The 284,120-nt window shown below is 46.6% G+C and overlaps 5 protein-coding genes and 2 long non-coding RNA genes across 12 annotated transcripts in view; 4 read left to right on the plus strand and 3 right to left on the minus strand.

Annotated features, from left to right (window-relative positions):
* Positions 1-3,252, minus strand: part of MCEE (methylmalonyl-CoA epimerase) — a 7,642-nt gene extending 4,390 nt beyond the window's left edge. The window contains exon 1 of one of the 2 annotated variants that reach the window (XM_055556206.1): positions 3,112-3,252. In XM_055556206.1, the coding sequence (XP_055412181.1) occupies positions 3,112-3,163 (52 nt within the window). In that variant the 5' untranslated portion in view covers positions 3,164-3,252. Of the gene's footprint in view, positions 1-495; positions 726-3,111 lie in introns of those variants that run through there. The other variant, XM_055556205.1, reaches the window with a different exon arrangement.
* A 208-nt stretch (positions 3,253-3,460) lies between these two features.
* MPHOSPH10 (M-phase phosphoprotein 10) lies at positions 3,461-16,062 on the plus strand. The gene is made up of 11 exons (XM_055556148.1): positions 3,461-3,888; positions 6,184-6,901; positions 7,726-7,877; positions 8,342-8,513; positions 10,775-10,916; positions 11,704-11,771; positions 12,601-12,738; positions 13,461-13,571; positions 14,067-14,174; positions 15,200-15,430; positions 15,810-16,062. The coding sequence occupies exons 1-11, from the start codon at positions 3,800-3,802 to the stop codon at positions 15,957-15,959; spliced, it is 2,079 nt and encodes a 692-aa protein (XP_055412123.1). The 5' UTR covers positions 3,461-3,799; the 3' UTR covers positions 15,960-16,062.
* A 3,144-nt stretch (positions 16,063-19,206) lies between these two features.
* FAN1 (FANCD2 and FANCI associated nuclease 1) lies at positions 19,207-41,952 on the plus strand. Of its 3 annotated transcripts, none has more exons than XM_055556640.1 (14): positions 19,207-19,389; positions 19,860-21,405; positions 23,629-23,769; positions 24,167-24,368; positions 28,069-28,302; positions 29,830-29,961; positions 32,534-32,642; positions 33,598-33,717; positions 35,512-35,676; positions 36,118-36,265; positions 37,177-37,280; positions 38,034-38,228; positions 38,865-38,993; positions 41,598-41,735. In XM_055556640.1, exons 2-14 carry the CDS (start codon positions 20,151-20,153, stop codon positions 41,643-41,645), a joined length of 2,982 nt encoding a protein of 993 aa, XP_055412615.1. In that variant the 5' UTR covers positions 19,207-19,389; positions 19,860-20,150; the 3' UTR covers positions 41,646-41,735. The 3 variants fall into 3 exon arrangements, with proteins under 3 accessions (XP_055412615.1, XP_055412616.1, XP_055412614.1); XM_055556639.1 differs by having other exon boundaries at positions 19,209-19,389; positions 41,705-41,952; XM_055556641.1 differs by lacking the exon at positions 29,830-29,961 and having other exon boundaries at positions 19,208-19,389; positions 41,705-41,952.
* A 1,151-nt stretch (positions 41,953-43,103) lies between these two features.
* On the minus strand, positions 43,104-81,857 carry MTMR10 (myotubularin related protein 10). Of its 3 annotated transcripts, XM_055556644.1 has the most exons (17): positions 81,401-81,434; positions 80,799-80,859; positions 73,613-73,760; positions 68,884-69,020; positions 66,364-66,436; positions 65,776-65,918; positions 59,891-59,981; positions 54,065-54,224; positions 53,504-53,591; positions 53,335-53,423; positions 52,802-52,932; positions 51,704-51,773; positions 51,026-51,096; positions 49,368-49,537; positions 48,126-48,296; positions 46,842-47,024; positions 43,104-46,083 (listed from the first exon to the last, which is right to left on the minus strand). In XM_055556644.1, the coding sequence occupies exons 4-17, from the start codon at positions 68,893-68,895 to the stop codon at positions 45,487-45,489; spliced, it is 2,049 nt and encodes a 682-aa protein (XP_055412619.1). In that variant the 5' UTR covers positions 68,896-69,020; positions 73,613-73,760; positions 80,799-80,859; positions 81,401-81,434; the 3' UTR covers positions 43,104-45,486. The 3 variants fall into 3 exon arrangements, with proteins under 3 accessions (XP_055412619.1, XP_055412617.1, XP_055412618.1); XM_055556642.1 differs by lacking the exon at positions 73,613-73,760 and having other exon boundaries at positions 81,401-81,857; XM_055556643.1 differs by lacking the exons at positions 73,613-73,760; positions 80,799-80,859; positions 81,401-81,434 and adding an exon at positions 71,760-71,909.
* Positions 81,237-88,356, plus strand: LOC129634427 (uncharacterized). The gene is made up of 3 exons (XR_008705631.1): positions 81,237-81,418; positions 87,693-87,801; positions 88,193-88,356. It is a non-coding gene; the product is annotated as an uncharacterized LOC129634427 (long non-coding RNA).
* A 2,171-nt stretch (positions 88,357-90,527) lies between these two features.
* On the minus strand, positions 90,528-165,842 carry TRPM1 (transient receptor potential cation channel subfamily M member 1). The gene is made up of 27 exons (XM_055555879.1): positions 165,711-165,842; positions 153,396-153,475; positions 151,506-151,701; positions 148,217-148,430; positions 146,396-146,520; positions 145,567-145,738; positions 142,154-142,328; positions 141,165-141,288; positions 139,938-140,010; positions 138,981-139,081; positions 134,223-134,396; positions 133,923-134,057; positions 133,021-133,071; positions 129,047-129,187; positions 127,948-127,977; positions 122,981-123,273; positions 121,206-121,434; positions 115,617-115,739; positions 115,066-115,197; positions 112,102-112,230; positions 108,918-109,169; positions 107,263-107,437; positions 105,669-105,689; positions 104,456-104,600; positions 102,547-102,749; positions 101,454-101,586; positions 90,528-91,785 (listed from the first exon to the last, which is right to left on the minus strand). The coding sequence occupies exons 1-27, from the start codon at positions 165,840-165,842 to the stop codon at positions 90,528-90,530; spliced, it is 5,016 nt and encodes a 1,671-aa protein (XP_055411854.1).
* Positions 165,843-167,741: 1,899 nt separating this feature from the next.
* LOC129633749 (uncharacterized) lies at positions 167,742-181,409 on the plus strand. Its single transcript, XR_008705258.1, has 3 exons — positions 167,742-167,942; positions 173,695-173,755; positions 180,967-181,409. It is a non-coding gene; the product is annotated as an uncharacterized LOC129633749 (long non-coding RNA).
* The last annotated feature ends 102,711 nt before the right edge of the window (positions 181,410-284,120 follow it).

Below are 284,120 nucleotides of genomic sequence, written 5' to 3' on the forward strand. Positions count from 1 at the left end.
GCTTGGAGTCTTAGCCACTGGACCACCAGGGAAATCCCAAGAACACATAACTTAAACAAAGCGTTGTTAGTTTTTAATGAAAAACACTTTAAATAGTACCTAGTATCACAGAGCTTCGGCTAACCTAAAATTATTAATAATTTCCCTTTACTAAAATTTTTGATTAACAGGGAAATTAAAGTGGCACCATTTGATTTGATTGAGGACTGTATGGTCTTCCTTGTAGGGAAGGCAGTTTCCTCAGCCACAGGGGGAGGGGCCTGGGCCTGGAATGCTTCACCAAGTGACACAGAGCCCACAGCCTGAGTCACTCTTATCACCTTGTGGGGCCTCTCCCTCACTCAGGATCAATGACTACTCCTTTGTTTCTGCTTAAAGTGTGACTGCCACACCTGTCCTCCACAGGGAGGGGACAAGGTTCCTTGTACTGTGGCACTGTGGCAAAGGGGAGCGTGTACAGGCAAAGCGTTCTGCCCTAGCCACAGGGAGACAGACCTGCTGGCCGTGGGGGACAGACATCCACTACTGACGTCATCTTGCTCTGTGTCTTCTCCACACACTGTCCCAACTGGTGCTCGTGTTCTCTTTGGAGACTCCAGTTCTTTGGACTCAGTGTATCACCATGAAATTCAATTGTGCTCCAAGCCAGTACAAACATAAATATACCATTTAAAGCAAATTTCATAAAAAGAATACCTAATCCTTACTAGATGGGATGTGTTCTAATCTTTTCTCTCTTTTTTATTTTAGTTAAAAAAAAAAATACTGGTCCCACCCGCTAAATATCTGCCTTGCTAGTGTCTTGTAAAAATTAGGTATTTGATGTAAAAAATATACTACTACAGTGCAAGACATATATAACTGGCAAACAATAAATTTGGCCATTCTTATTGTTAATGACACACAGTGACTGCTGGTTTAGTGGCAAGCAGGGTTCTGTGGAGACCAAGAAGCCATATGAAGGGCATAGTGAATTTTAAAAATGCTAACAACCAAGAAAATCATCAGTCAGACTGTAGAAACGGCCCAGTCTCTACGCCTTTTCCACACCGCTGGGATCTTTCACCCGTGGAGGACAGATGCTATGGTGTAACACCTCGCTGATTTGACCTTTCTCCCAATAAAGACCTACAGGTTATCTTAACATTAGAGTTATGCAACAATAGTACCACACGATCTTGCCTAAGCAAACGGTGATCACAAATTCTGAAACAGGAGTGCACCATGAGGTGGTCCAGTTCTGCCTATTAGTTTTAATGGCCATAAATTAGAGAGAATAGTCATAGTTCAAGGGAGTACTTTAATAATCTTCCCACTTAGAGGGGGGAAAAGAAAAAACTGGTTTGATTTTCTTCCAGGTCACAATGAGTGGCAAAGCTGGGTCGCAAGTCCAGGTCTGTCTGACAACAAAGTTCATGTTGTTCAACCATGATGTTTAATTTTCCCACTCTATTAACATTATGTACCATTTTTTTAAGCTGAGCTGTGTGGCATGTGGGATTCCAACTAGGAATCAAACTCATGACCCCTGCATTGGGAGCATGAAGACTTAACCACTGGACTACCAGGGAAGTCCTTCTTTACCATTCTTTGATTCTCAGTTTCTAATATTGTTAGGGTAAATCCTATGAATAATATCTATTTTCTAAGAAATAGCTTTCTAAGAGATGAGATGACTGTTTTGTGAGTATTTTTTCATGTATATATCACCTCTTTTAACTGATCCAGGGCTGAGACAGTTGCAGCTATTACGGTGCACTTTGTATAGGGCTCATCACTTAGATTTGGTGACTTGCAATGATAGATGTATAAGACATTTTCTGACTGTAAGAAAGACTATGTTGTTGTTGTTTAGATGCTAAGTAAGTCATGTCCGACTCTTTGCAACCCCATGGACTGTAGCCCGCCAGGCTCCTCTGTCCACGGAATTCTCCAGGCAATTCTCTGGAGCTGGTTGCCCTTTCCTTCTCCAGGGGATCTTCCGAACCCAGGGATGGAATCTGTGTCTCCTGCTTGGCAGGCAGATTCTTCACCACTGAGCCACCTGGGAGCCAAAAACAGTGATCAATAAAGTACTTGTTCAGTTAGAGACGGGGCTTTAAAGGACTTCAACTGTAAGTTTCAAGACGGCATTTTCTACGAGAGAAACCTAACATTATTTAGGGTTCATGCCCTTCAACACTTTTTGAAGGTGCTCAGCTTAAGTATTTGTCACGAATGTTCAGGAGTAACTCTGAGATATCACCACTTGGTAACTCGTTCCTATCAGGGAATTTCAGATTAAGAGAAATAGTTACCCCTGATGAAGGATGAAGAAAAAAAAAAAGAGGAGAAAGTAGATGAACTGGGATGTCAGAGAACTTGAGAGGTTTTGTTTCTTTTTTAATGGTGGTATAGAGAACTCAAGAAACCTTCCACATCTGTCTGCTGCTTTCTTCCCTGGCTTTAAACAAGATCGTGAATATCTTAGGGTATGTGGGAAGAAGACACACACCTTCCATATTCTTTACACAACTGACCCTCCAGAGTGGGCCGGGAGTTCAGCTTGTGTTTTCAGTGCTTCTTCTGGTTCCCCCTCGTCTCTCACTGTCCCTCTGCCATTTACCACATTTTCGTCTGGCTCGGCCTGGCTGCCCCTTAGCCGGACGACCCCGCTTCCAGGGCCACACAGAGAATTGCTGACCGTCAAACGCAAAGTGAAAGAAAGTCAAAGTGAAGTCGCTCAGTCATGTCCGACTCTTTGCGACCCCGTGGACTGTAGCCCACCAGGCTCCTCTGTCCATGGGATTCTCCAGGCAAGAATACTGGAGTGGGTTGCCATTTCCTTCTCCAGGGAATCTTCCGGACCCAGGGATTGAACCCAGGTCTCCCGCATTGCAGGCGGACACTTTAACCTCTGAGCCACCAGGGAAACAAACACAGAAGGAAATCCCCAGGGTAACCCGACGCGTCCCTGGGAAGCTCTAAAGGCGCTGACAGCAGCCAAGGAACGTGCCTCGGGGGCAGACCGCAGCAGACCTAGGTGTGCCGACCACACGCGGCCTCTTCACGCCCCGGCCTCCCTTCCCGCGAGCCCCACACCTCGGACAGCCCCGATCCCGGAGTATTCACCTGCGGCGCTCGCGGCCGCCACCTTCAGCATTCGTGCCATCTTGGGAAGCATCTGCTAATTCCAGACTTGCAGTTCCGTGGGTGGGGCGACTGTGCGGCAGGGGGCTGGACACTCGTATTAGGGGCGGTGCGAGAGGCCTAAAGGGCGGAGCAAACGAGGCTAGGGGCGGAGTGAGAGCCCGGAAGGGCGGGGCAACCTGGCTAGGGGCGGGGCGGGAGACTGAAAGGGCGGAGCAGACGAGACTAAGAGCCGATCAAAAGCTCCGAGGGGCGGGGCAGAAGAGGCTCGGGTCTGGCGAGTGTGCGACGTTTGTGTGTGTGCGGGGGAGCAGGCCCTCTGTTTTACAGCACGACGTACAGTAGTCACCGAGTGCTTCTAAAGCAGAAACTTAGAAGGAGGACGCGACACCTCCTGTGGGCCCCTCAGGAACACAAAACAAAAAGTTTGGAGAAATTTCATCGAGCTGACCAAAGGCGACTTTCGGTTTCCAGCCCCGCCCCCCTACGCAATCCGGTTAAAGTTCTCGGGCAGTCATTGGCTGAGGCTGGAGGTGGGTCCGGAACCTGTGCGCCGCGGAACCTTCGTTTCCTGGCTTCAGCCGCGCGGAGGCGAATCTTTGCGGCTTGGTTTCCGGGCGGTGGCTCACTTCCTTTGCATGCGGCGCTGTGTCCCGAGCGGCAGTTAGCCATGGCCCGGCCAGCCTGGCGTCGGCGGACCCTGGAGCGGTGCCTGAGGGAGGTCGGTAAAGCCACCGACAGCCCAGAGTGCTTCCTCACGTAAGTGCCCAGATTCCGGGCTCTGGTGCGGCGCAGGACTCGTGTGGGCGCGGGCTGCGGGCTCCCGGCAAGTTACAGATTAGGAGAAGGGGAGAGCTCTTTTCCTTACGATTCAGGTAGTTTGCGCTCCCCTGGCCTGTCACACTTCTTTAGATAGTTAAGAGCTATGTTCTGTGGGTCTCCCACAGAACCACAGTTCTGGGCTGCTGAACTCAAACTAACCTGGGTTATTACAGTCTCGAGGTCTTCATGCTCTCACCCTTCACACAGACACACCGGGTGGCGTGCTCTTTCTCGCATCTGTTCCCAAAGCACCCAGTGCTTACTTACTCAACATCAGACTTTATTGAAAGTACTAACTTGCTTATCTATCCACCCCCCGACTGAGCCTGTTGAAAATTAGAATTGCCTTTAATCTCCCTTCCCAGCACGAGCTCTTCGTGTTTTTGTTCGAAGACTATATAGAGATCTTGTATTTCAAGCCCGACCTTTCCCTTGAACTCCAGGCTCACAGCCAAAACTAAAGCCGTACATTGAGCATCTTAGATTCAGTCTGTCCAAAATGAACTGTTGCTCTGTTTGCTTCCTATCCTTTGCCCTCCCTGAGATCCTTTCCCCATCCTCTCCACCTGCCTTCCCTATCACATTGTATCTTTACAGTTTTTCAGATGCAAACCAAGCCACTTCCTCAGTGTCTTCCTTTTTTCTCGATTCTACATCCAGCTCATTAGCAAATCCTGTCAGTTACATCTCCAAACCGTATTCCGAATTTGACTATTTCTCACCGTTTCTGCAGCTCTGATCCCAGCACAGTTGTGCATCCTTTGTCTGCATCAGCCTCCTGATCACCTTCATTTCATTCCTTCTTCTTGGCAGGCCATCTCTCCAAGCATAAGTCAGGTCATTTTGCTTCTCTGCTTTAAAATCTTTACTTTTTTAGGATTTTAAAATATTTGTACTGTTTCATTTACTTACTTTTAATATTTACTTGTTTATTTGGCTGCGCCAGGTCTTAGTTGCAGCACTCGGGATCTTTAGTTGCTACGTGTGATTCTTAGTTGCGGCATGTGGGATCAGTTCCCTGACCAGGGATCAAACCCAGGCCCAGTACATTGGAAGTGTGGAGTCTTAGCAAGTGGACCACCAGGGAAGTACCCAAAACCTTCACTTATGAAAATGACAGCCTCTTATCTCTGAGGCCTGCATGATCTGGCTCCCCCCAGCTCTCTAACTTTCCCTTCTGCCTCCTTCACCACACTCAAGCCAAGCTGGCCTTTCTGCTCCTCAGATTCACCAGCCTCATTTCTGTCTTAGGAAATTTGTTCTTGCTGTTTCTTCTGCCTGAAATATGTGTCTCCAGATTTTTTGTCAGACTGTCATCTTACAGATCAGCTCAGATGTCACAGCTATTCTGTGACCACTCTTGCCACAGCAGGTGGACTGACTGAATGGAGTGGCCTGTGATATAGCAGAGTTGAGAATTTAAGGCTAAGATACACTCCACGCATGCTCAGTCGTATCTGACTCTTTTGTGACTCTATGGACTGTAACCCGCCAGGCTTCTCTGTCCATGGGACTCCAGGCAAGAGTACTGGAGTGGGTTGCCATTTCCTCATCCAGAAGATTCACTCTTTATCTCTAGGCAAAGAGGTCTGTAATGGGTTCCCTGCCTGAAATCTAACAGATTCAGAGATACTGGGTTGTCACCTTTTATATACTAATGCAATTCTTGGGCAAGACAGTACACTCTTGGGGGCCAGAATCTATACTTAAAATGAAGATTTCATCCTGCCATGTGCTGCAGCCTGGAAGGACCTAGAGAATATTATGCATGTTGCAGTCAGTCATAGAGAGACAAATGCTGTATGTTATCATTTACATGTGGAATTTTAAAAGAAATATAGATGAATGTATATAGCAGAACAGAAACAGACTCACAAATATACAGAACCAAAAAGTGATTGCTGGGGGCGGGGGGGCGGGGCGGAAGATGAAATAGGAGTGTGGGATTAAGAGATACCAACTACCATGTGTAAACTAGATGAGCAACAAGGATATATTGTATGGCAATGGAACGATCTTGGCCATTAGCTTCTAATAACTTAATGGAGTATAATTAATAAAAATACTGAATCACTGAAACTAATATAATATTGTAAAGCAGTACTTCAACTTTTTAAAAATTGGATTTTGCACAAGAGTTGGCCTTTTTTTTTCCTTTCATTTCTGAGTGCTGTGAACTTGTTAACTATAATTATAAATCTCATTTAACTCCTTCTCCCTGCCTCTTAACAGCATTCAAGATGAATTGGCATCAAAGTTTACTTCTTTAACAAAAGTACTTTATGACTTTAGTAAAGTACTAGAGAATGACAGGAAACATGGGAGTCCTTTAGAAAAATTGATGATAAATAATTTCGATGATGAGCAGATTTGGCAACAGTTGGAACTGCAAAATGAACCAATTTTACAGCACTTCCAGAGTGCAATTAGTGAAACCATTGAAGATGAAGACATCAGTCTTCTCCCAGAGAGTGAAGAGCAGGAGCGTGAAGAGGATGTGATGGAGCTGGAGGATATGATGGAGCTGGAGGCTGCTGGCCAGGAGGACCTGGAACAAGATTTAGAGGAGGAGGAAGTGGAGGAAGCAGAGGAGGTGGAAGTGTCAGACCTGAGTGCTGATGATCCTGAAGTAGATGAGAGAGCCAAAAACTCAAGCAAAATGGATCTGAGGAAAAGCCCAGATTTCAGCGATGAGGACTCTGATCTTGATTTTGATATCAGCAAACTGGAACGTCAGAGCAAGGTACAAAGCAGAGTGCCTAGGAAACGAACAGAGAAGTCCATAGTAGATGATAAATTCTTCAAGCTCTCTGAGATGGAGACCTTTTTAGAAAACATGGAAAAAGAAGAGGAACAAAGAGATGACCAAGAGGAAGATGATATTGATTTTTTTGAAGATGTGGATTCCGATGAAGATGAAGGAGGACTGTTTGGAGGCCAGGATCTTAAGGTAAAGTTTGGGGAGAGGACAGAGTGTTCTTTCTGCCTCATCACATGAGATGGGGTTCTGTTTCTCCAGAAGAGGGTTGCTGCTAAGTCACTTCAGTCGTGTCCGACTCTGTGTGACCCCATAGACAGCAGGCCACCAGGCTCCCCTGTCCCTGGGATTCTCCAGGCAAGAACACTGGAGTGGGTTGCCATTTCCTTCTCCAATGCATGAAAGTGAAAAGTGAAAGTGAAGTCACTCAGTTGTGTCCGACCCCATGGACTGCAGCCCACCAGGCTCCTCTGTCCATGGGATTTTCCAGGCAAGAGTACTGGAGTGGGGTGCCATTGCCTTCTCCAGAAGAGGGTTAAATACTTCAAAATTCACCGGGGGATCAGTGAAATATTTAGATCAGTTTAAAAAAAAAAAAGAAAGGGACTGGAGAAATTAAACCAAAGCCATCATTTCCTTATCATGAAACACTCCTTTGTGGCTTCAGAACCACAGTCACACATGTTACGAAGATTCAGAATTTTCCCTCAAACATGAATGTTCACCAAGCACTAAGAATAAGAATGAAAGAAGATATTTGTATACTTTATATAGTCAGGGATGTTTTGGAAATACTTGTAGTTAGAAGATTTGGAGAGAAGAATGTGGTGCTCTGTCTTACCAGTTATAAATGAATCTGTGCTTCTGTTCAGTTTGCTGTGGTCTAATAGTTTTAGGGTTTTGTAGTAGTGTTATTAGTTGCCGACTTCCCCTACACAGTATGCATACACATTTATGTGTGATTTAATGTATTTTTCTATCCTTGATTAAAGGTTTTAAAAGTATTTTTGTTTTAGTCAGGTAAAAGTTCCAGAAACCTGAAATACAAAGATTTCTTTGATCCAGTTGAAAGTGATGAAGACGTAGCAAGTGTCCACGATGATGGGAATGAACTGGCTTCAAATGAAGAGGAAGAGATTGCTGAAGGAGAAGAAAGCATTTCTGAGACGTGAGTATTTTGAGTCCTTTACACTGTAAGCTGGAGCTGCCGATTCATCTATGTACTACCAGTCATCAGATGTGATTGTCCTAAGAAGTGGGATTCTCTAAAGTAAGACAGTCTCAGAATAGCCAGAGGAAGTCACCAAATTTGAAGGGACATCAGAGATGACCTAGTGTAAATCACTGTGACTGGCAGTAGCAGGCAGACCTTCCTTACCAGGAGCTCTGATATGTTTTCTGTGCCAATAAAAATACCCTGTTGTTACTTAGGTGAGATAAGTCTGTATCATAGATTGATGAATAATTTGTTTTCTATATATTGGACATTTTGTTCTATTTTACCTAAATACTGGAAGTTCTGAATATTTAATTGCATTGTCTACAAAAAAAGTTTAACTGCTAAGCTTGTTTCTTTTTGATTTTCTAATGAAAACTGGTATGTTTCCTTTCATAAGTGTTTTGGTCTCATAGGGATGAAGATGATGACCTTGAAGAAAGTGGAGACAGTAAACAACATAAAGAAACCTCGAAAAGAGTGACCTTTGCTCTGCCCAATGATGAGGACACTGAAGATACAAATGTCTTAAATGTACAGAAAGACTCTGATGAAGTCAAATCCTCTTTTGAAAAAAGACAAGAAAAGGTAATAATTAGGAAATTTAAGGGATTTTTAAATTATGTTTAACAGTGACTGTCGAACTCAGACTACTAACGCATCTGCCCTGGTTTTGTGTGTGTGTGTGTGTATGGCAGGGGGCTTTTTTTTTTTTTTTTGATGGTACACCTAATTATCCTTTAAAAAAAAATCTTGTTGCTCTCTGTGGCAGTGCATAGAGATAACCATGTGGGAAGCAGCCAATTTACAAAATTCAGTGCTGCATTTCCCAACCTGTGGCTTTCAGTATGGAGCCCATGTGTAAAACTTGTTTCTCTGTCCTTGCTGTCTTTATATCTGAGACAGGTTTTTTCCTAACTGGCTGTCCTATGAGCCTCTCCTGGTAACCGCTTCAATTGCTTGTATCTGTGAGGTGCCGTCGGAGAAGGCAATGGCAACCCACTCCAGTACTCTTCCCTGGAAAATCCCATGGATAGAGGAGCCTGGTAGGCTGCAGTCCATTAGGTCGCACAGAGTCGGACACGACTAACGTGACTTAGCAGCAGCAGCAGCAGTGAGGTGCCATGCAGCCAGAATTCTAATTAATACATTCAAACACATTTTCCAAAGTTGATAAAAATTATTTCTTTATGACATGCTGTCAGACAAACAAAATGTTGTTTGAAAATAATAGATATAGCCTGGCTCCAGACATTGGGCTTTATCTTAAAATGTCTTAAAATTATATCACACAACTTGAAATGAGAATAAGTAAATAACCAAAGATACCAAGGATATCAAGAGCATTATTTTAAAAAGAAAATCTGAGTTAAATCTATTATTATCACATTGTTCCCTGAAAAGAAAGTCTTTAAGGAAAAAAAAGTAAAAGAAAATGAGAAACTTGTCCTTGAGTTAGTGACCTTCCCTCCCTGTACTGCAAGTGGGTTTAGTTTACTGGGGAATTGTATCAGGCCTTCAGGAAGTGTATAATTTAGTACTGTTTGATCAGTTCCCACATATGAAGAGTAAAGCTTCCAAATTGTCTTCTTGTGAAGACATGAATGATTACACGAATACCCCAACCTGACAGGTAACATTGAAACATGCATAGTCTCACTTGTGAATAGTGATGTGGAAATGCAAAATAGTGCAATGAAAGAGTAACGCTACCACAGCTGTGTAGGCCTCATCCTCTTGATTCAGGATTAGGAAATCAAGTTAGGTTAAGGAGAAAAATCATATAGTCACCTCCATATGTGTCAAAAAAAGACATTTAGTAAAATTCAATATTCATTCCTAATTTTTGTTTCACTTCTAGCGAAATATAAGCATATCTAGCCAAAATCTGCCATCCTGCTTAATGGTAGAATTCTAGAAACATCCCTTTAAAATCAAGAATAAGACTTATTTCCATTACCACTATTACTATTTCCACTGTTACTTAAGATGCTTATAGAAGTGTTACTCAGCCAGGGCAACTATGAAAGAAAACACTAATAAGAGATGAGAAAACTGAAATCAAAGCTTTCATGTTTGGAGAGAAAACTAGAAAAACCAAACAGGTGAACTGGAAAGCTATTAGGAAAAATAATTTGGTAAGGTTGGTGAAAATGCTGTCATCTTATACACCATGAAGTCATTATAGATGCCACCTCTTTAGACATTAGAGATAATTTGGATTGTGGGTGTGGATCAAAGGGGTAGTATATATGTGCTCAGTCGTGTGTGACTCTTTTGCCGCCCCATGGACTGCAGCCCTCCAGGCTCCTCTGTTCATGGCATTTCCCAGGCAAGAATGGTGGAGTGGGTTACCATTTCCTCCTCCAGGGGATCTTCTCAACTCAGGGACTGACAGGTGGATTCTTTACCACTGAGCCACCTGGGAAGCCTGGAGTCAGAAGCGTCAGGCTCCATCAGATACTGATGCCCTAATAAAAAATTACTTAGTCTTGGAATGCTTAATAATTAAGTTGATAGTGGTTTGTGAATAAATAAAATAGGTCAGTTTCACTAGAACAGAGCCCAGAAATACACCCAAATGCTTCTGGGAGAAGTGAGTAAATAGTAAACATAACATTTCAAACGAGTGCAGGAAAGAGGTCATTTACAGCTCCTTATCCTACCTCCAGATAGGAGTAGAAGTCACTACCGCCATCCTTAAAAACATGCAAAGACAAAGCAGGATTTTATTCAGGAACAATGCATTTCTTGCTCTCCCCCTAGTAAAAATATTAGTTGCTTTTACTCACCTGTATGTCTTAATTCTGTTTCCAAATGTGTGGTAACTCTTTCTGTCTCTTTCTCAGATGAATGAAAAAATTGCATCTTTGGAAAAAGAGTTGTTGGAGAAGAAACCTTGGCAGCTTCAAGGAGAAGTGACAGCGCAGAAGCGGCCTGAGAACAGCCTCCTGGAAGAGACCCTGCACTTCGACCACGCCGTGCGCATGGGTGCGTGTGCCCACTGGGCTTCCATGGGTGTTCACGTACCCTTTTCGGTGGTTTTCATAGATTGGGAGTAATATTTCTTCCCCCCAAACTTTTTATTTTAAAAACTTGCAAACATACAGAAAAGTTGAAAACTAGTACAGTGGACAAATGTGTGCCATTCTCCTGGGTCTGCCGATTGTTAACCTTTGGCCGTGTTTGCTTTCTCCCCCTGTTCATGTGTGGCTGTGTGTGTGTGCTTTTTTTCCCCCTGAGTCATTTGAAAGTAAGTACCCAGGATCATGACACTTTGGTCCCGAGTACTTTTACTATTTTCTGAGAACTAGAACATTCTCCTGTACAGCCACAACGCCACTGATCCATCCAAGAATTACTACTGTACTGATAATGCCTAATGTGTCACCCATAATTAGAGTCCTGCTGCTCATCTGTTTACAGTGCCTGCTGTTACTGTCCAGTGATTAAATTGTGACTCCAGCCAAAATCTCTGACCATCTCATTGAATTCTTTCTTGTACCCATTATGTCAGAATGAATTTTCATTGTATTTAGTGCAAAAAGGAGTGCATCCCCAGGTGCACAGGTTAAAAGTGTTAGCACTTACCACTGTGTGTACTTTGTAGCTTTGTGGTTCTCAAATTGCAGGGAGCAATTGCAGAAAGGTTAGCTAACACACACATTAGTGTCCCTTTCCCCCATTTCTGATATGGGAGGTGTGGGGTAATCCAAGAATTCACAAAACCACAGGTTCATTTCTATCTACCTAACAATACACATTCTGTATCCTTTAGCACCTGTGATCACAGAGGAAACCACTCTCCAACTAGAGGATATCATTAAGCAGAGGATAAAAGATCAGGTCAGTAAGAATGAAATTTAACTTAATTCAAAGTTCACTGACATTTTTAGAAATAGAATATTTTGGGAGTAGGAATAGCACTCTCTTTTCCTAGAATATTTGTTCCTATCAAGTTTTTGTGTAAAAGCCTTAAGTCTACCTCAAAGGTATCCTTGACCTTTGTTGTATGAGGTACTGTCCTTGCTAGCACCCCAGAAAGAAGGGTGTCCTTCCTGAGGAGAACAAAGTAGCCAGAGCCCCTGCCATCCCCCGCAACCCCCCATCCTTGCTAACCTTTCGCGTGGTGTGGGATGAAGCTCTGGAGGGCGACTGGGGTCGGGCTTGACATGCTCACATCCAGGACCCTTGGTCCAGGCACCGTGTCTAGTGTGACATATGAAGGGTCTAGTTTTCAAGTGTGTAAAACCTACCAAAGAGTTTTTGTTTAAAAACTGATCTTATTTTGTAAACTTAGAGTAAAATTTGGGTATGAGGCATGTATAGCAAGAGATGACTTTGTAAGATGTGTATGCTTAAAATAGGAAGGGTTTGAGGGATGGGTATGATACACAGAGGATCTTTTCCTTTGAAATGAAGCAAACTCTTGTCTTGACTGTTGGACAAACCACCATGGGGAGCTGTGGAATTCAAATTGGTAACCAGCATTTAAAACAAAAAAGGACACTTGAGTGATGCACTCTCTGCTTTGAGAAAACGCCTTTCTTTTGGCTGCAATTTGCTTACTCTGTAATGACAATCAGTTTTCCAGAGGAAGAGGCCTAAGGGACCCTAGAAAGAAGTTACAGATTTTGTCAGTCAATTTATGTTCCATGTGCCTTTCCTGTTTCAGGCTTGGGATGATGTCGTACGCAAAGAAAAGCCTAAAGAGGATGCATTTGAGTATAAAAAGCGTTTAACACTGGACCACGAAAAGAGTAAATTGAGCCTTGCTGAAATTTACGAACAGGAGTACATCAAACTCAACCAGGTGAGGAGGCCACTATGGCAAAGCCATTGCCATTCAGGGAGGAGATGTAGAGAACGAGTTCTGTGGGTTCTACCTACTGCTCGAGAGGTGTGAGAGACAGAAGTCCTGAGCTGGGGTCACATTGTGTAGTGTGAGGCAGCGTGGCTATAAGAGCAGAAGGGCTGTAGCGCTCCCATGGAGTATCACTGGCTAGGGGTGGTTTGCAGTCACTCTTGGTCCCCTGGTACTCTCACAGCTAATTATTAACTTTCCAGCAATTATTACAGCTGAATAATACTCTGTTGTATGTGTGCCACAATTTATGGATCCAGTTTCAACAGTTGATGAGTATTTGGGCTGTTTCTGCCTTTCGTGAATAGTGTGTCCATGGACATACATGTATATGTACTTAAATAAGTGTATGAGTACCTCCTTTAATTCTCTTGGGCATATACGTAAAAGTGGAGCTGCCAGGTCCTATGGTGATGCTCTGTTTAACTTTTGGAGGCACAGCCAGACATGTTCCTACTGTGATTGCACCATTTTACATTCCCACCAACAATGCCTAACTATTAAGGGCACTAAATTGTAAGTTCTAAATGTTAGCAGTTCAATTGCAACAGTGACCTTACCTTGGGAAGTGTCTTTGGAGCTGAAGCCTGACGATGAGAAACTGGTGATGCCTTGAGTGTTCTGTCCTGTGTCGCCGCTTTAGTCTGATGATGTTGAACTGATTTCCTCAGCAAAAAACAGCAGAGGAAGAAAATCCAGAGCATGTAGAAATCCAGAAGATGATGGACTCCCTCTTCTTAAAGTTGGATGCGCTCTCAAACTTCCACTTCATCCCCAAGCCAGTAAGTGTGTGACATCTCAAGGAGTAGATGACAGATGAGAAACTCGCTGTTTGTTTGGGTTCAAATGCACACCTGCAGGGTTTCCCATGAACCACAGGTTGGGCCTTCCATGGGGAAGGCTCGTGTCTGGTCCCAGGACGGATCTGGACCCCCCAGCTGGTCCAGTCTGACTTCCGTCTCCTTGGCGGTCCCTACCAGACCCTCAGTCTTAGCCACAGGCTCTCCTCCTCTCCCACCCTTCTCCCTGTCTGGTCTCTGGTTGTGTTTTCACTGTGTGATGGACTTGGGGGTGTGGGTGGTGTCTGTACCTGGCATTTATCAGTGCCTGCTACCTGTCAGGTTAGATCCTTCATGTCCACTAGCTCAGCCAACAGACCTCACGTCTCACATTTTAAATAATCTCCGTGAAGTATGTTATACTTCTTTAGGTTCACGATTTAAGTGTTTTACATGAGGACCACTTCTGACTTCCTGTCAAACATGTCTCTTTTCTAGCCTGTTCCAGAAATTAAAGTGGTATCAAATCTGCCCGCTGTCACCATGGAGGAAGTTGCCCCCGTGAGTGTCAGTGACGCAGCCCTCCTGGCCCCAGAGGAGGTCAAGGTGAGAAGCCAGTGTCGAAGTGTCTGTTTATAAATTGGTCGTTTATAGTCAGATCCCCATTTAAATAGTTTTCTTTGAGCTTGTAGTGTTTATTCTGACATATCTCAGCAGTTCCCACCTATAATCAAATTAGTAATATTATAGAATATTCAAATATGAGTTTTCTATAATCATGTATTATTATGAGATGTAGGTTTGAGAAATATTGTAAATGCTGTTTACAAATATCTAGCATCAGTATCTTGTTATAATCCAGGTTGAATATTGGAAGTTTGAGGTTGTTAGATGTTAGCTAAGATGTTAGACTTGAAACAAACTGCATGTATTTAGCAGTGCTTTGATATTAGCATTTCCCCCTTTTGTTGTATCCATGTGAGGCTTATCAGTCCTGGAACCATGGTCTAGAACAGAGTGTGTGGGTCTAGGAAGAGCTGGACATACCCACCACACACAGGACACCCCTGCCTTGTGTACTTGGGAGCCCTCGCCTGGTGCAGGGGTGATGGTTTCTGCCAGGTGGACTGATTTCTGGCAGGGCCTCATCCCCCCGGCAGCCTGGCAGCAGAGCCCCCATTTTTGTGCTCACTTGCTTTGCTCCACCCACACTCACCCTTCAGAGCCTCTGCCTCCTACCCTAGGCTGGGCTGGAGTAGAGGAGAAAAGGGAGGAAGTGAACCTTCACCAGCTAGATTTCCTGCCCTCAACGGCTCAGAGCTGGGCAGCCGTAGGCAGGTCCCTGGAGCCCAGGATGGGGTCTGCCTGCTTCTCCAAGAGGGGAAGGCTGACACCCATGCTCTCCAGGCCACCTTTGTGAAGGAGTATGCAGACCAAACTGTCACCGTCAGAGCACACATCGCAGGTCTTACAGTGCGTCCCGGGTCTTGTAGCGCTTCCCAGGTCTTACATCGCTGAGTGGCCAGAGCCCCTCAGAGCCCGGGTCAGGTCGGAGTCCGTGCAGTTGCTTCTCTTACAGTTTCCGAAGTCATTAGGTTAGATTAATGAGTGTGTTGTTGGTTTTTCAATAGGAGAAAAATAAAGCTGGAGATATAAAAACAGCTGCTGAGAAAACGGCTACAGACAAAAAACGAGAAAGGAGGAAAAAGAAGTATCAAAAGCATTTGAAAATAAAGGAGAAAGAAAAGCGGAGAAGACTTCTTGAAAAGAATAACCCAGACCAGGCAGGGAGATACACCAAAGCAGTAGCCTCTGAGAAGCTGAAACAGCTGACCAAGACGGGAAAAGCCTCTCTGCTAAAGGTGAGGACGGGGAGGAGAGGTGTCAGGGGGCTTGAATACAGGGCCAGTGGCACACTTTAGGTGACCTGGGCATCTAGTGACCAAGCTCACCCACAGAGGGAAAGGGAAGGGAGGAGAGGGGAGAGGCCGTGGGCACTGGCTGTGTTACAGCCCAAACCTTGGGTTTCAAGTGCAGGGGCTCATGGTCACCTGACATTGTGAGACCACTGTAGTCGTATAAAATGTGTATAATACTTCTGCTCTAATTGGCGCAGGCTCTCATAATTCTGTCTAGTTCTTTTCCACATTTACACTGTGATGCCCTGTTGTAGTCATTTGGTTTTGTTCATCTTTAAGCATAATACCTTACAGCATGACCTTGTGTTATTTCTAATTGTAGGATGAAGGTAAAGACAAAGCCTTAAAATCATCTCAGGCATTCTTTTCTAAATTACAAGATCAAGTGAAAATGCAAATCAGCAATGCAAAGAAAACCGAGAAGAAAAAGAAGAAAAACCAGGATATATCGGTTCATAAATTAAAGCTGTAATATATTTTGCATATAATGTAAATACTTTTTACATGTGTAAGCTTATATTCTGTCATGGTTCAGTTTTGTAATAAAATTTTTGAGAACTTTTCTTCACACAGACTACAGATGTTGGAGAATAGCAAGCCTTCCTCTGGGTGTGTGGGGGGACCTCTCTTCTCAGCACCCTGTTACAGCCAGCTACCCACAGCACAGGTCCTCACGTGTCTTCAGGGGGCCTTGGTTTTCTCCCACTGCCCTGCCATCCTTCCACAGGACAGTGGGGTTTCCATGCGTGTATCTTACATCCTTCTCCTTGGGAAGTGATCTCATGTTGTGTGAGCAGAGGCTTGTGAAGGCTGGGGAGTCCCATCCCCATTCAGGTGGGAGGAGGCCGGTGATGTGGCTATGAGAGAAGTGAGTGTGTTGGGAGGGCAGACCGGTGGCCACTGGAGCCTTCCATGACCACCATGCTGCTCCCTGTCTTGACCTCCTATCCAAGGAAGACTGTCTTTCATCTGTTAGGGCCTCACATTACCCTTTTAGGAGTAGAGAATGAGAACAAAGCTGAGGCTGACGCAGCAATGAGCAGTGTAGGAGGGTTCCTTTTTCTCCATACCCTTTCCAGCATTTATTTAGTAACAACACTCTTAACCCCACTTACCCCCTCAGTTCTGCCTCACCTCTCTGCTCTTCACGACTAAACCTCTTGAAAGAGCCATCTAGAGTTTTTGCTGTAGAGGAAAAACTTTACCCTTGTAGGTTTAATCCCTGAGGGCTGTGAATTAAACTGTCAATAGAAGACAAATTAACAGGAGAAAGTATTCATGTATTGTAGTTCTACAAAAGAAGTAGCTGGGTAAATGGTTAGAGATTTATACACCTAACTTGTCAGGGAAAAGAAAAGCAGGTAGGTGTCTAGAAGAACAAATGGGAGATAAGTTTGTGATAATGTTTGCAAATTCAGCTGCCAGGGGTCTTTCCATCTTCATAGCCATAAAATGCCCCCAGAGAGGGAATTTATGGGAGGTTTACTCTTGGTCTCCTTCCTGGTAGGAAAAGCTGCACTAAAGAGGAAATTCCTGGCAGCCTCTTTGACAACTGTTGCCTGTTAGAGGTCAAGGCATAATTACCGTTTTGAGACACAGATCTGTACTTTAAATGCTGTAGTATTAACAGTTTACACATCTAGATTTATGCATGAGAGGGAAGTGGGTCATGGACCATCATGATTGAAAAGGAAGCTTATCACCTAAGGACTTGTGACCCTTGATAAGATTAAAAAGGAGGTCTGATTAATGCTGATACAGAACACACAACACTAATGCAGAAGCCCAAACTGGGAAAGACATGTTTAAATTTTTCTCATCTTGCCATAAAACAGGAATTTCATTTAATCTGTACTTGCCTTTTAAACTCTACGTATATTTTTGTTTTTTCCCTGTCTTCCTTCATCAGAATGTATTTGCCACAAAGGCAGGATTTTCCCCCCCTCATTTCTGCATTCTTTGTTCTGTTCACAGCACCAAGGACATTACCAGGCATGAGGTTGGCACTCAATGCCATTCAATTTGTCAGTGAATTCCCTGTTCACGTCCTTTTCTCTTTGTACATTTATTCATGCATTCATTCAGCACACATTTATGGAGTAATCACACAGTGCTGGCTGCTGCTGTAGGCAGTGGTAAAGGACCACAGACAGGCACCCCATCCTCAGAAAGTTTCCATTTGGGTCCCTTGGGGTATTGGAACCAGCTGATATCAGCACTCAGTTCAGTTCAGTTCAGTCGCTCATTTGTGTCCGACTCTTTGCAACCCCATGAATCGCAGCACGCCAGGCCTCCCTGTCTATTACCAACTGCCAGAGTCTACCCAAACCCATGTCCATTGAGTCAATGATGCCATCCAACCATCTCATCCTCTGTTGTCCCCTTCTCTTCCTGCCCTCAATCTTTCCCAGCATCAGGGTCTTTTCAAATGAGTCAGCTCTTCGCATCAGATGGCCAAAGTACTGGAGCTTTGGCTTCAACATCAGTCCTTCCAATGAACACCCAGGACTGATCTCCTTTAGGATGGACTGGTTGGATCTCCTTGCCGTCCAAGGGACTCTAAAGAGTCTTCTCCCACACCACAGTTCAAAAGCAGTTCAAGAACAGTTCAGCGCTCAGCTTTCTTCACAGTCCAACTCTCACATCCATACATGACTACTGGAAAAAGCATAGCCTTGACTAGACGGACCTTTGTTGGCAACGTCTCTGCTTTTTAATATGCTGTCTAGGTTGGTCATAACTTTCCTTCCAAGGAGTAAGCGTCTTTTAATTTCATGGCTGCAGTCACCATCTGCAGTGATTTTGGAGCCCCCCAAAATAAAGTCAGCCGCTGTTTCCCCATCTATTTGCCATGAATTGATGGGACCGGATGCCGTGATCTTAGTTTTCTGAATGTTGAGCTTTAAGCCAACTTTTTCACTCTCCTCTTGCACTTTCATCAAGAGGCTCTTTAGTTCTTCTTCACTTTCTGCCATAAGGATATCTGCACTCAAGGGCTGGCTGATAAACTTTCAGTAATTTTGTTGTTGTTACACATAGCCATTATGTTAAATTATGTAATTTCATTATATTAAACTATTAGCACAAAGAAAAACTACATTTACAAACTACATTTTAATGTAAAAAATATGCAAACTCACCATTCCCTATTACCTATCAATACATTTATTCCTTTACCTTTTTTAATTGAAGTATAGTTGATTTACAATATTTCAGGTGAACAGCAAATTGATTTATAGATACAGATATATGTGTGTTCGTGTACTGTAGGGTATCTCAAGATATTAAATATAGTTCCCCGTGCTACACAGTAGGTCCTTGTTGATCTACTATTCTCTTGATCTTGATGAGATGGGGTGCGTTCAGTTCAAGGTGGTATGGCCCTGGACTCCTGTGCTCCTGAGGTTTTGGCATCTCTTGCATCCGGCAGCAAACAGCATCTCTTCCAGGAACCTCAGCACACGCTTGGTGGCCAAGTGGACTCTTCTCCTGTGTCTCCTCCCAGGAGGCGGCTTCCTTGGTCACCGCATGCTCTGAGAACAGCAACTTACTCACCTTCCAGCCCGCCCGCCTCCGCCAGGTTGTGAAAGACAGGAGGGCGGACCTCCTCTGGCTCAGCCTCCCTGAACCGCTGGATGCCTTGAAGGTGAGAGGGAAGGCCGATTGATTGCTCGAACCTCCGCTGGCCTAGTCTGTGACGGCCGAGCCCTCGGGAATCGGCAGGGAATGCCTGGCGCGCGTAGCCCGTAGGAGGCGCGTGGCTGTCGGGCCCGGGTTGCGGGCTGTAAGAGGAGAGTTGGCTGCTGGCGCTTGCAGGGCCAGAAGAGCGAGTTACGGGGACAGAAGGGAGGGAGGGAGGAGGGCGGCCGGGCTGGCGGCGGAGCCCCAGGTGCACTTCCCAGGTGTGTATCCCAGTGCGCACACGATCCCAGGGGAGGGCTGGCCTGGCAGAGCTTTAGCCTCAGGAGGTTCGGCGGCCGGAGCTGCGGGATCGCAGGGAGGAGGGGCGGGGGGTGGACGGATGCCCGCGACTCCCGGCGGCGCTTCTCATTACAGGCCTGTGCGGTAGGGATAGGCGTGCTCTGCCCCGGAGAAATTACTCGTGCGGCGGTTTTAAACGAAGACCTCGCGTAGTCAGATGCCCCTTTTTAGGGTGCCTGATGTAGATCTTACAGAGGAGTCTTAGAACTTATCCCTGCGGCTGAGGGACACCTTGGGGTCGCGTGGACAGCCAGAGGATGGCCTTGGGCTTTTCTTTCCAAGGCCAGAATCTATTCAAGGCCCCATCCCGTGAGATACTATCGTTGATCGTTTCTCGCCTCTGTTGTTGAATTCATATATATGTTCTTAATCCACATGTTTTGTTTCATAGGAAGAAGAAACTAAATGAATAACATGAAGTCCAATAGGATCCCATTTTTTATGATTTCGAATCAGGGAAGTAAAAGTAAACCACTGGTATCTTTCCCAGGTCTTACCTTGTGTTTTAGTACTTGAAACAAACACCCAACTTTGCTTTTTTTTTTCTTGGCTGCCCATTGGGGCATGCAGGGGCTCCCAGTTCCCAGACCAGGGATCGAACCTGGGCCCTTTGCAGTGCAAGTACAAAATCCCAACCACTGGACACCAGGGAAGTCCCCACCCCGCTTTCCTAATAATACTCATGATGTCTGTAGGCAAATCCTCAAAAAAAAGGCCTCGTACAAGTTTATCAAGCAGCAAAACTAAAAAAAATGAATCTAACTCTATTATTTCGTTTTTTAACAATGCACCCCCTGCTAAACTTGCCTGCCCTGTTTGTAGTAAGATGGTGCCAAGATATGACCTGAACCGGCACCTTGATGAAATGTGTGCTGACCACGATGACGTGACTCCAGGTGGCCCCGGGCACATTGGCTTAAGTTCAAACGTGCCCACCATAGATTTGACCAATATTGCCTTAGAAGATATAACGCCAGAGAGGTCGTCATCATCAATGATAAATTTAACCCCTGGCCAAAGTGATTCAGAAAAAATGGGCAAAAAACAGCAGACCAGCCCCTACTTTAAAAGTAAAGGTGACTCGGTGTGCAGAAATCAAGACGAGCTGAGACATCATAATGTAAAAGTCATTTCTCTGGGAAGCCTGTCCTCTAAATTGTCCAGAAGATACATAAAGGCTAAAAGATCTCTGAATCAGAATGAGGGGTTCACTAATCAGAGTCTACAGAGGTCCTCATGCACAAGGGTTAAGAGCCTGGTTGATCAGCATTTGGAGGTTGAGGGCCAGGATCCACTTTTGGAGAACAGCTCTCAAAAGGAAAACGTGTTTACTGGTGATTCTCAGGAGGAGCTGAGCACTCCAGCACATACAGTGGAAGGCACTAAGGTGGAGGAAGCTGAAGGCCAGACAGCTGCCCAGGAATGTGAGCAATCAACCCTAACCCCCGCCTGCACGGGTGATGCGCCTGTGTTGTTTTCATCAGATTTAATTCTCGGGCATAGAAAGCCTGCTTCTGAGGACCATCTTGCAAAGCAGGAGAGTATCAAAGGAGTAGATGGTGAAGTTACTGAAAAATGTGAGACCGGTCATTCTGAAGAGGTGAAAATGACTATTGTTTCAGAAGTGACAAATCAGGGCTCACATCGGGAGGCAAAACCTCTGAGTTCCACACTTGGTGCTTCTATACAGACCAACAGCCAAACTCTTCCTTCAGAACCTGACAGTGGCTTAGAGGATGAAATCACTCATCAGACGCCTTTGGAGAAGAGGTCAAGCTGTGATGTGTCCTGGGTCACAAGTCCAGAACTGCCAGACCATCCTTATTACCTTCGGAGTTTCCTGATGGTACTGAAAGCCGTGTTCGAGAATGAAGAAGACAGGATGCTCTTTGATGAACACGAGAAGGGCATTGTAACTAAATTTCATCAGTTATCAGGTATCTTGAGCCTGTTTGCTTTCGAGGCTTTGTTTGCCATTTGCTGCCCTGAGTTGGTCTGGGATGTGATGGGCAGAAACTTGATGACACTGAGGAATCAGTGGTTTGGGGAGCCCCCTGTGAGTACTCAGGGGAATCAGAGCCAGTGATGGTGTTCAGCTCAACAACGATGTGCCTTTAAAAAGAGATAAGATTTGGGGCCAGGTGATGCCTGCTTCTGCACTGTCATTCTTATAAACTGTACTTTGCTTGTAATGGAAGCGGTTGTTTGTCCTTTTTATGTATATTTGATGGTTGTAAAACAGCCTTTCCCAAATTAGGGGGAAAAGAATAGTGTGACTTAGAAAAGCATACCTTGCATTTCGGGCATGTAATCAAGCTTGCTGCTGTATTTGGTGGATTTGTTGTTTTTGCGGGCCATTTCCTCAAAAATGAAAATAAAATACAGGCAAATAAACAAACCAGGGGGTACTGAGGCATTTTTTTTTTCTCCAATAACATTTTAGTTGCCTGTTCTCTGCCTTTTAAAGTAAAGGTGTGCAGGAAATGGAAGCTTTCAAGCTAAATTGGTACGTTAATTTTTTTTCTTTTTTAATTTTGTAAATTGGTACATTTAAAAACATACCTAAATTCCTTTGCAGCCAGCTATGTGGCTCAAAGCAAATAGCACAGGTTTAGAGCAAGAGCTCCGCACTTCCCCCTGCCCCATCTCCACCCGCCATCAGCTGCTCATCCAAAGGACCTTGATGGCTATGTGCACATGAGTCCCTCTCAAGCAGGAAAAGCTTCCTTGGGGGCCATGCTGACCACTAGTAATAGTAGTAGGTCTGACTCCCTGTCCAGTTACAAAAAAGAAATCCTGAACATTACCAATAACGGGTAAGAGAAGAAATTCAGTTTTACGTTCACAGTGTAACTGTGGCCCTGCTTGTGTGAGTGACACCCCATCGACTCTTGTGTCCAGGGTGGTCACAGATCTTTGGTTGGTGTACGAGCATTTATTGAAGTAGTTAGTAACCCTGGGCTGTGGTGTGATTGAGAAGTAGGAACAGTCTCCTAGTGTAAGCTCTGCAGATTCTTGTGGGCTGCCCTCCACAGAGAATAATCTTTAGTGTCTCTGTTGTGAAAATAGCTACTGTGAATCGATTTTGCCTCTTTCAAGAGAAAAGGGAAATAACTGTAGAAAATTTAATAAATAAGGTCGTATCATTTTATTTTCTAAATTTTTGGCCATACCATGCAGCATACAGGATCCTAGTTCCCTGACTAAAGATGGAATCAGTGCCTCCTGCATTGGGAGAGCAGATTCCTAACAACTGGATGGCCAGGGACGTCCCGAGACCACTCTAGAGTGGGAAATTGAAAGCTAATTAGGGTAATAGGAAAACTTGAGACCAGGTTAATTAAATAGCTTGGTGGAGATCACCGAGTTAGAGATGGCCATTCTATCAAAGCCAGACTTTTTTTGAAAAATCCTTTTCAGATGATTTTCAGCCTAAAATAGAATATTGCATATGAAACCAAAAGCACAGAACAGAATAACTGGAACTCTCAGTGAGGGGGCGGGGTGTGTTTCTCTTGAGGGACTAGAAATGTTGGTTAGAAAGTGGGGAACCTGGATCTTACACTTTTATTTTTCATTATTTTTTAAGATATATATATATTTAAATGGATGGTATTATTTCTCTGTTTAATTTTATGTATTTAATTTTGGCCGTACCACATAAGCATGTGGGATCTTAGTTCCCTGACTAGGGACCCTGCAGTGGATAGGCAGATTCTTAACCACTGGACCACCAAGGAAGTCCTTTAGGTTTTTAAATGGCTAGTTATCATTACCAACTTGGAATGGTTTATACACTCATCTCTTTAATCTTTTCACTGGCTTTGGGAGGATGGTGTTACTGGCTCTCACTCCCACTTTTCATAACAGAAGAGAAGAGGGAGCCTTAGTTCCAAAGACTGTCACAAAGGCTTTGTGTCCTCTTGTTCCTCCTGTCCTGCATGCAGACCAAGGAGACATTCCTACGGGACTTTGTATTAGAAATAAGTTCTGTCTTCCAAAGGAAGAAAATGATATTCTTGGAAGATCAGTTGAGTCAACCTATGTGTATTTGTAACAGCATGTTTTACTCACTTTGGTTTACAAAAGGAAGTAATAGCGTATGTGGTTTTCGAGAAGAAATAGAATGTTTTTCACTGATTATCTTAACTTTGTCACAGCCAATGGTCAGAAGTTATACGTAAGACTTTTTCAACGTAAATTCAGCTGGATTAAGGTGAACAAACTGGACTATGAAGAGATCTCTGCTGACTTAACCCCTGTGGTTGGAGAGCTGACACATGCAGGCTTCCTGCAGACAGGTATGGTTTGTCCAGGGGAACCAAAGTGGAAACACGGTGAAGGGAGTTTCTGGAAAATGAGGGTGGTGCTAGTTTCGTGTCATCTCCTGATTGGTGCCTGAGAAATAGTGACTGTGTGTGCATCTTTTAAATTGGTTTTTTTGGTTGTTTTTTAAAAAATGTATTTGGCTGTGTTGGGTCTTTGTTGCGGCATGTAAGATCTTTGTTCCCTGACGAGGGATCAAACCCAGGCCACCTGCACCGAGAGCTCAGAGTTAACCACTGAACCACCAGGGAACTCCCTAATTGAGTTGTTAATCTTAGGACAACAAATAAGCTTTCTTCTTAAAGTATCAATAAAAACTGGAAAATAATAAACTTATTTAAAGTACTTTTTTTTTTTTTTTCAATATTTCAGAATCTGAGTTGCAGGAGCTCCCTGAGGTGCTGGAGCTCCTTTCTGCTCCAGAACTGAAAGCCCTGGCAAAGACCTTCCACCTGGCGAGTGCCCATGGGCAGAAGCAGCAGCTGGTGGACGCGTTCCTCAGATTAGCCAAGCAGCCTTCAGTCTGTACTTGGGGCCGGAACCAGCCTGGCATTGGCGCAGTGATCCTGAAAAGGTTTTGTGGCTTTTTTTTTAAAATCATTTTATTTATTTATTTATTAACACCAAAAACATTTTGCACTGGGGTGTGGTCAGTTAACAATGTTGTGGTAGTTTCAGGTGAACAGTGAAGGAACTTGTTACAGTAAGAACATTTGAGTTGTTGGTTGGGCTTCTGTAGTGGCTCAGTGGTAGAGAATCTGCCTGCAATGCAAGAGGCCTGGGTTCCATCCCTGGGTCAGGAAGATCCTCTGGAAAAAGAAATGGCAAATCACTCCAGTATTCATGCCTGGAGAATTCCATGGTAGAGGAGCCTGCAGGCTACAGTCCATGGGGGTCACAAAGAGCTGGACATGACTGAATGACTAACACATACACATACACACACACACACACACACACACACATACACATAGCACATATTAAGGTCTTAAAACGGATGGTACATGTTTCCAGATTGTGATTGTTTTTCACTTGCTGCCAGACTGAAAAGACAGAGAACCTTAATGATCAGGTCTGGATTCTTTCTTGGGTTAGCTTTTGTAATTCTTGTCATACCACACTGATTTCTAGGACAAGAAAAACCAAGAGGCAAGAGGTTAGAGGCACTGGGCCCTTGGCATATTCTAGTATTTTATTACTCAAGAAAAATTCAGTTTTAACTACTCTCCTTAACAAGAGTTAAACATGAACTGTCCAGCCAAATTTTTATTTCAGTAGACTTTTTATTGAAACATAATCTGTCAGCAATAATATGCAATTTCTCTTGAATTGAAACATAAAAATTTACCAAAAGCTGTGGATGGTTTCTTTTGTCCTTATAAAAGCTCCTGAACAGTTTCAGGTTGGGAAAGATCATAAAAATCTCAGAATTTATTTCTTCTGCCCATGTTATGTTTAAAGTATAACTATATCAACCTTAGTCTGGGAATCCATTTTTCAAAGTTGTTGAAAACGAGATGAGATAATGCTTTTGGCAAACAGTTTAAAGCAACATCATTGTTATTTTATATAATATGTGTGTGTGTGTGTGTAACTTTGAGCTGTTAACGTGCCAAGAGCCCATCCTTATTGGGAAGATGCTACAAATATTAATCTTAGTAAAACACAGGTATAAATAAGGCATACATTATTAAGAAAAATGTCACTGTCAATACTTCAAAAAGTTTATACTGTAGATTTTCCAAAAGTATTTAACTAGATTATGTATTTATAGTTAATTGATTTATGGGTATAAGATCCTCATCCCTGTGGTTAAATGTCTTCTAAGTCTTTTATTTTATTCCTTAAGTATTTCATGGTATTCATGTGTATAATATTTTAAAAAGTAAGTGAACACTAAATTAGCTGTTTCTTAGTGTAAGCACTGAGCATGTAGGAACAGAAATGGAAGAATTAAGATGAACATTTTTTATCACTGACATGAGAATTATAAAAAAATGAGAATCTTAGGACTATTTTTTAATATATATAATTTTATTTATTTATTTATTTTCGGCTGTGCTGGGTCTTTGCTGCCGTGCAGACTTCTCTCCAGCTGTGGTGAGCAGGGCTGCTCTAATTGTGGTGTGAGGGCTCCTCATTGCAGTGGCCTCTCTTGCTGTGGAGCACGGGCTTCAGTAGTTGCAGCTCCCTGGCTCTAGAGCACAGGCTCAGTTAATGGCGGATGGGCTTAGCTGCTCTGTGGCATGTAGGATCTTCCTGGAGCAGGGATCAAACCTGTGTCTCCTTCATTGGCAGGCGGATTCTTAACCACTGAGCCACCAGGGAAGCCCGTTAAGACTATTTTACTAAAATCACTATCCTTTAAAAATTTTTTTAATTGAAGTATAGTTGACATATTAGTTTCAGCTGTGCAGCATAGTGATTCAGTATTTGTACAGATTATACTCCCTTTAAGTTTATTACAAAATGATGACTGTATTTCCCTGTGCTGTGCAGTATGTCCTTGTTGCTTATCTATTTCATATAGGGTAGTTCATCTCTCTTACTCTTCTACCTGTGTCACCTCTCCCTGCTTCCTTCTCCTTGCTAATAACCACTAGTTTTTTTTTTTCTAGCTGTGAATTTATTTCTCTTTTGTTATATACATTCATTTGTTTTGTTTTTGAGAGTCCACAAAGAAGTGATAACATGTAATATTTGTCTTTGACTTGTTTTACTAAGGGTAATACTCTCTAGATCCCTCCACATTGTTAAAAATGGAAGAATTCCTTTTTTATGGCTAATACTCCATTACATAGCACACCTTTATCACTTTGTCTGTTGACGGACAGTGTCCTTTATTTCTTCATTAAGCTGTGGAGTGAGGGAGTGGAACCTGAGTCTCTGATGGCTCCACATGAAGGTAATACCTGGTTACCTTCCTCTGCAGAAAAAACCTCCTTATTTGCACTCTCTGAATCCTTCTGGATAGTGGCTATGTATTTAGTCACGCTGAATGTTTCCTTCTGCAACTTGGAGTCCCAGTCCACTGGACATGCTCGAGACTCTGTGTGGGGTGGAAGGCTGGGGGTGCTGTCAGGCTCTGTGGCTGTGTGGTTCTCATGTAGATGGTGGTGAGGTGGGAACCCTACCCCTGTGTCTTTGAAACTGTGCTGGGGGCATTGATCTCTGGACACCCCAGGGAGCCAGCTCAGTTTTTGGTTTCATAGCTTCTGGGCTGGTAGGAAGGGTGAGGTCCTCCACTAGACTGCAGCTCTCACTGGGGGACCTTGACCTCCAGGCATGCCTGGCATCATCTGGAGGCATTCTTGTTGTGACTGAGGTGGATAGTAGGTGCCACTGACATTTAGTGAGTGGAGGCTAGGAACACAGCTGAGCATCGTCTAATGCACAGAATGGGCACCTTGCCCCTACCTCAGCCCCCAGAAAAGAATTCACGGCCCAGATGTCAATAGAGAAACCCTGTCGTGCATGGTGTCCAGGTTGTTAGAACCAGAAAGCCTTGGTTGTGACCTGCTGCCTGACCAAGAGCCTTTGATAATGACATTCTAAATAAATACCTGTGGGGCTTCCCTGGTGGCTCAGTGGTAAAGAATCCATCTGCCAATGTAGGAGATGTGGTTTCAATCCCTGGTCTGGGAGGATCCCACGTGCTGCCGGCAACTAAGCCCATGTGCCACAACTATTGAGCCTGTGCTCTAGAGCCCAGGAGCTGCAACTACTGAGCCCACTCACCCTAGAGCCTGTGCCCCGCAACAAGAGAAACCACTGTAATGAGAAGCCTGTGCAGCACAACTAGAGAGTAGTACCCACTTGCTGCAACTAGAGAAAAGCCTGCACAGCAACAAAGACCCAGCACTGCCATAAATAAATAAATCAAGTTATTTTAAATACATAAATATCTGTTATTTAATCTAAATTGTCACTGGAGTCAAGAATTGAGAGTTGCTAATGTCAAACAGGTAACACTTTGTGTTTCTCTGGTATTTCACGTGTTTGGGACCAGCGTAAACCTTACCCTGCTCTTTTATTGAGGCAAACACTATGTGAAATCGTCTGCAGGTTTAATTTCATCGAATCTTCACTGTGTTCCAAGGTGGGGCTCTGAGCTCCAGAGATGTTAACTAATGCTTTACCATCACACAGCCGGAGGCCAGAGGTTTGCTTCAGGCTTGGAATAATGAATGCTGTTTAGCTTGAAATAATCTATGAAATCTGATGTCCAAATGCTTACAGACCAGCAAGTCTCTTCCATACTGTGTATTTTTCAGAGCTAAAGATGTGGCGGGACGTTCCCTGAGAGTCTCTCGAGGCCCTCGGGCGGTATTTTCCCGGGCCCTGCTGCTCTTCTCATTGAGCGACATGGTGGAAGATGAGGAGGCCGCCTGTGGGGGCCAGGGTCAGCTCTCCACTGTGCTGCTGGTCAACCTGGGCCGCTTGGAGTTCCCCAGGTACACCGTCAATCGAAGGACCCCGATCTTCCAGGACAGGGATGATCTCATTAGGTAAGAGAGTGGTTGTTCACTGTAACATCTGTGTATTTTTAAATTTATGCAGAAGGATCTATTATTTTTTTTTTTGCCATCCACAAGAGAAACATCTCAAAACCATTTTTTAAGTTTTTGCTTCCTATTTAGTTTTTTACTCACTTGTATACTTTTCCAGGACTGTGAGGAGAATGTAGAAATGCAGTTTGATTAAGGCTGCCAAAACCCATGAGTTTTGAGTTAGAGCTACACAGTTTTCTCCTGGTTTATATTCCCAAATAGCTTTGGCAGGGGGAGCATTTTTTAAATATAGACATTTGAACAAACCTGCCTTGTGAGTATGTTGTTGGCATGAACAAGGCTGAATATCTTCCTGGTAATGATGCTTAAAATAAAGCTAATAACTAACTTGTGGACCATATACCAGAATCATGCAGACAATAGAAGTTTTCATGAATCTGTCTTGATCCATGGATTTAGCCAGTGTTTAGCAAAAGTGGATTTTGATTAAAAAAAAAATTGTATAGATGTTGCAGGTTTATGATTCAAAGTTAGCTGAAATGGTTTCTGATATTTGATTTTAGGAAAGATGTTTAAGTGTTGTCTAGTATGTGCTTTAAAAAATAAGCTATTGAAATGATTGGATCAAAACAGAGTCAATATAAACTGATTTTAGCCCATTTTGCCTTAGTTATTAGGAAGGTCAATATCTTATTTGTATTCAGTAGGAATAACTTTTTCAGTCAGATCTTCTAATTAGAATGTTTTCTCCAATTCCACTTTTCATTGCCTTAGAGCTGTCCAGTTGAGTATTAAAAGAGAGCTAGATGGAAGCGTGTGTGAGCAAATCTTTACACTTAGAGGATTCTGTTTTTCGCTTATTTGACAGTTTCTGCACACAGTGCTAGAGTGTGCTTTTCTCTCAAGGGTAAGTCCAGAGCACAGTGACTGTGCACTCAGTGTTACAGAACCATGGGGCCCATGTCTTTGTTTTGGTATCAAAAGACACGCCGAGAAGCTGTCTGTCTTCAGTTACATAAGTTGAGAGCATTTCAGCATCGCCATCTCCCAGATACTGTCCCTGAAGTTGTTTTTGAAAATCCCAAATAATTCTCTTAGCTTGGGCAGTATCCCTCTGGCCATCTCTGACTTAGTGGTTAAATGACCAAACCTACACTTCCATATAATCCTGAGATTGGTTACATGTTGTCATAGTTGCTCCCAGATTGTTGAATGGATGACTGAGTGAGTGGACACCAGAGGTCAGGGAGGAAGAGCTGGTCAGTGTTGCATCATGTAATGGGACGTGTGATGTGATAGTAAGGTTGTGTGTCTTCATCTTTCTGGCCGGGAGGCCTGTATGAACACTTCTAGGCTATTCGTGGAGTAATAGTCAAATGAATCTGAGATAAAACGTAACCCTTGTGTTTTCAAAAGCAGATCTGAATGTGTTGGGTGGGATGTGGGGATGTGAGGTTCTGTACGTCAGTGCTCAACCCCCCCTGAAACCTGAATGTCGTGGTTTCCTGCCTTTCCCCCCCTCAGGTATGCGGTGGCCGCACACACGCTGAATGACATCTCCACGGTGATGGCCAGCGGGGCCTGGGAGGAGGCTAGGGAGCTCGCTCGGTGTGCAAAGCAGGACTGGGATGGACTGAAAGACCACCCGTCCCTGAGGTGAGGTGGTCTCTGGTGCCTGTGAGGGTTACTGACTGACCTAGTTGTTCTAACTGCGTAAGATCATCTTTTTCATGAGGAACATGCTCCTTTTGTTCTGTGGTGAGGCCAGCGTGTGTAGTTGAACTTCCTCCTCACTTTGCATGGAGTCTAAAGTATTGGGAGAGTAGCAGGGAGTGTCTGAAAGTTTGGAGTGATTTTTATACCCCCGGTCTGTCTGTGGCAGACAGTGGCTTGCTACCTGCAGGGGAACTGGCCCATCTGGGGTTTGGTCAGCTGAATTACAACCATGGGGGAAGCCTGGCCGCAGGACAGAAGCTGTCTTTTGGTGGAAATTCCAGGAGCTGTTGTTTTGAACAAGAAAATGAATCATACCTTAAAAAAAAAAAAAAAAAAATTAAATTGAACATTTACTTCAAGAGTTCAAGTACACAGCACATGATCCTTCATTCTTTTTGGTTTAATAAATGTTCAACGTGTTCATAGGGTTAAGAAACTTTTTCCTTCTTTAGTACAAAGTGATAAGAAAAATTAGTAGTATTGGATATCTCTTTCAGAAAAACATTTAGGACAAAAGTCTACACAGAAATAATACAAACTTAAAAACCATAGCCAAGAAAATAGCCTTTACTGTTAAGAAAAACAACTGAATATTTTCTCCGTGTTTTGTTTGGGAGTAATTTAGATAGAGTGAGGCATTTACGTACAGGCCTTTGTAGGAAGCAGACAACTAGTGTGTACAACGAGTGTTAGCCCATGATGTGCATGGACCCTGGGGGATTTTCTTAAGTAATTGGGCAAATGTGTAAACATTTCTCAGACTAAACAGGAAAACAAATGGTTAAAACAAGTTAATGGATGGTTTTCTTGGTTTGAAAAAAAAGATAAGACCTCATGGCCGGGAAGTTGGGTTCCTGTAAGACAGAGGTCAGTAGCCTCTTGCCTGGAGGCCCAGTGGGGCAGCGGTCAGACTCTGCCAGTGAATGGGCAGGACTGTCCCAGTGCAGGTGTGTTCTCCGACACCAAAATGTGTGTTTCTTGTAATTTTCACGTGCCACAGGGTTTTTCTCCTTTTGACTTCTTTTAGCTATTTATAAACATGGAAACCACATTGGACTTGTATTAAAATCAGGTGGAGGCCCTGAGTCTGGCCTGGGGGCTGGCGTCTGCTGACCTCTGGCTCTCATTTCACGTTGCCGTCTGTTGACTTCAAGCAGGTGGCCATGAGAACATAGATTTGTGGTGTAAAAAACTGCACACGACAGGCAGTGTTCAGAATGTATCTTCTTAGAAGAAAGAAATTCAGTCTTCTTTGTCACCTCTTCAGTTCAGTTCAGCCGCTCAACCGTGTCTGACTCTTTGCAACCCCATGGACTGCAGCACACCAGGCTTCCCTGTCCATCACCAACTCCAGGAGCTTGCTCAAACTCATGTCCATTGAGTCAGCGATGCCATCCAACCATCTCATTCTCTGTTGTCCCCTTCTCCTTCTGCTTTCAATCTTGCCCAGCATCAGGGTCTTTTCCACTGAGTCAGTTCTTCCTATCAGGTGGCCAAAGTATTGGAGCTTCAGCTTCAGCATCAGTCCTTCCAATGAATATTCAGGACTGATTTCCTTTAAGATTGACTGGTTGGATCTCCTTGCAGTCCAAGGGACTCTCAAGAGTCTTCTTCAACACCACAGTTCAAAAGCATTGAATCTTCAGCACTCAGCTTTCTTTACGATCCAACTCTCACACCCACACATGACCACTAGAAGAACCATAGCTTTGACTAGACATACCTTTGTTGGGAAAGTAATGTCTCCGCTTTTTAATATGCTGCCTAGGTTGGTCATAGCTTTTCTTCCAAAGAGCAAGCGTCCTTTAATTTCATGGCTGCAGTCACCATCTGCAGTGGTTTTGGAACCCAAGAAAATAAAGTCTCTCACTGTTTCCATTGTTTCCCCATCTATTTGCCATGAAGTGATGGAACCAGATGCCATGATCTTCGTTCTTTGAACGTTGAGCTTTAAGCCAACTTTTTCACTCTCCTCTTTCAGTTTCATCAAGAGGTTCTTTAGTTCTTCTTCACTTTCTGCCATAAGGGTGATGTCATCTGTGTATCTGAGGTTATTGATATTTCTCCTGGCAGTCTTGATTCCAACTTGTGCTTCATCCAGCCCGGCATTTCACATGATGTACTCTGCATATAAGTTAAATAAGCAGGGTGACAATGTACAGGCTTGACGTACTCCTTTCACAGTTTGGAACTAGTCTGTTGTTCCACATCTGGTTCTAACTGTTGCTTCTTGACCTGCATACAGATTTCTCAAGAGGCAGGTAAGGTGGTCTGGTATTCCCATCTCTTAAGAATTTTCCACAGTTTGTTGTGATCCACACAGTCAAAGGCTTTAGTGTAGTCAATGAAGCAAAAGTAGATGTTTTTCTGGAATTCCCTTGCATTTTCTATGGTCCAATGGATGTTGGCAATTTGATCTCTGGTTCCTCTGCCTTTTCTAAATCACCTCTTAGGATTGTCTTACAGTAAACACACCGAACCACTAAACTGCTGGTGGACTTCTTCGTTTTAGGTACCACGAAAATTTACCACTCTTCCTCCGGTGTTTTACTGTTGGATGGGTTTACACGAGGATTTTGTCCCGAAACGTTGAAATACTGCAGAGGCTTCACCTGTACGAGGTGAGTGCACAGCCCTCTGCCCCTGGCTCTTGACTTCTCCCACCAACGTGGTCTGCTGAGCTGAGCTGCTGTCAGAGCCCCTGTGTGATGGGGAGGGTCTCCCCACATCCCTGAGGTGAAAGCCTCACCTCTGCTCAAGTTCCCAGGACAGCAGTCACGGACAGTAACCTACAACCTAAGTCTGGAAGTAACCTACAATCAGGAGTGAGGGCTCTGGTCATGCCCCTGGTCATACTCAGAGCTGTGAGGTTGCTGGGCTCAGCTTCTGCTGTGCAGACACTTCTGTATTGAAACTCAGCGTCTTACAAAGAGGCTGTGCTAGAGCTGGGCTTCCTCACCTGGGTCCATGGACCCTGGGCAGCTCCGTGGACTGGCTTCAGCAGAGTCTGTGGACCTGCAGGTGCATCTCTGGGGGTTGTGCATTTTTCTCAGGAGAATCATTAGATTCTTCAAAGAGATTCAGGAACCACAAAAGATGAGCATGAGACGTGAGCTATGAACATGGACCACAAAGTCCGCCTGTTGAGGTGGGGCCTTTGGGTGGAGACCCTGCCTCATACCTGTCCAGCCCCCTCCCCGATTCCTCGCACCTTTGGCTGTGTGGCCAGCTGGGTTCCCAGGAGCATGTGGCCCTGCAGCCCAGCTGCTGCTCCTGCCTAGAGCCTGGCCCCGTGTGGCCTGTGCTGCTGACCTGGTGCACAGAGAGTGCCGTGCGGTGTCACAGCTGCGTCCACATGAGCTGGCAGGGGCCCCGCTGAGAAGTGGGAGTGCCTCTGGAGCTCAGGCCACTCTCGGGGGATGTCCCAGGGCCCCCTCCTGGCAGTCCCAGGTCCTGGGCCTTATTTTAGAGTGCCAAGGATGCTGATATCCTTTGCCAGTTTTCCTGGCAACTCAGTGTAACAGCGGCCTTAGCGTGCAGAAGTCTAATGCACGTCCCTTCTTGTTGCTGGTATAGGAAGCCGTGAAGGAGCTTGAAAATCTGTTGTCCCAGGATGTGTACTGTCCCGACAGCAGGGGCCGGTGGTGGGACCGGCTGGCCCTTAACTTACACCAGCACCTGAAGCGCCTGGAGCCGGTACGTAGCTGCTAGGGCCACCAACCTTTCTTCAGCTTCGCATACATTTAAACAGTAAAGCAAACTGTTAATACCTTAAGAGTCTAAATGTTGTTAGGGCGTTGATTTCTTTCTTTCTTTTTAAGTTTATATTTTATATTGGACTATAATTGATTTAAAGCATTGATTTCTTAAATATCCCTCTTTCTCTGTGTTCTGCCAACCCCACAAATAGGGGTGTGAGCACAGGGTGACCGTGGGTTCAGCAGGTGGATCATGTCAGGAGCTGGAGGGTTAGGTGTCCCTCACCTTCACACAGGTGCGCTCTCTGGTTTGGAAACGGTGATTTTATTCACTCACTGCCCAGGGCCTCCTGGTAGAAAGATGGGTGAAGACGTGGCGTCTGGCTCTACAGGGTGGCCACCATCCCATCTGGGCGCTGCCCTCTCTGGTAGGGACTTTGAGTCTGAGAACACTGTCGGCTGCCAGCCACTGTGGCCGGCAGGGCAGGGCCTCGCGAGGCAGCGACAGTGGCCCTTTGTGTGGCCGCCTGTGGTCCCCTGTCCCACTAACCCCGTGTCTGTGTCCAGCGGAGGGCGCTGCTGCCCTGGGAGCTTTTATTCTTCCAGTGGCAGGTCACATGAATCCAGTGATGGAGGGTTGGAAAAGTTGACTCTGGGCCTGGACAATGACACGCTCCATTTACTGCCTGAAACTAAAAGGCGCCTTGTCACCTCAAGTGTTTCGAGCCAGAGAAAACTGTTCTTCTCCTGGAGGTGGGCATGGTGCTCCCTGCCCAGCGTCAGGAGAGGCCCCCGCTGGCCCCCACCTAGTGTGGACAGAGGGCGTGTGCACACTGCCTCTCTCTCTCCCTGAAATAAAACTTCAGAGGAGTTTATAGACTTTCCCGTCATTCGGGTCTGCTGAGAGGAGTATTCATTAATGCTCAGAGGTTATTTTTGACGTTGATAGAGCGTTTTTTTTTTTTTAACCTTTTCCTAGAGGTCTTCCTGGCCACTCATAACCTGTGATTTCGTCACCATGCCTTCCCTCTGTATGTCAGTTTCCAGGGCAGGCAATAGCCAGCCTAGCAGAGGCTCATGTCCGCAGTTGCCCAGCAGCCAGTCTGGCCAGGCTGAGCCCAAGGCTACCCCTCCCTACAGCCAGCCCGGCTCCATTAGGGCTGCAGGGCAGCCAGCAGGGCCTCATTCTCTCTGCTGGATTCCTCTGGGCCGCTACACTCTGATGGTCTGATTTTCACTGACTTCTGGGCTTTTTTGTTCTTGTTACTTTTTATTTATTGTAGTAATTATATATAACAACAACAACAAAAAACCTTGCCATTTTAATCATCTCTAGGTATATAGTTCAGTGGCATTAATTATATAGCTGACCCTAGACTAACTCAGAGGTTAGGGGTTCTGACCACCCCCCCACCAACCACATGGTCAAAAATCCACATATAATTTTGCAGTTGGCCTGAGCACCCATTGGGGCCCCGAGCGCCCCTACCCCAGGTCTCTATCCCCAGTCTCCTCTGTCTCCCGAGGCAGTGTGTCCACACGTATGACCAGGACGTGGTGTTGGGAACATGACTGCTTCTGCCCCACACCTTTGCCTCAGGGTCTGTGCTCCATCTATGCGTTGAATGTGTCTGTGTGAGATGTACAGGAATAATGTCCTTGTCCCTGGAGGGTGGCTTTGTCTACTAATTAGCAAAAGGAATGATTAACTGATGGTGGGGTTTCCATCCCATGAAATGGGGGTGCCGCTGCCTGGGCCTTACTAACACTGACAGTGCCATGCTCTCCACAGGCTGTCCGGTGCATCGCTGCAGGCCTGGCGGATCCTCATGTCCGGACAGGCCACCGCCTGGCACTGTACCAAAGGGCCGCACGCCTGCGGGCCTCTCCCAGCGGCCAGAAGTACATGCATCTCCTCCGCCAGCTCCCAGAGGTCGCCGTGGAGGACGTCAGACATGTGCGTGAATATTCTGGGGGCACTGTGGGTGCATTTCAGGGGGTTTTCCTGAACGCAGCCTTAGAGCGGTTTCCAGCACACATTTCTCATAGACTCAGAAAGCCCTCTGGTTTGCTGTGGGCAGTGACCCAGCCTTGTTCCGACCTCAGCCTGGCATCGAGGTGTCAAAGAGGCCTGGTCCGCGGGGGCTGTGACTCTACCCCTGAGTTAGCAGCTCACAACCCGGCCAGGCCTCCTGCCCGCAGCCCAGTCAGGACCCTGCAGAGCAGCTCGGAGCAGCGCTCCTGGGCACCAGGCGATGACCTGCCCACATCCTCAAGACCAACCCGGCGCTGCACTAAGGACAGGTGGCCTTTCGAGGGCAGAGGAGAGTTTGTCTGGGGCTTCAGGGCTGGAGCAGGAGTAGGGCTAACAGCTGTTCCTCACCCCCCACCCACCCAGGTGACCGTCACAGGCCGGCTGTGCCCGCAGCGTGGATCAGGGAAGTCTGTCTTCGTGCTGGAGGCTGGGGGGGCCTCCCCTGCCACTGTCCTGTGCTCTGTGGAGGAGCTGGCACTGGCCCATTATAGACACTGCGGCTTTGACCAGGGTAACTGGGCCATGTGGCCACGCTGGGGGGTGTTGTCACTCTATCCTGTCCCTGTGGGAGGCCCTAGAGGGCACAGGAGAGAATTTTATCACCCCAGTTCATCAGGGCCGTGTACTTCCTCATGGCCAGTGTTCACACCTGCCACCATGAGGGTGGCATGTTCTGGTAGGGACATGAGGAGCAAGGGTGGCTGGATTGCTCTTAGAGATCTTGGGTCAGGCAGGTGGACAGGATTGGAGAGGACCACAAGATGCTGCCCATAGCCAGCCGCTCAGAGGTACTGCAGTGTGTGGAGAAGCGCCGGGGTCTCGGGTGGGGGCATCAGGTGTGCCAAAGGGCCATGAGGGGCCCACTGGGAGCGGCCCCAGCCCTGGCGACCCTGCTTCACTGTTCACACGGCCTGGAACTGGGCTGGGTCTCTCTGAGGTCACCACCCCATCTTATAGTCTGGATGTGGGGTGGGGATAGGGGGTCTGAACTGGGTGGTCTCTGATGTGGAAGTTTTCTGTAAAACCCCGAGTCTTAAAAACCCTGGCACTATGTGGTGTCCAGGTCGAGGCAGAGGAGTGCTGTGGAAGGAGGCAAATGGGGTCAGAAGGCAAAGGCTCCTGGGCGTTCACCCTCCCCCATCAGACCTCCTGTTTGTTTTTAAACATGTCCCTTAGGTTTTTCCACTCTGAAACATGCATTTGAATTTTGTCATAATTACTAAGACTTTCATCCTTAAGCAAGGCTTCTGTATATAAGCAATGTAATGTTAAGAAAATGAGCAGGGAATGGCATGAAAACAGCCTTTGCCTTTGAATCTAAAATATTTTTGCTAGTTTCTTCAACTTGAGCTGGCAGTAGGATATGGTGGTGTCTTTGGAGAGCAGAAGAGATGGATTTTTCTCGTGTGTTCCTTGTCTCAGGGATCCATGGGGAGGGGTCCACCTTCAGCACCCTGTTTGGCCTCCTGCTGTGGGACATCATCTTCATGGACGGGGTGCCAGACGCCTTCAGAAATGCCTATCAGGTAACCCTGGCCGCGTTCAGGCTGCAGAGCCTCTGCACACACACGTGAGTCACTCCCACCCTGGGACCCTGAGGTTGCTGCCCCGGAAACCTGCCCCCAGTTATACTCTTCTGGATCCTAGTGCTAATTTCACTGTAAGAATGGCTTTTAATTTTTAAATCTGATTCATAGAATTTAAAATGTAAGCTACTTTGCTGGAATCATTCCTCTTGAAACTTTTCGTGTCAGTGTCTTCGGCTTCACCCTGGTGGGGCCTATGTACACTCATGTGCTTTGTCATACATGTCTGCTAAGAGCTCCACTGTGTATGCATGTTCCGTCGCTTAGTCCTGTCCGACTTTCTGTGTCCCCATCGACTGTAGCCTGCCATGGAATTTTCCAGGCAAGAATACTGGCGTCTATTGCCATTCTTTCCTTCCAGGGATCTTCCTGACCCAGGGATTGAACCTGTGTTTCCTGCATTGGCAGGTGGATTCTTTACTATGGCACCACCTGGAAAGTCCAAGAGCTCCACCAGTTTAACCTAAGAACTCTTTTAGCAAATTGTGCTTGTCTTTGCAAATTAGTTCTCTAAAAAACCAGTGTCATAAATTGCTTTTGTATCAGATTAATTGGGTGATTTTTATATATCTTTTGAGAGAAAGCCTGAGTCCACTTCATGAGAGTGGCCAGTTTCCAGATTTGATGGGCATTGGCTCCTCTGATGACCCCAGCCTCCCAGGCTTAGTGTGAGCTGGTTCTCCCTGCACACAGGCGGCCCCGCTGGACCTCTGCACAGACAGTTTCTTCGAGAGCAGGGCATCAGCCATGGAAGCTCGGCTGCAGCAGATCCACAGCGCCCCCGAGGAGAGCCTGCGGGCCTGGGTGGCAGCTGCGTGGCAGGCCCAGGAAGGCAGGGTGTCCTCCCTGGTCAGCTGGGATCGCTTCTCTTCTCTGCAGCAAGCCCAGGTGAGAGTCTGCAGGTGGGGTTCGCTCAGGAAGTGCCTCCAATGTGGGTTTCCTTTTGGTAATTGTAACAAAAGACAAGTATGCACACATTCACATATATGTGTGCCTGTATGTATGCACACACCCATGAACCTGTGTGTATGGGTATACCTGTTCATGTATATGTGCAAGCACACGCATACACGTGTGTATATGCGTGTGCTTGTCGTACCCCTGCCCACAGGCCTCTGTTCCTGAAGGGACAGTCCCAAGTGTGAACAAGCCCCAGTTATGCCTTCAGCCTGTTTGGTTGGCAGCCTCCTTGGCCTGGCCTGTGGCCCCTGGAGGGAGGACACTCTCCCTGTCCTGTGACCAGTGGCCTCCATGGTCCACTGTTGCATCCTAAGTGCTCACCCCAAATCCTCTCTTCTTAGCTGCTCCTTGGATGTTCCCGACTGGGTGAAAGCTTGGTAACTGACCAAGGAGAACGCATCCCCAGAGGCTGGGGTGCCAGCACCAGGGGCAGAAGGGCGCTTGGTGTCTTAGGACCCCATCTCTGCTGAATGACACATGGGGTCTCCCCTGTCTCACCATCACTGGGGGCTCCAGGGTCTCCATCCCAGGGGAGGGCTGACCATCCCTGTATCTCCTGTCCAGGATCTTGTGTCCTGCCTGGGGGGCTCCATCCTCAGTGGCGTGTGCCGCCGCCTGGCCATGGACTTCCGGCACTGCCGAGGGGGCCTCCCTGACCTGGTTGTGTGGAGCTCCCAGAGTCATCACGTCAAGGTCAGTTGAGCTAGAGCAGAAAGTCATGTTTGTAATTTTATGATCAACTTAAAGGCCACAATCCAGGCATTTCTTGCTTGGTGATTGACAAGATTGAATCCCTCAAGAGCTGCTGGACTGAGGGCTAGGATTGTTCGGTGGCTGCTGGTAGAGGCGTCCACGGTGCTGACACCTGGGCCTCTCCCCATGCGGCAGCCTATTTCATCCGAGCAGGTGTGGGAGAAGGGCCAGGCTGTAAGCAGGACGGAAGTCAGTCTCTTTTTATCAGCTGAGCTGGCAGCGACAAACCATTGCTTGTGCTGTGTCCACTGTTGGAAGCAGGGCAAGGGCAGGGACTCCGCGGGTGTGAGCACCAAGAGGCCGGATGGCTGGGGGTGATTTTTCTTAGCTTCGAGAGTGAGTGCCTGCTCATGTGCTGTAGGCTGGCCGCCACCCTTTCCTCACCTGGTCTCATCCTGTCTGTCACAGGCTAGTGGTTTTCTTAAACTACTGAATTTTGAGATGAAAAGAAAAATTATGGTACAGGTTCTTTATCAGATACATTTCATTCAGTGTGTGACTTGACTTTTCATTGTCTAAATAGTGTATTGAACAGTTGAAGTATTAAGTTTTGATTAAGTCCAGCTCATCTGTTCTCGCTGGGTCATGTTTCTGGTGTCATGTGACACCTCTGACTACGGTTGTGGATTTGGGTATTTTTCCTCTCGGTTTTATCAATGTCTGCTTTATATATATTGTGAAGCTTTATTATTCAACATATAAACTTAGGATTTTCATGTCTCTAAACTTCTTTTTATATTTGAGTTTCTTATATTCTGTAGGCAGCATATATATGGGTCTTACTTTTAATCTAATCTGACAACCTGTGCTCTTAATTTGTTAGTATTTGGAATATTACATTTAATGTGATTATTCATATTTGGCTTTAAACCTTCCATTTGTTTTTTGTCTCGGTTCTTCATTTTGTCTGAGGTTGCATTTTATCCTCTGTTGGCTTGTTAGCTCTGACTCTTCATGTGTTTTAAGTGGTTGGAGTCGTGTTTACAGTGTGTACTTAAACTTATCTACTTTCAAGTGATGTTGTACCAATCCACATAGAATATAAAGAATCCTACAACAGTATATCTCCTCTCTCAGCCCTTGTGCTGTGTTCATACATTATGCCTCGACATGTTATAAACCCTAGAACACATTATTTTGCTTTCTACAGTGGACTAATGAGCCTTTATAGTTACTCATATAGATACAAATTCTAATGGTTACTCCTTTATATAGATTCAGATTTCCATGTACTATCATTCTCTTCCTGACAGAACTTCCTTTCACGTTTCTTGCAATGGAAGTGTGCTAATAATGAATTATTTAGGTTTTATATATTTTAAGACTTTAAGTCTTCATTTTTGAAAGATAGTTTTTCCTAGGCAAAAATTGGCACCCCACTCCAGTACTATTGCCTGGAAAATTCCATGGTCGGAGGAGCCTGGTAGGCTGCAGTCCTTGGGGTCGCAGAGTCGGACACGACGGAGCGACTTCACTTTCACTATTCACTTTCATGCACTGGAGAAGGAAATGGCAACCCACTCCAGTGTTCTTGCCTGGAGAATCCCAGGGACGGGGGAGCCCGGTGGGCTGCCGTCTGTGGGGTCACACAGAGTCGGACACGACTGAAGCGACTTAGCAGCAGCAGCAGCAGGCAAAGAATTTTTTTTTTTCCAATGCCTTAAAATATTTTTCCACTGTCATCTAGCTTGTATTGTTTCTAGTGAGATGTCTGTAGACTCTCCCCTCTGGCTTTTGACAATTCTGGCTGCTTTATTAGATCCCCCCGCCCTGCCTTTTTTTTCCCCAAACTTATATGCAATTTATGTTTCTCAGAGTCGTGTTCTTTAGGGGTCTGTACTTGGAGTTCACCGAGCTTCTTGGATCTTCGGGTTTATAATTTCCATCAACTCTGAAAAATTTTTTAGCCATTATCTCTTCAAATATTTTTTTCTCTCTGTTCTGCCCTTTGGGATCTCTGTTAAGATCTCTCGAACTCCTGTTAGGATGTGGAAATGCTTTATTAATTAAAAAAAAAAAAAAAAAACTTTTGTAGTTCATGTTGGTAGTCTCCATCGCTGTGTTTTGAATTTTGGTGCTCTATGGTAGACAACACTGACACAGTTCTGGTTCCATGGAGCTGATGTGTGATGAGCAGTTTTATCTTACGATACACATCGTAAACAAGTGCACAGGAAAGGGAAGGACCCTCCTAGAAATGAATCTGAGCTGAGCATTGAGGGGGAAGGTGTCAGACACGTGAAGAGCAGGGAGACATGTCCTAGGTGGTAGAACTGGCAAGCATGGGCAAGGGCCCTGCTTGCACGGGGAAGACACCAGGCCACACGGTTTTGTGGGTCCTGGCAAGGAGCTTGGGTCTAATTGCAGACACAACAAAAACGTGATTGAGGGGTGCTGAGCAGGAAAGTAACAGTGCTGTGTGTGCTGGAAAACTATTTCAGCTGCCATATTATGTATGAATCCATTTCCTAATTCTCTGAGGAGGACAGTCTGGTTTCTACAGAATAGCGGACTTTCTCACTGAATTCATATGTACATGTTTAGTTGTTACAGACATGTAAGTACAGCAGTGCAGCTGGACAAGCCTTCTAAATAAATGGTCGTTAGTGGGAACTGCCACAGCCCACCTGAATAGCCCTTCTGTCTCCCAGCTGGTGGAAGTGAAGGGACCCCACGACCGGCTGTCGCAGAAGCAGATGATCTGGCTGGATGAGCTGCGCCGGCTGGGGGCGGATGTGGAGGTTTGCCACGTGGCTGCAGTCGGGGCCAGGAGCAGGGGTCCCGACTGAGAGCCGAGGGCTCAGAAGCATCTAAGACCATTAGAGCGTAGAATGTCACTACATCCTATTTAATTTTGGTTTTGTTACTGTCATAATAAACCTGGCACCTTAAGGATTCATCATCGTACAGTGTCTGTATCACCAACCTCAGTGATTGGCTTCAGGACACTTACCAATCCCACACATTAGTAAAGAACTTCCAAAAAGGTCAGAACCTTCGTGGCTATTTCAGGAGCTGGATGCATTATGTTATTAAGTTATATTTACAGAAAACTGGAAAACTGCAAAACGAGATGATTCACAGCTTTCAGTCTTTTATGAAAGTAGCATACACATTGTTTCTTTCTAAAAAATATATTAGAAACAGATTCTTGAATTTATATATGTTTTCTGATTTAAGAATTAAGAAACACATTGTCATTAAGTGCCTTTTGGGCCTATCGCCATGGAGAGGGACACTTGCTACCAAAGGCATTTAGCTGTCCCTTTCTGTCTTGACCCTTGGGGATGTCCCCGGTGACTGAGGCAGTCTCCCACACTGGCAGAACTTGCTTTAATGCGAGAACACGCTGGCAGAACGCGCTTTAGCACTACTGTTTAGTGCAGATGCAAGGTCTGGAGCAGCCCTGGGTCGAGCAGGTCTGTCAGCACCATCCTTCCAGCAGTGCTCACTTCACATTCCAGTGATTCTCACAGATTTCAGACTTCTCTGTTATTATATTGGTTATGGTTTGACTTGCAGAAGGTTCAGATGATGGTTAGTATATTTCAGCAGGAAAGTATTTTAAAATATTTAAAGGTTTGTACACTTCTAGATATAATGCACGTTTAACAGACTATAGTGTACCGGAAGCATCACTTTTACATGTACTCAGAAACCAGAAAATTCACATGACTTGCAGACTGTGATGACACTCACTTCACTGTGGTTATGTGGAACCAACCTGCAGTGTCTCCAAGGTGTGCAGAGCCCTGGGCAGGGTGGGGAGGGGATGAACACAGGAAGGGACTGGTCAGGATGGGAGGCCTGGGCAGCTTGGCCAGGATCCTGCTCCCACAGACCTGCTCCCTGATCTTCTTAAGGAAATATCACTCCCCGGCTTTTTAATGTATACAGTGCAAGGCTGAGTTAGGGCCTGGTCCATGAACCCCCATGGCTGTGATAGCCAGTTGTGAACTGAGGTTTAGAGCAGGCAGAGCAGCAGGGATGAGACACAAGCACAGCTAGAAGAGAACATCCCACCTCTCACATCAATAACAAAGGCAACCATTTCTATGGACATTTTATTAGCACTCAGCACTTCCTTCACATTCATCACTGCTGGAAAACAGAATCTCTCACCTTCCTGCCCATCCTACTTTAATGCAAGTCACAATCTATTTTAGGCACAAAGGTTTTCATTTTCTTTCAAAATCAAGTTTCAGCTACTTGAGGTTACTGCTATAGCAAGAAGAGTTTGTTGAAGTACGTGTTGAACAGTTTTCACCCTCTGTTAGCACAAATTAGTATACTTTCTTAAATAAAGTTAGACACTTTTGGTTTTAAAGTTGGTTTCCATCACGAACAACAGTAAGACACTTTACACCTTGAAGTCCGATCCGAGAGTCTGCCCGCGTGGCCCTGTCAGCAGAAGCTGGGCATCCATATCCGGTGCTGCCCTCAGACCCTGTCCCCACATCCTCGGCCAGCAACGGGGCCGGTGGCTCTGCAGGGGCCAGGACTTAATGCTAGGACAGTTGTTGTTCATATTATGCACGATAAACTGTGGCACAATAATCATGATATAACAACTGTTCAGCAAAAATAAAACAAAATACTGTATTTTACATTTGATTATCATACAAAAATATGCATATTTTCTACTTTAAAACAGCATTAAGAGTACCTAATCATTTTAAAACTTGCAAGTTAAAAACATTTACTAAAACGGTTGAAATAAATGTGATAAGGAAGAAAGCTATAGAGAAATAAATGCTCAACCCGAAAAAACAGTAACAAATTAGGACAATTTGTAATAATTAAAAAGCAGCCTAATGAAAAATGGGGAAGAACTGTTACACTTTCAGTGGCAAGATGGGATTTGGGGTTTTCAGGGGGCTGGAGCTGGTTCCAGTCAAGGACTATAAAAGTCCTTGTGGCAACAGTGCTACTTATATAAACTTATATAACTAAAAAAGCCCTTATTTTCTAGGCTGGTTGGGAGAAACACTGGGTTTATCCACAAGATGGATTTCCTTAGACACTGCATAGGAACTTCCATCCTTTTAAATCCAGAGACATTATCCAACAATTTTTTAAAGGCAAGTAATTCAAACAGAAATACCTGTTTGTTACATATGAAAGTAAAGCACTGTTGTGAAAAAAACCTGTTTTAGAAAAGGACATAATCTAACTGCACACTTTAAAACATTTTTTGAAAAGCATAAGATGGCAGTTTAAGACAACGATATGACAGCCACATTTCAAACATCCGTCTTTTCCCAAAAGTGAAGGGTGTGGGGGCTCTAACCGGCATGGCACCTGCCATCAGGAGCTCAGACAAGAGCACACCTGCCTTCGTCCGGCTCCTCAGCGCTGCCGTCACAGGCAGGGCGGGGCAGGCGCTCTTGGTTACAATGGCAATACCCTGAGAGAAGTCCACCTCTACTCACCTGCCCTCCCTCCCCAAGTGCCAGGCACTCTGTCCTTCCCTGCAGGTGACCTGACCCGGGAGCTCACCACCCCTTTCCATGGGCAGGTGCCCAGAGTGGCTGGGTCTCAGTAATACTGCCAATGCTGGCTCCACTCCCCCCCGGCCCCCAGACCTGGGGTGTCCAGGTGACTCTCAGCTGGAGGCTTCATGTCTAGCCTCCTTCTGATGTGTGGTGGGACTCTGATATCCTAACTCAAATTGTTTTACTCTGTGCTATTCATATCTTAATAGTTAATAATCAAAGGCACTTCTAAGTTTAATTATATTATCTACAGCAAATGCTTTTGAAATCAACAGTGCACATCATTTTAAAGTTAGCCCTAAGCAAACTCATGATTTTAAAACACAGTGATCTACGGTCCCAGACAGCAATCTAAAATAAATTACAGTGTGGGAACACACAACTCTCAGGTGAGTTCAACTAGAGATAATGAAAGTGACCAGAAAAATGCACAAATACCCATGACTACCCACTGGGGTCTTCTGGATGCTTCTTGAAAATACACCAGACACTAGTTCTTGACTCCCCTGATAGTTGCTGCTTGGGCTGCTAATCCGACCAAGGATCAGGGAAGCTTTAGTAGGTGGTTAGAAAGACAGATGCCACACACAAAACCTGATTAGTCTGATCACAGTAATAAAATCATGGGAATGTCTGCCTGAAAATGACCTAAAAACGAGCCTGACCCAGCATGACAGAGAGAGAACATAAATAACAAAAGTTAGGCCTGTCTTTTAAAAAACTGTGAAGAAAACATAATTCAACATGTTTTTAAGAATTAGTGCAAATTTCAGTTGTTACAGATAAATGATGAGTGTGTCTGACGTCTAGGGCAACAGTTCTGCTCACCCCTCAGGACGTGCAGGAAGACCCCCTTGGTCTCCACGTTTGAGGGTCTCGGTAGACAGCCATATTTTGGCCCCACATGGGTCGGCAGTCCTGCTCGTCCCTCAGGATGGTCAGTCTTCATTGGCGAGGGTCTCAGTGGACAGCCATATCTTGGCCCCACTGAGAAACTTGCTCAGCGGTGTCCCTGAAATGCTCCGCCTGCACAGATTGCCCACCGGGGAGAAGGGGAAGGAGGACGAGAGGAAGTCCGGCGTGCCTGGGGCATCATGTGGGCCGCTGGCACAGAAGTACAGCCTGCTTGGGGCCAGCTCAGGGCCGGGGGCTGGTGTGGGGCCACCCCGGGGCTGTCGCAGCGCCCTGCTCAAGACGTCCACCTCATCGGCCAGCAGTGAGAGCTTGTGGAAGGCCGTAATGAAGCCCCCGTGCTGGATCTGGGCCTCGGGGACCCAGCGGAAGTAGCAGAGTTTCCACAGCTTGATGTGCGCCCCTGAGAGATGTGGCAGGATGGTCCCATGCAGGTCGGCCGGCCTGGAGGCCCGTTCTTGGAAGAACCGCTCCGCGCCCCAGTCCTGGCTGTCCCTCGTTTCCAGAGGCGCTGGCTTCACCTGCAGGATTAGTGAGTTTCTCCTTGGCCGTAACTCCTCCTCATTGATGATGCCGTTCTTTAAGGAGGCTGGCATTCCTCTCAGTGTGGAGCTGTAGCTTTTCTGTACAGAGAGATTCTAGCATTATTCTCCTGGAGCTTCCCCTTTCAGAGAGATGATAAAAGTGTGATGGTGAATATACACTCAGGTAGAATTTCAACCTTAAAGGACATTTTGTCCCTCCCTTGGTAATACTTGCTCCAGTCCTCCTCCACTGGAGTTGGACACTTGGGCCTTGACTTTGCCAGGCTGTGGCCTGTATGGGGGTTGATATAGTCTCTCCATCATAGGCAGACCTCTGGGAGACAGTAGATTCACGATAAAGCAAGTCACACCAGGTTTTTGGTTTCCTGGCACATATAAGTTATGTTTTCAGTATACGGTAATTTATTAAGTGTGCAACAGCATTATGTCTAAAAAGACAAAATGTGCACACCTTAAATACTTTACTGCTAAAAATGCTAACCCTCATCTGAGACCTAAGCGAGTTGTAATCTTTCTGCAATAGTGACATCAGAGATCACTGGTCACAGATCACCATCACAAATATAATGATAATGAAAAAAACTTTGTCTGGCTAAGACTCCTCCCACTCATTGCCAAGGGTACAGGTTCAATCCCTGGTTAGGGAACTAAGATCTCCTGAGCTGCATGGCACAGCCATAAAAGAAAGAAACAAAGCAAATGACCCCTCAAACCTGCACTAGCAATGCTGTCACGGGACATGCCTGGACTTTCAATACCCTGTTCTGAAAAAGATGTTTTTGGTTATGTGTGTGCAAACACCAGGTTTCCACCATTAGTGCGTTTTTGTAGTTTACCTTTGTCCTTTTAAAGGACTTCACAGAACCATTCTGCACACACGGCGTGCTCTTTCCAATGTAGAAGGGGTTGTGGAAAAGGGTACAATCCTTTGGTGTAAACTGGAGAGACCAGTCCCAAACGGAGGGGAATTTTAAACCCTTCTCATCACCCAGCTGGATATTTTTGCTTATAGCAAATTCCTGCAAAATAAAATATTTGAACATTTGTGAAAAATGCCAAACTCAAGATTTTCTCGTGATAACTTCCTTTTTGATGTGTTGTTCATCATTATACGAGTGAAATTTTCTGAATGAGGGTGATTCCCACCACTCTGGAGCAGCACACTCTGCTCCCCAGAACAGACGTTGCTGGCACCCGGCACGAGGAGGGCATGGCCCTTGCATGAGGAGGAGGGGGGGCCCTGGGCAGTGAGCATGTTCATGAGTGTGAACTCGTGGAGGGAGCTCACCCTGGAGCAGTGGCCTGAACAAACCCTCCCCTTACACGCTCACACCCACAGTCTTGAACAGCATGCGTCTTCAGGACGCTCAGCTGCTGGTTTGAGGCAGCAGCTTCACAGATGAGGAACTCAAGACTCAGCAGAGTCCCAGCCCTGGCTAGGACCACAGCTCACTGTGAAGGCAGCCCCTCTTGCAGTCTTCCTGAAGGCCCATGAGAGCGTCCTTCTGGGCACTGCAGCCTCTGTGGCTACACCCACTGCTCCAGACATGGATAAGACAGAACTCGTGGTTCCAGAAGGCTCCACCAGGGCAACCAGAGGCTGATTTCAAGTCCCTCCTTAGTCATGGTTCTTCCTCTGGGTTAAGAGCTGGGACTGGAAGCTGACAGGCCTACATAAAAGTGACTTGCCCCATGGCATCAGGGTCTGAGGACACTCAGGAAGCAGTGCCCAGTGAGAGTTCCAGTCTTGCATCATGTCTGTGTTTCCTCTCAAATTCCTTCCCCATAGAATTCTCAAAGAAAAGTCATTTGCTTTATACCCCTTTTATTCTATTGTCCTAGGAAATAAATGTTTTCAAACAGGATCTTACCAATTACCCATTCAGACAGCTCAAACGTGAACATATAAATACAAAAGTACAACATTTACGGTGGTTAAAATAAGCTGCATCTTTCAATAAATGTCAGAGAAAAAGACCTAGAATGCGCACTCATACAAATGCAACAGGTTCAAGTTCCTGGACTGTTATTCATCTGAAATTACAGCTTAAAATGGTGTTCATAACTGAGACGGTTTAATAGGAACACAGCTACTGCACGTTGCCATGGTGGGTGCTCACCGTGCTCTGTTGCACACGCTGGTGCGGAGAGTTGAACAGGAAGGTGCCGAACAGGGCCACACGGGTGCTGTCGTGCAGCACCGCCAGGTAAGTCTCAGAGAACTCAAAGGCCGCCGGGCACTGCTCCAGCAGCTGCCACGTGGTGTCCAGGAAGAGCAGGAACACAGGAGCCTGGCATACACACAAGGAAATGAGATTACCCGCAGGGCCCATGTCTACCCCCGAACTTCTCACTGACATGATGGAGAGATTAGTAGACAGTGAGGCCTGTGTGCGTGGCCCTGAAGCTGAGCTCAGCGTACATGAGTAGACTAGACGGCCATGGCACCCTAAAACCGAGGCTGGCCTGGGACATGTCTCAGCACCTCTCTGCCCAACAAGTCCACCACGCTGAAGTGGCGAACTAGAAAGACAGGCAGGGAATCGCCCTGTGACGGGGGAACAGGGAAATAAGTGTTTAAGCCAAACCTGGAAACAGTTCTTCAGAACATTTAAAACAAAAAACATCCAAACCAAAAAGCAGCTTCTGTAACAACTTTTGGCTGACCCTGCAGTCAGCACCCAGAGACATTCCTGGGTTTCAGAGACTGGCTCGTGTGGCCTCGGGGTCCTGGGGCACACCCTCAATGCAGCAGCTGGCAGCAGCCCCTGCACCCACCCAGTGTGTCTTGATGAGTCAGAGTCAACACGGGAAGCATTCACTGCCGGGGCTTCCTCAGATGGCAGGGACTGTTACACGGGACAGCGAGTCAGCAGTGCTCTGAGGAGCCTCCCTGACACGGGACACTGCAGGGCTCTCACAGTCCCACAAGGACTTGAGGCCGTGCCAGCCTCGCAGCTCTTATATGTGCCCCCCAGCCTCTCTCCCTTAACACATGTACCCCATTTTAAGAAACTATGATACTCCAAAGCTGGTTTTCCAAAATACCTAACGTGCCTATTGTCTGCTTACAGAAGACCTGCCATATTAATGGCATTTCTTCAAGCAGTTTTCAACTAACAGAAACTCAATAGATGACTTTTTAGAGTGTCACCTATCATACAGTTATGATAGTCTTCATAAACACCTCAACTTGAACTCTAATCCATGGGTCAGTCTTGGACTAAGAAGCTAGGATGTAGTGAAGGCAATGTTTTAAAAGCCTCCTTGTCCCCTTCTGCACAGAATATCTCTCCCCATGATGACGGGGTTTTACCCTGTGCATGCTGAAGGACTGATGATAAGCATGAAGGCTTTGTTACCTCCTTCTCCGATCTCTTCAGGTGGTTGCATCTGTCCAGGAATGGATATCCGGCCATGACCCACTCTTTCTGTATCAGACTCTGAAACCCAGTGATGGTCCTGAAATAGGGGTCCAACATCACTTGGACCAGAGAAGCTATGATGCAGCTCAGGTCTCTTCCCTCCTCCTCTGTCAGTGAAACGGAAAGACAACACTCAGTACACAGCAGAATGCTCAGAGAAGGACGGAATGGGAGGTAGAGCATACACTTAAGTGTTCTGTGTGTGGCGGCCTTCGAGATTATCCTTGTTAGGACATTTCATTCAGGCCAGCAACTCTAAATATTACCTACAGATCATTTACACTCACGTTTAATGGCGAGAGGGACTTTTACATATGAATGTTTTCTAGACATCAGAAGTGCAGCCCTCACTCTTTTTACATTTCAATGATCTGTGGTAAAAATCTCCCAAGAGTCCATTCTATTCCTGTTTTGGCAACAGTATTAAATATCCCACAATCTTTCCACTGATAGCTCGACAGGGTGACTCAGAGGTGAACGAGAGAAAGGGAACTATCCACCATCATCTGACAAGGTGGCAAATGCTTCCCTCCCATCTTTCATATCTGATGTCCTTTAATAAAAGACCAGGAATACTCTGATATCAAAGCCAGCCACAAAAATCAGAAGAAAACTATCATATAGTATCCATTATATGTAACGTCATCAACAAAGTATTAACAAACCAAATTATCTCAGGAATGCAAGAATTTATCCTAGAAATGCAAGGTTGGTTTAACACCCGACAAAGTAACACACCATAATAAAAAATTAAAGGACAAAAATTATGTGATCATCTCATTAGATATAAAAAAGCATCTGTCTGATTAAAATTCAGCATTTATTCTGGGTAAAAACTCACAGCAATCTAAGAAGAGATTCAACCTGACAAGTGGAATCCACAAAAACCTACAACTAACATCACTCTTGCCAGTGAAATCCTGGACACTTTCCTCCTAAGATGGGCAGCAGGACAAGGATGTCTGTCCTGTCACTTCTACTGTATAGTGTCTGGGAAGCTCTACACGGAGAAGTCAGACAAGAGAGAGAAATCCAAGGCATTTCAAACTAGAGAGGAACAAGCTATAACTGTATTTGCAGACAATGAGTGTCCATATGTAAAATAAAACCCCTGAAGAATCCATAAACCACTACTAAAACTAATGAATTAGTTTAGTAAGGTTGTAGGAATTTTATACACAATGAGTACACAATACATCTGAAAATGAAATTTAAAAAGCAACTATTCACAACAGCATCAAAAATAAAACACAGATTTAACTAAATAAGTTCAAGGGTTCTACACTAAAAACTATAAAGCTGACATAACATGAGAGAAAACCCACATAAATGGAGAGACATTCATTTCCTGGATCGGGAGATTCCATGTTAAGACAGTATTCTCCCAGTCTCTGGTTCAACATAGTCCTTTCCAAAACCCAGTAGGCTTTTTGCTGATCCTAAAAGTTACACAGAAATGCAAAGGACCTAGAATAACCAAGACAATTTTGGTAACAAGGTTGGAGGACTTACATGTCTTAATTTCAAAGTGTACCCTAACGCTACAGCACCCAAGATACTGTGGCCCAGGGACCACGGTGGCCAGAAGTGGTTACCTTGCAGCACTACAGACAGACGCTTGCTCTCTAGCACGTACACGAGTTCTGCTGCATGTTTAAGAAATGCCCTGGAAACAGAAAGGGAAACACAATGTTAAAAACTAAACTTCCATTACAAATATATTGTTTAAAGTACTTGAAGTCAAGCAAATCTAATCTCTCACCATACCCATTTGTAGTCTCTGTAACCTTTCTGAGTTTCTTCAGTATTTATATGAATACAGTTTGGTTTTTGAATCAGGGAATTCATTAACCTTTGCTGATTTACATGACCTTCTTGAAATCACCCAACTACAGAGACGAAGAAGAGATGAGTGGCTCCCAGGGGGCAGGGGTGGAACTGTAGGGGATGGGGCGCAGCCCTCCAGGGGTGGCAGGAGGGAGATGTAGTGATGGGGCGGTCTGCATCCTGACTCTGTTGGTGGTCACGTGGGTCTACAAATGTGATGAAACCACACATAAACACACGAGAACACCTGATTATAAATGCTGAACAGGGCCTAGCTTACACCACTGTCAGCTTCTCAGCTCCACAACCATCATCCAGTTGTGTAAGCTGTTACCACTGGGAAGCAGGTGTGGAGTGCATGACTCTGTAATATTTTTGCACCTCCTGCGGATATATAATTATTTCAAAATAAAGAGTTAAGAGAAAAAGAAAGCAGTTGTACAAACCTTACATATTCCAACCACCGTGTATTCTCCAGTGAAGATAGCCATTTTTCTTCAGTTTCTTCAAACGGTTCTGCAATTAATATAATTACATATGTAATTCTATACACTCATATATATATTCAATATAACACTTCCGGGCTTCTTAACATGATCAATTGAGAGTTAGATGATACATCACCATTTCTAATACTTAAAAGTTGGCTTCAAGAAGTGTAATACATTTGCATTTAATAATAAAAACATTTAAGAAGTCGCACTACAGTTCTATAAGGAATGGAACCAAGCACTCCCCAGGCCTCCGTCTCCTCTCTGACTCTTCCGGGGAAATCTGAGAGACTCCGACCACCTCTGCCTCCTAGAGCTGCTGACCTGGCCTTCCCTGACTCTGGCCTTCCCTCCCCAGCCTCCCCACCACCAGCCTGGCCCTCCCTGCCTTCCACCCCTCCCTGCTGCCAGTGCCTGGCTGACATGGCCTTGGTGGCAACCCCTGCAGGGAAGGGGGAAGCTTCCTGGCAGGGCCTGTCCTGGCTCGTCTCAAGCCCCTCGGCTCACAAACCCCATCCCTAGCCACCCCGAGTACTGGACGGCTGAAAGATACAGTTGCTGTGTTTCCAAACACACACCCCCGCCCCAGCTCGCATTCCAGTCCTGCTGCCTCTCCACACCCAGTGACGAGGGGCTCTCTGAACACCCTTCACACCAAGGGCCCTTTCCTGTGAGTCAGCCATCCAGGGGCACATCAAAGCACCCCGTGAGCATGTGCTCCAGCAAACATACATGAACTCTGAGGCTGCACACATTCTCATGTGGCTCAAAACATAACTCACCACATTAGGGTCTTTGTTTGTGAGGTTGCACACTGTTCTACTAGCAGACACTTTTCCTCCAAAACTAAACGCAGCTTAAACTTCATTTTCTAAGAGCTTCTGACATTCTCATATAATACTAATTTGTACAGGTATCTCAATGAGCCTCTACTTATTAACTATTTCTAAATTTTTAGGTAATGTCATTTTTCCTGACATGCTTCGTACAATGCCTCATAGAATCACCCAGTCATTGTTTACATATGCATATATATAATAAAAATAAAATTACCATTAACACACAGTTGTTTAAGTTTTACAAAAGCCACCTGAATATCTTGGATGTTGGGTAAGGTCTTGTCCAAATCTGACTTGTAGACATCACTTCTCTGTGGATGACTTTTAGTTATTGCATTACAAATCCTAATAAAGACAAAACCTTTGAGTCACTATTCATTCTTTTATTCAACATATATGTTTTGAGCACCTACTATGAGCTAACTATGCCACCGTCTTAGTTGGTGTGACTTGACAAACCTAGGCGCATTGAACTATAGGAAAAACTTGATTCATTCTGCAGTGTCTTGCCTGGGAATCACTGCACTCTGAAAGTTCTTTAGAGGCAACACTACAGCAAGATGTCAGCAACATAAGATCCTTGTATGCCAAAGAACTAAACTATGTTTAGTATAACCTGAGAGTTAATTTTAATACGTTCATATCCTCTCCACAGTGGTAATGCTTGTATGAAGTACATGGTGCTTTCTGACTCTCTAGCTAGAACGACAAAGATACCCCAAGCTCTGAGGGTGGGGGCCCACTCACCTCTGCTCGATCTTCCTCTGCTGCAGCACATCTCTTATGAGGGCTGTGCGCACGAGGGCACTGCCATTCGAGTGGCTCCAGCACCAAAACTAGGAGAGAAGCAGGGTCTTTACTTAACTGGCTGGAAAGTGGAACACAGTATTGGAGAGACCCAGCAGGCCTCACTTACTGGCATCCTTCTTCCAACAAAAGAATGGGAGAAGACCTTCAGGTCTTGATCTGCTAGCGAGCTCGGCACCACAAAGTACTCTGGAAGGCTGCAGATGAAAACACAAATCATGATGTGAGAGCTTGGCTTCCAGTGGACAAGCATGCTCTGCAGACCCCACTTTAACTAATGTGCACCCCACCTGGTGAGCACTGTGGGTACACTGAGGAGCCTAGACACAGTTGAAAACAGATGCGACGTGGTCAGTTATCCCAAAAGCTGTATTATAGCAGAGGAAGAATCCAAAGGAAGCATTTGAAATATTGTCTAGAATGACTATTAATCAAACATGTATGCAATTTCTTAAAAAAAAAAACAAAATCTACTCTGGTCCTCTCAACAGGCTATGGGATAGGAAACACCAGTCACACCAACCCAACCTGACCCTCAAGTCTACCGAGAAGCATCAACTCCTTCTCTCTCCCTCTTGTCTGTTTCCCATCCAGTTACCAATGACGTCAGAGTCTGACGACTACCCCTAAAAGCGCCCCGGCAGTGAGCACCCTGCCAGAGCGAACTCACCACGTGGAGATCATGTAGCCCTCATTGATGGAGCAGACCCTCCAGCCCGAGGCACCCGTCCTCTTCACCTCCCTGTCCCAGTCTGAGTACGTCTCGAACAGTGGCGTCTTCTGGCTGCTGCCGCCCCCAGCTCCCAAGGGTGCTCCATTAGCTTTGCCGGCTACAAGAAAAAGCAACAGTATTAAGCCAGCTCTGAATCCCCTCTCCTGCCTCCTGTCGCCTACACACTGTGATGTAGCATCCCTGTTTGTCTCCAGTCTCTCCAAGACCACCTCACCTGTCCTGGCCTGTCCTCACCTGTCCTGGCCAAGAGGCAGCCCCCTCCTCTCTCAGGACAGCCCCCACGTCCATTCCTGCAGCACTTCCATGCCCTGTCCACCCACTGGCTCTGCCTGCAGTGCCTTCCGGCACTAGAGAAAGCTCTCACATGGCCACCTGGACCACTCTCACTCTACATCACACACTGCCCGTTACATTCACTGACTACCTTCTCAGGGCATGAACAATGCTTCCACATTTCCTCTCCAGTCATCTCCTCCTCAACTTTCAACTGTTTGTGGTCACTCTTAACCCCTTGCCCCAATCTGAAGCATGAACCCAGGTCACTGCTGGTTTTGCCTCGAGAGAGAATACATCCACCAGCGCCTGCACTCTTGAGCCGTCCGGACCTTTCATCTCCCCGCTACTGACTTCTCAGCCCTTTCCTACTGTGACTCACTGTGACACCCTTGGTCTCCACTCAGCTTTCCTCTGATGATAAGCTCACGTGGACTCCTCACACTCTACCACAGGGCCAGTGCAATGGAGGGTTAGAGAGGCCAGGACCTGACCTTCCCAAGCAAGGAACCTTTCCACTTGAGAAGTGCTGCAACCTGCTAGGAGCATGTGCACAGCCTCAGGAGGGCCTCAGAGGGACCAGAGGGAAAGAACGGTCCACTCTGGGTGACAGAGGGCACCCCTCTCAGCCTGGGCTGCCCCTACTTGAGCTGGACTCAGCCCAGCCAATTGCTGCCACAAGACACGCTTCCTGAGAAACAGGCTTTCAGGATGCTGCCCTTGCCCCAACATCTCCAACTGCATTCTCTTGAAGTGCCCTCGCAGGCCTGCCCTGACCCTTGTTGCCCAGTGCTCTCCAACTCCCATCCCCCTGTAGTTGTGAAGACCCTTCTCCATCCGGTGAACATGACATGCCCGTTCCCATGGACTACTTACTAAACCTGCTGTAAAACAGGTATTTCCTGAGACGTGACCACAGGCTAAGGCCTGAAAATGGGAAAACGAGTAAGATTTCACCCCTACTTAAAGGTGCTTGTCAGTGCCCTGGGTGGACGTGAGTGATGAGGAACAGGAAGCCCTGCGCTGTTGCTGGGGCCACAGGCTGGGTGGGGCAGGAAGGCTTCTGACCCAAGATGCTCTGAGCAGAGTCCTAAGGAACCAGCCAAAGCAAGTGCTGCCCAGTGGCTGATGAAAAGGAGAGGGGCATGCTGAGCAGAGCTGGACTTAAGAAATGTGGCCAACTGGTACACCATTGAGGGGTGAACTACCTTAAGTGCAGTAAGGGTGCCAGAGGTGGCGGCAGGGAGGTTGGAGAATGCCCAGACGCACAGGTATGCTGTACCAAAGAGCAAGCACCAGCCACACATGCTCTTTACATTTCAACTGAAATTTAAGTTTAACCGAGATTTTAAATTCAGTTCCTCAGCTGCATCAGGCACATTCCAGTGCTCAACAGCCACATACTAGACAATGCAGGGCACAGGGCACGCCACCACTGGACAGCACTCATGACTGTAGATCAGGAAGGGTCTCAGGTGCCAGGCTAGGAATTTAGGATTTTATCCTTTAAGTGGCTTCAGAATTATGATGATCATGATTCTAACAGAGCTTGTTAAAAGTTAAAATGCTCCTTCTAAGCCCACATCCTGGCATGCTGCTCCGTCTCAGCACCTGCTCTTAAGAGTGACAGCCACAGGAACATGCTGGGACCCATGATTGCTCTAGAACTCGGAACCCACATGGAACTCCCAGGCAATTCCCGCTTTACCCAGTGTTCCAAAACCCACAACAAGCTAGCCAATGTTAGAAAACCTAAGAATTTCATCATATGACCAAATTAAAGGGGGAAAAACCCTTCCAAGAACAGAAAAACATTTGACAGAGTTCGACACGTGCTCGTGATTTAAAAAATAGCAAATTTTAGCAAATTAGGAATAAAGGGGGATTTCCTTAACTCGATAAAGGCTATTTATCAGAAACAAACACCAAACATCATCCACATTCAAACCAAGAAAAATGCTGCCTTTACCACCACTGCACAGAGGTCCCCGCCAAGCACTGAGACCACCACCACAGAGAAGCTAAAAGAATACCCTGGACTTTCGTCAGGAGCTTGTAAATACTCTGGCAGCTCTGCCCTAGGGGGGAGCCAGGACTGCATGCTTCTCAGTGTCCTGAGGTCGAAGACTAGGAAGCTGGACTGAGAACACACTCACTGTCCACGTCTCAGCCGCCAGGATCAGGGATCTTGGACACCCGACATCTTCTCCAGTGAGAGCTTATTATGGGATGTGCAGCAGGTACTCTGTCACTAGTGAGTCTGGCAATTTTTATGCTTTCCAGGAAGTCCCAAGGCCCGAAGCCCATGCCTGTGTACAGGTGCCCAGGGAAGGCTGGCTGGGCTGGTCCTCTAGAACAGCCAGCCACCCTGACGTTGCTGACTTAGGTCTTAGGATAGCCGTCCTCAGACAGCTGACAGGGACAGGACAGGGAGCAATCCTGACCTTCACTAGCTCCTGTGACACCGTTCACAGGTCTTATCCCAGACTCGAGTCCTACAGAGTTTCCATGTAACCAGCCCCTCCATAGTCAGAATGGCCTCAAGCAACAGTAAAGACCATAAAGCAGTCAACACAGGAAAACAAAGCCCATCACTTCAATGGCACTGCAGAAATCAGGGTCACACAGAGGGCGAGGAAGGGAAGAACAGAACCGTGATCATGAAGTTCCAGAGAGCTGAGTCAACAAAGTGGTTCAGATGCAACATTCAGACCTCATGGGCTGGGTGGCGCCAGTGTTACTGTCTTTTAAAAGCTCTCCCAACAGGGATTCTGGTGTATAGGCTGACGCATTCCTACTGCAGAGACAGAGCACCGGTCACAACCATTCACAGCTACATGAGAATGTTAGAAGAACTGACAAACAACAAACTAAAACTTTCTACAGTTTTGAATGGAGTTCGTTCTCTGCAAGTGGTTTTTCAATAAGCACCTAAAGGAACATCCAATGCTTATAAAAGGAGGATAAGATTGCAAAACAAAACGATGTCACAGACTTGACTTTCTTGCAGAGTTTACACTGCACCCCGAGATGTTCTTGTCCCATCTGTAAGCAGGGTTCTATCACAGGGTGGAGCTGCTGACCCTGGGCCTGTCAGGAACCCAGGGTTCTCACTCTTTAGTCCAGAAGCACAATCTGATCTCTTGTCAATTTCATAACAAAGATGGACCTGTATCTTTTGGACGTTATTTGTCCAATAATACACTGACTAGTGAAAACAGCATCCTTGTGGTTGCTTTCAGGTTAGAAGAGGAAAAACAGAACTATTGTTTCTGTTTGTGCCTATGCCTCCCACGGTGTCAGCGTGGGGGCTGTCCCAAGGGATGTCCCACCCGCAGGTGCCGGGCATCTTCCCAAATATCAGAATCCCCCCAGAAGTACTCAAGTGATGCTGAACACAAGAGAAAACCTCAGAACGACTAAGGCCAGCTAAAAGGCTCTTAGATAACTGCTGGGCACATCCTCCTGCTGCTCGTCCCGGCTGTGAGAACAGCTTTGTTGCCTGCCTGCCTGTAGTAACAGCTTCTTTAATCCAGCTGCTGAATCAAGGTGTCATCCTGAAGGTCAAGGGTGGGTTACTGGGTCTTCCACTCACAGTTTAATGGATTCTGACTGCAGTGTGTGGAAATTTCAGGCCTCCTTTGATCTTACAGATGCAGTGTACCTTCTGCAACAGCAGGGAGGGTATGAAAGGATGTTACCCTAAGAGGAACCTTCCTAGAACTCTGGCTGAGCACTACATGTATGAAGTGCCTGCCGAGGAGGAGGAGTCTGAAAGATGCAATATAAAGTGCTCCTAGATATTTTACAGGTTAATCGTCAATCATTACTTTCTCGACAAGCTACAAGTGAGAAGATACAGAAGTGATGGATGGGAATAAGGAAACCCAGTGGTAGAAGGGCTATGGACTGAATAAACTATTTAAAATATTAACATCCCAGAGATGCCCACAAGGAGTGGATGGAGACAACCGTGAGCAGTCAGGGAATCAGGCCTCAGGTCACCAAATGCATCAGACAGATCACTGTCCTGGCTGAGTTCCAGGCATCACACTGTGCAGAACTTGCAGGTTCCTACACTGGACTCGTTCCTACCAGAAAAAAGGCAGCTGGTCTGTATCATGAACCGTGGGAATCAAAGGCCCTCCTAGGAGAGGTGAGAGTGTGATTGGGGATAACCCTGAGGATCGCATCTGCAGCCTGATGATGGGCCAGAGGGCCATCTGTCCACCTCCTAGTGCAGACTTATAGCACCTCATCTTCAGACAATAAGTGGATTTTCTTTATGTTAAGAAATGAAAAAATTATTTGTATTGTTCAAGCCTAAGTTACAGTTATATTTTGATACAAAAAATTAAGTTACATTTTGTTATCCAATTTCTTCAAGTATAGTACCATAAGACAAAAACTATGACTTCCACCTGTCATCCCTGCAGTGTTTAAGAGCATCGTCTAAAGCACTGAAGTACACTGACACCTCATGCATCTGTGGGTGCTACGTGCTGCTCCTGCGTCTTAATGCAGTTACAACATAATGATACTGGAATACACTTTTATTACACACATTACTTAGATTACTATACATGTTCTAACAAAATGTAAAAGGCCAGTAAAATCAGTAACTTCCAAGCTCCTCATCAGGACATGCTGGCTAGGTGAAGGGACCTTTCACTACAAACATGCAGCTGAGTCATCCTGCTCCCTTGAAGACAGGGCAAGCATGAGACTCAGCAAGCAACAGACAGATGGTCACTAACCTACGAGGGGATGAAGTGACACATGACCTCATTGATTTTCCTCTAGCCTTTTATGAGGTTAAAAAAAAGGAAACCAGTTGATCAAAATTACATTTGTATATAAAAGAACTCAGAATTATATGATCACTTGCAATTTTCTCTGGTGGTATCATCACTGACATCTATGTGAACAGAACTATTCACTTTTGTAAAAATGGTTTAAAATACATTGTTTTTTGTCCTTTGGATGAATGCTCATCTTCCTTTCATGAATCTTATTCATAATTATAAAGTCAATATTATGACTTAATGAAGCCCATTAAAAGAGTTCAGCCACTTCAGCTTTTGCATGAAATCACACCTTTCCAAAAAAGATTATGAATTTCAGATGTCGTTTAATTTCCTCCAGTTTTCTTAAAAGGTAAGATTACTTTAACTCAAGCTACCAATTAATGGTGGAGAGGGAGAGTTATCTTCCTTCATCATAAAACACAAGCCACTGACTGCAGGTAAAACACTTGACACGCTTCCCATAAGCCTTCGTTACAGTTGCTTATAGGTTCTTCACTTTTAAAGGAAATAATCTGACAAATATTATCTCTTTTAGCACAGAGTGCTTAATTCTCTAATAGTTATGAAGGTAATAATTCAACAATCATTAAGGCTCAGGTACTTGGAGGCTTCTCATAAAACATAAGAATAAAATTTAAGACAATGTAAAGTTAGTCACAGTAGTTAATATTTTCATATTTACCTGAATTGTGGTATTTTTTCCCAACATATTCAAATGCAAAGAGTAGCTGGAGGTCTGTTGGCTGGGAATAATGAGCTATTGCAAGGCATACCTAGGAAAAATTCTACATTTAGAATTGATTTCAACACACGTGGTTAAATGAAACGTACAACGAGGCCTTGGGTGTGGGGAGCATCATCTGAGGCAAGGTCTATGGACACTTGTTTCCATGTTTTCCTGCTGACCCAGAGCTGGAATGGGCTCTCTCAGGCCAGGGACCTCATTCACTGCTGTGCCCCCAGACACTGTGCAATCTTCAGTGACTACACGCTAAGTGTTCAGTACGTGTTTGCTGAGCTGAATTTTAACAGGGAAATAATTTTACTCAGATAAACAAAACTTGGAAAGTAAATGAAGCATTCTCAAAAAAGGCAGTGATATATCCACTCCTAAAAAAAAAGAGAAATTTTCATTTTTTAAGGACAATAATTATTTAATACCAGCAATACGGAAGGCTCAGTATAAGGGATGCTCTTTTAATGTTCATACCTCATTTTAGATTTCAGAAAAATCTAAAAACAGAAAAGCTACAATTTTTTTTCTTACAAAAAATAAAAATTAGTAAGAAACCCAAAAGTTCATGGGTGGTTAAAAGAGATACATTAAAAAAAAAAAAAAAAAAAAAAAACTTTGTAAGTAAAATGGTTGAGACTCTGCCTGTGCTGGGAAAAGCATGGTCTTTATAACCCAATGCTCAGGGTTTGAACCCAGCCCCACCAAGCACCTGCCAGGAACCTGTGTGAAGTCAACTCATTGCCTAGAGCCTCAGTCTGGGCATGTGAACCATGAAGATGAAATCGAGGCTGCACTGAGGATGGGTAACTCGAGCACACGCCCAGCCTCGGGAGCAGCTGCACACAGGGGATACGGCTGTAATCAACCTCAACTGCTGCTGGACTGAAGGATGGTATTCCAGCTTACAGAGCCCCGGACTAGTGACGGGAGATGGGAGAAAACAATCTCACATGAGCAGACAGAGGAAAATGAAGACAGACGAAAGGAGAGAACAACAGACCATCTTACTTAAAAAGTTATCCTTTAGAAGAAAGAGCATTAAGCCAGAATGATATGCTTTTGACAGTGAGCAAGCAAGAAGTTTAGTTAATTGTTAGTCCTTGTCAAATTAGCCATGTCTGCGGTGGGCTAATGCGGATTCTATTCACTGGTAAGTATGTGTCAGTTGTTAGAAATATATTTTAGAAGACTTCTACAGAATAAATGCTTCCTGTCTTACTAAATTAAAACATAAAACTAGGAGAATGGTTATCATTAGTTTCAGTTTTGACAAAAAACGACAATAATAATGGCTCCTTCAAACTTACGAAATACCTTGCTATTCTTAACACCTGTGGGAGAGTCTTTTCTGAGAGTCCATCCCACTTGGGAAGTTTAGGAGACAGTGACCTGCATTTCCATCCCCTGCCTGCTCACCAGTCCTTAGAGCACTTCTTCTAGGAGCAAACTACAGAATCTACATGTTGAAAAAGTCCTTGTCACTTCCTACTCCTCTGGACACCATGTTTAGTTTATAAGCTTTGTTGCACTTTTCTCAAGATTCTTTTTGCATTTTTGTCCCATTTTTCAGCACTACCAGAGCTACAATCTTAAGCCATACCTGCCTTATGGCATCTCTGTGGGCTTCCCTATATTCTAAAAAAAATTAAATAACACTTAAGGATTCTCTTCTAAAGATGAACTTTTGAGCAACAACTCTGTTCTCTGGATTATCTGCTGCAGTTACCAGATACCTGCATGCTGAATTAAATCTCCCCCATCAGGCAGGCTCTACTAGCCCTCCTGTACCTACCCCCACCTCCCACCCCATCCCTCAGTAGTCTCTGGTCTGGAAGCACCTGTCTGAATATGGTCCGTCTGACTCAGTCCCAGACACCTCCTTCTCCACACTCTGTTCAAGAAGCCCTTCCCCACTGATCAACCAACCACTCTTTCTCTGAAGCTGTCATCTCTGGTCAGTGATCTGCAGTTAACTGAGCTTGCTCTGTAGTTAAAGAAGCGGTCCTTTCCAGGGCTTCACATACTAGTCATGAGCATGAATAAGGAGGAGGATACTGGGTTCTCTGTTTTACTTCTACTATGAAGTTCAGTTCCTCCAGGGCAAACACCATGTCTCCTTCCTTCAACAGGTACTGTCGGAGCAGCCACCTGTCCTAAGCCCTGGGGACTCAGAATGAACAAAACAAACACAAACCCTGTGCTCACCCTGAGCTTACATTCTAGTGGGGAAGACAGACACTGAACCAGATCAACAGGAAAGTCTATAGTAAAAGAGACAAGTGTGAGTGCTAAAGGGGAAAGTAAAATGAGCAGGGAAGAGGATGTGAGTGATAGAGTGAGGGAAGGAGAAAGCACGTTAGTTCTTTAGTAGAGAAGACCAGGCAAGGCCTCCACACACATCTGAGGAAGCTCAGGAGACTCTGCACTTCTGCCATCTCCTTAGTACTTTCTGGGGGCACTCTGCACTTCAGAACAGCTGCACTGAAAATACTAGTTTACAGAATGAGTTCCTAATGTAGTCAGAAGTACTCCAAGCCCATCATACTAGTTATCACTTTGTCTGAGACCTTTAGAAAGCAGTCAGGGGCCGTGTTTACACAAAAGAAATCCACAGATCACTGATGATGGAATATGTTTTTTATGGCCACCAAGCCTATCTGCTAGGCAAAACCCAGCACAGCCCATTTCTAAAAAGCCCTTAAAAATAGCACATCACATTTACAAAGGTTAGGAAACAAGCCTTTAAAAGCATTTGCATTTAAAGAAGACTACAAAAATAATACTGGGACACTGACTCAGTTTAATCTCCTGCTCTGCAGTTGAATCTGGGGGAAGGAGACACAGCCGGATCTAAGCTGTTGGTCAGCCGTGTAACCACAAGTGCACATGACTCCGCTCAGGTAACCTCAGTCCGGGCTACCTTTGGGAACCCAGACAAAGGCACACACAACTATGTCACACTCCCACTGTCACTGCAGGATGCTCTGAGAAGAGCAGGAAAGCCAGGAGTCCTCTTCCTTCAGCCTTTCCACACACACTACCTAAAAAGCCTACGTCCATGTTCCTAGGTTCTATCACTAAGAGTGTAATAAGAGACTTAAAAAAGTAGGTCTCATTTTCATGTACAATTATTCCAATCTTGTAATGTACTCCCTAAGCATTAAAAAATTTTCAGAAAAACTCTACACCTTTGAAAACTGCTTCTAAAATAGTTCATTTGCCCTGGCTATTGTAGGAAATTGTAATTTTTTGTAATACTATTGATTGATATTTAGGCAATAACAAATAGACTACCAGAAGGCTTTGGAGCAATATTTAACAATATGTGAACCAATTTAACATTTCAAGATTTTGTAATTCAAATAGGAATATAACTGCTGTTATTTCCAAAAATTATCAATGGTTCACACATCAGAGAACTGTGAACACGCATCTGGTCATTTTAAAACAATTTACAAAAATCAGAGTACTTCCAGAGAAAACAGTATTCAAAGTTTCCAGGAGGTAGACTCAAGCTGTAACTTCCCAACTGTGACCTAGTTTCAAATGAAAATTTTCACATGAAATAAAAGAGTATACTAGAATTTTTGTTTTAAATTCATGAAGACATTAAGCTTTGGCAGCCATACATGATTTAACCTCTGTGTCTGAAGATATGTAAATCAGGGAAAAAATTCTCTACTTGTATTCTTTTTTTCTGGCCGTACCACATAGCATGTGAGTCCCTGACCACGGATGAACCTGAGTCCCCTGCAGTGGAAGTGCAGAGTCTTAACCACTGGACTGCTAGAGAAGTCCCTCCATTTATATTCTTAATGCCTATGTTTCTTTCCTGTATTTCTTATGATTATACAAAGACAAAAACAGTATTTCTTTTGTGTGTGAGGTAACTGCTTTTTATATTTTAAGACAGTGGGGAAAGGATTTTTGCCAGCAATCTGGTCTGCAGAAAAGGCATAAAAAACTGGAGCCGCCTGGTCAGTTTTGTGTAGATGATTCAGTGAGGCCCCTGAAGCACTTGCAAGCAGCAACAACAGATAAGGGATATTCTGAATTTGTTTCATTCATTTGGAAACTAATCATTTATGTGGAAATGTTTCATGCTTCTACTTTGTACTGTTAAATTTAATTTTCATTTGTTCATGCTTTATTGCCTCAATTATACTTAGCAACAAGTATCCTAGATGGTGCAAGAAGTCAGATAATTATGATTTTCAATGACTGACACAGTGTCATCTGAAACACAGAATAGAGGATGGGAGAAACGTAAATTTCCTGGAAGACTATTGGGCCACTGTATCAATTTCTTACTTAAAAAAAAAAAAAAAATCCTGTTGTAACTCCATTCCCTCAGTTCCAATGGTGTCCCTACTCTTGACATGCTATACATCCTGAAGGTAATGTTTCCATAAGCAGATTCCTGGTGCTTTGATTAAACAACAACTATAGAGGAATTTTAAAAATTAACTTGGTTCAACTATTTTATATGCAATCTACCACCTAATTAATTCTGAAGTCTTGCTACATAAGAACAGGTACCTCAAACTAGTAAAATGCCAAAATCACAAACTGCAGAACTGAATGGCTAACAGCAGCCATAAAAGTTATCTGGCTGAATTTCCCATCCTGTAGCATGCAGAAAGATGGTCTTAACACACTCTCTGAAAACTGGTCAGCCACAGACCCACCACCACTTCTGCTACCTAATCGAGCTGCAATGGCCAGGCATCTTCAGATATTCATTTCATGTTTGCCCTCCTGTAAAGAAACTGTTGACTCTGGTTCTAAAAATAAACTTATCACCTCCCCACCAAAGTACATGAAGACAGCTGCCATAAGATTCTTCTGATAGCCTCACTGATATCAACAGAAAATTAACTGCATTAAGTTTACTGACCATGGAGAACAAATGCACCCATTTCTCGTGGCCCAAAACTCCCTCATCACTCCTCTATTCTCAATACACGAGAGCAAGGCTCCCCTGGAGATTCTGTTAGTAGACCCTGCACTTGCTGCACCACAGACTAGCTGGGGTGGGAGGTTGCTTAGGACCAGCTTCACTCCTCTACTAAAGCCAAAATATGGACTCAAAGAAGGAATTTCTGCCCTTGAATCTCACTCCATGAGTTTGCAGTAAACATTTCCTGGAAGGCAGGGGAAAAGCAAGGCAATTAAAAAGCCCTTAGCTTTTAGTTGCCCCTGTGGAATATCATTTAAATTCATTAAAATTTCTTTATTGTACTAATATTTATTAGACCCCTCTACAACTACATATTTACCTAACCTTATGTAACCTCAGTCAAGCTTTTAGTTTGATAATAAAGCTCTGAGCTTCTGAATTAAAAGTCTTACCAAACCTCAATTACAATACAGCATCATCTTTTCAATCTTTTTAACGAGAAAAAAACCAGCTGGCAATGATCTTAATGTAAACGGTACATGAAAGTTTTTTGTATTTTAGAAGTTGATTAAAAAAATTATGTAGAATAGCTTAGAAGTGAAGGGAAGTGAAGTCGCTCAGTCGTGTCCAATTCTTTGCGACCCCATGGACTGTAGCTTACAAGGCTCCTCTGTCCATGGAATTTTCCAGGCAAGAGTACAGGAATGGGTTGCCATTTCCTTCTCCAGAGAATAGCTTAAAGTAGCCATAAACTAGTCCAAGGAAACAGTTCTAGAAACATTCCTGACTTTCACTTTACATAAGGAGACATCTAATAACTTCCCCTAAAAAAAAAAAAAAAAAAATGAGCAGCTGAGAAATGAGAACTTCCATAAGGAACTGCAACTGGTGAACACAGTGCAAAAGTTGTGACAAAACTTAACAGGATTACCTTTTTGGCACTTTCAGGACCAGATTCATCAAAGCGAAATCTGACAATTCTGAAATCTTTACAGTAAATAATTAATTCTGTTGGATTAAATTTCAGCTTCTGGTTTGGACCCAGGACTTTCTGCTTCCTCTTGTGGTCATTTACTGAAAAGGAAAAAAATTTCTTTCTTGATTCTTACTCTTTAGTATACTTTAACTCTTGCTGAGAACAACTGAAAGATCACCCACTACTTGGGTACTGCTTCTCTGGAATCTTTTCTGTTCAAATATGATTCTGAGAACTTTGGGGGGTCAGTTTTAACCCTGCTTCTGATGATACCAAAGATATCTCTTTACACAAAATCACTACCATCTATACTTAATGATTAAGGTTTTAATTAAAAAGAGGACAAATACCATAAAATATAAAAAGCCATATATTTTATATCTCTATTTTAAAATAATTTAAGGATTACTTTTTATTTAATTTTCCTGGGACCCAAAAAATAAAAAAGGAAAAAACCTACAGAAATAAAATTCCAACCAAAGTACTTGAGGGATATAATTCTTCAAGTGAGAATTTAGCAACTGAGTGAAGAATAATACATACGTGTGACTATTTGCTCAATACACGTTAAAGGCACATCATGTTCGCCAAGTAGAAGGTTTCTGTAATGGAATTTCTGAAATAAAAAAGTACGTTCATGTTAATTCTGTTAGCAATCACTTCCCAATAGTAATAACAAGCCTTACTGTTAGGTGTGATAAGCTGCAAGGACGCTCTCTGAAAAGAACAGAAAGCTCTTGCCTGTGTGTAGCTATGACAGTTGGAGAAGGCAATGGCACCCCACTCCAGTACTCTTGCCTGGAAAATCCCATGGACGGAGAGGCCTGGTAGGCTGCAAGTCCATGGGGTCAGTAGGAGTCAGAACGACTGAGTGACTTCACTTTCACTTTTCACTTTCATGCACTGGAGAAGGAAAAGGCAACCCACTCCAGTATTCTTGCCTGGAGAATCCCAGGGACGGGGGAGCCTGGTGGGCTGCCATCTACGGGATCGCACAGATGCGGCTTAGCAGCAGCAGCTATGACAGTGCTGGCACTGTGGCAGCACAGAAAGTGCTCTAGTAGGAATCAGGGGAGGAGGACGGACAGGACATGCCTGCTTCAATCCCATCTCTCCACCTTTCTCCCACACTTTAAACAATAAAATTAGGGCAGATTATACACTACAGTGTCACTATAACTTACAGGATATGTCACAGTATCCTGTCAATCACTTCACAGCAAACACATGCATGTCTAGTTCAGGTAAAACTGTCACTAAAATAGTAAAGAAGTGGGCCTTCAAAGTCATCAGATTTTAATGGGTAAAGTCATGGCCTGATTTTCACAATGGAGATTTTAGAGCAGAAGGTCTACCAGAAATAAAAATCTTTAGTCAAAGTACTGCTTGTTTGTTAAACTCACTTTTTAAACACACTTTCAAACTAAGGACATAGCTGATGCGATTAACCTTCTGTTGGTGGGGCACTGGCTAATTTTTTTCTATGAGTGGTACTGGATTTAAGCTCTTCCAGGTATATTGGTCTCATTTACAGTGAAATCTGGGGCCAAAGATAGAAATAAAGCTAAAAACAAAAGGAAAAACCCAAGTTTACAGTCTAATAAGCTAGTGTCTCTACATACTAGGTATCTCTAAATGCCTTACATTTAAATATACCGACACACTGCAATAGATTGAAATATACTTATCCATAGTTACACACTTCAGTCAAAAGTTTAGAATTACATCCAAATACAACTATCACAAATAAAGGTCTAGGGGGTAAAGTATATAACACATAACACTTTACAAATCAAAATAGAAAATGAGAATTGAGGAAACGTCCAGAATTATTAAGTTAATTCAAATGACTGAACTTTTGAGAACTCAAATTATATGGAGCTACTCTTATCCAGTTAGAAAATAAAATAGCAAGAGGTTATTAAGGAAAAACTTTATCAATATTTTTCTTCATTCTTACTAGAAATTTGAAATAAGAATTTGACTTTTTTTGAAAAGTGCTAAAGATACTATGAAATACATAAAACATGCAGCACTTATGAGATTATTTGCTGTATACTTTTTTCTCTTTATGACCAGTCAAAAAGATCTCTTTGTTTTTATATGTAGGTTAAAAGATTTAGAAGGAAATAATAGCTCCCTTATTAAAAAGGTTACATAAGCAAAGATCACAGAGGATAAATATAGCAATGTGACTTAAAACCATTTCACTAACTGCACCCGTCTCAACATTCTCCTTAAACTTTACTTTGAATTTTAATGTAATACATTCCTAACCTTACATTCAGTTCAGTTCATCTCAGTTGTGTCTGACTCTTTGCAACTCCATGGACTGCAGCACACCAGGCTTCCCTGTCCATCACCAACCCCTGGAGCTTGCTCAAACTCATGTCCATTGAGTGAGTTGGTGACACCATCCAACCATCTCATCCTCTGTCATCCCCTTCTCCTCCTGCCTTCAATCTTTCCCAGAATCAGGGTCTTTTCCAGTGAGTTGGTTCTTCACATCAGTTGGCCAAAGTATTGGAGTTTCAGCTTCAGCATCAGTCCTTCCAATGAATATTCAAGACTGATTTTCTTTAGGATGGATTGGCTGGATCTCCTTGTAGCCCAAGAAACTCTCAAGAGTCGGAGTCTCCAACACCACAGTTCAAAAGCATCAATTCTTCGGTGCTCAGCTTTCCTTTATGGATGTAAGAGTTGGACTCGAAAGAAAGCTGAGCGGCGAACTGATCCTTTTGAACTGTGGTGTTGGAGAAGACTCTTGAAAGTCCCTTGGACTGCAAGGCGATCCAACCTTACATTACTCACTTAATAATTTTATTGTAGTTTTTCCATATCTGTGCTTTGTGTAAGAATATGTATTGCTTAAGAGTATAAAAGTGAAGTCACTCAGTCGTGCCTGACTCTTTGTGACTCCATGGACTGTAGCTTACCAGGTTCCTCCGTCCACAGGATTTTCCAGGCAAGAATATTGGAGTGGGTTGCCATTTCCTTCTCCAGGTATAAGGTATAAGAGTATAAAGCCTTGATACAATTAAACAGCATACAAATCAAACGCACCTGTAATGGCATTGGATCATCCGTAATGAAGGAAATTTTGAAGTTACTGCATATCAGTTTTCCCCACAAATCGTACTGGCTTGTGTCCGATGCGATGCATTTTCTCACAAAATTGACTTCATTTACAACAATTTCTCCTTTACAAAAAGAAACATATCATTGTGCAAACTACAAACACACCATAAAATGTCAACACTTGCTGTGTAGCCTAGAAGGAAAATTTGCTGATGACACTAAGAAACACTGAGCCAGAACTCCACAACAGTAACAGCCGCAGTGGGGCGCTGTGCTACATTTGTGAGATACAGAACCTGAGGCACAAAGACCTTGGGATCTGAGATGTTCCACCAGAAGGGCTGAGCTGGAGTCTGCACTGTCTACTGTACTACACTGCCTCTCATTATTTACTGAAAGGCGTCCCAGAGAAGAAATGACCTCCCCAGGCTCCTGCAGAGTATTACTTGATGGGACAGTTGTGTTCTATTAACATGTGACTTGATCTCCAAGGCCCATGTCTTCAATTCCTTTCATAAGGGATGAGAAACAGTTCAGTGTTAATCTCAAGATTAAGAATGCAATCTATTTATCCTAAAATGTTAGTTGCTCAGTCATGTCCAACTCTGCAACCTCATGGGCTGTAGCCTGCCAAGCTCCTCTGTCCATAGGTTTCTCCAGGCAAGAATACTGGAGTGGGTTGCCATTTCCTTCTCCAGGGGATCTTCTAGACCCAGGGATCAAACCTGGGTCTCCTGCATGGCAGGCAGATTCTATACTGCTTGAGCCAGCAGGGAAGCCCATTTAACCTAAAATAAACCTACAAAGCCAAATCGAGTTTCCCTCTGCACTCACATGATAACTTAGTTGGCAACAAAACTTTAAAATATACTTTTGAATTAAGAGTTAAAAGAAATTAAGAAACCAAAACAAAAGTTATAACATTCTTTGAAAAGAGTGATTTTCTGTAACTGATTTAAACCATGGTCATCATTATCAAGTTCTAAAATACAATCAGACCCAGGGATATGTTTAAGTAATCCATGTCTAGAGTCCTTGGTGAAAAGGTTAGGGTGCTGATCCACTTTGCCTGATAAACCCTCTAACAATGATGGACAGAACTGCTTGCTGACAAGACCCAAACACCCACCAATTCACAAAGCACAACTTGTCTCAAAACAATCTTCTCTCTTTAATAAATTTGAATTGCAAAGACAACTTTCAAAATTCTTAAAATGCACAAGACATGTTTTAAGAACAGAACCCTAACATTTACTTGAGGATTAAATTTAAATGTGCTCATGTCCAATTCTTGGCTTGGACCACTGGGGTAACTGTTCCTTCTAAGCAGATAAGCCTCTTCCATGTGGCCTGCCAGGCCCCTCGTGCCCCCGCGTTGTTCTCACACCCTCCCTCCTCTCCAGCCTCAGTGGGCTTCTAGTCACTCTTAGGGGCTGGACTACTTTCATCCATGGGGTCTTTGTACCCTGTGCCCATTCCCTGGAATACTCTTTCCTTCTCCATCAGTCCAATCGCTTTCTCAGGAATGCCTGAGAAAAACCTCCAGAGAGATTAACTCCCTCAATCACAGTATCATCTACTTGTAATTCTCAGCCCTGATCACAGCTACTGCACAATGATGTACGCTCTACATGAAGTCAGTCAGTGCCTGTCCCACCCTCAGGACCACATGCCCCTGGAGGCAGAGCACAGATTGATTTTTCTCCACTGCTGACAGTGTAGTTGTGAGCTGAAGACTGAGCACGGGGCTGGGGCCCAGTCAATAAGTGCTAACACAAGTGAATGAACCATTTCACTGCTCCGGGTTCACCAGACCAGCACCACCAATGGGGTAGGCATGGTTCCAGCCAGACAGAAACCAGTGATGTAATAGGGCCATGTGCCAAGAGGGTCAGGAGATAAGTGCTAGCAGTAACCACAAATTCGGAAAACCGCCCCAGGCCATCCTGCTCGCCTACCACACCACAGAGAGCTGCAAAATCCTCTGGTGGGAGATTCACAATGTTTTCCTATGTGGTTCTCTCAGCAACTCATGAGCTGAGAGAGTCAGATGAGTGACCTGGACCAAGAGAGAGATCAAGATCTTAAGTAAGCAGTATACTTGGAACTTACAAGCAAGTGTTCTGATTTCAACTTGTTTCTTTATGAAAAGTATTAGTTGCTCATTCATGTCTGACTCTTTGCAACCCCATGGACTACACACTGCCAGGCTCCTCTGTCCACAGAATTCTCCAGGCAAGAATATTGGAGTGGGTAGCTGCTCCCTTCTCTAAGATCTCCCCAACCCAGGGATCAAACCCAGGTGTCCTGCATTGCAGGCTGATTCTTTACTATCTGACACAGAATTACATGCTCTGTATCGAGACACAGCAGGAGGCACCAAACAGAACTACAGATTCAAAGTGCTGGCCGTCAATATACATTGATTCTCACCAAATAACTCAAATACATAAAATTTAAATCTTCCATAACCCCCTGGACACAATGTTTACCAAATGCCATATCAGAATCTAGCAACGGAACACTCAACCTTTTCTCTCCACTAGAAAATCACAGCTACCAATCATAAGAGGGCAGTTAACTTGGAGGGGAAAAAAACCCCCAAAACTACAAGAGTCATTTCCAGCTCAGACAGCTCGAGGTGGCACTCCTGTAACACTGAGCTCTTTACACAAGCTCCCGGCTCACTAAGCAGAGCCCACACCAGTTTATGCTCTACCACTTTCTTCAAGGAGCCAATTCACTCAGAGTCTCAAAACAATGCTACAAAAACACACCTGGTTAACACACATAATTCATACACATTTTGGGGGTATGTTATACTCAGATAAAAGTTTGCTTTAAAAAAAAAAAAGCCTCACCAGAGGATTTCAAGATCCTGGGAAGCAGAGCAGGGATGATCATGGAAAGGAAGAGATGGTGGGCCTGTGGGACAGGACACATGACCACAGTAGTGCTGCTAGCCAACCGTGCTGATGACATCTGTATTCTCCTACCATGGGCACAAATACAATAGACGCAGTTCACCAAGGCACCAAAAATGAGACAAACATGAAAGCAGCAGAGGGCCTTTAATGGGTTCAAGGTGGGCCAACCCAGAAGGCAGCCCCCGGTTTTTGTAAATAAAGTTTTATTGAAATGTAGCCATGTTCATTCATGTGTGTACTATCAGGACTGCTTCCACAGGACAAAGGCAGAGCTAAGTACTTGCAACCAAAGACCTCATGGCTTGCAAACTCTCAAACACTGACTGGGACTTCACAGAAGATGCCTGCCCAGCTCTGTGCTAGAGATAGTCACTTAAGTGACAACTCTTAACATTAGTGAAATGAGGCTTGGAAAAAGCACTTGGGCACGTCCCGTCAGAAGACAGGCACTTTGAACCTGCAATGGTGCAGTGACCTCAGGGGGCTCAGGAGGCCCACTAAGCAGTGCTGAAGATCCACAACTTCCCTTGGATGTGTCTGCCACAGCTGGGGGAGGGGGGGTGGGGTGGGGGTGGGGGATGGGCAGGGAACAGAGAGAGGGAGAGAAAGAGGGAGAGAGAGGGAGAAGAAGAAGGAGAGGATATTTCAAAAGGACATAGGAGCCAAGATGAAAGAATTCATGATCCATCGGTAAAGATGGAGAAATGGTCACAGACTGAAGCTAGGGAGCCAGGATAACTAAGTGCACTATGGTGTCCTGACTAGAACTCTAAAACAGATAATAGCCATTAGTGGGGGGGGGGGGGGGGGGACTAGGGAAATGTGAATAAAACTTGCAGCTTAGTTAATAGTGCTGTTAATTTCTTGTTGTTTAGTTGCTAAGTCATGTCCAACTCTTTGCAATCCCATGGACTATAGCCTGCAAGGCTCCTCTGTCCATGGGATTTCCCAGGGCAGAATAATGGAGTGGGTTGCCATTTCCTTCTCCAAGGGATCTTCCTGACCCAGGGATCAAACCTGTGTCTCTCTCATTGCAGGCAGATTCTTTACCACTGAGCCACCTGGCTGACTAATTAGCTTAATTTCTTAGTTCAGCTAAATTTATTGAAGTTATAAGATAGTAACACTAGGGGATGCTGGGTGAAGACTATGTGTTAACTATCTGTACACTTTTACAACAACATTTACTTTAAAATAAAACTATCAAAGAAAAGAAAATGGACAAGAAATATACAATACAAGCCAAAAATTAAAAAAGATAAATAAATAAACTAGGGATCTGCTGGGCTGTGGTCTTTCAAGGAAAACTGTTCCACAACTTTTCAAGCGTGGAGTGGAAACGAGCCCCTGGCAGAAAAGGCAGGAGGGCGGGAGGGAGGCAGAAGAACAGGAGGGCACTTTCACGGGGAGATGCAGAGTAGGAGCTTCTTCTTGTGAGCACGTCATTAAATAAGCGCCAAGTTAACCTGGCTGGAGGCTTAGCTGATAACACTAAGTTCTGTTCACATAGAACCAGGCTTTATAGTACAAGGATCACACAGCCAGCTCTCTGCTCGCAGAATAGTCTTCTGCTCACACTTTATAAACAAGAGGGGACCCTGGATAGGAGCTATCCTCAGTGGCTGCCAGCCATGTCCTGCAGCTGTAGGCCAGGAAACCAGCTCATAGACAGGAGAGAAATAGGGGACACAAAGCCCTCTTCCCAGAGGGGTCAGATACAGACACACAAGAGCCACCTGACTGTTCTCACTACATTTTAAATTAGTGACCTTGAAGAGGAAACTCACAACAAAAGCTTCAAAGCTCCTGAGAACCTCCATGGTTTCCCAGAGACTGTCCTCCTGGGCTTTCCCTGAGGAGGGAGGCAGGAGTGCTGCCAGCCATGTGGGAGGATCCTCGGCCTCAGGCACTTGCCAGCACACCATGGGCAGGAAGCTACAGGGGCCGCAGGAAAGAAAAAGTAGGAAATGAGCTTCGGTGCAGAGTATGTGAAAAGCACCAAAGAAAAATTCGAAGTAGAAGATGACAGGCCAAGACGTTCTACTGCAACCTGGTAAGGGATCAAGAAATCATCAAAGTTTGTTTTCTCAAGACCTTTTCATCTGTAAAGACAAATAAGGAAATATAATTAAAATTAGTAAGTCTCCAAATGGTGCAGCTAGGAAAGCTTTTAACTCCCTGAAAACCAAAAAATCGTGTCACATTATCTTTCATAATATCTTACAGGTTTAGAAAGTCAATACATATTTGATGAATTAAAATAATTTTCCCATAAATTTTAGTTTGAAAAGTAACTTAAGACAAAGCCTCACTATACACAGAAGCTAATTAACCTATGGAATGTGCAGAGGCCCAAGGCAAAACTCAGTCCATGGCCTTACATCTGGTGAGTGACAGTTCCAGATGGCCTGGGGCTGAGGATCCCCGGCTGTGGGACTTTCAACACTAAAGCCAGGACCTGAGGGTCCTGAGCTGCAGAGAAATTCAGGTCCTGGAATTAAAGTGGCCTACCAGTTACAAAGAAAAGCTGAAACTCTGCACCAGCCATCTGAGGCTGCCCCTGGTTCTCACAGGGTCACACACGACACAAACAAGCACAGAATCAAGCACCAAGCCCAGCAAGCGCTGCCCATGATGCGGGTTGGAGAAGGGTAGCAGGGCAGGCCTCAGGAAGAGGCAAATCTTGACGGCAGACGACAGTCAAGACAGAGAGAACACGTGATCACAGTAACCAAGGACTGGATAAGGAAAAAGTCATCTGGGTTGGACACAGACAGGTATCAACATTGGGAAGCAGAGCAGAGGTCAGCAAATTACAGAGATTAAAGACTTGGGATGGTCTCCTGCTTGAGCAGGACTTTTCTTGTGGAAGTTCATGAAGAGTTTCTGAGCAGGAGCCGCAGGGTCAGGAGTGCCAAGGTGGCCTGAGGTCCTGCAGCAGGAGCCCAGGAGTGGCCGGCTCCAAATCCTCAGGAGGCTGTCCCAGTGAGGAACAGACCCAACGGGAGACACCGCAGCTCATTACACTGCTCATGGTTCCGAGGAACAATTAAAGGCCTTTGTCTCTCAAGAGCAGGGTATCTAAAAATTAAAATACTATGAAATTCAGTCTACAGTGAACTCTAAATCCTAGCTACAACAAAACAAAACAAACGACACCTGAAACAGACAGTCTTTGCTTTAAGGGATTCACAATTCGATAGAGGAAATAATACCTATAGTGAGGCAAAGAACAGCAATACATGAACGGTCCAAGCAGTGAATATGTTTTAAAAAAAAAAGCAAGTAAACCAGACAGCTGTCCAACAATGGCTATTTTCATTTCCGGATGGCCCAAGGTTGTACTCTTTTCTGATCTGATTATAAAGGACTCTGACAATCCACGCATTCATTATCGATCTACTGGTTAATCTTCTAGTGGAAGTGCTGCTGGCACTGCAGAGAGAAGGGGTAGTGGAGCTGATCCCTGGCCTGTACACAGAGCACGTGCTCTCGAAAGCCCAGGCCTCCCCAGTCCAGCTCAGGTGTCCTTCCTCTGAGCCCCCACCACCTCCACTCCCTCCACTGAAGTCCCTCCTCAGTGGAATGAGGCTCAGGGCAGGACCCCCTCTCTGCTTGGTCCTCCTCTGTAGGGAGCACACATGCAGCACCGGCTCCACAGTTCACTCCCTGCTGAGGGCCACACACTTCAGGCTTTCCTTGTTCCCAGTCTGCAGATCCTTAGAAAGACCACGTCTCAGACACAGAGGAGAGAGAACTCACCAGGCCCCACTCCTTTCAATCACCCCCCAAGATGAAACCGATGGTGATTCACCAGCCTCAGCTCAGCTCGGCCAGCAGCAGGAAGCCCACTGACTCCCCAGGCATCCCCTTTATTGGCAGCTGAAACCATTTGAAAGCTGCTTGTCAAGGTGGCTCAAAATCAGTCATGCCAGCAAGGGCAGAGCTGAGGATAGAGCTCTTTATACCTCACCAGAGCACTCCTCCTAGGACAACATCCAAGCCTAGAGCATAAACCTGGAACTTGGTGTCAGCAGCTCAGTCGGACAGGTCCCGCTGCTTAGTGGTTATGGCACAGCCTGGAGTCCGGCTCATCACCCTGACCTTATTCTTGCTGGCATCACTGGGCAAATTACTTAACCTCCACAACTTGCGGAGTTTTCTCATCAGTCGAAGAAAGAGAAGTTGGTCCCTTTTTGACAGGGTGGCTCTGAGGAGCAACCTGCAGGCTACATCATGTATCAGTTAAGGATCTTAATCGAAACTGTCAGAAACATGCCTGGAACTGGCTTGGCAAGAAGAAGAATTCTGTCTCTGGTGTTGGCTGGACTTCAAGGAGAAGGGAACCACCAGACTGCCCCCCTCCCCCACCTTGGTGCTCTGCCTCTGGAGTTCTCGATGTGACATCACTCTTTTGCGCAGGTCCTCTGGAGCCTCGGCTACAGGCAGCACGACCAAAAGGGAGCTCTTCCCTAAGTGCCCATCTGAAGATACCCAGAGGCAAACCTGTGCTCCTGCCAGCCAGTCTGGTTGGGGTATCACCCTCACTGGCCACACAAGAACGCCAGGCTGGGTGGAGTTATGGAAGGAGAATTTGTCAAAAGAGAAGAGGTATGTTTTTCAGAAAATGGTGGAAAGACTCCAGGCAGACAAAGTAAGAGATGTTCTTTGGGTGAAAGGGAAGTCGCTCAGTCATGTCCAACTCTTCGCGACCCCATAGACTGCAGCCTATCAGGCTCCAGCATCCATGGGATTTTCCACGCACGAGTACTGGAGTGGGGTGCCATTGCCTTTGGGTGGGTGCTCATTAAACTGCACCTTTAACATAACAATAATTTTACAGAATGATCTCCAGCTCAAATTCCACAAAACAGGTACACTACAAAAATAATGTGGGGAAGTGACACAAGAGCTAACTTAAAAACTCAAAAAAATTAAAGTGACAGCTGCTAACAGAAGAACATATCTGCACCAAAGAAGCTGGAAAGACATAATCTCAGAATAAAGGACAATCCTTTTAATCACATCAATTTAGCTTTATGGAAAAAGCCCCATTTTCCCTCATTATCTCAATTTGACCAAGGGCGGATAAAAACTTCATCCAGATATGATGCCAGTCAGGCCCTGATGAGAATCTGGGAATCACTGGCCCAGGTCATCTTCGGCCTTGTCCACAGGCTGTGTGGAACTCACCCCAGCCCTGCTGCAATTCATGCCCACTCCTCCCCCATCATTGCAGCCTGGGTGCCTGGCTCCCAGGAGGAGCTTAGAGAGGGCATCCGCCAGCCCAACAGCTAACAGACAGACACAACTTATATACGCTGGAACACACACACACACACACACACACACACACACATACACAAGCACACATGCAGTTTAAAATTCATGCTCTCCCTGTTTTCAAAAGATTGGCGTGATTTTACACACACAATACAGTCATTAAGGATGCTGCTGCTGCTGCTGCTGCTAAGTCGCTTCAGTCGTGTCCGACTCTGTGCGACCCCATAGACGGCAGCCTACCAGGCTCCCCTGTCCCTGGGATTCTCCAGGCAAGAACACTAGAGTGGGTTGCCACTGCCTTCTCCACATTAAGGATGAGATTCAGGTAATGATGAATCTGGACATCGGGGCCACAAAGCTGAATTAGGTACAATCTTCACCTCAAGGAGTTTCATAAACTGGGCAAGCTGGGAATTATTGACATAAACCACCATCTAAAATTAAATTTCTAGTCAGTTTCTTCTGTTTCCTATGCTTAATAAAAGCTGAAGATCATTTTAGTATAGCCTCATTAAGTTCAAAAGAGCACTCGGTAACTAAACACAAATAAACAATTGATTGTGTGTTCCAATTTTCATCTGCTTATTGAATTAAAAGTTCAAACTTTGGGCAGCTGAAGTAGGATATCCTTGAACCCAAGGCACCACGCCAAAGCGTAATGTCCAATACTACATCTCTGAACAATTACTTCCTTGTTTCTTGTGCCTATGCAAAGCCACAGGTGATTTGGCCAAGTTTCCTCTTTTAAACTATAATGAAGGCTAGAACTGTATTATTAAGCTTTCTTAGTAAAAGCCCTAAGCTAGCCCAGGTCTTTAGATTACCAATGCTGCAGTTACTTTCCACGTGTCTCCCAGGATCCACAGGTGGAGGGCAGGGCGGCCAGAAACAGAGCCGCAGAGGTTCTAGCGGGAGTCAGAGATGCAACCTGAGAGGTGAAGCAGGGTGGGGTAGCTAGTGAGGTGTGGGAAGGCCAGGAGAAGGTATGAACAGGAAGGGGAAGGAGGGCGAAAGACATGCTAATTTAGGACTAAGTGTTCTGTGAAGACCAGGTTAGGTGCAGACAGAATGCTGGGTGTCAAGCCATCATGTGTGCACACACAGAGCCAAAGAAAAAAATGCTACCACGGCTAAGAGGATCCAGATTGAGCTGCGATCTCTAAGACAAGTAAACCACTGACAGTTAGGAAACAGGTTTCCATCTTCCACATAAAACTCTGACTTTTTAACAGGAAGGTAAGTCTCTTGGACTACAAGGAGATTAAATCACTCAATCCTAAAGGAAATCAACCCTGAATATTCACTGGATGGACTGATGCTGGCTGAAGCTCCAATACTATGGCCACCTGATGCGAAGAGCCAAATCATTGGAAAAGACCTTGATTCTGGGAAAGATTGAGGGCAGGAGGAGAAGGGGACAACAGAGGATGAGATGGTTGGATGGCATCACCAACTCAACGGACATGAGTTTGAGCAAGCTCCAGGAGTTGGTGATGGACAGGGAAGCCTGGTGTGCTGCAGTCCATAGGGTCGTAAAGAGTTGGACAAGACTTAGTGACTGAACCAGTTTTTAGTTGAACTCAGGTGGTAAAGAATCCTCCTGCAATGCAGGAGACCCCCGTTTGATTCCTGGGTTGGGAAGTTCCCCTGGAGAAGGGATAGGCTACCCACTCCAGTATTCTTGGGCTTCCCTGGTGGCTCAGACAGTAACGAATCTGCCTGAAATGCGGGAGACCCGGGTTCGATGCCTGGGTTGGGAAGATTTCCTGGAGGACGGCATGGCAACCCACTCCAATATTCTTGCCTGGAAAATGCCCATGGACAGAGGAGCCTGGCAGGCTACAGTCCATGGGGTCACAAAGAGTTGCTCACGACTGAGTGACTAAGCACACAAAGTTCTTAGAGCTTACTGATATGTATCAAAACACTTTCACAAGCTGTATCTTAAACACAGAAGTTAATTACTGAAAATCAAGCTCTAGCATTTGTAGCTAAGACCATGTGGTTTATTAGTGTCAAATCAAATCAAGTATTGGAAGCAGGGAATCAAAGAACAGGGCCTGCTCAGTCAGAGCAAAAGGAGCCAAAGTTCAGTAGCTCACAGGCTCTCATTCAGGATAAGCACTGCTTGCCGCAGGGACATTTAAAAGACCAGAGTGACTAAACCCAAAACAGATCACACACAAGGAGCAAAGGTTACTTATTAATGCTATTCTTCACTCTGGGGACAAGTGCAAAGGATTATTTAGTACATGCAGTTTGGCTAAAAAGCATTAACAAAATAAAGAGAAAATATTTATAACTAACTTCCATAATTAAGTTGAAACAATTTTAAAAGTTAACATCTGTAACATGGTACGAAAGGTTGATGTTTTAAATTTGTTTGTTCTACTTAACACTGTGGCTCAGCTGGTAAAGAATCCACCTGCAATGTGGGAGATCTGGGTTCGATCCCTGGGTTGGGAAGATCACCTGGAGAAGGGAAAGGCTACCCACTCCAGTATTCTGGCCTGGAGAATTCCATGGACTGTATAGTCCATGGGGTCGCAAAGAGTCGGACACGACTGAGCAACTTTCACTTTCACTTTTCATTTAACATTTAAAATTTTACAGCACAAAATTTAAAGTTTCCATATTTGTTCAGTTACTACTTATAGAGCTCTAGTCATTTTACCAGATTTAGCATTAAGTAATGACTGAGATTTTAAAATGTTGATAGTAGCCACACAGACTGGTATTTGATTGCATTTCAGGTTTAAAATGGGCTTTCCTGGTTACTTTCCCCAATAATCGAGTTAAACAACTGACTTTTCCTAACTATCATATAATGACTATACAATTCAAACTACCTGTCAAATAAATACCTTATATGTGTTAAAACTAAAGCGTATAACAATTTACCATCAATTCTTAGTGATACTTCTAAGGTCATTTAAGGTCAATTTTGCTCTACACCAGTGCTTCTCCACAGGGAGAAAGTTTTGCACTAAGAGCTCCCCTGACAAAACAGTTTGGCAAGACATTCTGGTTCTCACAAAAGGTAGAGGATGGGGTGCTCCTAGCATCTGGGGGTACAGGCCAGGAATATGCTGAATACACATCACGCAATGCACAAGACAACCCTAAAACAAAGAATGACCAGGCTCAAAATGTCTGGAGTGTCTCTGTTGGGAAACTCCATTCTAAATTGAAACAAGGAGATCTGCAAACACAGCCAGCTGACACCTTCAAAACAACAATTGCCAAGTAAGTGATTCAAAGTGCACTAAGCTTTGTTATTAGTACAGAGACTCAGACATAATAAAAGTTGCTTTTCATACTATTGAAATGACCTGACTATTAACGCATGAAGTTGCAGATGGGTATGAAGGGCAGTGTCCTCTCACTACCTAAGCAATTCATGAGTGTTTAAAAAAAGAACATTTCAGGAGACAAAAAGAAAATGAAGTAATGACATTCTTGACAGTTTTCTATAATGCTTCAATTTTCAAGGACAAACATCAATTAATCATTACTTTTTGTTGCTGTCCTTTAGTTCTAACCAACTTTCCCCCCCTCCACAGCTGTTAGATGTTTAACTCGCTAAAGTTTAAAGTAAATGAGTAAAGTTAACCACATGATACTAGTTGGTAAAATAATCTTAGGCCAGTATCTGTCAAATAAAGTATCTGCCAGAACTCTCACGCTTACCTGGCAAAAGAACGGGCTCCAGTTTTTTAATTTTCGGTTCCGAATTAATCTTATCGTCAGTCTGAAACACATTAGCAAAAACAAATCAAAATCAAAATTCCCCCCCCACTCCGTGAGAGAAGGCAAATTTTTTTCCTAAGTGATGACACACGCGACAGGCACGTATCCCCCCACTTAAATTCTTTCATATTTTTACTAAACTCCTGTTCGTGAAGGTATTGGGAGTCGGACCTAAAAAGCACTATTGTACAACCACCTGAGGCGCCTCCAGGTGTTCACATTTACAACAGGTAGGTGACCCCTCCCTCCAGAAGCCCGCAGGCGATGCAATCCCGCCGGCGGTCACAGCGTGGACAGCCGCTGGGCAAAGGGCTAAATAAATCCCGGTTCGATCGTTCCCTGGGGTTCCGTCTCCGAGCCGAAGACGGCTGCGGCGGAGTTTTGCAAGTTTCCACCGAGCCGGCGGGGCTCGCTGGAAGGTGGCTTCCCCGCAACGGAATCCGGGGCCGGGGTCCGGAGTCCGGGACAGCCTCCCGGGCCGGCCCGCGCGCGGCTCCCCGGAAGCGCGATGAGAGAGCGGCAGCGGGGAGACGGCTGTTTACCTGGGGCGGCGGCAGGAGGTAGGACCTGAAGGTGGGTCTGGGCGGCTTGAGCGAGAACATGATGCGGCCGCCTGCTCGGTCCGGCCCGGTCGCGGCCCGGGACCCGCCTCCCGACGCCCGCGGGCTGAGAGCTCCCGGTGCGACTGCCCGGGCTCGGTCTGCAGCCAGCCGGGCCGGGCGGGCTGACGGGCGGGGACACAGCGGAGCGCCCGCCCGAGCGGGGAGGAGCCCGGGCCCATCCCCGGAAGGGGCCCGGCGCCGCGCCGCGCCCCGCCCCGCGAGACGGCGCGCGCAGGGCCGGCGGCCGGCCGCTCCTGGTCTCTAGGCTGCGCGGGCGCCGGAACGCGAGGCTTGTGCCGAGCGCCGCTGCCCTGCCCTCAGCGAGTGCGCCGGGGGGGAGTGAGGCCCGGGAGCCATCTTGAGAGCGCGGCCCGGGCGGGGCTGGGGGCGCTCCTACGGCGGCCGGCAGGGTCCACGGAGGCCAGGGGGACGTACGGCGGCCGCCTGGGGTCACGGGGGCCACCCGCGGGGGTCACGGCGGCTCGCGGGGACGTACGGCGGCCGGCGTGTGTCACGGAGGCCATCCATGGGGGCCACGGGGACGTACGGAGGCCGGCGGGGGTCACGACAGGTCCCTGGACGCCGCTCGCTACTTCCCCAGCTCGCGCGATCGGTGTTTTCCGTAGTCAGGAGGATCCCAGAGCGGGGAAAGGGGACCCTGTAGCCCGAGATCGACCGGTCACGCCGTCTGCGGCCAGCCTGTGAGGATCGGGCACCGGGGAGGCGGCCCAGGGCAGCGGGCAGTGACCGGGATCAGACGGTCAGCGCGATGCCTTCAAGGTGCACAGTGGGGGAGATCATCTCCCATCACCCAGTGTGTCTGTCCGTGCAAGGAGCCATGAGCCTGAGGTGTCCTGCTGAATTGCGTGGGATGCTGAGGCTGTTGACAGAGGACGTTGCCAGGCAACCTGAACGCCTCCGTTTACTTTAACTTCTACCCTCTTTATCAAACTCCATATTAAGCAAGTTACCTTCCTTTCTTTTCTTGCCTATCCTCACGTGTAAAAATACCAGTGAGCAGATAAATGATCAAAAAGCCCAGCGAGAGGCAGACCTTAACTGTTTGGACCAAATAGGCTATGGACCCAATAACTGCAAAGAATCAGCTACCTTCAGCTTATGAAGCCCAGGGCATTTCTGAACTCCAGCATGTTTCCGAACTGGAGCCGCCTTGGGTGGAAGGTGACTGGTGATGTTACATTTTGGTAAAGTATTAATTGAAACTAGGTTTTTCTTATAAATCCCTAATCTAGCATTTTATAATTAATGCCATAGGGAAGCTCCAATGAGGCCACCTGAGTCACAATCATTCTGACAAGTGTCCCTAATGGAAACACTAAACAACTTAAGGGGCTTCCCTTGTGGCTCAAATGTCTGTATAGTAAAAGCTATGGTTTTTACAATAGTCATGTACTGGATGTGAGAGTTGGACCATAAAAAAGGCTGAGCGTGAAGAATTGATGCTTTCAAGTTTTGGTGCAGGAGAAGACTCTTGAGAGTCACTTGAACAGCAAATCAGTCAATCCTAAAGGAAATCAACCCAGAATATTCACTGGAGGGACTGATGCTGAAGCTGAAGTTCTAATACTTTGGCTCCCTCATGGGAAAGGACAACTTATTGGAAAAGACCCTGATGCTGGAAAAGATTGAGGGCAAGAGGAGAAGGTGGTGACAGGATGTGATGGTTGGATGGCATCACCAACTTCATGGACATTAGTTTGAGCAAACTCAGGGAGATAATGCAGAACAGGGAAGTCTGGTATGGCAAAGAGTTGGGCACGACTTAGCAACTGAACAACAACCTGGTGGGTCAGTAGTAAAGAATCCATCTGTGATGCAGGAAATGTGGGTTCAATCCCTGGATCGGGACGATCCCCTGGAGAAGAAAGTGCTACCTACTCTGATATTCTTACCTGGGAAATCCCATGGAGAGAGGAGCCTGATGGGGCACAGTCCATGGAGTCGAAAGGAACTGGACAGACTTATCAACTAAACAACAAAATTTAAATAAGACTTCAAAATTTACCTTTTAAAAAAAAAAATTTATCTTGGATCCAGAACCCCAGTGATCTTTCTGGTTAAGTTGTTTGAGTGACATACGATTCCATTTTGCTTGGGTACTACAACTGTACTTTAAAATATCAAGTCCATTGAATTATAGGTATTAAAGATACTGTTGTACACATATATTTAACACCTTTTTATGAATTATCTGTGATTCATCTGCATTAAATAGATTAAAAAAAAATAAGAAAAAAGAGATCATATTTGCGGTTCCCAGAGGCAGGAGGTGGGAGAGAGGAACTGGAGAGAGTTGGTTAAAAGCTGCAAACTTCCAGTTATAAGAAAAGTAAGTACTAGGGAAATAATATAATACTGCTGTATGTTATTGGAGAAGGCAATGGCACCCCACTCCAGTACTCTTGCCTGGAAAATCCCATGGACGGAGGAGCCTGGTAGGCTACAGTCCATGGGGTCGCTAAGAGTCGGACACCACCGAGCAACTTCACTTTCACTTTTCACTTTCATGCATTGGAGAAGGAAATGGCAACCCACTCCAGTGTTCTTGCCTGGAGAATCCCAGGGACGGGGGAGCCTGGTAGGCTACCGTCTATGGGGTCACACAGAGTCGGACACGACTGAAGTGACTTAGCATAGTGTAGCGTATGTTATATGGGAAAGTTAAGGGAGTAAATCCTAAGAGTTCTCATCACAAGGGGAAAAAATGTTTTTTTCTCTCTTTTTACTGTATTCATATAAGATGATGAATGCCAATTAAATTCACTGCAGTAATCATTCTACAATATATGCGAGTCAAATCATTAGACTGTACACCTTAAACTTGTGCAGTGATATATGTCAATTATACTTTAATAAAACTGGACAAAATGGATTGTTTTCCCATACATGCTCTGCAAGGAATGTATGGATCTTTCTTTATGCTGAAATGGCTTACTGTGACTTGGGCCTTGCCATACAAGTTTTAGGATCTACAACTCTATTAAGTGACCATACAATTAAAAAACTGAAAAACTGATTTCCAGATTTGTCTTGACCTACCCTAAATGTTAGGACCTTTTCAGATATCTAATTGTGTTAGTGTGTTTGGGTTGCCCTAAGAAAACATCACAGACTAGGCGGCTTAAACAGCAGTTTATTTCTCACAGTTCTGGAGGCTGGGAAGCCCAAGATCAAGTAGGAAAGATGGAATTCTGGTGAGAGCACTCTGGGCTTGCAGACAATGAAGAGAGCTGAGTGGTGGGAGGTGGGTGGTGGGTGGGTGCAGGGTGTCAGAACTCACTCTGGTGCCTCTTCTTTATTCAAGTTAATTTTTATTGGGGGGGTATAGTTGCTTTACAGTGTGTTAGTTTCTGCTGCACATGAATCAAATCAGCCATATGTTTACATATATCCCCTCCCTGTTGAGGTGGGCCTCCCTCCCACCTTCCCCCTCCTACCCCCTAAGTCATCACTGAGCACTGAGTTGAGCTCCCTGTGCTACACACCAGCTTCCCACTAGCTATCTGTTTTACACGTTGTAGTATATATGTGTCAGTGCTACCCTCCCAATGCAGCCCACCCCTCCATTGTGTTCACATGTCCATTTTCTATGTCTGCGTCTCTATTCCTGCCCTGCAATGGGTTCATCTGTACCTTCTTTCTAGATTCCACATATATGCATTAATATATAATGTTTGTTTTTCTGACTTACTTCACTCTATAACAGACCCTAAGTCCATCCACATCTGCAAATGACCTAATTTTGTTCCTGGTGCCTCATCTTATAGGGGCATTCATTAATCCTGTTGGATTAGGATCCCAGCCTTTATGAACTCATTTAACATTTATTACCTCACAAAGAGGTGTCTCCTACCTCCAAATACACTCATTGAATTTCAGCTTTAGTGTCTGAATTTTGGGAGAATCAGTGCAATTCCAAGCACTAGTCTTGGTCTCCTTGATAACTCTGTTCCTTGGAAATAGCTGCCTATCTCCTTCTTTGTCTCTAATGTCACTCTTTTGTCCTCCTGTTTTTCTGACTCTGTTTCTTGTATTGGTTCTTCTATTGTGCAGGATAGGAGGATAGAGGGCAGGAAAAGAGGGTGACAGTGGATGAGAAGGTTGGATGGCATCATTGACTCAATGGACTTGAATTTGAGCAAATTCCAGAAGATAGTGAAAGACAGAGAAGCCTGGCATGCTGCAGTCTATGGGGTCGCAAAGAGTTGAATATGACTGAGTGACTGAACAGAAATGGTGGGGGATAGTGGTATTCCCTACAGACCATTTCCTTTTCCCTGTGAAGAAGGGAAGAAAAAAGCACATAACACTTTTTGAATACCTATTATGTACTAGGTAATTTATATATTCATTCAATCAGTTACCAAATTTGTATTGATTGCTACATGTGTATGCGCTTTACTCACTCAGTCATGTCTGACTCTTTTTGACCCCATGGATTGTAGCCCGCCAGACTTCTCTGTCTGGGATTTCCCAGGCAAGTGGGGTGCCACTCCCTTCTCCAGGGGATCTTCCCAACCGAGGGATCAAACCTGGGTCTCCTGCATTGGCTGGCAGATTCTCTACCATCTGAGCTACCAAGGAAGCCCTATTGATTGCTAACTCTGTGTTAAAAACTACTTGGGTCACTAAGAAGACAGTTTCTACTTTCCTGGCACTTTCATTACAGGTGAAAAGATACACAAAATTAATGTATAACAAGTGCCATGAATTGAAAAATATGGGAAGAGGATGAGGGCTTTTTTTTCAATGGGAGATGGAGTGTGATCAGGGAAGGCCTTCTGATCAGGTGACATTTGAGCAGACAGAAACTGCAGGGAGTGAAGGAGCAAGCCAAGTGGAAATCAGGAGGAAGAGGAGAGAGTCATGCAAATGCCCAGGGTTGAGATCCTGCCCGGTGTGTTCAGAGCAGCCTAATCCAGTGGGAGAAGAGGTCAGAGAAAATCAACGAGCCAGATCACAAGGGTTCTGAAAGTTTAGGTGCTTTTGTGATGCTTTGAGTTGAGAATGACTTGATCTAACATTTTAAATTAATCATACACACACACACACACCCTACTGTAGAGGTACATAATGGTAGAAGCTGTGAGACTGAATATAACAGGACCCTACATTGCTTCTCCACCACCTCCCATGCCCTAAACCTGCCTCTTGCCTGTAGAAAAACTTGAGTCAAAGAATATATTTAATCAGAGAAGTGAGAAAATTCAGAAGCAAAGGAAAACAGTCAAACAGGACAAAATAATAACAGTTTAGTCATTAAGCTCAGTCAAAGACCTTTAGTTCCTCCTCAGGGGCTATAGGTAATACTCTGAGCCATATCCTGTGAACTGTCTTCAGTCAGTCAGTCATTTCAGTCACTTAGTTGTGTCCGACTCTTTGTGACCCCATGGACTGCAGCACGCCAGGCTTCCCTGTCCATCAGTAACTCCTGGAGCTTGCTCGAATGCATGAACTGTCTTATAGGTACTGAAACCCCCACCAGGCGGAAGAGGTTAACTATCAATACATGACAACCAGACTGTGTTCATGACCTAAGCTGCCACAATTCTGAGAACTGGGAACAAACCAACTCCAGGACTGAAGATTAATTGTACTCAAAATGATCAAGATGACACTGGTCAGACCACTGATGACCAATTTCAAGATGACTGTCAGAGCTGCCTGTGCTGTTTCTGCATGAAGCCCCCTCCTTCTGCCTAGAAAAGCCCTTGCCTACTGATTGTCAGTGGTGGGAGTCAGCCATTGAACAGGAGTCTCCTCTCCCCCTGACCCCCTGCAATGTTGCCAGCTTCTGAAGTAAAGCAAACTTCCCACCACCCTTGCCCCTTTACTGACTTTAGAGCAGCCAGCAGCCAGACCCCACTTTTCAGTAACAATGCTAGTTGGGGACTGTTAGAAGAGTCCAGATAACAGAAAGTGATAGTGGAAGCAGTCGGGGAGAGGTAGTGTATAGTGGTTATGTACAAGGAAATGGCAACACACCCTAGTATTCTTGCCTGGGAAATCCCATGGGCAGAGGAGCCTGGTGGGCTATAGTCCATGGGGTCGCAAAGAGTCGGAACACGACTGAGCAACTAAACAACAACGTCTACAAAACTATGCCATTACCTGAGTATATGGCCCTTGAAGATAACTATTAAGTCATTTAAAACATCTTTTTCCTGAGGGGGAATTCTGGGAAGATGACAACAGCAGCATAATTTTTCAGTTTCCCCAGGAAAACAGACAAAGGAACTATAAAGCAAAACCGAAGCCCCATGGACAACATTCACCACAAATCTAAGTGAACTGGTTTCCCCAAGATTTCCAAAATATAGGTAAGTAGGATTAAACCACAGCACTTAGAAGATTTTTGTAATATCAGCAAAGGGAATCAATGAGGCATCTGGAGAATTCCCAAATAGCCAGAAGGTATTTACTGGCCTGGCCAGTCAAGTGGAGAAGAGCAAGTGAAGTAGAGAATGGTGTTTGGGAGTGCAGGGGCTCCTGGTGGTCTGAGGGGTAGAACTTTTGAAACTGCTAGAGGAACTCTTGAAACTGACCTACCTGGGCTTCATTAAAGAAAGGGAGCCACAGCAAGGACAGACTGCTGGGCATGGAAACAAAACGAGCCAAGTCAAGACAAAGGAAAGGGAAGGTCCAAATAAAGATGGAGGACCAGGAATCTCTGAAAATAAACTGACTTTACAATTTTTCTGTTGTTTGCAGGGCATGTGGGAATCTTAGTTCCCTGACCAAGGACTGAACCTGTGCCCTGTGTGGTGGAAGCATGGACTCTTAACCACTGGCCCACGAGGGAAGTCCCCTGGTTTTTACAAAATTTTAATGCCAGACTGTAAAAATAAAGAAGGTTCTCTTGTGAAGTTAGAAAAGCTATCCTGACAACTGCCGTCTTCAAAAAGTTTGAGAAAACCTATTTCACATAACAATAATCAAGGGAAAGCATGGAAGTCAAATCCCATAGACAAGTATTGTAATAAAAAAGATGATCAGAATAGCATTCCTACCAACAGTAAAAGCACACCAGGAAGACACACCCTCCATACAGATCAAAAACAACACCCAGCATTTCATGGAGCTAAAAGACACAAAGAAGATCATAGGAAACATGAATAAATTAGGTAAACCAGAATTAGAAATATTGCTTCCCAGGTGGCTCAGATGGTAAAGAATCCACCTGTAATGTGGGAGACCTGGGTTCAATCCCTGGGTCAGGAAGATCCCTAGAGAAGGGAATAGCTACCCATTCCAGTATGTCAACAGGAGACTCAGTGAGACTCCTGGGGATAGATTCAGGGCCCTCACCTGAGGCAAGGTAGGAGGGACCAAGAAAGGGGGGCTGTGTAATGAGTGGACAGGTGGAGAATTCTGAGAAGCTTTGCCTTCTTCAAACCTGTTCTCTAGTGCTGTCAGAGGTTCTCCAGCTTATTCTGAGAAATACTTTTTTTTAGGGTGTGGCAAAGGGCTTAAGAATTGATGCTTTTGAACTATGGTGTTGGAGAAGATTCTTGAGAGTCCCTTGGACTGTAAGGAAATCCAACCAATCCATACTAAAGGAAATCAGTCCTGAATATTCATTTGAAGGACTGATGCTGAAGCTGAAACTCCGACACTGGAGACTGAACTGAACTAAACTGAAAGGGCTGAAAGTTTTCTAGGCATCCAAAGCAAAGAATTAGGAATGAGGCCAAATAAGATGGGTTTATCCTTGGCTCAAATAACACAGGGAGCAGGATTGATTGAACAGTCTCGATGTAGCAATAGATAAGCAGTTTTATTTATTAAATAAATGTTATAATTTATTAAATAAATGTTATCATTTATTAAATGTCCAAGTCCCATCATCCATGCAATGGTGTAGCAGTGCTTTCTGGTAAATCCAGCCCAGTTCAGGGATTCTGATCTGCACATGAACCTCTTTAGCCTCCAGAGTCTCTCTGATCAGTATCTTTGGCACAACGGCACTGTGCCTCTCTCTCTACCTCTCTCCCCAACTCTTTGCCACTTTATGGCAATGTTATGTCTGAAATTCCAAATTGAGCCTCACCTTTTGTTTTTAGCTGTGAGTCATCTTTGACACTCTTGAGAACTCCCACCTCGAACATGGATCCTTTAGATTTTAGCCACAGCTTTACACAGACCATTGCAATAGACAGAAGTACAATTAATTTGTATTTGGCATCTAGGACTATATGACAACAAGAAGATTCATATGGGACACAATTTTTACACATTAACAAAACTATTGGTCACCTTACCCTATTACAGTGTGACCTCTGATATAATCGTGGACTTTTTTTCTTATTGTGTAATTTTAAAACATGAAAACATAAAAAAAAAAACCCATAAAGAAGATATGATACTTAAGTCCCCTTTCCAGTCCTCCCTTCTTGCACCTCTTAGTTTGTTTTCTCTTCCACCCCTCCTTTTCTCATGTTTGCTTTTTCTTTAATTTCCCTTTCTCACATAGCTGCTTACTCCCTTAAATAAACTATTGGTGACACCCAAAAGCATGTCTTTGGCTGTTTTTGGTTGCCCTCAGAAACAGAGATTGTTGTAATTGTTGTTTAGACGCTATGTCATGTCGCACTCTTGTGATCCCTGAGGACTGCAGCCCCCAGGCTCCTCTGTCCATGGGATTTCCCAGGCAGAAATACAGGAGTGGGTTGTCATTTCCTTCTCCAGGGGATCTTCCCGGCCCATGGATTGAACCTGGGTCTCCTTCAGCGGCAGGTGCATTCTTTACCTCTGAGCCACCTGGGAAGCCCCAAAGAGATCATAGGCTCTTGCCTATTGATTAAGCAATTGGAGTCTTTACTTTTCTTGACCCTACTCCAACTAAAAAAAGAACTAAGTTTACTAACATATGCTACCAAACTATTACTTAAAGTTTAGTGCCTTTACATTTTAAATTAATCAAAATATAAATTAACTAATGGTCAAAGATCTCTAATGAAAATGTTTTCAGAAACTGATGATGTTTAGATGACCAAGATGGAACTCATCTGTGGTTCTGATGTAAAAACCAAAGAAACAAAACACATTAGCACTCTGTTTCTGAGGAAGTCTTCTCTTGCTGAACCTTGGGGTCTTCCATTGTAATTCCGGACACAACTACTAAGTTACTTACACTGCTGGCATGTCCAGGTCTGTGTAAGTTGCCCTGGAGGGCTTTCACACTCCTAGGACGGCCATGTAAACTTTTTGACCTTGAACATGGGAATCCCAAAGTTTGGTGTGTTTTCACAGACAGTAAGTTTTCCTTGTCAGTTCTGTCAGTAACAGACAAGCAAGAGATCTGAGGGGCTGTTTTAAAAACACAGTTTTCGTCTTCCTTGTCTGTGAAATGTCCACAATGCTCAGCCTGCAGTGCAGCTTCGGACGCAAAGGAAGGTATTTCCGTGCTCCGAGATCGCATAATCTTTTGAACTTCATACTTCCATTCCGTGGTCCACTGCTGAACTGTCGAGGGGCATGTTGGGTCCCCGGCTGCACCCCAGTTGTTAGCCCCACCAACCACCTTTCTTCCCCGGGAATACACAAAGCTTCTGGACTTTAGAGTTTTACAAGCGCTGAACGTCTCATCAGGGTAACGGCAGCTTGTCTTTGTTTCTTCCAGGGGATAAGAAATGGTGCTTTCTACCTTTGTGGTTTCCACTGTCAGCTGAGTGCTTTTTTGAAAATCTGACTTGTTTTCTGAATGTATAGCATCTGTTTGACTTAAACTTGGGGAAGTCATTTCTTCTTTTTTAGGGACTACCTGCCTTTCATCATTTTCAGCTGAAATCCCAGTATCTGGACCTGACTTCGGTTCCGAGCTGCTCTTGCAGTTGTCGGAGACAAGCTGACCTCGGTCCGGGGATGCTGGCGTGCCAGTACTGGGTGGCAGGCGAAGGCTGCCCTGGCGCTCTGGGGCCAGGTACGTCCTTTGGTCCTTCTCTTCCTTCCCACGGAAGGAACCGGCTTTTTTCCTGGACGCTGCCCCCGGCGGCATGCAGAAGGAAGTATCCTCATACAACAGCTCGTCCCCGTTAAAATGGTACCTGTACAGGCTGTAGCCATCGGCGCTGCTGATGCTGCTCCGCCTGAGAAGGAACGTGGCATCACATTCCGAGGAGGCCCGGGACCGCGTCTGTATCAGGTCAGACTTGTCGATTCCCGCCAGGTTTTCCAGCGCATTCACCATTCTGTTAGATAGTTCTTCCAGTTGGGAGAGGCGAAGGTCCACAGTCTGTAGGGAAGTTTTCATAAAGTTTTCTCTTTCGTTGATTTCCTCCAACCTCATTGACATGTTTTCAACTCTAGTGAATACAAAGGGACAGGTGTATTACACCGAGATGAACTAAAGATTAAAACCAAAAATTAATGTTATTGTTGTTGTATGATTTTTTCAGGCTTTGGGGAATCATGGGACTCGGGCATATTTTTAAACATCACACACTCCTAATATAACCACTGAAAATTACCCTGAGGAACATCAGAAAACAACAGAAGTACAGTTAACACATAGGGTGCTCTTTACCCTTCATTACACCAAGTACCTTATATATGTATTAATACGTACTCACCAAAGTCCTACTCTAGGCTTGTTTAATCTCACAGCAGCCCTATGAGGCAGGCAGTCTTTTCAACACCCCCATTTTATTGATGGGGCTTCCCAGGCGGCTCAATGGTAAAGAACCTGCCTGACAGCGTAGAAAGACACAGATTGGATCCTTGGGTTGGGAAGATTCCATGGAGAAGGAAATGGCAACCCACACTAGTATTCTTATCTGGGAAATCCCATGGACAGAGGAGTCTAGCAGCTGCAGTCCATTGGGTCACTGAAGTGTTAGTGACGGAAGAACAACAACATTTTACCCATGAGGAAATAGAGTCAAGGAGAGGGTAAGTAATCTGCCTAAGGATGCACAGCGGGCAAACACTGGGGCTCCAGCATGAGCTCCAGCTCTGCTGTCTAAGCTGGCACATCACACTGCCTCTGATGATAAAGGAAAACACTAGCACTTAGGTTTGTGAGATTTGAGTATAGCTGTCAGCAAGGAATGGTTACAATGACAAAATAAATACATTCAAATCCTTATTTGAAATTCAGGGGATTCAGAAAATACATTGTTAATAGTTAAGTTTAGGTTCATCACAAATTATTAGAGGAATGCAAATCAAAACTACAATGAGCTATCACACCAGACAGAATATCCCTCATCAAAAAGTATACAAATAACAAATGCTGTAGAAGGGTGTGGAGAAAAGGAAACTTCCTACACTGTCAATGGGAATGTAAGTTGGTGCAGCCACTATGAAAAAGAGTATGGAGGTTCCTTAAGAAACTAAAAATAGAGTTGCAATATAACCCAGCAATCCCACTCCTGGGCATATATCCAGAGAAAACCATAATTCGAAAATATACAGGAACTCCTGTGTTTATAACAGCACTAAAATAGCCAGGACATGAAAGCAACCTAAGTGTCCATCAACAGATGAATGGATAAAGAAGATGTGGTATGTATAGACAAATATTACTCAGCCATAAAAGAGAATGAAATAATGGCATTTGCAGCAACATGGATAGACTTAGAGAGTATCAGACTAAGTGAACTAAGTCATATGGAGAAAGACAAATACCAAATGATATCACTTATATGTGTAATCTAAAATATGACACAAATGAACCTATCTATGAAATGGAAACAGACTCATAGACTTAGCAGATCTTGTGGATGCCAAGGGGGAAAGAGAGTGGGAGGGAAGGTTTGGGAGTTTCTGATTAACAGATGCAAACTAGTATATGTAGAATGTATAATTAAGGTCCTACTGTATAGCACAGAGAATTATATTCAATATCCTGGGTAAGCCATAATGGAAAAGAATATGAAAAATAATATATATATGTATATAACTAAATCACTTTGAAGCAGAAATTAATACAATATTATAAATCAGTTATACTTCAATGAAATAATTTTTTAATGCAAAAATAATTAAGTTCAGATTATCAGATATTTTACTTCAGGGACAAGTAGTCATTTAGCTATCTGAGAAATACCAATGAACTTAAATTGTTAACTATATTTAATAATTGGTATTCCCTTATGGGATTGTAAGGAAGATCATGGCAGATTATAAATATCTGCTTTTGGATTTTCTTTTAATTCTTAGATGATCAGGCAATAGCCTGTGAAATCATAATGTTGCCTGAACTAAAACCTGCTAAGGTTCTACTTCTGTTGGCTGCATTGAACAGCTGTGTTCTGTTGTGTGGGAGGGTCCTTGGATTCTATTCTTAATTCTTTTCATGGGGAGAGGACTATTTTTATGCCCCTTAGGAAACCACATCATTTGAGCAGGAAGGATCTGGCTTCCTGGAAGTTTGCCACCAGGAGGACCAATTTCACCAAATTCACCATGTATGAGGAGATGTGACTTCCTCCTTTAGAAGCTTCCCTACGGGGATTAACATACACACACCAGTGTATATGAAATAGATGATCAAGATAGACCTACTGTGTAACACCAGGAACTCTACTCAATATTTTGTAATAATCTCTATAGGAAAAGAATCTGAATATATATATATATACATATATATATATATATATATATATATAAACTGAATCGTTTTGCTGTACACTTGAAACTAACACAACATTGTGAATCAACTATGGTTCAATAAATAAATAAATCAACAAATAAATATTAAAAAAAAAAAAACAAACAAGCTTCCCTACCATTGGGCTTCCGTGGTGACTCAGTGGTAAAGAACCCACCTGCCAAGCAGGAGATGTGGGTTCCATCCCTGGGTCAGAAAGATCCCCTAGAGAAGAAAATGGCTACTCACTTCAGTATTCTTGCCTGGGAAATCCCATGGACAGAGGAGCCTGGTGGGCTACAATCCATGAGGTGGCAAAGAGTTGGACACAACTTAGTGACTAAACAACTACAACAACCATAGGGAACCTAACTACAGTTTCTAAGGGTTCTCTCTCCTCCTGCATTTCAGGGACCAACAAGAACTTTTCACTCCTAATTTTCCATGACTTCAAGTCCAACTTAATTGTCTCTGTTAAATGTCATGTCTTCTCACGCCCTTCAAATCCATTGCCACGAGGATTCATTCTTTTTGTGTTAGAAACCACATTGCTTCTGGAACAGACTTGAGATCCTTGAACAAACACAGAGTTTTGAGATAAAGCAGCTGTGCAAACTTTTAAAAGTAAATAAGCCGGTAAAATACAGATAAGTATCTTCTCAAATCTTCTCTAATTCTCTGCCTGACTTATCCCTTGTGTGACCTAATCCAGAAGACAGCATCATCAGCCACTCAGAAAAAGGAGACCTCAGACTCATCTGATTCTGTCACCCTGACATCTCCCTAACCGTCCCTCCTCCCCTGTAATGAATAGATAACCCCGCTGTGTGTAGGACGCCTCTTTAGGTGTCTCAGAAATGCCCCATCCCTACTGTAGCCACTCCCTTAACTGAAGCTGTGGAGGAAACAAAGCTTCAAGATGTGGTTTAAGTTAAGAATATTATTTCAAAATAGATAACTGTCAAGAACCTACTGTACAGCTCAGGGCACTCTACTCAGGCTCTGCAGTGACCTAAATGGGAAGGAAATCCAGAAAAGAGGTGATATGTGTATGCATATAGCTGATGCACTTTTCTGTACAGCAGAAATTAATGCAACGTTGTATATCAACTATACTCCAATAAAAAAGTAACTAAATAGAATGTTATTTCAAGCTTATTTTTAAATAGCTACAGTATGGAGATGGCACATTTTATGCCAAATCAAGGGAAGTTGTATTGAGTTTTTAGAGCATGTGTGAAAGAAGGAAGAAAGAACCAGGTGACATTCACTTCTCTCTGAAATGATTTAACAGAAAGGACACTTGGAAAACTATTTCCCCTTCCAGCCTTGACTTGTAACTTTTGTAACATGATGACTTAAGTGTGTTTCACAAATCTTGACATCCATATATGGAAATCAAGGGAGGGGTTTCCATTTCAGGAGGGGAAAGAGAAGGGATGGAGGAAATCATTGGGAAAGGGTCCCATCTCTACACACTGAATGGCAGGAAAGCATATAAGAGAAATCCATCATTTATAACAGAACTCACAGTGAGATATGGACTTTCCTGACTTTTGACATCTTAATTCTGTTTTCTTTTCAGCACAGAACAAAAACTGTTCTAGGTCCATGGCCTACCCATGAAATAAAGTCGATTTCCTCTTGAAGACATATTTCCAATAATGTCATATTTCTAAGGTCATGTTTTCTGTTTAAAGCTATCATACAGTTAGTTGACTACTTTTTCTTTTGGTGTACGGTTCTTTTTTTTTAATGTTTATTTATTTATTTGGCTGCACCAGGTCTTGTTTGTGGCATGCGAGATCCCTGTACCCCCTGCATTAGAATTGCGGTTTCTTAACCACTGGACTACCAGGGAAGTTGCTGACCCATTTTTCATTGGATCATTTCCCCCTTATTATTGAGTTTTGAGAGTTCTTTAGATATCCTGTACACTAGCCCTACAGCAGATACGTGATTTGCATGTGTTTCCTCCCAGTCTGTGCCTCGTTTTTCATTGTCATAGCAGTGTCTTTTGTAGAGCAAAAGTTTTTTCTTTTGATGAAATCCAGTCTATCACTTTTTCTTTTCTTTTATAGATGCTTTCTGTGAGTTGTACTTTCAGTTTCAGTTTAGTTTGAAAAACTTTCAGTGAAAGGATTCCCTGAACTCTAGGTGCTGAACAGGTATAGAATGACATGACCATATGGGTAGAGGTGGTTCAGTTCAGTTCAGTTCAGTTCAGTCGCTCAGTCGTGTCCAACTCTGCAACCCCATGAATCGCAGCACTTCAGGCCTCCCAATCCATCACCAACTCCCGGAGTCTACCCAGACCCATGTCCATCGAGTTGGTGATGCCATCCAGCCATCTCATCCTCTGTCGTCCCCTTCTCCTCCTGCCCCCAATCCTTCCCAGCATTAGGGTCTTTTCCAATGAATCAGCTCTTCACATCAGGTGGCCAAAGTACTGGAGTTTCAGCTTCAACATCAGTCCTTCCAGTGAACACCCAGGACTGATCTCCTTTAGGATGGACTGGTTGGATCTCCTTGCAGTCCAAGGGACTCTCAAGAGTCTTCTCCAACACCACAGTTCAAAAGCATCAATTCTTCGGCGCTCAGCTTTCTTCACCGTCCAACTCTCACATCCATACATGACTACTGGAAAAACCATAGCCTTGAGTAGACGGACCTTTCTTGGCAAAGTAATGTCTCTGCTTTTAAATATGCTGTCTAGGTTGGTCATAATGGTTACAGATCTTCAAAGATTTTTGTCCATATCTCAGTATATCTAATACCTAGAGGATTTAAATTTGAATCTTATACCACTAAACCTGAAAGTAGTTTAACCAAAATGCATTTTTGTTAAGGTTGAATTTGAATAATGTTTTCCATTCCATTCACATAATAAGCACAACAATCTATAAATCAGTGGAACTTTTGTAGTAACTTGGGCTTCCCAGGTGGCACTAGTGGTAAAGAATCCACCTGCCAATGCAAGAGACATAAAAGATGCAGGTTCAATCCCTGGGTCAAGATCCCCTGGAGAAGGAAACGGCGACCCATTCCAGTATTCATGCCTGGAGAATCCCATGGACAGAGGAGCCTGGAGGGCTACAGTCCATGGGGTTGAAAAGAGTCAGACTTGACTGAAACGACTTAGCATGCACCAACAGAATATATACCTAAGTAGGGCATAACTTTATTGACTTTCATAGACTCTTATCTATTAAATATAATGTCCAGGCTAGTGAGAAGCAGCTGTATAGCACAGGGAGTTCAGCCTGGTGCTCTGTGATAGCCTAGTGGGGTGGGATGGGAGGTGGGAGGGAGGCTCAAGAGAGAGGGGATATATGTTTACTTATAACTGATTCACTTTGCTCTACAGCAGAAACCAGCACAACATTGTAAAGCAATTATCCTCCAATTAAAAATAAAAATAAATAAACAAAAAAATATGAGGTCCAAATTCATGTTCTCATGGTAAGAGTCCTGTGTGTCTTTGCAAAGGACAGAACAAGACATTGGGAGCTCTGTAGTAAGCCAGTTATTAAAATTCATTTTCTGTACAGTCATTTTTTTATGTGAAACAATCACCCTTTACCTGCAAGGCATCTCACAAATTATATGGGAATGTTTCCTTAATGATAGAGTTAAAAGGTAACATAAAAATATAATGTTAGTGGAGCAACCAGGTCCGGTTCCTACTTGACAAGACCCATGTTTCAAGATTGCATGGTCATCTATGTTGAGTTCTAAGACTATTCCTACCCTGTCATTTCATTCCAGGTCTATAGATCATAGAGTTGTCTTATCCAGGCGAAATTCAGCTATTTTAATTCCCATCTGCTTCTTCGTATGGGGCTGCCTTTTAAGTTTAGTAATTGTAGGGAGAACACCCAGGGTGGCACCTGGTTGTGCTTACTTATGGAGTTTTTATATGTGAAAGACTAAACAAAGAACAATACTTGAGTCTTCAATCTTCTGTATTCATTCTTTTCAGTCAGCAAAAGACTTAGTCATCACTGAAGAATATTAAGTTCTCTGGGATTCTGCCTCCATGCCACATCATTTATACACAGCAACTTGGCCAGGCACACCTCAAACCTCCTTGGATTCTAGAATTCAGGTCATCTAAATCATTAACCTTTCCTGACTCTGTTCTCTGCTCTGGCCAGACTCTGGTCAGGCCCTCACTGAAGCTCTTATTGATATCCTAGGTTGTCTCTCCCTTACTTCCAACATAGCAGTGACAGTCCCTAAGCCTTCATCCATCATGACCAGGACTCCAGGGCTGGGCAGGGATAAACAGGGCTGGAGGTGATGTAATATGTTTTGCTGCCATTTGTGAACCCTGACATCACCATGGTACCCGCACTGACTGGTTCGCAGCAGCCCAGGCCCCCATCAGCCTCCCTTTTGCTGTACCTCAAGCATCATTCACTTTCTGCATCCTTGCCATCAGGTTGAGAGACATGGAGCCACACTGACTTGACACAATAAAGAGTCACAACTGGGTTGTCATTATTGCCACCAGGCAATCTCTTGGTTAATGGCATTCCTACCGTATTTTCCCTCAAGATGAACTCGGATCCTCCCTCTGGCTTCAAGTCTTTAATGTTGCTGGGTCATTCTTTCTCCCCATTCCTACTGCTGCTTCTTACATGTCTGAATTTTCCATTTGTATAAAACTCTTGGCCTCTCTCTAGCCTTTCATTTACTCTTGACAAAAACTGATTTTCTGGAGTGGGGACCAGGACATGAGTGTGCTTCTTTCTCTCTCTCTCTCTTTGGGAGCCCGCTGCCTGCAGGAGTGTGGGTTCTCATTTTGTCAGGGTCATGGAGTAAGCTTAGCAGGGAAGAAGGCAGCGGGGGCTATGGGCTCCTGGAGCTTCCTGTGCCTGGGTGGGGACAGGACAGGTGTGTATTTGGCAAGACCTGATCCACATCCTCTAGCACAAAATGTATTACTAATAAAGTTGATGTTTTTAATCTCAGTCCAATGTCTGCAATGATCTCTGATTTGGCTTTCAAAGTCACATAAGGAGTGAGATTGTCATTTACCAGGCACATTGAAACTCCACCACTTCATCCCACCCCTCTTCTATCATCTAAGCATCCTTGACTCTTATGAATTTATAAGATAAAGACTTTCAGGTAAGCTCTTCCCCCACCTTCCCCACTCCTATGTGGACAGCATACTCTCCATCAGAGGAATCACCACCTCTTTTCTAAGACTGATCATTCTTTCAGGTCTTTTTGCAGTTACTGTCTTGTTTCTCTTTGTTATGTCTTTGTTAGAAGCATCTTTCTTACCAGCATCTTCTCTTCCTGGTACTTGGGAAGAGGATACCAAAAGATCAGTTGCTGATTTCCCATTAAGCCCACAGGAAACCCAAGACCTTCACAGAGATCCTCCCCCCACCCATTGCTCCCCAGTCCTTGTTAAGGGTGAAGGAAAGCCACTTTCTCCTGGACCCCCTCCTCTTTCTGTCTCTGGCATCTACCTGTGATTCAGCCAAGAAAGTGTCAACAAAGGGAAGTGGAGGGGCAGGAATGTGCTCCCGTCACCCTGAGAACACAGCCAAGGGAAATGGAAAGCATTGTGTTTTTACTATCTCCCCACCCCCTGCCACCAGCCCCAGCACAGTTTCATTCCTCTTACGTGTGCGAGGAGCCCCAAGAGGAAAATGCAATTTGGCAGCAACCTGATAATCACATTCCTGGAGCCTTGATCCAAGAATGGTAAAAATCCAAACAATGCTGGGAAAGGGAGAGGGGGCCAGGCAGGGTGAAAGAGCACTGTTTCCATGGTAAATCACTGCCTGTGATTACAGTCAAGTTAACATATAACTAAAACGTGGAGATTAGGTTATAAGATGAGGCACCTTATCCTTCTCATACAGAAACCATTTTTTATAATCTTGAAAGGTTAGTAATTACTAGTAAAACAGCAAAGAAGTGTCTCAAAGTTTTATTGAAAAGTATTAAGGCCAAAAGTTGGTGTAGATAACCCTTGAGTTTGGCTGGTAGAATTATTAATACAAGGTGACTAGGTGTATGAGTGGGGAGGGGACAGAGCCCTGCAGCTGCCTGGGGCACCATCCCTCCTGTGGCCTGGGGCAGAGTCGGTGGCCTAAACACACACCAGGAAGACTTCATTGTGTATCATGTATTCTCTTGTAATTGCTAGGGCCCCTGATTGGGAACTATGTGCTGACATATTCTTTTGACATTGTACCATGTTTTTAAGTTTCTCGGTATACACATGTATATCAGACATGAAATACATGGTTTCAGAAAACTTTAATGCTCAAGACTCCAGGGTAGAAGGGGACTTCCCCAGTGGTGCAGTGGCTAAAACTGCACTCACAATGAAAGGGGCCCAGGTGTGATCCCTTGTCAGGGAACTAGATCCCACGTGCCTTGATTAAGAGTTCTCATGCTGCAGCTAAAGATCCTGCATGCTGCAATGAAGATCGAAGCTCCCCAGTGCTGCAACTAAGACCTATTACAGCCAAAATAAAATAAATAAAATGTAAAAAGAATGATGCTCCAGAATCCCCTTAGGCATGGCTCCCTCGCTATGCTCATCCTTCTACAGACATTGTCCATTAAAGTCTTTGGAACAATCTTATCAATTCTCATGCACTTTAACAAGCTTCAGTTGCTTTATGAAGTGATCAAGGTTCTCAAAGACTATAAAATGCGGGAAAAAAAAAAGTCCGTAGCGTGGGTTGATTGTTCTTGTCCACCTTTGCTAGTTGCTCTGGGGTGTGCAGCTGCAGGAAACGCAATACTACAAAGCATGGAACAAGTCCCTCTCTGTCCCTCCCAGACCTGCCTTCCTCTGCTAACTGACTGACTCCCAAGCACAGGCAATCAGTTCATGTAGCTTGTAAGCAATGATGGTGATCTCGATGCGTAGCCAGGACAGATGACTTTGCCCTTCCTGAACCTCTGTTCCCTGAGGGTGGAAAGGTGATGGGAAGGAGCAAGGAGGGCACTAGTCAGGATGAGGAGGTCAAGCTGGGGACAGACCACCCTTGGCACATATGTCAAGGGCGGGGAGAAACGTCCCCAGCAGTTACACGGCACTGCAGCTGATGGTTCTCCCCATGTATTGCATTGTAAAGGCACCCACTTTGGGGTTGGGGAACTGTCACAGTTTTGTTTGTTTTGGTTTGGTTTTGGCCTGGGATATTTGCGATAAATGTCATCGTTCACTTCTTATACAATGTATAAGCATCATTTGGAACATTCACACTATTTCAGGGAGGGAAACGCATTCAAAAGCCAAAGTTGGGTCAACAGGAGAACTGCAAGTGAATGTTAAATCGAACTTGATGTCCCCCTCTGCCCTGATGCCCGGCTCCCCCGGTGGCCACGCCCCAGGTGCACCTCTCGCAGGTTACACGGATGCGTTCCTCGCTGGAAGACTGCTGCTCGTCCTCCTTCTCCTGGAAGTGCTCCCGGACGCACTGCTCCTCAAACTCGTGCAGCCTCTTCAGCTCCTCGTCGCTGAGAAACAGCTCTACGCATAAGTGGAAGAGGTTACCACGTGAGACATCAGCCAGATAGGTGCGTCCTTGTGAATTTCACAGGCCACCTTTAATCAAGCTCATTTCCCTATCCTTTGCAGGCAGCACCCTACCTCCTGGACTGGTTATCACACAAAGACTTTTTGTAATATCAGTGATCATCTTTCCATTGGAGATGAACGGCTCACTTTTAATAAAAATTTTTATTGAGGTATGCATGCTAAGTCACTTTAGTCGTGACTGACTCTTTTCGATCCTATGGACTGTAACCTGCCAGGTTCCTCTGTCCGGGGAATTCTCCTGGCAAGAATATTGGAGTGGGTTGCCATGCCCTCCTCCAAAGTATTGAGGTATAGTTGATTTATAATACTGTGTTAATTTCTGCTGTACAGCAGAGTAACTCAGTTATACACACATTTTTTTTCATATTCTTTTCTATTATGGTTTATCACAGGGTATTAAATATAGTTTCCTGTGCTCTACAGTAGGATCTTATTGTTTTTCTATCCTATATATACCAGTTTGCATCTGCTAATCCCAAGCTCCCAACTGGTTCCTTTCACTGAAAGTTCAAATTTCAAGCACAGAGTGTCTGGCTGGGTCTGCTGGGTTGCATGACACCTAAACAGCTCACTTTTAAACACAACTCAAATTGCTGCTATTTGGAACATGAAACCAAGCATGATATTCTGGGAAATGTTTTCCATATATTTTATGGATAGAGGCAAGGTGGCAGGAATATTTTCCCATTCTCCTTAAGTGTAACACAGTAAAACATTTGGAAAGGAACAATGGGTTTATAGAGAAAAGTTATTTTCAAGAACTCTCTCAATTTTTCATCCCCTCAGGAGTGGACTTTCAGTGATATTCATTAGTAATAAACTAACGGGTATCCAATTGTAACTCTCTTTAGAAACTCGCCCAGGATAGAAACAGAAGAGTGCTGCACATACTCAATCCACGATCCTGTTCGTCTTGGTCCCCTTCTCGTTTCTTCCTGCAGCGTCGGCTAAGACGCATGATGATAATATAGATGTGGCTTAAAATGATCATTGGTGGAGGCAGGACAGGCCGGTCATGAAATGTCATAATTAGCTGATAACGCTGGAATTTCCACACTTGGTTAGATATTGACTTCACTTCAAAGAAGGTATTGCTTTAAAAAGAATACAGGTTTAGTTAGCTATATTACTTAAAAAAAATTTTTTTATTGTGACAAAAGTCATATAATATAACCATATGGTCATATAGGAAACAAAAGTCACATAATATAATCATGTTGGACCTAGAGTGTGTCATACAGAATGAAATAAGTCAGGAAGAAAAACAAATACTGTGTATTTATGCATATATGTAGAATCTAGAAAAATGGTACAGAGGAACCTATTTGCAAAGTTGTATTACTTTTTTTAGCACTAGAATATTTTAATTTTTAAAATTGGAGTATAATTGCTTTACAATGTTATGTATACATGTAGCTGATTCACATTGCTGTACAGCAGAAAATAACACAAAGTTGTAAAGCAGTTGTATTACTTTTGATTGTGATTTCCCAGAACAATTAGAGTTACTCACACTGAATTGAAAATATGCAATAAAATGGCCTTTTGGTTCCATTCTAGGAATTAGGGCTGACATCTAGATGACTTGTCTTTTGGTTTATCTATCAGTGTGGCTTGTCTACATTGAAGGGCATTTTACTTGTATAAATAATTAAGAATGAAGGGTATTGAGATTGTTATCTCCTACTCTGTTGAAAAACCACACCATAGTTTACTGACTGCTCAGGACATTTTATTTCATATAGTTAAAGATATGAGCCATTCAACTAAGCATTTTGAAGTATTTAAACTTTCAATTCAGTCATAAAACTAGTTGACTACATTTTTTTGGAACTGGGTTCATTAATTATTGAACATTTTGATTGAAGGTGCATTATTTTGGATATTAAGTTGGTACAATCTTTGTCTTCTTTTAGCTTCCAGCAGAAGGCAGTAAGCCTAGAATTGTTGGAATCCTGATCAAGTGTGTGGTCTACACGGGGTCCTTAGAAAACCCATTTAACCTCTGTCAACCTTCATTTTCTCATCTGTCAAGTCAGGAGTGTAACCATGTTCTCTCCAGTGCCTTGGTCAGCTCTGAGAGTCTCTATTTCTGTGAGGGATTTTTGTCTCATATTTTTCATCTTAGAAGCTAAAATAGTTTTTTTCAACATTTATTAAACATGGTCACATCCTCAATGCATCATGCCAACAGGGGCAAGTTTTACAAGAAACTGAAATTTTAAGCCATTTCTTTCCTAGGTCACTTTATCTTCTATTCAGTAAATGATAAGAAAAATATTTCATGTAAAAAATAGTACAATAACTGTCATGGTTGTTCATTGGCTAAGTCATGTCTGACTCTTTGTGACCCCATGGACTGCAGCATGCCAGGTTTCCCTGTCCTCCACTATCTTCTGGAGTTTGCTCAGGTTAGTATCCAATGATTGCCACAGCCTATAAAATTAGCTTTGCTTTTGTGCCTCTGATCATGAATTCAAGACTCAATTTGACAAATCTTTCTATCTCAAGAGACTTTCATCTGAGGAAATACTTTCATTAGATTAAAATTCATGCCAAAGTGTTAAAATACAAACTAAGATTGAATTTAAATATATTTAGGTGTCAACTCTTTATTTAGGAATGTATGAAGTCTGATTGTGGTTGAACAAAAAAGACTGCAAAAAAAAAAATGTGTATGCATTTGAAAGCCCTAGTGGATTCCATGTAAACGCCAGGCAGCCTCAGAGGTTTCTGAGACTAGACTGAAAATCTGTAAAGTAGTAAATAGTAAGCACATGGTCAGCATCGTGACACGCACTTGAAAACGGCGATGAGCAGGTTCACAAGCAGGATGTTGGCCACCAGCAGGTAGCAGGCCATGATGGCAGGCGTGAGCCAGGCACCCGGGATGCAAGGCGGGAGCCGCTTGCCTTCCTCATCGTACTGGTTGTCACCACAAGGAGCTGAAATGAGAATTTGTCTTTTTGTGCTTGATTTTCACATAGAATGGAAAGATTAATAACTGACCTATGCTATTAAAGGACCTATGTCTTTTTTACTGTGATTATTTTTTTCTGATTTCCTAAGCAGTAATTTTCCATGTGAAAGATCTCAATTCATACAAAGGAGAGAAGAAACTCATTTCTGCACTCAGAGTGAGTCATTCTTAACCTGTCATATTTATAAATATTTTCTCATTTCTGCATTATGTTTTTCAATCTACAGTGAAAATGTATAATGAAAAAATGTGTTCTTCATCTTTAAGCAGACACATCTGTCTTTATGGTTTTTGTTTTTTTTTACTGTTAACCATTAGAAAGTGATTGGGTCTTCTAATTATGTAATATTAACTTATGTTGTCTTCTTGATCATGAACTTTGAAAATGATTTTATTATGAGGTAGGAGGTAAGTATCCTCTCTAGGCTCAAATTCATTAATTGACTATTCTGTGCTCTGTTTGAAAAAGAATCTTTTTTCTCTCTGCTCATTTGAAATGCTACTTTGATCCTATGGGACTTATTTTCTGAAGAAAAAGATACTGCTACTGCTGCTAAGTCACTTCAATCGTGTCCAACTCTGTGCTACCCCATAGATGGCAGCCCACCAGGCTCCCCTGTCCCTGGGATTCTCCAGGCAAGAACACTGGAGTGGGTTGCCATTTCCTTCTCCAATGCATGAAAGTGAAAAGTGAAAGTGAAGTCGCGCAGTCGTGTCCGACTCTTCGCGACCCCATGGACTGCAGCCTACCAGGCTCCTCTGTCCATGGGATTTTCCAGGCAAGAGTACTGGAGTGGGGTGCCACTGCCTTCTCCAAAGAAAAAGATAGGATGATCCTAATAGTCAATTAAGTAATATCCATGAATTCACAGTCTACTTATTTTTCACTTCCTATTTAAAAAAAAAAACACAACACTGATACCAGGAAACAAATATTTGAAACCAGCATACAACTCTGGGTAATTAGCTGAGGAAGAGATTAATTAATACACACATTCCATAGACTAGAGTCATCAATTATGTGTAAACTTACGATTAATTTCCATGGCGTAGACTATAGAGTGATTGGATAGCAGCATTTTATTTTTTTAGTTTTGACAGGAAGGAAGAAAAGAAAATAAGACAGTTGAGAGAAATGTCAAACAAATGATGAGTAATATAAGAACTGTTTTGCTGTCAAGAAATGCAAAGTATTCAAGGGAATTACACATTCACACTTGGAAACAGTGATCTACTTAGGAGAATTGTGCACATTATTAGTTCTAGGAAATATATGTATACATATTTCATGAATATTTATTTTATGATGTCATAAGCAATAGCTAAAGCTCACTAGTTAAAAACACTGTGAAAAAGACATGAGGCTACTGACAGATGATCATTTTAACGTATAGGTTGACCAATCAAACATCCCCTGTACGCCAACCCAAATACCTCGTCAGCACAAATAAATGCAAAATTACTATGAAGTAATGAGATCAAGAATTGAAAATCTACATTTCCCACTGTTACTGAAAATAGCCTCGTTTGCCTCTTCATTTTCTGTTTTTACCCAATTTAATTAAAAAATATTACAACTTATGTCTAGATCCAGGGACTTTTTCCACATTTATGTATGTTTACTGAAGCTAATATTCTTTTGAAACCAAATTAGATTTTCATGTTCTGGTTTACCAAGCTACAAACACATCCACTAATTGACTCTGAGATAATCATGATAAAAATGTGGTCTGAATCACATGACGAGATGCAGTAGATGGAAGGCATTTGTGTGAACTGGTTATCAGTCTCACCTAGTGAATATACACTGAACAACCCTGCATCTCCTACAATGCAAGGATGTTCAAAACCTTCTATTCTAAAGAAGCTTCTGCTTCTACTGGAAGTAGTAGCCATGGTACTGTACCTGGCACTTTTTGACAGAACACAATATGCAAATCGAAATATGTGGTGTGAATATGAATATGGGTCTGAAGATACTTGTTCACTGGTAATGCAGTAACTGTCCAGGTGACATCATGTAAGCTCATTTGAACTTCACTTCCCTACAACACAAGAGACACTGTGACCTACCAACTCAGCTTGGGCAGAGCTGGGGCCTGCATTCCCCAGAAATCCATGTAAGATTGCAGCTCATCTCCTCTGCTAACATCCATATTACTGTTGATAATACAAAAATAGCACCTCAGGAGTGAGGAGGAGATGCACAGCTACATGGAAAAGGAGTTGTGAAGCCTGAAGAACGGGATGACACAAGGCACTAGTCACCTTCATGCTCAGTGTCTCATTTGGCTGAAATAACACCACAAGCTCTATCTCGGGGCAGAAAGAGATTTACGTTGAAGAAAAATTAGAATGTTGGCATTGGGACCACATTCATGTGTAGAATGTGCTCAAGGGATGTGAGTCTCAGAATTCCAGGGAATGGTTCTCAGAGTAGAAGATTGGCGTCTCAAAAAATTTGTATTTCATAATCTGCACTGATTTCTTCATAAAATAATTGGATGCCTATGACAGAATAAAAAATACTTTACTCCCAAATTAACACAGGCTCTTCCATTAATTTGGAACTGATCACCTGCCTTGGGAAGCAGGGAAGAGAATCTTACTATGAATTCTATTCTTACGGTCTATCTGGTCTGCAAACACCTCCCCGTAGATCATCCAGTAGGGCATGTAGAAGATGTTCCGGGCCAGTTTCCAAGAAGGCTCCTCGTCTGGATGCAAGATGGCTTGACGGGCTACTCCAAAACTCATCAGCACCACTAGCATGATGACCACGAAATACAGCATGTCAATCATCTGAGGAGAAAGGAAATGGGCCAAGTCCACCTGGTTCATTACTGTGTGCTCCCCTCAGAGACTTCATGCGTGCTTAATTAGGATGGAGGAAGCTTCTTTCCCCCTCTCCCTCCCATCCATGGGCTACTAGTTCTTGTATTCCATGCAACACATACACCTTATTCTAGAACACTGCGATTCCCATCTCCTGCTCTCAATCTTTCTTCTCCTCTCTTGTGTGTGTGTTAGTTGCTCAGTCATTTCTGACTCTTTGCGACCCCACAGACTGTACCCCACCAGCCTTTTCTGTCCATGGAATTCTCCAGGCAAGAATACTTGAATGGGTAGCCATTCCCTTCTCCAGAGGATCTTCCCAACACACAGGGATCGAACTCAGGTCTCTAGCATTGCAGGTGGCTTCTCTACCATCTGAGCCACCAGTGAAGCTCCTCCTCTCTTGTTACCCATAAACAAATTCCTCTAGTAACTACAACTGCAAGTAGAGAAAGGGAACCATTATGGGAAAACAGGAATTTGTAAGGGAAACTCAGGGGTAAGAAGAGGAGATGTCTAAGGGGGTAACAAGATGGTGAGTTGAGAGTGTATACTAATGTTCATTCATTATACAAATGGTAAGTCGTTACAGTGAGTAATGCTCTGGTTACTATGGATACTGGCCTTGCGTAATTCTTAATTTTGCACATCCCTGAAGATGAGAGCCCTGACTGGGACCACCTAGACTATATGTCCCTTCCCTCAAAACCACTTGCCATACAAAGTTATTCCTGAGCTTGAAAGATGTCCTGTCTTTTAGGACCAGTCCTAACACTGAGACTATTTTAAGTGATGTAAGGATGGTTCAGTCTTAGTTTCATATTCTATAGCCTCTTCTGGATAAATGTTGCCATGGATTTGTCTTGACCTCATCACCTGCATTGCCTGTGTCCACTCAATGAAGAATCAGCCTACAATGCAGGAGATGTGGAATGTAGGAGATGCAGATTCAATCCCTGGGTTGAGAAGATACCCTGGAGAAGGAAATGGCCACCCACTCCAGTACTCTTGCTTGGAAAATTCCACAGACAGAGGAGCCTGGTGGGCTACAGTCCATGGTATTGCAGTCAACCGGGACTGAGCACTGAGCAAGTTATAGGTTACTCCAGTCTAGAGTGTGTGATCTGAAAACTGTCTGGAGTTGCGGTGGGGGAGTGACTGGACCCACTTGTTTGTCTCTGGCTTCTACAACATGTTAGGAGATTAACCATTGGGTTATTGACAGAAATATATATACATACAGTAGGCCCTTAACTCTTGTTTGTCAACTGGATTTAATTAAGTGATCAATATGTAGAAGAGCTTAAAGCAAAGAACATTTCCTGTAAGAAACCAATTGCTGGGGAAAGATCAAATGAAACATCACAGAGTCACGCCTGAGGCCTAGCCCCAGGTCCTAACCAACAGCCTCGGTGCTTGCAGTTCCTCATGGGCCATCAGCACTAACCATCTTTCCGATCATCATCACGTAGGGTCCCAGGTACTTGTTGACACCAAAGATGTCCAGGACACGGATGTACCAGAAGATGATGTCCACGCAGTAGATCACGCGACCGTAGCCCATGTAAGGCTGCTTCTGGAGGCGAAGGATGGCTCCAATCATGAACATGGAAATGGCCATGAGGTCTGTGATGTTCCAATACTCCTGCAGCCAAACTTTTATTTTCTGGCTTAGTTTACCCGGTTCTGACATGAGGATCTGAAAAGAAATGCCAAACAACAACAACAAAAACCAGGGAGTGTGGTTTTAGAAGCTTCACCTTAGAATCCTGGGTATGGAGGGCTGGAGCAGCATTCCAGGGGCTTCCCCTGAACCATAGTGGCTCAGACAGTAAAGAATCTGCCTGCAATGTGGGCAAACTGGGTTTGATCCCTGGGTTGGGAAGATCCCCTGGAGGAGGGCATGGAAATCCGCTCCAGTATTCTTGCCTGAAGAATCCCACAGACAGAAGAGCCTGGTGGGCTACAGTCCATGGGGTCACAAAGAGTCAAACATGACTGAGCACCTAAGCACAGCACAGCAGCATTCCAGGGCATCTGGTCCCCTTTTCTGCTCGAGATTTCTAAGTACTCATCTTCTTAGGCAGATAAAATATCTAGAAAGGGAAATTCCACAAGACTCCTTTGGATTCCTAGTTTCACAAACTCTCAGGAAATGCCTTCTGAGTTATGTCCCTCTGGCCGTAATGAAAGCAGCTGCCTTTTGACCCCTTTTCCAATTCTCTGGACATGTGCCGGTGATCCCGTGTTCCAGAGTTAGTCCAGGAGGAAAACCCTAGAGCAGAGATAAACCTATGTGGTCCCACAGAGGGGCATCCACACACAGGAGATGGAGGGACTGGGATAGGATGGGTAAATCAGCCCAGATTCCTTTGTAACTTGGAGATAAGAAGTCAGGGGAAAGCTGAGCTTCATTTCCTCCTGCTTGAATCTTACCCTTTCAAAGTTACCACAGCTTAAAAGAACACTTTCTCAGAGGCTTTCCTAGTGGCCCAAAGGGTAAAGAATATGCCTGCAATGCAAGAGACCCAGGTTCAGTCCCTGGGTTGGGAAGATCCCCTGGAGAAAGGAATGGCAACCCACTCTAGTACGCTTGGCCTGGAGAATTCCATGGACAGGGGAGCCTGGTAGGCTACAGTCCATGGGGTCATAAAGAGTTGGACATGACTGAGTGACTAACACACACACACCTTTGTCAGCAAAGTGATGTCTCTCCTCTAGTAAAACTGAAAATATTTAACAAGCAGCATGCAGGGGCACACACAAAGCAAACACAGATGCAGCTGCAGTCTGCAGCAGGGTGGGGTCTTTAAAGGTGGCACCCCTTTAGTTATGGAGTTTCTTGGTAGGTCCTGGGGACCCCAGGGGTGGAATGGGTTGGTGGCTATTCATAAGCCAACTCAGAAGGCATTCACTAATTTAAAAACTCATGTACGCTGACTTATGCCTGCTGCCCTCTTTCCTATAACTGAGGGTGGGGGGCAAGGACAGTGGGCTCTTTGCAGTAAAGAACAGTGTCTTAGCATAGGGCTGGTGCTCGGTGAGCTCACAGTGGCACTAGAGATGGCCCGCAGGCCACTTGGGAAGTCCCTGCTGTAGCATGTGCAGAGTCTGAAGGAAGCCCAGCTAGAAAAGAAAAGAAGCTGTAACATTTTAGACCTGGCTTTTCATTTGGGGCTGTCATCAGACTGACAGCATCTAATTAGCTCTCCTGGGAAGAAGTTGCCAGTAATAATTTTTCAGTTCAGTGAAAGGGTCAATACAAAAAAATATATTGCAAAATAAATAATACTGTTTCTCTATCAGTGGGAGAAAGAATACGAAATCTGCTGTGTGTTATCTCAAGTTCATTTCTTCTTGGGTATATTGTTGCTATTTAGTCGTGAGTTGTGCCCAACTCTTTGCGACCCCATGGACTGTAGCCTGCCAGGCTCCTCTGTCCATGGAATTTCCCAGGCAAGAATACTGGAGTGGGTTGCCATTTCCTTGGATGTAAGCTTTCCCTTTATAAGCTGATATAATGAGCTGAAACCTGTAGGTCATATTAGAAAGGAAAGGACCTGGCCCACACTCTTTCTGCCACCTGCAAAGGCTGCCCTCTCAGATATGTGAGTTTCAAGTCCCCATGATATGAGTCGTGCATGAACTGGTATCTGTCCTTTTTCAACACTTAGTTGAAAACCCTGTTTCCTGGGTTTGCAGCAGATGTGCTGGAAGCCTACCCAGAGGTGCTGGAGGCTTCCTCTGGGTGGAGGTGCCCAGCCCCCACCTGTTGCAAGGGCCACTGTTCCTTCCCACCTGCCCCCTTGGGCAATGGGATCCCTTACCCAGAGGCCCCGCTGGCTGACTCATGTGGGTATGAAACTCAGGTCCCTTTGGTCAAGATGGAACAGACTCTACAGTACTGAATACACTCAGAGTCCCCTGCCAATGAGGCCAGGGACAGATTCCACTGAAGCCACACCTCCCTCAGCCCTGTCCCCTCTCCTGCCTGACCACCCTGCTCCTTCTCCCCTCTCTCCTGGAAGCTCTCCTTTAATAAACCACTTGCACAAGAATCCCCATCTCAGATGGAGGGAGACCCAGCTAGGACAGGGTGGTTCGAAGTCCTAAGTTACAAGAAAAATGTCATCTCCTATATCTCCCTGTCTACGTTCAACTCCCAGAAAATGGAGCCCCAATTTGTACCCAGTTGGAGTCATGTGTTTATCTCAGGTACCTGGCAGAATTCCTGCTGCTTTTACAGGCCCTTGTTTTTATCACTAAACACCATCTACTCTGCTTTGTGTTCTGATTTCCAAGTTCAGTTTCAGTTTGAAACAGAAGGCATATAAATCTGCAAGGGAACAGAATCAACTTGGGATTGTGACACCTGGAAAGAAAACATCCAGGGCACTTGGGATTTACACGACTCATTTTTGCAATAAGAAGCAATATCTGAGGACTTCTCTGGTGATCCAGCAGTTAGGACACTGTATTTCCATTGTAGGGGGCACAGGTTCAATCCCTGTTGGGCAACTAAAATCCTGCATGCCTTGTGGCCAAAAAGAATTTAAATAAATAAATAAAGAATCTACATCTGAATTGAAGTCATTGGTGGGTGGGGCTGGGACAGGTCTTCAGAGCATCACCTCCCGAATTTTCTCCAAAGCCAGGCTCAGGATGTAGGAGATGACGATCCACTCCTGGAGGCAAGGCCAGCGCTCCATCCGCACCAGGATGACGTAGTTGAACAGCAGTAGGTACCCCAGGTAGGATATCTGAAAGGCAGAGATCGACAGCAGTATCTGGGGTGGGCGGTGGGAATCAGAGCCCGGAAAAGCTCTGAAACCCTGTTTACAGGGGGACACATCTTCTAAAACAAATTTTCACTTTTAGGTGCACTGACTCTATTAGAGGAAACCTTGCACTCACATCACAGGTGCAGTCAGAGAACCTTGAGGCAGGTTGGGAGGCATTTTGTACTTTAGCATAACATGCACGCTGAAAGTCCATTCTCTAAATGAAAGTATATTTGTTGCTACTGTTAGCTTCATGGGGCTTCCCTTATGGCTCAGCAGTAAAGACTCTGCTTGCCAATGCAAGAGATGCAGGAGACTCATGTTTGATCCCTGGGTCAGGAAGATCCGCTGGAAGAGGAAATGGCAACCCACTCCAGTATTCTTCTCTAGGAAATCCCATGGACAGAGGAGCCTGGTGGGCTACAGTCCAAAGGGTTGCAAAGAGTCATACACATATGCATGCACACACATCAGCTTCATGGGGAAATTATGAAGTTGCACAAAATTATGATAAATAGAGAAACTTTGAGTAGTATACTGGTATGCCTTCTACATTCCTGGAAATTGGAAAATGTTACTGACTCCTCCCTGCATTGCTAATTTCCTTCTTGAATCTTCCCACTGCTAATGGACAGGGGAGTTTCAAAAGGGGGGAGGGTGACGATGGGGAATCTGCCCAGCACACCCATCGGATGGTCCTGAGGCCCCTTAATTAGCATCCATATGTCTGTGGTGTGCTGCACCCACAACAGGGTCCCTATCTTTGAGGCATGTAGAGTTGAGTGATACAGGAGTGAGGTACGAGGTTGAGGAAGGTGATCTGAAGATGAGTGAGGCTGATTCACTCCAAAGATGAAGAATCTTCAGCTTTAGCCCCTACCCCTCTGGTCTAGGCCCCTTCCAAAGTTTTGGTGGTGTGGGTAAGGTGTGTGCTAGCAATTGATCATTTGTGATTCCTAGTCTTTTTTTTTTTTTGATGGCCCCCTCCTGATTGATTTTTTACCAGGATACAGGCAGCATCCCATTTCTAGTCTTTGCAGGAGGATTAGAGCGAGAGTTCTCAAAGTTGGGTTGCATTGGGAACCCCTTGTATTCAGTCACATCAGTTGTGTTCAACTCTTTGCAACCCCATGGACTCTAGCCTTCCGGGCTCCTCTGCCCATGAGATTCTCCAGGAAAAGAATACTGGAGTGGGTTGCCATTTCCTTTTCCAGGGGATCTTCCCAGCCCAGGGATTGAACCTGTGTCTCCTGAGATGTAAAAGCATGCGACCCCCTCCCCTACATCTGCAGGCTGCATTTAGAGGCCCTGGGGAGACACCAAAGGCTTGTCATCCTCCTGGCCCCACCCTCTTTATCCACTTGAGCTCAGGTTCTGGGCCTGGGCTCAGAACCACCTGGGCCTCAGCTGGTTCTGACCAGAACAGATGGACAGCTGTGGCTTCAGGTGTGGCTACCGAGAGGTTGGGTGTCCAGGCTCTCACTGGCCTGGGTCCCCATGTAGCCCTGGGGGTGCTCTGCCCCAGAGCTCTGCCTCCACCTTCTGCCTACCCACATCCATCGCCCTGTCCATGGCCTTGGACCTGGCTCCTCACTTTCCATCACCTGCTCACACACAGTCACTAATGGAACCATTAATGGCCAGGATCTGCCTGAGATGGGCTGTGCCCTGGTACCTGGGACTTCATGAGTAGTCTTGACCCTCCCAAAGACCGCAGTGATTTCGGGAGGCACAGTGTGCCCACCACCCCTGCTGGGACCACCGGCAACCAGCCCAGTTTCCTTCAGAACCTTCCAAATTGCTCCAGTCTCTTTGCCCCACTTCTCCTGCCCATCTGCATGTGTAAGACTGGACCATTCTTTCTCCAGGCACAGTGCCCTCATACAGCCGTCCAGACAGTGGCCACAGATAGGGCTGGATGAGAGTATGTGACCACAGTTCGGAGACCTTGATTTGTTCCTCAAATCCAGGACTTCATGCTTTGGATTCAACTCCACTTTGAGTGATCCCATCAGTCTTCTGAAAAATGGCATTTGTGAGCTTGCTGTCTCAATATGAGTCATCTTTGTTCATTGTTGGACTAGAACTGTATTTTCCTAAGTGTGTATTACTATAAGACATTTGAAAAATCCTTCTTCTTAAGGAAATAGAATATGATTATTTGGCTTTATGAAATGGTATATTTGGTCTAGAATGATCACATTCCTGTATATAAATATTTTCTATCTAGGTCCAATTTAGTTGAAGATCTGACTTAGTCCCACTTCATGTGCATAATTCATTTTAATCCACTGATTTTTTTAAACTTTTTATTTTACATTGGAGTGTAGCTGATTAATAATGTTGTGATAGTTTCAGGTAAACATCAAAGGGACTTGGCCATACATATACATGTATCCATGCTCCTCCAAACTCCCCTCCCATCCAGGCTGCCACGTAAAATTGAGCAGAATTTTCCCTGTGCTATACAGTAGGTCTTTTTTGGCTATTCATTTTAAATATAGCAGTGTGTATATGTCCATCCCAAACTCCCTAACTATCCCTTCCCCCCATCCTTCCCCTCTGGTAACCATAAGTCTGTTTTTTAAGTCTGTGGATCTCTTTCTGTTTTGTAAGTAAGGTCATTTGTATCATTTCTTTTTAGATTCTGCATATTAGGGATGTTATACAATTTAATTGAGGATCTTAGTTAGTCTCACTTCTATTTGCATAATTCATCTTAATCCATTGATTTTTTTTAAAGCACTTTTTTGAAGAAGAAGAATCATTCTTCTTGATTCTCACACATCTAAAACATGCTAAGGGAGGCCTTACTGTGTAAAACCAGAACTTGACGATGGGGGCATTGTAGAATTCACAGATCTTGGTCCCAATGGGGACACTTCGTTGCTTTTTGTGTTCGTTCTCTTCGTCCCCCTTTCTGGAGCTGGCATCTGCATTCGCATCCTGAAAACAGAGCAGAGCACATGGCAAGCAGGCTGCCAGATGGGAAACTCCCGGGACCCTAGCCCCACAATCAACAGACAGGCACCTTCCCAAATCAAGGATTATAAAAATGTTCTATATTCTTTTTCTTTTGACATATTATTGTGATTTATTAATAATTGAATTTTTCCAATGGCTAATGACAGAAAACAACAAAATTCTGTAAAGCAATTATCCTTCAATAAAAAATAAATTAAAAAAAAGAAAAGACGTAAAAGATTTGAATAGACATTTCACCAATGAAGGTATAAGGAAAACAAATAAATACATTAACGATGTTCAACCTCAAATGTTCTGTATTCCTTCAGTGTCTAAATTCACGGCAAGAGAAATAGCAACCATTTTGAAGATGAGGGTTGATGGTCGGGGGTATCACTGACCATATTCTCCTCTTCTTTTTCTTTGCCGTCCTCATTTTCCTTGGATGTCTGATAGGAGAAGTCATCATAGGTGCGAAAGTCCAAAAACAAGATGGTTGGGGGGAGAAGAATCCCCATGATAACCTAGGTATGATGAGAAAAGTGGATTTTTAAGCTATGAGAACTCTTGAAAATTTTCCCAGTATAGGTAAAATTTTAAATGACGAGCTTCAGCATTCCTCAGTAAGCTAGCAGCCCTGTCTCTGCTCTGATGGTCTGTGGCTTATTTGGTTTGGTCATGGATAGAACTGCAGACACTGAGAAATGTGAACAACCAACACATTGTTCAAGATGAACAGCAAGCAGGATGGTGTGGAATCCTAACTTAAAAAGTGAAGATCTTATATTGAGTTTCAAAGCAGCTAATTTTTAAAGTAAAATATAGTAAGTAAAAATTAATTAATTAGACCAAAATATTTTAAATAGAAATAACTTAGATGTAAATGTGAATATATGGGCCAAGAGTTGGAAGATGAAAGTGACTCCTGAAAGAAGAATTTGTGGATGTACTTAGTGCCATTGAGCTGTATAGTTAGATAAGGCTAAAATAGTATGTTTTATGTGACTTTTATCACAATAATAAAAAACATTAAAAAACAAAAAAAGAAAAAAAAAACCCAAAGGTTTTCTGAAGAAGTAGGAATTCTGCCTCAAGAATGTAATATAGAAATCCTGATTTCTGTATCACAGATTCTGATTTACCAGTCCTCCTACTCAATCATGTGTGTTGATTCTATAAAATAAACAAATTGGTTCTGTTCTTCTGGGAAAACAAGAAAGAAGAACCTAACATGGGCTCAGCCTAGACAGCAAAAGCATCGCCTAACCTATAGATGGAGAGCTCTGTCATTTTTTTAAAAAACATGTTTCTGTTTTTATTTTTTAATTTTTTAGCCATGCTGGGCAGCATGTGGGATTTTAGTTCTCTGGCCAGGGATCAAACCCCCAGCCCCTGTATTGGAATTGTGGAGTTTTGACCACTGGACCACCAGGGAAGTCCCACTCTTGCCATTTTTATCAGTGCTATGCTGTGTGTCTCCAATACTGAGCTGTTTCCAATGTTAAGTCCTAATTTTTTAAAAAAATTTCTCCTCAGCCATCCATTATTAAGAACAACACAAGGGGGCTATTTCTATCATATACTAAAAATTATATTATAAAACACTAATACTTAAAACAGTGTAGTACAGGTATATGAAGAGACCAAACAATGGAGCAGAATGGAAGAATCCAGAAAAAGATTCAAATACACTAAGGTCATTACTTGTGAGACAAACACCACATCCAATGGGAGGAGTAAAGATGACTATTTAATGCACGGTATTGAGAATCTGTGTGATCATCTATAAAATAATTACTTTGGATCCATATCTCACATAATCACTAGAATAACTCTGTCTAGCTCAATAATTTCATGAAAGAAAATAGGGGAGGGGGATGCATAGAGAGACGATTAAACAACTAAGAATCATCACATGAGAATTCTTTCATAAATGGAGGAGAAAGCCTTTCTAATGATGCTCCCGAATCAAGACACAATCAAAGCAAAGATCAATAGATTTCATACTTAAATCACAAACTTCTGCACAGCAAAAACACATCACCACCACAGTAAAAAACAACTCATGGGAAATATACTTGCAGCTCTTGACACAGGCAAAGGACGAATCTTTCTAATTAGAAAAGGTCTCCTAGACGTCCAGAAGGAAACTTCTAACAACCCACAAAAAAATGGGCAAAAGCAGTAAACTTAGGGACATTTGTATTTACAGCAAATGGGTTTATTTTCACTCATAAGAGATATTCAGGGACTTTTAGGGTGGTCCAGTGGTTTGATCCCTGGTCAGGGAACTAAGATCCCACGTGCAGCGTGGCCAAAAATAAAATAACAATAAAGAAACTGATAGCATCTTTTAAAAAAAGGGCGGGGTGGGGGGGAAGACATTCAAAGAAACTATGCAAAGATCTCATTTTTTACCATTAGATTGTAAAAATTCCAGTGTGTGTTCACACACCATATTGGTGGGATTGTGGGAAAACTCTCTGCACAATGGCAGGGGGGGACACTTCCACAGAAGGAAAGGCTATCAAGATCACAAGTCCATATCCCCATGGGGCCAACAGCCCCCCTTCTGGATGTTCACCTAGCAGACATGTGAGGCACAATGTGTGTCCAAGAGCAGCCATGGTGGCCATGAGGGTAGCACCCCCAGGGGTGAGTGACTTGCACTCGGGACTGGCCTGAGCTGTGAGAGTCACTGTAAAGGAAAACGGGAAGCAGGTAAGAACGTAGGAATGTTCTATGTCGTAATACAGAAAGAGTTCCCAGAGAAGCAGAAAGAAGGTACATAACAACGACTATGTCAACCTTTGTGAAAAAGAAAAACAGTAAGTATATTTAATTCACCACGAAAAGAAAAGACAGTATTCATATTAGCTTTACATATGGAAATATACACAAGAAACAAATAGCAGTGGTTGCCACTGGGTGGAATAGGCCACATGGGGGACAGGAGTTAGCAGAGAGACTTGTCACACTTTTAAACACTTTCATTTTTATTTTTTTGATGTGCACCATTTTCAAAGTCTTTATTGAATGTATTACAATATTGCTTTTGTATTATGTTTTGGTTTTTGGGCCCAGAGGCATGTGGAATCTTAGCTCCTTAACCAGGGATGGAACCAGGGATTGAACCCACACTTGAAAGGTGAAGTCTTAACCACTGGACTGCCAGGGAAGTCCCATAAACAGTTTTAATTTTTTAATATGTGCATATGATATGAACAAGTCAAAGAGTTAAATTTAAAAAAAATCCTGGCTTTACAATAATTACATATTTATGTTGCAAATTAAAAATGCTTTGAAGGAAATTTGATGCTTACAAATATTTATACCTATGGATAGACATTACATCCAAAAAAAAAAGCATTAGATTAAAAAAAGAAAAGGAAGAGATTGCAAAACACCCACCAAATCTCAAACTTAGTACAGAAAAAGAATATAGACTATCTCATTAATGATATTTTTCCATTTGAAAACATTTTGTACCTACTGGTTTAAATCAACATATTATTAAAATTAACTTCAGGACTTCCCAGGTGGTCCAGTGGCTAAAAATCCATGCTCCCAATGCAGGAGGCTCAGGTTTTCTCCCTGGTCAGGGAACTAGATTCCACATGCTGCAACTAAAAGGTCCCACATGACTCAGTGAAGACTGGAGATCCTGCATGCTGAACTAAGACCCGGTGCTGCCAAATAAACAAATAAGCTTTAAAAGTTAACTTCAACTGTTTCTTTTTTATTTTTTACAATGTACTTGAAAAACTTTTTATAGCTATTAAAAATCTTTTTGTAATGGGAATATTTAAAGTTTAAATTTAAATTTAAAGCACATATGTGCTTTATTTCTGTTGGACAGTGCTGCTGAAGACAATACAGTTTAATCTCACTTTTTAAATTCTGGCATGTTTAAAAATTACTTTTTAGTATATATATTCAACTACTTTTTTTTTTTCAGCTGTTCCAAGTAGCATGTGGGATCTTAGATCCCGACTGGGGATTGAACCAGTGCCCTCTGCATTGGGAACCTAAAGTCTTAACCACTGGACCACCAGGGAAGTCCTGGTGAACTTTTAGTACATATGTACCCTGTTTGTTTATGGGTTAAAGAGCTGGAACATATGGACCTGCAGACTTGATCACAGAGTGGACTTGGAGGTGTTCCTCTGCCTTTCTTATCTTCTGCCACTTTGCAGCTGCATGCTGAGGCTGGACCAGACCTTGTTTGTTTGTTTGTTTGTTTGTTTTAATTGAAGTATAGTTGATTTACAATATTGGGTTTAATTTCTGCTGTACAGAAAATTGACTCTGTTATACTTATATTCTTTTTCATATTCTTTTCCATCATGATTTATTACAGAATATTGAATATAGTTCCCTGAGCTATACAGTGGGACCTTGTTGCTTATACATACTATATAAGCTAGTTTGCATCTGCTAATTCCAAACTCCCAATCCTTCCCTCACCCACCAGCCCATCCCCCTTGGCAACCACAAGTCTGTTCTCTATGTCTGTGAGTCTGTTTCTGGTTCGTAGATATGTTCAGTATAGAGGTTCTTCAATAAACTAAAAATAAAGTTGCCAACTGATTCAGCAGGCCCACTCCTGGCCATATATCTGAACAAAACTATAATTGAAAAAGATACATACACCCCAATGTTTGTTCATTGCAGCACTATTAACAATAGCCAGGACATGGAAGCAACACAAATATCCATCAACAAAAAAATGGATAAAGAAGATGTAGTACATATATACAATGGAATACTATTCAGCCATAAAAAAGAATGAAATAATGCCATTTACAGCAACATGAATGAACCTAGAGATTACATGGGCTGCTCTGGTGTCTCATCAGTAAAGAATCTGCCTGCAACACAGGAAACGTGGGTTCTATCCCTGGGTTGGGAAAATCCAATGGTGAAGGAAATGGCAACCTGCTCCAGTATTCTTGCCTGGGAAATCCTATGGACAGAGAAACCTGGTGAGCTACAGCTGTAGCCACAGCTACAGCTACAGGGAACTATGCTCAAAAACCTATAATGGAAGAGGACATAAAAAAGGAATATGCTGCTGCTGCTGCTAAGTCGCTTCAGTCGTGTCCGACTCTGCGACCCCAGAGACGGCAGGCCACCAGGCTCCCCCGTCCCTGGGATTCTCCAGGCAAGAACACTGGAGTGGGTTGCCAAAGTACTTGCTATCATTTTATTATTATTTTTCATTGAAATATAGTTGATTTACAATGTTGTGTTAGTTTCAGGTATACAGTGAAGTGAATCAGTTATATTAGTTTCAGGTATACAGTGAAGTGAATCAGTTATATAACTAATATACATATATATATATATATATATATATATATATATATATATATATATAACTGATTCACTTCGCTGTATACCTGAAGCTAACATATATATATATATAACTGATTCACTTCCCTGTATACCTGAAACTAACATATATATATATATATATCTGATTCACTTCGCTGTATACCTGAAACTAACATATATATAGATAACTGATTCACTTCGCTGTATACCTGAAACTAACACAACATTGTAAATCAACTATATTTCAATGAAAAATAATAATAAAATGATAGCAAGTACTTTCAGAGTCATAAGGCAATCTATAGACACAGAGCTCAGGTGCCTGCCTTAGTGGTGAGTGGATGGCCAGGGGTGCACAACTCGTTAGAGTGGACTCCACGCCCACAAGCTAGTCTTGCTGCAGATTGGGCTCTGGTGTTAGACCACCCGTGTTTAGGTGCTGCCCTTCACCTTACAGCTGGGATCCTAGGTGAGTCCCTTTATCTCAAAGGTTCAGGTTCTCCATCTGTAAGGCAAGGATTGCCACAGGGTCTCCCTCCTGGGGTTGTTCAGAGTCATGGATGAAATAATCCACAGAAAGTGTTTAGCTCAGCCAGGCAGAGAGTCAGAGCCCACAGGTGTCACTTGACACTACATAGCCACGTCACAGGTACCTTCAGGCCAGGGTTCTTCCTCATCCGCAGCCTCCCCATCCACATGTCCGTCAGTAGCATCTGGCTGCAGGTGTGGGCGATGAAGTCCCGGTGTTTGGCCGCCACAGCCAGTTTCAGGCAGGTTGAATTGCTCCAGTTTTTCAGCTCGTATGTCAGTAGTTTCATGGCGATCTGCTCATCGTGCTTGTAGGACTGGTCCAGGAGCTCCACAGCCAGCTGGCCAAAGTCTCTGCCGAGATACAGACGGGAGCAGGTGAGGCAATGGCAGCCACACACTTTGTTAGAGAGCCGTGTCCATGGGGACATCACGGAGCCACAGGACACAGAGTCCGTGACTCCCTGTCCTCTCCCAACAGGGAGCTCCCGGGACGTCCCCAGGGGGACAGCCAGGGGCCAGGGTCCATGCTCAGCCATGTCGGAGGCTGACTTCCGGAGGCCCCATGAGGACAAGTTGGCAGATTAATAAGTCTGGGGAGCCCTGGCTTAGAGAAAGAAGTGTGTCCACGCTTTCATGAGTGTTACCTCCAGGTGCCCCACCGAATTCTCACAGGGAAGACAGGAGGAGAATCCCCTCATGCTGCCAGCCTGGGGAGGGTCCATTCTGAACTATGCCCAGAGCACTCTGTTCTTCCTAACAAAGCCTGCCCTGGGGAAAACTAGTTAACCAGAGTTCAACCTATTGATGTTTTATCAGAGCCTGACTGAGCTGAGGGTAGGGAAATACCTAGCTCCAGCCCCCTGTAGCCATTCTGTCCAACTGTCCTTGGGAAGATCAAGTCCAAGGGCATAGATTCACTAAGGCTGTACTCTTCTGAACGTGTTTCCTTATGAAAATCAGTTTTGTTGTCTTTGCATTTAAATTGTATTTCCCAGAAAAAGAATCATGGACATAGAGAACACAGCAGTGATTACCAACTGGAACTGAGGAAGGGAGGGGGTGGGTAGTTGAAGTTAGCAGATGTAAGCTTTTTTATATAGGATGGATAAATAACAAGGTCCTACTCTATAGCACAGGGAACTATATTCAGTATCCTATGATAAACTATAATAGAAAAGAATATAAAAAAGAATCACATATATATATGTATACACTTTGTTGTACAGCAGAAATTAACACAACATTGTAAATCAGCTATATTTCAATAAAGATATACTATCTAAAATTGTTTTCCCACAAATATCATGTATTAATGCATATATGTGGACTCTAGAAAAATGGTATAGTTGATCTTATTTGCAAAGCAGAAATAGAGACACAGATATAGAGAAAAAATGTATAGATGCCAAGGAGGAAGGGAGGGTGAGATGAATCAGGAGATTGGGGTTGACATATATACACAAATAGGTATAAAATAGATAACTAATGAGAACCTACTGTACAGCACAGGGAACTCTACTCAGAGCTCTATGGTAACCTGAATGGGAAGTAAATCCATAAAAGACTGGATACACGTATAAGTGTAACTGATTCTCTTTGCTATAAAGCAGAAAGTAACATAATATTGTGAAGCAACTATACTCCCATAAAAATTAATTAATGAAAAATTGCATTTCCATAGTTTGCACAAGAAGACAGTCAACAAAAACAACGACAGTCCAGAAACGCCTCAGAAAGACAGAGGAAATATATTGACACAATGGACAAAGCATAGATGAACAAGCTTTAAATGTGATGATACTTAAGTGAGAACCACATTTGCCACCCTTCCTGGAAAAGGGGTGGTTCTCAGGACAACCAGGTCTCCCTGAGCTCTACATTCCCTCCAGACACTCACTTTGAGTTGTTGTCCAGGTCCTGGGAGATGTCGTCCACCAGCTCGCTCTCGGAGGACTCGTGGGCCATGGACTTGTAGAGCTTGCATGCCACCAGGGCCTTGGCCATGCTCTCCTCCCCCCGCTGCCAGAGGAAGACCGCCATCTTTTGGCGTTTCATCAGCACAGCCCACACCATCAGCTCGTGGAAGGGGTACTGGAATCGACTCACGGCCGGGTCGTCCACATCAATGTCCAACTCCTCCTCCTTTTTCTTTTTCTTCTTTTTCTTCCCTTTGGCTGGCGGCTCGTCATCCTGAGGGGAGAGAAACACCCTTACCGTGGTCCTGCCAGTAAAGGGTTTCAGGACCAACTGGAAGAAGGGAAACCTCGCTGTCTGCAGGAACAGAGAGACTTCTTAAGTACATCTGTGTGTCCACCCATCTCATGAATTCTTGTGAAAAGGTGCACATGTTTATTATGAGAAGTAAACCATTGAAAATCAAATGAGCTGAAAAGGCATACTACTGTTTGAAGTTTATACTCCTGAGTTGGCAGGTTTGTTTGTTTGTTTGGTTTTTTCCAGAAGCCTCTAAAAATTGAAGAGAAGCTGCAAAACTGAAAACAAAGAAAACACTTCAATCCAAATCACCCCATGGGAGAGATAAAGCCCAAAAGTGATTTCCTGAGGGATGTCTTTAAATACCAACACTCTGAACCAGAGATTAATAGGAAAAATGTAGAAGGAGGTAGAGGAAAATTATCTTGGTTTTCTACCAATGGTTTGGGCTTCCCAGGTGGCTCAGTGGTAAAGAATCCACCTGCCAATGCAGGAGATGCAGGAGACAGGGGTTTGATCTTTGGATTGGGAAGATCCCCTGGAGGAGGAAATGGCAATTCACTCCAGTATTCTTGGTTGAAGAATCCAATGGACAGAGGAGCCTGAAGGCCTACAGTCCACGTGATCTCAAAGAATCGGACACGACTGAGTATGCACACACGTCTACCAATAGTTTAAGCAAGCAGGAGTTCTATTTTGAACGAGATTTGTCTTCTCATGTATGTGTTATAAATGGAAGGCCAATGCTTTCCATTTCCAAGGGATTATGAGGGGTCATCCTAATAATAGAGCAGGATCCTAAAGGAAGGCATTCATGACTGGAAGAACTGGTAGTGAAACATGCATGTGGCATGGAATCATTCAGAAAACTAAGATCATGGCATCTGGTCCCATCACTTCATGGCAAATAGATGGGGAAACAATCGAAACAGTGACAGACTTTATTTTGGGGGGTTCCAAGATCACTGACGATGGTGACTGCAGCCATGAAATTAAAAGACACTTGCTCCTTGGAAGAAAAGCTATGACCAACCTAGACAGCCTATTAAAAAGCAGAGATATTTCCTTGCCAACAAAGGTCCATCTAGTTAAAGCTATGGTTTTTCCAGTAGTCATGTGTGGATGTGAGAGTTGAACTATAAAGAAAGCTGAGTGTGAAAGAATTGATGCTTTTGAACTGTGGTGTTGGAGAATACTCTTGGGAGTCCCTTGGTCTGCAAGGAGATCCAACCAGTCAATCTTAAAGGAAATCAGTCCTGAATATTCATTGGAAAGACTGATGCTGAAGCTGAAACTCCAGTACTTTGGCCACCTGACTCATTTGAAAAGACCCTGATGCTGGAAAAGATTGAGGGCAGGAGGCGAAGAAAACGACAGAGGATGAGATGGTTGGATGGCATCACCGACTTGATGGACATGAGTTTGAGTAACCTCCAGGAGTTGGTGAAGGACAGGGAAGCCTGGTGTGCTGCAGTCCATGGGATCACGAAGAGTTGGACATGACTGAGTGACTAAAGTGAACTGAACAGACTATTCCAGGCTGAGGACCCAGTACCCAATAGGATAATAGAAATGGATCTCAGCTCTTTTGCAAATAGCTTTCTCATCAGTGACCTTCTTTTATTCTCACACTGATCCTGAGAGGTTGTTAATGTCTTCTAGTCAGTCAGATGAGGAAGCTGTGGCTTAAAGTCTGAATAATTTGCCCACATTCACATGAGGCTGGGCATGGGGTGGAAAAGGGGGTGGAGCCTGAGTCTTCAATTCTTGTGGCAAGTAGTTCATGACTAAACCAAGTTTTATAACTTCATTATGAGGTGTTCTGATGTTTTTATTTAAACTATCATATCTTGCCTTGAATTTAAATGTTTTTGTTCTAATTTGTCCCAGTAAAACTACAGTTTCAGTCATTTAGGGAATATTGAAATTAAAAAAGAAACGTAGCTTTATTCTCAAGATTATATCAAGTCAAATAAAAATCCACTAAGGACTAATGAAATATTGTAAAACAGAAAGCTTTTTTTTTTTTTTTTGCTACACTACAAAACATTCAGGACCTTAGTCCCCTGACCAGGGATCAAACCTATGCCCCCTGTGGTCCTGAACAGAAACCCAGTTAATCCTACCTTTCCATAGTATGTTATTAAAATATTTATTGTATGCAACTTCTCATAAAATAATTTTAATATTGCTATAGACAGAAAATAACCAACAAAGGGTTCATTTCCCTAAAGTGCATTAACAGACACAAAGCAACAAGTAAAAGAGAAGCAACCCAATAAAATAACAAAAGATATGAACTGGAAGTTAAGAAGAAATGAATCCATCCACAATCACAAATAACAGTAAGAGCCTCTAAACACAGCTCAGTCAGAAATTAACTTGAAAATATTAGTACATATAGAAGCAAATTGAATAATAAAATTACTAAATTTGATCTGACAGCATGCTGAAAGCGAAAGTCATTCAGTCCTGTCTGACTCTTTGTGAACCCATGGATTATACAGTCCAGGGAATTCTCCAGGCCAGAATTCTGGAGTGGGTAGTCTTTCCCTTCTCCAGGGGATCTTCCCAACCCAGGGATCGCGCCCAGGTCTCCTGCAGAGAAGTACATAATTGTGCCCAACAAACTGAGAAAATACATTTGTTTCCACACATATGGATCATTAACAAAATTCCACCTGGCATTATTCCCCAATTCTTTTGAGATTTTCAATCTCAACAAGTTCTACTGCTGCTGCTAAGTCGCTTCAGTTGTGTCCGACTCTGTGCGACCCCATAGACGGCAGTCCACCAGGCTCCCCCGTCCCTGGGATTCTCCAGGCAAGAACACTGGAGTGGGTTGCCATTTCCTTCTCCAATGCATGAAAGTGAAAAGTGAAAGTGAAGTCGCTCAGTCGTGCCTGACTCTTAGCGACTCCATGGACTGGCGCCTACCAGGCTACTCCATCCATGGGATTTTCCAGGCAAGAGTACTGAAGTGGGGTGCCATTGCCTTGGAAATCATACAGTCTACACCCAAAGAGTAATACTAGAAATCAATGAGACTAAGATAACCACAATAACAAAAGTCTGTATCTAGGCAACTTAAAATATGCTTATAAATAACTCTTGGATTAAGGAGGAAATTATAAACTGTTTAGAAATGAATATCAATAAAAGTTCTACTTACCGAAACCTGTAGGATACCATGAAAAACAATGCTCAGATAAAAATGTATACTCTTCATGAATTTATTGAAATACAAGGAAGATTGAAAATGGGCAAACACTTTCAAATTGAGTCAATAAAAATAACACAATAACCCCAAACAAAGTGTATGGAAGGAATGAATACAAATTAAAATATATTAATAAAATATAAAACAGGAAAAAAGAAAGTTGTTGAATTAAGCAAAAACACCAATGAAATCCAAAGACAGGTATGGTTAAGAAGAAAGGGAGAAGATATTAAAAAAAAAACTGGAACAAGAAATGGCACACAACTAAAGATACTGAGTAGACTGCAAAAATTAAAATACTCTGTAAAGGTTTATGGGGCTTCCCAGGTGGCTCAGTGGTAAAGAATCCCCCTGCCAATGCAGGAGACATGGTTTCAATCCCTGGGTCAGGAAGATCCCCTGGAGAAGAAAATGGCAACCCACTCCAGTATTCTTGTCTGGGAAATCTCATGGACAGAGGAGCCTGGCAGGCTACAGTCCATGGGATCACAAAGAGTAGGACCCAACTGAGAGACTAAACAACAACAAAGATTTACACCAGTGAACCTGAAAGTCTAGATGAAGTAAATTGTTTTCTATGAAAATAGAACTGACCAAAGCTGACTCCAGAAAATAGAAAGCCTCGATGAACTCCTACTATAAAAGTTATTACTAAGGTGGTGAAAAATGGGCCTCTCACAGCAAGACTGGACAGGCTATTATATAGGAGAGTTCCACCAAGGCTTCACTCAGCAGATAAACCCTATGTGATACAACCAATCTGAGACGCTAAGGGATTATGCAACACTGACTTTCATAATCCTTCTAGTTATGCTGAAGGTCAGTATCAACTGTGAACAAGAATCAAAACCTTCTACCCTGAATCCATATAGAAATTGGAATGCTACTTAACTCTTGAATTTATTTGAGAAGAATCTTTATAATAGTCTTAATATTGTGTTATGGTACTTCTTCTACTCATTTATGTATTTTCACATCTAATGATTTGTTCTTAAGTTCCCTTGTTAGGTTATTTCTGGATATTTTTGTCCCATTTTGAGGAAACTTTGTTGATTTTCCTGGACTTTCTAGATACAAAATATTTTTCTGCCAATAATAATTTCCTCCTCCTTTTATATATTCTTCCTTTATTTATGTTTTCATGTGGTAAAATTTCCAGAACACTTTTAAAAACCAGAGGGGATAATGATGCCAACAATAATGGGTGAGCTTGATTTATTCTTGATTTTAATAAAAGTCAGTTGGGTGGCTTTACCTTTTAAAAAAATTTCTATGACCTTTGAATATAATCTGACTAAATCATCCAAGTAAATCTTGGTGTGTGGTGAAGTGGATTTATTCATGGAAAACAAATTCAATCAGTTTTATGTTAAATACAAAATGAAGAGGCTCCATGATACCATGAAACCACTGGAACAAGTCCTACTTACTTCCATTCCCAGAAGTTTGAGAGCTTTCGGCTGCATAATGAAAAGGGAGGGAAAAAAATTCAATGGAATCAGATAACTGAAGTTACAATACTGTGAGTTGTACATTATTGATATCGCTAGTAGATTGATAATAAATTAAGAAGTACTTTGGGTAGGGAGGTTCAAGAGGAAAGGAACATATACATATACCTATGGTGGATTAGTGTTGATATATGGCAGAAACATTGTACTGTAATATTGTAAAGCAATTAATACTGTACAACACAATATTATAAAGTAATTATCCTCCAATTAAAAATAAATAAAATTTTAAAAGTACTTTGTATAATTAATAATGAAGGACAAACCTAAGGAAAGCATTTGTCCTTCACAGTTAATAATATAAAGTACTCTTCTTTCTATTAAAATCTATTTTCCTTTCCTCTGCTTCTGTCAGCCCAGGTCAGGTAAGGAGAGAGACATGCAGACATGGGATCCCCACCCCAGGGAGAACCAGAGAAGTTCACCCACAGAAACGCAGACACAGAGCTATGGGGCTCTGAGTGGGGCGAGAGGAGGTCTTCATGGGAGGTCTCACACATGAGCTGGGCATGAGATACACATGGGGTTTTGAAGTGGGGAGACGCGGCTGACACATTAGTAGAGTTTGTTCTGAAAGTGGTACATGGTCACCCACAACAGGGTGTGGATAATGAGGGAGAGCCTTAGACGCTTTGATCATGAGCTTGACAGTGATTCCTCAGGCACTGGGGAGCCTTGGGAGTTTGTGAGCAAGGAATGCCCCATCAGGTTCCTCATTTGGGAGGATCAGGGTGGTTCCAGCGGTAGGATGCATGGAAGAAAACAGAGACAAAGGATCGCAGGAAGAAGACAGTTGTGGACAAAGGATGGGGAAGGCTCAAGTGCTGGGCTGTGGGCCCGATGTGTGGAGGGAAGAAATGATGCTTCACACCGAGAGCCACTGCAGGAGGATTGGAAGATGTGTGGGAGAATGGGGTGATGAGCTTGGGTTTGAACAGGCTGAGTTACTGTGGAGGTGAGCAAAGAACCATGTGTGACCCTGGGAACCACAGAAGACTGTGTGTCCACTGAGCTCTACCCTCTTGGGTCCAAACAGGTTGTTGTAGAGGGTCCGGAAGCTCTTGCGTGTGTAGTTGCAGCGGTAGGCACCACCCATGAGGTACTCCAGTACGAGCCCAATGTCTATGAGGCTGATGTGGTAGTCAGGAGGAAGGTTACCCTGTAAGGAAAGGAGCTATGTCTCAGGCCCTGCGAGAAGGTACCTGTGGCCTGGACTGCATCACACACATTGGCGTTGTGACCATCCCTGTTGGTGATGTGGGTGTTAACAGAAGCAATGGGGCATCAAACAATCTTCTATCTGTTATCACAGGATGGAGGGAGATAAGAGGGTGAACCATGTTCCAGAAAGTGGGTTAAACTTCCCCATGAGATTAGTTAGAAACCCACAGGGCTATAGGGGAGAGGCCTGGGCTTGTCTGTGGGCTTGGACAGAATGACCAGTAATGTGCATTTAAACATAAAGGAAAGAGGGACCTTCCCAGTGGTCCAGAGGTTGAGACTCTGCCTTCCACTGCAGGAGGTGCCAGTTTAGTCCCTGATCTGGAAACTGAGGTCCCACATGCAACAGAGTGAGGCCAAAAAATAAAAATAAAGAATATATATATATATATATATATAAAGAATGTATGTGTATGTATAACTGCATCAGTTTGCTGTACAGCAGAAAATAACACAACATTGTAAATCAACTATACTTCAACAAAAAATTGATTAAGGGAAAAAACCATTGAGGACAGATGGTGTAGCTGGTACAAGCCTTCCTTGATGTGAGTAGATTTGCCCTGTTGAGAAGGTGCTTTGACAGCTGCTTGCAGGGGAGAAGGTGTCTTCAGGGGCTGGTGTCCAGATTTTCTACAGAAGGTGGGCGTGAGCACATGATGAGCAGGAGGACTCTGTGAAGGGTAAGGGGAGGACGGGACACTCCTGGGACTGGGACCTTTCTGGAGAAACCTCCACATGGTGCCCCAGGATTTTCTGAGGGACTCTGAAGGTTTCAGTAAGAACACAATCTCCCTGAGGTGGCTGGGAGTTGGTGAAGGGGCAGAGTTCTGCTGCACAATGGATGAGGCTGTGTTAAGATGAAGGCAGGGTGTGGGCAGAAGGGAGAGGGACTGAGGGCATCCATGCACCTGTAAACCAGTCACTCATGCCCCTGGGCAGCTGGCTGATCCAGGAGGCAGAGCTGACCCATCCGTTATAAGGATGCTATGCTATGTGCTATTTCTGGCTTAGTTAACTTCCTGCAGCTGAAATGATGGCAGAAACCTGGGGTCCATCCCATGTAGACTCTGTTGTTGTTATTTAGTCACTAGTCATGTTTGACTCTTTGCGACTCCCTGGACTGCAGCCCACCAGGATTCTCTGTCCATAGGATTCTCCAGGCAAGAATACTGGAGTGGTTGCCATTTCCTTCCCACTCACGGAGACTACACTTTTTGAATGTCCTCCTTTTGTACGGGGACCTCATCCTTCACTCAGGCTTTGCAAGTTTGTTCAGCCCTCATCGTGATACTTGATCTAGTCAGGGATTTCACATGAGGGGACAAGATACAGCTCTGCCTCTGTGAGCTTGTTGTTTGTGGCAGGGGAGGGGGTTAAGGGCCAAGCCACCAAATCTCAACACAGCAGCATGTTCAAACCCCCACTCTGCCTGGGTGGGCAGGTGAGAAAGGGCTTCCTGGGGAGGGTGACACTGAGGCAGAGCAGGGGCTGCTGCAGCCAAGGGCAGAGAGCACTGCAGATATGACCATGCTCGGCCCCAGGACAGAACACATGAGCGTGTGGTGGACCGTATGGTGGGCATCTGATGGGCCCAGTGGATGCAAGTGTCTTAGATTGGAGCCTTAACTTCATGAGATGTGAGAGGCTTTCAAGTGGGGGCATCCTGTGTCTGGGGAGGGCGGGAGGAGAATGATTGAAACCACTTAGGTGAGACCCAGGTGGTTGGGTCTATACTTGAGTAGCAGTGGCTTTTGACTCGCAGCGCTTCCCAAATTAAGAAATCTGGGAAAGTGGGAAACAAGGGCATGGCAGTCCCTGGTCCCTCTTGGTTCCCAGACCCAGTGATTCTGCTCTGATCCAATGAGCATTTGTGAGATAGGCTGGGACCAGGGACCCTTCGCTGCAATCCTTGCACCTGGACACACCTCTCCTTGAACAACAAAATACAAAGGAACTGTATGGGACTAAAAATAATCGTATGCATGTGCAGTTGGGGCAAATTCTGGACCCAAAAGATACAAAGAGACCAAAAATTACAACTACCTCTTTTGAGAAGCCTGGGGCAAAAGCAGGATACTGCCCTCTTCATATAGCACCATGGTTTTTCCAGTGGTCATGTATGGATGTGAGAGTTGGACAGTGAAGAAAGCTGAGCGCCGAAGAATTGATGCTTTTGAACTGTGGTGTTGGAGAAGACTCTTGAGAGTCCCTTGGACTGCAAGGAGATCCAACCAGTCCATTCTAAAGGAGATCAGCCCTGAGTGTTCTTTGGAAGGAATGATGCTAACGCTGAAACTCCAGTATTTTGGCCACCTCATGTGAAGAGTTGACTCATTGGAAAAGACTCTGATGCTGGGAGGGATTGGGGGCAGGAGGAAAAGGGGACGACAGAGGATGAAATGGCTGGATGGCATCACCAACTCGATGGACGTGAGTTTGAGTGAACTCCGGGAGATGGTGATGGACAGGGAAGCCTAGTGTGCTGCAATTCATGGGGTCGCAAAGAGTCGGACACAACTGAGCGACTGAACTGAACTGAACTGAAGAGGTGAGCAAACCACCTAAGTCACCCTTCCAGCCCGACCCTGGACACACACCTACTCTCACTCCACTGCCTAAGGAACCAGCTTGCCCTTCCTCAGGGAGCAAGCAAGGGAAACTGTTGTTTGTTCTCACTCCCCATTGCTGCAGCAAGAACCCCAATAAAGCCTCACCTGAATTCCTTGTCTGGCCTCTAGTCGATCTCTATTGATTGGGGAAGTTCAAGAAGCCAGGTTGGTAACATTTGAAGAAAAAGCCACATTCTCACATCAGTAGAATCAGATACCTGTTTGAAGTCTGACCAGTCTTTCTGGGACTCTGACTGAGGGCCCTTTTCTCCCGTTTGAGTTGTTCCCTCCTGCTCAGAACACGAACACCCGTCCTGCACTCCTCATGCCAGGCATTGCGTTCTGGCCTCATGAATCATTCTATGTTAACCTGGTCTGATCCTCCAGCCTGTGGCAGGCAGGACCCCAGAAACTCCACGACAGAACAGGGAGTAGATGGGATCCTACAAGACTGTAAGGGGTTTAGTGCTGGAAAGGATGATGGGGCCGTGAAGTGGAGGTGTCTATCACTGTCTAATGAGGAAACAGGGCCCAGAACTGTTGCATGGGACACGCAGAATGACATGAGGCCTGTCCTGCTAGGACTTCTGGAAAGAGGCACAGGGAAGGAGTGAGGGCAAATCTGAAACCTGTAGAGCATGGGGGCCCTGGGCAGCAGAGAGGAACTTGCTATCCTCCCCCACCTCCACCCCTGGCTGGGGCCAACCTTCCACCAAACAGTCATTTAGCGCAAGCCAATTGTGTGTGGGATGAACACCACACTTGAAGAAGATGACATTTGAAAAAAGTAAACTCTTTTTATGGAGAGAGGAATTCATGATTTCTTATGCCTCCAATAAAATGACACCACATTTGGAAATTTTAAAATTGCTTTAGAAAATGTCTTATTGAAAAAAAAAAAAAAGAAAATGTCTTATTGAAAGAAGTCAACAGGTAAAGGACTAGAGAACAGCAGACTGAGACTTGCCTGGTGGTCCAAGGGTTAGGACACCAAACTCCCAATGCAGGGGGCACAGGTTCAATCCCTCGTCAGGGAATTAGACCCCACATGCTGCATGGCATGCAGCCAAAAATTAAATAAATAAAACAAATAATGCTTGAAATCGCTCATTCAAAATATATATATAAACAAAAGCAAAGACAAAAAGAGAAGACTGACCTTTTTTACATCCCTCACCAGCAAATGAAGTGTATTGGGTGGACCCAGTCTCTGAAAGAGAAGCATTCAGCCATATTAAATATGTTTTTCTCTTCAACTCTTAGAGCAAAATCCGACTCTATAGAATGAATGAATTTGTGAAAGCTGGGATGTCATCCACTATCAGCCTATGTCTTTTACAACACAGGACTGGTCGTGGGTAAGAAGTATCCCGCACGTTCAAAAATATGTTGAATACCATTCAAATTATTTTAAAGAGAATCTCACAGGACACCATATCGTCTTAAAAGTTCACCAAGTTTTAGCAAGCAACCTCTCAGGACCACTTCTACGTCTTAAAATTTTAGAACAGGAGAGGGAATGTACATCTCAAAATTCATATGGTGAGAATACAAGCCAAGAGGATTTCATCCAAACACTGTGATTCTCATATCAGGCGCTCCTTGTTATGCAAACTCAGTTTTCCATTTTTATCAAAGCCTCATAAAAAGTGGTAGTCCCCAGGAACAAATGACTGCTTACCCCAGGAACTTTTCACTCTGCTAATGACTCCAGGAGCTGGACTCTTCCTTTGTAGAAACTTGTCCTCATGCACCATCCCTGAATTAATGGTACAGATGGGGCGGGGGGCTGGGTAGCCTGGCAGAGGTGGGTGAGAATGGGACCCTCGCCGAGCCCACTGGTCAGGCGAGAACACTGGCCCTTAAATGATTCATGCTTAGACACTCCGTCATGTCCGATTCTTTGCAACCCCTAGGACTGTAGCCCACCAGGCTCCTCTGTCCCTGGGATTCTTCAGGCAAGAATAGCCGAGTGGGTTGCCATTTCCCTCTCTCTTCCACTAAAGCCGTGTTCTGATGGGGCCAGCTTCCCTCCACTCTCCCTCCTTCACAATCACTCACTGTGTTATAAAGCTCTTCCAGCCTCGGGATGGTGAGAAAGTGTTGCATGTTGACTCCATTTTCAATCAGGAGCTTCACAAAGTCCACACGGTCTAAGACCAGTGCGTCCAGCATGGCCTGCTCCAGAGCATTCACCTGCATGAGCCCAGGAGAGGGGCGTGAGTACCTGGGGGGTGCTGGGTAGGGGCAAGTTCACAGGGCAGCTGAGGAGGCAGCAAGAACTGGACCTTCCCCTCGAGGAGGGTGACTGGCTCCGAAGACCTGTGAGCCCAAGAAAGGGACCAGAGCCGTCCCACCTACCCAGTTCAGCAGCTCAAGCTTCCGGGGGTCAGTTTCTTCCTCTACCTCCTCCTTCACCTTCCCTTTCTTCTTGCCTTTTCCTTTTCCTCTTCCCGCCTTGGTGGTCGCAGCGGGCGGCTTCTTCTCCTTCTCCGTGGCCTTGCTATCTGTTGGGGGCGCCAGGCTTCCCAGGGGCTGCAGTTCAAGCAGGCAGGGTTGGGAAAGGGATTAAAGCTTCCCCTTGTCCCAGGACCAGTGTCTCCCCTCTGCATGCACATGTGTGCACACACACACGTACAGGTACACAGGAGTGCACACATGCATGCACAGATACACAGGCACACACAGGTGCAAGCATGAGCACACAGACTCAGACATGCACACAGGCAACACAGGCACACATACTTGTGAGCACACACACACACACACACACACTTAGCTGTCACAGGCCAGGTTGTCTGGTGGCAAAGACCCTGATCTCGTGACCCTATATTACTTAAATGCTTGAAGTACATTCATATACTTTTAAGTGGCTGTTTCAGTTGATGTGTGTTTTTGTCCAAAGGAAAGCGTGCTGAGAGGTAAATTCAAAGGCACCAAAAGAAGTGTCTGTGGAAAGTGATGGAAACGAGAGAAAACAATTGTGAGGGGCCGGAGATGACAGGTGAAACCAAAGATGCTTGTGTGGAGAGAAGCCTGGGCTGAGGTCTCCTGGGTGTAACTGACAGGCACATGTTTCCAGAGAAACAAGGGCCTTTGAAAGATACTACAAGAAAGGTAATTCCACTCAATGAACAGTAATAAAAGAATAGATAGTCTTGATGATGAAAGGAATATGCTAAGAAGAAAAGAGAATCAATTAGAAATGCAAGGGAGGGGCTTCCCAGGTGGATCTGTGATAAAGAATCTGCCTGCCAATGTAGGAGATACAGGTTTGATCCCTCATCCAGGAAGATCCCACATGCCGCAGAGCAACTAACCCCATGTGCCCCAACTACTGAGCCTGTGCTCACAGCCCGTCCTCCACAACAAGAGAAAGCACTGTAATGAGAAGCCTGTGCACCACAGCTAGAGAGTAGCCCCCACATGCTGCAACTAGAGAAAGTCGACGTGCAGCAGTGAAGACCCAACACACTCAACAATCCATAAATAAATAAAATTATTCTTTAAAAAAGAAATGCAAGGGAAAGCAAACATCTATCTATTCAAATAAGGCAAGGTCCAAATTTAATTTAAATTTTGCATAATTTAAACAATGGATGGACTGTAAGAACCTTCATGCTTGTTGTGTTTTCCTTTGTATGGCCCTGGTGACTCACCCAGGGCTACCTTTCTTTCTCTTTGAGTTCAGCTGTAATGTTATGCTCAGCTGTGAACAATCTGTACAGAATCACAGTAAAATCTGCTGGTTTTTCCATTTTTAGAATTAACATAAAGACCTAGTATGGAGGATGGAGGAGGGCGAAATGAATAAAGATTATCAAAAGGTACAAACTCCCAGTTATAAAATAAATGCCATGGGATGTCATGTACAACATGGTGACTACAGTTGATAATTCTGTGTTGTATATTTGAAAGTTGCTAAGACAGTAGATCTTAAGAGTTCTCATCACAAGAAAAAAAATTGTAACTGTGTGTGGTGACAGATGGTAATTAGATTGTAGTGATTTCATAATATACACATATTGAATCATTATATTGTATACCTAAAACTAATATGTCATATGCCAATTATATCTCAATTAAAAACAAAATATAAACAAGGACCTAATATATAGCACAGGGAACTATATTCAATGTCTTGTAATATGCATTAAATCTTCCCTGGTGGCTCAGCAGTAAAGAACCTGCCTGCCAGTGCAGGAGATATGGGTTCAATTGCTGGGGCAGGAAAATTCCCTGGAGAAGGAAATGGCAACCCACTCCAGTATTCTTGCCTGGGAAGTCTCACGGACAGAGGAGCCTGATGGGCTATGGGCTACAGCCCATGGGGTCACAAATAGTCGGACACTGCTGAGCGACTAAACTATAAAAGCAACAAATAAGTATTAATGGAAAAGAATCTTAAGAAAAATAAATACAGATCTATACAAATGTACAACTGAAACATGTACAACGAAACTAACGAAACATTGTAAGTCAACCATGCTTCAATTTAAAAAATAAAGAAAAAAATATGTATGTCTTAAACGAGAATTACACTAGGAATTTGTTTGAAGCTTGTCCCTCCTTCATTGAGAATATAAAATATATCTGATCATAAATAAATATATACCATAATGAGACACTACTACTTATTAAAGAAGCTAAAATTTTTTAAAAACCTGCCAGTGCCAAGAAACCCTCTTACATTGCTCATGAGAATGTAAAATGCTATAGCTCCCTTGGAAAGCAGAACACGGGGACAGTTGAGGGGCTTTCGGAGGTGGGCGTGAGGGCTCTGCTTTTCATGGCATGCTCTCATTTGTTATTTGCTTTTCAAACCATATTTATGCATTCACTGAATAATAGAAAGCAAAGAACACTAAGCAGCATGAAAATGGAAGTCAGAGAGAATTTAATGCCAACATAAGAGTGAAAAATGAAATTATAAAATATTGACAGTATTGCTGAATTCTTCTAAGGGGAGGCAGTCATGAGTGATTGTTTCCTTCGTTTTGCTTGTCTATATTTTCCACACTTTCTAGAAACCGCTTATTGCTTCTGTAACAAGAAAGTGGGTACAGGCCATTGCTTCAGGTTGCCACCCTGTGTGTGTGATGTGTTCCCCAGGTCAGGCCCTTTCTGTAATCCTGAAAGCCTGGCTCTCTCAGTGTGCTGACTCAGAGCTGTGTATTCAGAAAGCTGCCCCTCAAAGAGAAAAATCATCCAAGATCTGGGATTCCTCTTCCTGAGTAGACGGTCCCCAGAGCTCATGACACTGCCCTTCCTGCCAGCCCTGTCTCGGAGCTCTTAGCTTCTCTGCCTCATCACCACTCATGGAGCAGTTCACTTTGCTTTAAAATCCTTTACCAAGAGTAGACAAACCAAGAGATTCAAAACGAAATTAAAATATGTAAGGTGTGGTAGTGTTCTTTTAATTTGTGTAGTTCAATAAACAACACGCATAAACCACTCCCCAAACTTGTATCTTATTCCTTTAATACACTTCTCTGATTCCTTACCCATGGAGGAAGAAATGGCAACCCACCCCAGTATTCTGGCCTAAAAAATTCCATGGACAGAGGAGCCTGATGGGCTACAGTCCATGGGGTTGCAGAAAGTTGGACATGATTGAAGCCACTGAGTACACATGCACACACTGATTGCTTAAATTCTTCACACTAATTGGATAAAAGATAACTGTGAAAATGAAATGTACGTTGAAGGTACGTGCCAGACCTGTTTTGAGAAATAAGGTTTTTAAAGTTCGACAGGAATCCTCTAGATATTCCAAACCCCCTTTTGAAGCAGCAGAGCCCTAATTTTGCAAACAAAAAATTTCCCCAAGTCCCAATACACAAAACCTATCAAAGAAGCTGCTTTTAAAAAAAAAATAATTTTAAAAAATATAAGTATAGTTGATTTACAATGTTCTGCTAATTTCTGCTGCTGCTGCTAAGTCGATTTGGTTGTGTCCGGCTCTGTGCAGCCCCATAGATGGCAGCCCGCCAGGCTCCACTGTCCCTGGAATTCTGCTGTACAGCAAAGTGATTCAGTTATAAATATACACATATATTACATTTTAAAAATTCTTTTCCATTATGATTTATCCCAGGAGATTGAATAGAATTCCCTGTGCTATACAGTAGGACCTTGCTGTTTATCCATCCTAGATATAACAGTTTGCACCTGCTAATCCCAAACTCCCAGTCCATCCTTCCCCTACTCCTCTCCCACTTGGTAACCACAAGGTGTAAAGAAGCTGCTTTGATTGAAGGAGCAGGAGGTTGCTGAGAGCTGTTCATCATGCTTGCTCATTTCTGCACACACACACCCCCACACCACACCCAGGTACAACCACACACATACACAGATCCCACAGATATACACCATATGCACGGTAAACATACGCATCCACACATCCACACATACATTTCACACCCTACACGCATACAGCACATAGATACACATACACAATACACCAAACCATATACAAACATACCACACCCCAAAGTCTACACACAAAGGTCACACACACAGTCCCCTAGCCCTCTGGGGTTTCATGGAACATAGTTAAAAAATCAATGCTTTCAATGCAATCATTGTATTTCATTTTAAAGAGCAATCTTCTTTCTTCTTCTTAAAAGGGTAAAAACCCATGTTCACCAGCAATGATAAAATATATAGTGCTCTTTACTCAAGAGCACTGGTTTGAATCTGAAGTTAGTGCCAGGAGCTCTTATTTCTTGCTGGTTCTTTGAAATGACACAGCAACATCTCCTAATAATCCTAACAACTAGACATTGTTGGTGTTCGTCACTCAGTCATGTCCGACTCTGCAACACCATGGACTGTAGCCAGCCAGGCTCCTCTGTTCATGGGATTCTCCAGGCAAGAATACTGGAGTGGGTTGCTGTGCCCTCCTCCAGGGGATCTTCCTGATCCAGGGATCAAAACACATCTTGTGCATCGCAGGCAGATTCTTTACCATCTGAACCACCAGGGAAGCAACCAGACATTGGGTCATCAGAAACCCCAGAAGATTTTCTGAGATCCACAGCACAAGGGAGCTTGTACTAATACACCCTCTGTACAAAGTCATGACAAACAGTATAGATTGAAAACACTTAGTTTCACCGGCCAGCGGGGCCCAAAGACAAAGATCTGACTCCGAGCTATGTCCACACGGTTCCAAGCCAGCGCCAAGCTCAGCTGGTCCGGAGCCGATGCATTTGTTCCTGGAAGGCAAGAGACGGGGCAGTTCTCACCTCACTCCTGGACTGTAGAGGGTTGCGGGGGAAGGGCCTGGGCAGGGAGCATGGGCTTCCATAGGCTGGCTCAGCATCTCACCCTTTTCTCTGGCCCCTGAGTGACTCAGTATTTTCAAAGAGCTGGCTGGGAGGAGGATGGAGGCAACCTCTTTCCATGTCAGGAAAGAGGTTTCTGTTCCCAGGAGGAACAGAGGAGGAAGCCAAGGACCCCAGTTTCCTATTCTGCAAGAGGGCAGGGGCCCTGGGGCCACCCAGACACCTGCCAGGCCAGGTCAAGGGGCGCTGCTCCTCCAGATCAAAGGGGAGCACAGTCCAGAGTACCAGCCCCTACTGCAGGGAGACCAGCTCAGTACCACCAGGAGGCCGGCCCAATGGGGACCCCTGCCCCTCGCAGTGGAGGAGGGAGGTGACCCCTCAAGCAGCCAGGTGGCAGCCTATCGTTAGGAGAGTCTGGGAAATTGACGGAGCACTGTGAGACACAGGGATCACAAATGAAAAATCATTTCATGCTTACCCTCTCTGAGCTGAAACCTGTCATGAGCTAGCTACCAATGGAAACTGGTTCTTAGCCATCAAGAACCAGTGGTCCATTGCTCCCTCCTCCCAGAAAAGGCCCCCTCCAGAGAACCCACTTGGAGCCTCATCATGTTACCACAGCTTTAGACTACAATAACTCTAGGCAGCCTGGTGAGCTCAGGGTTCCATCCCCAGCAGACACATTTCCTGGTGGGAGGAGGTTGCAAGGGGAGGGTTTCCTGGCCAAGAGTGGGACCTGGGGAGGCCAGCACGGAAAGGACAGAAGGGGCCATTTCCGAGAGCTCACCTTTCAGCAGGGCAGTTAAAATCGCCATCTCGATGTCTTGCTGACCCTCAGAACCCATCCTGAACACAGTGACCTGAAAATAGATTAATCGTGAAAAGACTGAGTAAAGCAAAGTGGAAATTGAGAGGGAGAATTAGAGTGTTGTTTAAAAAAGGGACCTCAGAGGCCAATGTTAATACAACCATCCCTAGAGCAAGGGGATTTTCCATCAGGGCCTTCTGATTTCCAGAAGGACAGCATTTTGAATCCTCACTTGGACCTTATTTTATTCTTCACCCCACCTGGAGCTGAGGGAGCCCATGCAGGACATGCATGCTAATATCTAAATGGCTACTGAAAGTGACAAAAGCATCTCTACTCAGATTTGATACATTTGTAGGAAATTTGTAGATTTAGAATTTTGAAGTGTACCTGTCTAACAAGAGTGCCTCTTCCTTATAAGTATAATTAAGGAGGTAAAAATCTTCCCTGGTGGCTCAGACTGTAAAGAATCTACCTGCAAAGTGGGAGACCCAGGTTCTATCCCTGGGATGGGAAGATCCCCTGGAGAAGGGAATGGCAACCCATTGCAGTATTCTTGCCTGGAGAATCCCACGGACACAGGAGCCTGGAGGGCTACAGTCATGGGGTCACAAAGAGTCAGACACAACTGAGTGACTAACACTTTCATTTTCCCCTTGAAGGAGGCAAAGGGTAGAAAATAAGGAGGGTATTTGGTAGAATTTTCTAAGCATGCCTGAAAGCATTGTGTGTGTCACTCCTCAGTGCTTTATTTAATTTTTTTTTTTTTTTTTTTTTTTTACTTTTTGGCTGCACTACACAGCATGTGGGATCTTAGTTCCCTGACTAGGGATCGAATCCAACCAAGCCCCCTGCTGTGGAAGCATAAAGTCTTAAGCATAGGGACCACAAGGGAAGTCCCTGGGATGCCAACACTTTAAATCTCATTGATGACGTCAGCCTCAGAACTGGTGGGATGTGGCCTGAGGTGCCCTGACACACACAAGATCCTATGCACCTGTATCCCTGCTCTGAGGAGAACCTGCCTGTGCTTTGCCTGCTTCCCTCACATGGACAGAATTTCCAGCTGGGTCAGGATCTGTAAACTGCCTCTTGGAAAAGCCTGAATGGAAATAGGAACAACTTTATACTGCACATATAGGCAGCATCAGAAAGGAAACAATTCTCTCTGTGGAGCTGCTTAGAGAATCCACTCAAGACACTTACCAGTTCTTTCTTCTTCATGCACTCCATGATCATTGCAAACACCTGATGTGATTGTGTCTTGTTGTAATTAAAAGTTTTTTGGATGGTGACTATAAGCTGATCCCTGAGGGAGTCATTGATTATCCTGTTTGAAGGAGATGGGAAAAAGAAGAAAACACAGGTGAAATCCACATGAATAAATCTGTATGAGTCAGAGGTCCCCAGCTTCCAAGATCTAATAATGCCTGATGATCTGAGGTTGAGCTGATGTAATAAATAATGAAGGGCACAATCAACGTGATGTGCTTGAATCATCCCAAAACCATCCCTCTGTCCCCTGTCCGTGGAAAACTGTCTTCCACAAAACTGGCCTCAGGTGCTAAAAAGGTTGAGGACTGATGAATGTGATACTGTCTGGTATCTTTGGTTTGAAAATTAACCATTGGAGGATATTCCAGGATACCAGGATAGGAGACCAAAAGGGACCACAGTCAACAGCTGCATTTACACTTGTCCTAAATTTCAGGCTGTGTGAGTGCTTAGTCGCTAAGTTGTGTCTGACTCTTTGTGACCCCATGGACTCTAGCCCATCAGGTTCCTCTGTCCATGGGATTTCCCAAGCAAGAATACCAGAGTGGGTTGCCTTTTCCTACTCCAGGGAATCTTCCTGACCCAGGAATTGAACCTGAGTCTCCTGCATTGGCAGGCAGATTCTTTACCACTGAGCCAGCTGGGAAGCCCCAAATTTCAGGCTATTAGGTTGAAAACCTTAGAAAGGAAAATGAAGTTGGGAGAGAACGTATACCCTCCCCCTGCCCAAGAAAGAATCCATAAGAAACGTTGCTTCTGAGAGCACCCTCACTTACAGACCCTGGGAAGTGGGACAGGAGAGCTAGAAAAACTACCTTCTCTTATGTTTTTGGGCTGGCTAGTCATACCACGATTCCTTCTAGCCCTCACAAGAGGCAGTTCAAACCCCACCCCCCTTCCTAACATGTCAGAGCTCCTACCCTCCTTCCTCTGAGTACTTGTGGGCAAAGGACAGGATGTCTGAGGCCCGGCCGCTGCCATCGCAGACCACCACAGGAACCGGGGGCTCTTCTCGGAGATATTCCAGGACGATGGAAACCACGTTCGGGCCCCCTTCCACCACAAGGCCCACGAGGGGCACGCCCTGCCCCAGCCCTGCAACACATACCACATCCAAGTTCAGACCACTGTCAAGGCCCCATTTGACCCCTTGCTCTGACTCCTGAAACATGGGGAAGAAGGAAACCCTTAGGCCTGGACGTGTGCTTACAGAGGGTTAGTTTTCACTGGGAGAGTTGAAGGCCCTCAGGATGTGATGACTGCTCATGTTCTTTTATTCAAAGCCCACATCACAGCCTTATTGAAAAAAACAGAGCCTTAAAATGATGAACTTGATAGCATGTATGTGGTTCAACTGTATGTATCACTCACGTGGCTTACAAGATGCTTCTAGGTGAGATGCGAGAAACATGGAAGATTCTTCTTGCTAAAAGAATACTTCCCCACTGCCCTGTCCTGGGTGATGTTCCCACTCTGGATGGGTGTCCCTTCAAGAATGACACTGCAGACGGTGTCTGGACCAGTGCTAGGAGAGCTCTGTTCTATAATATCTGCCTCACGTGAATTAGCCTTATGACCCGGGACCGGTCACCAGGCCACCCTGAACTGCAGCAGACCATCAGTAAGAGGTGAATCACCCCAGGGCCTCCTCTATCTCCTGAAGTAGCAACGGATGTAAAGTATAAGAAACTGTGAGGCTGTCAAGTCAAGGTGTTCTGTCAACCTCAAGTGGTGTCATGATGTGCAGTGTTGTTATAGTAGGTATAGTAGCTGTTGATTAGCCTCCCGTGCCTGGAATAGGCAGTGAGTCATCTAGGAGGGCAAAGCCATGGACCATCATTAGCTCCCCAGTTAGTAACTTGTTCCCATAAAGAATCATATATATATATGTGTGTATATGTGTGTGTGTATATATATATATATACACACACACACACACACACTTTGTTGTACAGCAGAAATTAACACAACATTGTGAATCAGCTATATTTCAATAAAAATATACTGATTAAAATTGTGTTTTCACAAACATCATATATATGTGGAATCTAGAAAATTGGTACTGATGATCTTATTTGCAAAGCAGAAATAGAGACACACATGTAGAGAAAAACCAAGAGGCGGGGGAGTAGGATGAATTGGCAGATTGGGGTTGACATATATATATACAACTAGGTATAAAATAGGTTTAATTTTAACAAGAACCTATTGTATAGCACAGGGGACTCTACTACTCAGTGCTCTGTGGTGATCTGAATGGGAAGGAAATCCAAAAAAAAGAGGGGATACATGTATTCATATAGCTGATTCACTGTGCTGTACAGAAGAAACTAACACAACCTTGTAAAGCAACTTCACTCTCATAAAAATTAATTAAAAAAATAATAACTTCCCCCAGACTCCTCCCTCTGCCTCTATGAGATGACAGGACTCTTCTGAACATGGTAGGACAAGCTGACTCTGGTGGCAGAGCCAGAAGGTGGGCTCTGGGAAGCAGGTGGTAACAGGAGGGCCTCAAGAACCCAGGATTCTGGGTGGGAGGGGAGATAGTGGGAGTGAAGGAGCAGCTGCTGCTGCTGCTGCTGCTAAGTCGCTTCAGTCGTGTCTGACTCTGTGTGACCCCATAGATGGCAGCCCACTAGGCTCCTCCGTCCCTGGGATTCTCCAGGCAAGAACACTGGAGTGGGTTGCCATTTCCTTCTCCAATGCATGAGAGTGAAAAGTGAAAGTGAAGTCGCTCAGTCATGCCCGACTCTTAGCAACCCCACGGACTGCAGCCTACCAGGCTCCTCCGTCCGTGGGATTTTCCAGGCAAGAGTACTGGAGTGGGGTGCCATTGCCTTCTCCGAAGGAGGAGCAGAGACCCATTTTCCTATTTCACAATTTTACCCTCAAACTGGCCAGGACAGACTATGTTCTGAGCATGTTTCCCCAGAGTCTGTTTGTTGTGATGGGAGTTATCTGATCTTGGTGAATAAGTCAGTGAATAGAAGATATGTCCTTGGTCTCATGGTTCTGACGGACTTTGGATAGGAACTGCCAGCACAGTTGGGAGAAGGTCTAAGAACTTCAAGCAGGGGAATTGAGAGTTTCTGGTTTGCTTCCACAATGCACTTCTATAGTCAGTAACTCTTAAATATTTTGAACATTTTTTTTTTTTTTTTGCCTGCACCTCAAGACATACAGGATCCTAGTTCCCTGACCAGGGCTAGAACCCATGTCTCCTGCAGTGGAGGCATGGAGTCCTAACTGCTGGACTGACATGGAAGTCCCATTGTGAACAGCTTTGCAGTATCCTACCAGAGTAATCTCAGTTATATTCATTTCAGAAGCTATGTGTTGAGGGTCTGGTATGTACCAGGCAGGCTCTCTAGCCAAGAGATGCTGGAGAAATGGACCAACCAAGAGATGCTGGAGAAATGGATCAACCAAGAGATGCTGAAGAAATGGACCAAAACTATGTGGACTTGCCCTTGAGATTTCCAGCCTCTGCAAGGCTTGAAATTCGAGATCTTCAGGACTCCAGGGACCCAATCACCTTCTTTTCTAGAACAGAGGAGAGCTGGTTCTTCATGGTTCAGGCTGGACTACTGAAGCTCCATGCTGTGGGAGGTGACGACTGAGCACCCCTTTGCTGTCCCTGCCCCACTCAGAACCCTGGGCAAAGGATGACAAAGGGAAGCCCACAGGTCACACAGCCAGGGGAGGTTGGGCGGTGTGAACATGCATGTGGCCAGAACAGCAAAAATGTGAGAGCCATCAGCCAGGCAGCTGCTCCTTGGAAATCCACAACTTTTCATAGCACGCTGTCTCATTCCAACCACACTTCAGCCCTACAGACCCTTTAATCATGATTAACAATGACCATTTCCCAGGTCTAGACTGTCTTTTGCAATCTTACCAATAACGGTTACAACAAAATACCCTTTAAGATCATTTGACCATTGTTTGACATTAAGAATCACTGGAGTTTGAACAGTCAATTTGCTGTACAGAAGAAATTAACTTAGCATTGTAAATCAAATATACTCCAAAATAAAATTATTTTAAAGTAACTACAGTAACTCATTACAAGAAATGAGAACCACTGACAACATAGTGGGGAATGCCATCACTGTGACAACGGCTGCGGGGCTGTTTATCGGGTCCACACTCCTTGAGAACTTGGGGCAAAGCATCCTAGTGCAGCTCAAGGAGTGGGATTTGGTCGGTGGTCAAGGAAAAGGGTCTTGCTATGGTCGAAGAGGAGTCAGGGGAAGGCTGTAAATGCCTGCGGGCAGTCTCTTCTCCGGCCTGGTTTGCAGGACAGCCCTGAGCCCATGGAACAACTTACTCGTGTTGATCTTCTGCAAAGAAATGTGCTTCTCTAGCTGCCGTCTCAGCATCACCTCGGCCCCGTACTTGCCCAGGGTGCCATTGTCGGCCAGGATGAAGTGCGTGTGCGAGTTGTTGAGCACGGAGAGCTTACTCAGGGGATTGGACATGGTCTGGTACACCCGTGTCACCTGATTAAATGCACAGCACAGGTCAGAGGTGCAGAACTTCGACAGTAAGACTAACAGGAGAAGCAAAAACACTCAGATGTGGAGCTACAGCTTCATCTAATCGTGCACTTCAACCTGCTCTGCCTTCCCTAGCCTCTCTATTGAAAGTTTTTTTTTTTTGCAATTTTTATATTAAATTAGAAAAAATGCTTTAGTCATGACAACCCAGTATCTTAATTCTGCAATTAAAAAAATTTTTTTCATATTCTAGCCACACCTCATGGGATGTGGGATTAGTTCCCTGACCAGGGATTGAACCCACACCCCCTGCAATGGAAGCATGGAGTGTTAACCACTGAAGCAACAGGGAAGTCCCGACATCCCAACATTTTAGATCATGCCCTTCTTCAGGGGATCTTCCTGACCCAGGGATAGAACCTTCATCTCCTGCACTGGCAGGCGGGTTCTTTACTGCTGAGGCACTGGGGGGGGTGGGGTCAGTATCCTGCTTGAAGTCTTGTATCATCATTTTGCAAGATGTTACTGCTGGGGAAAGGGAAAAGGCTACATGAGACCTCTCTTTATTATTTCCTACAACTGCAGGTGAAATCTACAATGACATCAAAATAAAGGCTTCAATTTTTTAAAATTGCACATCTCTGGGGAGAAATTACTTACATCCCTTCCAACCAGGTCTTCTTTGTTCTCCACGATGCCCCAGGGAGCGATTCCTATAGCACAGACCCGGCCTCTGGACTTGGAGGAGTGGTCCTTCAAGGCATCCCCCACATGGCTGATGACACCTGTGAGCAGCCGTAAGTCATATTTGCAGGCCCCATGCTGCTGCTGCTGCTGCTAAGTCGCTTCAGTCGTGTCCGACTCTGTGCGACCCCATAAACGGCAGCCCACCAGGCTCCCCCGTCCCTGGGATTCTCCAGGCAAGAACACTGGAGTGGGTTGCCATTTCCTTCTCCAATGCATGAAAGTGAAAAGTGAAAGTGAAGTCGCTCAGTCATGTCTGACTCTTAGCGACCCCATGGACTGCAGCCCACCAGGCTCCCCTGTCCGTGGGATTTTCCAGGCAAGAGTACTGGAGTGGGGTGCCATTGCCCCTTACCTCCCATCAAATCACTTTTCAGGAACTTTAGGGCTCCCTGTTCTGAGATGCTCCATTTCTTGCAGAACAGGGTTGAATCACTGAAAGTCTGAGCGCATAAAAATTAGTCATCCTGCATTAGCTCCTAGGAAAGGGAAAATAAAAACCAAAGCAACTGTACAGGAACTTTCTTCACAAGTTTCCAAGACCTAAGGATGGATGAAGTAAGGGTCTCCTTTTGTCTGCATTCAGCTAAAGCTGAGTCAGATGGCCAGGTGTGTTTCTCAACCTCTCTGGGCCTCAGTGATGGGAAAAGGATTGTCAGAAGCCTCAGTGAAAATGAGGCTTTGTCCAGTGCTCATGTCAAAGAATGGCACATAGTAGGTGCCAGAGATGTTGATCATTATCATGATCATACCAAAATAAATACCAAGATACCACATAAAAGTTTCACTTCTGCCGTAAATATTATTGTTACCAACCAGGGTTCTTGGCCTTCCCCCATCAATAGAGATTGACTAGAGGCCAGACAATGGCAGCCCACTCCAGTACTCTTGCCTGGAAAATCCTATGGATGGAGGAGCCTGGTAGGCTGCAGTCCATAGGGTCGCTAAGAGTGGGACACGACTGAGCGACTTCACTTTCACTTTTCACTCTCATACATTGGAGAAGGAAATGGCAACCCACTCCAGTGTTCTTGCCTGGAAAATCCCAGGGACGGGGGAGCCTGGTGGACTGCCGTCTATGGGGTCACACAGAGTTGGACACGACTGAAGTGACTTAGCAGCAGCAGCAGCAGCAGAGGCCAGACAAGATTCTGGCAAGACTCTATTGGGGTCCCTGCTGCAGCAGGGGGGATAGTGAGAACAAACAACAGGTGCCCTTGCTTGCTTCCCAAGGTGGGGTGAGCTGGTTCCTTACATGAAGTGAGGATCAGGAGTGTGTCCAGGGGTGAGGCTGGAGGGGTGACTTAGGTGTTTTGCCCACCTATTAGGTGGTGCTGTGTGCAGGGGGCATGCACAATACCCTGTTTTCGCTCCTGATCCACTGCTCTTGCTCCAGGCTCTTCTGAAGTGGCAGTTGTTTTTGTTTTTGTTTTTGTTTTCGGTCTCTTTGTATCTTTTGGGTCCAGAATTCGTCCCAACTGTGCATACACATAGATATTTTTTAGTCCCATAAAAATAACTTTATGAGACTCTCTCTTTAGTTCCTTTGATTTTGTATCTAAAGGAGAGGTGAGTCCAGGTGCCAGCGCTGCAGTGAAGGGTCTCAGGACCCAGCCTGTCTCAATCTCAGGATGTTGCATGTTTTGTTTCTTGATCTTAATTATCCCAAAGCTTCTGGGGAACCACAGTGATCTGGAGGTCTGCACATTCACAGCCAGGGAAAGGGTCGACACTTACCCGTGCTGACGCCCCCAGTGAAGATCCAGGCCCCAGTGGTCATGGCAGCCTTGATCAGGCCTTTCCCGAAGACCTGTTTCAGCTTGGGCTGCATCTCAAAGTTCTGAAGGCCCCCATGCACGGATATTAAGAGCTTGGGGAGCTCCAGCTGCCAGTCTCTCACCATGAGATGAAGCAGCGAGTCTGGCTTGGTGTCGTAGGAGACCCGGATATACTGCAAAAGAGGGTGTGGCCCTCAGCACCCTTTCTTGGGTCTGACTCTCTTGTCACTGTTACTCCGGTTCAAGTGACAGCCTCCTGCCTTTCTCTCTGGCAGGGATCTGGGGCCCTCTGTGCAAGTCCGTGGCCACACAATGGGAGGGAACACTGGAGGGTTGCCAGATTCGGCAAGTAGAAATATAGAATGCACAGCTAAACTTGAATTTTACATGAACAATGGAACATGTTTTAGTATATGTATGCTTCCTGCAATATTTGGGGCATCCTTAAAAATTACATGTTATCTATCTGAAATTCAAATGTAATTGGGGGTCTTGTATTTTACCTGGGAAACCTTATCTTTTATTTTTTCATTGCATTGTGCTGTGTGAGTATTAGTAGTGTCAGACTCTTTGTGACCCCCTAGACTGTAGCCCGCCAGGCTCCTTTGTCCATGGCATTCTCCAGGCAAGAATACTGCAGTGGATTGCATTTTTCATTGCCTTAGGATGATTTATTTTGTCAAAGTTCCCAGCCAATTTTCCTAGTATCAGAACTTCAATAATGACAATAATACTGAGAATAAAAGGAATCCTGAAATTGTCCAATACTGAAAGATATTACTATTAGCAAAGATTTATTTTTAATTATTTAACTAGTTTGTTAAAAATTATGTGCATTGCAAATAGGTTCATCTGTGCCATTTCTCTAGATTCCACATATATGCATTAATATATGACATTTGTTTTTCTGTTTCTGACTTATAGCAGAAAATAACACAATATTGTAAAGCAACTATACTCCAATAAAAAATATTTTTAAAGTACATAACCCCAAAAAAATTAAGTACTGTCACACACATGCACAAATGTCTGCCAATTAACAAATTTGTCAGAAATTTGTAGAAACTTTGTAGAAACAAATTTGTAGAAAATGAAACCAAAGTTCAAAAGAAACACATTCTAAAATTTCAAAGCAAAGACCATGTATAGTTCTAAACAACAAGTGAAATACTTCTTCACTGTATCTAGCATTCATAGGAGCAAGAAATTACTCCAGATTGATTTTATTTCTGGATACTTTTTATTCATTGGAAACTTCTAGGAAATATTCCTGCTAGGTTTACAAAAATTTTAGAGCAACTTAGGAATTTATCTACTTTATGTAAAGCTTTTTAACAATTGGTCATCGTTGGGCTATATTCCATGTGCTCGTGATCAGTTGCTAGATTGCATTGTTCAAGCCAGGGATTCCTCCAAGCCCATGGAAGAAAGTGAAATCCAGTCTAATCCAGTGATAGTCAACTCAATCCCCCTCCCCTTCCACCCCACCCGAATCCCAAATCTCAGTCTTCCTGGACCATCTCTCTTTTACTATTGAATCAAAAACATTTATAACAGGTCAAAGCTGACTGCAGTAAAGTTCTGTGCATGCTTATGTGCTCAGTTACTCAGTCGTGTCCGACTCTTTGCGACCCCATGGACTGTAGCCCACCAGGCTCCTCTGTCCATGGGACTTCCTAGGCAAGAATATTGGAGTGGGTTGTCATTTCCTTCTCCAGGAGGTCTTCCCAACCCAGGAATCTAACTCGAGTCTCCTGCATTGCAGGCAGATCCTTTACCACTGAGTCACCAGGGAAGCCTATAGAACCCAAGGTGTGGGGGAGGGATAAATGGGGAAATTCCAATTGACATTTACACACAGTACTATACATATAATAGAGAACCAATAAGGACCTCCTGTATAGCACAGGGAACTTGCTCATGGTCTGTATGGGAAAAGACTATAAAAGATTGGATATATGTATATGTATAGCTGATTCACTTTGCTGTACACCAGAAACTAACACAACATTGAAAATCAACTGTAGTCTGATAAAAATTTTTTTAAAAAAGGTCCCAAGCTGGCTCAGCTGGATGCGGGACAGGATGTCTTAGAGGGGATGGGTGCTGGAAATGGGGCTTGTAACTGATCTCGGGGCTGGACCTTTCCCTCAAGGTGAAGAAGAGGTTAATGAGTCCATGCACTGGCCCCTGTGAAACGCCTCTTTGTGTCCTGGCCAGTAGGCAGGGCGCCCTTCTGGAGGACCCAATGCTATGGTATTTGCTTGGAACACTTCTGAATTTTATCTGAACAATGATGTTGGGCCAGTGAAATAGAATAAAATAGCAAAAATGGCCTGACAGGGACCGTGGGAGTATTATTTAGAATGGGCTGAAAGGGATCCCAGTACTACCGCCTCCCCTCTCTGGCAGGGCTCCTCAGAAAGGCAGAGGGCACTCCCTGTTTACATGCAAATGTGAAAGGCTGCCGTCTTCTTGTCTTCTCCGACCAGCTGAATGCCCGCCAAGGGAGGCTGGGCTTGGACTTCAGAGAGAAATATTTCCAGGCGCTCCTCACCCATGTAAGGGTGGCTCAATGCCTGCAGTTATTTAATAGAAAAGACAAAACAAAGCCCCAAACAACCCTAAAAACCAAATGACATAATTCGTCTCTTATCCCTGGAGATGGAAGAGTATCTTTGTAGAGTCTGTCTGGACTGTGATTCTTGGTATAGATTTAAAGGATATTGTGTTTCCCTGGTGGCTCAGTGATAAAGAACCTGCCTGGCAATGCAGGAGATGCATGTTCGATCCCTGATTCAGAAAGATGCCCTGGAGAAGGAAATGACAACCCACTCCAGTACTCTTGGGACTTCCCTCGTGGCTCAGACAATAAAGAATCTGCCTGCAGTGCAGGAAACCTGGGTTCAGTCCCTGGAGGAGGAAATGACAACCCACTCCAGTATTCTTGCATGGCAAATTCCATGGAAAGAGGAGCCTGGAGGGCTACAGTCCAGGGGACTGCAAAGAGTCAAACACAACTGAGCACAGCACAGCATGTGTTCTTTATCATAGTGCCCAGTTTCCAAATTTCATGGCTAAAAAGTGGAGTGTGCAGATATATTTCTTGTCTTTACAATGAAAACTCTAGGAAGATTGCATCACACTCTTGAAAGAAGAGCCAGGTATCTACGGTCTCAGAGTCTGGGAGGCTGGGCCTCTGATGGAGGCTGTGGCTTAGTGACACCCCTTCCCAAGGTTTCTCTTACCATGGCTTTGTTGGAGTATCCGCCGCCCTGGAATTCGAGAATCCCATAGGAATCTGTGGGGTAGCTCTGGGTGTGTTTGCCAACAGACCATTTTTCAGGATGAACTTCCACCAGCTTGTTTTCCTCTCCATTTTTGCTGGCTGTTACACTTGGCAGAGGTGGGATGTGTTGGTTGGTGAGCTGGCCACAGCAACACCTGAAAACAAAGACAAAGCTTGGTCTTTCTAAAACATTCTCCTCCTAATGATGTGCTAACCTGAATAGAAGCAGGCTAACACCTTCCTCATCCAGCTTTACTGGGGACAGAAATACCCCTTATGGTGTCCTTTTCCAGATAATCATTGCATATCTATTTTAAACATATTGGATGACCACCCTTCCTTACTGAACACATCTTAATTCTTTTTTTTTTTTTAAGGATTGTTGTATTTATTTTAAAATTTTTATTTATTTTTGGGTGTATTGGGTCTTTGTTGTTGCATCCGGGCTTTCTCTAGCTGCAGTGAGCGGGGAGTACTCTATAGTTAAGTTGAGGACTTCTCATTGCAGTGACTTCTCTTGCGGTGGAGCACGGGCTCTAGAGCACAGGCTCAGTAGTTGTAGCACAGGGATTTAGTTGCCCCACGGATGTGCGATCTTCCCAGACCAGGGATTGAACCTGTGTCCCCTGCAGTTGGCAGGCAGATTCTTAACCACTGGACCACCAGGGAAGTCCTTTAATTCTTTTTGGTGTCTTGACAACATGATTATGGCCACCAATCACTGAGATTCTGTGACAAAGGACACTCACTCTCCACCCCCCCCCCCATATAGAGTTAACCCTCAAGGATTTTTCAGTATTGCTAAATTCTTCCTTTGCTTTAGTAAAACATTTCTCTACACAAGTTAACATTGAAAGTGTATTTCTTTTGCTGCTCATACTTTCGGTGTCAATTCAAAGAATCATTTGCCAAATCCAAGGTCATAAAGATTAACTTCTATGTTTTTGTCTAAGAACTTTATAGTTTTAGCCCTTATATCTGATATGTGATAGATTTGGAGTTAATTTTTATATGTGGTGTGAGGTAGGGGCTTAAAGCCATTCCTTTGCACTTCGATGTCCAGTTGTTTCAGCATGATTTGATGAAGAGACTAATCTTTCTCCATCAGGTTAGGTAACCTTGCCAAAAAATCATAGACAGGTCATAGACAAGTGGATCTCTTTCTGGACTCTCAGTTCTATTACATGGGTCTTTATGTCTACCCTTATTTTAGTACTACACTACCTTGATTAGTATAGAACTGTAGGAAGTTTTGAAATCAGGTAACATGAGCCTGGAAAATCCCATGGACGGAGGAGCCTGGTAGGCTGCAGTCCATGGGGTCGCTAAGAGTCGGACACGACTGAGTGACTTCACTTTCACTTTTCACTTTCATGCATTGGAGAAGGAAATGGCAACTCACTCCAGTGTTCTTGCCTGGAGAATCCCAGGGACGGGGGAGCCTGGTGGGCTGCCGTCTATGGGGTCACACAGAGTCGGACACGACTGAAGTGACTTAGCAGCAGCAGCAGCAGCAACATGAGCCCTTCTACTTTGTTCTTTTTTATAAGATTGTTTTGGCTATTCTGGATCCCTTGCAATTCCATGCCAATCAGTTTGTCGATTTCTATAAAGAAGTCAGCCAGAACTCTGATAGGGATTACATTGAATCTGTAGGTCATTTTGGCTGTCTGCATCCTGACAGAGGAGTTTATAGCCCAGGTGACTCTCTGCTTAATGACTCACATGGAGAATAAGTTCTGGGCATCCTTGACTCCTCCTCCCTTTCCCTCAAACACCAGAATAGTTGCTGGCAGCTGGTGGACAAGGGCTATTTTGAATAACGTCTTAATTATGGCTTCCAATTTACCTGTTAGGGTCTTTAGTGCTGGGAATGACAAAGATACATTCTCGTTTGCAAAAGGTTTTTTCTATCCAAGCTTTCTGTCCCTAGAAGAGGAAAAAAGTGGACATTAGACTGAGATATTCCCAAACCAACCTCAGAATTCATTATTTTACTTTTATAAAATGAATAGTAACGGTGAGTCTGCCCAAAACGTCTGAATAAACACCTCCAAGAATGGTGAATGCAAGCCTTTCAGGATCTTAGCTCTGGTTCCTTTTAAGAGAAATGGCTCAGAAATATGCTTTTGTGGTTTCCGTAGGGCTAGGAAACCTGTGCTTTGCATGAAAATCAAAGTCTACAGACGGGGAATGATGGTGCCCCTAGAGCCAGCCAGTGCCCTGCGGAGCCTGGTGGGACCTGAGTTATTGGAAAAGCTGACAAAATTGTCCAGTCTCTGATCAGGTCTTTGTTTTGTTTTGTTTTTCCTTAAGATGTGTGTTTGTGTGTGGACCATTTTTAAAGTCTTTATTGAATTTGCTACAATATTGTTTCCATTCATGTTTTGGTTTTTTGGCCACAAGGCATGTGGGATCTTAGCCCCTGGACCAGAGATGGAATCCATGTCTGTTGCATTGGGAAGCAAAGTCTTAACCACTGGACCATCAGGGAAGTCATTCTGATCAGGTCTTCGATTTGCTGTCAAGAACCTGGTCTTCTCTAGACTCCCAGGCCCCATTGCACTGTAGTCGTTTTATAAGTAATATTTCTAACTGGTGCTCAGATTCACCAACTGTTATTTTTATAATTAAAAATATTGAAGATTGTGAAGAACTGGGGCCTCATGTAACATTGATGCTGGGGCTGAAAATTGGTACATTTACCATCAAGGGTAATTTGGCAATCATTTGTTGCAGTTACAAAGTTTATATGTTTTCACGCGCCATTTTTAGGATTTTATTCTGCAAATGTGCCTGAACAAGCTGACACAGGCCCAAGGCTATTTACTGCATCACTGTCTGTGATATCAAAAGGCTGGGAGTCACCTACTGCTTATCAGTAGGGGATTGTTACCCAAATCATAGAATAGTCATCAATGCAATTCTTTGAGAAAACAAAAAAATTTTTTGAAAGAGAATAGGATGTTCTTGTTCTATCGCTAGGGGAAAATCACTGAGCTATGGTAAGTGAAAAAGCAAGCCACAGGATAATTTCTAGGAAATAGACACCATGTATGGGAATGATACCCCACGAGCAGCTGGCAGTGGCTCCCCCAGAGGGAGACCTAGAGGCCTCAGGGACCTGGGTGGAAAGGAGGCGCCCATAGCCTGGTGCCCTGCTCAGTTTTTTTAAAGATTTTATTTTTTGTTAAGCTTAGTGAAGTAAGCCATAAAGAAAGACAAATATCGTATGATATTGCTTTTATGTGGAATCTAAAAATGTGATACAAACAAACTTATTTACAAGACAGAAATGGACTCACAGACACAGAAAACAAATTTATGGTTACCAAAGGGGAAAGGTTGGTGGGGAGGGATAAATTAGGAGCTTGGGATTAGCAGATGCATACCACTATATATAAAACAGATAAATGATAAGGACCTACTGTATAGCACACGGAACTATACTCAATATCTTGTAATAATCTATAAAGGAAAAGAATATGAAAAAGAATATGTGGGAATTCCCTGGTGGTCCAGAGGTTAGGACTCAGTGCTGTCACCGTGGGACCTGGGTTCAATTCCTGGTCGGGGAACTAAGATCCCACACACTGCACAATGTGCCAAAGATACATAGATATAGATACAGATATAGATACAGATAACTGAATCATTCTGCTGCACACCTGAAACTAACACAACATTGTAAATCAACTACACTTCTATTTAAAAAAATTTAAAAATTAAAACTTTATTTTTTTAGAGCCGTTTTAGGTTTACAACAATATTGAAAGGGTGATACAAAGATTTCCCATAAACTCCCTGCCCCCCATCCTTATTAACGTTCTCCACCAGGGTAGTGTGCTGCTGCTGCTGCTGCTGCTAAGTCGCTTCAGTCGTGTCCGACTCTGCGACCCCATAGACGGCAGCCCACCAGGCTCCCCCGTCCCTGGGATTCTCCAGGCAAGAACACTGGAGTGGGTTGCCATTTCCTTCTCCAATACATGAAAGTGAAAAGTGAAAGGGAAGTCGCTCAGTCGCATCCAACTCCTAGCAACCCCATGGACTGCAGCCCACCAGGCCCCTCCGTCCATGGGATTTTCCAGGCAAGAGTACTGGAGTGGGGTGCCATTGCCTTCTCCCAAGGGTAGTGTATTTTTTACCAAAGTCGAATCTACACTGACAAATCATCACCACCTGAAATGGATAATATGTGTTATTTCACTCTTGGCATTGTACAGTCTATGGTTTGACAAATTAAAATGACTTCTATCCACCATTATAGTATCATACACAGTATTTTCTGCCCCAAAAATCTTCTGTCCTCTGTCTATTCATCCCTCCCTCCTCCTAATCTCTGGAAACCACTTAATTTTTACTATCTCCATAGTTGCACCTTTTCTAGGATGTTGTGTAGTTGGAATCATCCACTCTAAAGTTCCTTTAGGTTGGCTTCTTTCACTTGCATGCGTGCTAAGTCGCTTCAGTCGTGTCTGACTCTGTGCGATGCTATGGACTCTAGCCCTTCAAGCTCCTGTATCCATGGGATTCTCCAGGCAAGAATACTGGAGTAGGTTGCCATGCCTCCTCCAGGGGATCTTCCTGACCCAAGGATCAAACCTGTGTCTCTTATGTCTCCTGCATTGGCAGGCAGGTTCCTTACCAAGCAATGTCACCTGGAAGCCCCTTCTTTCACTTAGTTGTATTCCTTTAAGCATCTACCATGCCTTTCTGACAAATAACTCTTTTTTTAGTGTTGAATAATATTCCATGGTCTGGATGTACCACAGTTTATTTACCCATCTACCCTCTGAATTTGGTTGCATCTAAATTGTGTCAGTTCCAAATAAAGATGCCATAAACATCTGTGTGCGGTTTTCTGTGCGGGTTTAAGTTTTCCCGTTTAAAAATCTGAATGATGGATGTATGACCTTGGTGTGTGGCCATCACTCAAGTGTGCCATAGACCCTCCAGGACCTGTGACTAATAAATCTTATTCCTCCAAGTTCCCTTGGTCTTGGCTGAAGTGTATTTTGCAATCAGAATAAGAACCACAAGGGCTAGGGCAGCCACATTAGCCCCAGAGGGGTGATGTCTGTGGGGCTCCCTGCAGTGAGGCCTGGGTGAATGCCCTGGGCATGCCTAGCCGGGCTTCAGTGTCTAGAGGCTGAGACCAACATGGTTACACAAAGCACAGAGCTCAGGAGACTGGGGATCACTGGGGATCATCGGCTGACCACACATGTACATATATGTATATTTATTTCCTGGTTCCAACCACCAAAAGGGCCTAAAAACACTCTGACAGAAATGAATATACTTAGTGTGCAAATATTTGTTTCTAAACAACATTCTCCACTAAAAAAAGCTAGGGCTCCTAGGACAAATGACTGAATCCAGATCTGGGGCAGAGAAAGTACAAGAAGAGCTTGGAACATCTTGTGCCAGAAAGTAAGGAAGTGTTTACTTTCCACTTGGGAACTTGTCAGAAAACACAGAACCCTCTTTGAAAGGGTTCTCACTGGCTTTATCTGGGATGTGAGCATGAAACTAAATGATCACAATAAAGAACTGTAACCCTTTGGCTGAAATAAGGATCCATGAACTCACAATGGCATAAATTTATACACAAATAAATATATAGGGGAGATGGGAAATCTCTTTCTTGCATTTTTTAGTCACCCTCCCAATGCAGGGGGCCCGGGTTCCAGCCCTGGTCAGGGAACTAGATTCCACATGCCACAACTAATACCCGGCACAGCCAAGTAAATAATTACTAAAAAAATAAAGAAAACCAACATTTGGCAACTGTCAAGAATCTTTGTTGAAATCTACATGCCATGGTAAAGGATTGAAGAGTAACAGTAATTTACATAATCTCAAGGCATCTCCCACAGATATTTCTTAATCACAAAGGGGAAATGAGTAACCCGACAGGTTGGAGAAATCTGGTGAATACCACCTAAAATAAAGTAAGCTGTTACCAGCAATGAAACCAATATTCACCATGAGCCTCTAGATGAAATGCAGAGAAGAAAAATTGCCTAAAATGCAAAATATGAATCTATAGGGAGAAAACTTTAGACAACCAAATTGAAGGGCATCCTGGAAAATAACTGAAATCACTGACCTTCAAAACTCCAAAGGCCATGAAAGACAAGTAAAGGCTGGGGAACGGTCACAGGAGCTATAGAGACATGACCTTGGAACACCCTTCAGTCTTTGGCCTCATCTTTGGCCCTGCCCCCCAGTCCCGCCCGCCCTTTCTGGCTCCCACCCTCTGATCCCTCTCCAGGCCCCACTCCCTCTAAAGGCTCACTGACCCTTCCTCCCAGTGCCTCCACCCCACCTCTGCATAAGAAACCAACAAGTGGGCCCTTCACAGAAAACTGTTAATAACCAGGTGTGGGAAATCAGGGGAGCTTCCCAGGTGGCACAGTGATAAAGAATCCACCTGCTAATGCAGAAGACTCAGGTTCGATCCCTGGGTTGGGAAGATCCCCTGGAGGAGGAAATGGCAACCCACTCCAGTGTTCTTGCCTGGGAAATCCCATGGACAGAGGAGACTGGTGGGTTACAGTCCATGCGGTCGCAAAGAGACGGATACAACTTAGCGACAGGGCACACATGCATGCATGCATGTGGGAAATCAGAAAGCCAGGGTCTAGCCCCTTGGAAAACTAGGCTCAGGCCCCTGTCATCACAAGGGGGACGAGCCATCTGCCCTGCAGGGTCTCAAATGCTGAGGTGGGCAAGGAACTGGGCCGGCAGTAATGTGCCTCAGACGTAGTCACATCTCTTCTGTCACAGGCAGTATTCAAACACCCCCACCACCCAGTGCCCCAGGCACCCTTCCTGCAGGTGCAGGGCATCTGTGGGCCTCTAGGGGCATCAGCCTGGCATCTGCTCCCCCAACTCAGGAGGGGGCTTTTCAGGGCGCCCAGCACTGACTCTGCTTGTAGCCATGGGCGAGGGCAGCAACTGGTATCCACACAGCTCCAAGCTCAACCCACTTCCCTCTGCTTCACCAAAAATCCATTCTTTTTCTAAGAAAAAGCTAGCATGTGATTACCATACTTTCCCTGAGGAAAGAAAGGCTTTGCTTTAGTACTAACGCTGAATTTTTCCTCTTCTTTTTTTAGTTTAGTTAGGAAGAATCCAGTTCCAAAATTCCAGTTACTGCTTGTTGTTATTGTTCAGTCACTCAGTTGCATTCGACTGTTTCCCGCCCCATGGACTACTGCAGCATTCCAGGCTGCCCTGTCCTCCACTGTCTCCTGGAGTTTACTGCAGGCACTCCTGCAGGGCACCGAGCAGGACTGTGGCTCCTGTGATTTTTGTGGGAGATTCATATCCATCAAGTCTGTGGTGCTATGTTACTGCTTAGTCTCCAGAAATGTTCTAGAATCTTCTGAGGATGAACAAGAGGTCCCGGAAGTCACTCACTCTATGCAGGCAGTCATGCTTCACAGGGTCTAGTTTCTGTCAAGAGGCCTGGGAGGGAGGCTCTCTGGCTCCCTGCTCCCCAGCCCCTCTGGAAACCTATTCCTACACACCCTCCCTCTCTCATCTGACCCTTTTCCTCCCACAAGAATCTCAGAAGCCACAGCCCTGCTTGGTCTCCTGTGGGAGTGCCTGGTGGAAGGGTGGTGCTCACTGTCCCCTGGTAACTAAGGGGTGATTCAGAAGCCCAGGTGGAGTGTTGCCAGGGATGCGGGCAGCAGCCCATCCCTGGGCCCCTGAGGGCAGCTGGGCACACAGAGCAGGGAGTCACCCAGGTCAGCTCACGTGGCGCGAGCTCAATCTCAGAGGCAAATTCAGGTGAGAGGCGATGGGTGGAGGGCCCCTCGGTAAACAGTCCTCCCACCCCTCCAGAGGATGCCCCAGGCTGAGTCAGGCCAAGGGATTAAGGAAAGGCACATGGACCGAGATGAAAGGAAGCAGAGCCTCCTGGAGTTCATTCATAAACCCTCCAAGTCCCCGCAGCCCCTAGGCTAGATCCCGCTCACTCATCTGAAGTAGTCTCTTCCATCACAAATAGTTATTTTATTTTATTTTTTTAACAGAAATTGAGAAGCATTTTTTTTTTCAGGGTAGAAGTGGTTATTTGAAATGCCTTGGAGCAGGGTAATAGGAACCCCTGTCCTGGGGATTAGGCTCCCATCTGAAAGAGCGCAGGAAGCTGAGTAGGGGAATGTGGGAGCACTGCCCACCACACTGAGCTGCAACTTTTCTGTCTCTGAAAGGGACACTGCTTTGCATAGTTCTGAGCTTCAACTGGGATGATATTAGTGCAGTATTTGGGAAGTCCTACAGGAGACACAGGTTCAATCCCTGGTTCAGGAAGATCCCCTGGAGAAGGAAATGGCAACCCACTACAGTATTCTTGTCTGGAGAATTCCATGGACAAAGGAGCCTGGTAGGCTACAGTTCATGGGGTCACGAAATAGTTGCACATGACCAAGCAACTAAGCGGGCACACACACCCATATAAATGGAAATCCTGGTCATTCCAATAGCTCCCCCTCCCTTATCTACAGAGGTTACATGCTAGGACCCCAAGTTGATGCCCGAAACCCAGATAGGACCAAATTTGGGATATACTATGCCTTTTCCCATACATACACACCTATGATAAAGTTTAATTTATAAATTAGGCACAGTAAGATATTAACAATAACTAATAATAGAATAATAACTAATAATAAAATAACACAAATGAACAGCAATTCCTAATAATAAAAGAAAAAGCCTTGCCTGGTCTGGCCTCTAGTCAATTTCTCTTACTTGAGGAAGAAGGTTCAGTAGCAGGCAGATGGGATATTTGGTGGTGCTGGCGGGTCTGGGAAAGGACCTGATGTTAATGGGGATGGAGGAAGGGGAGGGGCCTAAACACGAACCTAGGTTTCTGACTGGTGGAGCTGGGTGGCTGGGGGTGCAATTTATGGAGGTGGGGCCACGCAGGCCCAGGCTTGAGGAAGACAATCCAGCCCCCTGCAGTGAACACCTCAGGCTCCAGGCACCCACTGGACCTGCAGGGAGGGAAAGGGGTCATCTGGTTGCATGAATGAGACCCAGGGTATAGCGATATCTAGATAACTCTAGATAATGGGAATCAGAGAGATTGCTGATGGAGAGACTGCAGGAAGTAGAGAGGAAGGCGTCTGGCACTGAGTCCCCAGGAGCAGGGGAGAGGGCTGGGGACACAAGGTCTGGGCAGTGGAGGACAGACACAGTGTCTCAGGGGCCTGCTGAGGATCGTGTGTCCTTGATGGACTAACCAGGTTTGCGGGAAGGAGGTCAGAGGGGAGTGGGCTGATGGCCCTGCCAGCTCATTTTTTTTGTTTTGTTTTCAAAGAAAGGAAAAAAAAAAAAAGTATCTGCTATTAACAATAAAAAGCCCCAAGTAACGTTTGTACAACCTGGGGAGTAGCCACCAGATCTCACGATCAGGACATTTGCTGGACTTTCATGTGGATTTAGAGCCAAGTCCTGAGGAGCTGTAGACAGCCAGCCTCACCCTGCACCCCCACCCCCATCCAGAATAGGGGTGGCATCAGGACCTTCTGGAATGGGTTCGTGTGGATGGGGAGGGGCCTCTGGGGAGGTGTAGGTGGGAGGAGTAGGGCAGGGCACAGCCTGGAGAAGGCGGAGCTGAAGTGGGGGTGCCCAGGGAAGGTGGGGAGGGTGGGGCTGGGGCGACAGGGCAGCCTGGTCTGGGCCTCAGGAAGTGGCTTCAGAACTAAGAGCTGGTTTGCTGCTGGGTGAGTCTCTGTTTACTCAGTGGCCCTGCTTCTTGGGCCAAAATTAACAGCAAAGGCCACAGTGAAATGGTGATTTGTGGACCAATTTAGCCAAAAGAAACCGCTGGTCTCATGTGTCTATTTAGAGCAGACGTCTTGCGCTGTCATCCAGGGCTGCATGGGGCCCACACGTGGACTTGGTTTGACCTTTGTATCAGGAGGAGAATTCGCTGCTGTTATTAACTGCGAGAGAGGTCCCCGTGTGAAAACCTTGACCTCTGGCTGCCCTGCACTGCCCTGGGGATGTGGGAACTCAGGCTGACAGACCTCCCGCACAGCTGCAAGAGGCGTTGAGTCCCCCCACACAGGAGAGATGAAGAAAGTGCTCTTGAAGAGGGGACAGCAGGACAGGGAAGAATGCCAGGACTCCCTTCTCTGCTGTGATGGGCACAGTGATGTCCGCTCAAACCTGCATGCATTTGGGGTGGGGGCCATGCAGAGACCATGGGCTCCCTCACTGTGGTTTCACAGATGAGGAAACAGGCAGTGGAGGGGTTAGGACTTTGGTAGGGGCTCTGGGAGGTGATGATTGGATGACTGACTCAATGACTCAATGGACATGAGTTTGAGCAAACTCTGAGAGATAGTGGTGGACAGAGAAGCCTGGCATGCTGCAGTTTATGGGGTTGCAAAGAGTTTGACACGACTGAGTGACTGAACAACAACTGGGAAGTTAGGGGTCATCGAGACATAAGACACAGTGACATGGTGAAGCCACAAGCTTGGTCAGTCTCATGGCCAGGTAGCCGGCCTGACTCCCCTGCATGGCTCTATCCCACATCTGTCTTCTCTGGCAGATTCAAAAATTTTTCTCCAAAATGCGCAGATGCTTTTGAGGTCCTCCCTTTAAGGAGGATAGAGAACAGAACTATCTCTATTTTGAATCCAAAAAAAAGTTGTAATAAGATTTTTCTGGCACGATCTAGCTGTGCAAGAACCAACCTTGAGGTGTAAATGTTGAGTTCAACACGGCAGTCATAGAATATCTTAAATCTGGCTGGTCTGAGTTGGGATATGCTGTGAATTTATGTGTAAAACAGCAAGTTATCATTTGCCATGTCTAACAATGGACCTTAGAAAGAAAAGTGGGGACTTCCCTGAAGGTCCGGTGATTAAAACTTCACCTTCCAATGAAGGGATGTGGATCTGATCCCTGTTTGGGGAGCTAAGATCCTATGTGCTTTGCATTACTGGCACCCCCACTCCTCCCACCCCAAAAAAGAAAGAAAGAAAGAAAAGAAAAAGTGTTTGGGAGGATTTTTTCCAGGTGGCTCAGTGGTAAAGAATCTGCTTGCCAATGCAGGAGATGCAGGAGAAATGGGTTTGATTCCTGAGAAGATCCCCTAGAGAAGGGAATGGCAACCCACTTCAGTATTCTTGCCTAGAGAATCCAATGGACAGAGGAGCCTTGCAGGCTACAGTCCATGGTGTCTGTGGACACAACTGGACTGTTGTTTCTACACAACAGTCAGACACAACTGAGCTACTAGGTACAAACGCATTCAAAAACAGACAAAAAGTATCTCACTAATATGCTTTTTATGTTGACCACATTTTGAAATGATCATATTGGGGATATATTAGTACGTTTTTATATTTCACTAATTTTTTTTAACATGGCTTATTTTTGTTTGGATACAGCTACTCTACAATGTACAATGATGTCTGGGGACAGATCTCTCTGCATATTAATACATCCCTGGTGACTGTCTTTTTAATGGAGGTGTTTAAATGCTGATTGCCATTAATCTCTAGGACAAGGACTGGGTCTCATTAGTCCTCTGGATGAGGGCTTCTATTTTCCCAGATCTAGAACTTTAACACACACACACACACACAAACGTGCACACATGCACACAAAATTATAGGACATCTTTAAAACATTTTCAAACAAAGCAAGAGAGAATTTTCTAAGAATACCTAGTGCTCCAGGTCAAGAGGACTGTAAGTTAATAGAAAATCTGTTTTGTTTTCACTTAGTTCAGAATGAAGACCAACCACTTAAATGCCTGCACATCTTTCTGTGCCTTGTACTTATCAACTTTGCAAAGCAAATAAATGAAGTTTCAAAGGAGCCAAACCCAACACAAGCCCTGACTTCTGCTGAAAAATAACTAATAAAACATAAACCATGACAGCAAATACCCTCGGCACTGGTTGACATTTCCAGTTACATTTTCTGGGGCCTAAAATACACAGCAGGGAATGATCACTTTATGGGACAAATATCACTGCAAATGCCATGAATCAAAACTGCTGCTTGAGGGGCTTCCCTGGGGGTTCAGTGGTAAAGAATCCTCCTGCCAACGCAGGAGACATGGATTTGATCTCTGATTCGGAAAGATCTCACATGCTGTGGAGCAACGAAGCCTGTGCTCTAGAGCCCAGGACCCACAATTACTGAAGTCTGTGTGCCCTAGAGTCTGTGCTCTGCAATAAGAGAAGCCTGAGCACCACAACTAGAGAGTAGCCCCCACTGGCCACAACTAGAGTGATGCCCACACAGCAATGAAGAGCTATCACAGCCATAAATAAACAAATCAAATTATATATATATATATTATATATAATATATAAATAATATATAAATATATATTTATATATTCTATATATAAATATATAAAATATATATTATATATAATTATATATTTAAACATATAAAATTATATATTTATTTATATATAAATATATAAAATATATAAAAATAAATATATATATAAATTATATCTATTTATATATATTATATATATATAGTTTTTGCTCAATAGTTTGCAAAATGTAATTTGGTGAACATTCCCAAAGACAACCCTTTCCCAAAATCAGACCTGTATTACTAAGGTCCTCTCCCAGAGAGGCCGATTGTCCCTCTTAATTCCTCCATAAATACTTACTTCAGACTCAGCAAATTTGTCTTGTCTTTTTTCTCCTGACCTCTCTCTCTTCTTTTATTCCCATCTCCTACCCCTGGTCAACCGAGAACAAATCCTGTAAATATTTTCAACCTTCCCCACATTCCCACTATTTTTGCTAATATTTGCTAAAGTTTACAAATTTTCTGATAACAAAAGGAAAATGTATTTGTTATCGAATATTGTTAAAGTAAAAGAAAAAGAAATATACAAAGGAATAAATAAACATCACACATACTAACTGCATTTAAAATAATGGCTAGCATTTCAATGTATTCCTTGGCTTTTTCCTATGAATAGATAAGATGTGTGTGTGTGTGTGTGTGTGTGAGTGTGTGCACACATGTGTAATGAAAACTATGATTATCCTGCTTTGTCGTTATTCATTCTTCTCTGTCGTTTAAAAAGTTAATACATTACAAAGACTTCCCTGATGGTCAAGTGGTTAAGACTTCACTTTCCAGTGCTAGAGAGGAGAGTTTTATCCCTGGTCAGGGAGCTAAAATCCTTGATGGCTCAAGGCCCAAAACCCAAAACATACAGCAGAAGCAGTATTGTAACAAATTAAGTAAAGACTTTAAAAATGGTCCACATCAAAAAAAAAAAAAAAAAAAAGACTACATTTCACCTTGTAGATAGACCACGATTATGCGTCCAGTCCTTTATTTCCGCGTTTGGATTGTCCCCTGTGTCTTACTGTAGTAAACAGCGCTCTATAAATGTTGGCTTACATCTACATTAATCCATCAGGATTATTGCCTTAGGACATATCCTTAGTTGTTGGACTTGGGCGTGTGTGCACGCTAAGTTGTGTCCAACTCTTTGTGACCCCATGGACTATAGCCTGCCAGACTCCTCTGTCCATGGGATTTCCCAGGCAAGAATACTGGAGTGGGTTGCCATGCCCTCTTCCAGGGGGCATGCCCTTCTCCAGGGATCAAACCCATGTCTCCTGGATCTCCTGCACTGGCAGGTGAACTGCCTTCTAGAAGCCAGTTCCCATTTCCCACCCCCCGCCCCCTAGCAGTGAGAAGGAATCTCCATCTTCCTTTACAGCCAATCAATCTTTCCACTGAGGTTTTAACTAACAGCTAAAATGTCAGCTAATAAAGGCTTACAGGGACATCCCGGCCAAGAGGAAGATGCACAGATGCACATTCTGCAGGAAGCAGGAAACCAAGGTAAGATGCTAGGGAGTAAAGGCCAGGAGGCCAAGCCCTGGAGCTGGAGCTTCTCAGCAGAACCCTGGCATCTGCATTTAGACACTGGAGCCTGGTGGTGGCCGGTTCCATAGACTTGTCCCTTCAGGGAACATGGATTCACTGGCTCTTCCCACATGACCTTGTCCAGCCAGGGTCCACAGTAGAGGAGCTGGAGGCCCCAGGAAGCTGAGTCCTACACCTCCAACACTTCCCCATGCCTGAGCTTACCTGTCACAGTGCAACTGCACTCCCCCACACCTGAGCTTACCTGCCCCAGCACGGGGCCAAGAGGGTGCAGCTGGCCTCCTTCCGCCTCCTCCTCTGGCCAGGCAGGAGGCTGGCAGAGGAGGGCCAACCCTTTAAGAGGGGGCGTCCACATGAGGAGCACGTGAGCCCCCATACTGAGCTCTCATGATCCCCATGAGGCTTGTGACCTCGCTTCCAGGCCCAAAAAGGAAGCCAAAGCCCAGCCCACCAGGCTGTTCAATGTCGATGCCACGAAAGCAGCCTTGGGGTTTGGGGAGGCGGGAGGAGGGGAGCGAGAACTTTCCCTTTGAAGTGACCCTTCCCCCAGCAGCCCTTCCCAGCTAAAAATGTCAGTACTGTTTGAATAATTGAGACAATTGGACATAACTGGCTCTTTCAGCAGACTCTTGGCTTGAAGGCAGTGCCCTAATTACCCTAATCCTTTCACATCATCTGAGGCTGGGCCAGAGGTCAAGGTGGATGTGAGTCCCATGTGACTGTCAGCCTTGTCTTGGTGCCCCTGAGCCCCAGGTCCCCATTCCAACCACAGCCCGAGCGACCTATGTCCACAGTCACCCCACATCTACCCTGATGAGAGCTTCTAAGGTTTGCTGTAATGATTAGTCCAGTGACCAAGATCAAACAGGTCAGTCTTCAAGGAAATTAACCCTGAATATTCATTGGAAGGACTGATGCTGAAGCTCCAATACTTTGGCCACCTGATGGGAAGAACTGACTCACTGGAAAAGACCCTAATGGGGGGAAAGATTGAGGGCAAAAGGAGAAGGGGGCAGGAGAGGATGAGATGGCTAAATAACATCACCGATTCAATGGACATGAATTGAGGAAAGAAGAAACCCAAGCCCTGAAATTCTCCCACCCACGGCCTTCCACACAAGGAACACCTCCCCAACAGAGGCTGCAAGTCTCCTCAGTCTGGGTTCCATCTGTCATCACAGAGGAGCCAACAGAGATGCAAGCAGACTGGACCCAAGGGGCATTAGGGGAGTTCCCACTTTACAGATGAGTAGACTGAGGATCATGTGAGTCAAGAGGCTGTTTGCCCAGACATTGTGAGAGGCAGGCAGGACCCTAACTGGCCCAGGCTGTCAGGTCCACCCTGTAGAGCTCCTGGGACCAGGCCAAGCCTGGGACCAGCCCCCACCGCCAGCTGCAGGAGGACATACCCACACCTGGGGGGTGCCCAGAGGCTTGGGGAGCCTCTGAAGTTTGGAGGTGGATGCAGGATTGTGCAGGGGGCCTGGGGAGGGGAGGTCTATCCTTTGCTTTCAGCAGCTTGTCTCAGGTCTCTCCCCACTAAAGGTTGACGGCTTTGTCCCAGCAGAGTGGGTGCCAGGGTCGGGTAAAGTGTGACTCCTGCCAAGCTTTGCCCATGCACACAGCCTGGAGTGAGTCGGCAGTGCCCGCCCTGAAGCAGCTCTGGCCTAGCAGCAGGGTTATATGCCCTGTAGACCACATCCCTGATGGGCTCACAGCTTTTAGCAGGAGTCTTTCTGGGCAGAAGGTGGGCTGCAGGTGGCTGTAGGTCTGACTGCATGGCTTGAGGCAAAATTATGGGTGCTGGGCGCTTCTGGGGCATCAGGAATCAGACTGGAGCAACTAGGGAGGCCTCCCACCTTCCCTGTGGCTGCCTCTATGGCCAGCCCCACCATGGCTGCAGAATGTGAAACCTGGTGATCAGTGTCAAGGACCAACCCCATCCCAGCCAGCCAGTAAGTGGCTCTCCAGTCAGTGGACACGACTGTCACTGGTCATTTAGGCCCTTCTCAGGGTCAGATAAGATGGAGAGAATGGGATCCCCAGACCTCTGCAAGCCAATGCCCATCCTCCCTGGGACCAGTGTGCTGAGCCCAGCCCCCTGGGACTGCCACATGCAACACAGTGGCCCCAGCCCCATCTGCCTGCTCACTGAGAACATGAAACATGGCCTGTTCAATTTGAGATGAAATCTATGCATAAAACACACGAAATGGCCAAGACTGGTGATCGTATTTTTTACTGATTGCATGTTGAAATGATATTTTGGATGTTTGCAGTTGAATAAAACATTATTTTAAAATATTATTAGAGGGAGGAGCCAAGATGGCGGAGGAGTAGGACAGGGAGAACACTTTCTCCCCCACAAATTCATCAAAAGAACATTTAAACGCTGAGTAAATTCCACAAAACAACTTCTGAAGGCCGGCAGAGGACATCAGGCACCCAGAAAAGCAACCCAAGTCTTCGAAAGGAGGTAGGAAAAAATATAAAAGACAAAAAAAGAGACAAAAGAGGGAGGGACGGAGTTCCGTCCCGGGAAAGGAGTCTTAAAAAGAGAGAAGTTTCCAAACACCAAGAAACCTTCTCACTGCCGAATCTGTGCTGAGCTTTGGAAGCACAGAGGGCAACATAACAGGGAAGAAAAATAAATAAACAATTAAAACCCGCAGATTGCGAGCCCTACGGTAACTCCCCACAGCGGAAAAGCAGCGCAGACGCCTGCATCCGCCATTAGCAAGCGGGGCTGGGCAGGGAGGCGCAGCGCGGCTGCATCACTTAGGGTAAGGACCTGGCCTGAATACCCTGAGCGCCATCTGAGCGAAATAATTTGGGCTAGTAAACCAGACTGTGGGATATCTACCACGCGAAAAGCCAGCCCTAACCTAAGACACCGCCAGGCCCGCGCACAGAACAAAGGACTGAACGGAGATAGCTGGCTGCAGACCTTCCCCCTCCGGTGACAGGCAGCCAGAACCGGAAGGGGGCAATCGCAGCCCCAGAGAGACATTATCTATAAAACTGTAAGCAGGCTTCTTTGCTAACTAAAACTTCCTGGAGGTCTGGACGGTCAACATCTGCCTGAGAAGGTGCGCCGGTTGTACACCTAGATAAACGAGCGGCGGGGAAGCGATAAGTCGCAGCAATCACGCTCGCCAAACACCTCATCACCTGAGCTGCTCGGACCTGGGAAGGTCACAAAACGCAGGCCCAACCGAGTCTGTGCCTCTGAGGACTACCGGAGTGTCTGAACCTGAGCAGCTTGGACCTGGGAGGTACAGGCAGCCCAGGGCCGGCCACAGATGGTTCCTGGCGGAGCAACCTAGAGCCCGAGCAGTGTGGGCAGGGAGGCTACACGCGCCGTGAGCGGGGGGCAGACCCATTGTGGCTGAGGCACTGCGAGCACACGCCAGTGTTATTTGCAGCATCCCTCCCTCCCTCCCAACAGCGAGACTGAACAAGTGAGCCTAAAAAAAAAAAAAAAAGTATCCTCCACCATCCCCTTTGTGTCAGGGCGGAAACCAGACACTGAAGAGACCAGCAAACAGAAGAAGCTATAACAGAGGGAACCGCCTTGGAAGCTACAGGCAATAGATTAAAACCCTGTGGTTACTACCGACTACATAGGAAGGGGCCTATAGATCTTGAGAAATAGAAGTCGGATCAAGAAACTAGCCAAAAATGAACTGAACCCACAATACTCACAACAAAACCAGAGAAAGTCCTGGATATATTTTTACGATCATTCTTTCTTTCTTCCTTTTTTTTTTTTTAATTAAAAAAAAATTTAAGTCCTCTATTATTCCTTTAATTTTCACTTTTATAACCTATTACTTTGAAAAAAAAAAAAAAGGCCCTTTTTTTTTTACAGCAAACTTCATATATATATTTTTTATAACTTTCTGACCTTGTTTTTTTTTTTCTTCTTCCTCTCTTTAACATTGTATTTTTGAAATTCCAAAGTCTACTCTAGATTTTTAATTTTAGCTTTTTGATATTTGTTATCAATTTTGTACCTATAGTTTTTTTTTTATAATTTCTGTGACTTTTTTTTTCTGTTTCTCTTCTTCTTTTATATAACATTGTATATCTGAAATTCCAAACTCTACTCTAGATTTTTAACTTTTGCTTTTTGGTATTAGTCATCAATTTTGTACCTATATTCTCTTTATAATTTTCGCGACCTTGTTTGTTTTTGTTTATTCGTTTTTTCTCTCTTTCTTTTCCTTCTTCTTTTCTTTAACATCGTATTTTTGAAATTCCAAACTCTACTCTAGATTTTTAATTTTTGCTTTTATGTATTTGTTACCAATTTTGTACCTTTAAGAACCCACTCTTCAGTACCCATTTTTCACTAGGGTACGAGATTACTGGCTTGACTGCTCTCTCTCCCTTTGGACTCTCCTTTTTCTCCACCAGGTCACCGGTGTCTCCTCCCTAACCCCTCTCTACTCTACTCAACTCTGTGAATTTCTGTGTGTTCCAGATGGGGAGAACACTTAGGGAACTGATTACTGGCTGGATCTGTCTCCCTCCTTTTCATTCCCACCTTTTATCCTCCTGGCCACCTCCTTCCTCCTTCTTCTCTCCTCTGTATAACTCCGTGAACATTTCTGAGTGGTCCAGTTGTGGAGTGCACATAAGGAAGTGATTACTGGCTAGCCCACTCTCTCCTCTATTGATTCCACCTCATCTCATTCAGGTCACCTCTAAATCCCTCCTCTCTCGTCTCTTCTCCATGTAACGCTGTGAACCTCTCTGGGTGACCCTCACGGTAGAGAAACTTTTCATCTTTAATGTAGATGTTTTATCAATGGTGCTGTATAGAAGGCGAAGTTTTGAAACTACTGTAAAAATAAGACCAATAACTGGAAGCAGGAGGCTTAAGTCCAAACCCTGACTCCAGGGAACTCCTGACTCCAAGGAACATTAATTGACAGGAGCTCATCAAACGCCTCCATACCGACACTGAAACCAAGCACCACACAAGGGCCAACAAGTTCCAGGGCAAGACATACCAAGCAAATTCTCCAGCAATAAAGGAACACAGCCCTGAGCTCCAAGATACAGGCTGCCCAAAGTCACCCCAAAGCCACAGACATCTCATAACTCATTACTGGACACTTCATTGCACTCCAGAGAGAAGAAATCCAGCTCCACCCACCAGAACACCGACACAAGCTTCCCTAACCAGGAAAACTTGACAAACCACCTGTACAAACCCACACACAGTGAGGAAACGCCACAATAAAGAGAACTCCACAAACTGCCAGAATACAGATAGGACACCCCAAACTCAGCAATTTAAACAAGATGAAGAGACAGAGGAATACCCAGCAGATAAAGGAACAGGATAAATGCCCACCAAACCAAACAAAAGAGGAAGAGATAGGGAATATACCTGATAAAGAATTCCGAATAATGATAGTGAAATTGATCCAAAATCTTGAAATCAAAATGGAATCACAGATAAATAGCCTGGAGACAAGGATTGAGAAGATGCAAGAAAGGTTTAACAAGGACCTAGAAGAAATAAAAAAGAGTCAAAATATAATGAATAATGCAATAAATGAAATTAAAAACACTCTGGAGGCAACAAATAGTAGAATAACAGAGGCAGAAGATAGGATTAGTGAATTAGAAGATAGAATGGTAGAAATAAATGAATCAGAGAGGATAAAAGAAAAACGAATTAAAAGAAATGAGGACAATCTCAGAGACCTCCAGGACAATATTAAACGCTACAACATTCGAATCATAGGGGTCCCAGAAGAAGACGACAAAAAGAAAGACCATGAGAAAATACTTGAGGAGATAATAGTTGAAAACTTCCCTAAAATGAGGAAGGAAATAATCACCCAAGTCCAAGAAACCCAGAGAGTCCCAAACAGGATAAACCCAAGGCGAAACACCCCAAGACACATAGTAATCAAATTAACAAAGATCAAACACAAAGAACAAATATTAAAAGCAGCAAGGGAAAAACAACAAATAATACACAAGGGAATTCCCATAAGGATAACAGCTGATCTTTCAGTAGAAACTCTTCAAGCCAGGAGGGAATGGCAAGACATACTTAAAGTGATAAAAGAAAATAACCTACAGCCCAGATTATTGTACCCAGCAAGGATCTCATTCAAATATGAAGGAGAAATCACGGAGAAGGCAATGGCACCCCACTCCAGTACTCTTGCCTGGAAAATCCCATGGACGGAGGAGCCTGGTAGGCTGCAGTCCATGGGGTCTCGAAGAGTCGGACACGACTGAGTGACTTCACTTTCACTTTTCACTTTCCTGCATTGGAGAAGGAAATGGCAACCCACTGCAGTGTTCTTGCCTGGAGAATCCCAGGGACGGGGGAGCCTGGTGGGCTGCCATCTATGGGGTCACACAGAGTCGGACACGACTGAAGTGACTTAGCAGCAGCAGCAGGAGAAGTCACATCTTAGCACTCTGTGTCCACTCCTAGAGTCTCTGCCACTCTCAAGAGATCAAGGAAATACTCTCAGGGGTCTTGGATGGGCAGGAAGCTATCCCCCCTTCAAAAATTAAATGTAATTCTTACTAAAAAAAAAAAATATGAAGGAGAAATCAAAAGCTTTTCAGACAAGCAAAAGCTGAGAGAATTCTGCACCACCAAACCAGCTCTCCAACAAATACTAAAGGATATTCTCTAGACAGGAAACACAAAAACGATGTATAAATTCGAACCCAAAACAATAAAGTAAATGGCAACGGGATCATACTTATCAGTAATTACCTTAAACATAAATGGGTTGAATGCCCCAACCAAAAGACAAAGACTGGCTGAATGGATACAAAAACAAGACCCCTACATATGTTGTCTACAAGAGACCAACCTCAAAACAGGGGACACATAAAATATTATTAATATTTTAATATATTCTATTTTAATATTTTAATTTTCAATACGATTAATACTAGGAGGAAAATATGAGTAAGTTTTATGTACAGTTTGATTCCAGCTATAAAAATATACTTAGAGAAAAAAGGACCAGAAAGGAACATGATATGCTAACAGGTTATGTTAATAAAAACATGTGATTTTTATCACATATATTAATTTAGGTAATATACATAAAAGAAAATTCATCATGAGTTCATACTGATAATTTCCCATTCAGATTTAGAAACTGATTTTCTTTAAAGTTCTTGATTTTATATTTATGTCTCTTTTTCTTTATGCTCTCTTATCTTCAGGTCATTGACACAGTTACTCTTTTGCTTTAACTTAGGTAAAGTTTCAGAGCAACAGTGTTGCTGTGACCCGTAAATTACTGAAAGCAGTTTAAAATGTTGTTTTATTTTTCTTTTCGGTCTGAGGTATATCCTATCAAGGACTTTCCAGGTGGCTCAAGTGCTAAAGAACTCACCTGCCAATGTGGGAGACAGAGAGATAGCAGATCTATCCCGGGTCAGGAAGATCCCCTGGAGGTGGCCTAGCAACCCACTCCAGTATTTTGCCTAGAGAATCTCATGGTCAGAGGAACCTGGCTGGCTACAGTCTATGGGGTCCCAAACAGCTGAACCCAACTGAAGACACTTAGTACACACACACACATATCCCATCAGGGTTTTCACATTACTTAAAATGATTCTGCCTTGTGTGGCTACTCAGCAAAAATGATACATAGTTGGATTCACTTATGGAATTTTCACCTGGGTTTTTAGAAATTGGCTTCTCAATTTAATTTTGTTTTATAATTATATAAAATAGGATTGGGGGCAGGAGGAGAAGGGGACGACAGAGGATGAGATGGCTGGAAGGCATCACTGACTCGATGGACATGAATTTGGGTAAACTCTGGGAGTTGGTGATGGACAGGGAGGCCTGGCGTACTGCAATTCATGGGGTCGCAAAGAGTCGGACATGACTGAGCGACTGAACTGAACTGAAAATGATTACATTATTGCAAACTCAAAACTGCAAAGAAGGTTTTTTCTTTGTGTCTGGCTACTATTTCTATTTTCTCCTAAAGTTTATTTACTTTAAAGTGTAAAGTAAACTTTAAAATATTTTTTGTTTAATCTTTCTCCTTTTGAGTATTAGTATATAATATTAATTCTGTGTCTATATAGACACATGTATTTTTTTTTTCATGGAACTGGTAGAGGACTTTATACACTTTTTCCCACCTTGCTTTTTGTATTTATATTCTCCACTTTGGGGAGGCATTACTTAGCCATGTCTCATTTCTTTTTTGTAGCTGTGTATCCTGAATCCTTCAGTGAATGCATGAAAATTGATTCAACCAGACGGACACTTGGGTGAGTTTTGGTCTTTACAAATCACCGAGCAGCAAAAAGCCTTGCCGTGTGTCCTTTTGTATTTTGCCAGTCATCTCTAGGCTAGTTTCCTAGAAGTGAGATTATTGGAATTAAGGGTAAACGCACACATAATTTTGCTAACATTGCAAAGTTTCCCTCCATAGAGGTTGCTGCTGTTGCTGCTGCTAAGTCGCTTCAGTCGTGTCCGACTCTGTGCGACCCCATAGACGGCAGCCCACCAGGCTCCGCTATCCCTGGGATTCTCCAGAAAAGAACACTGGAGTGGGTTGCCATTGCCTTCTCTGCCATAGAGGTTGCACCATCTTGCATTCCCACCAGTATTTTATGAGAATTGTTTCCCCACAGCTTTGTCTATAGAATGTGTTATTAAACTTTTGGATTTTTTGTTCATCTTATTAAGAAATGGTGTCTTAATAAGTATAGTTTTCATTTCTTGCAATGCTCTTGTCCAGTTTTATTGTTTGTTTGCTTGGTTTTTAATCAGGATAATCCTGGCTTCACAGAATGACCTGGGAAATGTTTCACCTTCCATTTTCTGTACGAGTTGGTGAAAGATTAGTATTAATTCTTCTTTACAAGTTTGATGGAATTTACAAGTGAAACCATCTGAGCCTGGGGTTTTCTTTGTGGGAAGTTTTAAAGTTAATAGTTCAAGCTCTTTGCTTTTCATAGATCTTCTCAGACTTTTCTGTTTCTTCTTGAGGCAGTCTTAATATTTTGTATCTTTCCAGGAATTTGTTCATTACAGCTGGGTTTTTAGTTGTTATACACTACAACTGCACGGGCATGTAGTTGTTTATGGTTTTCCCTTAAAATTATCCTTTTTATTTCCAGAAGATCAGTGGTGGTATCCTGTCTTTCACTCTTGATTTTACTAACTTGAGTCTTCTTTTTTTTTTTTATTGGTTAGTTAACTAACTTATCAATGGTGTTTATCTTTCCAAGAAAACAGCTTTTGGTTTCATTGATTTCTTCTATTGTTTTCCTATTCTCTATTATATTTCTTTCTACTCTAATCTTATTTCCTTCCTTCTGCTTGATTCAGGTTTAGTTTGCTCTGTTTTTGTTTGCTTTTTTTTTTTTTTTTTTAGTTTTCCAAGGCTGAAGATTATTGACTTGAGATCTTTCATTATTAATACAGGTGTCCAGGGAGGGATGAGAAAGCCCTGGGGAGTGCCAAGTGCTTGGGCCAGCACTGGCCATTTGTGAATCCTGACTTAGAGGTCTGTCCCAAAGGCCTTCTTCTGAAAGTCTCATTTGATGCAGGACTTGTACCTGCTCGACAGACTATGCTGCTCCTGGAAATGGCTGCAGGAGTGAACATCCACTTTCAATATTTCTGAATTATTTACATACATTTTAAAACCAGGTAGTGTTGACTTATGACCTATGACCCCATTGGCAGAATCTTTGAAACAAAGCTGAAATGGTAGATTTATCAAACAAATATATTTGCTTTGTAAATTAAAATTCACATGTCATCAAACAATGCCTGTATACATGAGGAAGGTCAGAGTGGACTTGAAGGCCTTTGATACTGAGATCAAGGATAGTCATAAAAATAAATGGAAAACTTGATCAGGCAGAGACTGACAGGTTCATCAAAACCTTTGATCACCATAAACTCTGACTCCATGGCTCTGGAAATCCTCCACCGACTGACAGAAGAACAAGGAAGGTTTTTCTACTTTGGGGAAAGAAGATCCTCAAACATCTGGGACACAAGCCTGGGAAGCTCACCCCTCTCTGTCTGAAAAGCAGAGGGTCTTTCTGGTGAATCTCAGGGGCCACATAGACCAAAATGCATAGGTCATTCTCCAAAGGGTGCTTCTCTGATCAATAGTTGAATATTGGCAGCAGCTTTTTTACATTCCCTCCTCCTCTCCACATGGCTCTAGACTGGTAAAGACAGAGCTTTGGTCATTCTTCAGTGGAGGACACAGGCCAAGAGAGTCCAAATGGACAACAGCTTCCTATCTAATCCTGGGCGCTTTCTCTTCATTTTTCCTTTTTCTCTTCTCCTTATTTATTTTGGCTTCTCAATGGGTTATGTTGCAATGCTGGCAGATGATATGTCCTGGAATCACAAGCACATGGGCAAAAAAAAAACAAAAAAAAACAAACATTGACTGTATTTTAGTTTCCAGAATAATCTCTGCAGTAAAAAGAAAGCTGGTGATTTTGTGGTGGAAATGACCAACTGCCTCACAGCTTTGTAGGAGCCTCACACTGGTGTGGTTGTTGTTGTTCAGTTGCTAAGTTCTGTCCAACTCTTTTCAACCCCATGGACTGCAGCACGCCAGGCTTACCTGTCCTTCACTATCTCCTGGAGTTTGGTCAAATTCATGTTCATTGAGTTGGTGATGTTATCAATCCATCTCATCCTCAACCGCCCCCTTCTCCTTTTGCCTTCAGTATTTTCCAATGAGTCAGCGCTTCGCATCAGGTGGCCAAAGTATTGGAGCTTCAACTTCATCATCGGTCCTTCCAATGATTATTCAGGGTTGATTTCCTTTAGGATTGACTAGTTTGATCTCCTTGCAGTCCAACGGGCCCTCAAGAGTCTTCTCCAGCACCACAATTTGAAAGCATCAATTCTTTTTTTTTTTAAATTGGAGGCTAATTACTTTACAATATTGTAGTGGTTTTTGCCATACATTGACATGAATCAGCCATGGGTACATGTGTTCCCCATCCTGAACCCCCCTCCCACCTCCCTCCCCATCCCATCCCTCAGGGTCATCCCAGTGCACCACCCCTGAGCACTTGTCTCATGTATCAAACCTGGAATGACGATCTATTTCACATATGGTAATATACATGTTTCAATGTTATTCTCTCAAATCATCCCACCCTCGCCTTCTCCCAGAGAGTCCAAAAGTCTGCTCTTTACATCTATGTCTCTTTTTCTATCTCACTTATAGGGTCATTGTTACCATCTTTCTAAATTCTATATATATACGTTAATATACTGTATTGGTGTTTTTCTTTCTGACTTACTTCACTCTGTATAATAGGCTCCAGTTTCATCCACCTCATTAGAACTGATTCAAATGCATTCTTTTTAATAGCTGAGTAATATTCCATTGTGTATATGTACCACAGCTTTCTTATCCATTCATCTGCTGATGGACATCTAGGTTGCTTCCATGTCCTAGCTATTGTAAACAGCGCTGCGATGAACATTAGGGTACACATGTCTCTTTCATTTCTGGTTTCCTCGGTGTGTATGCCCAGCAGTGGGATTGCTGGGTCGTATGGCAGTTCTATTTCCAGTTTTTTAAGGGTTCTCCACACTGTTCTCCATAGTGGCTGTACTAGTTTACATTCCCACCAACAGTGTAAGAGGGTTCCCTTTTCTCAGCACACTCTCGAAAGCGTCAATTCTTTGTACTCAGCCTTCTTTATGGACCAATTCTCACATCTGTACGTGACTGCTTTGACTATATGGACCTTGTTGGCAGTGATGTCTCTACTTTTTGATATGCTGTCTAGGTTTGTCATAGCTTTCCTTCCAAGGAGCAAGTGCCTTCTAATTTCACGGCTACAGTCACCATCCATAAATTCCAGGAACTGGGGTGGCCAGTCTGGGCACAGGAGAGTGTGTGCCTTGTCCTTCTGGGGGCTGGCCTGCTCATGGCTGGAGCTTCTGGGAGTCCCCAGGAGAGAACATTTTTATGAGCTGGTTTTTCTTCTCATCAAATTCCTGACATCTAGTTAATCTGCAAACTAATCAACCACATATAAGAAGACCCACTGCGTCTCGGTGGTGGAATCACCACACGTCTAATTCCACGATGTCATCTTCTGCTCCCTGGTGGGACTGAGGAGGGCCCTTCTTACAAATTCTGAGCACTGGCGGTTAATGCTTCTTCAACCTTCACTCTGGAACAGTGGCACATCTCCAGAAATGTGGGTCCAATTATGTGGAAGTCAATGTGACCTTGTCTTCCTTTGAGATGTCTGTGTTTCAGAGGAGACGTTTGGGCAGGAACCATGCAAGAAGTTGTTTTGCCTCCGTCTGACTTTGTTTATAGCAGCTGACTGCAACAGCACAGACTCACTGGGAGATAAAAGGAGGAGCTTCAGCCTTAGGAAGCCAGCTGTATCTTCTCACTCTGGGCCCTGAAAGATGTCTTGGAACACAGACACATTCTACACACAGGGCTTCCCCTGGCCACCTGGCACCTTGGTTGTTTCTACCTCACACCTCGTTGGGAAGGGAGTGCTCAGAATGGTCTTCATCAGCGTATCTCCTACCAGCCTCATCTCTTCTGAGCAATGCTTCACAGCTACTAAAATTTGGGTTTCACCCAATTTGGTTGCAATAATCAATGAAGAAAAAAAATACACCATTAGGCATATCCTGCAAATCTCAGTAAGGTTTCAAACAAAACATTCCGGGAATCAAGTACTCATTGTCACTTGAATCATGTTTCCATTAACAGTGACTCTTTGATTTTTAATCGTTTGATGAAAATCTCCTGAAAAGTATCTGAAAAACAGGCCCAGGCAGGATGCTCTGGAGGAAGGTGGCCACTGTGAGAGCACAGAGCTTATGGTCTGTAAGGTTCGGTTCTAGAAACAGCAAGAAAGATTCTGGCATTTTACTTTAAAAAAAATTTTTAAGTAGACTTTAATTTTAAAAACAGTTTTAGATTTATAGAAAAATTGAGAAGACAGTATACCCTGGACACGACTGAAGCGACTTAGCAGCAGCAGCAGCATACCCTGGATGAGAGGGGGATTGGGGGAGAATGGATACGTGTATATGTATGGCTGAGTCCCTTCACTGTTCACCTGAAGCTATCACAACATTGTTAATTGGCTATACCCCAATACAAAATGTTTTTGGTGTTAAAGAAAATAAAACATAAAATAAATAGAAATAAAAAGAGAAAAGACAGTATAGATAGTTTCCATCTCCCCTGTACTCTTTAATAATATTAACATATTATTATGGTCCATTTATACTAGAATATAAATGTATATATGTTGTATACACTGTTGTTGTTGTTGTTTGTTTAATTGCTAAGTCCTGTCTGGCTCTGTGTGACCCCTTGGACTGTATCCCGCCAGGCTCCTCTGTCCATGAGATTTCCCAGGCAAGCATACTGGAGTGGGTTGCCATTTCCTCCTCCAATACGTTATTCTGGTAGCATATATACGACTTAATGACAGAACAACAACAACATGCACTATGGTGCTTGTGTGTGTGCACAGTCACTCAGTTATGTCCAACTCTGTGATCCCATGGACTGCAGCCCACCATGTTCCTCTGTCCATGAGATTTTCCAGGCAAAAATACTGGAATGGGTTGCCATTTCCTTCTCCAGGGGTTCTTCCCAACCCAGTGATCTAAGCTGTGTCTCCTGCATTGGCAGGTGGATTCTTTAAAACTGCACCACCTGGGAAAGCCCCATATACTGTGGTATATGGTTACAGTTAATGAGCCAATATCAACATATTATCACTAACTAAAGATTATGCTTTATTCAGATTTCCTTAGTTTTTTAAATTTTATTTTTATTGGAATATAATTTCTTTACAATGTTGAGTTAGTTTCTGCTGTACAACAGCGTGAATCAGCCATATGTATACATATATCCCCTCCCTAGTGATCCTCCCTCTCACCCCACACCCTCTTCCCACTCCTCTAGTCTTGGTACTCCTCTAGAGTACCAAGCTGAGTCCCCTGTGCAAAAAAACCAAACAACCCAATCAAAAAATGGGCAGAAGACCTAAATAGACATATCTCTAAAGAAGACATACAGATAGCCAAGAGGCACATGAAAAGATGGTCAATATAATTGAATATTAGAGAGATGCTAAAGCTGAAACTCCAGTACTTTGGCCACCTCATGCAAAGAGTTGACTCATTGGAAAAGACTCTGAGGCTGGGAGGGATTGGGGGCAGGAGGAGAAGGGGATGACAGAGATGAGATGGCTGGATGGCATCACTGACTCGATGGACGTGAGTCTGAGTGAACTCCGGGAGTTGGTGATGGACAGGGAGGCCTGCCGTGCTGCGATTCATGGGGTCGCAAAGAGTCGGACACGACTGAGGGACTGATCTGATCTGAGAAAGATGCAAATCAAAACTACAATGAGGTATCACCTCACACCAGTCAGAATGGCCATTATCAAAAAATCTACAAACAATGAATGCTGGAGAGGGTGTGGAGAAAAGGGAACCCTCCTACACTGTGGGTGTGAATATAAATTGATACAGCCAGGCCGTGTGGGGCCACCGAAGACAGCCGGCTGGGTCGTGGTGGAGAGGTCTGACAGAATGTGATCCACTGGAGAAGGGAATGGCAAACCACTTCAGTATTCTTGTCTTGAGAACCCCATGAACAGTATGAAAAGGCAAAAAGATAGGACACTGAAAGATGAACTCCCCAGGTCGGTAGGTGCCCAATATGCTACTGGAGATCAGTGGAGAAATAACTCCAGAAAGAATGAAGGGATGATGGCATCACCAACTTGATGGAAATGGGTTTGGGTAGACTCCAGGAATTAGTGATGGACAGGGAGGCCTGGCGTGTTGCGGTTCATGGGGTCACAAAGAGTCAGACACAACTGAGCGACTGAACTGAACTGAACTATAGAGAACGGTATGGAGTTTCCTTAAAAAACTAAACTTAGGTTCTTTTATCTAATTCCTTTCTCTGTTCCAAGGTCTCATATTATGTTTATTTTTTCCAACTTTATTGAAATAATTAACACACAACATTGTGTAAGTAAGTGTTGATCTGTTACATTTATAAATTGCAAAATGATTACCACAATAGTATTAGCTACCATCTCCACCCTCTTCTCTCTCTCTTTTTTTTTTTGTGGTGATACCACTTAAGGTCTATTTTCTTCCCAATACGCAGGCATGTAACTCAGTATTATTCCTCTAATCACCACGCTGTACATGAGATACTCAAATGTGTTCATCTTAAACTGAAACTTTCGACCTTTCAATAGGTTCTCCCCATTCCTGCCACCACCCAGCCCGTAGTAACCACCACTAGGTTTCTCTGAGAGTCTAAAAATTCCACATATAAAGGAAATCATACATTGTCTTCCTTTATCTGACTTATTTCAATTATTTCACTTAGAGCAATGCCTTCCAGGTCCGGGGAGGGGAGAAATCATGAGATTTCCTTCTTCTCAGGACTGAATCACTCTATTTTTTTCAGGTCACCATTTCTCTCCCAGTTGATTCAGAAAGCAAGCAAACAACAAACAACGCTGGCTAAGAGATTGTTAGCAATGAGTCCGGAATTTCCCCTAGTGCTGGAAAACTCTGCTAGCTGAGATTTCTCTCCCCATCACACCCAGTTCCCTCCTCCCAAGGTACCAATTAAACTTTTTTTAAGCCCCTGAGATGAAGAGGAATATCTCTGCTGTGAGGAGTTCCTAATTCAGTGATGCTGCTCCTTAGAGAATCAAGTCTGCCCAGGAACAACATTCCCTAAACTTCTAAACTGGGCTCCTCCGAGACTGGACATTCTCAAAAAATGGTCCCACATGAATTATCTGAGACCATTTTGCAGATTGTATTTTCCTTTTAGAGATTCACATGTTAGGATGTGGAAAGGCTCTGAGAAGTCCTACAACCAATAAATGTCTTTAATTTTACATAACCCAGTGTTCTCCAAACTCGTTGGCCCTTAATCCCCCTTTTTCCTCTGAAGTACCTCCAAGTGTATCTCAGATCCAAAGTCACAAGGGAGGGTTTGGGAAACCCCCTCCCCAAGTACCAGGAGCTTAACCATCTGGGGGGCTGATAACTGTTCTGAGGCAAACTGACCCCTGCCCATGTCCATCTGAAGGTCTGGAGATGGGACGCTAAGGATCCCTATAGAAACCTCCTTGGCTTTGGTGAGGTGGGATCATCTCCCAGTGTGGATTCTGTCTGAATCACTCCCACTGTCACCCACCTTCAGCTGGGTGACAACAATGGTACCTGATGAAAGTGTCCCAGCTAAACCAGCTAGAAATGGAGGCAGACCCCTGCCCTCTCAGACTCCAGGGTCTGTCCCCTGATCCCCCTGCCAGACAGGACCTGGAGAGTCGGGGGCAGAGGGTGGTCTGGTGACTGTCCTGTGGCCAGTTGTCACGCTCAGCATTCTGTGCAACCCTGTCTCTGTGGTCCTGCTCCCACTCTATTAGACCAGGCAACTCTGCCCTCTCTTTGCAGGGCTCTAAAGCTTGCCCTCCTTCCCTCCTTCTCTTTCTTGCCCTTGACATTTTATCCAGCATGTTTGTGGAGCACAGGCCCCACCTTCTGTCCCAAGCTCCACAAAGGGCCAACTTCTCCAGCGGGACAAACTCCTTCCTGGGTGGTCCAGCCTGGGGACTCTGTGTCCTTCTTGGCTCCCTAGCACCTTCCATCCCACCTGGGATGGGAGCGACTGTGCACAGGCCAGTGCTCCCTGCCAGACATGACTCCTCGGCCTGGGACATCATCATAGCACAGGAGTCCCCGTGGACCTGATAGGAGTTCTCCTGAGCGTTAAATGCCCTGCGGGCCCTCACAGGGGCTACCAGCTCTACACCATGGCTGTGCTCTGGGCTCCTACTTTTCTGCTGCGCCCACACTGCTGCAGCCCTTCCTGGAGTGCCCTCCCCAGGGCCCTGCTCTGGTTGTGCTCTTGGGGTCTCTAGCCACACCTGGCATCCTTGTACCAAAGCTCCTCTGAGGCCCCTGCCTGGTTCCATTGCCTCTGCTCCACTTGGGGCTACCCTCACTTGCCTCTGGGTCCCCATCTCTGCCCCTCCGGGGAGCTGCAGAAGGCCTGGGGTGTTTCCCATTCTCCCCCTCATCTGTGGTACCCGAAGACACCCAAACCAAGTGAGGACACCAGTCCCCAGATGCAGAGTCAATGGCATCCAATTAATGTCTTTGTTGTTTTTAAAGAACACACATAAAATCACTTTTATTTGTTCATTTGCTAAGTCATGGCAAACTCTGCAACCCCATGTACTGCAACATGTCAGGCTTCCCCGTCCTTCACTATCTCCCAGTTTGCTCAGACTCATACACATTGAGTTGGTGATGTCATCCAACCATCTCATCCTCTATTGCCCCCTTCTCCATCTGCCCTAAACTATATATATATAACATAAAATTTATAATTTTAACCTCCTCCAGTCTTCTTGTCTTGTGTAAGTGGGAGAAGAAAGCTGAGATGCACTTGTGAAGGTTGGAGCCCAGGGCACAGGCTCACTAAGACTGAGACCTGATCTTAGGGTAACAGAATGCTTCTGTACACCCACTGGCCCTCATATCTTCCCACCCACCACAACAGAGCTCCTGTGGAATAGAAGGGCTACAGCTGGGTGGATCACAAGGCTCAGATGCTAAGGACTCTCAAAGGAACTCAAAGACCAAAAAAAAACCACACTAGATGAAAGTAAAAAATACACTGGATGAAAGTAAAGCCTCAGACATCTACAACCACAGTAAAGAGCAAACACAGTGTAACTGCTAGCCAAATAAAGATAAAGCCTCCAACTAAAGTCATATGAACCTCAGTTCTCATTATCCAATATAACATGTCTTGCTTTCAACAATTACACAGAGTGCTGAAAGACAAGGGAAAACAGTCTGAAGAGACAAAAGAAACAACAGAACCAGACTCAGATTCAGCAGAGATTTTGGAATCATCAGACCAGGAATTTTAAATAATTATGATTCTACACTAAAGGGTCTAATGTGAAAAAAGATGACAAGCAAAAATAGAGGGCTAATACATGCAAAGAGATGAAAGCTCTAAAAAAGAATAAAAAGGAAATCAAATCAAATGCACTATAATAGCAATGAACAATGCCTTTGATGGGCTCACTGGCAGACTAGACACTGGAGACTCAGTGATTTTGGAGATGTCAAAGGAAACTTTCAGTGGGGGGAATTCCCCAGTGGTCCAGTGGCTAAGACTTTACCTTCCAACGCAGGGGCTTTGGGTTCAATCCCTGGTCAGGAACTAAGTTCCCACATGCAGCAACTAAAGATCCTTCCTGCTGAAACTAAGACCCAGTGCAGCCAAATAAAAATAAATAAATAGATCTTTTTTAAAGTTACAGATGGAAGATAAGGAGAACACTTGAACACACAGAAGGAGAACTGTGTCTAGAGTGGGTTCTGCAGTAATGGCCTGAGTCCAGTCCACTACTCTGTTTCCCCTTGGGAATGTGAAACAGGGCAGAGCCAGCCCTGATCCATTCTGCATGGTCACAGTAGGGTCCCTGTGATTTGCATTGTCTCCAGTCATCCCACAGGCCTGGTGTTTGTGCTTCTGTGGGCATCCAGAAGATGGGCTGAACTGGCATGTTATTCAAGGGGACCTAGATTAGAGGTAAATGTATACTGCTGGAGTAGAAGTGGGCGACAGAGGATGAGATGGTTGGATGGCATCACGGACTCAATGGACGTGAGTTTGAGCAAGCTCTGGGACATGGTGAAGGACAGGTAAACCTGGCGTGTTGCAACTCATGGGGTCACAAAGACTCAAACACGACTCAACGACAAAACAAGGCAAAATCTGTGGGATGCAGCAAAAGCAGTGCCGAGGTGGAAATGTATAGCCTTGATGCATTTATAATTAAAAAGAAGGAATATAAAAAATGAATAGTCTAAGCTTCCACCTTAGGAAACCAGAGAAAGAACAAACTAAGCCTAATACAACTGCAAGTAAAGAAATAATAAAAATTTGAAAGGAAACCAATGAAATGAAAAACAGAGAATCAACAGAGAAAATAAATAAAACCAAAAGCTGGCTGCCGGAGCCAGTGGTTCCCTGCTTCCAGAGCCTTGGAGCCACCGCAGAGATGGATATGGAAGGCAGCTGCCCCCTCCAGAAACCCCACTTGGGACAGGATTAGGGCTCAAGAAGAAGCGAGAGGCAGCTGGCTTCGTGCACCAGCCCCAGCCGCGCATGTGGGCCGGAGTTGTGCCGGCTGAGCTCTCTGCTGCTCTCTCCTGGCCGCCTCTACAGCCCATCTGACCACACAGTCGGAGATCTGTGTGGCTCTAAATTGCCAACTCCCTGAAGCAACATGAAATTGCCGCTAGTTGGCTGATTTTGACCCATACAAATGGCAAATTTTCAGTGGTCCAACCTCATACCATGGATTAGCAGAGTCTTACTAAAAGGAATGAAGGGACATGGGTAAAAGGGTAGGGTAAAAGACATGAGTATAAAGAACAATCCTACAGGGGATGGGGGGAGGGATAAATTGAGAGATTAGAACTGACATATGCACACTACAATGTATAAAATAGATAACTAATAAGAACCTGCTGTACAGCACTGGGAACTCTGCTCAATACTCTGTAATGACCTATATGGGGAAAGAGCCTTTTTAAAAAAGTGGGTATATGTGTATGTATAACTGATTCACTTTGCTGTACACCTAACACAACGTTGTAAATCAACTATACTCCAAAAAAAAATCTTGAACATCTTCCCCCCAAAACAAAAACAGAACGATCGTGAAGTACAGCTTTAGCACTTGCTCAGGAGGGGCCGGGAGTTTGTCAGCTCTCTGTGGTCGCTCTGGGGGCAGTTCAGACGTTGGCATAGAAACTGACTGCCTGTGGGGAATGAATGGGTGCAGCGAGAACAGCATCCATCCCCCTGCCTCGAGGACCAGGAAGGGGGAAGAGGAAGGGTGTGCTCAGTGAGTGCAGCAGCCAGGCGCCCCTGGGCAAAGACAGGCAACTCACTGTTCTCGGGAGAGAATCAGCAGGCTCCTCCTGTGAGGACAGGTGGGCGGGAACAGTTGACATCTGGGTGGGGCCCCTCGCCTAGCCCAGAGGTTAACCAACATTGGAGGATGAATGACAGCTGCCTTGGGGCAACGAGCACTGGTTGCAGCGGGCCAATTTGGCAGAAGGGAAAGGACATGCCAAATGCAGTCAGTGCCTGGTCTGGTGGGAACACTGGATGGTGCCAGTGTCCAGAGCCCTCTGAGCTTGAGTGTTCTCACCTGTGATTTTAGGAACCAAGCACCTGCCTCCTGCACAGGCAGGTGGTCACAGGCAGGGCTGGACTTCAGCAGGAATGCACTTTCAGATGGGAAAACATCAGGATGCCTCTATACAGGTTAGGAAATAGCCATTGTCCAGAGCTACCCAGGCACCCAAGTGCCTCTCCTGGGGCCCTGGGTACTTCTCTATGACCCAGCAGCTGAAGGGTTAATGCTGGGCACACCTGAGACCTCGGGGACCTGCCTAATGCCCTGCCTGGCATCTGATTTGTCTGCACCAATCCTGCTATTTACCGGATCCTGGTGAAATGCAAATCGATCACATGCAGAGGAAAGACATGTAGATGATGCAAAGGCAGAATGCTCCTGGTGTTACCACTGGTGCAGCCTGGAGCCGTCCAGGTAGGGCAGGAGACCTGTGAGCCCAGACAAGAGGCAGTAAGAGGGTACTTGGGGCCCCAGCACCAGGCTCCCTCCTGGCCTTCTTTCTGCTGTGTCCATGAGTTCAGAGCCCCACCTCTGTTATTAGTCAGCTTTTAGTATTTCTCAGATGATGGCTTGGCCACTGTCCTCAAACAGTTGTGCTAAAATGTAAGTGGATGAAATACTCCCTGCTCCCAGCATAACCCAAAGTGATGCTCGTGGCCAGGCTTAGCTGTGGCACCCGCTTTCCCGGGCTCAAGGGTTTATCCACAGCCATTAATCACACGAAAGCAGATACTAAGGAGCATTAGCCCTCCAGCTGCCGTCCTGCTTCCCAGGCCATTACTTGGATTACCCTTGAACTGCACCCTCGCCCCCATCTCGGGATTGCTGGGATCCTGCAGCCCCCCAGGTGGGTCCACGACCCCCCACCACCCACAGCTGCGTGGCCTCCTTCGCGCTCACCCTTCCTCCCATGGCCAATGAGGCTTCACACAGTATTAGAATGGCCACTGGGCAGCATTTGCTCATTTGAGCACTCCCAAATCTACAGCCTCTGCCCCCTTTGCTATTAACCATGACCAGCAGTATTAAAAAGCACATATTCTTCCGTGGGCCTAAGGGGATAGGAGACCCTGGGGAAGGAGGCGTGACTGGTTGTAGCTTCGCTTTCCAGGAGAGATCTCTGGCTCCTCAGGTTTCTCCCAGTGGCCCAGGGGATTCAAATGCGGGTACATTTTGCTCCTTTTTGGTCCCAGAGTGTCTTTAACCACAGAAGGACTGGAAAGGCTGATGGTAGGAATCTGGCTACAAAAAGAGGCAAGGAGGGGACTTCTCTGGTGGTCCAGAAGTTAAGACTTCACCTTCTAGTTCAGGGGTGCAGGTTCAATCCCTCCCCAGGGAGCTAAGATCTCACATGACTTGCAGCCAAAAAACCAAAGCATAAAACAGAAGCAATATTGTAACAAATTCAATAAAGACTTTTTTAAATGGCCCACATTTTTTTAAAAAAGAAAACTTTAAAAAAAAAAGGCACTGAAAGAAAAGAATACTAAGGAGTACAGTGTAAAGTCAGACCCCATGAAGGGCTCGTCTTCCACCACAGGCCCAGAGAGACCCCCTCACCACTCAGGCTGCAGTTTTGAGGAACTAGGACACCTAGGTGGATGGAGCCCTGCTCTCTGGAGCAGTCACTCCAGTCAGACTTAATGTGAATGAGCCAGCAGATTCGTCATGTAAAGAGGGAAAATTAAGGGCGTGGCTGCCACAGATGGGGTGTCTGAGGGAATGAATGAGTGAGGCTTCTGGGAAGGGCAGCCTAGGATAGTGGACAGCCAATGCAAAGCCCTCAGGTGGCGGGACCAGTGGGCCGGAGGAGAGGAGCACTGTGTGTGGCTGGAGAGCTGAGGGGAATGGGGTGGGGCTGGTCTTGTGGGGCAAGGGAAGCCCAGCCAAGTCCAGCAGGTCACCTTTTCTGGACCTGCTGCTGCTGCTGCTGCTGCTAAGTCGCTTCCGTCGTGTCCGACTCTGTGCGACCCCATAGACGGCAGCCCACCAGGCTCCCCTGTCCCTGGGATTCTCCAGGCAAGAACACTGGAGTGGGTTGCCATTTCCTCCTCCAATGCATGAAAGTGAAAAGTGAAAGTGAAGTCGCTCAGTCGTGTCCGACTCTTAGCGACCTAGGTTTTTTCAAATTATTTGGGCTGATTTCAAGAGTTTTAAATCATCTACGTCCACAAACACAAAGAAACATTCATTTTCATCCCATCTTTAGAAGTAAACACTGACAAAACCCCAAGATACGTGTATTCGTTCTGCATCCACAGACTCTAGTATCTGTTCACTGGAGCACAATGATCATGATGCCGTGTTACACACACATAGCGAGTAGACAGGGAAGAGGAGGGGAGAAAAATGAAAGACCCCATTACAGGTACACATATATGGATGAAATACCCAGAAATGCAAGATAGACTTAGCTCTAGATCTGCTGGCTTACAGGGATGCTGCTGAAAGAGTACATGGGCCACTAAAGGTGTGAGTGATGAGAACTATGGGATTCTGTTTGAGTAAAGATGGCTTCCCTGGTGGCTCAGACAGTAAAGAATCTGCCTACAATGCAGGAGACCCAGGTTTGATCCCTGGGTTGGGAAGATACCCTGGGGAAGGAAATGCCTGAACAATCCAGTATTCTTGCCTGAAAAATCCAATGCACAGAGGAACCTGATGGGCTACAGTCCAAAGGGTAGCAAAGAGTTGGACACGACTGAGCAGACACACACACACAAAGATGATTCCATCTACTAACCCCTCCGTGTGTGTGTACATTCCAGTCTGAGTGTGTAGAAGCCAGTGGGGTACCAACCACCTGCCAATTATCTCCAGAGGATGGCAGGGAGCAGGGGCTTACACTGCTTCCTCTGGATGTGGGGTAAGGGAGGATGGGCAGCAGGGGACTTGTGGGTGCTGACAGACTCTAGGATGTTCAGGGGAGCAGGCGGCCCCAGTGGCTGCCACACTGGCTCTGTTTCCCTATGTGTTCTCCTAGCCTGCCGGGGGACATACTATCATACCTGACAGTGTGAAATACATGTCACAGCACCAGGTAAAATTCGAAGGCACTGAAGCACTGCATTGTTCAAGCCAGGGGTTCTTCCAAACCCATGGAAGAATGTGAAATCCAGTCTAATCTGGTGAAATGCAGCTCAATTCCCCTCCCCTCCCCTCCCCCCTGCCCAAATCACAAATCTCAGTCTTCTGGACCATCTTTCTTGTACTATTGAATCAAAAACCTTCATAACAGGTCAAAGCTGACTGCAGTAAAGTTATGTGCATTTATGTGCGCTTAGTTACTCAGTCGTATCTGACTCTTTGCGACCCCATGGACTGTAGCCCACCAGGTTCCTCTGTCCATAGGATTTCTCAGGCAAGAATACTGGAGTAGGTTGCTGTTTCCTACTCTAGGGGATCTTCCCGACCCAGGGATAGAACTCAGATTTCCTGCACTGCAGGCAGATTCTTTACCATCTGAGCCACCTGTCCTTCAGGCCTTGCTCAGTGCCTCCTTCCCTGGGGCCAACATAGAATAGGAGCCCCTGCCCTGAGGGTCTGCCCCTCCTGCTGCTGTTGTGCTTTCATTAGCTGGCACCTTATCCGGGTGACCCTGCTGGATGTCTGCCCCTGATGTTCTGATTTGCCATCACTGGCTCCTGAGCTCCAAGAGGTCCCGGCAGCATGCAGCAGGGCTAAGATGTGCTTGCTGGGGAAGGATGGCATGCACCTGGCTTTACTAAAACACCACGGTGGGTTTGCAGAGAACAAAGAATCATGACATACTTGCACCAACAACTTCCTAGCTGATCATAATGGGGTTTTGTTTGCCTTTCAGCCAGTGTTCTAAAAATTAAACCTGTGACATGTTACAAATTGTTGTTGTTGCTGTTTTTAATGGCATAAAACATATAAAAAGTAAGAAATTTTCTAGAAAAGTCCCATGCAAAACCAGCTCATCTTACTGATGAGGAAACCAAGGCCCAGAGAGGTTAAGTGGCTTCTCTGTGGCCACACAGCAGAACTAGGATTTGCACTGAGGCCTCCCCAGCTCCAGGCTCTTTTCTAGCATTCTAGGCTGCTCTAGAGCTGAAGGTCAAGCATGCCAGCGAGGCCCACGGTTATACCATGTGATACCTACTGCTCAGGGTCACATGAGCCTTTTCCAGACACTTACCTGCATTCAAAAGAGGAAATGTGTCCCAGGACACAGAGGGGCTGATGTGGGAAAAAGTATGACTTTTCTTAGCAGCTGAAAATCTCTTGGGGAGGAAATTTTGAAAGGGGCCAGGGGAGAGGGGCCGTGGTTCCAGGGAGGTGGGGGTCATCTGAGCTGCTTTCTAGGGATGGGGGTTCTGGTGAAGGGCTTGGTTTGTGGCTTGATCTGCTGTGTGCAGTGAAGCACAGGCCAAAGGGTAAGGGGAGGTCAGAGGTCACAGGGCTGCCACTGCGTCCCCAGGCTTCCCCCTTGAACTGCTCCAAAAATGGTGACATGAAAAGGGTTTTGGTGGGATGCTCTGAGTTAAATGGAAGTTTCTTTCATGTAAGACTTATCAGAACCTTTAACATGGCGATGTGCACTGTGAATCTCTAACAAGGGACGCCTTGGTCCCTCTGGTGTGGGGGCTGCTGTCTCCAGGCTGTTCTTGATGTTAGGCTTCACAGGGTTCTCTTGGGGGTCATGAAGCAACAGGACATCTTGGTTGCCTACAGCTCCTCCCAACCCATCAGAGATTTTGACTCAACCTTGTGATGGCTTTCCTTCATTCTCAGGCCAACTCAACAAAGCAACCAAATGTTTCCCCACCGGCCTGGCCAGACTCCTCCTGGAATGTACAGGGGTGCCTTCCTTGGAATGCCTTCCAAGGGTCTCTTGTTTGGCATCCCCTTTACACTGGGGTGGAGGTTGGCCTGCCAGGGTCATACCTCCCCTTGAGTATTTGCCCAAAGCAAGGGCGGCAGGCTGGTTGGACAACACAGCAGTCGTGGTGGGCTCTGGCCAGGTTTCAGCCCCTGCTCATCCCAGGGGTGCCCCTCAGCCCAGCCTGGACCCAACATCAGCCCTGGGGGCCTGTGAGTTATCGGGCAATGTCAGACCTGCTCACCCCTCCCGTACTCCCCCTCCAACTTCCTCAAACACAGACCCTGCAGCCCAACCAACTCCCTTTGGCTCCTGTCACCCTGGCAGCTTCTTTCCCAGGCCCTTTCTCTGATACTGTGGGAAGGGGGAGTGGTAGGGGGAAGGGGGGTCAATGTCCTTTGAGCAAGTGACTCCGAGCCCATGCCCTGCTCTCTCCCGCCCCCAGGGTTGGATGGCATCACCGACTCAATGGATGAATTTGGGCAAACTCTGGGAAGCCTGGCGTGCTGCAGTCCATGGTGCTGTCAAGTCAGACACTACTTAGAGAATGAATAACAACTCCCCCACCCAGGCCTATCAGAGTGAAAGAACCAGGCCTGTGACCTTTCTGTGCCTGGGCTAAACGTGGGGGCTACTGAACAGTGAGGAGTCCAAATGAACCAGAAACTAGGACCTGCAGGCAAGTGGGCGACCCGACAGACCCCAGAAAGGGGCTGGACCCACTGTCCCTGGGAACACCTGTTGTCACATAGGTGAAGGGTGACTGGACTGTCCACAGGCTGGGGGCCCCTGTGGCACCTTCTCCCAAACTCAAGGGCTCTCTGCCACATCACCCAGGCCCTTATCCCATGGGTGGCTGCCTGGGGAATTCTGCTCAGGTTTGAACATGAGGTATGGAGCCTGTTCCTGGGCCTGGGGATCCTCAGAGCTCCATATTCACACAAAAGGGAACTCCCTTGCCCATTTCAGATGCTAGAGAATCAGGTACCACAGTGCCTGGGGAAAGACAGGGCCCAGATTGAGTCTCCCCTGGCTCAGCTCTGCTCTGAGAATCTTCCTCAGCCTCAAAGGGGACCACAGCACCTGCTCCCTGGGGTACTGGCAGGGATTAAAGGGGTCGTGTAGTCTCCTGTACCCTTGTATTCAAAGTGTGCCCTGAGCACGGGGCTGTAGACCGTAAGGGCTGCCACGAGGGCCACGCCACTGCAGCTATTTGAAGGAGTCAATGGATGTCTGTTACAGTTAATAATATTTTAAAACCTTAAGGCTTGAATTTTGTATCTGTTTTTAAAATTTCATCATTTAGTAATTCATTTGTATTGCATTCTATGAAAGTATCAGTCTATAATGGGTTGAAGATGTAACAATTGGCTATTCACAACAGTCAGATTTCAGGTTTTGTCCCACAGATGATGGGGTAACCGTGGAGAGACGGGTCGTGGTAGGAGTCTGTTACCTCTATGGCCTTCATGACAGAGGAGTGGGGAGCTGAGCCCCTCCTGCCTGGGGATGGGGATGGTTTGGATTTACATATGGAATTCTGCTGGAGGAGGAAATGGCAACCAATGGCAACCCACTCCAGTATTCTTGCCTGGAGAATCCCATGGACAGAGGAGCCTGGCAGGCTACAGTCCACGGGGTCGCAAAGAGTCGAACACAACTGAGCAACTGAAGACACACGTACTTGGAATTCTGTACGTGGATTCCAAATGCAGGCTATGCAGGTATGCATGACACCCTTGGTTCTAGAAATGCCCTCTGAGAAGTAGGGGAGGCAGAAACCCGTGGGGCACTGGATCTGGTCGTAGTGCCAAAGGTCTGCCACCACTGCTGCAAGGTGAGGGGCGGCAGGACTGCAGGAGGTGAGACTGGTGGCGGTGACCCCAGCCTGCATGGTGACCTCGAGAAGGAGGCTTAGACAATCCCAGGGGTGGCTTTACAGGAGTCCCTTCTCAGCCTGGCTTTGTAATATGCTTTGCCCTCACTCACAAGTCATCCTCCATGCGCGCAGCTGGGACAACCCCAGGTAAGGACACCCGGGTTTACCCTCACTGCCCCTGAGGCCTACTTTAAAGGTATTAGCACACTTTTTGGTTCCCTTTTGCCTGGAATGTTCTCTCAGCTCTCTGAATAGCTGAATCCTTCTGAAACTGAAGGCATGAGTATAAATGCCAGCTATTTAGACACTATCTATAAATTAGATGGCCACCTACCCAACCCTATCTTTCTCTATCCTACCCCTGTTTACTTTCTACCACATTCTGTTGTACTTCATCTCTTCTACTGAAATATCAGCTTCACAAAATCTAAGTCTTTGTCTATTCACAAGGCCTCACACTGTGTCTGGCATGGACTAAGCTTCCATGAACATTTGAATTAATTAAAGAAATAAAATCCTATGTTGTGACATTCAGAGAAGGCAATGGCACCCCACTCCAGTACTCTTGCCTGGAAAATCCCATGGACTAGGGAGCCTGGTGGGCTGCCGTCTATGGGGTCGCACAGAGTCAGACATGACTGAAGCGACTTAGCAGCAGCAGCAGTTGTGACATTAAAAAGCAAAGTATTAGCATATTTTTTAAAAAATCATGAAAACATGATTCTGATTTCAATATCAGAGATACGGCTAATACAACAGATAAGCATAGACCCACAGTCCTGCCGTTACAGGTGTTTTGAATTTCCATAGGTGCTTCGTATATTTTTATTCTCTTTAAAAAGAGGGAAGGAGGGGACGAGAGAACACACTACAGATACATCTAACCACCTCCACACTAAAGAAATATGTGTATTTATATGGAATTTTCCTGTGTTCTAGAATTTCAATAAAGAGTGTGCTTTCGGGGTTTGCTTTTTTATTCAGTGCATCCATACTGAGATAACTGGCTTGGTTATTCAAGTGCTCTAGAGTATTCCATTGTGTGAATAAACAGAAGCTGATCCTTACCCTCCTAGATGGACTCTTTGGTTCTTTCTGATTTTCCGCAGCACACAATGCTGATCGCGAGCATTGTGTACCTTCCTTTGAGTACATGGACTACAGTTTTTCAAGGTTGACTCTAAGATATAATCACTGGGCCAGACTATTATTTAGTTGTGTTTAAGACCTTGGCCGTGGACTCTAAATGTCCTCTGCATCTTTCAGCTAAATAAAATGTAGATGGAGACAAAAGTACAGACAAGGAGTCGCACACAGAAACATTTTCTATTTCCCGTGTGAACACTTGAGGCTTTTTCTGGAAAAGAGACTGTTCTGCCAGGCAGCTGAGGATGGAGCTCCAGGGGCTCCAAAGTCCACTGAGTTTGGGTCATCGCCCAGGACTGCATGCCGGCCATCTCTGTCTATCTAAGACCATAGGAAGAGCCTTAGAGGTGAGAAGAGCTGGCCAGACAAGGACTAAAGGCCAAATTTGCCTTTGGCAATGGAAGGTCCAGACGAGATGACCCCAGGGAGGTTGTGCATGCTATACCTTGTGTTGGTCTTCTTCCCTTTGGGACCCCTGGTGTGTTTCAGTGAACACCAGGCAGAAGAATGTGGGTTTGGGTTAGGAAATAGGGACCTGGCCATGAGCTAGTGATGTCAAAGGAGAGCCAAGTATGTAAAAAAATAGAATGGGCACAGTCCACTATCTGCCTGTGTGATTTTGGGGGTGTTTCCTAGCACCGCTTTAAAAAGTGGCTTCCTTAAAAGCCAGAGGTGTTGTTGTTCATTCTTCTATCAGCAAGTGTACTTCTCCGTTCCAGACCTGAGGGTTGTAAACAGGGCAAATGATGACATTAAGACTTTTCACCTTATGCGGCTTTTCTAGGAGTTTGGCACTGTCTGCTCAGAAATGAGAAGTGGGGCTGAGACCTTTGCTCTTGGACTTGTCACCGATGGCATGTCTCCTACAGCGAAGGTTGGGAGTGTGTCTATATTAGTGAGGTGCTTTTCAATCTTGAACAAAAGATGAGCACTTCCCCCTCCTCCCCCTTGCCAAATTCCCTGAGTCTAGACACCATCTATCACCATTTGGGACTTTCCCTGCTCCCATTCCGTCTCCAGCATGAGGCACAGGTCAAGAAGAGATATCATGTTCAAGAACAACAAAAGCCTGTTCCTTTTCAGAGTTTATCAGTGAGAACAGAGTGGACGCTTGGTTTGGGGAGAAGGGGTCACGTGGTCCCAGGTTGCACATGGGTCTCATTCCTGCCAAATGCTGTGGTGGGTTTTTGGATGTTGATTTTGCACAAGACATGGGTGCTCACTGTCCCTGCAAAGAACACTGACTCATACACGTGTAAAAGCAGAGAGATGCCCCCACAGAGCCCCCAAAGGACGGATCTTTCCTATTTCTGACACAAGTGAATTTTAACTCTTTATTTAGAAGAGAAAGCCTTTCATTTGTTTCATCTGAATCTTCAGGCTCATGGGATGTGAGAGACTGGTCCATACCTGCCCACCCAGTTTGCAGCTGGGAGCCTGAAGCCTGGGGAGCCCCAAGATGACCCCTCTGCTTCCAGCCCAGGGGAAAGGCCTTTCCTGGCTCAAGTCCCAGGCCCTGGAGCCCACCTGCATGTGGGTGCTAGTGAGGGCTTGTGGGAAAGGGGTGTCCTCGCCGCCCACACAGGGCAGGCCCCTGTTTGTGCACTGTGGCACCTCTGCTGCCTCCCCCACTCCCTTCCCTCAGCGGGCATCCCCAGGGAAAACAGAGATTTCCCCCTCCCTGAGCCTCTGAGGTGAGATGTCCAGAGGCCCCCAGAATGGCCCAGGCTGGGTTCCTGGCTGGATCTCACCACCCTCTGAAGGGTAAGGGTTAAGTGCTGGCCTGTCCAGGTCCCCTGAGTTCAGAGAATCATTTAAGGCCCTGGGTGCTCAGGCCCCCAGTCCAGTCACCTGGGAAAAGCACAGGTAGGGTTCAAGTCAGCACACTTCTTTGCAAGGCACTGTACGGGGCCCAGGGGCAGGGGCATCACAACCTCTTTCCATCAGTCTGCTTTGAGTCTCAGGAGCCCCCTGGCCCTCCCGGGGCCCTCTGAGGCATCTCTGATCTTCACTGAGGGTTCCCCAAAGTCCTCACAGTTATCCCGCAGACATGTGATAAGGAACGAAGGTGAACTTTGAGGCAAGACCCCGAGAGCTAAGGGGGTGACATTACAGTGGAGGAATGGAATGTGAGACCCACACTGTTTGCACGGCTCACACTCCTAGTAGCCTCCTCGAGAGCCGTGGGGGATATGTGCGTGGTGGGGGCAGCTGGGAGGGGTGGGCGTTAGATATACTGGCATGAAGGGTGAGGAACAGTCCTGACACAGGAGCTCTAGTCTCGGACGCCCACCTCCACCCCCCAGGCACTCTGAAAGAGGGCAGCGGGAGACCAGCATCCCCTCCTCACAGGCCCTCTGCCCGCCCACTCACCTTCTGTGACCCTGACGTGGAGCTCTTGAGTGAACCCCTCTTGAAGGAGCTGCTCATCTTCCTCACGGAGCCCATGAGCCTGCTTCTCGTGTCCTGGGATGGGTGGAGGCACAGTCCCTGTGGGGGCCCCCGAAGGGCTGGTCAAAGGGGTCCAGAGCCTGGTCAGCCCAGGAGGAGCAGGTGTGGATTCCAGCTGCCCTCTTTCCAGACTCCCGCCCTGGGGCTCCGGGGCGCTTCTATAACATCTGTAATCAGGCTTAATCCCTCCATCCCCCCAAGGTTTAGAGGGGGCAGATTTAGCAAATGGCGATTGAAAGTAAATCCACTTTGAGAAAGTGGTGGCTGCAAAGGGTGGTCACACGGGAGGGATTTGGGTGTGCAGAGCGGAAAGGCTCAGATGGGGGCAGACAGCCCACAGCTGCAGGGTGGGCCACCCCCACCAAGGGCAGCACCCAGATTCCCCAGTCTGGAAGTAAGACCAGCACCAAGGCCTGGCCCCTTGGGTCACGGCTCCTTCCCCCAGCTCCAGGCACGCTCTCTCTCCGCTGTTAACCTGCCGTCATGGCCTGTTACAGACATCCTTGTTGGTGGTCTATCCAGTCTGGGTTGGGGCTCAGAGTGTTCTGTGAGTGCCTCTCCGTCATGGCTACTTCAGGAGTGCTGGTCTGGCCCCCCACAAAAGGGCTCAGTTTCTTAAGGGAGGTGGGGTTGTAAGTTCTGGCCCAGGGCTCCAGGTGGGCACGTGGTGGGTGTCCCCATGGGGTGCTCTGTGTCAGCATCATCACCCATCCGGCTCGCCCCTCTGTGGGCACAGGTGTCATCATTTCCTGCAGACGTGGATAGTCTGTCCTCTTGAACCCAAAGACTGAGCCTCAGAGGACAGTGACGTAGTCCCAAGGTCATAGGTGAATTTTTTAAGGACAGACAGGCTTTAGCTCAGTAAATAAATGGTAGCTGCTGGAGCCTGCACAGCACTCTAAGCTGGACTCTCTGCTTTGGCATTTCCTTTTCCTATTAACCTCAACATGTGTGTGTTAGTCGCTCAGTCGTGTCCCATTCTTTGCCACCCCATGGACTATAGCCTGCCAGGCTCCTCTGTCCATTGGATTCTCCAGGCAAGACTACTGAAATGGGTAGCCATTCCCTTCTCCAGGGGATCTTCCTGACCCATGGATCAAACCCATGTCTCCTGCATTGCAGGCGGATTCTTTACCATCTGAGCCACCAGGGAAGCCCTAACCTTGTTAACCTTTAGTGAATTGTGAACTGCTGCAATCACTGCAGAAATCTGAGACTCACTCATCCTGACCCCTCTCTGGCTTCCCCTTGAGAAGGAATCCTGGAGCAGGACCATCCCAAATACCAGAGGATAGAAGGGAGACAAGGAACGGGGCTGCAGGAAAAAAGGGGATGGGTAGGGAGAATGAGGAACAGGCCAGTGTGTTGAGTCAGACTCCTGGAGTATCACACACTCCTTCTTGCCCCAAGAGGTTGCTTGACCTCGGAGACAGGACCTCTTCCTCTTAGGGGGCTTAGGAGCTTGGAGAGGCCCAACTCTGGCATCTCTTCAGTACACTCCCCGCTCTCTCAGTGTGGACAAAGCTCCCCGGAAAGGGATGGTCTAAGCCGTACAGGAATGTGGGAGAAGGCTCCAGGCCAAGGGAGCAGTCGGGAAGAGGGGGTGGAGGGGGGCAGGGGGGTGTATGTGGGGGGATGTCTGGAAAGAAGAAGAGCCAGGAAGCATAGGTGGCTGGAAGTGGGGTCAATGTGCAGTGGGGATCATGGAGGCCCTGGAAGCCTCCTAAGGAGCTATAGGGTTCGCTGAGTCATATGGCCTGATTTGCAGTTGAAAAGGACCCCTGTGGTCCCTGGGAGGGCTAGCTGGGGGGGCCAGGGCAGAAGGGGAGCCCAGTCATTGAGAAGGCAGGAGCAGGGTGGTGAGTGGTGGTATGACCCTGAAGATACAGTGAGAGCAGAGCTGAGGGGCTGTGTGAAGGACCAGGCCTGGGGATGACGGGGCGGGAGCGGGGACGGAGTAGAGAAAAGTCAATGCGCAGCAGGCTCAGGACCACAGCTATTGGAAGGCTGGAGTTGCCCTGGGTGACACAGAGAAGCCTGTGGGTGAAATGGTTTTGGAGAGACAATCCAGGACTTGGTGTTGCTAAGCCCTAGCCCCTTTTTTTTTTTTTCTTCAGCTGTGCCTTGCATGTGGGATCTTAGTTCTCTCACCAAGGATCAAATCCAGACCCCCTGCATTGGAAGCACAGAGTCTTAACCACGGATCTAACAGGGAAGTCCCCCAATAGCATTTTCAGTCCTAATTCTCCCTGGTCTTGCAGAAGCATTGGGTTCCACATCCCTATATTGCCCAAGAAGTGCCTCATGCGTGCGTGCTAAGTCTCTCAGTTGTGTCCAACTCTTTGCAACCCTATGGACTGCAGCCCACCAGACTCCTCTGTCCATGGGATTCTCTAGGCAAGAATACTGGAGTAGGTTGCCATTTACTTCTCCAGGGGATCTTCCCAACCCGAGGATCAAACCCACATCCCTTATGTCTCCTGCAGTGGCAGGTGGGTTCTTTACCACTAGCACCATGTGGGAAGCCCCAGTGAGAAAAAAATCCCCATCAAATTGCTAAAGAAATAACAAAACACCCATCAATAAACCTAGCAACAAGTCTGTAAGTTCAATGTGAGGAAATGATAGAATTTTACTGAAGAACATGAAAGGAGATCTTGACGAAATGTATATTCTTACTCATTGCTGCAGTACTTTTTGGAAGTCAAACTAGCTATACTATTCAAATAAATAAATAAAATACATTTAATATATTATTTTAAAAGTACACTTACTTGTTGACTAGTAACTCCTCTATGGGCTCTATCTCACAGAAATTGAAGCTCTATGTAATGTAAAGATATATATATATATACATATATATATCTTTTTTTTTTTGCAGCTTCATTCTGACTCTTAGCTAAGAGTAATCGGTTTCCATTCAAGGGAGGAGCAAGGGTATAATTCTGGTAACACCAGCATCTGTGTATCTTTTCTATATGTATATGTATGGGCTTCCCTGGTGGCTCAGACAGTAAAGAATCTGCCTGCAATGCAGGAGACCCTGGTTCAATCCCTGCGTCGGGAAGATCTCCTGGAGGAGGGCTTGGCAACCCACTCCAGTATTCTTGCCTGGAGAACTCCATGAACAGAGGAGCCTGGAGGGCTACAGTCCATGGGGTCGCAAAGAGTCAGACAGGACTGAGCAAATAACACTTTCTTATATATGTATATGTATGCATATGTATACATATGTATATATCTGTATACATATTAAATATACATTTATGTGTATATAAGGGGCTTCCCTGGTGGCTCAGAGGTTAAAGCATCTGCCTGCAATGCGGGAGACCCAGGTTTGATCCCTGAGTCGGGGAGATCCCTTGGGGAAGGAAATGGCAACCCACTCCAGTATTCTTGCCTGGAGAATCACATGGAACGAGGAGCCTGGTAGGCTACGGTCCATGGGGTCCCAAAGAGTTGGACATGACTGAGCTACTTCACTTTCACTTTCATGTGTGTGTATATATATATATATATGTATTTAAAGATGTTAACTACAGCATTTTTGGTAGTAGCAAAAAAACTGGAAACAAAATCAGTGTCATTCAAAGGAGAAATAAGTAAATCATGGTACAATATGCATATCATCATTAAAATAACCTTTGTATGGGCTTTTCTGGTTGTTGTCATGGCAACTGTCAACCGTCTTGGACTGGCAGGTGTGTCCTTTAGGGAATGTGTCACAGTGAGCCTATGATGAGGCTCAAACTCTACTGCAGGTTGCCAACTTGGACCTAGTTGGTTCCAACCAGCTTTTATTTTTGTTTTTTGGGGTTTTTTGCAGCTTCATTCTGACTCTTAGCTAAGAGTAATTAGTTTCAATTTGAGGGAGGGGCAGGGGTATGATTCTGGTAACACCAGCATCTGTGTATCTTTCCTATAAAGTAATTTTTGCAGAGAGAAGCCCTCTAGCCTCTGACTTGGGTGGATGAGCTTGACCCCTAAGGTTCCCTGAGCCATGGGAGGAGAGGTCCCGAGTACTTCACATCCCCTGTGTCCTGGGCCCAGAATGGGTCTCGTACCCTGGGCTGTGCCTGGGGTTCCCACATCCATGGGGCTCATGGATTCAACCTCTCCAGACAGCAACTTCACTTCCTGCTGAAACCATGCAACCCAAATTGGTCTCTTAACTGAGATCACACACCTGGCCTCAAGACTTAATGGAACTCAGGTCCTTGATGTCTCTGGAGAATTGAGTGACAGACACAGTGATAGGTAAGAAGTGCATTTATTTAGAGAGAAACACACTCCACATAAAGAGTGTGGGCCATCTCTGAAGAGAACAGCCCTTGGTTACTGGGTTGTCAGTTTTTATAGGAGTGGTTAATTTCACAGGCTAATGAGTGGGAGGACTATTCCAGCTATTTGGGGAAAGGGGTGGGGATTTCCAGAAATAGGTCCACTGCCCATTTTTTTACCTTAATGGTTGGCCTTGGGAATGTCACAGCATCTGTGCGTGTGTCATTTAGCTAATGTGTTACAGTGAGCATATACTGAGGCTTAAGGTCTAGTAGAGTTGACCCATTTGCGATCTTTGACCTTGTTGTTGCTGTTCAGTCTCTCAGGACACGTCCAACTCTTTGCGACCCCATGGACTATAGCACACCAGGTTTCCCTGTCTTTCACTATCTCCTGGAGTTTGCTCAAACTCGTATCCATTGAGCTGGTGATGTTTGTTTCTAATCAGTTTATGTTGTGCCCTTGGGCTCTGTCATTCTTTTAAAGGTTGTACCCTGTCCCCTTTCCCTCCTGTTTTACTACCAGGAGAGGGACGGGAGGTCACTTGAGGGGTGAAGGAGACAACCTGGAGATTCAGTTGCTTCTTAGGCTGACTTGCAACTGCTGCTGATTTCATATTTTCCCAAAGGATCTCAGATACCCCCCAATACTGACATTCCTGGGGTCATTGGGGGCAAATCAGCCTGTGTGCTTCCCACTGAAGGCAGCTAGGTTTCAGCTTCCCCAGCCCTGCTGAATCAAGGTCAGCGGTCAGCCCAGCTGTTTTTCTGCTTTCCAAATGTCCTGGGCATTTCTCAAGGGCTGTCCAATATTCTGCTGAGCTCTTTGTAATTTAGGGATAATGCCTTTGTCATCCATTTACTGTCATTTTAGCAGAGTTTGGGGAGGGAACAGAGGTTAATGCAACTTTCAATTCAGCATGTTTAACCAGAGGTCCATATTAGATTAAAAGAGATTAGGGAAGTGGGGAATTGGAAAAGAGAAAGTCAGAAGGAAAACACTGCATTTAAAGGATACTCGAGTTTTTTATAATAATGAATGCTGAAGAGACGCCACTAATGTAAACATGTGTGTCTGTGTGTATGTGTAAAAAATGATAATGCTTATTATCTCAGATTCTTGAGATTTCAGGTGCTATTTATTTTCTTTTTCAAAGATTTTTGGAGGGGAAAAAATTTTACATAGGCAAAGAAATTTGTTTGGTACAGAAAGCCAATGGCTGCTTCTATGAATATTCAAAATCCACTTCTTGGCCATCTACCTTCAAGACACATTTGTCCACATGGACGCAAATGTCTGAGTAAGATTCTCCAAGCAGTTCTCTCAGGGTTACTTGAAACGCTGCCTTCCGGGTTTGAAGTCTTAAAACTTCCTGCTGAATAAAACATAAGTCCCAACTTTTAGGTTTTGAATATTTTTTAAGTCAGCAGTGTGTTCCTTGGCTTGTCAGGACTCAAAAAGTCTTCACTGGCTTGGGGCCAATGAGGGAAAATGTCTCCTCGTGGCAGCACCCAAAGGATGGTCAAGGCTGCGAGTTTGGCGAGACAGCTCTTCCCAGGTGGGAGCAGCTTGGGAATGGCCGGGAAACCTGCTGCTAACACAGAGCCTAGGAGAGCCCGTGTCTTTACATGTGCTGGGAGATACCTGTGCTTTCCGAGATCTCCAGACCCCAAAGAGTGGAAAGAATTAACTTCCCTCTAAGCCCAAATGTTATTACTCCTGCCCCATTCACCAGGCTTAAGCATCCTGCATTGGGGTGCATCCTAAATCGGGATTAAAGGCAAAAGTGCAGGGCCAGGCAAAGCTGAGACCCTAAACAGAAGCCCGGATGATCACCTGTATTGAGAGTGCAGCCCAGGACAGCGGGGTGACTTTTGTCCTCCCTGTGGCCCATCTGGCCACCCTCCTGCCCATGTGTCACAGGGAAGACAGGTGGCCCTGCCCTCTGCCAAAGCCTGCCTACTTCTCGACAGAAGACCTGGCAGCTGTGAGCCTTTGGGAATGTTTATTTCCCACATCAGGAAAAGCCCCAGCAGTTCCCAGTCCCTTGTAAATGGCTGAATGCTCCACCATGTAGGGCCTGAGTTCTGGCTGCTGTGATGGGGTTTTTAGGGTGACAAGTGGGGACCACAATCACCTATAAACACAGCCTCCTTCACTCTGCTGTTTTCAACATCTGTTTGTTGAGCATCTGAAATCTGCAAAGGATTGAGCACATTTGCCATTTGCTGGTTATGAGTAGAAAGCAGAGGGGAAGAACAAGGTGAATTTAAAAGTGTCCCCAAAGCCAATGACAGTATAGTGTGGGCAGGGCTGACATTTATGAACAAGACAGGGAAGGACCAGCCAAGGGGTCTGGGGGAACCCCTGGGAGCAGCAGAGGTGAAGCTGCAGACAGAACTCTGCATTGGGGTCCTCATCCTCTGTTGGGCCCATGGAGTTACTGTGATGTATCTTTCTGTTGGGAAGGGGATGCTGCCCAAGGGGCCATTGGTGCAGAACTAACAGATGAGGCCCCTGGATGGCCTTAGTTACAGGCCAGGGGAGGGGGGCGGGGCGGGGCAGGGTAGGGGGTGGCCCAACGTGTCAAAAGATCATCCAGGAACTAGAATAATCTGCTATGGCCGAGTTTAGGGTTGTGGGAAAAGGCTGAGCAACCTGGAGAGACATCCAGAGTTCAAGGTCTGTATGAATTCCTTAACTGACAAATTCAAAGATGATCGTCAGACTTATTTCTGAGAGGTGGAGTCACTGGTAGAACTTTCTCTTTTGTATCCTGATATGCTTTGGCCACCTCATGCGAAGCGTTGACTCATTGGAAAAGACCCTGATGCTGGGAGGGATTGGGGGCAGGAGGAGAAGGGGACGACAGAGGATGAGATGACTGAATGGCATCACCAACTTGATGGACATGAGTTTGGGTAAACTCTGGGAGCTGGTGATGGACAGGGAGGCCTGGCATGCTGCCATTCATGGGGTCGCAAAGAGTCAGACATGACTGAGCAACTGAACTGAACTGAACTGATACTTCTACATGGGCTTCCCTGGTGGCTCAGCGGTAAAGAATCTGCTTGCAGTGCAGGAGACTTGGGTTCAGTCCCTCGGTTGGGATGATACCCCTGAAGAGGGCATGGCATCCCACTTCAGTTTTCTTGCCTGGAGAATCCCTTGGACAGAGGAGCCTGATGGGCTACAGTCCATGGGTCCCAAAGAGTTGGACACAACTGAAGCGACTTAGCACACATGCACGCATGCTTCTAAATGTTTACAATAAATGTGTGTTTTTTTAAAGTAAAAACAACTCATAAACATGATAAACGATCAAACATCAAGGACAGATTTAAATTGGAAAGGACCCCTCCCCCCAGGTACCCACTATGTCCATCTGTGAGTGAATCCTTCGGGGAATGTTTGCCGCTTATGCAAGCTTCTTGTTTGTAGAGCTGCCTGGACGGGATTAAGAGCTCCCAGGTAAAGCCAGCTTTCTTCACGTATCCAGATTGTTCTGACATCTTCACCCTGTCAATCAACATAATCGTGCAATTCTCTTTAATTACATGTGCAATGATATTTTTGCAATTTTCACAATTTGGTGGCCATTTTCACTGTGCTCTTTGAAAAAATGTTTAAACTACCACACTATTGCACTCATCTCACACACTAGCAAAGTAATGCTCAAAATTCTCCAAGCTACAACAACACCTGGCTACATTAACCGTGAACTTCCAGGAGTTCAAGCTGGATTTAGAAAAGCCAGAAGACCCTGAGATCAAATTGCTGACATCTGCTGGATCATCGAAAAAGCAAGAGAGTTCCAGAAAAACATCTATTTCTGCTTTATTGACTATGCCAAAGCCTTTGACTGTGTGGATCACAACAAACTGTAGAAAATTCTTAAATAGATGGGATTACCAGACCACCTGACCTGCCTCGTGAGAAATCTGTATGCAGGTCATGAAGCAACAGTTAGAACTGGACATGGAACAATAGCCTGGTTCCAAATCGGGAAAGGAGTACATCAAGGCTATATATTGTCACCCTGCTTATTTAACTTATATGCAGAGTACATCATGAGAAACGCTGGGATGGAAGAACCACAAGCTGGAATCAAGATTTCCGGGAGAAATATCAATAACCTCAGATATGCAGATGACACCACCCTTATGGGAGAAAGTGACTGCAGCCATGAAATTAAAAGACGCTTACTCCTTGAAAGGAAAGTTATGACCAACCTAGATGGCATATTAAAAAGCAGAGACATTACTTTGCCAACAAAGGTCCATCTAGTCAAGGCTATGGTTTTTCCTGTGGTCATGTATGGATGTGAGAGTTGGACTATAAAGAAAGCTGAGCACTGAAGAATCAATGCTTTTGAACTGTGGTGTTGGAGAAGACTCTTGAGAGTCCCTTGGACTGCAAGGAGATCCAACGTCAATCCTAAAGGAAATCAATCCTGAATATTCATTGAAAGGACTGATGCTGGAAGCTGGAGCTCCAATACTTTGCCCATCTGATGGGAAGAACTGGCTCAATGGAAAAGACCCTAATGCTGGGAAAGATTAAAGGTGGGAGGAGAAAGGGATGACAGAGGATGAGTTGGTTGGATGGCATCACTGACTTGAGGGACAAGAGTATGCCTGGGGGTAAGCTCCAGGAGGTGGTGATGGACAGGGAAGTCTGGCGTGCTGCAGTCCATGGGGTTGCAAAGAATTGGACATGACTGAGCAACTAAACTGAACTGAACTTCGAAAAAGTTCACCAGTTCACAGGGACCAACATATTCTTGTCTAAGGAGATAAGTTGTTGCTGCTGCTGTGTTGTTTTAGTCGCTAAGTCATGTCCAACTCTTTGGGATCCCATGGACTGTAGTCCACCAGGCGCTTCTGTCCATGGCATTTCGCAGGCAAGAATACCAGAGTGGGTTGACATTTCCTTCTCCAGAGGATCTTCCTGAGGAGGTCTGCCAATTTCTTTCTCAGGAGCTTGTAGTCTTGCTCCCTCTGGTGTCTGCTTGTAGTACTGCAAGTTCTCTGGAGTGGTGTCAAGCTGCTGAGCTTTCTCTGTGCCCCGGGGGATCTGAGCTCTCCTAGTTTCATCACTGCTCTGAGTCAGCAAAGACAGAAACCAGTCTCTTGGGAAGCCCCCTGAAAAGGTGAAACACTGGGCGTATGTTCTGCTCTCTTCCTCTCAAAGGAGAAGCTGGGAGTTGCACTTTTTCCTGATAGCAAACTGTGCCTGCTTGGGGAAAAGGTTGATGTGGTTTAAATGAAATGGATTTCTCTTCCTTGTTTCAATGCAGCTCTTCTTAGCTTTCAGCTTCCTGGGATGTTATGACTTCCTAACTGGCTTATGGAGTTCTCTGAAACACTTTTTTGAACTATTTATTGTTGTTAATCTCTGTATTTGTGTCTTCCTATTACACCATCTTGCTGTCACTTCCTGGTTTGGCACCTGTTTACATAAATAAAGTTTTATTGGAACATAGTCATGTTTCTTTCATCATCTAAGACAGCTTCCATGCTGCAGTGGCAGAGTTGAGTAGTCGTGACAGACACCCTATGGCCATGAAGCCTGATGTATTTACTGATAGGTCTTTTACAGGAGAAGTTAGCTGATCTCTGTGCTATATAACAGAGATTAATCATCTTTTAGGGCTTCCCTGGTGGCTCAGATGGTAAAGAGTCTGCCTGCAGTGTGGGAGACCCGGGTTTGATCTCTGGTTGGGAAGATCCCCTGGAAAAGGAAATGGCAACCCACTCCAGTATTCTTGCCTGGGAAATCTCATGGACAGAGGAGCCTGACAGGCTTATAGTCCATGGGGTCGCAAAGAGTCGGACACAACTGAGCTACTTCACTTTCACTTTCTAATCATCTTTTAAACACTTTATAAAAATATATGACAAAAGAACTGCCATATAAGAAAGTCTAGCCAAAAATGTAGAAAAACAAGTACTATAAAATTATGTCAGGAAGTTGATTTTTTAATGTTATATTTCTGGGTTTACAGTGTTTGGGGCATTTTTCAGCACTTTAAACTTTCTGATTTGTTGTGATTTATTTTCTCATTCTAAATATTCACTTTTATACCTAACCTGGTTTTTGCAACATCTAATTCTTACAGGAGTCTCACAAGTCTATAATCTTCAGACCTCACAGAATCCAGATCCACCCTGTCTAAATGGCTCTTAAGACCTAAGAGTGTGCAGTTACATTTTAGAGAATAATACCTATAATGCATCAGGGAAAATTGTGTATTTCAACTGATCTTGCTTGCAAGGACTTGAGTGTCTTATTACTGCACTAATGACAGCACCTGAGAGATTTGAAGTTGGTAAAATGTGAAAGTAGCTCTTCAAGTGACAATGAATGACAATAAAGCCATAGTGTAGCTGCTCAGACCCAAGCAAAAAGTCCTCAGAACTGTTACAACTGCTCCTTATTTCTTGAGAACTCCGTCCCCTCTGCTACTGACAAAATGACCCACCTTTGGGTTTATAAAACATTTTTAATCACAGAGATATATTTTATGCTATAAGAGTGCACACAGTCATAAAAAACTTAACAGCAGTTACACACAAACAATACTCCATTTTATTCTGTTTTCCACTGTGGATGCACCATACTATTTTCCAGTTCTGTACAAAAGTTCCCATTTCTCCACATTTATGTGAAAATGGGGGAACTCTGGATATCGTCCATATCAAAGATTTGTAGTCAATTTGGTAGGCTTTCATAACAGAATTGTGGTTATATTAAAAGGCAAAGGGCTTAGGTTTTAGGAATATATCCTTATGGTTCAGTTTAGTTCAGTTTAATTGCTCAGTCATGCCCGACTCTTTGTGACCCCATGAACTGCAGCACGCCAGACCTACTGTCCAACACCAACTCCCAGAGTCCACCTAAACTCATGTCCATTGAGTCGGTGATGCCATCCAACCATCTCATCCTCTGTTGTCCCCTTCTCCTCCTGTCCTCAATCTTTCCCAGCATCAGGGTCTTTTCCAATGAGTCAACTCTTCGCATCAGATGGCCAAAGTATTGGAATTTTAGCTTCAACATCAGACCCTCCAATGAACACCCAGGACTGATCTCCTTTAGGATGGACTGGTTGGATTTCCTTGCAGTCCAAGGGACTCTCAAGCGTCTTCTCCAACACCACAGTTCAAAAGCATCAGTTCTTCAGCACTCTGCTTTCTTTATAGTCCAACTCTCCCATCCACACATGACCACTGGAAAAACCATAGCCTTGACTAGACGGACCTTTGTTGGCAAAGTAATGTCTCTGCTTTTTAATATACTGTCTAGGTTGGTCATAACTTTCCTTCCAAGGAGTAAGCGTCTTTTAATTTCATGGCTGCAATCACCATCTGCAGTGATTTTGGAGCCCAAAAAAATAAAGTCAGTCACTCTTTCCACTGTTTCCTCATCTGTTTGCCATGAGGTGATGGGACAAGATGCCATGATCTTAGTTTTCTGAATGTTGAATTTTAAGCAAACTTTTTCACTCTCCTCTTTCACTTTCATCAAGAGGCTCTTTAGTTTCTCTTCACTTTCTGCCATAAGGGTGGTGTCATCTGCATATCTGAGGTTATTGATATTTCTCCTGGCAATCTTGATTCCAGCTGTGCTTCCTTTAGCCCAGAGTTCATCTAAGTTAAATAAGCAGGGTGACAGTATACAGCCTTGATGTACTCCTTTTCCTATTTGGAACCAGTCTGTTGTTCCATATCCAGTTCTAACTGTTGCTTCCTGACCTGCATACAGGTTTTTCAAGAGGTAGGTCAGGTGGTCCGGTATTCCCATCTCTTTCAGAATTTTCCACAGTTTATTGTGATCCACACAGTCAAAGGCTTTGGCATAGTCAATAAAGCAGAAATAGATGTTTTTCTGGAACTCTCTTGCTTTTTCCATGATCCAGCAGATGTTGGCAATTTGATCTCTGGTTCCTCTGCCTTTTCTAAAACCAGCTTGAACATCTGGAAGTTCCTGGTTCACATATTGCTGAAGCCTGGCTTGGAGAATTTTGAGCATTACTTTACTAGTGTGTGAGATGAATGCAATTGTGTGGTAGTTTGAGCATTCTTTGGCGTTGCCTTTCTTTGGGATTGGAATGAAAACTGACCTTTTCCAGTCCTGTGGCCACTGCTGAGTTTTCCAAATTTGCTGGCATATTGAGTGCAACACTCTCACAGTATTATCTTTTAGGATTTGAAATAGCTTAACTGGAATTCTATCACCTCCACTAGCTTTGTTCGTAGTGATGCTTCCTAAGGCCCACTTGACTTCACATTCCAGGATGTCTGGCTCTAGGTGAGTGATCATACCATTGTGATTATCTTGGTCGTGAAGATCTTTTTTGTACAGTTCTTCTGTGTATTCTTGCCACCTCTTCTTAATATCTTCTGCTTCTGTTAGGTCCATACTGTTAGGTCCATTTCTGTCCTTTATTGAGCCCATCTTTGCATGAAATGTTCCCTTGGTATCTCTAATTTTTTTGAAGAGATCTCTAGTCTTCCCCATTTTATTGTTTTCCTCTATTTCTTTGCATTGATCGCTGAGAAAGGCTTTCTTATCTCTCCTTGCTATTCTTTAGAACTCTGCATTCAAATGGGTATATCTTTCCTTTTCTCCTTTGCTTTTTGCTTCTCTTCTTTTCACAGCTGTTTGTAAGGCTTCCTCAGGCAGCCATTTTGCTTTTTTGCATTTCTTTTTCCTGGGGATGGTTTCGATCCCTTATGGTAGACTGCTGAAGTAACAGCCCCCAATAAATTACTTCCCCTGTTTCTCCCTCCTTGTACATCTCTCTTCCTCTCCCGTGTTGATTCTGGGCAGGGCTACACAAGACCTGTTTTGCTAAATGGGACTTTAGCAAACATGACACAAACAGCAGGCTTGGAAAGTAACTTCCCATTGAGGTTTGCCTTCTCTTGCCGCTGGAAATTCATGGAATGCTGCAACCATGACAACAAGCCCGAGCTAGACTAACTGGAGGAGCCACGTGGACAATGGAGGCACCTAGGCCAGCTGTCAGACGCATAAAGCCATCACAGACTGTGTGGCCACAACCAAGACACCAGCTAACTACTTTTATATGAGAGAACCAGGCAGCATCAACCAGAACAGTCTAGTTGGTCCCAGCCAAAACTGTCAAGCCACAGCATCTTAATCTAATAGAGTAGTGCTGTTTCAAGCAATCAGATTGCAGTGAGAAATCAGATAATCCTGAAACGTATATAGATGAAATTACTGATGTTTAGGGATTTGCTTCCCAATAAGCTGGAGGGTACGGAAGCCCCAGTGGTTTATAGGTAAAGAACCCGCCTATCAATGCAGGAGACGTGGGCTCGAATCCTGGGTGGGGAAGATCCCCTAGAAGAGGAAATGGCAACCCACTCCAGTATTCTTGTCTGGAGAATCCCATGAGCAGAAGAGCCTGGCAGGCTACCATCCATGGAGTGGTAAAGAGTCAGACATGACTGAGTGACTGAACACACATGCACAAGCTGGGGGTGGGGGGTTGAGTGGAAGCAAAGATGAAATAAGATGGGTTCTATGATGGTCACTGTTGAAGCTGGTGAGGGGGTACATGACAGCTTATTATTTCTTCATTGTTCTCTCTACAATTGGTTATCTTTGAAATGGAAAGTTTCCATAATAAAAAGTCACAGGAGGACTTCCCCCATGCTCCAGTGGTTGGGAATCCTCCTTCCAGTGAAAGGGATGCAGGTTCAATTTTTGTTCTGGGAAGATCCCACATGCCGAGGGGCAACTAAGCCCATGTGCCGCAACTACCAAGCCTGCATGCCCTAGAACCTGGGCTCCACAACAGGAGAAGCCAACGCAATGAGAAGCGCAAGCGCTGTAACAAGAGAGCAGCCCCCACTTACTACAGAAAACTTGTGCAACAATGAGGAGGACCCAGTGCAGCCAAGAAAACCCATGAAACAAACAAATCAACCCCCCAAAAATGGAAAACAAGGACGGGGAGGGAAGTGAAGGAGGGAAGGAGAAAGAGAGGGAGGAAGGTAGATTACTCTCTTGTCCATTAACATATAATGCAATTGAGACCAGAGAAGGACAGCTATTTCTGCAACATAACACAGACAGCTCACAGCCAAATTCATCACTGAACAGACTCCTGACTCCTCGGCCAGGCTCTTTCCATTCTCCCCATAGAGTCAGAGGCAGGAAAGTTCCATAGGAGAAGCAGTACAGGTAGGCATATTTTCTCCTTTTACTTGAGAAAAAAAAGCCTTGTGGCAGGTCCAAAACATTAGTCACACTGAGATCTTTAATGACAAAGGATCCTCATTTATGGTGTATGTTGTTTATCTAGTGTTTGAGGAAGAAATATGTCCTGCTGTTGTGTGTAACATTACATATAAGGCAGGCTGGGAATACCTCCCTCCATGCCCCATTGTACCGTCTGGCACCAAAAATCTGTTCTGTTTTCAAAGATGTATAGTAACCATCGCAGGGGCAACCCACACTGTATCACACTCTCAGGACAGCAACACCAACAAGTTTTCAAATCCAAATACTAACATCGTCTCTTTCCCACACGTACAAAATGAGCAAAGCCTTCCTTAATCATCACATGGGAAAACGAAGCACTGCAATTATGTGTCTCTCGCCCCAGGACATGTTGAGCATTTAATCAGACGTTGCTACATGGAGCCAGAGATGGAGCCCGGCAGTAAACAGACATGAAAGGAGGGTTACTTCATGAAGAAAAAAAAAAAAAAAAAAGCCCCTTCCAAGTTTTATTAACCAGTGTCTGTTCCCCTGAGAATTTCAGAGCCTCAGAACTCAGCAGGAGTTGATGGGAAGGAAGATCCTCAACGGTGATAACCTGCCTGTGACCAAAGCTTCAAATAAAAACAAAACTAAACTGAATCCAAATCTGTTTCCTAACTGAGTGGGCAGGGCCCACCCTGGCTTTTCTTGAGCGCTGTTTACCAAGAGAGCCACAGGGCTCCACAGATGATTTGTCTGAAGGTGGTGCAGTGGTAAAGAACCTGCCTGACAATGCAGCAGACAGAGGTTCCATCCCTGGGTCTGGAAGATGCCCTGGAGAAGGAAATAGCAACCCACTCCAGGATTCTTGCCTGGAGAATCCCATGGACAGAGGAGCCTGGCGGGCTAAAGTCCTTGGGGTCAAAAAGAGTCTGACATGACTGAGGACGCCAGGCAAAGTCTTTCAAACCTGGAGCCCTGTGAGGGCAGGGGTGGTGGGGGTGGGGTGGGGGGTGGAGTGGGGGTGGATGGACTCTGGCAGCCTCTGACTCGGGCAGGCCTCCTGCTTCCTATATAAGAAGCTCATCTTGCTGGGGTTCACAGACACCAGCCTCCCTGACAGGCCAGCGCTCAGCCTGGTCACTGACAGATGCAAATTGTGGATGCCGGGAACCAGGGCAGGAAGCAGCATTCTGGCGAGAGGGTTTGGAACGGTTCTGGGTTAAGGTGACCCACTGGTCAGGTGAACAAGGAGTAGGGCTTTCCAGGATCAGGCTTAAATCCAGGAGGAATCCAAGGCCTACGCTGGAGAGAATTCAGAATGAGTGTACTAGGAGGTGGTAGAGCTGCGATGCCCACTGGAGAAGTCCCAGGGCAGTACAGGAGGCAGCGAGGCCCAGGGTGGGAGACTGCCGTGGACAGACCCCAGGGCTGATGCCTGGGAGGCCAGATCACCTCCATGGTCCCATAGCTGGTCCCCGCCGCAGGGCAGAGACCTGGATCGCATCTGCAACGGGACTTTCGGGATGCTGGGCTAGGGTGCGGCTCAGTGCTCAGCCGGGCTACAGGCGGGAGCACCGCCCGGGGTAGAGGCGAGAAGGCCGCTTGGGGGCTTCCCCACAGAGCAGACCCAGGGCCCTGCACACCTGGGCAGAAGGGCCGGAGTCTGGGGGCGTCAGACAGATGCTCACAGGGGCGTGCTCCAGGGCTGGGCTCCAGCCTGTGCAGTCCGGGGGATGACACTAGGGGGCAGCGAGGGGTAGCGGGAACCACGTCCTGAAGGGAAAACCCTCCGACCCGCCAGATGAAGTGCGGGCGCGCTGGGCGCAGCGGCCGGGGTATCACGGAGGGAGGCAGCCTCCCGCGGGCTAGGGGGCGAGGAGGGGCCAGCGGGCCGCATCCTCGGCTACGCAAGCGGCCGCTTGCCGCTCCCGCCCCGGCAGAGGTCCCGGGTCCTCCATCTGCTTCCAAGCACAGTCGCAGCGGCTCCGCGTTGACCCACATTCCCTCCAGCCGCGGAGCCGGGGGCGGGGAATCCACGCGGCCGCGGAGCAGGTGCGAGCGCAGGGCGGGGCCCGAGCCGGGGGCCACTCAGCACGCCCGCCTCTGCTTGTAGGGGGAGGGGCGGGGGTGGACAGGAGATGGGGGAGGATAAAAGATAAAGGCGAAGGAGGGTGGGGGAGAGGAGAGGGAGGAGGTTTGGGAGGGACAAGAAAGGGGAGAAGAAGCAAGGGGACAGGAGCGGAGAGGCGGGAGGAGAAGAAAGAAACTTAAAGGGAAATGAGAGAGAGGGAGGGTTGGGAAGGGCAGGAGGGGGAGGGGAGAAGCGGGAGGAAGCTTGAGGTCGCAGGCCGCACCCCTGCCTCTTCCCCAGGCCCTAGGCTAGCCCTGCAGGGAAGTATGAAATAAATGAACGGTGTACCTACCTGCCTTCCAGGTCTAAGGGGTGCAGGGTATAGGCTGTACCACCCTCCTCGTGCCTTGATCCCCGTCCCCTGCCTGGGGTCAGCCAGCACCTGTCCCAAACAGTTCCTACACCGCTCCTCCTACTAAGTTGGGACCCTGGACCTTCAAGAAGGCTGTGCGTTTTCCGATAAGATCACAGTCCACTCACTGACTGTGTCCAATGGGGGGACTTGAGCCCTGGGACCTGGTGGATCGAAGAGCGGGACAGAAAGGAGAGTGGCGATGATGAATGTCATGGCCTGGCTCTGTGCAGTGCCCCTTCTCCAGGGTCCACCCCCAGCTCCACCCCCTACCCCATTCCTGGGTGTCTCTCAGGGACCTGGAGAGGCCTCAGGTCCCAGGGCTCTGCCTGCGTTGTCCTGTTACATCCATTTGAGTATCTGTCACCTGTATACTTACTTGCCTACCTACAGGAGTTAGTACTTTTTAGAGGAAATTGAAAGGATTTATCCATAGACCATAGACCAATAGACACCATATTTGTTAGGGGAAGCACACTGACTGAAACTGCCCGCTTTGGTCAGGCCCCTTTAAACCATTCACATGAGTTGTTTTATGACAGGAGATCCTGGTAAGGAATACTGAACTAATAAGCCACCACCAACCGGAAGAGTTCAGGAAAGGTCAAAAGGAGATACCGCGAGTCCGTCCACTTCCCAGAATCCCTCTCGCTAGCATCCATCTTGGCTGAGTGATGCGTGTGCCACCAGGAAAGACTCTGAATTACAGTGATTGGCCAAAGACAACCCGGAAACTAATCCCATCACCATAAAACCCGAGACTGCGAGCCACATGGCAGAGCAGTTCTCCTGAGTTCCCTTACCCTACTGTTCTCGATAAAATCTCTTGCTTTGTCAGCACATGTGTCTCCTTGGACAATTCATTTCTGAGTGTTAGACAAGAGCCCAGTTTCGGGCCCTGGCAGGGGTCCCCCTTCCTGCAACATATTGACCCCCTTTCTCCCTCCTCACTCCCACTTCCAGGTAACCACTGTTCATGGCCAAGGATGTACAGCTGGATCAATCGGCATTCATGTGTTTTAACGTGCTTGGTATAGAAATGAGATCAGGATAGTATAAGACCTACTGGGCAGTGACTGGTCCCCAAAAACCAAGCAGCTCTGAGCGTTTTGCATGCAGTAACTCATTTGTTCCTGTAGACTTAAAAAATAGTCACAACATAAAGTTTGACAGTTATGTTTTATTTGGTGGGAATTTTTAGGACCGACTTCCCTGGTGGACTCCCTGGTGGCTCAGACGGTAAAGCATCTGTCTACAATGCGGGAGACCTGGGTTCGAGCCCTGGGTTGGGAAGATTCCCTGGAGAAGAAAATGGCAACCCACTCCAGTACTCTTGCTTGGAAAATCCCATGGATGGAGGAGCTTGGTGCAGGCTACTGTCCATGGGGTCGCAAAGAGTCGGGCACGACTGAACGACTTCACTTTCACTTTCCCTGGTGGCTCAGATGGTAAAGTGTCTGTCTACAATGCAGGAGACCTGGGTTCGATCCCTGGGTCAGGAAGATTCCCTGGAGAAGGAAATGGCAACCCACTCCAGTACCCTTGCCTAGAAAATCCCATGGACGGAGGAGCCTGGTGTCCATGGGGTCGCAAAGAGTAGGACACGACTGAGCAACTTCACTTTCACTTTCACTTTAGGACTTTAAGCCAGGGAGACAGTGTTTCAAGTGACCCTGAGAGCACTGCTTCCAGGAGGTGAGTGGGGGAGGAGTCAGGTTATAGAGAAGTTTTGCAACAAAGGGCAGGTGGTCTGAACATCAAAAGTGAAAGTAGCTCAGTGATGTCTTTCGACCCCATGGACTATAGAATTCTCCAGGCCAGAATACTGGAGTGGATAGCCTTTCCCTTCTCCAGTGGATCGTCCCAACCCAGGAATCAAGAACTGGGGTCTCCTGCATTGCAGATGGATTCTTTACCAGTTGAGCTACCAGGGAAGCCCTGAACATCAAAAGATGATTGTTAATTAAAGAAAACCAGATATTCCAAATTAAGGAATTTGGCACTTTTCTGTGTATGGGAAGATATGCAAAAGTCTGGGCCCACTGAAATCATTCCTTTGATGTCCACCTTAGCTACCTGGGGCCAGCATCCTGTGTTTTCTTTTTCTGGAGGGGAGGGGCAGACCTATAGAGTCTTTATCGGGGGTGAGGAGGGCTAGGAGAGGAGCTATCCTTCCTTTCTGGCTGCGTCCCCCACCCCTAAGGGCCATGCCTTGAGGTAGCCTGGTGGGGGCGGCTCTAGGCTGTGGATCTCCCACAGAACCCGCTCTCAGACCAACACATGGGAGCAGAATGCTGGGAGGGGGCCACATTGAAGAGACAAAGCCTCAAACCTTTTGTTCCCACGCTGAGAAGGCCTCTGACACAGGAACATTCTGCCTCTCATTTTGCTACAGTTAAGAGACAGTGGCCCTGCTCCCTCTCTGGGATACCCCTTGCAGCCCCCTGTCCTGTTGTAAAGCTGTCTTCTTTTTTTATTACTATTTACTTTTGGCTGCACTAGGTCTTCGTTGCTGCTTGGGCTTTTCTCTAGTTGTGGCAAGCTGGGGCTACTGTTCGTTATGATGCTTGGTCTTGTTGAGAAGGGCTTATTGCCGAGCATGGGCTTTAGGCACAGGCTTCAGTAGTTGCAGCATGCAAGCTCAATCAATAGTCGTGGAGCATCTTTCCTGGTGACTCAGAGGGTAAAGTGTCTCCCTGTAATGCAGGGACCCGGGTTCGATCCCTGGGTCGGGAAGATCCCCTGGAGAAAGAAATGGCAACCCACTCTGGTACTCTTGCCTGGAAAATCCCATGGATGGAGAAGCCTGGTAGGCTACAGTCCATGTGGTCGCAAAGAGTCGGACACGACTGAGCGAATTCACTTTGACTTTCACAGGCTTAGTCGCCTTGCAGCTTGTGGAATCTTCCCAGATGAGGGGTTAAGCCTCTGTTCACCCCCACTAATAGGCAGATTCTTATCCAACTTATGCCATATTTTATGCCTCTGGGGAAGCCTCTAAAACTGTCTTCTGACTTTATCCCCTGGGCAAACAGGAAACCAGCTTGGCTGCCTGGGTGGCCCTTCAGGTAACTCCCCATAGACGTTCGTGGCCCTGCACCCCTCCTCCCTTTCAGAAGGTGGTCCAGCCTTGTGGGTCCTCAGGGATGTTAGGTTTCACCACTAATCTGACCTCTTCTGCTAATTCTCCCATGTTCTGGTCTACTGGTGGCACTTTTTCTAGTTTTCCATGGCATCTGGGTGTTGTGTTTTTTTTTTCTTATTTTTATTGGAGTGCAGTTGCTTTACAATGTTGTATCAGTTTCTGCTGTACACTAGAATGAATCAGCTATATGCATACATATATCTCTTTTTTGGATTTCCTTCCCATTCAGGTCACCACAGAGCAGTGAGTAGAGTTCCCTGTGCTATGCTGTAGGTTCTCCTTAATTATCTACTTTACACATAGTATAGTGTATATATGTCAATCCTAATCCCCCAGTTCATCCCACTCCTCTCCCCCTTTGGTGTCCATGTTTGTTCTCTACCCCTGTGTCTCTATTTCTGTTTTGTAAATAAGATCGTCTATACAAAAGATTTGTTTTTATATTTATCCTGCTATTTCAGAGGGTCTGAGGAGGGAGAGTTGGATGTTGAATGAGTCATCTTGAGCCCAATACATGAATGAATGAATGAGCAAGGGCTCCTGGAGGAGTGGGGGGGTCGAGGAGGGCCAGGGTCTGTGCAGACACTCCTCTGAGGCAGGGATGCCATGAGGGTCAGAGGGCATGCAGTTTGGATAGGAAGTCCCACCTGTGTAAGAGCACCTGTACCTCAGGTGAGGCCAGGGTGTGCCCTGACCCTGTTGTCATCCAGCTCAGCGATTGGTGGAAATGCTACAGGTCCCTGTGGGGGTGGGGAGCTGGAGAGTCAGCACACAGAATGCTATACAGACGGCCCCTCCTTTGGGCTTAATTTAAAAGATGTGTTTAAGCCAGGGGAGGGCAGAAATAATCGCTAGAAGGAAAGAAAAGGTGATTCCCACAGGAGATGGTGAGGGACAGGGAAGCCTGGCATGCTACAGTCCACAGGGCGGCAAAGAGTTGGACACGACTGAGCGACTGAGCAGGAACACCCTGGTTTCGGTCCAGACTCTTCAGGAAAGGTCCGGCTATGTCTCTTGGGCACCAGGCCCAACATGAAGAGGGAGAAAAGAAAAAGCTGGGGGCAGGCCAGAGACCCATCTGACCACATGCGGGGGATGCTGAGTGGAGGCTGGGAGCAGAGCCCCCCCAACATACTCACACACATACACACTCACACACCCACCCTGGGCCTGATTGCTTGTTAACACCCAGTGGGTCCTGGCTGCCTCCTCAGGAAAAACAAACCTTTAAAGATGTGGTCCTGGCAGCTGCAGGGGGCTGGGGTGGCCACGGAGCAGATCAGGGAAGGAACCTTAGATCAGCTCATGTTTTATTTCAAACAAAACACTTTCCTCCTGAAGCCAGAGAGCTCCGTGCCTTGGCAAACTCATAAAACCAAAGCTAACGCTGTGAGGCTTCGTGGGGGAGTCTGGCCACGCCCTCCGGATACGGGAAAGGCTTTCTTCTCTATTTCAAATGACCTTGTTTTGCCTCTTTTAGATGCAAATGTTTATTTGGTCTGACTTTGAAATACCTCGGTGCAGCTGAAATAATTCGAGGCAGCCCTGTGAAAAGGACCACTTCCTGATCTCCTAAATACCGACTCTTTGCAGGGACCACAGAGGGGCGGGCGAGACACCAGAGGGGCGGCACCAGCCCCCTCCCATCCCACCTCAGCAAACACAGAGGTCACTGAGTGTCTCATGCACTTGGGCTCTCCTGCAGGCAAGCAGTTTCAGTCCCAAGGGAGCCAGCACTTATCAGGAACCTGATACTCTTGTGCATGTCACCACCTCTAGGAAAGGGGCAAGGGACTCACCTTTCTGGTGGTGAACAGGTGCAATTTGACTTTTACCCCTAGTCCTAGAGCATCCTCCAGGAATGGGGGCGCTTGGTTCCTGGTGGCCCAGGTAAATCATGGAGGTTCAGTTGTTGTTCAGTTTCAGTCGTGTCCAACTCTTTGCGACCCCCATGGACTGCAGCATGCCAGGCTCCTCTGTCCTTCACCATTTCCCAGAGTTTGCTCAAACTCATGCCCATTGAGTTGGTGATGCCATCCAACCATCTCATCCTCTGTTGCCCCCTTCTCCTCTTGCCCTCAGTCTTTTCCAGCATAGATGTTAGCTGTGCTGAAATCTGTGATGCAGAGTTTCTCCGTTTGCAGAGAAAATGTGATCCTGGATGAGTGTGTGTGGGAGGGGTGTGCACGACTGGGCTGGTGAGTGGGATCAGCTCCACCCTCCATCTACACTTACTGAGCAGTGCTCACAGATCCAAGGATTCACGTGGGTCACTCCTCTCCCATCTCAGGGGTTGCCATAGCATTACGCGCTGTTTATAGATGAGAAAACTGATAATCAGCTCTAAGTCAGAACCAGAGGCTGAGCTGCCAGCCCAAAGAGCCTGGCTGGTCCCCAAAGGCATTGGGGTCGCTGAGGTCCTGGATGGGCACTGCCCTCCGGGGTGGTGGGGCATCCCTGCTAGTCTCCCCCGGAGGTGTGGGGGTGCCTCCAGCTTGGTTTGGCTGGGGGGTGTTGACCCTATGGGGTCTCTGCAGTGTGTCCACGGTGGGGAGCAGCCCGGGCTCTGGTCCCCGGGTCTGGCCTCATCTGCTGCCACCTGCCTCCTGTCAGCTTTCCCTCCCAGATTCCAGGCAGCGCTCAGTGCAAGCCGCTGCTTCCCCCAGCTAAGCAGGGCCCTAACCTGGTGCTGGGAGCCTACCCTCTGCAGACCACCAATCTCCACAGTGCAATCATCCCAGCCCCCAGGGCAGGCCCTGACACGAAGACGCAGCTAACTACAGTGTTTGGCAGTGTCCATGGGGATGGATGGAGAATGCTGGGCAGGAAAGGCCAGAGACAGGCAGCTGGGGTGGCTGTGGACACTTCCAGCCTCGGTGGAGCGTGTGGGACCCACCCACCTGGCCTCCCACCTCTCCCTCCGCCTTGGGCCTTTCTTCCTCAGCTGCAGGGGTGCTTGAAGCTGGCATGGGCCCCTGCTCTGAGACAGTCACACTATGATGGGAGGCGGTAGGAATGCTTCCATGTGGATCAGACACTTTTCTATGTGGCAACTTTCCCATCTTAGGGACACCACTTCACAGGGATACATTGGCCACGGCCATGTCTTGAAAGGGGCTCCTGGGCTTGGAGGCTTATGTTACAAAACCCTAGGCCATAAATCACATCACTGATACCAGATAAGAGCCAGATATTTCTGCTTGGCAGAAAACATGAGATTAAAGTAGAAAGGCAACTTTCAACTAAGAATAAAATAATGGGTCAATCCTAAAATGGAATTATCATGCAGTCATTAAATGAACAAAGTATATTTATGTCTGTATTATGAAAACAGTATCATCTGCATAATAATATACGCAATTTATGTCACAAGTGCGGGACTGCTATAAATCAATACCAAAAAAAAAAAAAAACAGGAAAGGAATTGAAAAATGGACAGAAATCCTTCATAGGAAGGGAAAAGGCTTAAGAGGCTTAATCTCACGGTAAAAGAGATGCAGACTGAAACACCTTACTGTAGACCTAAATCAGATTGGCCAAACTCCAGAAACTTTGATAACTGCAATGCCAGAGGGACAGGACCTGGAAGGTTTGGGCCTTTATGTCAGAACCACCGGCCCAGCAAGCTCGCTTTCAGACTTTGTTCTGTGTGTGTTCTCAAGTACCTCTGCAAAGATGCTGATCACAGGCTCATGGAAGCATTGCTTATGATTGTAAAAGGGTGGAAACACCTTGTTATGGTTCAGCCACTCAGTCGTGTCCGACTCCTTACATCCCCATGGACTGCAGCATGCCAGGCTTCTCTGTCCTTCACTGTCTCCAGAGTTTGTTCAAACTCATATCCATTGAGTTGGTGATGGTATCTAACCATCTCATCCTCCTCATTTAAAGAACCTAAATACTAGCAATAGTAATATTAATGAAATTATGGCACATCCATAGTATGGAATTATCAGTTGTTTTTTTTTAAGGTGTGTATATAGCCTAGCATGCTGCTGTCTGTGGGGTCACAAAGTTAGACATGACTTAGTGACTAAACAACAGCAAATATATAGGTCTGTGATATGGACCAGTCTTCAAAGCATATAAAAGTATACTCATGAAAAAGAGGAAGCTAGAGACAGTGTGTATAGAATCCTTGTGTGTGTGTGTGTGTGTGTGTGTAGAAGCATAGAAATTAATTCCTGGAAGGATACGTAAAACATGGACACTGGCATCATGGGTTTCTCTGAAGTCTTGGGCTAATCGTTTTTGCCCCACTCTCCCATTCATATACTGAAATCCTAACTCACCGGTGTGAAAGTGAAAGTGTTAGTCACTCAGTAGTGTCCAACTCTTTGTGACCCCATGGATTGGAGCCCTCCAGGCTCCTCTATCCATGGGGATTTTCCAGGCAAGAATATTGGAGTGGGTTGCCATGCTCTCCTCCAGGGAATCTTCCTGACGCAGGGATCAAACCTAAGTCTCCTGCACTGGCAGGCAGGTTCTTTACCACTGAGCCACCAGAGACCCTCCTGCCTTAGAAGGAGACCATTACAACTAACAAATGCTTTTCTTCTACCAGCTGATGTAGGTTAAGTTTGTATTTTTCTAAATTAGCCTCTGACAATGTCCAGGTCATCAAACGAATGACCTCAAACCCTAATAACTTCCCTGAAATACACATGTGCACTGTGACCACATACTAGGGCACAAGACAAGCTTGTCCATGTGTCTGGCCAGGCCTCCGGGCATCAAAGGCTCCAGGCAAGGCTTCCTGCCTCAACAGTCCTGGTCAGGGATGGGAGGTGGGCCAACCTGAGTCACAGGAACAGACCCAACCTGAAACAACCTGTGTCACCAACCCCTAGTGCCCGTGCTCTGCCAGGAGCCTGCTGCAGCAGACAAGTTAGACCCCCACAGAACAGAACTAGGACTGCTCTGCAAGCTTGCTTCGCCCTGCAAGGGACACACATCTTTCCCACTCTGGCAATCACTCTTCCTAAAGTCAGACACCATTTCGAAGGTGGGTGAAGGTAATTTGAGGAGTAGGTGGGCAGATGGCACAGAGCTGGCTCATTCTTCTTTCAGACCGTCATTAGCCATGCAGGTCTCAGCTGCCAGCTCATGTTCTTGTCATGGTGACTTTGCACTTGTTCACATTTCTGTCTGTGGGTGTGGAGGGAGGGGGCTGAAAGGAGGCTTTGGGGAGGCTGTGAAACAGCCAACATGGTGTCACTGGGTGGCACACTTGGCTGGGGGCCAGTCCTGCATGGATGGGTGGGGGTGCGGGCACGTGGAAGGGGCAGTTTTCCTGGCTCTGTGCTTCCCATGCTCCCTACATGTGACTCCTCTTCCTCGGCCTGTGTGAGAGAAACAGTGTGCGCCAGGGACAGAGATCACCTGAGGGGCTGCCATCATGGTCATGGTGATTGTAGGAAGGGAGACCCCTTCCAAGGTCTGAGAGGAGGTTCTTGGCTTTTACTCAGAAATGAATTGTCCAAGGAGACACATATGCTGACTAAGCAAGAGACTTTATTGGAAAGGGTGGAGAGCAGCAGGGTAAGAGAACCCAGGAGGACCGCTCTGTCATGCAGCCCACAGTCTCAGTTTTATGGTGATGGGGTGAGTTTCCAGGTTGTCTCTGGCCAGTCAACTGACCCATGGACGTTGCTGGTGCTGTGTGCATCACTCAGCCAAGATGGATGCCAGTATTCTGGGAGGTGGTAAGACATGTGGCGCCTCCTTTTGACTTCCCCAAATTCTTCCGGTTGGTGGTGGCCTGTTAGTTCCTCATTCTTTACCAGGACCTCCTGTTGTAAAATAACTCACGCAAACAGTTACTATGGTGCCTGGCCAGGGTGGGCTATTTCAGTCAGTGTGCTTCCCCTAACAATGGCACCATGGTGACCTAATTTCTGCCTTGCAAGAGCATGGGGGAGGGATCCACAGCTACCTCCACTTTCCCGATGAGTAGGCTAAAATGTGAGGGGGTAGGATGGAGAGGAGGTAGGCTAAGATATGAGAGGGTAGGATGGAGAAGAGGAAGCCAGGACCTAAGGATATGTGGGGGTGGAGTGGAGTCCACTGCCAAGGATCAGGTCTGTCCACTCTGGAACCCAGGAGCCTGGACAGTGGGTAGCAGCTGGCATCACAAGAGGCAGATGATGTAAGGGTGGTCAAGGCAAGAAAAAAAGGGAGGGGTTGATTCAGACTCTGTCCAAGAAGCAGGTGGGACCCCAGGTTTCCTCTTCTGCAGTCTCCAGACAAGCCTGAAGTTTTGCTCTTTGGAGAAAGTGGAGAGGGGTGACTCTGGTCTCAGGGACTCCAGGGACAGAAGGAGGTGGGGATGGGATTCTGGACTGAGAAAGGCGAGGGTAGAAGAAGAAAGACTTCACACTAAGAGAACTGACAAAGCGCCTTCCCAGCTCTGCACCCAGGAAGATGGCAGCAGGACCTCCATGCTTCAGGAAGAGCACATATCCCTAGAGAAGAGACCTGGAAACGCTCACCTAGGAGGTTACCCCATAAGAAATCTGCTCTTCCCACCAGCATAAAGCCCCCTCCCCCTAAGAAATCTTCAGAGAGCACTTTAGTGCTACTCTCTTGACTCTGAACAGATTGCCCAGAATCCCTGACCATGTGAATGGATGTGCCAGTGTGGAACCAAACAGAAAACAGGCCTTAGAGGACTTAGAGAGAAAGGAGCAGAAGAGAGGCTCTTAATGAAACTGTCATTAATATTCTCAGGGATGTGAGAGAGGATATTGCACCCAAGAGACAAGGAAGAGGTCATCCAAGCACTTGGATTCCTAATAGATGAGGTAGAAGGCAAGGTAGAGAAAATGTCTAGACAGAGAGAAAATGTCTATGACAGAGAGAAAAGACAACTAGAAGGTTGGTCCAGACAATTCAGTATCCTACTCTTGGAGTTGCAAAAGGAGAGAACAGAGAAAGGAGATTCATTTGCAAAGAAATAAGATAAGAAACAGAGAAGACAGGGGCACTCCACTCCAGTACTCTTGCCTGGAAAATCCCATGGACGGAGGAGCCTGGTAGGATGCAGTCCGTGAGGTCGCTAGGAGTCGGACATGACTGAGCGACTTCACTTTCACTTTTCACTTTCATGCATTGGAGAAGGAAATGGCAACCCACTCCAGTATTCTTGCCTGGAGAATCCCAGGAACAGAGGAGCCTCACAGTGGGCTGCCGTCTATGGGGTCGCACAGAGTCGGACACGACTGATGCGACTTAGCAGCAGCAGCAGCAGCAGTTGCTTTACAATATTGTATTAGTTTCTTCTGTATAGCAAAGTGAATCAGCTACACGTATACATATTTCCCCTTTCTTTTGGATTTCTTTCCCATTTAGTTCACCACAGAGCATTGAGTAGAGTTCCCTGAGCTGTACAGTGGGTTCTCATTAGTTATCTGTTTTATACATAGTAGTGTGTATATGTCAATCCCTATCTTCCAATTCGTCCCACCTCTCTACCCACCTTGGTATCCATACATTTGTTCTCTACATCTGGGTCTCTATTTCCATTTTGAAAATAGGCTCATATCTGTACCTCTTTTCATATCTATACCAACAAAGGTCTGTCTAGTTAAGGCTATGGTTTTTCAAGTAGTCATGTATGTATGTGAGAGTTGGACTATAAAGAAAGCTGAGTGCCAAAGAATTGATGCTTTTGAACTATAGTGTTGCAGAAGACTCTTGAGAGTCCCTTGGACTGCAAGGAGATCCAACCTGTCCATACTAAAGGAAATCAGTCCTGAATATTCATTGGAAGGACTGATGTTGAAGCTGAAACTCCAATACTTTGGCCACCTAATGTGAAGAGCTGACTCATTTGAAAAGACTCTGATGCTGGGAAAGATTGAAGGCAGGAGGAGGAGGGGACGACAGAGGATGAGATGGTGGATGGCATCACTGACTCATTGAACATGAGTTTGAGTAAACTCCGGGAGTTGGTGATGGACAGCGAGGTCTGGCATGCTGCAGTCTATGGGGTTGCAAAGAGTCGGACACAACTGAGTGACTGAACCAAACTGAACTGATACCACTTTTCTATATTCAACACATATACATTAATATGTAATATTTGTTTTTCTCTTTCTGACTTACTGTATTCTATGTGATAGACTCAAGGTCCATCCATGTCTCTGCAAATGGTACAATTTCATCTTTTTCTTGATCGGGTAATATTCTGTTGTATTGCATATATGCCACATCTTTTTTATCCATTCCTCTGTCAGTGGATATTTAGCACAGTGCTTTTTATGACCTTTTCTTGGAAATGTTATACCCTCACTTCTGCTGTGTTCTGTTGGTCCTGGCACAGTGCAAGTGGATCCTACACGAGGGTGTGGCCACCAGGGAAAGGATCCTGAGGGCCATCTCAGAGGCTGCTCCCATGGGCAGTCATGAGCACCTACTGTACGGGAGACCCTGAGCTTTGGGTTGTGGGTATCACCAGGTCTTGAAGGGGACACCAGCTCCCAGGAAACTGACACTCTTAGTTTCTGGTTCCCTCTCTCCCTGCCCCAACCCTAGTTTCAATAGTAGGATCACTAGCTCATATCACCTTCTCCCTTTTCAGGCTTACCTCATTCACATCCCATACTAAAGTCTCATGATGCTTCTGCCCAAGCTGGTTGGATTTGTAAATTGCTTGTCACTGCACGGAGAGGACTTCCCAGGTGGTGCTAGTGGTAAAGAACACAACTGCCAATGCAGGAGACATAAGAGATGCAGGTTCAATCCCTAGATCAGGAAGAACCCCTGGAGGAGAGCATAGCAACCCACTCCAGTATTCATGCTTGGAGAATCCCATGGACAGAGGAGCCTGGTGGGTTATAGTCCATAGGGTTGCAAAGAGTCAGACACGACTGAAGTGGCTTAGCACACACACACATATGCACTCACAGAGAAGTCCACGCAGTGAGCTTGTAGATGAGGGACAGTGAACAGAGCTGGGGGCTGTGGGTTCCCCACACGCCTGACTCTGATGGTGACATTTCACTGATGACACCATCATAGGCTCCGGGGACAGGGCAGAGAGCTACAGTCCCTTCCAAGTGGAGCTTATGGTCCAGCAGGGAGACAGACGTTAGTCCAAGTGCCTCAGAGATAAATTCGAGGTCACAAATGACAGACACTGATATAAGAGAGACTTCAGGGTGGAAGGAGGTAAGGAGCCGTGCTTGGCTTGGGGCCCAGGAAGTACCTCTGAGGAGGAGGGCGGGCTGTGAGGAATAATTCCTGGTTGTCAGCAGGATCACAGAACAAAAGAGGGCCCAACCCTCTCATTTATGCTTCAGCTAATATTAGCTTGAGAGACAGGCAAATAATTTACTTTTTCTCAGAAATGCTGTGAATCCTTAAGGGTAAAGAGTAAAAGATGGAGCCCCCAGTTGAACAATAAAGACAGCCCTCAGGGCTGCATTTCTGCAGCAGGCGTGGTGTCTTCTCTTGGGAAGAGCAGAATCACCCAGAAACAAGCGTCTAATTATAGCAATGCCTTCTGCAGCACCAAAATAAGGGCGATCATCAACACTATCTTTCAGGGTTTTCACTAAGTCAGAACAATTTGCTAAAAATAATCCGTACTGTATCCGCAACGCCCCCAAACAGTGTGTGTTTTCCCATCACCGCTGCCGGCCCACTGCTCCCCAAGGGCCCAGGCCCAGGGAAAGGAGATGCCGCTGACAGCAGTGTCCTTTGATTGGCTGGCTTTTGCCCCAGGCATGGCCACTGGGCAGTAGACTATGGGGTGGATGGGGTGGACAGAAGTTAAGACTGGGTTGCAACCAGCAAGGGAGAGTCACTCAGACACTAGGATAGCAGGAGGACTTGGCGGGAGGGAGCCGGTGCATCTCCCGAGGGCCTGCGGGGGCTTCAGGGCCCTGGGTCAGTCCTCAGTTCCTGGAATCTTACTGGGTCCAGGGAAGCCGACCCCCTCCCTCAAAACACACACTCAAGGGCTACAAGTATAGTGAGTAGTGAAAGTAGCTCAGTCGTGTCTGACTCTTTGCCACCCCATGGACTGTAGTCTGCCAAGCTCCTCTGTCCATGGGGTTCTCCAGGCAAGAATACTGCAGTGGGTTGCCATGCCCTCCTTCAGGAGATCTTCCCAACCCAGGGATTGAACTCAGGTCTCCTGCACTGCAAGCAAGCTCTTCACCATCTGAACCACCAGGTAAGAGCCCAAGGGATATAAGTCAGACACCAATTCACTTGTCCATGGGGAGGTTCCCTTCTAGGTCTCCGTGCCTCTTCCCCAGATCTCCTTGCTCCTGGTCGGTCCAATCACACCTCCTACCACCAGCCCTGGCTGCCCTTCTGATGACAGCCACCAGCCAGCTTCTTAAGTAGGCCAGTGCCTCCTCTCTTGCCATGAATTCCTTACCATCTTGGCAAGTATCCTCCAGACCTTCCGAGGAGCAGAGTCATATGCTGGGTTTTCCAGTCTTGTAGAGCAGACCAATTCTTTTTTCTTTTTATTAAAGCATAATTGATTTACAATGTTGTATTAGTTTCAGGCATACAGCAAAGTGATTCCATTACACACACATGCAAATATATAGATATTTTTTTCAGATTATTGTTCATTATAGGTTATTAGAAGATACTGAATATAGTTCCTTGTGCTATAGAGTAGATCCTTGTCATTTATCTGTTTTATATATAGTTGCGTATATCTGTTAATCCAAAACTACCCGCCTCCCTGCCCCGCTCCGCCTCTTTGGTGACTGCAAAATTGTTTTCTGTGTCTGAGTCCTACAGGCTGCTTCTCTGAGGCACTGATCTTTCCTCCACAGTCTGCCTTGCAAGTTCCAGCATTCCTTTCCGATTGTCGTTCTCTTAAAAAACCAGGCCATTCACTGATTTTTTTCAAGCTTCCAAGAGCCACCCAAGAAGGAATCCTCCTAGGACACATTCCAGGATGCTGTGTTCTGTGTGAGGACAGAATACCCACATATCAACAGGTCTCTCTTACTTGCCTACACATCTGTCCCCCTTGGCTGGAGCCCTGGGTCTGTACTAGGCAGGTCCAACGGCAACTTGGGTGTGGAATTTCTCTCCTTCCCACGCAGGCCAGCAAACCTCAAGGCCCAGATCAGGAAGGGCAGCCTAGGATGGGGAGATAGGGCCTTGAGAGCTTTGAGCCCCAGGACCCCTGAGCCCTTCCAGGGCTCCCTCAGGTTTTAGTCCCTCTCATTGAAGACAGAGCACCCATCCACTGCTTGAAGACTGCATGCACCTCGCAAGTGCCTTCTAAGATTAGGCTGGCTTCCTGGAGACCAGCCCCATCTCCCCTCCTGGGCATCAGACAAATAGAGAGCCTGGCAGCAGGCAACACAGACCAACTAGGATGACTCAGCAGAAAGGGCCTTAACTTGAAGGACACCAGGCAGCAGAGCCAAGCTTGGAAACCACCCTGGAGCCAAGAGAGCACAGGGCAAGCACACGTGTGTGGCTGAACCTCCAGCACCGGCCAGTCAGGGAGCTGCCACTGCTCTAAGTTCCGGGCAGCCACTGCCCTCCCAGGTGGGAAATCTAGCCATCCCTTCTCACTGCCTCCTCTCACGGGAGCCCAGGAGCATCCGTCAGGTCACAGGCCCATGCTGGGTGGATGGACTGCTGAGGAAGGACAGTCTTGGTACTTTAGGTCCAAAAGCCATCTCTCACGAAACTCCCACCATGGGGGTTCCCTGCCAGGGCAGGAGATTTGGGTCATGGTTAGGTAGGAACAGATGTCCCTTACCAAAGGTTAGGTGTATGCATCTTCCCATACATAGAAAATCGATAAATTCCTTACTTGAACTATCTTTAATTAGCAGTATTCTTTTGATAAAGAAAATGAAAATATGAGTGCTGAAGAATTGATGCTTTTGAACTGTAGTGTTGGAGAAGACTCTTGAGAGTCCCTTGGACTGCAAGGAGATCCAACCAGTCCATCCTAAAGGAAATCAGTCCTGAATATTCATTGGAAGGACTGATGCTGAAACTCAATACTTTGGCCACCTGATGTGGAAAACTGACTCATTTGAAAAGACCCTGATGCGGGGAACAGATTGAAGGCCGAAGAAGGGGACAACAGAGGATGAGATGGTTGAATGGCATCACCGACTCTATGGACATGAATTGAAGTAAGCTCCAGGAGTTGGTAATGGACAGGGAAGCCTGGCATGCTGCAGTCCATGGGGTTGCAAAGAGTCAGACAGGACTGAACAACTGAACTGAAATGACTGAATCTTTTGATGTTCTGACTACCTGATCTTTTAAAAAAATTTTTTATTTGTTATTTTATTTTTGTTTATGTTGGGTCTTCATTGCTATATAAGAGCTCTCTCTAGGATGAAGCGAGCAGGGGCTGCTCTTCGTGTCAGTGCACGGGCTTCTCATTGCAGTGTCTTCTCTTGTTGTAGGGTACAGGCTCTCTTCTAGGGAGTGCAGGCTTCAGTAGTGTAGGTACACAGGCTCAGTAGTTGTAGCACACAGGAATGTAGAATCTTCCCAGACCAGGGATCAAACATATGTCCTGTGCATTGGCAGGCAGATTCTTATCCACTGTGCTACCAGGGAAGACCCTGACTACCTGATGTTTGTTGCAAAAACTCTGCTATATCCTGGCTCTGTCCCCACCCCACCCTGGCATCTCTGGAGCGATCCCCTCAGAGCTGTCTGAGATGCTGTGTCCTAGGCTTAAATCCTCAGTTTTGTCTGCCAAATGATACATTACTTTTAAGTCATGAATACAATTTTAGTCAACAATGCTAAAGTCTTCTCAGCACCTGGAATCACCCCACAGTTGGTGGCAGAGGGGGGAGGTGGGGACTCCTTACCCTCTTTGAGCCCGAGGCTGGTCCCTCTGGACACTTTGCTATTGGGTTAGATGTAAGCAGACACACACTGCCCTTGGGGGCTCCTGCAGCTGGGGGTTCAAGAACGCTTCTATGTGGGGTGTCCGGATACATCCCCTTTGCTTTTGGTGTCAGACAAAATCAGCCAGGTGTCAGCACAGAGTAGGCTGGAGACTGGAGCTCTATACTGGGTGGATAGATACTTTCCTCTAGGTTAGTAAAGTGAAGGTGGCAACATCCACTGAAATTTAGGGAAGGAGTGTCTGCCTTCAAGACACCACCAATCCCCAGCACTGTGGGCTTTGCTTGGGGAAGCATCAACAGGGCGGCAGTTCCTGCATCCTAGAGGAACACTGGATTCTGTCTGTGAAATCTCCTCCATGCACAACTGACAGATCTGCACTAAGGCTGCTCCAGGCTCTCTCAGAGAGTCATTGAGGAGAAGGCAGGCTGAGAGCTCATGTCCTCTGACTCCCTCCAGAGCCAGTGTCCGCCCCACCACGCTGAGAAGGAGAAGGTGACTTTCACTCTGTCCAGTGCTTTGTATGGTTGGCTGGTGTCACCAACTCAAAGGACATGAGTTTGAGCAAACTCTGGGAGATGGTGGAAGACAGGGAAGACTGGTGCGCTGCAGTCCATGGGGTCACAAAGAGTTGGACATGACTGAGTGACTGAACAACAACAACATTTACTTTAAACTTATAACTACGTTAATAATCCAAACAACACATCCTGCCTGGAGCACACTGAGCCTGTTGGGATCTTGCTGAACTTGATTGTCCATGACATGCGACATGGCTTCCTATGAGAACCCATGGATGGGCTCCTGCACAACCTTGCCTGCTTGGGTCAGGTTTCCTCTCCATCCTTTCCCTAATAAAGGGACTGAACATGGCACCACTAGGCTGGCAGAAGGTAGACTGGTGCCCAGAAGGCTGCCTGATGCTTGTTTTGTGGGAGCCAGAGGTGTGCTTATTCAGTGAGTGTCTGGGACACTGACTAAGGCTGCAGCTGGGAGGCAGGGGGTGTGCTCTGCTGGAGAAGTTGGCAAAGTGAGGTCTTCAGGAGAAATGGAGTGGACTGCAGGAGGCCTTTGTGCCCTGGGGGCACCCCCAGCTGTCCCCTCCTAATCTGCTGCTTAGTTGCTCAGCCAGACTTCTAAGGGAGGCCTTTCTCCCCACTCCTTCATCACTACCCCTCCTTACCCTTGCCTGGTCCTACCCCAAGCACCCCAGCATGTGTGCTCAGACACTTCAGTCATGTCTGACTCTGTGTGACCCTGTGGACTGCAGCTCGCCAGGCTCCGCTGTTCATGGGATTCTCCAGGCAAGAATACTGGAGCAGGTTACCATGCCCTCCTAAAGGGGCTCTTACCAACTCAGGGATGGAAGTCTCATCTTTTGTGTCTCCTGCATTGGCAGGCAGGCTTTTTACCACTAGAGTCACTTGGGAAGCCCCTCCTCCCCTGAGTACTCCAAGCAAAGCACCAAACAGTGTGCTGAGTAGAGAAGCTTCTGGAATCCTCACCTGCCCTTGACCATTCCAAACTGACGTTGCATGGCCAGGCAGAGGCACAGGCTGGCTGCACCTGGGCTGCTCTTGTGTAGCCCCTATAGTCTGTACATTAGCTAAAAATCAGACTTTTCCATATTTAAGAAAATTGACTTTCTAGGCTGTCTAGAAAAACTGGAAAATTTGGCGTTCCCTCGGGCAGCCACTGGCAGAAGCCCCGAACAGAAGTCCCAGATTCATCAGCAGAGTAACTGATATTTTGAATTTTATGCAGCTGTTTTGAGGTGGTTCATTATGTGGTGATAAATAAATGTTACAACCACCAAAGCTGTCTAGAACTATCTTCCCCCAATTTCTTGGCAGGTCAGGGGTGATCCCTCAAATTGCCCTATTCGTGTTGGGGTCTGCCCAACTCCCCACGCAGCAAAGAAGCAAGGACAGCGTCTACCCTGTGATCTACCAGCCGAGACAGAAGGAGATTAGGGCACGCGGTTCCCAAGCAGAGTCCCGGCTACTGCTGGGCTTCTAACTGGGCATGGGTCCCTGCCCTCCCATGTGCGGGCTCTGGCAGTCAGTAACCCAGGACCACCCACACCCTTTCTCTCCCCCTCCCACCAAGCCTGCTTTGCCAGTTCTGAACGGGGCCCCTGTGTTTGATCAAGTTCCAGGGGCCGGCAGGCACTCTCCTGTCTCTCCTTCCCGTCTGTGATCACTTCTCTAGCAGCACCATCCAGCCCCGCAACCCAAGCCCTTGGCAGTTTCCTGGCCCTAAATTGATGTTAAGAGGATTTGGTCCAAAGACCTTTCGGCTTTGCTGTACTGCCCCCTGCTGGAGGGTCTTGCGTGGCCAGCCCACCAGCTGAAGGGATGTGGTGAAAATCAGCAGAGCCCAGTGTGTGGGTTCTGAGGTCCAGATGCTGGACCCATTGGGCCTTGTTTGGACCGGTGCGTCTTTCCCTCTCATTCTAGCAAGCGCTGCACCTGTGGGACTCATGGGTCTGGTGTGCATCCAGTGAGACAGAGATTGTGCTTAGTCACTTAGTCATGTCTGACTCTTTGCGACCCCACAGACTGTAGCCCACCAGGCTCCTCTGTCCATGGGATTTTCCCCAGCAAGAATACTGGAGTGGGTTGCCATTTCCTTCTCCAGAGACAGAGCTTAGAGGACACCAAGAAGTGAGCACCAGTCAATGGCCTTCACTTCCCTCTTTTCCTGCAATGACTGGCAGCAAATATTCTCCCCCAGCCCCAGCTTCTGCCCCAGCCTCAGCTTCTCCTCCATCCCATCAAGTTGAGTGAAGCTCCTACCTTAGAGTATAGCCTTCATTAGGCCATGCTCATATTCAAAATCGGCGAAGTTCTTTAGTAACGGTAGTTACTTTTGGGGGAGTGGACCTAGGCAAAGTGTCTGGGGTGCTGGCCATGTTCTGTGTCTTTTTAAAAAAATTAATTTTTGTTGAAGTAAAGTTGATTTACAGTGCTTTTAGTTTCAGGTATATGGCAAAGTAATTCAATCATACATACAAATACATTCAAAATAGATCTATTTTCTCAGATTCTTTTCCCTTTTGACAAGTTTTTATGAAATACTGAGTGTAGTTCCCTGTGCTATACCACAGGTCCTTGTTCATTTTATATATAGTAGTGTGTATCTGTTAGTCCCAAGCTCCAAATTCATCCTTTCCTAACATATTCTGTGTCTTGATCTGCGTGTGGATACACAGACGTCTTCACCTGTGTGCCTCTGACTGTACACTTTGCATTTGTGTACTTTTCTGTGTTTCTGTTATAATTCAATAACAAGTTTCTCAACATTTTTGAAATAGGGAAGGCAAGGGGGAAATAGCGTATATACAGCAAATATTAATGAGAAAGAGTATGTGAGTAGATTTTCATTTCTATAACTAGTCCTGAGACCTGTGGCCAATTAGGACCACCCCTCAGGGCTCTGAAGCCGCCCAGATCCACATGGCAGCTGACAGGGCCCTTTACCCAGGAAGGCTTGTCTCCTGCTATGGTTGTTGTTGGACCTTCTCCCTGACTCTGTGGTTGGACAGGAGGCCCTTAGAGGTGCCCTTGTCCCAAACCAGTCCTGCCCACCTCTGTGTGTAGAGCTCCCAGCCTCCCCTTGGTGATGGGAGTGGACTACCCCATAGAGTAGCAAGTCCCCTCTTCCTCCCATTGTCTCAGGAGCCTGAGGAGTCCAACACAGTAGTCAGTGTCAGTCTCCATTTCCACTCAAGAGGACTCTGGTCCTCCACCTTGGAGGGGGAGTCCCCTCATCCCCAGGGACTATCAAACAAATGATGATCCAAATTGCAGGGGTGGGCAGCAGACACTTCGTAAGGTGAGTGTTTCTGGCATTACACTTTGAGGAGCCCCCCTCCCATGCCCATTCCCACTCTGAGTCCTGGACTCAGTGGAGAAGCAGGAGTATATTAATACACCAGTTGCAGGGTACCTCAGGACAGACATGTGCTCCTGCTGGTGCCAAAACTATGTCTTTGGAAGGCTGTCACCATTCTTCCTGGCCAGCAGCTTCCGGAGTTTTCTCTGCATTTGCCTGGCACTTTCTTTCAGAAGTCATGACCCCCAGGAATCCTCTCAGTCCCAGCAGACCAGATGGACAGTCACCCCAGACACCTTCCAAGCCAGAGTCCCCCAGGGGTAGGACCAGATCTCGGTGGTCTCTGTGTGCGCCCTCAGCTGGCCCAGTGAAGGCGCCCAGGCTCCAGACTGCAGCAGAGCAGCTCAGCCACAGGCTCTGAAGAGTTGGGTGGACCCCCACTGATGTGACCCCAAGAAGTGGCAGCCATAACACATGTCTTTGCAGGACTCACAAAGCTGGGCACCATCCATCTCTCAGGTTTCATTGTCATATTCTGTGCATTTTGCTAACTTGAGTGGCTGCTCTAACAGGGCGGACGCGGGAGTGGGATGACTATTTGAAAGGTGATCTACAGACTAGGCTCAGCGGTAGAGAATCTGCCTGCAATTCAGGAGACCTGGGTTCCATCCCTGGGTTGGGAAGATCCCCTGGAGGAGGGCATGGCAACCCACTCCAGTTTCTTGCCTGGGAAATCTCGTGGACAGAGGAACTTGGCGGGCTACAGTCCATGGGGTTGCAAAGAGTCGGACACGACTGAAAGACAAACATTTCTTTTATAGACTTTTTAGGGCTTTCCTCCGCATTGTCTGGTTGGCTGTCACCCAGCTCTGTGAGACGAGCAGTGTTGAGGCCAAGAGGGGTGACTCAGTCTTCCCAAGGACCCCGAAGCCCCTGGTGTTGGAACATGCTCCACCCTCTTCTCTCAGCCTTGGCTCAGAGCCCTTCCCTACCTTTTGTGCCCCAGGGTCCTGCACACAGACTTTCTAAATACCTTTCTGTGTACAAGTCCACCAGGGCTGTCATAACAAAGTGCCACAGGCTGGGTGGATTCACCAACAGAAATTTATTTTCTCACAATTTTGGAGGCCAGAAGTTAAGTTTAAAGTGTCAGCAGGGTTGGTATCCTTGGCTTCTCAGAGATGGCCTGTCATCTCCCTGCGTCTTCACATGGTCATCCCGCTGCATGTGTCTGTGTCTTAATCTCTCCTCCTCATAAGGACACTAGTCAGAGTGGATAAGCCCCACAGCAGTGACCTTATTTAACCTTAATTTCTGCTGATGGCTCAGTGGTTAAGGATCTGCCTGCCAGTGCAGGAGATGCAGGAGACTCAAGTTCAATTCCCTGGGTCAGGAAGATCCCCTGGAGGAGGAAATGGCAACTGACTCCAGTATTCTTGCCTAGGAAATCCCATGGATGGAGGAGCCTGGTGGGCTATATAGACTATAGGACTGCAGTCAGACACGTCTGAGTTACTGAGCACACAAGTCCTATTAAAAGTCCCCATTCTCAAACACAATCATGTCCTGAGGTCCTGGGGGTTGAGACTTCAACTTCAGTAGATGAATTGGGAGGGCACATAGTTAAGCCCAGCACAACTCATTTGGCCTGTAACAAGCCTGGGTACCAGGCAAGCTCAGAGGAAGTAGGCACAGCTGGAGTGGCAGAGGGGCAAGGGTCTTCTGGGAAAAGGAGAGACCAGGCACTAGGGTCTTAGGGGGAGTTCATCTTGGGGTGATGTGGAGGGATGAGCTCAGTTTAAGGGCATGTCCCGTGCAGAACTGACTCAGCTGTGAAGATAGTAGGTAGGCCCTCGACAAGCAGCACAGACATGGCGTCCGGAGCCCAGACTCCCTGCCTAGGCGTGTGGCGTTTTTGCACAGCACAAGGGCTGTTGTAGGATTCCCAGGAGCTAGAGACATGGTTAGAATTGGCTAAACTGGAGGACTTGCTCAACTGTGAGAGCCTGGAGACCATGGATGAGACCCAGGGCTTGGATCTTCCACTGACCACCCACAATTCATGCCGCTCTGGACGGGGTGATGCAGAAACTGAGGGCATTAGAGTCTTTTTTGTTAAGTCGCTAAGTTGTGTCCGACTCATTTGAGACCCCATGGACTATAGCCCTGTCCATGGGATTTCCCAGGTAAGTATTCTAGAGTGGGTTGCCATGCCCTCCTCCTAGGGTATCTTCCCAACCTAGAAATCAAGCCTATATCTCCTGCGTTGGTAGGTGGATTCCCTACCACTGAGCCACCAGGGAAACCTGTTAGAGTCTTGGGCATCTGGTTTAAATGTCCTGCTCAGCAGTCTATCAGCTGTGTGACCTTGGGGACTTGACCAGCTCCAGGCTTTGGACTCTTGGTTCATAAAGATGCTGATTATTATAGGGAATCTTTGGTTAATGTAAATGAGCTGACACATACCAGAAGCACTGGTCCTATTTGCCTTCTTTTCCTTTTGCTTCTCTGTAAATTGTTTCCTCGGTCAAACTGCTGGAACGTTAAGAAGACCTGCATGGGCCAGAGATGGTGGGAAACCAGAAGGACTGTGGTCTGTGCAGCTGGTCCAGGGAGGGGTGAGCTCTGGGCCCCCAACCTGCATGGGTCCAGGCAGAAGGAGGCTTCTGGCAGGGGCAGGACTGGAGGTGCTGTGAGCTATCATGGTGGGCATGCATGCCCTTGACCCCAGTCATCACTCCATGTGCCTCCCAGAGCTGCCATTTCCAAGCCCCTGCTCCTGATACTTAAGATCCTTGCAGACCCCAGGGAGGCTGGGTTGCCTCCTGGGACCCAGGAGACATGTGTTGTTGAAAAAGAGGTGGTGGCAGCTGGGGCAGGAGGGAGGAAAAGCTCTCATGGGAACAGGAAGACCTGTTTATTTCTCAAACGGGCTCTGAAGGTTTATTCAAGATTCATGGAGGGAAGGAGGTGAGCATGGTGGAGCCTGGACTCCCAGAGGCCATCTGCCTGCTGTTTCCAAGCATACCCCTGGCATATTTAGAGTTTCAGGTTAGGATTTTGTTTCAGGGATGTAAATAGTTCTGCGGTGAAGACGGTAACATCCCTTACTGTATAGCACAGGGAACTATGCTCAATGTTATGTGGTAGCCTGAATGGGAAGGAAGTTGGGGGGAGAATGAATATATGTATATGTATGGCTGAGTCCCTTTGCTGTCCACCTAAAGCTATCACAGCATTGTTAATCAGCTATACCCCAATACAAAATAAAAAGTTAGAACAAAAAAATATATATAGTAATGTCCCCAGGGTGCCTTTGTCCCCACGCCAGCCATACTGATTGGCCTGGGGACAGGCACCAGACCCAAGCCAGGACCACCAAAGTCCCCTCCTTGGGAGGACAGAGCCGGCCTTGGGGGATCACAGCAAGATTTGCAGAAATGTAGACATGAAGGTGGTCATTTTCCATGGTAGGATGTGGGCAGGCCACACCGTTACAAAGAGATCCCAGAAGGGGTGAGGGGACCCTGTACCACATAATGCTCCAGACCCCAGTCCAGAGCCCACCACACCCTGCCCTCGGGCTCTTAAGAACTCCAGAGCTGCTTTCCTGTTCTGAATTCCTCTCTTTTGTGTGTAAAGCCAGATAGAATTGATTGTTTGCAAAAGACCCAAATCTAGCAGTCTTTTTTGCAGAATTTCTCTTGCTCTGGAAAACCTGGCCTAAGCACAAAGACCCCTGGGCTGTTTACCCTGCAGCACGTTCTAGAGTGTCAGCTATATTCCTCACCCAGCAAGCGTGAAAGCCTGGGACTGCATTCCTACCTCTCTGTAAGCTGACTGTCCTTCTTGGATCTCTTCATGCAACTCCACACTGACTCCACACTGACTCCACCACTCAGAAGGGCCATGTGAATCCCCCTAGTAGGCAGTCCCACCTTCAGCTCCTTGCTTCCATGTGCTGGCTATTGTAAACACTGCTGCAGTGAACATAGGGGTGCATGTTTCTGAGCGAGTCCCTTTGTACATGATGCTCAGACCCCTGCCCTGCGCCCTCTGAGCTGCAGCCCTGCCTGCCCCACCCTCTGTACTCTCCCCCATTCCCTCCCAAGCCCGTGGAAGCCTTGGCCCCCAGAACCTCCCTGTGCCCTCAGCCCCCAGCTGACAGGTGGCACACTGGGGATCCAGGGAACCATTGCATCCTAGCAGCATCATGCTCCTGTTCCTCTTGGCACCTCCCCAGGGTGAGCACTGTACTGGCATGGAGCCGGGGTTCCCTAAATGCTGACTGAACTGAAACCTCACTGCGGTTGCTGGTTCCAACTCCCTGTCATGGGCAGGGGCGGAGGGTGCCCAGGCTCCCTTAATGGTGGCCCAGGCGGAGTCCTCCTAGAGGGGTCCATCTGGGCAGGCCTCTCTTGGCCCACTCCCATGGCTGCCTTAGGAACCATGCATGCGGCCTGAAGCTTAAATTCTGTTGTGGGCTTAGGATCACAGGAAGAACCCTGAAGGGAAGGACCCAGAACACTTGGCTTTGAGAAGGAAGGTGGGCGTAGCTGTGAGGTCCGGAGCTTGGGGCCACATAGGGAGGGAGTGGCGTGACTTCAGGAAGCCCCTCTCACTGTCCCCAGCCTCCAGCAGGGGCGCCCCACCCAGGATGGAGCACGTGGTGGGGCCTCTAAGTGCTGCAGTGCAGCGGGGAGAAGCCTCTGGGTGACCCTGGGTGACCCTGGGGGAGGGGAACCATTCAGGAAGTGCCCTGCACTTTGATGTGCTGTGCTTACTCTCAGTCACGTCCTACTCTTTGCGACCCCATGCACTATAGCCCGCCAGGCTCCTCTGTCCATGGGATTCTCCAGGCAGAAATACTGGAGTGGATTGCCACGCCCTTCTCCAGGGGATCTTCCCTACACAGAGATGAAACCTAGGTCTCCCGCATTGCAGGTGGATTCTTTACCAGCTGAGCTCCCAGGGAAGCCCAGCCTGTGCTGTGGCTGGTTACCAGTAACCAATCCTGAAAACTCCAGCCCCGCTGACTGCTGCAGACCCACCAGAAGCCCAGATCCTGCCTATTCTCTCCCTTACTTTGTAGACTCTGGGCCAGAGGGATTGACAGGGAGTGGGTGGCAAAGGGGCTGTCAGGCCCACATAGTCTCAGAGGAGACCCTGCTCAGATCACAGCCGGTGGGCTGTTCACACCCTCAGGAGGGAAATGCATTCTTGAGGCTTTGGGAGCAGGGGAGCAGAGTCAGAGGACCCGGGTCCCCTACTCTGCTCTCCTGGGGCTCTGAGTAGTCAGCACAGCGTCACCTGCAAGAACAGATGACCTGGCCGAGGCTAAGGGAAGCTGTTTGCCTCGTAAAAGGAGGCAGAGGCAGGCACCATGGTGGTGGTCCAGGCTTCCAGTTTCTGAGCATCCCTGGGCCTTCCTTGCCCACCAGTGAGGGCTCCAGAAAAGGCCTCCAGTTTAGGAGTAATGGAGGGGTCAGGACTGGTCAGCTACAGGGTTCTGGTTCTATCAGGAGAGCAAAAGACCACAGAGTCCGGGCTTAGGGTCCCAGGGCCGCCCGCTATAGGGGAGGCTGGGAAACTGGAACCACTCTGAGCCTGGCTACCCCCAAACAATGCCTGGCCAAGGGCCAGGATGCTGGGGGCACAGCCAGGCAGGGAGGGGTCTGGTCATGCAGCTGGAAGACCTAGAGAGCCCTAGGGACCTGCAGTGGGGGATGGGGGGGACTAGGGCAGCCTCGGGGAGTCTGTTTGAAGGCTGGGTCAAGGTCAGGAGATGCCTCTTGGGCTAAGGGGCACACTCTCCTGGTGTGGGGGCCCCGAGGGCTGGCGGGGGTGCAAGAGTCCAGGGCCATCCTCAAACGATGCCAGGATGCTCATCAGCCCTGGGCAAGGGTCCCTCTTCACAGCTTCCCATCGCCCTGCAGTGACCTCCTCAGTCTCAGAAATGAATCCACAGGTTGGGGGAGCCTCTGGCACCTGGAGGGCCTCCCTGAGGATCCTCAAGGAGGGAGTGGGGTGAAGGATGGGAAGAGGAATGGAGTGGGGCTGACTTCCAGAAAACCAGGATGGGGTCCCAGGCAACCCAGCCAGGCTGGAGGAGAGAGGCTGTCCGCTCAGAGCTGGGGGACCTTCTTTCATCAAGGTGCTGGTCTCTCCCAGGAGCGCTGGCACTGTGTTTGGCATTCACTGTGTCCTAATCTTTCTAGAACACGCCCTCGGCAGCCTCTCCCTCCGCTCAGAGGCTTCAAAGGACACTGGGGGTCTCTCATTCCTTCTCCGTGAACAGACTCAGAGAAGCCCAGAGACCCAAGGGCTGGTGCGGAGCCCCTCCCCCTTCCCCATCAGACTGTGTTGATACTGCAGAGAGAGAGGCCCCGTCGGTTGTTGTGCCGAGAAATGAAACATTGCTTAACCCCAAGGAGAAACCACAAGAAGAGAAAAACACCGCTCAGCTGCAGCTGGGCCTGAGGCTTCAGCCTTCATCTCACTTACTGCCTGCACAGCGGGTTTGTTTACATTACAGGCCAGGAGGGAAGGTTTGCCAGAGTGGGACTGCCTTCCAAGTCCCCAAAGACCCCTCTGACAGAGAGGAATGTGGTTTAGGGACCGTGGCTGGGCCGACACCTGCGCTGAAGCCAGAGGTGGGTGGGGGGCAGAGCAGCCCCCGGGGGTGGGCTGCTGCCGTTTCACCACAGGGTTTATGGGTGCACTGGGAACCCAAGGCTGCTCTTCTTGAGGGCAGACCAGGGCTCCCAACAGACAGGAGAGACCCCACTGGTGGGGAGGTGGGTGAGGTGACTGCAGAGGGAGCTCCAGAACTCAGGGGGTCTCAGGAGCTGCTGGCACTTCCACAGACGTGCCTATTTTGGGTTTGTCATTTGTCATGGGGAGCCCCCAGGAAGAGTACTAGTTACATTGTCTGAAACACCGTCTACCATCAATGATGAGTTCCTCTTATAAAATGCTGTTCTCTTTCTAAAGGCATAGTGGTGGAGGCACATTCTGGGGACTGGGGCTGCTTGACACAGCAGGCCAAGGCAGCAAACACAGCACGGTAGACAGCACTGACATGGGTAGGACACTGCAGAATGCCAGTTTCTGAAACGGTCCCCAACATTCCTGAGTCTTTCCTGTCTTTTACCCTGGAGGTCCATAGGTTTCCTGCCTTTTACCCTGGAGGTCCATAGGTTTCCACTGTTGGGATCAGTGGGCCAGGCCACCTATCACAGGCTCAGGTCTGGCTCCCCTTCTTCTAGGAGGAGGCCTTCTGGTCCACCCCCCTGCCCACTACCACCCTTAACCCCAGGCGTGGAACCACTCTTGTTCTCCGCAGGAGGCAACGTTTCAGGAAGCAGGGCCACTGGGGGGGGTGGGTGCTGCAGGTGTGCTGAGGGGCCGCCTCTGCCAGAACCAGGAGGTCACCCCCGCCTCCCAGGGAGGAACGAGACCTCTAGAAGGCCCCCACCCCCAGGGCTCCTCACGTCCCCCCTCCGACCTCTCAGAGATATCAGAGCAGCTGTCCTCATTCCCACGGCCCTGTCCGCAGGTACCTCTCCTCTCTCAGCCTCACCCAGATCCCTGAGACTGGCAGCCACCTGCCAGGCAAAGCTACCCAGCCCCCAACGTGAACGTCTGTGTAACTGCACACACAGGCACTCACACGCCAACATGCGTACACCCGATATGCACACACATGTCTGCACATACCCACACACCGGGGCTTTCCCTCCCCAGAGCTGCCTGTGCCCACCCCACAGGAGATAGGGCTGCATCCTTGCTTCCATAATGAGCATCTCGTGTCCACACTCACTTAAGCTCACAGTCCCTGAGAGTGGTGGCCACCAGGTTTCCACCTAAGTTTGATCCGATTGACTCCCTGCTCTTGGCCCCAGGTCCCATCTCCACTGGGCATCTTCAAGCTGAAGCCCAGGAAGTGGCGTTGGGGGCAGTGAGGACCTGTCTATTCAGGTCTTGGACATCCTGGCCCCAAGTCCAGCTGCCTTGCATATATGAAGGTGGCCCTGGCCTAAACCCATGCCTTGAGCAACGGGCCTGGGAAAACCACACCAGTTCAGGAGAATCTGGTCAAATGTCTGCTCCATGACTGTTTTGTGCCTAGAGGGGTGGAGTCCAGTCCTAAAGAAGGTTTTCTTTGGGAAAAAAATGTCAAAGGAAAAGTTGCATTTTAATTTCAGAAGCATTTTGCAAGAGCACGAGGGTCCTGCGGTCTGAGCCTCACTGCACTTCCCTGGGCTGTGCTGGGGAAGCTTTCATTTCTGTGACCCACAACGATGACAAAGCAGAGTTCTATGTGTCACCAACCCATGTGCAGAGGTTCCTTAAAGATGAGCCCAAGGGACACCCTTAGGACAAGTGCAAGAAACAGTGTGAGCAAGACCCCAGCCCCAGCATCCAGCAAAGATAAACGAAGCCAGAGACCAGCCAAAGTCTAGGCATGGATAGACTGTATTCAGGAGTAACTATTCCCAGAACTTCCCTGGTGGTCCAGTGGTTAAGGATTTGCACTTCCAATGCAGGGAGTGTAGGTTCAATCTCTGGCTGGGGAACTAAGATCCCACATGCCACACTGCAAGGCCCAAAAAAAAAAAAAAAAGAATAACCGTTGCAGAAGACAAGAGGACTCAGTGCAAATTCAGCTCAACTTTGAAGAGACACAGGCAGGAGACTGTGTAAAGGCCAGAGGGTGCTGAGGGGAGGGCTCAGGCCACTGGGTTTGTCAGTTGGTGCTTCTGTGAGCAGGAAAGGAGCTCTTGTGTCTTCAGGAGGAAGAGGCAGTTAGAGCAAGGTGACCACCCACTGCCCTTACCCTCTCAGGGTGGGGGGCCTGGCTGGGTGAGGAGGGACTCCCAGAATGCTTGCATTTCCAAGAGACAGCTCCCAGGTCCTGGAGGGTACAGTCCTGAGTGGTGGGTGATGGACATCTCAAAGGACAGAGGATGTTCTGAAGTAACTGGTCTCACAGAGTTCAAGGCCTTTCTGCCTGTCACCAGGGTTTGACCTGGAGAGACAGATTCTCCCAGGGACGCTGAACGAAAGCTGGAACTTGCACCTTCATCTTAGGGTTGCAGCCTTGAGCTGTTAGGAATTAGCTGGGGTTTAGTCAAGACTCCCTCTCTCTCTCTTTTTTAAAAACATATTTATTTATTTATTTACTTATTTGGCTCTGCTGGGCCTTAGTTGCAGCACATGGGATGTTAGATGTTCGTTGCACCGTTTGGGATCTTTAGCTGCGGCATACAGTCTTGTGTTGGGACATGAACTTGTTGCGGGCTGAAAGCTGGTTTAGCCCTCCCAAAAGACACTAAAACCATTTAAATCTTGGGAGTCGATCTTCAGAAACAGAGCATATTTAAGAACTCAAAACTGAAGCTGAAGCTCCAATATTTTGGCCACCTGATGCCAACAGCTGACTCTTTGGAAAAGACACTGGGGCTGGGAAAGATTGAAGGCAGAAGAAGAGGGTGACAGAGGATGAGATGGTTGGATGGCATCACCAACTCAATGGACATAAACTTGTGCAAACTCTGGGAGATAGTGAGGGATAGGGAAGCCTGGCATGCTACAGTTCATGGGGTTGCAAAGAGTCGGACATGAATGAGTAACTAAATGACAACAAAGGATTCTAAGGTCCTTAATTCTTGGGAGAGTAGGCTGCTGAGAAAATGAACGAGTGATCTGGGCAAGGCCGAGGCATGGCTCAGGTGGACGGTTCAGCACCACACAAGGCTGTCCCCAGATCAAAGGCAGCAGGTAGCTGTCCAAGGTGTCCCGCTGGGCAGGGCTGGTGCTGACGCTGGCCTTAGGGTCCTGGGAAAGAGGCAGGCAAGCCGGTTCTAGATGGGACCAGATGCTTCATCCACCAGGGCTATCCAGGGCTGAGGCCTGGATGCTTTCCTCCTGTTGATGGTCTGATTCACGGGTATTAAAGCACCGCCGCTTGCCCGGCCCTGGCATCTGCCCTAAGGCAGGGGTAGGGGTGAAGATACCCTCTCCAGAACACTTGGCTCCAGTCTGGAGGTCCAGATATGGCTGGGCCGGCCCAAGAACAAGGGGATAGTGGGCTGCTCACCTGTTTTACCCGCCCAGATCTCAATCCAGCTTTGGTGTTCCTAGGTTTTTGCTTTGGCTTTAGAAACCCCAATGGCAAAATGAAGCTACTAAAAATGCCAAGGCCAGTTTGGAGGACAAAACGGCCTATGGGCCCTGATGGGGACTCCACAGTAGTGGCCAGGGCTTGAGGGGTTTGGGCCGCATCAGTAACCCCCATTCTCAGCAGAGGGTGGGAGCAGGAGGGCCTCCTAGTACAGAGACAGGCCAGCTCCAAGGTGGGAAAGGAGCAGGAAGAAGGGAGCTCTGCCTGCCAGTTGTTGCAGCCCATTTGGTTTGGCAGAGCCAGGGAGGCCCAGGTTCTAGAAGGGACCTGGCTGCCAGGCCAAGGACTTTGTACTTGCAGCTATAAAGTGCAGTCTTCAAGAGGACTCCACAGAGGGCTGCACTGTGACTAGCAACTGAAAGAAAAAATTAAACCCCAGTGCTGGAGAGGGTGTGGCTTTTGATAGAAGTCCAGGCAGGCCCTGGACTCCAGCTCAGAGGTTTCCAGCGATGCTCCACGGCCCCCTAGGAGCCCTGCCCGCCCTGGTGGCTCTGTCTAGGAACCCCGTGGGCACATAGAGGGGCCTCAATGCTGCTCCCCTCCAAGAGAATGACATCCTCTGGGGTTCAGAACCAGTCTGAGGGAGCCTCTGCGGCCACCCTGGAGCTCCGTCTGCTCCGGGAGGCCCTGCAGGCCCCTCCCTGCCTCCTACTGCCCAGTCAGATGGTCTAGAGTCCAAGCACTGGCTGGTGAGGCTTCCTGGGCAGGCCTCTGGGCTCCCAGGCTGGCACTCTACCCAGATGGAGCTCTCCTCCTGAGCTGGGAGCCTTGGTTTTGTTATCCTACCTCCTCCTTACAAAGGCTTCTCTGGTATCTCAGATGGTAAAGAATCTGCCTGCAATGCAGGAGACCCAGATCTGATCCATGGTCAGGCAGATCCCCTGAAGAAGGAAATGGCAATCCACTATGCTATTCTTATCCTGGGGAATTCCATAGATAGAGGAGTACTGGTGTGCTACAGTCCATGGGGTCGCCAGAGTCAGACCAACTGAGTGACTTTCACTTCACTTTCCTCCTTACAAAACCCTGGGGTGTACATATGGGTTCTTAACCCATTTCCTAAATCAGAAAGCTTCAGTGTGCAGAGCTTACCCTACTGCCCCAGCACATGGAGCCAGTTAGGCAAGGTGTGAGGATCTGGAGCCAGGCTCTCTGTTCAGACCCCATCCTCAGCTTCCAGCATAAGAACTGCCTCCCGGGCCTGACTGAATCCAGGACACTTCAGGAGAAGTGAGCAAGCAGACCCAACCAGATGCTCGCAGAGACAGGTGGAGAACCCTCCCTCAACGCCCTGACCACTGGGCCCAAGACCCAAGCTGTTCACCCTCCTCCACTGCGAGTGCTGCCTGCCTCGCACATCTGTGAGCTGCTGATCTGTCCTTAGTGCACAAGCAAAGGTTCTGTGATGCCCCCAGAGACCCTAATCCATCCCCAGGGCCACTGTAGCCAGGGATCCTCCCCAGCAAACCTGGGGTGTGTGAGACTCTCTCCTGCCTGGGGCTCTTCTCCATTCTTCTATCCATCCAGCTGCTCAGCCATGTGGGCTTGTCCACCCCATGACCTGGGATATTCTTTCCAGGATATGGCCACTCTGAGCCTTAAGTGTACAGGACACCATGGAGAAAATGCTCAGTAGAGCCTCCTGAAGCTTTTGGACAAAATGAACTTGACACCAATGTGTGAAAGAGTAAGAGCTGGAAGTTCCCTGGTGGCCTGTTGGTTAGGATTCAGCGCTTTCACTGCCACAGTCCGGGTTCAGTTCCTGGTTGAGGAACTGAGATTCCCCAAGCAGCTAAAATAAAATTAAATTAATTTTTTTTAAAAAAGTAAAAGCTGACATTAAGGGAACATGCATCAATTAGTCCTCTTAATGTTTACTCTTAATTTCAAAAGATCACCTTCTAAAACATACAACATAAAGGTATCCTGGGTGTGGGCTTGCTCCAGGGGTCCTGGGGCCTGGAACCCTCCCCTTGGTTCTTCCCTTGCTGAGCCACTGAAGATCCAGAAACCACCCTGGGTTGACCCCTGACTCCCTGGTATCTCTTGGCCCCTGGCAGCTAAGAGTCTCCGCAGACCCCACTAGAGCACTGAGACAGGAGGTCAGTGCCCCCTGGGGCCAAGGTTGAGAGGGCTGGGTGCTTTCCCACACCTCACTCTCATGACACCATATGAGATGGGTGACAGTCAGAGACCTGGCAGGAAGCTGGGGGCCCGGGGGGCACACTGGAACTGGGAGAAGGGGTGCAGAGAACATCCACAGGTGGGGTAAGGGAACCAACGTCCATGCAGCTGCCAGTCAGAGATGATATGATTGCATGGGGCCCCTCCTCCCTTGGCACCTCCTGTCAGTGATGGGGACCCATTGAGGCGGGAGGAGGTTCCAGAGCAGGTAGAGAAGGAACTCCTCTGCTGTGAGCCTCATCACTCTCCCCTCCCACTTCTCAGAGCACATTAGGCCTGGAGGCTGGTACAGGCCCATGGGTCCCCCAAAGGATGGCACTGCACTGTCTCTTGCTCTGTTCCCAAATAAAGAGGTGAAGAAAACAATTTATTATCCCTAATATCTGGCTCTGGAATTCCCCACTGGAAGATGCAAAGGCTGGATGAGCCCCAGGCTGCAAGGTGGAGGCTGGGCCAGGCTCCTGGCTGCTCTGAGCCACCTTCAGAGTGCTTGTGTTGGGGAGGGTGGGTGAAGGAGGTGCTGTCCCCCTACCCTCTTCCAAAGGCCCAGACACAGGACAGGTGGGGCTATGAGGCTGGGAGCCTGGGCAGGGATGGGGTAGAATTCTGGGCAGGCCTATCACACCCACCCCACCTGGGGCTGTCACGTGAGCACTTGCAGAGCAGAGGGGCTGCAGCAACAAGAAAGCAGAGACAAGGCTGGGCTGTCGGCAGAAGCCCCTCAGAACCAGGGCCCAAGAACCTCAGGAATGCTTCAGAGTCAGCAGTGAGCCCTAGGCCATGCCCTTGTGGGGGTGCTTCTGGCATGGATCCTGGGAGCCACTGTACTAGTTGAATCCTACAAGGACTCTGCCCGTTGGGGTCTGTGCTCTGAGATCAGGCTCTGGGCATGGGTTCCGTCCAGGCTTCCCCACTCAGACCTGTCCACAGATCCCCAGACTCTGCCCGGTGGGTGTGCAAAGTGATCCCACCTGTGCTCAGGCCTGGACCAGCGCCTGCCTGCTCCCTGGCCCTGCCCACCACAGTGCCTGTCTTCAGACCCTCATCTGGGATCCTCTCAGTCCCGCCATCAATCCCACCCCCCCAACCCATCCTCCCTCCCAACCTGAGGCTGCCTTCCTGTCACCACCTCCAGCAAACAGCCACCTGGACCCCCTCTCCTTTCTGCAGTCCCAGCATGCCTCCCCCCTTTGCAGCTCCCACCCACCTCGGAGCATGAGTGATTCATTATCCATCTTTTAGATTAACTAAGAATGACCAAGTCTGTGACCAACCTGGTAGGACAAGTCGTTTGCAGAAGAAACTTAATGTATATGGATTGTCTGTTCATGACCAGACAGTCCAGGCCTCTTTGAATAAATGTGTGATGCTGTGGTGGAGCTAATGGTAAAGAACCTGCCAAAGCAGGAGCCGTAAGAGACTCAGGTTCAATCCCTGGGTTGGAAAGATCCCCTGGATGAGGGCATGGAGATCCACTCCAGTAATCTTGTCTGGAGAATCCCATGGACAGAGGAGCCTGGCGGACTACAGTCCATGTGGTCGCAAAGAGTCAGACACATCTGAAGTGACTTAGCACACATACACACACACTGTCCACCCAACATGAATGCAAACTGCCTCTAAGCCCCCTCATGCAGGGATGGAAAGGACCACCTTCCAGGTATTTGAACCATGTCAGTCTGCTCTGTATGAGATAGGGCGTCTGACCTGCCACTGCTTAAAGAAGTTGGTGTGGTACACTATTCCGGCTGCCCTAACAGAATAGCAGAGACTCTTAGCTTATACAAGAGCAATGCGTGGTCTCACATTCCGGAGGCTGGAAGTCTAAGACCAAGGTGCTGCCGTGTTGGTTTCCCCTGAGGCTCTTGGGCTTGCAGGTGGCTCCTGGCATCATTGACTCAATGCAGGAGTTTGAACAAACTCCAGTAGATAGTGGAGGACAGGGAAGTGTAGCCATACTGTAGTCCATACGGTTACAAAGAGTCGGACACAATAGAGCCACTGAACAGCAGCAACAACCCTTCTCACTGGGCCTTCCCAGGTGGTGAAGTGGTAAAGAACCTGCGTGCCAATGCAGGTTCCATCCTTGAGTTGGGAAGATCCCCTGGAGGAGGGCATGGCAACCCACTCCAGTATTCTTGCCTGGAGAATCCCATGAACAGAGGACCCTGGCAGGCTACAGTCCATGGAGTCGCAAAGAGTCAAACACGAATGAGTGACTGAACATACACAGATGTGCACCTTCTCACTCAGTCCACAAGGCCCTGCTCTGAGCACAAGCAGAGACAGAGAAACTGCTGATGTCTCTTATAAAAATACCAGCCCTCGTTCAACCTTGACTCCCTTCTTAAAGGGCCCTCTCCAAGCAGTCACATGGGTGGTTAGGGCTTCTATACATGAAGTTGGGTGGGGGGGGACACAATTTAGTCCTTAATATGGCAATAACCTGCCATCAGATTTAGTTTTCCTAGGCTCAAGATCTATGAATTAATGGGGATATGATGGGACCCCCACGCCTGGGTTATTGGATGATTCATCTCTGCCGTCCCCTTGGGATGGGGTGTTGTTTTTGATCTCATATCCTGACCAGGGAAGGGCAACGGCCAGATGCTTCCCCTTGGCCCTCTCCTCTCTTGTAGCTCTTTCTCGAGAGGTTAAGGAGCCCATGTGGAGGTTCTGCTGACAGCCAAGAGGCTCCATCCCAATGACCCCATTAGAAAGTGGGACATGGGTCACTGACACGGAAGCCAGACCTGATCCTTGATCCCACCTACTCCTCCCCACTAGGGGGCTGTGGTGACCCCTGGGTTCCACTTATTAGTATCAATTCAGAGACTGTGTCCAGTAGTCCTGAAAAGTCTCTGTGTTCCCCTCCCCTGTATGGAGTCCCCCAGTGAAAGGCTGAGCTTCCTTCCAGGAGACCTACACCCGCCATGGGGTGGCCAGGCCTCCCACTCAGAGCTGGTGACTGAGTCTGACTGCTGGCTCAGTTATCATGATGTGGCTACTCCCAGCCTCTTGATCTTCTGCCCCCAGTGTTATTTACTCTAGAAATGAATCAGGACCCTTGCTGACTGCCCATCTTGCTGGCCTCAATGGATCCAGGTCCCAGGAGCCATCTACTTGACAGACAGGCCCCCAGCTGCCACTCTGATCTTGGAATCACTGAGATCACTGCCTTCCCCTTGCTCTGACCCCACCATCTGTCCTCAGTTCCACGGAGACCCTGCTGTTCCCATCGCTATAGGGTCCCATAGCAGCCTCCACCACCAGCCCTGACCTGCCAGGAACACACACAGAAATGCACTGTGCCCCTTGCCAGCTGTGTCATGTGGATAAGCAGGGCTACATCAGCCCTTCCCGGGTTTTCCAGCCTCTATCTGAGCCTTTGATCCTCGGTCGTCTTCCCTCCCTCCCCACCTTCTAAGAGCCAGACCGAGGGCACAAGGTAGCACCGGTCTTCTGGATGGTCCCCCCAGGGTGTGAAATGTAAATCGCAGACAATATGCCTGCGTGGACAGCTCTCCTTATCCGAGTTCTGCCCTCCTTACTCCCGCATCCTCAGGACCCAGTCCTGCCAGGTCCCACCTGAGCCCAACTTTGGCAGAAAGCCCCTTCCCCCCGTTCTGACACCTGCTCCAAAACAGGTGAATCTGGAAGACCTCATGCCTAGCAGAGATAACCCAGGCACTTAAGGACAAACAGCGGCTGCTTCCACTTTATGTGAGGTCTCTAGAGCAGTCGAATTTATAGCAGAGAGTAGCCGGTGGTTTCCAGGGGCCGAGGGCGGGGGCGGGGAGCTGGTGTTTGATGGGGGCAGGGTTTTCGGTTTTGCAAGATGAAAAGTGTTCTGGAGAGGGCGGTGATGAGTTTCACAACAGTGTGATCCTACATCACACGGCTGAATTACACACTTAAGGATGGTTCAGATGGTAACTTTGTGCTGTATGTGTTTTACCACAATAAAAAACAACAATTTAAAAGCTCTCCCCTTCCTCAGCGGGTCCACGCCTCCCCAGCCGGCTGGGCTGGGATTTAACACCAGTCAGGCTGTCAGAGGGAGGGAGGGAGGGAGGGTGGAGGTAGGTCCCCAGGGAGCCACTGTCTGGTTAGACACCTGCCACACAGCGTGAGCCTCAAGCAGGATGCAGGTGGGGGACCACTAGAGCCTGTAAGGGGAGCGGTCATCCACACAGTCCTTCAAGTTCACGGGATCTGAAGTTCCAAGTTCTCATCTGCTTCTACCCAGACCTCCACCACGTCCCTCACCAGGGTCCCACCCTTTCAGGGCCCTGACCTTGTGGAAGTCTCCCTCCAAGGTCGAGAGCTTCACCACTCCTAGGAAAAAAAACCCAGCCTCATTTACCCCTCCTTCATCCCCCAAACCTCACCACCCACTAGAGATCAGGGCTCTTGAGATGCCCCAGAGAGGCCTGCTGGCCTTCACCTCTTGGGCTGAATTTGTCTGTCGTGTCTCTCTTCCACAACCAGCAATCTCAGATCAACCAGCCCCCACCCCCATCCTAGGTCCCTGACACCTCCCCCATGCAGCCGCCAGGTCCCTTGTCTATCCGCTGTGTCTGGGCTCAACCTCGGTGAAAAGGCTGAGCCCCACTTGGCTATGTCACATTCCACCCACTGCCTGTACTCAGACCCTCTGTGCCAGCCAGTGGCAAGTAATTCCATTCAGGGGACACTCCAAAAGTGTCAGGAAGGGAAGAGGGCAGGACGGGGCAGAGTGGGGAGGAACCCAGGATGTCACTGCCTCTGAGGCCTCGGCTGGCCCTATAGGCACCCCAGGGCCTCTGGAGCCGCCCTAAAACAGAAGGGTGCCAGCTTCTGTACCCATGTGGCAGCAGGTCTTTGGTGGGGTGGGGGTAGGGCACATGGTCTTGGGTAGTCTTTTTCACAGGGTGTGGGTGGAGGTGGGGCTCTCCAGAAGGGATCTGAACAGAACTCTCTGCTGTCTGTTTCCAGGTCAGCACAGCTTTCCCTCTGCCTTGAACTTGACTCTCCCTGTTGGTGTGGCTGCCTCGGGCTGCCTGAGGTAAAGGCTTGACCCAGACCCCCCCAGTTCTGCAGTGGTTCCCCAGGCAGGGCGCCCAGCACTCTTAGTCTTAGAAAGGCCCCATTAGACAGAGCCAGTTGGGTGTGTGCCACCCCTGCATGGGCCCAGAGCTCAGAAGGGGCACGCAAGCTTCTGCAGTCATCTTCTTGAAATCCTTAACAGTTTTATTCTTGAATTTGAGTTTTGTGAGTGAAGTCAGTGGAGGATGTCAGGTGCTCATGCCCTGGGAGGCCCAGGCGGGGTGTGGGGAGGGCGAGGCATACACACCCCACACACAGATGTGCAGAGTCGGGGCACCTATGAGGGTCTGCACTCCCCCCGCAAGTGCAAGGTCCGAGGGAAACCAATATTAAAAAATTCTTAACCATGACAGGGAGACAGAGGGACCGTGGAAGAATGGAAAACACATTTTCCACTGCTTTTTGAACAAAGGGTCTGCTCTTGGTGGTGGTGGTTGTTTTTGTGTTCTGTTCTTTTTTTTTTTTTTTAACATTTCCACCTAGGTACCATTTACTTATTAGGTCAATACATTTTTGTTTTTAATTGGAGTATAGTTGCTTTACAATGTCGTGTTGGTTTCTGTTGTACAAGGAAGTGAATCAACTATATGTATATACATATATCCCCTCCCTCCCTCCCATCCTTCCATTCCACCCTTCTAGGTCATCACAGAGCACCGAGCTGAGCTCCCTGTGTTATACAGCAGCTTCCCACTAGCCATCTATTTTATACATGGCAGTGCATATATGTCAATCCTAATCTCCAATTCATCCCACTCTCACCTACCCACACCATATCCACACGTCCATTCTCAGGGCCTGCACTTTGATTTCTCACTGGTGATTTCTCGCTGGTCCCTGCTCTGAGCTCTGCACCCAGGTCTGGAAGCCCACACAGCCTTCCTCACCACCCAGGCTGGGTCTGCAAGCTACCAGAGGCAGCCAGCACTGCCCCCACACCTGGCCGGAGAACCTCACCTTCCTTCCAGGATGTTCTCTTCTTCATCCAGAAAATGCATGGAGCATGTTTATCCTCTGAACCCCAAATTTACTAAAATGATTCCAGGACCCCATGCTCTTCACCTGGGAGTGTGGGGCTTAACTTGGGCTCACCAAGGATTTCTGCACTTTTCTGATATTAAGAGTACAGATGACTGATCTGGGAAAACTTGCAGGGAGCCCAGTCACATCCCACCCCGCCAGTCCCGTTCCTGCAGCTTCAACGGTGACCAGATCATCGCTGATGCACACGTGTACATCAACACCCACGTGCAAACCCCACCCCCACCCCAGCCCAGAAGTGCTGTCAGGGCCATGAATGCCAGCTCACAAAATGTCTATCACTGGTTCCCTGCTCTTGGAACAGTGTGTTTGGAGTTCATTGACTGTAGGTTTTCTTTCAGGGTGTGACAAATGAGACGTAGCCCCCAGTACCAGAAGTCCAAACAGGGTTGGACTGGGGGCTCAGCAGGTCCTGAGGATGCCCCACCCTCTTCCCCATGTACTCAGAGCCCCTGGGGCCCCATGTTTGTTTGGGTGAGAGCTCTGTGTTTGTCAGGCGGAGCAATAGCTCTGAGTAGAGAAGGCAGTGCCAAGCGGGTAGCCAGCAACAGCTGGGCACACGCTCCAGATGACACACGCCAGGCGGGGGTGGGGGTGGGGGCAGGAAGCCCTCCCTGCTGCCGTCCTGTCCTGGGGGAGCCGCCTCCCTGATAATCCCTCCCGCGGCTCCCCCGGGAGGTGGGAGAACACAGGACGATTGTCACAGATCATGTGCTAGGGAGAGAGCCACGCAGACCTGAGGCGGGGGAAAGGGGGTGATGAAAACAGCCTTTGTCCTGCGCCCGTTCCCTGCACACTGGGCTTGTGTTTCTTACTTTATGACAATTGGGTGAAACATTAGACCCAGGCATCAATTATTCAGATTTCACCGCGAGGTCAGAACAGCAGCCCTGTCCTGCCCCCTACTCAGAGCGATGGGATGGGAAAGCACAGGCGACTGGTTCCAGGAGGGAGGCTGTGGGACTTCAGATAGACTCAGGCTAAGGGCCTGAGCCCCTGCACCCCCAGGTCTCAGCTGGCCACCCCTATCCCGTCTAACCCTCTTCTGCCAACTCCAGTCAAACTGTCGGTCAGGCTTTTCTAGGCATTTGGGTGGCAGTGAACTCCAGAAAGCATGACTCCATCCTCAGACGCCAAGGGCTCAGGCCCCACCCCCACCCCTGCCCACCACCAGGAACCGGCTCACCTCTCTGGCTCCTCTATTTGTTCAGGACACTCTGTGTCAAACCCCTCACTCTGCCCAACCTGTGTCATCCTTACCCTCTCCTAAAGTTTCAGGAATACAGGTGTCACCCACCCATCTCCTTTCTTTTTTAAAAACTTTTTAATTTAATTTTTTTTGGCTGTGTCCTTTGGCAAGTGGGATCTTAGTTCCCCAACCAGAGACTGAACCCTCGCCCCCTGCAGTGGAGGCATGGGGTCTCAACCACTGGACCACCAGGGAAGTCCCCACCTGTCTCCTTTCTAATACAAGTCTTTAAAGCCCTCCGTTTCCCTCAAAACACTATTTATCTGTCTCCTAAGATTTTTGATAGATTGTGTTTTCACTATCATGCTATACAAATGACTTTTTAATCCTCTTCTTATTTCTTCTTTTTCTGGTGGAAATTTTAGGAGTGTCCTGTGAAACTTTCAAATTTGGGAACTATCCAGACCCTTTCAAGTCATTGATTTCTAGTTGAATTCCACTGTGGTCAGAGTACTGTAGTACTACCTTACATTTCCAGCTTTTTTAAATGTACTGACATCTGGTTCATGACCCAAAACACCATCTCTTTTGCTGAATGTCCCATGAGCACACGAAAATAATGTGCCTTCTCCAGTCGAATGATTATATGTCCATTAGGTCAAGTAGGTCGATAGTGTTGTTCATGTGTTCTGTATCTTTAATGCTCTTCTGTGCAGGTGGTGATGAAATCTCCCACAAATAAGAGATTTGTGTCTCTCTTTTCAGTTCTCAGAGAAGGCAATGGCAACCCACTCCAGTGTTCTTGCCTGGAGAATCCCAGGGACAGGGGAGCCTGGTGGGTTGCTGTCTGTGGGGTCGCACAGAGTCAGACACGACCGAATCGACTTAGCAGCAGCAGCAGCTTTTCAGTTCTATATGTGTTTGTCTAGTATAGTTTGAGTCACTCAGTGTGTGCACAGGCATTGAAGTCTGCCTTAGTCTGCTGGGGCTGCATCACAAAAAGCACAGACTTGGTGCCTTAAACAACAGACATTAAATCTGGAGGCTGGAAAGGCCAAGATCAAACTTCATCAGGGTTTGGTTTCTGGCAAAGACTCTCTCTGCTCAGTCATGTCCAACTCTTGTGACCCCATGGTCTGTAGCCCACCAGGCTCCTCTGTCCATGGGATTTCCCAGGCGGGGATCTGGAGTGGGCTGCCATTCCCCTTCTCCAGGCTATCTTCCTGACCCAGGAATCGAACCCATGTCTCCTGCAAGTCTCCTGCATTGCAGGAGGATTCTTTACTGCTGAGCTACTGGGGAAGCCCAAAGACTCTATCCTAGGTAGTCTTCCTTCTGGGCACATGAAGATAGAGAAAGAGAGAAAGTACTGGTCTCCTCCCCTTCTCACAAGGTCCTATGGGATCAGGGCCCCATGGTTATGACCTCACTGAAACTTTTTTTAAGGATTTTCTTGATGTCAACAATTTTTAAGGTCTTTATTAAATTTATATTATGGTTTTTGCTTTATATTTTTATTTTTTGGCCACAAGGCATATGAAATCTTAACTCCTAGACCAGGGATTGAACCCTCAGTCCTTGTATTGAAAGGAGAAGTTTTAACCACTGGACTGCCAGAGAAGTCCCATGACTTCATTGAAATTTAATTGCCTCCTAAAGACAATCTCCAGATACAGTCACACTGGGGGTTAAGGCTTTGATTTATCCATAGTAGATGATTATATCTTGTAAATTGTCAACTTCTTCTGAAGAAATTTTTTCTATGTTCCCTGGCCCCCAGTACTTTAAAGACATTCATTTGAGTGTCCTCTACTGTGCCTTTATTCTGATGAGCATTGTTAACTTTGTTCTCCAAACATAGTGTGTCTTTTATTCTTTGTTGATTTTAAGATTTTCTCATTACAGGTTTTTAGTGATTTGAATAACATGATCTTTGCTGTGACTTTCTTTGCACTGGCTCGTCTCAGTTTTCATAGCACTCTTTAGATTTGTGTGTTTATATTTTCCCTTCAGTGTCCTATTATTGTCCAATCCTGCCCATCCTCCTTCATGCAGGTAACGCCCATCCACAGATGGACAGGGACCATGTGGAGGTTTCCAAGTTTCTTTTCTGCCTGGATCCCTCCTACTCAGATCTCTACCCCACAAATTCCCGGCTTCCTCAGCCTCCCCAAACGCCAACCTTTGTCTCCTCAGCTCAATGGGACTGCTGTTCTCTGCTGGGGTCTCCTTTCTGCCCTAGTGTCCAGTAAATGACTATAGGCAAGAAGCCAGGTAGATTATGTGACTCATTTTATTTGTTTAGCTTCTCTGAGGGATCACATTTCCTCTCTGCTTGTTGTCCAATGTCTGCAAACACTGATTTTATGGGTTTTTTCCCCCAGTTTTTACCTTGTTTGTAGCAGGAGGGCTAGCCTGCTACCACACGCTCTGTCATCTCTAGAAGTGAAAGTCTATTTATTTCCAGTGGAATGATGGAATTATCTCACTGCTTTGATGCCATGTAGACAAAGCTCTCAACAGTTTTGTGTTTTTTTTTTTAATATTTTATTTATTTATTTTTAGCTGTGCTGGGTCTTTATCGCTGTGCATGGACTTTCTCTAGCTGCAGAGATCTGGGGCTACTCTTCCCTGACTATGCCAAAGCCTTTGACTGTGTGGATCACAACAAACTGTAGAAAATTCTTAAAGAGATGGGAGTACCAGACCACCTTATCTGCCTCCTGAGAAATCTATATGCAGGTCAAGAAGCAACAGTTAGAACCTGTCATGGAACAACGAACGGACTGGTTCTAAATTGGGAAAGGAGTACAACAAGGCTGTGTATTTAACTTGCTTATTTAACTTATATGCAGAGTACATCACATGAAATGTGAGACTGCATGAAGCACAAACAGGAATCAAGATTGCTGAGAAATATCACAACCTCATATATGCAGATGACACCACCCTTATGGCAGAAAGTGAAGAGGAACAAAAGAGCCTCTTGATGAAAGTGGAAGAGGACAGTGAAAAAGCTGGCTTAAAACTCAACAATCAAAAAATTAAGATCATGGCATCCGGTCCCATCACTTCACTGCTCCAAAATCACTGCAGATGGTGACTGCAGCCATGAAGTTAAAAGACACTTGCTCCTTGAAAGGAAAGCTATGACAAACCTAGACAGCCTATTAAAAAGCAGAGACATTACTTTGCCAACAAAGGTCCGTCTAGTCAAAGCTATGTTTTTTCCAGTAGTCATGTATGGATGTGAGAGTTGGACGGTGAAGAAAGCTGAGTGCCGAAGAATTGATGCTTTTGAACTGTGGTGTTGAAGAAGACTCTTGAGAGTCCCTTGGGCTGCAAGGAGATCAAACCAGTCAATTCAAAAGGAAATCAATCCTGAATATTCATTGGAAGGACTGATTCTGAAGCTGAAGCTCCAATACTTTGGCCACCTGATGCAAAGACCTGACTCATTAGAAAAGACCCTGATGCTGGGCAAGATTGAAGGCAGGAGGAGAAGGGGATGACAGAGGATGAGATGGTTGGATGGCCTCACCAACTCAATGGACATGAGTTTGAGCAAGCTCTGGGAGTGGGACAGGGAAGCCTGGTGTGCTGCAGTCCATGGGGTTGCAAAGAGTTTGACATGACTGAGTGACTGAACTGAACTGAATTGAGGGTTACTCTCTAGTTGTGCATGGGCTTCTCATTGTGGTCACTTCTCTTTTTGAGGAGCAGTGGCTCTAGGCACATGGGCTCAGCAATTGTGACATGTGGGCTTACTTGCCCCCTGGCATGAGGGGTATTCCTGGATCAGGGATCAAACCCATGTCTGTTGCATTGCAAGGTGGATTCTCAACTACTGGGATACCAGGGGAGCCCCCTCAACAGCTCTTTTAAATGTTACCCAATGAAGGAGACAGTGTCAGAAATTTAACTGAAGTAATTTTTGTGCAATTGGGTTCCACTGTAAGAGAAATTTCTGGCTTATCCACATGGAAGTGTCTTATGAAGACCCAGTGAAGCTTTTAGTTAGAAAAAGTTTGCCATGCCCTAAGCAACTGCTCTGTAATAATATTTGCAAAGGGGATGAAGAAAAAACTTGTATTTCTTATTGTTATTACAAAAGTAATACTTATTCATCTCAGAAAATTTAATGGTAATCAATAAATAAAAGAATCAGGACTTCTCTGATGGTGCAGTGGATAAGAATCTACCTGCCAATGCAGGGGTCGTGGGTTTGATCCCTGGTCTGGGAAGATGCCACACACCTAGGAACAACAAAGCCTGTGTGCCACAACTACTGAGTCGGCATTCTAGAGCCGAGGGCTGAAGCCCACTGCTGAAGCCATGTGCCCTACAGCCCATGATCCCCAACAAGAGAAGCCACCACAATGAGAAGCCCCAAACTGGAGAGTAGTCTCTGCTCTCTGCAATTAGAGAAAAGCCCATGTGCAGCAAGAAAGACCCCGCACAGGCAAAAATAAATACAATTTTTAAAATAACAAAAGAATCATTCATAGTCCTCATCATTTAGCAACTGTCATCCTACTGTAACGAAAAAGCATGTGTACTCTATCATCTATATACCCATACAATTAGGTTTGGTTTTTGTTTTTTTTGGCAACACTGTACATCATGTGGGATCTAGTCCCTGAGCAGAGATCGAACCCTCTCCCGCTTGCACTGGAAGGCAGAGTCTTAACTGGACCGCTGGGGAAATCCCATCGAGACAAATAGCTTTATATTAAAGTTGACTTCCTTTGTATGAATTGTGCAAATATTTTTGAGGTTTTCTAGAAAGATAGATCTGATGGAAGAACTGGGGAGAAGTTTGTCAGCAATGCCAGTTTGCCAGCAAGTTATCGCACTGACTTGAAGTGGGTTGTGCCTGCATCTGGGTGGTGGCTGGATGCTTGTCAAGAGCGGATGAGTTGACTGAAAAGCCACTAGGACTAAGGTCACTGGGGTAGCAGGGGAGTGTCTCTCCAGGGCGTGCGGCAAGGCACAGAGACACAATCCTTAATCATGTCAGCCCCACCCCCGTCCCCACCCGCCAGGAGGCAGGAGGGCAGACGGGGACACTTAGGGACCATCTGTCCCAGCAGTCTCTAGAACCCTCTGGATTCACTCATTTGTGATAAGTTTATATTCATTTTGCCTAAATAACAATGATATTAAGTAGGTGAAATTCAAATCAAAGACACAAATTCAAGAAAGCTGTAGGGCACAGATAATTTTTTAAAGGCAAGTTGTAAGAAGACATAGGAAATAGCAACTCACTCGTGTTCTTGCCTGGGAAATCTCATGGACAGAGGAGCCTGGAGGGCTATAGTCCATAAGGTCACAAAAGAATCAGGCACTGACTGAGCAATTGAGCATATACACATAAGAAGACAGGATAATTCTACTTGGAAACTTGACACAAAGACTAGCTGCTGTGAGTAAGTATAATCACTTAACCCTGACCTTCTTGGCAACCAGGGCAAAAAAAAGGAAAATAAAGCATATTACAAAGTTCCCACTATTTATCACAGTTCTACTGCTGCTTATCAGAAGGCTTGGGGAAGAAGGCTTTTCTGTATTCAGAACATATGAATTTTAGACCAGGAATAACATGCATATGCTCTATGTTAAGTTACACCCTTACAAGATTTAAGACAGCAACCCATTATCAAGTGCATTTCTATATCAGTGGTGAAATGGGTAAATTCTCACTCTATGACATTAACAGACCTTAACGCCTGACCAGGGCAGGTTTTCCCACCAAATGAGTTGGCCACTAATTTATGAGGAAAGTCTTGATTTTTCAGAAGTATTTAGACTTTGGAACGGCGCATAAGAGACTATGGGCCTATGACAGAAGCTGTTAATTAATCTCTAGAGATAGAGAGGAATGTTTTCCTAGCTCAGAATTCTAATTCTGCATGGATCTCAAGGATGTTACCCAACAAAACAGGCAAGTTTGCTCATGGGTGTTTTACAAGAAATGCATCCTTCCAGCAAACTCTACTGAACACCTTGGAGGTGTTTGGTCTTCAGCCTGCACTTGGGAGGCAGGGGTGGGGGAAGGCAGGGCATGGAATAGGTGAGAGATGACCTCCACCCTAAGGGATGCATTGGGGAGGTGGGTAGGACTGATCCTGGGAGGGGGCAGAGTTACCTGCAGAGTATGCCCGGGTTGCAAGTGAACAAGACCCAGGCTCAAGCTGGAGAAAGTGGCCAGAGATGGACTATTTCATGGCAGGAAGTACAGGGAGAGGCAGGAGTAGCAATGAGCACCTTATGCCAAGCCCGGTCCTCCTCAAGTGTGGCTTCAGCCTCAGCTGGTAAGAGATGTGACATCCTGACATGGTAAATTCTGTGAGGCTATTTTAGCAGAGAAGAAGCCTTCCCTCGGGACTCCCAGAAGACCTGTACTCCTATCTCACTGGCAGGACAGAAAGGAGCTGAGGGTAGGATGGCTGCCATGACCCTCAGGGCTGACCCCCGGGTCACCAGGGAGAGGAGGGGGACCCAGATCAAAACTGGCCTCAACTGGATGGTAGGCAATCCCTGTGCTCTCAAGGGTTGGGGAGGACCAAGAAGGAGGTCACTTCTAAAACTTGATGACAGTGTGCAAAGGCCTGGGGTTAATGTGCCTGGAGGGCATGAGGCAAGTGCAGGGGCCGGCACCAGGCCCTGGGGCTCCAGGCTGGAGCTGCTCCTTCCAAGTGCAGAAGAAGCCTGGTCTGGCCTCAGTGTCAGCACCAGGGGAGGAGGGCTGGGGAGTGCAGCCCACGGCTCAGGCAGCAATGCCCAGGGAGAGGATGGGCTTGCCAGCTCTGCATCCTAACGTGGAGAGTGACCAGTCAAGCTAGATACACTTTTTTTTGGTGGAGGTGGGGGTTATTTTGTAACTGTTTGGCCACTGGAATCTTAGTTCCCTGACCAGGGATAGAACCTGTGTCCCCTGCCATGGAAGCTCAGTTTTAACCACTGGACCACCAGGAAAGTCCTCAGACACACTGTTGATGAAACACCTACTACTCACTCACCTTGACATACAATTGCCTGGATGGCCAGGCCCAAAGGGAGCACCCTGGACACCCAGCTCAGCCCAGGGAAGCAGCCTGGCCTGGCCACACCTATTTCTGATGGCTGGGAAGCAGGTGGGGATGTCTGGCAGGGAACTTGAAGGCCCTGGTGCTGATTCCAAGGGGTGCAGGCTCTGGGTGGGTGTGTCCGCTGCAGAGAGGGGCCCAGCTGGAGAAGAACTCAGGAACAGGGTCCTCCTGGGGTTCTAGGTGTGTGGGGCACTGACCTCCATACAGTGTGTGACAGAGCAAAGAAGAAGAGGAGGAAGGGTGGGGGGCAGAGGAGGATGCCCCAGGCCAGAAGGAGGGCAGTAGCCTCTTCACCAAGATGGGGTCTTCAGAAACATAGCTGGGGGTGTATGCTTTTCACATTGGTTTGTATTTGTTTGTAAGTGCTTTTTCAACAGTGTAGTATTCCACGGTGAGAAGAGGTTTCAATACCCCAACTGTCCCCTCGTCACTCGAGTCTGGAAAGGGAAGGGCTGCTATGGCAGACATACACACCTTGGGCTCTGGAGGAGCCTCTGCCTTTCGGTTGGGGTATTTGGGGTTCGCTTGCTTTTCAGATGGTGACCACCCCAAGCAGCTCTGGGGGCTCCCTGCAGGGGTCAGCAGACACAAGCAGAACTGTCTTGGTCTTTTCTGTTGTGTGGAAATCGCATTCCTGGGGGTCACCTCTGAGGGGGCCCCGAGTTCAGGGGCTCTGTTTCCTTCCTGTCTGCTGAACATGGCACAGGCTGGAGGCCCTGGGTCAGAACCCCTGTGCCCTGGGAATGGGCAGGCTTGTGCCCACAATGGGCCCTTGGTGATCCCCAGCCCCGCTCTGTACCTCAGGTCAAGGCTCTAAGGGTGTTAGACTCAGAGTCCCTCTCATGGAGAAGGTGTCAGGGTCAGAAGCCAAAGGACAAGGCCCAGATGAAATCCAGGTCCAGGTGCTGGGCACAGCGCAGGAAGAATCCCTGTTCAAAGACTCTGGACAGAGGCCCTCCCACGGGCACAACAACTCTGGGTTTTCTCCTGTCTCCATGGCCCCAGGCCAGGGCTCCTGCCTCGTGGGGTCAGATGCAAGGAATCAGGGTCCAGACCTGGAGGAAGGCCATGGGGCACAGCCGGAGGGCCCACCGCCCACCCTCCACCATCACGTGCTCACCCACCAGGCAGAGGCCCACAATGCGGCTTTGTGTGGCAGCTGGCTTGGTGCACAGGCCGCACGTCTGGTGTAGCCCTGGCCAGCAGGCGGTGCCAGCCTGAAGGCCAGAGATGCCAGGCTGGGGAGGGAGGGTGTCTCCTGCTCAGTCCTCCAGGGTCCCAGGCCAGGTACCATCCAGAAAACACCTGGGCTGGGCCTTGCTGCTTCCCTGGACCCCTGGGATCCTGGGACCCCAGGGTGGGGGGGCAGGGGTCGAGGTTGTGTCCAGGGAGTGGGCAACCACAGCAGAAGCCTGGTCATCAGTCCCACTACTGGCAGGGCCTGCGAGGCGCCCTGGCACCACTAGGCCAGCTCAGCCTGCCCTGGGGGCTCCCGACAGAGCTTCCTGGTCTTAGGGGAAGAGAAAACCAGGGCAGCCTGGTCAATTTTTATAAATTTTTATAAAGCTAAATGTATCTATTTAAAAAAAATTTTTTTTTTTAAAGAGAAGGCAATGGCAACCCACTCCAGTATTCCAGTACTCTTGCCTGGAAAATCCCATGGACGGGGAGGCTTGGTGGGCTGCAGTCCCTGGGGTCGCTAGGAGTTGGACACGACTGAGCGACTTCACTTTATTTTTTCACTTTCATGCATTTTTTTCACTTTATTTTTTCACTTTCATGCATTGGAGAAGGAAATGGCAACCCACTCCAGTGTTCTTGCCTGGAGAATCCCAGGGACGGGGAGCCTGGTGGGCTGCCGTCTATGGGATCGCACAGAGTCGGACACGACTGAAGCGACTTAGCAGCAGCAGCAAGAACATTCGTTTTTTAAGAAACCATCATGGTAGATAGAGGCTGTTTTTGTCACAATAACTTTAATTGACAACATAAGAAGTTGGCAAGGACTTCCCTAGCAGTCCAGTGGTTAAGACTCTGCACTTTCACTGCCGAGGGCATGGGTTCAATCTCTGGTCAGGGAACTAAGATCCTACATGCTGTCCAATGCAGCCTAAAAGAAGAAGAAAAAGAAACTGGTGACTATTTTCATGCCTTAAAAAAAAAAAATTTGGTTCACGGAGGCCCCAAATACTGACCCCGCAGCATTGGCCAGAACTAGGTCTTCAGAACTGGTACTGGGGGAGGGGTGGGGGTCTCTTGGGGCCCCCACTTTTCTCCCCTCTTGACCAGGGAGAGGGTTTACTGTTGGGGTTCCTCAGTGACGACTGAATCTCTGAGCAGGGCCGGGTGTAGACAAAATGTGTGCCTAGGAGAGACAGTGCCCGCTCTGCTTCCTTCCCTGCCCTCACCAGCCTCCATCCTGTGTGGGGCAAGTCTGGGAGCCGGTCAGAGCCAGGGCCCAGATGTCCAGCCAGCCCAGCTCTCAGGAACACCCTGGCCAGGGGGACCCCTTAGAGGACAAAGGCAGTATTGGTGGGCTGCTCACGTTGTTACCCTTCCCCTGACTTGCCTGGCTTCCTCTTTAAGTAGAGCAGGGTTGGAGGGGGGTGCAATAGGGAGATGCCTTGAGGCTGAGAAACAGCCTGGATCTGAGAAACTGCCTTGCCCAGTGGGCCCTGACTGTCCCCTTGCCTGCTGGGTCTGAATCTGCAGGGACTTAATAGGACCAAACCCACCGCCCAAGACCTTATCAGAGCTGGAGAGGGTCCCACTGGAGCAGGCCCTCAGCAGGGATGGTCGAGTGCAGGGTTCTCCATAGAAAGCCTGGCAGAAAAACGGCTTTTCATTCACTGAAACGTCCAGGAAAGAAATGCAGGGGCACGTCTGTTCTGGTTCCACCTCTCAAATGACATACTCATACGTCGAACTTCATCTAAGAAGGAATACCCTCAGATGTTTTTGGATTGGATTTGCAGCAAGCTTTTTAAAAAAATGCAAAAAAGGCCTTTCCACCTGGGCCTGAGTCTCCCAGAGATCTGAACTCATTTCAGTTCTGTGGATGCTTAGGAGGGGACTGGCTGCTGAAACAGACTTCCCCAGCCCTGAGGGCCCCTCTCCCTAACATACACACACAGCACAGCGTAGCAAGCCCCCTAGTCAGGGTGAGGTAAGTGGAGAACTGCCTCTGGGTTTGAGGCACCCCCACCTAGTCCAGGCCATTCTGTGTGCCTGGCGAGGGGGTGGGGGCACTGTGGGGCTGAGGGAGCTGCCATGAGCCCTGAGCTGAGACCCCATGCCCAGCCCAGATCCCAGGAAGTCACAGCCTGGGAGGAAACCTGGGGAGCAAATGAACAGAAGACACTCCAGCTTGAAAGTCACGGCGAGAGGAGTGGGCATTGAAGGCCCCAGAGCAGAAAAATATGCCCAGGTGTGCCATCCTTCCAGGCCAGGAGGAGAGTCCCTCATCCCTCACTGACTCAGCCAGGCTCCAACCCCCAGAGACTAGCCTCTGCAGAGCCAGGTTTGCTGGCTCCTCCCCGAGGGTGGAGAACCTGGGGGCCAGGGGAAGGGGTTGTAGCCAGCAGGTCAGAAGCAGCCACGGGTCCCCTCTCTGAGCCAGTGTTCTCCTCTGTGCCATGGAGACCCCTGGAAGCAGTCACTGGGGTCTCTACTGGGAGGGAGGGGAGAGGTGTCATGCCCTCAGGACCTGGGTGGGAGGTGGGGGGCAGGGGAGAAGAGAAGGAGAAAATGAAAGAGATTCCCCTAGCCTGGGTGGAGGAGGTGGACCTCCAGTGCCTAGCTGAGCTGGGGTCTGAGCCCACTCTCTGGAATCTCAGATAGGGACTGGTATGACCCAGAGAGACAGAACACTCTTCCCAAAGCTGTTCAGGGTCACAGTGCCCGGTGGCATTTAGAATGAAATGAATATAATCTTTAAATAGGTTCAACTTAAAATAGAGTCTTATCTCTAAATGACAGATGCTTCAATACACAGTGTCTCTGTCATTTGCTCATGGCAGATAGTCTCCGTTTGTTCAAGACCATGGGGATGTTTTGTGATTGCACAGTGTAAAGGAAATCAATCCTGAATATTCACTGGAGGGACTGATGCTGATGCTGAAACCCCAATGCTTTGGCCATCTCATGCAAAGAGCCAACCCATTGGAAAAGACTCTGATGCTGGGAAAGATTGAAGGCAGGAGGAGAAGGAGGTGACAGAGGATGAGATGGTTGGATGGCATCACTGATTCAATGGACATAAGTTTGAGCAAACTCCGGGAGATGGTGAAGGAGACAAGGAAGCCTGGCATGCTGCAGATCTTGGGGGTCACAAAGAGTCAAACACGATTGAGCGACTGAACAACAACAGTAAAAAGGGACCACACCTGAAATATGACTGTGGGCAGCCCTGGCCCAAAGCCAAGCCCATGGGAATCACCCCCACTCCAGGAGTGTGTTATGCCAACAGCCCAGAGCCCTGTGCCTCACCACAGCCCACCTGTCTGGGAGAGGGGCATGAGGGTCTGACTCCACCTGGGGGAAGGTGCAGATTGGGGGAGCTCAGGCTGCCCCAATGGCCAAAGCCTGGCCATTCAAACCACTCTCCAGGCCAGAAACCCCTTTGAGAGGATAAAACTTTTCCTGCACTGACTGGGGATCATGCACTAGTACAGGTGTCTGTCCATCTCCCACCTTGGAGGCGGGGGTGGGGAGGCGCAGCAGGGAGACTGTTATTCAAACCCATCCCCCGCCAAGGGCATCCTGCGAAGCCACCCGCACAAGGTGACACTTGACCTAGGACGTAGTGTGGATTTTCCCCATTTCTCATAATCACTGTAGGAGCTGTTGCACACCGGGTGTGGCCCACTGTCCCACTACCCTGAAACAGAGCTGGAGATCTAAGACCCCACCTAATTCCAGCCCTGGTGCCTGTGTGAGTGAAGCACGGTGGGGAGGAGGGTGGGCACAGGGTGTGGTGGGGGGGATGAAGGCAGACAGTCTTGATAGGCTGATGGGCAGGCTGTAGGGTGAGACAGCCGTGAAGAAAAAGGACTGAGAGGCAATGTCTGCAGCCAGCCTGCTCCAGCCAGGCAGGGGTGGAGGGGACAAGGCACCCCCCCCACCCCAGAGATGGAAAAGCTGCATTAGGAGGGAAGTGGACAGGATATCCCCCAAATCCTTGCCTGCTCCTGCCCGCTGTGTTGATCTACAGGGCTTCTCCATGGGGAAAGAGCCCTGTGTGTCCTGGAGACAAAGGAGAGGCTGCCCACTGGACTGGGGTCACCATGCCCAGGGGTCAAAGATCCCCTGCAGCCCTTCCCAGCAGGATCAGGCCTGGGAGATGTTGAAAACTAGAATCAGACCCCCGTCCCCACCCCCACCCCCCATATGGCTCGTGATGTACCAGGGGAGGTTGACTTCAGGCCATGAAGCTAGACAGGAGTGGGGGTGGGGGAAGGGTCACCTCCTGGGGATCCAGGGGCAGGGAGGTGGGTGAGGTGGTAGGATGACTTTGCAAACAGATTCAAAACTGAAAGGACTAGGGTGGGGGTACAGGCAAGGGGCTTGGGTTCAGGTAGCAGCCCCTGTGGGCAGAAGGGCCAGGAAGCCCCTGTCCAAAGCCGTCTGCCTTCTTCCTCTCTAGTCCTTATTTATCTGGAAGAGGCTCTGGGGACAGGAACTCAGGGCTGCACACAGTCCTCTTTCACGAGGGCGACGGGGGACAGAGTGTGGCTGAGCCCTCCCTCTGGGCCTGCAGTGGGAGGCTGACAGCCCTTGCATCCATGGAGCCCTGCATCTGCTCTCAGGCCCGCTCCCACTGTTTCCTGAGGTGCAGAGGTCTCACGGGTCAGATCCTCATTTTACAGATGGGGAGTCACACCGCTGTGGCCACATGCACATCCAGGGTGAACCAGAGGCAGCCCTGCTGGGGCCTGTAGCCTCTTCCTGGGCTCAGGGCCTGCCCTCCTTCTGAAAATTACAACTGCCCACTGTTGCTACGGTGACTGGTTGCATCAGCCTAGCACTGCAGAGCTGGGTGCGCCACTTTGCCCCCAAAAACAGTCTGTTTCTGTAGGAGAGACTCTCAACCTCCAGGTGTGTGTGTGTGTGTTTGTTTGTGTGTGTGTGTGTGTGTGTGTGTGCACGTGCGCCTGTGTGTCCACTGTCCTGGCCCTACACGCTACCCTTTCCCGGCTCAGCTGCCCAGCTCCCTGGGCCGGTGGACCCTGGACCCCTGTGATGCTGGGCCTCCCCTCGTTTCCTAGGGCACTGACTTTGCTGTGCAGGGCGAGTGCTCCTACCAGCACACAAACGCACCCCGGTTCTTATTTCAACTGAAAGAAAATGAAAGTGAAAGTCGCTTGGTTGCTTCCGACTCTTTGTGACCCCATGGACTATACAGTCCATGGAATTCTCCAGGCCAGAATACTGGAGTGGGTAGACTTTTCCTTCTCCAGGGGATCTTCCCAACCCAGGGATCGAACCCAGATCTCGCACATTGCAGGTGGATTATTTACCCACTGAGCTACAAGGGAAGCCCAAGAATACTGAAACTGAAGGGGACTCTTACAGGAGTTCCCTGGTTAGGACTCTCGCCACTTTCACTGCCGAAGCCCAGGTTCAATCTGTGATGGGAAACTAAGGTCTGATAGCCATGCCCTGGCCCATCCCCGCCAAAAGAGGACTGTTACATGAGTGGACAGATCATAATCCATGTGACTGATCCCTGGAGGTGGACACTTGGGTAATTTCCATTCTCTGACTGCTGCAAACAAATCTGCAAAGAATACTCTTGAATGTGGGTCATTTTGTACACAAGAGGACAATCGCAGGATAAATTCCTAGAAGTAGTATTACAGGAAAATAGGTGTTTACACCTCTAAGTTTGATAAATATTGCCACATGTCTGTCCATCGTTATCAGCCACTGTGTGCCTGTTGCGTGCTGGGCAATGAACTCAATATTTTATCTGGATTGTCCAATTTCATTTCACCAGGATCCTGTGATAGAAGCTATTCCTATCCTCATACAACAGGCTCAGAGAAATTTGGAAATTTGTGAACTCAGCCTCCAGGCTAGTGTGTGGTGGGGCCAGAGGGTCCCCTGTCTGTGTCGACCTGGTGTTCAGGCCCTTCCCTTCGGGCTTGCAACCCCGGGGTAGGGAAATGGCCCTCCTCCCACCAGCTGTCTCCTCCTAGGACTGGCCATCCCACATCAGGACCTTGTCACATGCTGTACCTCTGCCCACAAGGCCGTCCACTCCAGATGCTGTCCGAAGGCTGGCCAGTGTGGCCTGAGCCCTGCCTGCACAGAGGAGCCTGGTCTAGTATTTCTGGCCAGTTGTGTGGTTCCCTTGCCTCCACTTCTTTTCTCTGGTCCTGGAACCTCCCGGCTGAACCCAGAGTCCCTGAGAGCCAGGGCCTGGTGGCTCAGGGATGTGCTGGACAGTGGTCACTAAGCCTGGCCGGGAGGGTGGGGGGGAAGGGCAGGAACATCCTGCCTAGCACGGGAGGCCTTGCTGTATCTGCATCACAAAGGGGCAGGGGCGGGGAGGAGAGGGAGTGTGTACTTACCCCCACCCACTGCCACCACCACATCTGCATCACAAAAGTGGGGCCTGAAGTGCCCTGTGGCTTTGTTGAGAGCCCACAGCCAAGCCTGGGTGATTGTTCCCTAGCCCAGGTTGTCCCGAGCCACACAGCCACCCTGGCTGACAAAAGCCACATTGTGGGGCGAGCGGCAGCTGCCAGCATCTGCTCCCCGCGCCACCACCCAGGGGCCTCCCAGCTTCTCTGCGGGGCGAACATGGCCCGTGCGAGGGACACAGCCAGGGTCAGACCTCAGGCCCAGGGCCAGGGGAGGGGCTGACCTTGCCTGATGAAGTGAGGTCCGGGTCGTCTGGTGACTCACAGAAACCTTAGACTCAAAGGAGGGAGGAACACTGCTCTGAGACACTCACCTGCCACACCCAGGCTGGAGTACGGCAGTATCTGGAGCCCCACTCAAAGCAGCCTTTTCAGATGGGGAAGCAGGTTCAAAGAGGTTCACTGGCCAGCCTAGTGTCACACAGCAGAGCCAGGGACTCAGTCCCTCAGTGGATGGTCCTCTCAGCTGCCCCCAAGGCTCCGGGCCCCTCCTCCTCCTTTCCTGTCCTGACCTCTCAACCTTTTCTCTCCCTCGCTCACGCCTCCCTCCCTAGGGAGTCAGCTGCCTGGCCCAGCCTGTGGACGCCTCTCAGAGCTCCCTCCCACCCCAAGCCCTGCCTGTGTGGATCCCCTAGCACACGGCTCTCTGCCCTTGCCAAGCTCTTTAGTGCCCTGCCATCAGCAGGCATCCCCTGCCTCCTGGAGTGCTATTCTCCAGCCAGGCTGAACTTCCCTGCCCCTCAAGTTCCTCTCTGGTCCTGGGCTGCCTCTGCCATCACCTGCCAACCTTCCATCCTTGGTGGACCCACCCGGCCGCTGCACACATCTCATCTTCCCTGGGGGTTCCTCTGGCTCCCCGGAGCTCAACTGCTTTCTTCTACTCAGGGCCTCCTGGCCTGGCTGTGAGCCTCTGTGCTTTGGCGCCCTTGGTGCTGAGCCTGGAAGCCACACCTCAGTGCCTACCCTCAGCCAACATTCATGGAACTACATCCGCTTCGCAACTGTATCCAAAGGAGAACATTAGCTACACTGTGGGCGGCTCTGGCTAATCTGGAGGGGTGAGGGGCGGGCTGGCCACTGAGGCAAACGCACCCACACGCCTGGGAGACCGCATGTGGCCTTGACAAGGACATGGGGCAGGGCATCCCCTTGGGGAAGTAAGAGCAGGCAAGGTCCTCCTGGGGCATGGGCAGTGCCTGGAACTAGGAAACAGCTGAGTGGAAAGGGGCTCCCTCAAAGCTCTGTTGGGGTCCAGCCAGTCTGCATAGACTCCAGGGGAGGGCCCCTCCTCTTCTCTCCCTGTCATTTCCTTCTGGGGATCCCCATAGTCCCAAACTGACCAGAAGCCCAAGGAAGGTGGAGGGGGCCTGGGATCGCGGGGCTGGGGGGAGGTGGGGGACCCACTGGAGGAGTCCCAGAACAGGGCCCCCTGTGAAGGCCTGAGCCCAGCACAGCAGACTGGATGACAAAAAGATACAGCCACAAAGGAGATAACGCCCATTAGTCGGGGAAATCAGGGCTGAGCCCAGGTCTTGGGAGGAGAAATGGGGGCCAGAGAGGAGCAGAGGCAAGAAAGGAGGTGGGGGCGGGGAGGCTGCAGGTGGGTTGGGCATGGGAGAGGGCTAGTGGGCTGGGGAGCAGTGGGTGGGACCTGGTCACCCCAAACCTCAGTGTCACAGTGGAAAGGCAGAGTTTTGAGCAGCCTAGTCCCTGGGCCAAGAACTGAACTCTTGCCAGGGTGATCCCGTGTAACATCATTCATCTTAGCAGGAGAAGGCAGGCCATGATGCATAACTAAAGGAAGAAAGACCAGAGAGTCCCCTGTTCCACCTATGAGGAGGCCCTGAGGGGTTCCAGCCACCTTGGCCAAGTCAATGGAGAGCTTGAAAAACCCTCCAACAAACAGGGCCAGAAACTCTCACCATGAAAACCCTGAAACATCTAGAGATGGGTCAGAGGTATGGAATGAAAAACCCTCATCCTCTGTTCCCTTCCCAGTAGGAAAACAAGCATCACACATCAAAGCAGGCTCATTTGTTAGAGATCCAATTAAACCTTACAGGCACTGTGAATTTCAGTGACTTCCTGGACTGTCCCACCTGGTAAACACCCTAAGTCAGAAAGCAAGGTCTAAACAGGTGCTGGGAGGGCGGGGGTAGTGACACAGGTGCCCCAGAGAATTGCTTCCTCAGTTTACCTAGAACTGGCCTGGCTGGCTAAGGTGAAGCAGAAATCCTACAGGTCCTGAGGTTCTGCCTTCTTCTTCAGCCCCTTAACCAACTTCTAGCTCCAACTGAAGACCTAGAGCTTTGGCCAGTGCCTCTACAACAGAAGGCCAGCATTTAAGGATGGTGAAGGGGTGGGGAGAAGGCACTGGGTACCCATGGGCACCCTGAGCCACTTCTCCAGCCCTGTCATCTTTTCATGGGATATCCCTGTTTATTTAAGTGATAATTGCCTGGGTTCTGTTACTTATAACTCAAAGCATCTCTAACTGATCAGTTAGGCTTGGAATCCAGACAGGGCCCTGGGTGTTCCTGAGCCTCTGTGCCTCTCTGGGTGGGCTTCCCTGTGCACCGGAAAGTTACCCTACCTCCAGGTGACTGCAGCCGTGAAATTAAAAGACTCTTGCTCCTTGGAAGAAAAGGAAATGATGCTTTCAAATTGTAGTGCTAGAAAAGACTCTTGAGAGTCCTTTGGACAGTAATGAGATCCAACCAGTCAATCTTAAAGGAAATCAGCCCTGAATATTCACTGGAAGGACTGATGCTGAAGCTGAAGCTCCAATACTTTGGCCACCTTATGTGAAGAGCCTACTCATTGGAAATGACCCTGATGCTGGGAAAGATTGAAAACAAGAGGAGAAGGGGACGATAGAGGATAAAATGGTTGGATGGCATCATCAACTCAATGGACATGAGTTTGAGCAAGCTCTGGGAGATGGTGATGGACAGGAAAGCTTGGGATACTGCAGTCCATGGGGTTGCAAAGAGTTGGACACCAGTCAGCAACTGAACAACAACAGGCTGTTTCAGTCAACTCCAGCTGCTATAACAAAATACTGCAGGTTAGGTGATTCAGACAACAAATATGAATTTCTCAAAGTTCTGGAGGTTGGATTTCCCAGGTGGCGCAGATTCAAGATCTGGTGGGAATTCTCTTTCTGGTTTGCTGTGTCCTTATGTGGTGGAGAGAAAGAAATCTCTTATCTCCTCCTCTTCTTTTAAGGGCAGAGGACTTCCCTGGTGGGTCAGTTGGTAAAGAGTCTGCCTATAATGTGGGAGACCCGGGTTCAATCCCTGGGTCGGGAAGATCCCCTGGAGAAGGAAATGGCAACCCACTCCAGTACTCTTGCCTGGAAAATCCCATGGATTTTCCATGGGATAGGCTACAGTCCATGGGGTTGCAAAGAATCAGACACGACTGAGCAACTTCACTTCATTCACTTCAATCCCATCTTGGCAGCTCCACCCATGACCTCCTCTAAACCCAATTACCTCCTACCTTTTAATACATTGAGGTTGAAGCTCCAACAGATGGATATGGAGGAGACAAATATTCAGCCCATACAATGGAGCCATTTCAGGGACCAGATACAAGTGCATGGTGTTAGCCATGGGTGGATAAACACAGACCTTTTGCTAGTGATCACTGCTCTCTTCCATGCATGATCCCCTTTCTTCTGAAGGGGATGCGTGTTCTTTTCTGTCTTTATGCATGGGTACGTTCTCAGTCTCTTCGTCATGTCTGACTCTGTGTGACCCCATGGACTGTAGCCTGCCAGGCTCCTCAGTCCATGGGATTTCCCAGACAAGAATACTAGAGTGGGTTGCCATTTCCTTCTCCAAGTGATCTTCCTGACCCAGCAATCAAACCTATATCTCTTGTGTCTCCGGCATTGGCAGGCTATTTCTTTACCACCATGCCATCTGGGGAGCTCATGTCTTTATGAGAAGAAATGAGATGGTGACCAGGTGGGGCAGGGGTACAGACGACTGGGGGCTGAGGGCAGCCCTGTAGCTTGAGATAGATGAGGGCGAAGTCCCAGGGCTTGAGACCAAGCCAGTTAAAGGTAGAAAACCCCACACCTTTATCCAGACTCAACTCCATCCCTTTAGGGTTGGATGAGGATGGCAGGGGGCAATGAGATATCCTGGTCCCTGGTGACTCCCTCACAGTGCCCCCTACCCAATGGGCAGGCTCCACAGAAACACCTGCAGTAGGGTGTGTTTGGGAGGGAGTGCAGCTTTTTTAGTTTGGTTAATAAAGAAGAGATATGTGGCCAGAAAAGAGATTAAAATCCATTATAAAAAATTTAAATATGGTTTGTAATTATGTAATCATCATTAAAGGATGATGAACATTTTGAGTGCAACTATGGCTTCTTGGCTTCTCAAAGCCAATAAATATTTAGGAGTAAGGTGTCAACACTGTACTTTCAAATGATTCAGGAAAAAATAGATACAGAAAGATATACAGAGAGAGAAAGAGAGGAAAGGATGGCAAAAACTCAACCACTGGTGAGTCTGCATAAAAGATGGTCATTTCACTTCTCTTTCAGGGAGAAAACTTTCGAAGTTAAGTGTTAGAGAGGAAAGCAAAAGGCATTTAACCTTCTGCAGTGCCCGCTGAGTTAGAGAAAGCCTGGGACACCTTGCCCTCTTGCCCTTCCTGCTACTACCAGGGATGTCTCTCACAGGCCAAGCATCACCCAGAGCCCTTCCTAATACTGAGGTGTTTATAGTGTGATGGAGAAGGATGCTTAGGATTTTAGGATGAGGATGCCAGGTGGTAGAGGTGGTCCAGCTGGGACTCCAACCCAGACAGACCCCACTCCCCTCTGCTGGCTGCATGTCCCCGCTAAGACATGGTGGGGCTAAGACTCTCTGGCTCCAGCTGCACGCTTCTCTCCATCCTCCCCCTGCAGCGGGCAGGTCTCAGATACTCACCTAGGGCAGCTGCTCTACTGGCCAGGGCCCTGGGGACACCTGCTGTATGAGCCACCGACCAGCAGGGCTGTCCCTCTGTCCATCAGGCCTTCTCCTGGTGGATCTGTCCCTGGAGCCTCAGTGGGGCAGCAGAGGGTCCTGAAGCCAAGCCGCCTGGAGACAGCTGAGAGAGGAAGCCAGGGTGCAGGAGCTGATGTGCACAGCAAGTGGAGAGAGGTGGCCACAGTGGCCTCAGAAGGAAGAACCCAAAGGATGGACAGATGGCAGCTCTTTTGTCCAAAGGTCCCGCTGCCATGCTTCTCCAGGCTTGGTCCCTCCAGGCCAATCCTACAGAAAGCACCCAGGGCCCAGCAGGCTCTGCTTAGGCATCCTCTCCTAGCTGAGGGACCACGCCTGCTCCAAGTATTGCGGGAGAGAGGCCATGAGCTGAGGGGCAGGCTGACTACACAGGAGAAAGCCCAGCCTGGCTTGATTCCTCCCCCAGGGAAGCAGCCCAGAGGTTGGGGCAGGACAGGTATGGCTGCTCCCAGAGCCCTAGATTTCAGGCAGTGGTACACTGGGAATGGAAGGCAACAAATGTCCACATCTCTCCATCCTGGGGTTTCCGGGACACCATATCTCCATGGTCCCCTTAGGTCCCATTGGTCCACATGGAGTCAGAGGCATGCCCAGGTCTGAGGGAGGCTGGGAAGACCAGAGACTTCATTTCCCCCTCTAATGCAGAGGCCCTGGGGAGACCCATCTGGGGTGCAGTGGGTCTCTGCCAGAGTCACTCTCAGCACAACCCTCTGGGAAGCGGCCTTGGAACCATCTTTCAAACTGCTGGAATTTCTCTCCCTCTCCCGATAGACTCAGATTTCACAGGGACCACAGGTTGTCGTGGAGATCTACCTCTCCTTGACACTGATGAAATTAGAGTTTATCTTTAAAAGGAAATAACACCTCTTTTTCTCGAAAAAATCTTTGGTTTCCTGGAAGGAAGGAAGGGAAATTGGGCTGTGGCTTTTCAGGCCTCTGCCATGTCCTTCCCAGAGAAGGCAATGGCGACCCACTCGGGTACTCTTGCCTGGAGAATCCCATTGACGAGGAGCCTGATAGGCTGCAGTCCATGGGGTCGCGAAGAGTCGGACACGACTGAGTGACTTCACTTTCACTTCTCGCTTTTATGCATTGGAGAAGGAAATGGCAACCCACTCCAGTGTTCTTGCCTGGAGAATCCCAGGGATGGCGGAGCCTGGTGGGCTGCCGTCTATGGGGTCGCACAGAGTCGGATAAGACTGAAGCAACTTAGCAGCAGCCATGTCCTTATGAGCTGCAGAAGATTGCGACACCATCCCGCTTCAGCATGGAAACGCCCTCACTCTTGCTCCAGTGGCAAGTTTCATTTCCTGAAGAATGCCACAGCAATACCTCTCACCCTGTATGCTCTTGGAGAACCTTGCCACTCACCCATCAAGAGGTGTCCTCCTCTTGAAGGAGGGAGGCCTTGTGACTGCCCTGGTGCAGAGTCCTGTGGAAACACTGCTGTGTGACTTCTGGGTGCCAGGTTTGTTGTGTTTTTTTTGAGTGGGGGTTGCTCTGCCAGGTATTAGTTGTGGCATATGGGAACTAGTTCCCTGACCAGGGATTGAACTCAGGTCCCCTGCACTGGGGCTTCCCTGGTGGCTCAGCAGTAAAGAATCTGCCTGAAATGCAGGAGCCACAGGAGATGCAGGTTTGATCCCTAGGTCCAGAAGATCCCTTGGAGGAGGGCATGGCAATACACTCCAGTGTTCTTGCCTGAAGAATCTCATGGACAGAGGAGCCTGGCAGGCTACAGTCCACAGGATCCCAAAGAGCTGGACACGACTAAAGCGACTTACCATACATGCATGCACACACCCCTGCTTTGGGAGCGTGGTGTCTTAACTACTGGACCACCAAGGAAGTCCCAACAATAAATGTTTATTGCGATCTCGAACAACTGAGTTGCGAGGCATTTTGTTATGCAGCAGTAGCTAAGACAGTAAACAATTATCAATGACTATCACAACGAGTATGTAGAGAAAACTGGTCTGTCATTGGAAAAGATGGCAGAAAGCAGCAAAGAAGTGATTCTTTTCATGGAGAGAATGGAGATTATTAGCAACGTTTAAGCTTTTTAAGCTTTTGAATATTTTTCAAATTTAATAGTGTTATAATAAGGATGCTACTGAAGCCTGGAATTTTAGAGTGTGTGTCAGAGGGGCCAGGCTTGGGACAGTCATAGTTCTGGTCACCTTCCGGAGGAGGAGGTTGGGCTGCAAAGACCCCCAATGGGTCAGGTGCCAGAGGTGTGGCATGGATGGGGGTCCACACAATCACCTCTCCCTGGCTTGTCAGAGGAGAGTCTGAGGCAGGGAGCTCGCCACTGGGGTCTCTCCCTGACCTATGAGGGGAGTCTCAAGTCAGTCCCTAAGTCAAACACAGAAGAGGTCAAGTCCCTTGAAAATCCCACAGCTCACAAATAGAGTCCAGACCTCAGACCCAAGCCCACTATCTTGGCTTTTCCCTCACCAAGATGGAAAGAAAACCTTTTCCTTCCTTCTTTCCTCCCTCCCTCCCTTCCTTTCTCTTTACTGTACAACACAGAGAATACAACCAACATTTTATAATACTATAAATGGAGTATCTTCAAAAATTGTCAATCTCTATGTTGTCCACTTGTAACTTATATAATATTGTACATCAACTCTACCTCGATTAAAAAAAAAGAATGCAATTCACCTTGAGAATAAAAAAATAACCAGATCACCACACATAGAGAAATACTTCAATGAATTTGATTTTTCTCATTATGGAATATTATATTGCTTACAGGATCAAATTTTTATAAAATTTACAACAACAAGAACAACAAAAACCTTTTCCTTGAATGAGCACTAGGTCAGACATTTCTTGGTTTACAGGGACCGTGTTTATTTCACCTAACTTATTTTAGTTTCCCTGGTGGCTCAGATGGTAAAGAATCTGCCTGCAATGCAGGAGAATTGGATTTGATCCCTGGGTTGGGAAGATCCTCTGGAGAAGGGAATGGCAACCCAGTCTACAATTTTTGCCTGGAGAATTCATGGACAGACCGTGGGGTCGAAAAGAGTCCAACACAACTGAGCAACTAACACACTTTGCTCCATAATAACCCTGAATGTAATAGCCTACAGCAACAGCCCTTGATTCCATGGAACAGGAATTTCAAAAGGGCTCGGAAGAGATGGTTTGTTTCTGCACCACTGATGCTTGGGCCTCATGGCTGCTAAGCCCCTTCTACACACGCTGGCTTCCAGGTCAGGGTGGTAGGACATCTTACATGGAAGCTCAGGGAAGTCACACCACCTCCCTTTCATTGGGCTCCATGGATTGAAGCAGTCACCAGTGTCAAAATGTTCATGGCCATTTTTTAAAACTGCGACTACACTGCAACAATATTTTAAAGCACCTTACGATCTTGCAACAATTTCTCCCTTGAAGAGAGCTCCCACAGGCGACGTGGGTAAAGCTGCTGCAGGTAGAACTATGTGCATCACTGGGATGGTTCAGATGATGAGCCTGGCTCCCTCCCCCTCAACCCACCCACCAGTCTGGGCTGCAGTCTCTGAGTTGGGTCCTCCCACCCCAGGAGTTACTGCTTCATAATGATGCGTGGGCTGATAAAGGTCTCTAAGCTGAGACTTCAAGGACACAGCAGAACCCCTCCCCATTCACTGAGGACTCATCTGGGAGGGGCTGCATGCCCTGAGGCACTGCATATGGCATAGAATTGTCCAGTGGCTGGCCCAGAACGCTGGGCATCCGTGTCCCCTTGGAAAGGAATCTTTGGAGGGCCTGTCTCCCAGTGACCTGCCAGAGCCAACGCAGATCACTCAAAGGGCCTCCGTCAGCCATTCCCAGTGGGAATTATTTCTGCTCTTCGAGGAACGGACTTCTGGTTGGAGATGGCAACCTCTTGGCTGCTCTGGAGTTAACTGAAATGTGATTAAAACAAATTCATGGGACTTCCCTGGTGGTCCAGTGGTTAGGACTCTACATTCCCGATGCAGAGGGCCCAGGTTCAATCTCTGGTAGGGGAACTAGATCCTGCATGCTGCAACTGAGATCCAGTACAGCCAAATAGATAAAAATCAATACATTAAAAAAAAAAAAAACTAATTCATTTTCAACTTCTCCTTTCCTTTTCCTTGGGGGAAAATATTTCTTTTTTGTCACCTGAAACATCAATATCCCTGGTTGTGCAGTTCTCTGCTTTACACATGAAAGAAGTTTCATACTAAAGACCAAATCCAAATCCCAAACCAGAAAATTCCGGTTCAAAGACCCTCAAATAAAAACAATCAGCCCATACTACATTTGCAATATTTTAAATCAACCAGTTTAACTATAAAATCAGGTCTAATAGCTACGGACTCTCTCAATGTATGGCTTCCCTGATGGCTCAGTGATAAAGAATCCGCCTGGCAATGCAGGAGATGTGGGTTCGATCCCTGGTATGGGAAGATCCCTCAGAGAAGGAAATAGCAACCCACTCGGATATTCTTGCCTGAAGAACCCCATAGGCAGAGCAGCCTAGTGGACTACATTCCATGGGGTCGCAAAAGAGTCAGACATGACTGAGAGACTGAACAACTACTCTCGATGTACTGTCCTACATAGGAAGCCCACAATCCAGGAAACTAGATATGCATGTGAGGATGTGAATGATGGATGGATATTAAAGGTGACCACACAACCCTGGTGCCCATACTAAAGAGACTGGGCATGACCCCACCCCACTTTCTAACTCCCTTCTGCACTAACAAAAAAAATACTGCTTCCTTGTATCCTGTCAACTATCCTTCAGTCCTTCCCTAGGACCTACAAGCAAACAGCCAAGAATTAAGTCTTTAACTTATATTGTTCACTGCAATTCCGCCCAACCCTGTTAACAGGAATACTCATTAGACAGGATTCCCCTGAGAACCCAGAATGGACTAACCTGGCTCTAATTTAATTGATCTGATAAATTCTCACATTAATTAGCTAGCTTCCCAGAGGCTGGGGATGCAGGCACCAGGACAAGGCCAGAGAACCTGGGCTCTGCCTTTCGCTAGATGTGGCCTCAGGGAAGTCTCTGGACCTGACTGAGGCTTGATTTTCTTACCTGTAGGATGGGAAGGCCTGGCCCCTTTTTTGTGCCATCTCCAAGCGAGTCAATAAGTCAACATGTCAGGGGAGCTCTGAAGCATTCCCCGGAGGCTGGGACTTACTGACCTTGATGGGTGCTGAGCAAGAACCTCAGAATCAACTCAAAAGGATTAAATACAGTATTTGGCTCAGAACACCCACCAGGGAGCGGATTGCTGCTGCTGCTGCTGCTAAGTCGCTTCAGTCATGTCTGACTCTGTGCGACCCCATAGACGGCAGCCCACCAGGCTCCCCTGTCCCTGGGATTCTCCAGGCAAGAATACTGGAGTGGGTTGCCATTTCCTTCTCCAATGCATGCATGCATGCTAAGTTGCTTCAGTTGTGTCCAACTCTGTGCAACACTATGGACAGAAGCCCACCAGGCTCCTCTGTCCACGGGATTCTCTAGGCAAGAATACTGGAGTGGGTTGCCATTTCCTTCTCCTGGGGGAGGGGATTACAAGTTATGAATGGCTATTTGGGTGTGTGTGTGTTGACGGTGGGGGTGGACCGTCCCTGAAAGAACAGACAATACCCACTGAGACCAGAGACCCTCCCAGATCATCGTGGAGGAGGGCAGGTCCCATGTCGCTTGTGCTCAGGCGTGGAAGCCATCTGCTCCAGGAAGCCTGGAAGAGACCATCCATCATTTTAACATGCCTTCCTCACACATTGTTGCTGATCCTGTAGATATCTCTTAAATCTTTGGATAGCGGAGTCTCAGAAGCATTTCCCATTTTCATCTCTCTCCTGTGTAAACCTGTACCAGATGTGAGGATAGCTCTCATTGTTCAGGCCCCAATGGGTTATTCTACCCTCCAGCACCACTGGGAGACTGGACGTGAAGACAGTTTTCTGCTCCACCTCCATGTCATACAGCAGAGAATGGTTTGTTCCCCTACTAGCACGGCAAGCCATCAGTGACTCCCTGGGAAAGAGGAAGGACGATGCCCAGAGTTGTCACCCCACAGCCTGGCTGCCACCAGGAAGCCAGCCCCAGAGGAGAATGCTATAGAAAAAAGCACAGACCTCACTCCATCTGCCACCAAGCTTCTCTCTATAAACCATGTTCTATTGTTCCCCTTCAGTCACCTCCTCCCACTTTTGTATTCATGAAGGTGGGCTAAGTTGCAGTAATAGGTAGGCCCTGGATGATTATGGCTCAAACACAGTGACCATCTGTGAGCACCCTTGGCTAGATTTCTGGGTTCCAGGCTGCTCTATTTTGTGACTTCATCATCCCCCATCCCCTAGGGCTTTGTTGACATAAGCATCCACTGGGCAGAGGGAGAAGAGAAGATACAGGAGGAAAGATCCACTCTCTAAAAGCCTACAGTTCCTCTGCTCACAGTTCCACCCTGGGGACTTAGTCACCTGGTCACACCTCACTGCACAGGTCTGTAGGAAGTATGGTTGCTCACTGCTGTAGAAAGGGGGGATGGATTTTGTGGATATCTTAGACCAGTTGGGGTGCTGAAAGAGAATATCTGGTGTCTTATAAACAACAAATATTTATTTCTCATAGTTCTGGAGGCTGCAAGTCCAAGATCAAGGTTATCAGCATATTCAATGTCTATTAACTAGATTTTTAGGGAACTAGTAGGACCAAAGAAACCATATCCCAGCATTAATAGAGTTTGTGTCTGGAACTTAAGATAACCCTTCATTTCTAACCTCCTACAGGCTGGAAGCACAATGGGAAAAGTGCTCAGCCCCCTAAGGGAGGCAGATTCCCATTGCCCACCACCACCGCCCCCTACTCCCAGGGCAGCCAAAGAGAATGATGGTGGAGGGGGATCCCCTCAAAGCGGAGGAGCACCCCACGGTGACCTGGCCTCCCAGGGAGCGGGGCTGGATAGTTCACACACTCACTCCAGGATGAAGGGCAAAATTTGCCCAGCAGTGTTCAGAATCACTGTGAACACTGTCTGCTGGGGTTGCCCCCTCCTCCCCTTTCTGAATTGGTCTGTTTGTTGTGTATTCTGTCCCTTCCCATCACTGCACATTGGGGTTGTGTATTGGGGCTGGGGGTGGGGTGCAGCAGCCTACAGAGGTAATGGATCTCCAGTCGATGCTTGAATCTCTGTCTTCCTGTCTGTCTCTGATCTCTAGGTCAGGATTGATAAGGTTTCCCACCAGGGGAGGGGGACAGTGTATTTTGTGTATGGAAAAGAAGGCATGAGGGACACTCTGGGTCCCTCTGCCATGGCAACCAGCATGTTCTAGACAGAGGCTGCTCCATCAACTTGGGTGTCCCCAGGCAACTCACAAAGGAAGTGTAGCATTGCCAGAAATTAACATTTGAGATTTACAGGCAGTCTTTCCTGCAGCATGGCCCAGCTTCTCCTGACAGGTACATGGATCTTGTCTACTTCATCTTCTGAAGAAGTGTCCGTGGAGCTTCTGCCCTGCTCCAGCCTGGCCTGGTGCCTCTATGCTTCTCCCTTTCCTCCTGTGTTGAATGCCTCTTTCCTGTATCACATGCCTCCCTTTTTCTCAGTTGGCTTCTTTATTTTGGTGAAATAAAATTTTGAGACCTCATTCATCTCAAAGTACTTGATTTACACTTTTGCTGCGTGATGACTGGAGAATAATTTTCCTTTAGATCCCCAAGGCTTTGCCCCTCACCTACTGACTCCTGACCATCTATCTGTGACCTGTTTCTAATGTCAGGACACTTCTGTCCCCATTATTCTGCACTTCAACAGTGATATGCCTTTGGGAAGAGCTATTTTTTCCCTGTTGAGCTTCTTGTGGGTCTTTCAACACATGCTCTTGAGCTGGGGAGATTTTTTAAAGGATGAGTTCATTGATGATTTCCTCCTTTCCACCTCCACCCCTGTGTTTCTCTGATCGCTCTTTTAGGGTTCCTATTATTTCATTAATGGACTTTCTGGATGGTCCGCCTTTGTTTCTTCTTTCCTGTTTCCCATTTTGGAGGTTTCTTTTTGTTTTGCTTTCACAGAGATTTCTTCAACTTTATCTTCCAATCCCTCCTGGCAGTATTGTTTTTAAAATTTTACATATGCAGTTGCTAAGTCATGTCTGACTCTTTTGAGACTTCACAGACTGTAGCCCACCAGACTCCTCTGTCCATAGGATTCTCCAGCCAAGAATATTGGAGTGGGTTGCCATTTCTTCCTCCAGGGAATCTTCCTGATCCAGGGATCAAACCTGTGTCTCCTGCACTGGCAGGCAGATTCTTTATCACTGAGCCACCTGGGGAGCCCTTTATTTCCACTACTTCAAATTTCCATCAACACTTTTTGTTTGTTCACCCAAAATTTCTTTATACATGGCCTCCCTTCATGGGTTGCTGTAGTTTCTTTAGTTACTCTAACGACATGACTTCGATCGATGGTTACATTGCCGTGTACTTCTCTCTGCACAGTCTCTGTTTCCTCCAAGTTGCTGTTAAAAAATCTATTGGGGCTTTAGATTTCATGACACAGGATTTCCTGAGATGTTGGATCAGCTCTGGCCACCTGTGAAAGCTGGACTAGAGGTTCTGTATCTGTGGGGGCTCGGGAAGTGCAGCCTTCCCTGGAGTGTGGTCTGGTGGGTGGTTCCACTGGGCAGCTGCATACGTAAGGAAACTAAGGTGTTCCCCTTGGCCTGTTTTAATGCCCCAGGAAAGACCCTTCTAGCCTCTTGGCTGCCCACATTCTGAAAACCCAGAAGGGAAGCTGGAACATGGTCTCAGCATCTAATATCTACAGGTTCATTTAACTCCTCTGTTCCTATTATGGCACCTCTGCCCTGTGCATGGTATCTCTCATCCCAAGATGCTTCCATTTACCTTATTTATATTATTATTATTATTTTAATTTGACCATGCTGAGCTGCATGTGGAATCTTAGTTCCCTGAACAGGGATTGAACCCATGACCCCAGTATTGGAAGCACAGAGTTTTAACTGCTGTACCACCAGGGAAGTACCCTTTAACCTTCTTTAGATGACAGACATCCCATTTTTGGTTAGGATGGGGAAGGCAGAACAGATTTGCTGATACAGTGTGGGTGCTTCTTAAGCAATTCAGTTCAGTTCAGTCACTCAGTCGTGTCCGACTCATTGTGACCCCATGAACTGCATCACGGCAGGCCTCCCTGTCCATAACCAACTCCTGCAGACTTTCAGCCAATTACTATCTTAGCCCCCATTCAAACCCCCATCCAGGGTGCCTAGTGCCATCCATTGGTGGACCTTTTGGGGACTCCAGAGTTTTTTTTCTTGGCTCCCCACACCCTATCCCACCCCGCTACCATTTCAAGACTTCATTGTCTCAGGTCTGTATAGTATTCCAGCTTCAACAACTGTGTTGCAGTTACTTGTTCCCTTGCTTGCCCTATTCTTGCCAGTTTCTTTCTAACAACAGGCAAACACTGCTGTGAAAGGAGGTTCCACAAGTCAGAGTCAACACACACCATCCATCTGCCATCTCCAGTGGAAACCTCAGCCCCCTTTCCAGCCCAGCCTCTCCACTCTCCAGACACATCCCCATTCACTTCCTCTGGGCTGATCTTTCCTGAATTGTGTGCTCAGTCGTGTCTGACTCATTGCGACCCCATGGACCATATACCCCATCAGGCTCCTCTGTCCATGAGATTTTCCAGGCAAGAATACTGGAGTGGGTTGCCATTTCCTCCTCCAGGGGATCTTCCCACCCAGAGATTGAACCTCGGTCTCCTGCAGCTCCTGTTTTTGTTTATTCCATTCCTTCCATCTGACACTTGATCCCCACCCACCCTCAGACATACAGAAGCCACATCTGTCAAAATCTGATGAAGCAAGAATAACACAGGCCAGCGGTTATGGTGAGACTTTCCCCTGAGGAAGAGAATGTATGTATCTGGAAGACACTCCCAAGTGGGGCTGGGATGAGGGTTGCTGGGCCCCAGGACCCCCTTCTATGAACAACCATTAAAGGCCTGAGAAGCAGGCCTAGGGTGTGAGTTTTGCCCCCCAGGATGCTCTGAGAGTGCAGCCCAAACACTCAGGGAGGCTGCATCCATGCAGAGACCTGGGACTGTTCTGGGCTGTGGATGTGGGTGGGGTGTGTGTACCTGCGGAAGACCCTTGACCCAGACCTATGTCCGTCACCCAGAACAGAGGATGGTGCCCAACGCCTAGAAGGGTGCCTACTCCTAAGAGGCCTGCCAGGGTGTGCCCAGGCTGGAGTGTGTCAAGGGGGGGCAGGTCATGGAGCTAGTGGTATCTTGGAGATTGAGCAGAATCCTGCTTGCTGGAGAGAGTGGGGAGGGGGGTGGATGGCTGTAAGTCAGCACCGGGCCAGCCCCATCCTTAATGAAGTGACTGATTGTGACATGTGGTGAGACTGCAGGAACATTCTGAATCATTATTTGGTCAGAACACAAATCTCTTAAATGTCATCAACATAAGTTGGCTGGGAGAAGAGAGATTACTTCCTGCCAGTAGGAGACCCTCTTAGAGGAGGAGTCTGACCCAATAGGCCAGTACAGAGCCCCACCCCTGCAGAGCACACTGTGTGGTCTTCGCAGGGGGCGCCCACCAGTGAGCTGGAACTTCAGGGTTTTAGTCACAGTTCCCAGGGCACCCAGACGTCCACGCCAGTTTACAGGTCACCACAACATGCAACCCAAAACGCGTTTGTCCTTGGTGACCTGGAAAGTTTTTTCTACCCAGGCCTCAAGATAATTTGGTGTGAAATGGCTGCTCTTAATTTTGTGCGCAGGACGACTTTGTCCCACCCACCCCTCTTCTCTGGTCCGAGGGATCCAGTGCCTGGGCTGCCCTCCTTCCACTCTCCCCGCGCGGGCAGCTAACACGTTTGAATGTCCATTAAGGGCTGCAGACCCCGGCCGGCCTCTCCGGGCCAGGGGCTTGCTGCGCTCGGCTTCAGCCTCTAACCTCTAGGCTGATGGCCTAGGCCTGGAGAAGGGCGGTGGGGTGGTCTCGGAGACAGCGAGGGTGAGGGCGCCGGGGAGAGCCAAGGGCAAGTGGGCGGGGCAGGGCAGGGAGCGTTTCCTCAGCAAGGCCCGGCAGCGGGTGGGCGGGGCCCGCGCAGTCGGTGGCGTCGGAAGCCTCCCCCGCCGGGAGGGAGAGGGGCAGCCGGGAGAAGTTGGCAGCGGGCCTGGGGAGGGGAGCCAGAGGAAGGGGCCCTGCGTTCCATGAGCAGCGGCGCCAGTGCCCCGGCACGTAGTTCACTCCTGCGAGCATGGGACGCGGTGGGCACGTCACCCGCGCTGACAGGCTAACCACCAGCCTGGTGCCAGTCCGCCTCCGGTTGACCCAGGCTCAAGGGCAGTGCGGCCGGGCCCAGTTCCCGGCTGCCCGGGACGATCGAGAGCTCCGGGTGCCTCCCGGAGTGCATCCCCTGCCCCACCGGAGACCCCGCTCCCTGCTGGGCCGCGCCGAGCACCGGGCTCGGCAGGGTTAGCGAGCGGCCCGAGTCTCGGGGCGCGGCCGCCCAGGAACCCAGCTTCGGCGGGGTGCGGCGGGGTTGTTCCGAGCTGGCCGGAGCGGACACGCCTCCTCGCTGGGCACCTCGCTCGGGAGGGGAAAGAGAGAAGCGGAGGCGAGCCCCGCAGGGCGCGCCCACCCGGCGCACGGCAGAGGCGGGGCGGGAGGGACAAAGGGGCGCCCTCCTGAGCGCTGGCCTCCGCG

Source organism: Bubalus kerabau, chromosome 19 (genome assembly GCF_029407905.1).
Source record: "Bubalus kerabau isolate K-KA32 ecotype Philippines breed swamp buffalo chromosome 19, PCC_UOA_SB_1v2, whole genome shotgun sequence".
NCBI classification, from domain to species: Eukaryota; Metazoa; Chordata; class Mammalia; order Artiodactyla; family Bovidae; genus Bubalus; species Bubalus kerabau.

Excerpts from the sequence above, each read along its gene's own strand:
- MPHOSPH10 (XM_055556148.1), top strand. The coding sequence starts at position 3,800 with ATGGCCCGGCCAGCCTGGCGTCGGCGGACCCTGGAGCGGTGCCTGAGG. Across the intron at positions 7,878-8,341 it reads GAAGAAAGCATTTCTGAGAC|GGATGAAGATGATGACCTTG; the intron begins GTGAGTATTTTG and ends TTGGTCTCATAG. Across the intron at positions 8,514-10,774 it reads TTGAAAAAAGACAAGAAAAG|ATGAATGAAAAAATTGCATC; the intron begins GTAATAATTAGG and ends TCTCTTTCTCAG.
- FAN1 (XM_055556639.1), top strand. The coding sequence starts at position 20,151 with ATGATGTCTGTAGGCAAATCCTCAAAAAAAAGGCCTCGTACAAGTTTA. Across the intron at positions 23,770-24,166 it reads TGCAGGCTTCCTGCAGACAG|AATCTGAGTTGCAGGAGCTC; the intron begins GTATGGTTTGTC and ends TCAATATTTCAG. Across the intron at positions 37,281-38,033 it reads CCTTCAGAAATGCCTATCAG|GCGGCCCCGCTGGACCTCTG; the intron begins GTAACCCTGGCC and ends CCCTGCACACAG.
- MTMR10 (XM_055556642.1), bottom strand. The coding sequence starts at position 81,460 with ATGTTCTCGCTCAAGCCGCCCAGACCCACCTTCAGGTCCTACCTCCTG. Across the intron at positions 54,225-59,890 it reads GAAAAAATACCACAATTCAG|CCGGCAAAGCTAATGGAGCA; the intron begins GTAAATATGAAA and ends TTTTTCTTGTAG. Across the intron at positions 51,774-52,801 it reads TAAACAACTGTGTGTTAATG|AACCGTTTGAAGAAACTGAA; the intron begins GTAATTTTATTT and ends TATTAATTGCAG.
- TRPM1 (XM_055555879.1), bottom strand. The coding sequence starts at position 165,842 with ATGGGGGCTCACGTGCTCCTCATGTGGACGCCCCCTCTTAAAGGGTTG. Across the intron at positions 105,690-107,262 it reads GTTTGCAGACCAGATAGACC|TCTACGCCATGGAAATTAAT; the intron begins GTAAGAATAGAA and ends ATCACTCTATAG. Across the intron at positions 101,587-102,546 it reads CGAACAGGATCGTGGATTGA|AGCTGTTTCTCAGCGACGAG; the intron begins GTATGTGCAGCA and ends ACTTATGCGTAG.